Source organism: Spodoptera frugiperda, chromosome 8, assembly GCF_023101765.2.
Source record: "Spodoptera frugiperda isolate SF20-4 chromosome 8, AGI-APGP_CSIRO_Sfru_2.0, whole genome shotgun sequence".
Lineage (NCBI taxonomy): Eukaryota > Metazoa > Arthropoda > Insecta > Lepidoptera > Noctuidae > Spodoptera > Spodoptera frugiperda.
This window is the reverse complement of record NC_064219.1, coordinates 9401487-9689844: the sequence shown is the minus strand read 5'-3', so window position 1 is coordinate 9689844 and position 288358 is coordinate 9401487. Positions and strand designations below refer to the sequence as shown.

Genomic DNA, 288358 nt, shown 5'->3' with positions numbered 1-288358 from the left:
ATTTCTTATGGGTAAGTAATTCGCAGAAATTGTAAATTTTCAGGAAACTTTGTATATCACGCTAATATTATAAAAGTGGATGTGTGTTTGTTTGGACGTTTGTCTATCAATGATGGTAAAATATTTGAACGGATTTTGATGAAATTAGGTATACAGACAGGGTATGAGCTGATTTAAGAACTTTTTATTCCACGAGAACGCGCGTGAAGTCGCTCGTAGAAGCTAGTTTTTAATAAAATATACTATTAAATCTCACCAATTGTCACAATAACAGTATTACGACTGCAAGAGGTTTTGAACCTACCGGTACCTATAATACATTGTACATAGGTATTTACTTATGATTAGTTGATTTATTTGAGCTGGCCTATCAGGGTTAAGCCAAATACATTTCGATTACTTTAAAAGTTAATCTAACTCATACTTAGGCTGTGGTTCTAAAATACTGCTAGAGACATTTGATTCCATCTTTTGAATAACTGAAAAGGTAACAATTTTTTACAACAGTAAACTAAATAAACTAAAGAATATTAAACAAAACACTCACACAGCCTACACAAATGTGACGCAAACCAGAACAAAACTGCAGAGAATCTCGTTAACTTTAATAATCACTTGAAAATGCTGTGGATTAAGCAGAAAATTTAAAGATACAACGGGATCCTTGCCAAGGCCCAAGTGGTCCTCCTGATACTCCAAACGTCTTTGTATAGAGCTGTTGGGAACGGCACAATAGTGTATTAAGTTTATCGTTTTATTTAACCTACTTACACTAGAATTTACTTGGACTAAGAATTTACTTTTAAAACAATTGTCTTCTGCTTTCGGTTTGCTTGGAGTAATATGGGAGCTGTTTTTTGTACAAGTTATCGGTGATTTTGTGTGGAAATGATAGATACCGTAAGATCGGGTTTCTTTGACCATAACGTAACAGTGACCTAAACAACTAATATACGCTTTTTTTTAGATTCCAGTAGGAATCTCAAACTTTGACCCCAATAGCCTATTTGGTTACAGAATTTGGGTTAAAACAAAGAAACCCCATCTTACCGATACCGATTAAATTAGTTATATTACATACCAATCTGGAAGTCTTGTGGTTGAAATGATGATGATATTGGCGTGAATTCATCATTGGAGTCATCTAACAGTATCATTGTATATTAGTAGTACGAAGTACTTTTTTAAATCAGTTTCAACGGGGGCTACTGAATTCTATTAACAGTAGTATCTGCATCCAAGTGCTACTAAAGCAGTACTTCAATTCCTATATTTTCATTTTTCTTTCCACCCAAACGATCTTAATAACAACGGATTTTGCCATCGAATTTTAGAATTAGGCAATAATAAGCCTTAATGTAAACAAGATAATAAGCAAGTTGGTATAACAAAAAGAGAAATATGAGAAAGTTGCACCGCTTGCTAATGAGGGAAAGAAATGGAAATTATTTCTAACTTCACCGTCTCAATTAAAATTGTTTTCGAACAGTTTCAGGAAATATTAATTAGTAAAGTAAGTTTTTTAAGTTGGAAAATTTTTCTCCGAGATTTTTCTGGTATCGGGAAACGTGATTGTGTTTCGAGAAGTTTCGATGAAAGCACCATTTGTAGGTTTAGTTTCTTTTTCATTATTGCTTCGTTGTTTTGGCATGGTGCGAATCATATCCTGATAGGTATATTCGATCCCTTATTCAAACAAATTATTATTGTCATTTTTTCCGTAATCTTGGTAGTAGACTGGACACAAAAGTCTACTATAAACAAAATAAAACTTAAACCTAACATACTTAGGACTTGTTTCACAATGTCTAGATAGCCGGTATGTATCAGATAACTTTGAATTAAGAACGTAATTTGTATTACACTATCTGTCACATAAGTTTATCAGGCACTAATAATAAAGGTGGTGACATAGGCGCTTAAATACACTACTCATTGCTTATTGACTGTTCAAACAAACTCCAACAAAATCAATGAACAATATCATTACTTAGTTCCCAACGAAACAATTCCAAGATCAAGAATGGATAGTCTTAATGCACTTAAAAATTAAAACTCCTTAAATGGCACTAAGACGGCACGGAAGTGTCCCGGTGTCCCAATTAATTAATCCTGGCTTGGAACTCCGCCAGAAGCCTTAGACCGCAGTTTGAGTAAACAGAGACCACTTTGAGGTCATGAATTTTGCACCATCTGCGTGGATAATGCTGGATCTAATTGCGAGATAAGGAAAAATGTATTGTGATTTTTGTTTATACTTAGTATGTATTGAGTAGGTTTCTAGGTCAAAAATGTATTATTTTATCTTTTTAATACAATTGTAATACCCCAAAATGATCGTAACTTTAATTAATTAATTTTTCTGAAATTTCTAGCTAATTTTTGACCAACTAGTGTGCTTTTCGACACAAAAACTTGGGGACGTCATTAGTAGCAATGTCCTACAAAATTCACAGAAATGTATCGTTTTTGGTATTATTTATCTTTGTAAGCCATGCGTCGACAATAATTCTGATAGTTTAGCTCCACCACTCTCATAGAAAACATGATTCTTCTGGTGACACTATAAATAATTGAAGAAGGGTACGAAGTTCCTTTAAATATCATATTTTTATTTGACCGGATTGCACTTTGAATACTACAATTTCTTCTGGAGATGGTATCACTTGTAACTACTCTAACGATATGCGTGTCCATTGAATAGCGCTAATCTCATACCCTTAGGTAATGTTTGCTTTTTTGCTCTCTTTTTCAATACCAAAATCCTACTGGGTTAGGAGTGCATTTCATAGTCTTCTGAGAGAACAAAAATCATCCCAAATTGGTTCATCAAACACTCCTTTGAAGATGGTTCAAAAATTAATCTAGCTGCGGCATGTTTCAAAATTCCTGACACAGAATCTTTTTGCCAGTACATTGTCGATATTGTTCTCGCGACACGGATGTTCACGAAACGAAATGCAGTCATGGATTACGTTTTTTGTTTTCGTCGGTACGAAAATAGGTCAGACTGCTAGTTCGAAATATTGTTAGCACTAAAAGCATGTTTTCACTTCCAGTTTCATTTTTGCTAGACGAATGGAGATAAGACGTGTTTGTTAGGCTTAGAATAGTTGATATGCTATGTTTTCATTGTCAATTAGTTACTGCTAAGTAAGTTTTGCAAGTAAATACGTGAAGGTATTTTCTTAACTTTTTTAGAATAGTTATAATAGTTTATGATCGTTTTATCGCTTAATAATTCCAAGTGAAAAGACTTTTGGTGTGAATACAATTTAAACTGTCTCGTTGATCGAGTGTTCGCAAATGGTACAGCAAAATGGGGAAGGGGTTGGGGATTCGATTTCTGGGTCAAGCAAAGTATTACTGGGATTTTTGATTTTTTCAAAAATGTTCAGTAGTAGAGTGGAATCTGGAACTGTGCCCAGTACGAGTATAATGGCAATAGGCTCACTCCCTATTATATGGGACTTATGACAAAAAATGGTGAAAAGTGGTTATACATTGTACAGTGGCATTACGTGTCGTAATGTGCCTACCCCTTCAGGGTTAAAAAACGAGACGTTACTTTACAATTTTAACATATTTCTTTCACTAAAATTCTTCTCACAGTGACAAAATAGCACTTAAATACAACATTAAATCACGAAACGATTTCGTATTCAAACAAAATCCGACTAAAACAAAAAGTAGTCCATTACACTGTCCCAGATCCATTGCATAATGGAAAAACGATACCACACTTTTCATTCTATCAAACGCATTAAGGTTTTACGTAGTTACCGCAGGACATCCATCTAACTCCCGCTTAATTCGTCCAATTGCTATGCATTGTACTCTGTTACGGCCATCATCTGGCTTTCTGCCAGTAGCTCTAATTGGGATCCCGATACTTTGTATTTGTTTCGTTTAATAGATTTATTAGTTTTACGCTTTTATACCCTGTGTGCCGAGTTTCGGATTAAAGAAATGTATTGGGGACTTTTTCGTTTGCAAATTGGCAGTTTTGTGTTTTGCATGTTGCATGGAAAAATGAAACGGCTCGTTGTTTGTTGACCTGCTCTAATTGTTGGAGCCAGATGGAGAATTGGGTTATTGTAGTGCTTGCAAACGGAGTAACAAATAACCTTTTAATCTTTTACTGAATGCTGTTTTTAATTCATATCTTCATATTCCTCATACGCTGTTATTCATACATGTTTTGTAATTTCTTTTAATATCATCTGAATTTTATGCTATGCTATAGTATCTAATTAAAATACATTATTGTTTTTTTAAACGTTGCCCTACACCAGTATTTTCTTCTGTGCCGTGAACAATTTGTGGATCACACAAAGAGTTGCTCCTTGCAGGAATCGAACCCACTACATATTGCCCGGCAACCGGATGCCCAGCCACTGAACCAACCGTACAATCAAAGTCAATTGTTAATACTAATGCACTCTGATTGTCATTATTGTTAAAGTACTCTACCTTACGTTACCTTACCCTTAAGGTAAATTTTGTTTATATTGTTACCATAAATATGTATATTTTCATCGTTATACTAGAAACTTACTCCAAACAATTAATTTAATCCTTTTCACAACACCAGTAGACCCAATGCAACATCTAAAACATTTCCAACTGACAATCCGATGTCCATAAATATAACAAAAGCTGTAAAATCTAAAAACCGACAATCAGAGATCTGATCTCATTCATTACACGGAGTCACATTAGCGAGTGCAAGCGGACGGCACAGACGACGTCTCCTGATTTATTGGGCCACCTCCTGCCCCTAACGACATGTCGTGATGTACGGCTGATGGCGTATGTAGTAAGGATGGAGAGGAAGCGGGTGGGTCAGTAGGTTATGATGGTAAGTAAACGTGAGTTTGTAATAACAACCTTAAATATACATAACATAAAGACAATGATGACTTGACCAATTCAAGGTTGGTTGGTTGATATTCGATGAATTTTGAAAGAGATTTTTATTAAGAATAACATACTGAAATGAACAAATTGATGAGTCAGATAAATAGTAAGAGAAATGACTGAAAGCATAAATAAGCCCCAAGTAGTATACAATTTGTTAGTAGAGGTATACAAAAATAATGATGTAAATCACAACAACCATTTCACAAATACAATTCTAGATAAAAATAAGAACATTTCTAAACACAAAAATAAAATGAACATTAGTATTCCTATACCACATGGAAACATATACAAAGTAATGAAAACAAAAAACCTCAAAGACGAAACGAAAGAAAAGGCAATCAATCAAACACACACACATGATAAAGATAAAAGCTTCAAACTTAAGCCAGAAGAAAAAACGGCAAATGCCGATGGAACAAGACAAAGAGAATTATTAGAAGATGAAGTCAACCGTGTTATTGTGGCAGACTGAGACGTGGCTGATAAATGTACTATGTAATTTACACTTCAAGTCTCTTTCATTGTTTTACATGTTTAAAACATGGCGTGTGATGGATATAAATGGGAGACTAAATAATTTAGTGACTATTTCAGCGGTAAGTTGCATTTAACTAGAATTTGTAATTAGTTCAGACGACGTTCTTGGAAGTAATATTGTTGGGCTTGTATAATGATAGTGTAACTTGAGTTCTTGCTTCTGGTATACGTCGTTTTCTGTCTTTTACGAAGATGTAGGCTCAATTACTGGACATACTTGGACTGAATGCTGACTAGGTACTGAGATTTTTTAACAGTTTGCCTTGACTGTTATAATATTACTTCTGTCTGTTATGATTGATATATTAATGAATGTCTCATTAAGTAACTAAAAACGTGTCACATACATAACGTATACCCTGCTCAAGAGGAAAGTCCTTCTGTGACTCAAAACTAGTGGAGCTTTTCTCAATATATTAACTTGAGTAAACCGATATTTTTCGTAAATTTATTATGTTACGTATAAACTCATATCTTATTCAATCATATTATATTTTACGTTGTATGTAAATAAGTAATCAGATTTAAAATATATGTATGATCTTCGTTCATAGACTGAATAATACATTTTTATATCAAAACCTAAATGATTCAAGTTATAACTTTGAGGTTAACGTTAACAAAAGCATTCATTTATCATAATTAATTTATTCAAGTAAAACAGTTGAGAAAATCTCATAAATATTTGTGAACTTATAACATTTTGAGCCTCAGGCTGTAGTCTGTTCTAATACTTGTATAGAAAGTTTTACTTGGTTTGTGAAAATACAAATAAAATTATTATTAAAATTAAATCAAATTACATTGTGGTTGATGGCATACGAATTAAATAGGCTTTTATTATTGAATTATTATTGAAAGTAAAGTAATTAATTAAAATAATTAAAGCATTAGCAGCTGAAAGAAAACTGTTGAAGGCAAATCCCCCATTAGCGTTGGTCACCAAAGTCTGACGTGGTGGTTAACGTATTTATTATCTTCCGTTCTACATTTTTTCTTAATATAGTTATAAAATGTAGAAAGAGCGAGTAAAATCACATCATCAAGCATAAATATTGCAAGACAATAACATTTATGTCGTCTACCTTAAAATATTTTTCTAAGTAACATGATTGTTATTCAGTATATTAGGTATTATGATTCATATAGATATGAAAAAAAAATTAAATTTTGTAATATAATTTTGAAAGCCAATTTGTTTTTTAATAAACCATTGCCCTGCTCTTGTCCTAGGTCGTGGGTGCGTTTCCAAACATACCAATTCATATACATGTGACACCCAGACATGAAACAACAATTTGTGGATCACACAAAGAGTTACTCCGTGCGGTGGCTGAACCCGCTATACATTGCGCGGCTGGTTGCCCAACTACCGAACCAACCATGTAGTATTTTAACATCACTTTAAATTTTGTCCCAGCATTTATGTGATATTTCATGTTTAAAAATTCAACATATTCATGTTTCTCTGTAATTCCAATATTATTTCTAACGAAAAAATTACGTAGTTTTAAGTATAAGCCAATAACATATGTTACAAATATGAATGCAGATTGACACATCAATAAGTGAGACAGGAACACGTGTTAAAAATAACATCGGATCAGAACATAATTTTAATTTTCGTGGGACATACTAAATTAATTATTACTTATGTTAGTATCGGCTTATTCACGTAACTGAGTCGCAGCGCGAAAATCGCCGCGTCGTGTATCGCGGAATGCTGCCCATGAATATGAGCCTCTAGCATGGCTTGAAACTAGTCGAGTTCCTCATCAAACAGTTACGTGAGTAAACTGATAACATAATAATTAATTTAGAACATGATTTCACTAAATTTTGCAACGACTTAACTCAATCTACCCACAATCCACGAACGTAGGCGTTACAACGTCGAAATTATTACAACAGCAACCGCAGAATTACATAGTGATGTTTAATTTGCTTCTAAAACGGGTTTTAGTTCATTTGCTTCGTGTACAAAACACATTACTTTAGTTTCAACCGACGGATCGAGCGTGCAATAATTACGCGGTTTAAGCGGTGGATTTAACTTCATTGCGGTTTTGTGTGTAGACGAGCTGTTTGGTATGCAACTTTTGTTTTTAGTTGTTTGTGTTAGTCTTTTCAAGGTTGAGTTTGATGAAGTATTGTAATAAGTGTGGGAGAGCCATGCTTCGGCACGAATGGGCCGTTTCGACCGGAGTGATATCTCGCAGGAAATCGACGTGAAATAACGCTTGCGTTGTGTGAGTGAGGTAACCGGAGACCAAATTACCCCCCCCCTGGCAATCTTACATATCCCCAATTCCCTAACAATGCTTAAATTCCTAACGCATAAAAGGCCGGCAACGTACTTGAAACGCTTCTGGTGTTTCGGGTGTCCAATTGTCCATGGGTGGCGGCGATTGCTTGCCATCGAGTGATCGGTCTGCTCGTTTACCGGCTTTATTTTTAGCTTTGCACTGTAGAGAACCTCTTTTGCTAACGATCATTAATTGCTGTCAAAACATGAAAATGATCGCAATTTTTTGCTGTACAAATTATTGATATTATATCGTACATTTCGAAAACTCTCGATGCAAGTCTAGAATTTAATTTGTGACAACTCATTTACTCTTACACATCATTCTTTAAATCGTAATATTTACTAAGAAACCTCAACAAAATAAAATGTGTCACCCAAAAAATCAAAAGCAAAATTCAAACAATTTAAAACCCTATTTATGAAATGTCGCCAATAACATTAAAATCTGTCGCCCGTCTACATCACCACCAACTTACACGGTAGAAAGCAAACTGGCCGGTGCGACGCTCGAAGACAAATGACGTCGACAGCGGAGCGACTATTAATCACAATTAGCGATGACCACGCCACGTCTCAGTCGCGTGTGCAACTTTATGTCGCATTATTTTATGAAGTGTTAATTTTGGAGCAGATAAATGTATGTCTTGTAGTTGCTTTCGTAATTATGAGAGATTGCAGTGATGTCTGTTGCTTTTCTATGTAAAATTGTGTTTAAATGTATCATTAGTTAGTACGTGTTTGATATCTTTATTCAATTATATGTAATGAAATGGATGAAATATACATAGCATAATAGGGATGATGACGGGGTATGAAAATTAAAAAAAATATTTAGCGCGTCAGTTAGGTAATGATAAAATATTAGACACGTATCTTTTTATTTTGTCGTATAAGATAAAATATGATACTTAGATAAAACGAATCAAAGTTTAGGAGTGGGAGCAAATACGTCATTCCTACGTATAAAATGTACCTAGAAGTGAAATTTTCAAAGGTTTTTGTTTCCGTAAGAAAATAAAAAAAAATCGTATCTAATATTTAAAAAGCGATCTACAAGAGTCATCTAAAAAAAAAAAAAAAAAAAAAAACCCCTATTATAACGAGTTCATTAGAATATAAGTATTCTTTTAATAGGTATGATCAGAAAAATATGTTGTTGATGCGATCAATAAGAATTAAAATTCCCGTGTACCGACGGTACTCTGGTATGTATATCAATGCTAATCAAACAATTTATCATTTCGCCACCGATTAGACAGCATAATTCGATTAGATACAAAAGAATAATGACGATAAAATTAACTTATCAGACGGCCAAACGAAAACCGAACTTATTTCGTAAAAATAAGATGACAAATTAAAATTTAAAGATTAGACTATTGAACACGACGATGATAATGCGAGTATCGTTAATGAAATACTTTCAGTTGACGCCTAAATTGAATAGGTTGTAATTAAAAATGTATTTGAAACTGATTTTATTTAGTGTTTTACTAGTAATAGTAGGTGCAGAGAAAGTGAGATATGATAACTATGGACTATACAAAGTTCATCCAGAAAATGAAGAACATTTGGAATTTTTGAAGGATTTGTATAAAAATGATAAGGGTTATGATTTCTGGACTCCTCCTAGCGTAGTCGGAGAGTTTGTGAGCATAGTATCTCCCCCAGAATTGAAGGAAGAATTAGAACATTCTTTGAAGAAACGCAGCATTCATGCTGAACTTAAACTGGAGAACATTCAGGAGTAAGTTTCTTGACTTTGATTTGTAGTTCTATGTTTTACTTTGCTTTTACGGTATTTGTATTTACAGTTCGCATGTTGTTTTGTTTGAATCGAAATAATTTTGCAAAGTGAACTTCTACTGTGAGAAAGCTATCTCTCTTAATGTTTTTATATGCTTTACTACTTTTTATGGCTTTCTTTATGTGTAATGGCATAGTCAAATGTCAGATTTCCTAGTGTTTTAATGTTTATGATGGCTAATGACCCACAAAGAGACCTATTTTTCATTCTAATATTACGTAACTGATAATAGTATAGTCTGTATATTCTTTTATATGCACCAATTTAAATGTTTTCCTACACGGCGTTATTGATATAGTGTTATTTCTTTGTAGAGCATTTGATGCCCAGCTCTTTAGCCGTAAAAAACGTGACGCAGACGATGAACTGTACTGGACCAACTATCAAAAAACTGAATATATTTACGCATGGTTTGACCGTTTAGATGCACAATTCGAATTTGTCGAAAAGATCACAATTGGACAAAGTTATGAAGGTAAGTTTTCATAGTAACCTGCTTTCCCCTTCCAGGTTTTGTTACAAATAGAGGATGTTAAAAAACTCAGAAACACTTACGAAGATTAAAGAACTAATTTCTTGTTATATTCAACTATTTCAGTGCTACAAATACTAGTTAGGTGCTATACCTAATCAACTTATTTTCGTCAGCACAATCAGTTTTTAAAGATCACATGGTACCTATTTCCTTAACGAAACTATTTTATTCCAGGTGTAGATATCACTGGTATCAAAATCAGTCGTGGAAACAGTAGTCGAGCTATCTTCCTCCATGGTGGTGAAATTGGGTGTGACTGGCTCTCTCCTACCATTTTGACTTACATTGCTAATCAGCTGATTCACAGCGATGACCCTGAAACAAAGGCAGCTGCTGAAGAATTCATCTGGTACATTTTCCCAATAACCAATCCTGATGGATTCCAGTTTTCTCAAGACTCTGTAAGTATTAATTAATCTGATAATCCTTGTATTTTTTGAGTTGATTTGACTTGATTTCTTTCTCTCTGGCTTATTGTATCATACCATCCAGATTTTTACTTATTTTTTGCTGTAGTCAGTTGATCTTCTGTATATAATCAACCTACACCAAGATTCTAATTACGGGATTAAAGAAGAATTGATCGAAATAATTGAAATGAAACATTTACTATAATTTTACTGTAAGCAACACTTTCATCAACTTTTAATCATAGAATTTAGACAAGTAACGCTATTTCTAAAACACCTTTTAATTCTCTAGGATAGATTTTGGGTGAAGAACAGAAGGCCCACAAGTACTACCACTGCCGGTATTGACCTATCTAAGAACTGGAATTCACAATGGGCAGGTAATTATACCATCATTATTGTCACCTAAGTTTTTAAACTGACATGGTCACTAACACTATTATTATAACTTAAGACGGGATATTTACCATGTTTATTTATGTCTATGAGTTTCCGATATTTTGGCACTATTGCAAGCGCCATGATAGACTAATAAAACATGGTAATTAATAGCCTGTTTTAAGTTCTAATGTTATTATTGCCATCTACTATTTATCATATTATAGTTTTTCTAAAGATTTGTATTGTAAAGGGTTTTTATTTTTTCTCTCACTCACTTTTTCCGATAAATCTAATGAGTCAGACAACAATCTAGTTCTGAGTATTTCTATTGTGAAACTATAGAATTTTTTAGTAATTTTCTTTACAATTTTACAGTAAGCGGTGGAAGTTTCAACCCCATAGCTCAGAACTACATAGGTCTCGGTCCTTTCTCTGAACCTGAGACGAGGTTCCTTTCAAACTACATCCAAACCATTGGACATTCCCTCACTGGATTCTTCTCCTTCCGATCTTTTGGGCAGAAGTTACTCCTTCCTTTCGCTCATTCAAGTGATCCGATGTACAATTACAATGAGATGGTAAGTTGACATTAAAATTGCATTTTTTAAACACAAACTTGGATACCGAAGTACCAGTTTAAATGGAACATTGATTTTATGATGTACTATTAAGTACTCGTACTTCTTCTGCATCTAGAACTATTATACTAACGTTTACAAGTTTAGTTTAAAGGTACAAGTTGGAAACGAGCGACATGAGGCAGCAGTGGACGGCGTGTCGCAGCGACACACACACAACTTCACGCCTTTTAATCCCCGAAGGGTAGGCAGAGGTGCACATTACGGCACGTAATGACGCTATACAATGTACACCCACTTTTCACCATTTTATGTTAAAGTCCCATGTAATAGGGGGTGAGCCTATTGTCATATCCTGGACACAATTCCAGACTCCGTGCTACTACCGAGATATTTTTCGAAAATCCGGAAACAGCCCAGTACTACTTATTCTATGTATATCTAGGAAATTATCTCCGTAGTTAGCGACACGAAGCTAGCGACGCGTCGTTGAGCGGCAGACATCAGTGTCACCAGTGCCAATTTTAGTTCCACAGGTGCCCGGTAGAGGCGTTGTAAAATTTGACATACAAAAAAATTTACGTCGTCGCTAGCAACTACCGACAAATACTATTGCTTCAAATTCATGGTAGAGGTACTGATCGCGGATCTGTCTTGCCACTGTTATAGTTCGAAATCCTAACTGCAGTGTGCTTCGAGTCGTGGCGACAAGAAGCGACAACACGTCGTCCGCTGCTGCCTTATGTCATCCACTTCCAACTTGTACCTTAAGATCATACATTTAAGTGTCAGATTTAATTCTAATTAGGTCTTAATCAAATACGTACAACTTCACAGATTATCATTGGAAGAAGAGCTATGGGTTCTTTAGCTGTTCGTTACGGTACCCAATATCATGTTGATACCTCCAAAAATATTCACGGTTAGTACATCCTTGACATTTAATTTTAAACCCAATATAGTAGCAGTTAGCATTTATTTTTGATTGAAGTGCTAATTGAGCAAAGTTCTAACAAAATTTATTCTTGAAAAAACAGTATTCTTGAATAAAATGTAATGAATTACCTTCCTTACTTAGATGGTGCCACAGGCTCAATCGTCGACTGGGTTAAGTACCGGTTCAATCCTACGCTGGCTGCAACCTATCTTCTCAGGGACACTGGAAACTTTGGGTACACTCTGCCACCCACCCAAATCATACCCTCAGGTGAAGAAACCCTGGACTCTCTCCTGGCCATCATCAGAGAAGCAAAGTTTATTAATGTTCTTCCTTCATCTTAAATTATATTTAAGTATTATGTTTTTTTTGTAAGAAATCTGTTATTTTATTTATTTATCCATTGTTAGTGTCGTCTTGATAGGAGACAAATAAATGAATGCATTGAATCTTCTATCCGGTTTTGTCGGTCTGCTGTCCCACCGGGATTTGAAAGTGAGAGAGAACAGAGTCTGTGTTTGTACACACACTTGTGTAATGGGGTAGTCTAGTTAGATTTACCACCATGAGGTACGCGTCCACAGCCCCGCATCGTACGCATCGCACGCAACGGATTTTAGTTTGTCTTGTATAGAAACATCGCATCATCAGCAATGCCTACATGCGATGCGTACTGAAGACGTCATACGGATATATGCGAATGCAATGCGTACAATGCGGGCCTGTGGACGCTTACCTATGATTGAAATCTATCGGGAGATTGACTGCTATAAGGTGATATTCGCATGCACTCGGCGCGAGCGACCACAATGAAAACGCCCAGTGAATAGTAACTTTGCCACCGGATTATAAACACTATGTTCAAAAAGTGTACTACTGTAAATCTTATCGATAGTACAAAGTCATGATAATCTACATATTTGTGTTTTATCAAGACGATGCCTTGTAATGTTATTATTTATTTGAGAATTTTCTGATTATAAAATGATTTCGAAATTAATTTATTATCAATACAGTATAGATTTGAAATGTTATCGTTTATTTCGGTCACATTGTCACGTGTTCAATGCAACTTAAATATAACTTTACAAATAAATGTTTTACTATTTATTTATTTTGAATATAAAAGTGACTTAGTACGTGCAAATTATTGTTCTAAATGTTATATTTATTTAAATAATAGTTTCTGGCAGCGACTTTTCCCACGGTGCCGTGGGATAAAAAAACCTAAATCCTAAACTCCCATGTGTTATTCCAGACCATAATCTATCCCTGTTCCAAATGTGATCCCGATCCCTTCAGCAATTTTGACGTGATTGAGTAACAAACATACATACAAATGCTCAACTCACAAACATACACATTTATAATATTAGTAAGACGTGTTTTAATTATTTTTTTTTTTTTTTTTTGGTAAACGAGTAGACGCATCACCTGATGATAAGCAATCGCCTCCGCCCATGGACACTTGAAACACCAGAGGCGTTACAAGTGCGTTGCCAACTTTTTGGTGGTTAGGAATTTAAGGGTTGCTGTTCGGGAATCGGGGATTGGGAAGATTGGGAAGGGAGGAATTGGGCCTCTGGTAACCTCACTCACACAACGAAACACAACGCAACCGTTGTTTCACGTTGGTTTTCTGTGAGGCCGTGGTATCACTGAGATCGAGCCGGCCCATTCGTGCCGAAGCATGGCTCTCCCACACTTAAATTTGTTCGAATAAAAACCGATACATGAATAAAGCTGTTTTATTCTGATTGCTCTTTGTAAAAGATTAAGTATTAATTAGTAAATTAATGTTGTAAGTATTATGTATTTGTATTAAGTATTAAATGATTAAAAATTACTATGGATGCTTATTAAAATTGATTAAAATCATTGTGCATTATTGGACCAGTGGCTGATAATAATATGTTAAAAGCAATTTAAATTTACAGATTTAACCTTACGAAGCCAGTACATAATATGCTTTATACAACATACACCATGTATTACGTGTATACCATGTAATATGTATATACCATAGCGGTCTTATATATCATGGGATACAAAAGGTTAAAGCCTCGTCTCCACTAGGAACATTTGTGGAGCGACATGTGTCGCCAGAGACATCAACAATGTAGCGGCGATGTCGTCCGACATCGCCTAACGTCGCCCGATGTCTCCGGGGACACATGTCGCTAGACAAATGTTCCTAGTGCGGACGAAGCTTGAAACTAGAAAAATCTATATTACGAGACTTACCATCAAGATACTAAATGTTATTTACACATTTCAAACAAAAAAATTACAATGATCGATATCGAATCTAACACATTGCTCAAAACATTGATAAAATTGTAATTATCGACGTGCTATATAAAATACTAGTAAGGCGGTGATCTCGTCATAAAGATATGTAAAATGATAATTTTTAATAGTTATTCATTTTATAGATAACTGTTTTTACATATCAAAGGACACTATCAAAAAAAAAAGACATAATTATTATATTTTCTCAAAGATTCCTTACATTTTGCAAATATTAATTTTTCTGAAGTTACCTACTAGAATAATGATTATCCCTTTGAGCATCATGAAAGCTACCGGTGACTGGTGTCACTAGAACTTTGACTTCCCCATTTTTCACTTAGCTATACCTAACTAAAGTGTTGATTTTTTTATGTTATAAGCCGGTAAGCGAACAGACGGATCACCTAATGGTAAGCAATCGCCGACGCCCAAGGACACCCAAAACACCAGGGGCGTTACTTTTGAGGGGTTAGGAATTTAAAAGTTGATGGGGAATCGGGGATTGGGAAAATTGGGATGAGGGATAATTGGGCCTCTGGTAACCTCACTCACATAACGAAACACAATGCAAGCGTTGTTTCACGTCTGTTTTCTGGGAGGCTGTGGTATCACTTCGGTCGAGCCGGTCTATTCGTGCCGAAGCATGGCTCTCCCACACTTGTAAGATAAGAACTACTACAATATTTTTGTATTGAGCAGATGATTCTAGCATTTTACCGTACTAGTTAACTACTTATAGGTAGTCAAAAATGCTCAGACAAGAAATAATCGATAATACGACTAAGTATCTACAAAATAATACAAAAGCATTGCAGAAAGAATGTAATACGCACCTTGGTAAATGCATCTTCTTCAAACTATTACGTTTATTCTAAATAAACAGCTCTTAATCTTAAAAATACTGCACACAAAGAATTAGAAAAAGACACGCCCATCTACATGGGCAATAATATGGCATGAGAAAATACATATAAAAGGTTTAAATACTATACTATCAGATGTAAGTAATTAAAAATTCTTTAAGACAACACAATGTTAATGACGGTCATACTAAAAAAAAAAATACCAAAAAATACTCTATATTACTTAAATGTAATAAAATTTATCAAACCCTATAAATGGTCATAAAATTTACAGCTCCTCTATCTCTATATATCTTATTCCTTTATACTTTTATGGTCCCGCCTGATATCAACGCTCAGTCGACCATGGTAGTCTAAGACTAATAGACTCCCAAAAATGGCGTTAAAAATATTTTATTTAATATCCATTATATTTGTAGTGGTGTCTAGTGAACCATTTAGGTTCGATAATTACACTCTCTACAAGGTCTTGCCTAAAAATCTAAAAGATGTCGAATATCTCCAAGAACTGCAGAATGCTGCTCCTGAATTTGATTTCTGGGATGACCCTGTGCCGACTGCTGATTATGTGAATATTGTTTCTAAACCTGAACTGAAGAAAGATCTGGAAAGCTTTTTGGCTTCTAACAAAATTGATTTTGTGATCACACAAGAAAATATTCAAGAGTAAGTATTGATTCATCCATACTTAGTATGTACATTTCTGGAGTGGTGACAAGTGTAAGAGTGTTTTTTCACCCAAGATGTGCTATGCTTCGTTGCTGTGGATGCGGTTGGCTTCCACCAATCATATTCGTTGGTTCACGTAGTTTAGCACTGTTGGAAACGGCCTCAGCTAAGCTACGTTTTTATATGGAAAGAAGCGCGCTATGGATGGCTTCCCTACTATCGATACATCGCATATTCGAACTGCGCATCTTCATCGGAAAGCTACTTTGCGGCGGCGCATATTCATCGCACATCTTACTCGCTGCGCTACATACCTTAGTATCAGTAGAAACGGTCACATAGTTCCGCAGCTTAGCTATTACATCTTTGTAGTAAACCTACATAGCACATCGCTTGTGGAAAAGCATCATTCCGAACTCCGAACAAAGGATCTCTAATTCGACAATTTAAAGTACCTATCTAAGCCAGCTGGCAATACCGAATAAATTTAACAATTTAATAAAAAAAAACATTAATTTACACCTAATCCTACAGACTAATCGACAATGAGAAGAAGAAGACTTACACAAGGAGCAACATCAGGACCATGGAATTTGACACCTACTACACTTTAGAAGACATCTACGCTTGGCTGGAAGACTTAGCGGCCAGATTCCCTGAAACCATCTCCATAATCATTGGTGGAACTACATACGAAGGTCGTGAGATTAAGGGTATCAAGATCTCCCATGGTCCTGGTAGAAGAGCAGTTTTCATTGAAAGTGGAATTCACGCTAGGGAATGGATAGCACCAGCTACAACCAATTTTATTATCAACGAGCTTGTGTTCAGTGATGATGAGGAGACAAAGGCAGCTGCTCGTGATTTTGATTGGTACATCTTCCCTGTAACCAATCCTGATGGATATATTTGGAGTCATGTTGGTGTAAGTTTTACTTCCATATTTTAGCAATTATGCTATGAATGTAATGTAGGAATCTTTATAGTAAAATAAGAAACTGATTACTATCGACTTGACGGGGGCAACCGTGCCCCCAGATAGCGAAAATTATATAATTTGTTTGTGCGTAAAATTTTAAATAATATTACCTAAAATTTTAAAACGGAAAATTCTAAATTTACCCTTTTTTTCATCGACAATATTTTCACAGAAAATACTTTCCCCAGTGTAAGAACTATTTTTCGTGATAAAAACAATAATAATTAAACTCAATTTCTTTATTTACAGTTCCGACTATGGCGCAAAAACCGACGTCCTTTTGGAAAGGAATTCGGCGTTGATCTCAACAGGAATTGGAACGACAATTGGCTAAGTAAGTAGAATGCTACTACCAAATCACTGAAATACATAATTTAATAATATTTTAGTCATTAAAAGAACTTGATAATAAGGAACGAAAACTTAGCTAGAAGACTTTTGGTTTCCTATCACACTTTTTCTACACTTAAAACATTGCACGGATTAAATCCAAATTTATAAAATATGCGATACTTAATTATTACTGCTACGTTGGCCAAGTGTTTGCAAGTGCGGCTGCCGGGCAAGGGGTCTCGGGTTCGGTTTATATCTCGGGCGAAGTAATGCTGGGCTTTTTTCGGTTTTTCGAAATGTGTCCAGTATATGGCAATAGGCTCACCACCTATTGCATGGGATTTACAACATTACTAATTGTTAATAGTTAGTGTACATTGTATAGTAGCATTACGTGCCGTAATGTGCACCTCTGCCTACCCCTTCGGGGCTAAAAATATCATCAGATATAAAAAAACTGAATTATTATTGTCTACTTCACAGAGGAAAGCGCTAACTTGGATCCAAGTACCAACACCTATGCCGGTCCAGGTCCGTTCTCAGAAATCGAAGCCAGGTCATTATCTGCCTACATCACAGACATGGCCGATAAGATTGACCTCTACCTGTCTTTTCACTCCTCTGGTCAAATTCTTCTCCTTCCATTTGGAAATACTACAGAACCTTTGGCTAACTATTATGATGCTGTAAGTACTTATATTTTTTATGTTAAATGGGCCGGCGTTTGGCCGCTATCTCGCCTGATGGTAAGTGATGATGCGGCCTACGATGGAGCACGTCTTAAAATTGGAATTCAATATTGGATTTGATTAAACTGTAATACTGTGTGTGGATATCCACAAGGTCATGACTGCACGGTTGGCGCGGTGGCTGGACAACTGACTGTAGCAACGTGTAGCGCGTTCGATTCCCACACGAAACAACACTTTGTGTGATCCATAAAAGTTTGTTTTGGGTCTGGGTGACATGTGCATATGAATTTGTATGTTTGTAAAGTCACCAATGACACAACATAAAATTAATGGTTGGGGCAACGGGGCAAAAAATATGGTGATTAGACGACCTGATTAAGGTCGCAGGGAGTCTCAAGATAAAGGTTACTTTCAAGCAGCCTATCTGAAAGTTATTGGGGGAGGCTTATCAACAGTGGACGTCTTGTGGTTGATGTAATATTGATGATGATGCACACTGAATGTGAAAGATGATCAGTACCTCCTACCTTTCATTAGTAAAAAAATATTGATACCATGCATAAAAATACCGTTTTTTATTACAGATGAAAATCGGAAGAAGAGCTATGGGAGCACTAGCATTCAGATATGGTACTCCTTACACTATTGGCAATATCGCTGAAGCTATTTGTAAGTATTGAAAAAGACGACTAACTAATAATAATACTTTGAGTTAATATTAATCCTCATTGAGAGACGAGTTAATGGTCAAAATTTGAGCGTGAGAGATAATTGAGAATTTCCAATCATCATCATCAACATCATGTAAGTGGCCACTGCCGTAGGAAAGGGGTGGTTTCACCTCCTCCCCTCAAAAAAAGATATCTATAGCACGTTAAAAACTACACTCCCTAGATAGTCTTTCCAAAAGCTAAGCCTTTGAAGATTTTGCCTTGTCACGAAAAAAAAAGGTATCTACATAAATCATCAATAAAAAATCTTGTATAACTTACAGACTTCGCCACAGGAACGAGTGTTGACTGGGTTAAGGAACGTCTAAAAATCCCTCTAGCTTACTGCTATGAACTTCGCGACCGAGGACAGTTTGGCCATCTCCTTCCACCAGACCAGATCTTGCCAACGGCTGAAGAAACCATGGATTCTGTTATAGAAATATTGTTCCAAGCTAAACGATATGGGTATATGCGGGGACCAGAATAAGCAGACGCACAAAGAGCGACGTTTGAACAAGATTATGTTTTATGTAGTTAATAAATGTAATTTAGAACCATCTGTTTTTTATTCTATCCGTAATCTATAGAGACGCTGGCAAACAGTCGTAAATAGTGCCGAAAAATTTTCTTTTGAACTCTTTAACCTATCAATCAAAACAGCAAATAATGTAATGGACACTGCATCATACGCGGATGAATTTGAAGACAGAAACCACCATACTAAAGATTTCGCTCTATTTACTAATTTTTATTTTCTTCTGTTAAATACCAGCAAAAATACCACTTCACACACTATATACCGCCTCAAAAATTTTTTCTCTCATTTTAAACTTTTCCACAAATAATTCATGACCAAAATTTGCCAAATCGGTCGAGCCGTTCTCGAGTTTTAGCGAGACTAACGTACCGCAATTTATTTATAATTATATATATAGTTTCCGTACGTTGTACTCAACAGGCATATTAGCGAGAAGTTAGCCAACGAGTCCGTCGCCATAAACTCAGCGAAAAAGTGATTAAAATTACTCAACCATGCTATTCATCAAACAGGAATAATTCTAATTAGCACAGCAAATGTCTGAGTACCTATAAACTAAAGTAATGCTACATTTATAGTACCGCTTTTATTTTCCTGACCTCTCCTGTATTTTACAGCAGTCCGATAAAAGATAGGCAGTGAAGCTAATAAATAACTCAAAACGCAAACCAGGCCGTTAATGTTACGTTTTATTTCGGCGAATATTGCATGTATGATTGTAAATAAATTTATTGCTTTGGACTTAAGGCATTGCGTTAGGATCGTAAAACAATTTAGTCTTAAGACGTGTAGTAAAGTTGGTACTTTAATTAATGATAATATTTATGTTTACAGCGATTATTGGAATGTCACGTTTCTTATTTTATTTTAAGGGCTTATATGGATCATTTTTTATCCATATTAAAAACAATGCGAGTATTTCTGAATCAATTCAGTAAATATTCTAGTTCCCTAACTGTATTGTCAAATCTTCCCAATCCCCGATACCCCAACAACCCTTAAATTCCTAACCCACCAAAAGGTCGGCAACTACTCTAATCGCCGTCGGACTTTTGATCAGTCAACTTACGGTGACGAGAATTATTTGTATGTCTTGTGCTAATTTTCTAAACTTACAAATAATAATTATGATAAACCAAAAATGTTCTATGATAACGTAATCTATAGTCACACTTCACAAAATTCTATCTCTGTGTTATCTATTTGTATTAACATGTTAATAACTATAATCACTTACTGAAATTTATTGCGCAGATATAGGTATTTTATCTTGATAACCTTACAAATACAAGGTGCCATGGCCCTAATCATTTGAACAATTACTTCAAAATAATCAGGCAATTAAGACATTAGTCTAAATCGGTCGTCATTGCACATTGCGACCATTGCAGATCAAAATTTAGTATCAAAAAGAAAAATGTGGTTTATAATACTCAGTTTAGTTTTAACAGTACCAAATGCTTTGAGTGAATTCCGTTTCGACAATTATACTCTTTACAAAATCGTATTAAAAGATGTGGAACAAGTTAATTTTCTTAAAAATTTACAAGATAGTGACGCAAGGTTCGATTTTTGGAACGATCCAATCGCTCCATCTAGTTATGTGAACGTTCTGACTAGTCCCAAAGACAGAAATGATTTCGAGAATATTTTGAAGACTAAAGACATGGATTTTGAAATCAGTAGAAACAATATTCAAGAGTAAGTACATCACTAGTTGATACAATTAAGTAAATGAAAATATTTTATTAATGTTACATCTCAATCATCATATTTGCGATAACATCATTATCATAAAAAAAAACATGCATCTGGTCATAATATAAGTAGTGGCAAGTATAAGATCTGTAGTAGCAAGTATAAGAAGCTGTAGAGGTATGTAATGTACTAAGTAAGCGTCAAGGTGAACCAACGCGAGAGTTTTACGTATTTTTGTTTTGTAACTACACATTTTTGCATTACTTAGGCGTATTTTACGTATGTAATAACAACAAAAAAATCCTTAACATTTTCAATGTGATTTTAATGACATCTGTGGCATAGCTTAAAAAGATTAGCCTAACCATTTCCTTATTCACTTCCCACATTAAAACAGGCTTGTTACCCTAGAGACATTAACCTATCAAAACTCTTCTGTCAAGTTTTTATAAACATTTCACCATTGATTCAAATTGTGCTCTTCAAGGGTTTTCTCAATTGTTACAGAGCAATAGACAAAGAAGTAATAAAGACATACACAAGAGGCAATATAAAGAATATGATATGGGATGCTTACTACAATTTGGCTTCTATCAACGCGTGGATTGATGATTTAGCAAAACATTTTCCTAATATAGTAACTGTTATTGAGGGTGGAACTTCATACGAAAACCGAACCATCAAAGGTCTGAAAATATCTCACGGTGAAGGCAGAAGAGCGATCTTTTTGGAAGGTGGAATTCACTCTAGGGAATGGATATCACCAGCTACAGTTACCTATATTACTAATGAGCTGCTAACCCAAGATGATGAAGAGATAAAAGCTGCTGCACAGGGTTTTGACTGGTACATCTTCCCAGTTACGAATCCTGATGGCTATGTTTGGAGTTTTGAAAACGTAATACACGACTTTTGCATTATATGCCTTTATAGGTTGGTTGGATAGCATAAATAACTGTTTTTCTTACTTTCAGTTCAGAATGTGGCGCAAGAATAGACGTCCTGTTGGTGAACATTTTGGTGTTGATTTGAACAGAAATTGGGATAATAACTGGATGGGTAGGTATTGGGTAATGTTTATTATTTGATCGACAGCATACTTATAAACATTTGTTGTTTTTTTATAAGAGCGGCCGTACACGGACTGCTCGAGCGGTCGGCGTCGACTGCTTGAAGCTGTTGACGGCTTGAAGTGTTCGCGACTGCTCGAGCAGTCGTGTGTACGGCAGCGAATGAATGGCTATAGTTCATCGTGCCGTCGCGGCTTCAAGCAGTCGGTTATAACTGTTTGAAGCCGTCCGTGTACGGCCGCCCTAAATGTTACTTGCAGTTTATAGCTATTATATTTCAAACAATTAACATCATCGGTAAACTTTGTTTCAACAGTTGTAGGTGCTAGCTCAAATCCTGCCCGCGATGACTATGCGGGTACAGCACCCTTCTCAGAGCCGGAGACAAAATCTTTGTCTGAATTCATAGCGTCCATCGGTGATAAGATTGACATGTACCTGTCCTTCCACTCATATGGTCAGATGCTGTTGATACCCTTTGGAAATACCACCACACCGCTAGCAAATTATCATGATGCTGTAAGTTTTTTTTTTAAGATTATTCTTTGTAAGGTCAAAATCACGGGGAAAGTATATCTTTTAAAATATTATTAAAAGTTTTTACCAAAAATCCCATAATATAGAGACCCGTAATGAATAAAATAGTTTGTAGCCATACACTGCGCAAAACAGAACTTTAAAATTCGAAAAATGCTTTATAGTTTTTAATATCTTAGTTAGCAGTCATGCTAATCTAAGTAATGTATTGTTTTGATTTTACAGAGACAAATTGGTGCGCGTGGCATGGGAGCGTTAGCGGCTAGATATGGCAGCCTATACAGGACAGGAAACATTGCTGAAACGATTTGTAAGTAACATAAATCATTCAAGGCATTGTAAATTTTAAAATATTATAATTATGTATATCAAGAGAAATGAAGAGTGAAGGAAACTGAGCAAGTAAAAAAATAGATGAAGAATCTACTTCATCTATATATTTTTAATTTGTGACTAAGATACCTAACCTAAAACCTAATCTAAGCAAACGATCAGATGGTAAGCGATCAGCGCCGCCTATCGATGTCATGCTAAATAACATTTAGTTAAAGATATAGATAGACTGTGTCGTTGGTCGAGTGGTCGTAAGTGTGACTGCCAGACGAGGGGACTCGGGTTTGATTTCCGGGTCAGGCAAAGTACTACTGGGGTTTTTCGGTTTTTCGAACATTTCTCAGTCAGAAGCACGGAGTCTGGAATTGTGCCCAGTATATGGCAATAGGCTCACCCCTCTTGCATGGGACTTATACTATAAATGGTGTATATTGTTTGCCTAGCCCTTCGGGTATAAAAGGCATGACGTTGTTTTTTTTTTAATAGATAGTTAAGGGGTGGTTTGCGACGGCCATATTATTACTGCATATACTTTCTTACCTTCACAGATCACGCCACAGGAGGAAGCATAGATTGGGTTAAAGAAGAATTGAATGTCCCATTGGTGTACTGCTATGAACTGAGAGACACTGGAAAGGATGGCTTCCTCCTTCCAGCTGAACAGATCTTGCCCAATAACTTAGAAGTCATGGACTCCCTTCTAGAACTGATTTTCCAAGCTAAGAGATTTGGCTACCTGCAGAGTAGTGGATGTGGCGTCAATGCATCTGTTGTATTAATAGTGACAGCGTTGCTGGCGAAATTTTTGCAATATTGATTTGTATCGTAATGTAGATATTAAAGTTAAGTTTTGTTGAGTTTTAAATTAATATGTTTTATTTTATATCCACGCGCTTAATGACTCTTTGAGGCATAGGTCTAAATTAGCATCGGATCTGCAAAGATGTTATTATCGTACCGTGTATGAGCCTGTACCTACATTCTTAAAAGTAATACCAATGACCTAAGTTACTAAGGCAACTATTGAAACCTTCAAGAAAAGAGCGTATCTATTATTTACAGGCCGGTAAGGCACCTATGACTCCTCTGGTGTTGCGGGTATCAATATGCGGCGCTGATCTCTCAATCATCAAGTGCGACTGCCTGGCAAGGGGCCCTGGGTTCGATTCCCGGGTCCTATGAATTATTGCTAGGCTTTTTGGGTTTTTCTCAGTAATAGCACGGAGTCTGTGACCGTGACATTACGTGCGATAATGTACAGCTCTGCTTACTACTTCGGAGATAAAAGACGAGACGGTGTGTTTTCTTGTGTCTACCCTTACTGAATCAAAAACTTAATACTAAATAACGAGGTAATAATAACTATTAAACAATAATAACAAACGCTAGACTAAAGCCAGCTATTATCTGCACTCAAACGAGCTACACAAGGAACAAACGCAGCACCAGTTTTACGATTAAAGCAAGGAGCGTCTTCTATTGACTGAGACTGTAAAATACCATGTGAAGATTTAGCCGCTAGCCATTAGGCTATATGAGTGCGCGGTCAGCTAGTTTGGACTGATTTATGCAAAAGAGAGCCAGCCAAAAAGTGTTTAAGGTGTTATTTTGCAGTTAGTTTAATGTATGGGGGAGATTGGGTTTTTTGTTGGATTTTTTTCAAACTACACTGTAGAAGTGTAGGTTAGACAAATAATATTATGAAGGTAGGAAATGCGTTTTTGGTAGAAATATTTTTCTTGTAATGTAGGTTGGAAATCTAGGTTAAACAAAGAATGTGAAGGTAGAAAAGTAACTATGAGCATGACAGTAAACAGAAGCAAATGAAACAAAACTAACTAGTACATTTTAGTTACTTCCAAATATTCTTAATTGTATTTCTTTATTTTTTAAAAAAAATCAAGATATTATTAACGCATATAAAAACCAATAGCATCAAAACCGTCTTAATATAATTTCAACTTTAATCTCCAACCAAATTTTTTTTATGGAACAAGTTGGTAAACGAACAGACAAAATATGATCACCACTTGAAACACCAGAGGCGTTACAAATGCGTTGCCTTTTGGGGGTTAGGAATTTAAGGGTTGTTGGGGAATCAGGGATTTGGAAGATTGAGAAGGGTAGGAATTGGGCCTCCAGTAATCTCACTCATACAACGAACAACAAATCCACATATATTAAAAAAATCCATCAGCTTCACAATTCAATTCAATATTTAAATTAAAACGCCTAAATTGCTCACTGTTGCATAAGTCCGTTACGAGTCCTCGTCTTCGCGTTATCGCGATCTAGCTCTTTGAGTCCTGAGCCCGAAGCCACAGGGAAGTGCGCGAGGATTCCTACAACCTTTATACAGATAAATTTATAAGCTCAGTGCAGAGTGCAGGCTGCACCAATGTACAACAGTACGGCTGTTTGAAATTTTCCCCTCCTTTGAGAAAATTGGAAGTGCATAGTTCATTGAATTAAAAGTTCTTACCGCATCGTTGCGAAAATCTAGCATTGTGCTGTTGAAAACATTGTTGCTGTGTGTGTTTTATCTTTGTGTGTTTACTTTGGGTTCCTTTTCGTTTAAGTCCGTTTTAAATCTAAATGTTTGTTGTATTTTGTTTGTTTATTTTTGCAAAGATGAGAAAAGCGAAATTAATACTATCTTGAATATACTTTTAAATAAATCTTCTATACTATTTTTCCACGAGATACGCAGAAGCGCACTTACAGCAGTACTCCCTGTTTAATAGCCGTTGATTTGGATCAACCAAAATTATAATTTATTTTATTTTATAATGAACACTAGCTTCTGCTATCGGCTTCGCTCGCGGTCTCGTGAGATAAAAAGAATAATATATTTTATTCCAGACCATAATCTACCGCTGTTCCAAATTTGATCTCAATACCCAGCCATTTTGACATAATTGAGTAACAAACATACACAAGATTGAGGCAATGGTATGAGAATATAACACAGATTTTAACACCATCAAACCTATACACAACAAACATAACAGCTTTCCTAAAATCAGGTAGGAACCAAACTAAACTCCAACCAAATATACCCAACAGAATTGTACGAAGTGCCATTCGGAAACCCAAAAGGCACCAATATCGTGTTTCATCAAAACTTCGCAATGGCTGTTCTAAAAAAAAGGTTCTGCAAGCCAACATACTACGGGAGATTGATTGGCGCTGCAAGGATATTGCTGCCACCTGCCGCAGTCCAGATTGATTGGTTAACAAAACGTTATGAACTCATAAACTGTTGCTCTTTCTATGGCTTTTTGGGTTTGATGGGATTTTGAGGGTTTTATTTAAAAAATGCCGTAATGTGCACCTCTGCCTACCCCTTTGGGGACAAAAGGTGTGACGTTGCTATATTGAAAAAAATGGTTTAATATTTCAAACGTCTTTATCGTTGTAAGAACTTATTTGATATTAGGTTGTCAAGTACCAGACATGAAGATAATTATTAAAGTCAATGATATAACTATATTTTTTACTCAAACCTTATGCAGGACTCTTCAAACACTTGGAATTTTTTATTTCCAAGATTTTATAAATCGTAACAGTAGTTCCGGAGATTAGCGCGTTAAAACAAACAAACTCTCAACCTTTATACATTAGATAGATTCGAATTTGCTTCTAAATCTATAAAAAAATACTAAACTATACATATATTTGAATAAGCACCTTTGTAAATTAACCATCAGCAGTGTACAAAGAAAATAAAGACCTCAAACTCACCGTAGAACAACAAAGAAAGAAAGAAAGACACAATTACAAAAATAGTCTACAAAGAGCGCTTCCATTAAAAAACTGTATTAAAAACAAATGAATGAATACAAAACGAACAGCACTATGATTATTAAAGATTCGTGTTATTGTTAAGCCAACAGTTTTATGCAGAAGCACTCAACAGTAATGGATTTGGTAGAAATTAATTATTTTCACCGTTGCGTGGACCTCGTATTTCTAGAATTTTTGATGTGTGAAATTCAAACGATTGGTGTTCAAATCGATTTTGAACTTTAAACAAAGGTGGCGAGGTGTTATTTTGATTGCATGTGAATAGTGGAGGCGTTACCATCGGTTTCGGTGGAATGAATTTATTTGTGGCCAGTAATTTGGTGTAATTAGGTTGGTTATTTTATTATAATTAGTTTACTAGCGTTGAATAGAAATTAAATTCATTCATATTTAAGTAGAATTATGAATGAGAAATAAAAGGTATTGAATAGACAGGTACTTATAGTTATTTTTTGCATAGTTAAATATGTGAAGTATTATACCTGCGTCAGAAATCATTAAGTATAGTCATGAGTATAGAAATCATAAGGCATCGTAGTTAGGATGGACTAAAGTAGAATTTCTAATTTCATATCACTAGGGCAAGCAAAAGTCATAGTATCCTCAATAAAATGGGGACAAAAAGGTAACTAGAAATCATGGTACCTTAGAAAGAAATGAAAGACAGCTATAAAAAGATAGCATATTAATGTCCAGTTGCAATAAGTTGAATTTGACCACTCAAACTCTGAGGTAGCCTAGAAAAAATTGAGATAGTGTGAAACAAACTCATTAAAGTTTTCACTCAAAAATCATTTATGACTCGCACCAGTGTTAAGGGCCCAATCGGTTCCATGTTTCGACATGCTAGCGAACCATTGCCCGTGCCGTGGTTTCCGATAAATTTGCTCCCATGTATATGCTTGCTACATATTTTATTGTTGCTTTGTTTGAGGCACGCCCCAAATATGGGAGCAATGCACGTTTTGTACCCCCACTTTTTGTCGGCGACATAGCAAATTGAATTTCTACCCTGTTTCCAGTTGCAAACATTGTTTGTTTTAGTTTTACTAGCTTTTGGGTCAGTTTGTGTTGGTTAGGTTTTTCCTAGACTTTACTGGGTGTATGTTTTATTTAAGAAAGAATTAGATTCGTTTTGTTGCAAGGTTTCTACTTTACAAGTTGGAAGCGAGTGATATGAGGTAGCAACAAATGACGGATTGTCGATTCATGTCGCCATGACACGTCGTTATGACTTGTCACTGCACTCATGATTTCGAACTATAACAGCGGCACTACTGATCCGTGGTTGGGCGACGCTAGCGTCTGCCACTCGACGATGCCGACATGTCGCTTACTACGGAGGTAATTTCATAGAAATACTGTAAAAGAAATTTCATAGAAGTGACGCGGTGACACGTCGACTGCTGCTGCCTTATGTGGGCGACATGACATGCTTCCAACTTGTATCTTAATAGATTTTGTTTTGCACTATGAGAAAAAAAATCTTCAATAATAAAATGTACGCAATATAGCTAAACTGACTATATTCAACTAATTATAACGATATTGGAACATTATATTTTTAATAATATTCTACAATACAAAAACCTTTCTTGAATATTTGAAGTAATAGGTGTTAGAGACAAGAACTTTCAATATATCGAGGTCTGTCATAACGGTATCTACCCAGTCTTTTTCTACAATCCGCGACAGATGAAATATCGACAAATCTAGCTTCAAATATATTAAGTGTAACAGCTGTTTGAAGAATAAACAGTTGACTTTTATTTTAATAACAATAGCCTTTAGTTCCCAAAAGAGGTGAATATTTTCAAATATATGTATGTAGGTACTTTTAATTTAGCAATTTTAATGGAGAATTTAATTTTCATAAAGCTAAATAAATCTTGGTTAGCTGTTTGCTAAAATACACAGATTAGCTGAAAAGTATATAAAACTACTAAATATTAGCTTTTGCCTGCAGTTTCCGTGGGCGTAGTACTATATACGTTATCCTATCACCCAAGTCAGCTCATACCCTGTCTTTATACCAAATTTCATCAAAATCTGTTCAATAGTTTCAGCGTGATTGACGGACAAACATCCAAACAAATTTTCACATTTATAATATTAGTGTGATAGTGTGATAATATGTGAGGTATGAAGTTGTTTTGTCTATAAAAAGCCTAAGGACTTGTTTCACAATGTCTGGATAGCCGCTATGTATCAGATAACTTTGAATTAAGAACGTAATTTGTATGCACTATCTGTCACATAAGTTTATTGGGTACTTATATGAAGGTAGAACAGGGGCTAAATGTAACAAAACAAAGCAGAGAAGCTAACAAAAACAAAATGCAACACTTTAATCAAAAGGTGTTAGTTAAAATAACCTTTCAACATTATCAACGGTTTAGCCAAACGTTTTAGGCAGATGGGATCGCAGTTAACTGTCGAGTCATCACATAACAGAGATGTTTAACTGATAAACAGTTAATGGTATCGGTAACCGTTTGATTTGTTACTGCCGTGTTAGTGTTAAAAGTGTTTGTTTGCGTGTTTACTCTTTATTTTGTTTTGTTTTTTTTTTTATATATAGGGTGGTGTTTTAGATTTTCTGTTTAGTTTTTGCTTGGTTGGTGTTTTGTTCTGGTAGTTTCAGTAAAGAGTAGTTTGAATGTGGCTTAATCCTGAGCTTATGCCAATTAAAAATTAAGTAGATAATTATGTGTAATATGTAAGTAAAAAATTGATATGAGTATAATTCAGAATCACAGTCATTCCCCGTTAATAATTTTATATCACAACAAATACACATTTTTTCTCGAAGGATATAAACCTCTTTTCTTATGTTGCCATAAGACGTCCACTGCTGAACATAGGCCTCCCCCAATGACTTATCTATCATAATATTACACAAAACCTCAACTACAGCAGCTATAGCTCCACACAATACCTACATACCTACGTAACACAAAGGTAACAAACAAAACCGCCAAACAATACTACTTCAGTATATCAAAACAAAACAAAAAAAAAACCATTAAAACAAAAAAGAACAATGTTAAAGCGTTGAGCGTATCGCAGTGTCGATCAATTATATTCGAAATAAGAGCATTTCTTATCAATAATGGATCAATCATCATACAGTTTGGGGCGTTTAGATTGGCCTCGCTGCGGCCGGTCGATGGGACACGCCAAACTTCAGTGTTCTGGTGTTTTTATGAATGTATAGAGCTACTGTAGATCCTGGCTTATAGGAATTGTAGTGGTTTTGGGAGGTTGTGTCAAGCTTATCCGATAAAAAATACTAGACTAGTTTCAAGCCATGCTAGGCTAGAGGCTCATATTCATGAGCAACATTCCGTAACACACGACGTGGCGACTGTCCCACCGCTACTCTATAAACTACTCAAATTCCTCGTCAAACAGTTACGTGAGTAAGCCAATAACATAACAAAAAAGAGAAGTTTCATTTTATCACCCATCTGGCTCAAATAATAAAATACTACATCCTCGTTTATTTTACAAATCAATATCAAAATTATCCGAAAACTCTTCCAATCCCTATCAAAAGTGTAGTATCTGCAACGGCTCTTATAACTACCACGGAAATATTAGTGTGATATTAGAGGTAGTGACAAAAGCATTCTCCGCTAGCTTTAATCAATGATTATAAGTGAAAAACTCAGTACCAGGTTTCAGCAACAATAACTAAATTAGTAGCCAGTACAACGGACACAAAGTATAAATACAATCATTCACAGCGCCCAATCTATCGGCCCGTCAGTAGGTAGGTATGATTGTTAATTAGTGTAGTTATATTGTAACTTACTTTGTAATGATGCACTGTTTTATTATCATATTATGTAAGCGTTGTTATTTAAGATTAATTATTTGTAAAACCAGAAATAAGATATACCACATACTAAGTGTACTTGTGTACTTTTCGTTTAATTAATTCAAATTAATAATGCATCTATGTCTAAATAAGTGGCACAATCCCACACAAAGGATTTTACAATAACCTAAAAAACTCCTTCTTGCCAATCTTGACAGAACTTGACACTTACGATATGGATTGGTCACTTAAAGCTCAGCACAGAGAGGAGTGAAAGGAGGGCTTTTACCCTGCAGTGGATCATCCCAATGCAGGGTAAATGCTAATAATAAAACAAAATAAGTAAGTAAAAAATTCAATACTAATGTATTCCACTCGCATTGAACTACAAACGTATCTTGGTAAAATTACTAGCAACCTCTTCACAAACAATACGGTCATCACTATTGACAGAACAAAATGGTGATTTTGTCGAAAATTCCCCCTAATACAACGTTAGGTAATTACTTCTCATTAGGGCGCATCAAAACGTTTCCCATACTTAACCAATTTTGAATCCATGGCAATTTATTAGTAGCCATAACGACAGTTATGCGTGATATTTCAATATAATACCGACTTTTGTTATAATTTTCACATGAGAACTAAAATTTTTGTATTCGAATTTCATAACAATTTGTTTACAAAAATGCCTGGGTTGGATGATTGAATTGGGTGATTGGGAGTCGTAAAAAAATAGTAAATGGAAAGAAATAAAATTAGTTTTGATGTAATCGCCAAACTGCTTCTTAGTTTGAAAGTTCAGAAGCCCATGTTTCAAAGTATTTTACAATAAGTGGAAATGATAGAGGAGACGATTCTGTGGAGCGGCTTATTGCAAGGGAAGGTTGAAGGCACAAGAGCGCGACAGATTACTGAGGCGATGGACGGATCAAATTAGAACTGCACTCATCCAATGCACGAGAAAGGCTGGAACGTGCGAGGAGTGGCGACTAATTGTAAAGCTTAATACTGTACATACATGACGACCACGCCACACCACTCTGCCAATAGTGTGACGACTAAGTAGAGTATATAGATGTAAATTCAGATCGTTCTAGAAAATAGTAAATAAATCGTTATAGTAAATAGATCGTTTAGTCAAATTCTAGGAACTATACAATGTCATAATTCTTACTAAATAATCTGAAAGCCTACATTAAGATTTACATTGGAACTATTGACATAATTTAAAAAATAAACCAACTTAATATGCCTTTCCAAATAAGTCCTTTCGATGCTAGAGTAAAATGTACAAACATGCATACAAATCAACTAAATATCAACAATACTAACGACATCGTATCAACAGTAGTTAGGAGTAAACAAGTAATGTCAGTAGCTTCAATTATATTCACATTTTGTTTATTAAGGCCCCTTCCTCCACTATTACAATGGATTGGACTACAAATAGAATTGACCCTAGAAGTCTACAACATGTCAGGCAATTCTTACTATGATAATCTAAAAGCCTACATTAACAATTTACATTAAAACTATTGACAAGAATTAAAAAATAACACCAACTTAATTTTAATTTCCAAATAAGTCACATTCAGTAGAGTAAAATGTACAAACATGCATAGATCATCATCATCAGCAATACTAACGACATGAGTATCAACAGTAGTTAGGAGTAAACAAGTAATGTCAGTAGCTTCAATTATATTCACATTTTGTTTATTAAGGCCCCTTCCTCCACTATTACAATGGATTGGACTACAAATAGAATTGATGTCTGAGACTCGAGTTTCGCGCCCATAAAACATACGAGCGAGGCAATTGTGCGTAGTTCGATTCTCGGGTCGACGCACATAAAACTCCAGAAAAGTAGGCTGAAATATTGGCTTCCATACAGCTTTTTAGGACGACGAAATGGCTCACGTATGAAACGAGTATTTCAGAACCTTGTCGAAACGGAGGAAGTGAGTCGTGCCCGCGCTAACATGCTCGGCTACTGCAGATGTATGGGTGTCCATGTTCTTCACACTGCGTATGTGTTCCTTTAGTCTGGTTGTGATGTTGCGGCGAGTTTCCCCGATGTAACTCGAGCCACAGTCGCACGGTATCATGTATACCCCGGGAACTGCCAGTGGATCCTTGTCCTTAGGCGAGCGTAATAAGTTTCGTAATTGACCGGGTGGGCGGAAGATCGTCCTGATGCTGTATCTTCGGCGTAACAGGTGTCCGATGGTGTCGGTTACTCCTTTCACATAGGGTAAAAATGCTGGAGTCCGCTCCGCAACTGCCGGTCGTCTTTTACATGATGAGCTCGCCAGTCGAGTACATTGGCGCCAGTTGTACCCATTAGTTTCCAGTACCCGTCGAAGGTGATCAAGTTCCGCGTCAATGTACTGGGGATCACACAGGTTCAGTGCCCGGTTGATTAAAGTACGGGGAACAGAGGCAAGGTGGGAGGGATGATGACGTCAAAACATTACGTGAGTAAGCCGATAACATAATAATTAAAATATTTCATCTAAAAAAAAGAATACGTTTCTCTCTTCGTACGTCCAACATACCACATCCATTGATTTACATCATTCACTAAAGTAATAGTGAGCGCACAATAGATTTTTATTTGAAGGAAACCACTCAACTCGCTTACCAACGTCCGCTGCCGACCGTACCAACGTTTTTACTCAAAATGCTGACTTGATCATAACCAGTACCGTTGGCAACAAAACTGTTTTAACTGTCCAAGGAATATTACATATTAATGAGGAATTTACTTGAAATTTTGAGTTTGAGATTTCCAAGAGTCGGCTTTTGTTTGTTTGTAATTAACTTATTATTATAATAGCGCTTATTATTATGACTTGGTCTTGCTGACTGAGTCTGTGATGAAGACAAATTTTCTTCCTGCGGGTGTTGCAAGAGCCAATATGGGAAGACAGATTTTAAAGAGTTAAAAGCAACGTCAAGCCTTTTATCTCTTACTGTATTAAGGCACGTAATCCTACACAATGTACACCCATTTTTTCCATTGTAGTTACATGGGGTGAGCCTATTGCCATATAGGTACTGGACACAATTTCAGACTCCGTGCTACCACTGAGAAATTTTCGACCGAAAAAAGCTCAGTTAACAGTAAGCCCAACCTGGGAACTGAACCCCAAACCTCTTATCCGGCAGTCGCACTTGTGAACTCGACCAACGAGCCTCGAAAAGAGATATTAAAATAATTTGTAACAAATCGGCAACGACAGTAACAATAGAGAAAACATTATCTACAGCAAGCACAAAAATAAAAACCTTGAATATAACAAACGAAATTATTCAGCCAGAATATTTCATAGAATTGGCAATCCAGATAAACTCCTTCGAAAGCCCATCTTAGTTATTTGATGGAATAAAAACCGGATTATTGTAATAGCTCTTAGATCAAAGTAATCCAGATCACTATTAAAATATTTCCAATTGAATGAAAATGCTTTGTCGGAATTCATTGAAGTTTTTCTTGGCAAGATTAACAACGATATTTTGCTGACATCTTTAGGGTTTAAGCCTAAATTATTCCTAAAAATATTGAGGAACCTTTTGGCACAAATGATTCGATAGCAATAGCACAAAAACGTGGTACTGGATGTTTTTACTAGAGACTTTTCCCAGAGCCGCTGACTGCCTAGCGAAAAGCAGGAGTAGGAACGAGGTGGTTTTTAGTCAGTAAGAGTCTGACACTCCCTCTTGCTTCGCCCAATGCGGGAGAAGTCATTGGATGATTTTTTCCCCTTAAAAAAAGAGACTTGTTATCCTTTAAAAGACAAATGGTGGACTAGTATATCTTTGCCTACTCATGTTAGCATTACTCGTATTAGGCTGTCTCCATCTTCTCTACTGGGCATAGGTGTATGGGGCTCAGGTCTCTCTCAAGTCAGGTACTTACTACTACTACTACTTACAAGTGTAAAAGGTGGCAACCGGGTGGTTTTGGTGAGGTAAAAATCGCACACTCCCTAATCTTTTATCCCTAAAAAGCTAGGCGCCTTAAGAAGGTTTGCCCGCGTCATAAAAAATAAACAAACAAAAGAAAATTTGTTTTTACATTACCAAAATATTTGCGTACACTGAATTCTACTAATTCATCAACATTAACCTTGAAATATAATAATTCAACATTTCCATCTTAATATACACATCTCCACATAACACTAAATTCTAAACCACTTCATAGCCGTTCCAGATCCATAAAAACGACTCTACAGGCACAAATCAAGTTGGAATTTTCCATATCTGGGTCAATCGAGGTTCAAGCCCGATATTCAATTACACTGTTAGGCCGATATCTGGCCTTTACATTTGCTTCCCATCTCAGTATTACCTACATCTCAGGATCCTCTGTTATAGGACTTTGGGGTTTAAATTCTGGATCTTTAGGTTCATTATTGAATGTTTCAACCCCGTCTTTGAGGTCACGAGCCTTTGATTGGTTATCTAAACGTTGCTTGCCAATTACTTAGAGTAAGTGATTGTCTTGCGTGGTTGGATGCAAATTTTGATGGGTATCCAAAGGGATTTTTGGATTGTTCGGTTGCGTTTTGGCAAATTCGAACGTTCTACAATCTCATATGATTGTAGAATATTGGTTGGTACAAGGGAACGTGGATTGGAATGTTGGTTGTGTTTATAGTGAAATGCTTTCGAATAATAGGAACAAAGGATTTTGGAACCGATGTGAGAGTGAGTGGATTCTGAATGCATAGTTTGAAAATTTTTTGATCATTTTCTACAATTATATATTGTATTAAAGTAATCAAAAGTCGTCACAAATCCTTTGAATGAAATTGATAAAGAAGAATGCACTATAAAAACATTTAATGCAATTAAACAATAAAATTCCTCGAGAAACGATTAACAAATGGATCCATTAAATCTGAACCACTTCAGATTTATACACAACTAAGAAACATAATCCCGAAACATTTCAAAAATCCTAAACACAGTATATAAAACTAAACAATTTTAATAATCACGTCAAAAACGGAAACTGTATATTTGAATGGAATTTGAAAATACTCACAAAAAACTAAATAAAAATGTTTTGGTACCGTAGCAGTTTCAGTGTGTATCTCAATAATTTGAGTCTGTCAGAATGTGAGGAACGAAGCTATTTTGAGCTGAGATTACTACGGATTAGGCTGTCTGCGTGACTTGCGGTTTGTCAGGAGAATTTGTAGGTTAGGCGTTTTAGCATGTTAGAAAAAATTGTGTGTGGATTTTTTGTGACTACGTTATTCGTAGTGGTTTTCATATTTATGTTGCTTATTATAATGTTCTTAAAGTGTATTATACATCATTTAATTCAATCACTTACCACTTATTTACTTTTATGTTATTTTATTAATATTGTGCAGTATTTTTTGTTTCCCTGATTTTAATATAAAAAACAATTGCATTAATGTTTATATTATTTATCACTTGTTTGTTTTTGAGTTTTGTTGTTTGGTGCATCGTACCCGGTGCTAAATAAATATTATTTCTTTCTTTCTTTCAATTATTAACTCGAAATGAATTGAAAATTGAAAACTTTCACTATTTCTAGTAATATACAATTAAAAATCTCTAATCAAAAGAAAATTTAGTCGCAATCAGTCGCACATCTGTAGCCAACCTAACCAACAACGACGTGTCAACTGCACGTTAACGTCAGCAGGCTAAACGCGGCTGATTTATTTTATTGGACCGATAAATGAGTGCGCCACACTCCGGCGCAAATAAATTGTAAGCTACGGAAACTGCGACTAGTCACAAGGGAATTCTTGCTTGTTGTGTATCCAGATTTTAAATGGTTTAAAATTAGATAGGTTTTATGACATTGTTTGTATAATGAAAAATATATTTTATAAGCATGATATGCGTGATTAGGAATACTCAGAAGAGAGTTTAGTTAAGATTTGGGGTTGATAAATTGTAGAGATGAAATATATCTTAATACATTTTAATACTTTAATTTAAGCCTGATCGTGTCTCATGCAAAGAACAAATTTAATTGTAATGTATAATAAGGACCATATTTTATTTTAGTTAAAGTCTATTTTTGTCTGTACTACAATTTATCTCAGTTGACATGTTTTAATTTGTTATTTAATGAAAGTAGTTAATCTTTAATTCTATTCATCTTATTACGTATACATAGAAAGTTCTGTCCTTGTACTCAAAGTAACGCAAGTAATAACTTATAAAGAATTACATCTTGAGTAAAATCTTGGGAGAATTCAAGTTCCAAGATTTGAGCCATTTAAATTATCTTCTCCTTTTGTTTTTAGGTGTCAAGGCAGACTGAATTTATGACTGCAATATAAGACTATATACATGTGTCCTGAAGAAAATCTTCTCACGTTCTCAGGCGCTCGAGTAGTTCCCGATTTCTGAATATTATGTAGGTACATGTGTAGAGTTGTGGATTTGTGTATTATGTAGATTTTGGAAATATTCTAGAATTTGTATCCGCACTGAGATTTATATAGAGGAGACAATCGAAAATTGCCGGCAACAAAATATTTTTTCCAAATAGGAATTGAACGTCATAATGCCATACTTCGGCGTTTTTAACGTCGACCGTATCATCGGCAATGCCTACATGCGATGCGTACTTATTACGTCATACGGAATGCGTGTGATGCGTACGATGCGGGCCTGTGGAAGCTTACATTTAATGTAATTTTTGAATTTGTATTTTATCAGACAGATATGACAGAACATCGCATTTAACTCCTTAGTAAAATAAACTCATAAATCGAATTATTATCTACACAGAAACGCCCAATCAAAACGCTCAAAGCATTTTCCACCTCATCAATAGACATAAAAGTATTTCTTAACAGTCGGTCGACAAGTCTAAGGAACCATATTCCCTTGAGAACGTCTAGACAGGCCCATCCATCACTATATGAACTGGAATGGAGAAAAAACTTGTTGCATTTTGTATTTTAACTGTTAATACTTAGAAACTAACTGGATCGCTCGATTGACGGAGTTAATCGGTGTTTCTGAGAGTGGATTGAGTGTTCAAGAAAGCAATTATTTGTTACTTCTGTCTGAGTTTTAATTTTGTAATTCCAATGCGTTGTATTGCAAGTCTATTTCATCAGAATCGCGAGGAGCCAGTGGATGCAGGTGGCGGCTTGTTTGGCATGGAGGACTTAGGGGGAGGCCTTTCTTCAACAGTGGATGTCTCTTGGCTGATGATGATGATGTGTATGTAAGTCTTGTTCTGTTATTGTTCGAGATTTTATTGTCAGATCTTTATAATAATATGAAATTTAAGAAATGGATAAGATGGGTGGTGCTGAATGAATAAAATTTGTTCCAACAATTTTGTACACTGTTGATCTTATTAGGTGATATTGACGAGTTGACTAAGAGACTTGCAAATTAGACAGATTTTTGGCAAAAGTGATCTCTGATCTAGTCCTAAATACTCCGAAGCTGCAGACAACGTAACAAGTTACCGGGCCTCCGGATCAATTCTGGACCTGCATACTACCTAGCGAAATTACCCAGGCTCCGGTTTAAAAAAGCAGGAGTAGGAACGGGGTAGTTTTTAGTCAGTAAGAGCCTGACACTCCCTCTCGCCTCGCCCAAAGCAGAAGAAGTCATTAGATGATTTACTCCACTTAAAAAAAACCTACTAAATAAACCTGTGGATTAACTAACCTGTATAAAAATAGTACTATTTAAAAGGTACTCTAAAACTTTTCTTTATTACTTCAGAGTCCGGAGTAACAGTACGTACCAGTCCTTTCTAATACTAAAACTAATTAGAGCTAGAACGGTTCAATAGGAAAGTGGTCAACCGAGACTTAAAAAAAAGTTCCTTTTATCGAACTCTTTAATGGATTGATGCAGTTTCTATGTTTGTCAAATTAACATCATTGAGTATAATTGGATTACCTAGAGAGTATTTATTTATGTATGTATTCAGTTTTATTTTCTGCATTATTTTTTTTTAGCTTTGTTTTGTTTTGAATAAGTTTGCGTATGTGAGAAAAGGATTGGAAAATTAAGGACGATTGCTTAGACGTATTTGATTCTTGTTTGACTGGACTGACTCTACGTGCTTAGATTACGGTATAGGTTTGTCTCAAATACGATGTGCATTAATATTGCCATTAAGAGGTTAAGACTACAAAGATGTAAAATTATGTGACCGTTTCCACTGATACTACGATAATATGTAGCTGTGCGAGTAAAAAAGCTACGAAGATGCGCCGCCATAAGCCACATCTCTGGTGAAATGTATCGTAAGCCAAGCACAATATATAAAAACGACCACAAGTATCTTTAATTTCACCACACATTCAAATACATAAAATACAAGAAGCAAAAAAAGTAACACACATAATAAAATTCAATCGCACCTCCATAAAAGTGCAAAAATAGAGCTGCCTGCATCGAGAACCGTAACAAAAGGATACCGTTAAAAGAACGGCGCACCTCTAATAAAAGAATCGAATCTATCTATCATTGAGAAAGTAAAAAGACAGTGAAATCAGTGCAGTCGCGTCGTTCCAGGGTTAGACGTGCCCCGCATGTTCTTTGTGGCGATGGGCTTAATTTAAAAGCGGATAAGGTTTATTTTTAAACGTACTTTTTGAGGTTAATCAGTGATTAGGAGCAATAGTTTGAGGTGGTTACAGAAACTGTGAAAATCTGTGTCATATTTTGCTTTAGGTATTACTAAAAAATTTTGGACATGCAATCTTTAGATTCGTCGTCGTTACGTTGGCTATGTTTAAAGATCACCACTACTAAATAAATTTATCCTGATTACTAAATAGGTAGGTACCTAATTTCCTGAGTTAAAAAAGGTAGTATTTTAAACTAAAGTAAAATTATTTAATTTTTTCAAGCACCTACATATTTCCTGCATGGGTAAACTATCAGGATTTTCTTTTTTCAATATTAAGTACATTGGAATACAGCTCAAAATCGCTTTCAATTTTTATTTACACCAACCTCATACGACATACTACGTAAAGTGCTGCGTAAAATCATTACCTGAAAAATTGCTAATTGAATCAAATAAATCTGTGGATTGCAGCGATTACTTTCTATTACAAAACGCCGGTCTGATAGGGTGTGTGACATAGCAGTTCGCAGAACTGAAGCGGCACGCCGACACTTTAAACATATTAGCTGCAAAATATTTAATAGAATAAATAAGAAAATAAATATCTACTCACTAACTAGAAATAAACTCAAAATCAAATTAAATATGTGGCTAAAACAACTAAATTATAACGAAACAGAAGAACTAGTGGAATTGTAACTCACACACATCCTTACACTTACACTAACATACACATAATACACACACACACACACATTCAGATGAATGTGTTACATACACAAATTATACAAGTACACATACACACAACCACTCATCCAATCACACAAAGACTTAATATACTTACATTAGATTCTTTTTAAATTGTTAATTAGACTAAAAAAAATCCGCATATTTTGGTTTTTTTTACTGGTACAATTTATTTTCTTACCTGGAAAGGGGCGCTGATAACTGCGACACAGTTTTATACTATTGCTGTTATCATCGTTTCAACTTGTTTGTTTTTGTATGTTTTTCTTGTTTCAAATAAAGAATTTTTAATTTTTTTTAATTTAATTTAATTAATTATTTCTAACTTTTTATATAGAAGTTTCGTATTTCGTATACAAAAATGTGGTAAAAAAAATTAAAATTGGTTTTATACGCGCTGAACTACAATTTACCAAAGAAATAAACTTTAGATTTTTTTATTATCATCAACATCAGCCGGGACATGTCCATTGTTGAACTTCCACGTAGAACGACAAACCGCCACGATTTTTATCACGTGTGAATTTTGTCTTGTCAAACTCTAACATAGGTAGATTAAACCGGCATAAAGGATGTTTGTTAATATAAAGATTTATTTATTTATTTGCAAAATAAATCCAACCTTTTACAACATGCAATTCCCAATTCCGATCAAGAACTTCAACACCAAATAAAAAACGTTGCAATCACAGAAAATCGCCAACGCTTACAAAATTGTAAGCCATTCAGCTTGTCAAAAAATTCTATTCACAGAACGAACATCACTACGCCCTATTTCCAAAGGAGGCTTACAGTGGTTGCGCTCGAACCTATTTCCGGCCCGGACACGCCACCTGGGGGCGCGGGAGCTCTTTTTCAGGCTATATCATTCATATGCTAATGTTGCCTGAATATTTGCCGTTGCTTTTCATAATGCCACTATCGCCAATGGGACGGAAGAGTTTTTACCTTTCAATAGGATGATTTAGGGGTTCTAAAAGGCACTTTCGTTGAATGGCTGTCATGTCTCGATTTTTAGTGATGTTTGTGGAATTTGCGAAAATTGCTGACCGCTATCTTTTGGGTGAGATGTCGATGTGATGGGAATGGATTGGGTTAAGAATAGTGGTGGTCGTTTGATGACTTAGTTGTGTTTAAATAAGATATTTTGTCAGGTTAATTTATGCACGATTGTTTAGCGTTTGATAATGTATATGTAATGTATGTGTAATGTATGATATATCTATCTGGAAATCATTGCCCAACGCCTTCTATTCCCATGTTCAGCAGTGGAAATCTTATGTCTGATATGATAATGATGTTGAATGTTTATTATTTTTAGGCTTACATTTTGAATTTTAATGTTAAAGTCCTTGGATTTGTATTTTTCATTTTAAACTTGTAGTCCTGTTATCTATGTAAAATAAGTAATGTTTTATTTTAATAATCATCATTTATAAATCTCAATATTTAAAAATTGACACCAAATTCACATACACCTAGAATCAACAAAATCCACAACCAAAATAAACTCTTCCTGCTATGTACCACCAAAGTGTGGGTTTACAGGCCCTAAAAATTACATCGCACCATTACACACAAAATTACATTCACTTAAGTTCACTAAGGAGCACATTTATTACAACCCACACGAATGTAAGAAGCTGAATAAAATCTTACTGCTAGCCGTATTAAATAAACAGCAGCTGATAATTAAATGCAAAAGAGGCTGTATACGCCAGCCGTTTGTTTTTAGGAGATAAAGAAGTCTAATAACAGGTCTAAACAAGAATGTTATTTCAGTTCTTGTGGGTGGATGGTGTTGTCTATTTGCATGGTGAATTTGACTTTATATTACCATTATTATAGCCCAACACTTTGACTTGATTCAAAGTTTAAGTGTTTGGCTTAGAAGTATAGAAGTTTTTAGATTTTATGGAATAGGAGGCAAATGAGTAGATGGGTCACCTGATGGTAAGTGATCAGCGCCGCCCATGGAAACCCGCAACACCAGAGGAGTTACAGGTGCATTACCGTCCTTTTAAAAAGGAATACGGTCTTTTCTTGAAGGTTTGAAGGTCGTAACGGTATTCATAATTTAGCAAATTTTAAATAGTATTAATGTCACCGTTGATTTCATAATAACTACTAAAATTATTTTAATTTTATTTGGTATCCAAAAGCAACATTACCTCATTAACCTCATTACATAAAATTCGTAACGCAAAAAATATTTTCAATACCAAATTATTATCGAAGTATCGAAACATAAGTATGTCTTACAGCCATATTCCTAAAACCACATCACCTAATATTTCAGAACCCTATTACCGAACTAAAATAATTCATTCTCCCTAGAACGTTTATATACTCTATTCTTTACAAAGAATCACCTAATATTGGCCAGGATAAGCGCTCCCTGGTCCTAACATCTCACTTATCTCAAACCCAGAGAGTAAGCAATACAGACCGAAGATTACTCTATAAATCTGCAAAAATATTCTAAAATAAACAGGGAAAAGGCGCCGGCGGTGGTGGCATCGATTTTTCAAGAGGTTTCTTGAATATTGTGGGATTGGATGTGGTATGTTTTAAAGCTTGAAATATCAGTTGGTATGTTTTTTTCTAAAGAATAATTTGTACACCAGTATTTTCTGGAATTTCTTTAGTTTATGCACAAATTCTGAAAAAACTGAATTAGGACATCAGACCACCCAGTAGGGCTGATGCCTGATTCGGAGCAGCGGACAACGTAACAGGTTACCGGTTCCGGATCAAAGGAAGGAACAAGGAACGGGGAAGGAACGAGGTGGTTTTTTGTCAGGAAGAGACTGACACTTCCCTTCAAGAGACCTGACACAGTGCACGGCTGAATCATGGGTCTCCTCCACATAAGAAGACGTCAGCACTTTATGTTAATAATAACTACATAAGAGATCACCTCTACATAAGAGAAACGCAATTTTACCCTTTTACGCTTGTAATTGATATTTTGGCAAGAAATACTTAATCGAATGCCACCTCTACATATTCCAGGATCCTCACAAATACCAAGATCGACGGTAGCACGACAAACTTGCGCCTCCGAAGGAAGTTATTTACATAAGATCTTAAAACAGCAATCGGCTGATCGCTAACATTTTAGCCTTGAGTCAACACTGAGACACTTCCAGTTGAAATATTTATTCAGAGTACGTAGTATATGTGCTGTGTTTTGATAGCAGATGCTAAATTTCGATATCGTATAGTATGTGTTTTTTATTGTTACATTAATGCAACAATTAAACGTACCGACGAGCATGCATGACAAGACTGATGACTGTTGATGCAACGAAAGAGGTATGTAAGATTCGTAGCAATTGGCGTTCCAATATTGTCTCTGCCTACCCCCATGGGAGAAAAGCGTGAAGTAATGTTATGTATGTATGTATAAATGCCACATAATTATATAGGTAGCTTACTCGTATTTATTATGATTGAACTGATCGACACTTAATTTGTAGCTAAAATCATAAAACAAAATTCTTGAACGTGTAGAACCCACATTTTTCATTAAAAAAATCATCGAAACTTAACAGTTAAATACATCAATATACCCAATACATGCGATACTGACACAGTGCGTGGGCGAAACAAATTAAAGAAACTAAATTAACCGTCTAATAAATCAAAGAAATCACAACTTTAATCAATCAAAATCAATCCCAAATTAGACACAATACCAAACTTCTAACTTCTAAGCTACATTTGCCAAATCCGCAGCATGTAATTGCATCTATAACACGCAAGATGGCGTGTCTGTGCAAATACAGGACTTAATATTGAAAATGGCGACCTCACTCCTAAGTAAAACTTGGTTGCAGCTTGTACGCTTATAAAACTATTTTGTTTAAGAAGAAAATGTTGAGAAATATTTTGTAACGGTACACGGTACATAGACTAAGAGAAAATGAAACGGATTTTTAACGCCGGTACGGAATTCCAAAAATGGTTTTTAATGTTAATACTGCTTCATTGCTATCCTTTTATTACAACTTTTACGAAACATAGTTTAAAATGAATTAATTATTATGTTATCGGCTTACTCATGTAACTGTTTGATGAGGAACTCGACTAGTTCCAATCCATGCTAAAGGCTCATATTCTACTGCAGTAGCAGCGCTACAGTCGCCGCCTCATGTGTCGCGGAATGTTGCTCGTGAATATGAGCCTCAAGCCACAAAAATATTTAGTTTCTATCCTTGCTTGACTGATTTCTAGACATCTTCGTGACTTCCTATTTCTATTTGTCTTCATTTTCGGAGATTTCCATATGATCACAACCCACGACAAGACCTATAGTATACTTGGTGCTTAAACTGGCTTGACCACTTACAAACAGATGAAGTTCAAGTTTTCGTACTATCAATCATAATCATCAACAGCCTATATGTAGCCACTGCTGACTAAAGGCTTCTTCTCACACGGATAAGCATTAAACACCACGCTTGCTATCAATACGTGAATTAAAATTGTCTTTAGGTAAAAACATATAAAGGAGTTGCCAATATTACTAACAATCTAAAAACGTAACATATACTACATTACCAACGTATTGAGTAATTCGTTGAGCTATCTGAAGCACGCAACGCGTTAATATTATGTTGCTGCGGTAATTTACCGACTGTGTCATAATAAAGACGGTATGCTGTTTAATTTAATGTTCATATTAAAATCATAAAGTAAAATGCAGTAAAATGTCTTTGATATTAGTCTAGTGTAGTGTAGTAGCACATAATATTCGTCCATTACTAGTATAGTGATACGTTTTGTGTATGTATTTTTCCCAATACCAATCCCCGATTTCCCAACAACACTTAAATTCCTATCGCCGACAACGCACTTGTAACGCCTCGTGTTTCCGTGTTTCGAGGGTTTCCATGGGCGGCGATTGCTTATAATCAGGTGATGAATTTGCTTGACTTATACCATAAAAAAGCAAGTTGGTTGAAGTCGGTTTTAAACGTAGTTTAATGAAAATATTTTCAATGTTTTACATAATTACCGCATGTTTGATGTGACTCAAATACCTACCGTAAAAAGCTATCAATCGTTATAGAGAGTTAGCTAATTGTCATACTTGGCACAATAGTAGAGACCGCGTTACTGTTGATTATTTAAAATAATTCTAATATATGAACTAAAAATTGAATTTCAAAGCATTGGATTTGAAAAACATGACAAAAATTATAGTTATTATACTAAAATTAAATCTAAATATAACTGAAAGTTACTCCCCTAACTTTAAGGACGTATCCCTTGATATCAACTGTTTGCTGATTTGAGTCCCTTACCCTGACATATGCAAATAAACACCGCGTGGTTTCATACTCGGGACTCAAAAAGGTAATCTGCCTCAGGGTGAACAAAATGTCTATATTATGAGGATTTTCGCATATTTAATAAAACGGTAGACACATACTGTATAATATTAAGCTTTAAATTCAAGTTAATAAAGTTGAAAGTTAATCATGAAATTTTAGAAAATTATCTATTTTCAAAACTAGACTACTAATTCGGCTATAGGTAAATAACTTTTTTCTATCTATTCTATTACATATTTTATTTTATCTAGTCATAGAAGAGTTAATAAATTTTAAAAGAATCTTCTTGGAAATCAAAGCTATTAGGAATTTCAGAAAATAGAACAGTAAGTTTGAGTAATTTCAGTTTAAAAACTTTAATGTTAGATCTAATTTAATATTAGAACACATATAGAGACCAGACTGGCGATATATTAAAGAAAGGCCAAATTAAAAGTACGTTTAACTGACAAGCATGCATGAAAAGACTGATGACTGCTGATGAAGCGAAAGTCTCTGCTCACCCCCAAAGGAGATAACGTGAAGTATGTAGGATATATGGAAGATTTATATTTACATATAATACATGCACAATATAATATCACCATTGTATCCATGCGAAGCTGGGTTGGGTCGTTAGTATCAAATAAAAACAATTTCAAAACAAATTAAAAATGCAATACATCAAAACTATTCAGATAATTCAATCTAAAATTAAAAATACCTGAGACCTGAGCTCTACAGGCAGGAATACCAAAGATAGTTAATTTTAGATAAACTACAAGCTACCACAGTTGATCACGTCTGACGTTTTACTTCTTTGTAAAAGTGTTAGAGTTTCGAAATTAACTTTTGATCCAGATTCAGCGTTGTACGGAAGTTTCCATCAAGAAATTTTATAAACAATAATATATGTTTACTTTATGACCAGTAGTTTGATATGTTGCTGTTGTTTCCGAGTCTTATAATAATTCTTGGTTTTTTCTTGGTATTTAGAAGTTTGAATCTTATTAGGGAGTATAATAACTGGATATTACATCGTAAATATTACACCTGTAAGTTACCATTACCCGTAAGATACTTAACAATAAAATCAAAGTCAAAGCATTTATTTCAAATAATCCTCAACTAGGCAGTTTTGAAACGTCAAATTGAATTGTCCGTCAGTCTGTCTGTCAGTGAAACTACATAGGTGCTCGTTTTAAAATGTAGCTTCGAATGGAGAAGATCGAGCAAGAAACTCCATAATATATCTAATATAATAACTTATATTGATTTAACACAATACAGTCACAATCGACATCTATACTATCATTTATCATCGCAATAACAACTATGGAAATTTCTTTTTTTTTTTAAATCCAACAAACCAAATACAGCATGCTTGTGTCACTTGTTTATCATACAATCATGTACATAGGTTCAAACCTAGTAACATTAAGGCAAGTCTGCATTGCATCAGTGGGACCAGTGGTCCTGTCTAAATGCCATTCAGAGCCAATAATGACATCATGCTGCAATCTACAATCACTGCCCGCCTCTGCAAGTTAATTATTGCATAGGATCATGCAATGTACGAGTGACTCAACTCGAAGAACTTGGGAATTAAAAATTTCATAGTTGAAGGATAATCCATGTTTGTGTTGTTAAGATGATGTTTATTATTTTGAAATTGATTTGAGCAAAGACTCTAAAAATAGGACGATTTTTTTCGATATTTAAAAAAAGGATAAACTTTAAAATGCCATATTTCTAATCTTAAAGAAAATAATATTAAATTTTAAAGTACCAAATGAAAATCGTAACATTTACAACTTATGATTTTTTTGTTAGTAGGTGAGAAATCGGCCAAGATGAGACTGAGACTGTTACAAAACTTCTAAAATATGAACTAATTTTTAAAATAAATATAACACCAAATTATAAATTAACAATAAAATTACCTAAAATACCCAGCAAGCAAAAAGTACAACCAAGTAATATTAAAAATATCTCAAACACGAAACAAGACAACCATTACTTAGTATAGTACAAAGCAATTCGAATCGTCTTAGTCCGTGAGATGCGCGAACACAATCCTAGATTTGCGCCGGCGTCTCATAACGAGCGACAACTAACATTAGACTACGATAGCAATTGGTTGTAGTCGTACTTACAATTTTGTTTAGGGCTGGTGCTAAAAGGAAATATTGATGGAAAGAACATAACGTAACGCTTTTTAATTAAAAAAGCTGTGACTACTGTGCTGTGGGCATACGTGCCCCATCGTAGGCCGCATCATCACTTACCTTTAGGCGAGATAGCGGCCAAATGTAGACCCATCAAAGGTAATAAAAAAGTGGTACACGCACATAATACTATTTTAAGTCTCATTTATACCTACCGCAATTCTAAATATTGTTCTTGTTCTAAGATTCCTTATTTTTAAATCAAAAATACTTCGCCCTACCCAAAAATCAAGGCTTAAATGCTTAGTAGTCACGACCATACTAATAAGGCAGACAAGAAAATATAAAATAAAAGCTAATTACTTAACTTTAAAAACGTTTGAAGTTTAGATAAACACGATACTTTTAGTTCATTTGTACAACGAATGGTTCGACAAAAAGTACTAAGATACTAATTTACTTCCAGTTCAGCATCAAAACACGAACCAAACAAAACTAGTCAATCTCTATACTCCCGATACATTCTCGAAGAATCTCCGATAATAACCAAAGCAATTTCACCACACAGACATACTTCAAACTAAGATAAATTCTACAGTCTACGTATTGACAGATCATCCATAGAGTTGTCACAATGTCCAAGTGAAGAAATCTCAGAGACGAGTCAAGAGAAAATAATCTTTATACTGCTGAAAGTAGAGTTGAAAATGCAATAAAAGTAGAAGAACTAAAAGATAATAATTTAAAAGGGGAGCTCCTTGAAATGGCAACTATCGATCATTTTGCGAAGGAATTGTATTAACAGATATTTAAAACGAAAACTTTGAGTTTAATGGTTTCTCTGAGAGGTTTATTGAGGATTCAAAATTGACTGGAATGGAAATCATTTTGGTGTTTTAATTAATGGCGATTAAGATGCAAATAATAATATGTCATTATCATTTATAGGTAGGTTTTATTTGTAACCATAGGTTGAGTAGTCGCAATTGATACGACTGCGACTGCCAAAAATAAAACGTATCGGGTTTATTTTACAAGTCATGTAAAATATTATGCACTAATTTTTACGAGCAGCTTTGCTCGCATTTTCATAGGATAAAAAATGTCCTATCCCTCAAATCAGCTCATCGACTATCTGTGTACTAAATTTTATCAAAATCTGAAGAATTCATCAGAATTAAAATGTGAAGTGTGATTAGGAATCTGATACCGTGAATATAATTATTATCACCACATATTTTAGTCCCCAAAAACTTTCTTATTAGCCTGGAACCGGCAAGTAATGCCAAAATCGACCTCTTGCATACCTGCTTATATTGTCCAACGAACTCAAAATGTCCCATAATGACCGTAAACAAAAAACTAACAAAAGCCTCCAACAACTAAATAATCCTGTACTCCACTAGACCATTTTACAAACTATATTGATGCCACGTCACAGATTCCGAAGTGATTTATAGCAAGCGCTGCGTGGAAGCCAATAATATCCATTTCAGTAATTACTGACTGAGACAAGACTGATGATGGAACGAAGCAACGAATCCTCAACTGGAAATACAAAAGTGATCAGTTTTGCTTTAAAAGTGATCCTGCACTTGTCTATAACGTCTAACGTCTATAATGAACGGATCGTCCAAGACTGAGTATTGTTAGTAGTTGATACTTTATGAATGCATTTATAAATTATGGTGTTCTTTGTTTTAAATGGGGATTGGGTCATTTTTAATAGGTTTGGTTATGTTTATTTGTGGAATAATGAAAAAGTGTTTTTTTATCAGTATAATAGGAGCCAAAGCTGTGATCGTTCACTGATGATAATTTCGGATTCTGCGGCAGCTGATTATCTTTTTTTATTTACCAAACTTGAACCAGTTAAAAACTATTTCTGACATTCTAAAAATTTCCCACATCGAAAGCGGCACTAACTTTACCCACAACTTGATCAATTTAAAATCGTCCAAGAGAGCAAAAAAATTACGTCGCCTTGCGCACGCGCAGCCCTAAATTTTGCGCGCAATTTTAAATTCCGAACGTCCATTGTTGTCGCCTATCCTCTCCTATATCGGCCATATTTTATTCCTGTAACACAACCATTATATTTAGATCCGTGAGAATTCGAAATGTAAGTGGCAATTACATTGGGAGTAACAAATTGTGCGTAGTTTGAGGGGTCATGTTAATTTGGTTTTACGATTGCTATAATGTTCAAGCTCTCCTTTTCCTAATAAGGATTGGTTCTACATAGTTTGCAGTTTTGTCATTGAGATTAGCTCTGAAATTGTATTATTGAAAGAGAAAATAATAATGTATGGTGTGCCTGTTGAATACGTGTGTAGCGTAGGAGAAAATGATTTGTAATGCTAAACTAAATAGGTTATTATTCGGATTATCTTGTTACTACGAAACGCTCTGTGGATCTGAGGGATTAAGATCAGTAAGTCTAGATTATGTTCTCGAGTTTCTTATCATTCTGTTTAAATATTACCTATTTTCGTACTGTATAAGTAATACGCAGTACACGTTTCTATTGTCATGTCAATTTACTTTTTTAAAGTTAAAAATGTTTTCCTTTTAAGACAAAATTAAATCTTGAATTCCTTTTCTCTTTTTTGCCATACTACTTACAAAAAATATCAAATATCAATGTCTGTCAGAAATATCTTGTTTATTCTTTTTATTTTGTAATGTTTATGACGCTGCACTATTACGTCTAATTTTCATCGTTGACCTTAATTTGAATCTGAGTCTATTTATAGGAATCTTAATCCAAATCTAGATCCCCCATCTAGATTTGTCTCATCTTAATTGTAGAATGCACGCAATCATTAAACTTTACCACGTTATTGGTTACTAGATTAATGTCATTCTGTTATTTATATACTATGTAACATTCAACCGGAGTTAGGTATAAAAAATGGAAATACCATACAGCCTTATTTTAGAAGATCGTCGTTATAGTGTGATTGGCCCGCTGACAGTTTTTTTTTATTCAATTTAACATAATAAATGTACGATTCTGTGAGATATTAATTTAACTTTATGGCAACCTGCAACGTCACGTCCTCTATCCCATTAAGGCACGTAATGCCTATGCAATGAACACTTACTTTTCACCATTAATGTTATAAGTCCCATATAATAGGGGGTTAGCCTATAGCCAGATACTGAGCACAATTCTTGACTCCGATCTACTAGGTAATGAGACGGAAAACCGAAAAAAAACACTAATCCTTTGCCTGACCCGAGAATCGAACCCAAAGCCACTTCTCCGGGAGTCGCACTTACGAGGTCTCGACCAGCGAGGCAGTCTAATTTTAAATCCCAATTTAATCTTTTTGCGACGTTTATATTATTTACTTACCATTAGAACTGCCTTTGAAAAATCTTGATCGAAACCAATGAATTATCTCTTTACTTCTACTTCAAATGGCATTCTCACGCTTAAGCCTGGCTACACTAGTTTATATTCAATAGCTATTCCAAGTCTTTGTCTTTTTACCTGGTGTCATTGATACTCCATTGTTTTAATTAACATTGTTCAGATACTGTTTTATCTTCACTCTCATCTACGCCTCTCGCTAGCCTTCTTTCTACAGCTTACTGGGTCATGAGAAAAGTTTTGCAGACATGTAAATCATAATATGTAGACTATACAGTAGTATTCAATAATAATTATCATGGACATAACATAATCTGAAATGTAGTTACCAAAATGTGATAAAACGAATTTTTATGGAGTTTTACCGCCGCAATCAAAGTCATTTAATGGTAACTTAACTTAGTCCATAGCTACTGTTTTCGGAGCAAAATCTTTACTAAGGAATAGTTTAAGAAATCATTATTTAATGTCTTTAAATACGGCAGTTAGACATTTTTTTTAGACATCACCATTTCTGCTCTTGTCATAATAGCTGTAATATGTATTGTCAACATCAACCCTGTCATCAGGTTCATAAAGGTTCGTTGTACTACCAAAAATATTAACAAAAACCAAAATAAACCCACCAAAAAATCTCTTTAAATTCTTCATGCATAAACTGAAATAAGTGAACAAAGACTTATCGTCCCCGGCGGTCAGTTTCAACATTTTTATTTTTGACAAGTGCCATCGATACTTCCCCATTGTTCTGATCGACACGGCTTCTGCTCGTTACCTTGCAATGCGGCGTAACGATGCGGGTTTGTTTAAAGGTATAATAACCTACGTTCATGATTTTCATGGATTTTATAATGAACTTCTTGAAATTGAGGCTTTTGAAGACTTTATAAGTAACTGTTAATAGAAGATTGGATTGGTTATTGTAATACAAGAAAAAGCAAATCTGAAAGAAGCAGTTTACTACTTTAAAATCAAAGAATGAAACATATCACTATCTGTAATATCATACTTGTTACTTCTTGACAATTAAACTTAGTTTTAACGCCTTTCCTGTCATGGTAGTTTTTAGTTGAGATTTAATAAAATAAATAAAAATAAAATGCTTTTACTTAACTCCCAATTTTCAGCACTAGTGACTTTAAACTCAGTTAATAAAAGAATGGATTGGTTAATACAATGAGTTAAGTACTCTTAATAATGTTACCTTAAACATGTTTTTAAGGAATATCTCTTAAATCTCGGTTACAATCAGTATTGAGAAATCCATCAAACGAAATGTAATCACGATGTTATCATACTCGTACCTCATTCCTGATCCTCAGACTTTCTCTCAGCAGATTTTGGTCTTCACAAAACGATAACGATAATCGAGCACCCACCAAAAACGTCAGACAATCAAAAATCCCCGAAGCACCACCGCGTGCGTTTGCGCATCCGAATTCGTTTTCCGATTCGATCGGAATAAATTTTTGACGTAGCCGATTTTTCGATATACTATAGACTGCTATACATACATAGGTTGCTTTTCTGCTTTTGTTAGCTTTTTTGCTCTTTTCAAGCATAAGGCGAGGACAATGCGGTCGGGGCGTAACGAATAACTTGATTTATACGTACGCGTGTTCGCCGCCGGCCTTGCTCTGGACACCGCTACTAATAATAAGTTTGAGAGTATGATATTCCTTATATGTGATTTAATGAATGTATGGGAGGTTTACTTTGTACGGTTGAATATGAAGCGGTTTGTTTGAAGATGTTATTTAAGATTTGCGAGGTATGTTGGAGTTGTTAAAAATAAAAGTAAAGTCTAATCTAGAACTAAAAATATATTATTGCAATACAGATTCTAATGATCACTATATATTATTGTAATCGCCTTGTTGTTTTAATGATTACACAAACGTAACTTTTCAATAGATTGATTGATTTGTTTTCTAAACACGTAAAATATAATGATGTATTTGCTGGTCAATAAACTTCGATTCATTCAGTGTTTTTACGTCATTTCTATCAATGTCAGCCACTATTTCACTACTGAAGATAATCGTGCCCCAATTACTACCGATTCCGAGATTTTAACTTAGGTATATTAAATTCCTAATAAAAAACTGAAAAGATAACATTATTCCTACATGCCACCTAAAAATGTTTACCACCAAAATCGCACTCATTTTACAAACAGCTACTTCCACACAAATTCCACAAGCGAAACCGTACCCAGTACTAGTCGAGAGTAATGCCATGATTTGTTTAGCACAATAATGGTTTGTAAGGGAGGCTTATGCATTTTGTAGGCGCGAATACCAGTTCAATCGCTTTTATGGTGTCCCGTGTTGTTCTTAAAGGGAATTATAGCGACTTAGTGCAGATTAATGCTAGGTTTAGCTGCTGATTTGATGTGGGCTTCGTGTGATTTAGTTAGCCTGGCACGAACAATGAGGCGGTCTTGGTATTGAATGTCCGAATAATGGTGGATCGGTTTTCGAATTACGTTCTGTTTTGATATTTTATTATTGAAGTTTGTTGAGTGATGGTTATTGGTGTCTTTTGTTGGGTTTTGTAGAGGTTTCGTTGGTTTTTTGAGAAAGAAAATGCATTTAAAAAGTAAAAATATTTATGTTTTAACGTACATATATTTAGTAAAGAACTGTCCCATTGTCGCATAATTGTATTTATGCTATTAATCCAGATGAAGAACAAACATTGTTCAGTGCCTTGTATAATTATTATATTATACAATAACACCCCAGTAAGCACATTTAGCCTTGAAATCTCTTGTAATTAGGACTTTCCAGCTATTTCATCTAGCTATTTGAAATATTGACGTGTAAAAGTGTTATTTTATAATCTATTTACAGAAATAAATATCATTTATCATTTATCATTTACCAGTTTAAAAAATATGTGTATAACATAATCAATTTTCTCACAAACTAACCAATACAAACTTTTGAAAATTTCTCAAAAAACGTCAAGAAAAATAATCTAGCCAATCATAATACATCCTTGCTTCCATCTTTGTCAGTAGCATCGGCATCTTATACATTCGCGTTGCAAAATTGGTAGTCACCGAGTGTTGAATACAGAGGGTGACATTATAAATTTAAAACGGGTCCCTCGTTAAAATATCGAGTTTTGTCCCTTTGTTTGTCTGTGCGTGGGGTGACGTCAGAGATGATTGTGGATGGTTTCTGTTGAATATCTTCGGGCTTATACAGTGGGTGGATGAATTGTCATTATGTTTTTGTAGATTTTTGGAGGATTTGTTTCGTTTTACTGATTCCGAATTATAACGAATGTATACCTATTGGTCATAGGACATTAATAAAATTGCACTTAGTTTACACATTTTTTGTCAGCATTGTCACATTTTATACTATGAGAGTAGAGGCAAACGCTAGAGCTCCAGAAGACTAATGACATAGAAAGCTCTGCAGCTCTGCAGCTAAGTAATTTTTTTATGGATTAGGGGCAAACGAGCAAACGGATCACCTGATGGTAAGCGATCAGCGTCGCCCATAGACACCCGCTAGACCAGAATAATAGTGCGTTGCCGGCTTGCGATGTGAAGACAGCCAGATAGTTGTGAGAGTCATAGGTTAATTGTTACTTATGAGTCAATCATAGTTCTTGTTACTTCAACAAATATAAAAAATAAAATTCATGGTTTTTGAATAATTGTACTGTTAACACTTGTGTATATTACCTACATCTCAAAAAGTAATTTTCAACTTACCGAATCAGCAGTCATCTCTCTCAATTTCCATAACAAATCCATTGAAAACCAGAAAAAGGCCGTTGTATTAAAAATAATAATATACCAAATATTGACAAAACTTAGAGTGTATTCACACCTTTTATTCGTTGGAGTACAAACAGAGCCATCATTCAGTTAAGAGTATTTACTTTTAGCGGTATGTCAGAAGCCGTGTTAGTATTAAACACACTCTAATATTACAATGACGTACTTAAAACGTTTTAGATTGACAAATATAGCTTTGAATATTATATTAGACTAGCTACTTCCGCGCGGTTTCACCCGCTTTGCTTGGCTGCTATTGGTCATAGCGTGATGTTTTATAGCCTTCCTCGATAAATGCACTACCCGACACAAAAATAATTATTCAAATCGGATCAGTAGTTCCGGAGATTAGCGCGTTCAAACACACAAACAAACTCTTCAGCTTTATAATATTAGTATATTTATAATATTAGTATATTAGTATAGATTTTTGATCCATCAATACTAATGTTTGTATGTTGACTTTTTTTATTAAAAAATCTTGTAAGCTAATTGTTTTGGCATTGTTTGAGAGCCAGTTTTAGCAATGGCCATAGGGACTTGTTAGAAAACTTAATTTAAATGGTCGGGTTGGCTCAAAAGTTCAAGACTTCTCATGCATGTTGGGTCCGAAACCTAATAACGGCAATCACCAATGTGACCTTTTTCCAAGTTATACAAGTACTTACTAAGATTACTTAGACACTACTGACGAACGGTGAAGGAAAATATCATGAGGAAACCTGGGATTATTATTTCTAATTATAAGTTTGAATTAATGCTCTACTGATAGTATATTTGTCGAAGAAGGCTATAGGGTATAAAATATCACGCTACGACCTGTAGGAACTGAGCAGAGCGAATGAAACCACACTGTAGCTAGTCTTTTATAATAATTATCGACCAGAAATATAACCAAAGATCCATATTAGTTCTTGTAATCGTTAGACCAGGGAAGCAAAAGTTTTTAATAGATCATATAATAATTATTAAAATTTTACTACGAAGCTATAATAAACTTCTTTACTTCCATCCCTCCTTCTCCTATATCCCCATTATTAATTACAGCATAGCGCTTAAGTTTGTAAGTGCACAATATAATGTTTTATGATTGTTTGATAATTATTCTTAGATGGACTTTTTAATGGGTCTTAACGTTCTTTTATTGATATTTTTGGTGTAAAATGAATACGTATTAAAACTATGGATTATAGCTTTACTACAACGTATAGATGATATATAAAATTAGATAGACACATTCTAAATTAGATTTTTTGCTATTTTAAAATATGAGTCTTTACTACACATTTATATAGCGTGGATGTATTTACAAAAACAAATTTCTGTACTTCCATTTCTGGATCACTCCATGTGCAAAATCTAACTCATGGAACGTTGCACTACTGTTAGTCGCCTAGCCTCTACATCAGCCGTGTATTAGTTCAACATAACTGGCTAAAAAATGGGTATTATGCATCCTACACACTTTACAATTTACCTGTACAGTTCAATCGTAGGTCTATACAGCCTTCACACCTTTCGATTTAACTGTGCAGTTTTAATTGTAGAGATTTATCTATTATTGGCTCGATTTAATTAAAACTCTATGGTTCAATTGTTTGCTCTACACACTTTAGGATTTAACTGGACCTCTACCATGAGTTTGAAGTAATAATATATATCGATAGTCGCTAGCGACGACGTAAATTTTTTGTATGGCAAATTTTACAACGCCTCTACGTGTCACTATGGAACTAAAATTTGCCATATAAAAAAAATTACGTTGTCGCAAATACTATTGATTTAGGTACTGTACACTTCAAACTGCACAATTAAATGTAGTAGCTATTACAAATAATATGAATTCAATGTAAACATCTACCTAGTATACCTCCAAAATAATTTTCCTGACAATTAACCTTATAACTCAACTCCTTCCAGGATAAAATTATTTGGAAATAAAATCCATCCCACATCAGTTCATAATTAAGATATTGATGAGACGATGATTATGTGTGCTCATTGAATCCTGTTAAAGGTCACGGACCCTTGTTCAGCTTTTATTTTAGCGGATACGGCTGTGATCCACGTTTCGGTACAGTTCGCATGTCTACTGGAGCATGGCGAAAGTAAATGAGTGGAAGTATAAAGAAAAATTACAATGAGTTTCGCCTTAAATGTTGGATGAAATTTTTGGGAGTGAGAGTGAGCGTGATATTAAAATTTCTTGTTGTATTTTTGAATATTTCGATTAAGTCATATAATACATGTGACTCCGATATTTTTGTGACTTTATCAAAAATGTAAGTGATGCGTCTGAAGAGAACGGCTAAAAAAGACAGCTGAATTTTATGAAGAATAAATAACAAATTATAAATAAGACATACTTTTGAAATCTGTAAGTAACATAGCTTATTTTTTTATTTACCTTTAAAAACGTTGCTTCACACTAAGATTTTCTCCAGTATCGTGTGTGCGTGTACAAACATACAATTCCCACATACACACATCACAAACTAACCCGGAACAACAATTTGTGGATCACACAAAGAGTTGCTCTGTGCAGGAACCAGACCTGTGACACATGCGCGACAGTCACTTGCCCAGCCACCGTACCGACTATGCAGTAATGAATGCAGGAAGAAAGAAAAAGATCATGTCTCTATAAACTGATGACATGATAATTAATGACTTTTATCCTTAACTTTACATATAGAAGACTATACTATAGAAAGACTTATCCAGACTTCAAACAAAAATACCGAAGTTGCAAAATTAAATAATCTGCAAGTCGTTTTCTCCTATCGGTACCCACGCGGTGGCCAAGAAGGGTATAATGCTAACCGGTTCGAGCCCACCAGTGCGTACTGAACACATGCTTAAACCTCGCAGTCCTTACATACTTAACATAAAGGCATTTTAACACTTTATTTACATCACGATATGGTGGTGAATGGATAAGCTAACGTTCAACCAGAATTTTATTGGTTATAGTGCAATTTTAAATCTAAAGTCAAGGCGGTAGAACATATTTAGGATCTATTTTATAATCATTGTTATAAATAAGTTTCGTAACGTTAGTACAGTCTATCGCGAAAACCTATGCGCAAATATAGATTTTAGCGATTTCGACTGACAATTTTGGAATCAAAGATCTAAATGTTTTTATGAGAACTATCGTGAGACATAATAAATTAATAAAACAACACGGTTTACTGACGTTTTATTTAGTAGAGCTTTTCTCTATTAATAATTTACGTGAGTAAACTGTGATTTTTTTAGTTAATTTAAATGTAATGTTTTCTTAGTCTTTCGATATTACAGCGATTACGTGGTGACTAACATGTGCGACGAGAGAAGTCACGACGAGGAAATTAAAATCGTCTTAGGATATTTTTATTTAAGCTTTGCCTTTCAAGTTCAAAATTCTCCGAAGATGTCAACAGTAGAATGAGTCATTTTATATTTGTCCGAAAAATGTACAAAACATTTTTTTAATCTTACCGATGACACAGGATGATGTAAAAAGGTTTCAAGTCAATTCAATATTTTTTTTATTTATATTTGAAATACCTCTGATCTTGGAATACCGTTATAATGTTCCTAAAAATCAGGACAACCAAAAAAACCATGTTTGATCAATTCGCCCACACAAAAGGTGATATTTTCAACACTTATGCATTAAGAAAATAAATATGAAACAAAAACTTGCGAATTCATACAAACTCTGCTAACACGTTGTACAAACAATATTCTCGAGATCAATTAGCAAGGACTTGCTAAATACTTTTGTGTTCAATTGAATTGTTCCTTTAATTTTTCATGTTCATATTATTTGCTAATTGCTTGTATGAGAATTGCACTTGATTTCTCTTGGACGCTGGGTAATTCAACTCATTATCAAATGATATCATTTTTATCACTATAATAATTATGTTTTTTTGTTACTAAGATTTTCTCCTGTGTCATGGATGTGTTTACAATACCAATCATACAAGTTCACAAACACACCCAGATCCAAAACAAGAATTTGTGGATATCATACAAAGAGTTGCTGCGGTAATCGAACCTACTACACGTTGAGTGGGCAGTTGGTTATCCAGCCACCATGCCAACCATGCAGTCATTATACCCAGGTTTAGTAATTTAGCAATATTAATACTATCTCCTGTAGTGATATGACTCATAACCCCATATTTCGATTGCAGTTTCGATTGACTGGTTGCAAACACAACAAAAATAAGCTTATACGGGCGCACATTATTTGAATTGGTCAAAATGTTAATCAGATTTTTTGGAAAATTCTCAGCAAAAACAAAGATTTTTTATGTTTGTTCTTAGATTAGATCCTTAATGCAGTAAATTTTACTCTTCTACACCACATATTTGATGACAAAACTTGACAAAGACCATTAACAAAAGAAGCACTAACCTTGTAAAATATTCTAGACTTCACAACAAGGTTCTAAATTAAGTTTCAACATGCAGGAAGCTGCACAGATCATTTTAATGGTAATAGCTTAACTATAAGGTGGTTGGTGCTCATTCTAATGTAAGGCGTAGTACATAACAGACGGTTGGTTACGCTGTAGGTGGCTAACGTGTGCCACCCGGATGTATTTATGCGTAAGGCTGAGGACAGACTGGCGGGACTGAGAGGTTGTAAGACGTTTGAGGTATTTGCGATGGTAGTAAATACGAGTATCTTGTCTTAAGTCTTGAATTAGTGTGGTTAGTCATCTTTAACATGGTTTAAGTTATAAAGAAGTTTAATCTGAAACTCTAATAGAGAACTAGTTGAGTAAGATCTTCTCACCATAGAATTAAGGTTTTAATTCTTTTGAATAATAATTTTGGATGCTTCTCTATAAAAATACCTAAATCTTAAGGCTTGTGCTTGTGAGAATTCTAGATTTATTCTATCACACAAACATTTCAAGATCAAAAATCTAAATGATATTAAAATTAACAAAATGCAAAAGTTTACTCGCGTAAATATACGGAGAAATGCTCTAGTAGGCTGCGCAATGTCGTCGCGTCTGCGCACGTGAAGGACGCTCATAATAAAGAGTCCCTCTGTAACTCGAAACTAGTAGAGCTTACGTGACTTAACGTTTGTATTCAATTAATTTAGTTTGTGTCACTGATAGTCATTACTAAATGATATTATTAGATATCATTTGTTTGTGAACCCAAAACCATTACCTCAGATTTTGCGCTTGCATGACCAACCAGATCTTTGAATCGTATAAATCGAATTACCTTTTTTACGTCTCTGATCATAATACCATTGATAAATTCACCGTGTAACTACAAGAAATATGACCAAGACCTAACAAATATATTAAATCATTTATGTAAATGAGTTCTGTAAAACTTGTAAGCGATTTAACACAATGCGAATGCAGTCGGCAACAAGAGTTACTGGTATTATAGTATATGTGAAGTACATATATTATGTTGTGAATGTGCGTTACTAAATATGCAATATGCTACTCCTAGTTTGTAAAGTTTGTCGCTTACTCGTTTGATTCTTGGGTCGAGTGAATTATGAGTAAGGTTTTGTGTCGGAAATTGATAGTTGTAGAGGTATCTGGAGCTTTTAGTCATATTTAGATATGTTAAGGGAGGGAGAGAGAGAGAGAAGGAAGAGGGAGAGAGTGAGAAAGAGAAGAGAACCCATTTTTATTAAGTTCTATTGTCAAACATGCTACTCGTAAATACACTTCAAGGCTCAACTGTTGTAATAAACATATTATTTGCAACGTCACTCCACTTTTCACCATTTGTGTTATAAGTCCCATGTAATACGGGGTAAGCCTATTACCACATTCTGTTCACAATTTCAGACTCTATGTTACTACTGAGAGATTTTCGAATAACCGAAAATACCCCAGTAATACTTTGGCCGACCCAGGATTCGAACCCGAGACCCCCTGTCCAGCAGTCGTACTTGTAACCAGTCGACCAACGAGGGAGTCAGTAGTAACTAACAATTACTAAAATTCCAAAAGTCAATATTTTGTTTGTCGAATTGATTCGAAAAAACTGTATTTGCGGTAACAAAAAGCCAATTCACTTTATTTTAAAAACAGTAGCACTGCTAAACAAATCCTTTCAAAAACGCTACCAAAACTGCACCTTATTCAAACTGCATTTTGCTCCCAGTTCACCTACTACGAATTTAGTTGAATATAAATCTAACCAGTATTGGATTAGATCTATCCAGTGTATCGAGGAATAGATTATCTCGGGCTGGGGTAAGCACAAAGGGTGCTTCGTAACCTCGTTGTGGTATTGATTGGGAACTGGTATTTTAAAACGGTGGAAGCCAGGGGAAATTGAAATATTTTCAGGTTAGTGGTGGGTTTTGGATGGAAAATGGAAGTATGGTACGTACTGAGGTGGTTTTGTGTCTTCTTAGGTATTTATTTAGAGAAAAAGAGTATTTCCGATACATAATAAAACATTTTTTTTTAAAAAAAGGCAACCACCTTTTGTTTTTTTACCGCCTCATTCTTTTTAAGTAAGTTAAGATTACTAAAACTTTCTTTTAAGCGTGAAAAACACTACTGAAAACCGCATCAAAACGGTTCAGGCAAACGCGAGATAATTTTAAAAAATGCAACAAATGACATTCACAAAAAACTTTAAATCTTCAAGAAAAGGAAATACGCATTCCTATTTAAAACGCCGGCAATGCACCTGTGACTACTCTGATGTTTTGAGAGCTGTGCTGATCGCTTACCATCAGGTGATGCATCTGCTCAATTCATCCTACTTCTTAAAAAAATATTAAAATTGATTTTAACTGAACTTAAGTTCAAAACGAAATTAACATTACAAGTCATTTTTAATTTTATTCCAAAACAATTTTCAACGTAAAATAAAACACAAATACACAGCGACACGTCCTCCACGAATGTGAGTCTTTATTCAATTAAAATCAAACCTTGTTCCCTTCAAGTTACAGTTTAATTTACTTTAAAGACATTGAAAATAAAATGACAAGAAAGTATTAAGTTCTTAATCACTGAAAACAAGACATCTTAATTAAAAACTTGAACCTTAACGAACGAAAACGAATAAATTAAACTATTAAGTCTTAAATAACTCGAGACTGAGATACATTGCTGTTATTTTTCATGGCTGACCTTAATTTTTTGGTTTATGACCGTCAATGGGTAATGTAAATAGGTGACTCATATTGTGCTAAAGATTAATCGCTTTTAAGGGATTAATGTATATTGTTGTTTTTGTTTCTCGAGGACCTCAAGAAACACAAATATGTTTTTTTTTCGTAAAGCACATAATTGGATAGTTGTCTGTCAGTTTACTCACGTATAGTTATTAATGGAGAAAAGTTCTACTAGTATTGAGTCACAGAATAGGCCGCGTAACATTGCGTCTACGGACGCTACGCTCTCTGTGACTCGAAACTAGTGCGTCTGCGGATGCCACTCATAATTAAAAGTCTCTCTGTGCCTCAAAACTAGTAGAGTATTTCTCGAGTGTTTTTTTTTATTATTTTAATATGTCTCATGGTAGTTATTGTAAAAATATTTCGGTGTATGTTTGTAGGTATATTTGTTGCGAAGATTCAAAAAAGGTATTACAAACAAAGTATTTTTAAAATCATGCAATAAAGTACCTAATTATACTCAACATCAACTTCGTTAAAATATCAAGCTTATAAGTACTTCAGCCGAATATATTCATAAGGATCTTTACATAATTGAATGAAATTAGAAATAATTTATACTGAACACATAGCTAGACTGTATATAAAACTAATTGGCCAAATTAGAGCTCTATTTATTTCATTATAGAGTACTAAATTGATGATTGAATTTTCGTGATTTGATTGCTATGTTATTTAGAATTTTAATTACACATACTTTTTGAACCAGATTATAGCAAACCTATTGCGGATAGGAATGCTAAATGCAGATCATTTACAATTGATCGACCTGGAATTTTTTTATCATGGTATAAGCCGGTAAACGAGCAGCCGAACCACCTGATGGTAAGCAATCGCCGCCGCCCATGGACACCCGAAACACCAATGGCGTTACAAGTGCGTTGCCGGTCTTTTGGGGGTTAGGAATTTAAGGGCTGTTGGAGAATCGGTAATTGGAAAATGGGGGGTAATTGGGCTTCCGGTAACCTCACTTACACATCGTAAACTGTCGGTTTTCTGTGAGGCCGTGGTATCACTTCGATCGTGCCGAAGCATAGCTCTCCCACATTGGAAGAGCGAAAAGCTTATCAGTGGACGTCTTGTGACTGATATCATGATAATGATGATGATGTTATAACAATGTAGACTTACACCTTATCAATAAAAAAATCCAAAGAAAACAAAAATAATTATTATTACCAGAAACTAAGATCTCGACAGTTACAATTACGACCACCGAATCATCAAAGTGAAATCAACATTTTCTAAGTTAATAAAGTACTTGATGGACCAACCATTTGCGATTGCGTCCATTACAATAAATCTTACCAAAATCGACCGTTCGTTGTCCATTATCGATGAATTAAATACTACCTCCCACGGGTTTATGCAAAAATTTAAAAAAGGAAAAGTTTAAAAAAAAACCTCATTAGCATCGCTCCAGGTCGCCTTTTAACGTCTTAATTTGAATTTGGAAGCGGTTTAAAACAAAAAAAACGTTAGTCGCGGAGTATTAAAGTAAGGAGGACTAACTTATATGGGTAGAAGACAAAAGAGTGCATTGAACTGAATTATTCATTTTAGGCTACAGTTAATGTGTTTACCATCAATATTTAATGCTTAAAACTATCATCACGAGTATAATGTAAGAATTTATGACCAGTATCAGTATATAGACAAAAGGTTTAAAGCCAAGCCAAGAATTTTCTGAAATATTCCTTTTGCTACGATCGCGATAAACGGCGCCTTATTTTTACATCTCTATGAAGACTCTTTACCTTCATACTCCGTGTTCAATAGTATTTAATCAGGTGATACTCTGATACAGTACGAAACCCGTTGAATAGCAGATATTTTTCGTGTTTTAAATGGCTGTAATTTCGTCTTAAGTGAAGCGGATTTTTTTGTACCTTTGTCTCTGATTAAGCTGTAATTATAGGTGCGTTTCTCGTATTCGCTTTGCAGTTAATTAAATTAAACGTTGAGCTGGTATTCTTTCTGATAAACGGTTGTTGATATGTTGTTTATTAAGGATCTTAAGATATTGTTTGTGTAATATGTATGTAGAAATATCTGTGGAATTTCATCTGGGAAATAAGTTATACATTAATAATAGTGATGTGTTTATTCAGTTTCTATAGAATAGTTAAGGTTGTGATGACAACCCAATTTAAGATTTAATAAAACTTAGATAAAGTCTACTTCAATATTTACATTATATAGGACTTGCAAATTAACGGACGACGTCATAAAAGTCCTACAGCGCACACGTGAAATTTACACGCGAATATACATGTTGGGCAGAAAACCTGACAGGCATGATCACCTCGCCTGGTCGGATGATCCTCCTTTTCTTAGGGAACTTTATACTCTGTTCCCTAAACTTCTATACTCTATTACGTACATTTATAGTCACATCGGATAAAATGGTATTAAGGATACTCGATCGTAAAACAGCTGATACTTACTCACATTGCCTGCCTACGCCTTCAGAAAACAAGCATGATTAAAACTGTCCATATTTACAAAGACCTTTTAATTATCCCAAAGTCTTAATTAGAAATCGACAAAACCCTTTTAGTGTTTCGATCTCAATAAAAAACCCGTCGACCCTCGAAAACGGTAGCAACTTTATTTCTTTGTTAAAAAAATACAGTAAAATATAAGCAAGCGGTAAAACCAGGAGACCTAATACAATTTTTTGAAACGAAATTTCGTTATTGCATGTATAACTTGTGCTAAACAATACATGCATATTATACCTATTTTTTTCACTCTACTTAGATTTAGATTTCAGCTATGATCGTCCCTCTGCAGGGCAAAGACCTCCCTACACTTCTTCCACTCCTCTCTGTTTAAAGCTTTTTACTCTACTTCTCTACGAAAATTGTCAACGCGATCGAATTCGAATTCGAAAAAAATTTTTCAAGTACGAAATTTCGTTTCAGAAAATTGTAGTAGGCCCTCAGTTTGCACATTTATACGTGTAATTAATTATCAAGTCGAGTACTTAAGGCGGTTGTGTCGGCTCGGCTTCAGAGATCGTATCGTAAGTTTAAACCAGAACTTTAACGGGTAGCCGGTGCAGTTAGGAGGATCAGAACATGGATATTTGCACGATGCTAGTCGGGAGTGATACATGATTGGGTTCAGTTGATTAGTCGGAGTTTTAGTAATGTGTTTTAGTTATGATTATTATGGGTGGTAATATTAACTCTATATTATATTAAATTACTTTTAGGTACATTTAATTTTATTTTATATTTTCATTTCACAATGTTTGTTTTTAATATTTTTATAATATTTAATTTTAAGCTCTACACGTAGAGGAGTGAAAGGAGGCTCTCAGTCTGGGTCCTTTGTCCTGCAATGGGACAACCACAGCTAAAATTAATTGAGCATGGATTGCATGAGTCATTTTTATTTTGTTTATCAAAATTATTTTGACATTTTTAATTTTTATAGTCTTTTATCACTTAATTGTAGTCTATATTATATTAATTTCGTGAGATATACTAAATTAATTACTATTTGACGCGGAACTCGACTGGTTTCAAGCCATACCTCGTCAAACAGTTGCGTGAGTACGCCGATAAGATAATAATCAATTTCCTATTTACTTATTTGAAAACACACACTATTTGACTATTCTATCTCATTAATGATCACAACATCGTATATACGTAATTTTTGCCACCTCATTACAAGCATATACCACCCCATTCCATATACTGTGTGGTCGATAGCAAGTAGTGGCTATAGGCTATCAATGTCGATCTCCTGATTAATAGCAACTCTTGCTATCGCGATGGGACTCCTAATTAATTGGACATTCATCGGCTTCCTTAAGGGCTAAGCGATATCTTCATTTGGTTAGTGTTAGTTTTAGTTTAGATGAGAGTTTGTAATGGATGCTGATGAATAGATAAACGTTTGTTTATAATAAATGGTTCTATTAACCAAGTTTGAACTGTGTAAATTATAATTATTCTTCCTATATAGACATACTAGCTACTTACGCGCGGTTTCACTCGCTCTGCTCGGAGCCTAAAGATCGTAACGTGATGTGTTATACACATAGCCTTTATAGTCATTTCTCTATAAATGAATGTACAATTCAAAACAAAAATAATTATTTAAATTGTACTTGTTGTTCTGGAGGGTAGTGCATTCAAACCAACTATTCAGCTTTATATATTAGTAAAGATAAAGATTACTATCTATTGATGAGTATGATTTCTAAAACATGATAAGCAATTAATTTCTTGGAAATATATTTTTTAAGTTTTTTTAAATATTGAATGAACGCGACTACTAGGAATCCAGCAAGCTAGCGTTTGGACTTGTGCTAGTAGCTCTTATAACAAAAAACTTAATCAATAAATACAACGATTTTACATAATAGCACTGAGATAGACTTGAGAATTGTATCATTTCACAAAACGATTCCTTTCAAAAAAGCTTCCAAAACATTCTAATAAAAAGCAGAGGAAACCTTTGGCCCCTCTTTGCCCTCAAGGCAGGAATGGCGTAACAGGAAAAAAACAATAAATTGTCAATCGATGTAACAGAAAACAAAGTTCCACGGGACACGAGCAACGATTTCCAATCAAAGTGTGCTAAAAGTTTTTCAGGTAGGCATCGGGGAAATTGTAATGAAAGATGCCATGTTTGGCACAGATCCGATATTTTTCTTATAACGTTTGCTATTTATAGAAATTATGTTATGATTTATTTTTGATTTCGGTGTTATATTTATAGGCGAGTGATGAAGAAGTTTGAATTTTAATGAGTGTTAACTTTTTGTGTGTAGGTAGTGTTTAACGATGAAGTGTGATAATTAAGTCTTAAATATTCTATACTGGCATGAGTTATAATTATATTATTATACAATATACTTCACAGAAAACGGACGTGCAAAAATACTTGCGTTGTATATCGGAGGCCCAATTACACCACCTTCCCAATTTTTCCAAACCCGATTCCACAACAACCCTTAAATTCCTAATTTCCACAAGGCGGGAAACACACTTGTAATGCCTCTGGTGTTTCGGGAGTCCAGGGGCAGCGACGATCGCTTAGCGTCAGGGGATTAGTCTGCTCGTTTACCGGCTAATACCATAAAAAAGACTAATTTATTTTCCAAATCACTTTGCCTAATTCGGTAACGTGTTTAACATCATAAGCCAAAATTAGAAGGGACTGAAGCGTATTATCAGACTTCAGTTCTAAGTATGACTGTATCTACTAGAAAAAAACTAACAACACTCCATATTTCTCAAAAAAAAAAACAGACTTTTTACCCAACTGTCACACCACTACCAACAAAACACAAGCCCAAAACAATTTCAAAATAGCACTACATTAAACAAACTAGCAAGAGACGCGATCACAAACTTAAATCTAACAGGTTCCATATACATGGTAGTATTTTATTTTATAGTCAATGGCCGGCTCTCACAATATAGATATAAATCAAACACTGGGCACTGAATAAAATCGCCTATATCTCGGTTTATCGGTCCGATCGCTTGCTCCTTCATATTATAAGCTTACATTCTATGTACACGGTGTTTCTTTATTGATTTTTTTTGTATTTTTTTTTGTTGTGATTGATTAACAGTAAAATAAATTGTTTGTATGTTGGAAAATGTGTATTTATGTGTTTGCAAAAATAACATTATTTATTCAAAATTATATTTATCTTCACTCAAAAGTGGTTGAATAAATAAGAAGAAGACGAGGTAAATGTTTTGATAAAGAAATAAGAAGATGAAGACGTTAAATAACTTATTATTTTAGAGTATTTTATTCAAAATTGTATTTTTGAATAGAAACGTTGCTTTATTTACTTGTTGCTTTCTTTTTACCAGAATAGCACTTTTGATTTATTCATTTACGATGATTATAAAAAAGGGTATATTCACTTTTTAATATTATCTCTTATTTTGTGTTTGACGCGACCTACAATTATGAATTATAATAAATAAGAAACAAAATTGAACATCGGCTACGTTCAATTTTGTTTCTAACAAACCATTTTGTCTAAAATGAAACACTCTGTACTACAACCGCCCGCGGCGCTAGTCATCGTTGTCCGCCGTCCGCCATGCTAGGTAAGGTGTTATTTTTGACGTAGTTCAACGCTGGACTGTCCACTACTCCTCTAAAATCTCCCGGAAGCTTAGCCCTTAACCTAACTATGGAAATTGCAGTAAACCACGACTATAGCTACACTGAATAGAAATTATGTTTACTAGTGTACTATAGATTATTTGTGGGCCTTAAAAGATATATTGGGCCTTAGAATGGGCCTAGAAATGCCACCTATGAAGTTAGGCATAAAATATTAATGGCTAACTTCAGATTGATGTTAGTGGCACTAAGTGGGTGTGTTGCTTAATTGTGTGCAGTGGGTGTTCTTGCTTTGTGCTTTAAAATTATTGGTCCTATATCGTAGACTAATTACAATATTTGTACTATTCCTTTATAATAGATAGACCTCGGTGGTATAGGCAAGTGGTTCTTACTATTGTTTTGAAGTTTGGTTTATAGTACACTAATTAGATTATACCTATTAAGTGGTAATAGTTTGACTGGACGATTCCCGCACGGAGCAACTCTTTGTGTAATCCACAAATTGTTGTTTCGGGTCTAGGTGTGATGTGTATACAGTAGCGGTGTGCCCTGCATGGGCTGAGCACCGCTGAGCTGCGGACAACGTAAAAGGTTACCGGGGCTCCGGCTCAAAGCAGGAGAAGGAACGGGGTGGTTTTTAGTCAGTAAGAGTCTGACACTCCCTCCCGCCTCACCCAAGGCGGGAGAAGTCATTGGATGATTTTCCCACCACAAAAAAAAAAAAGGTGTGATGTGTATGTGAACTTGTATGTTTGTTCTAAATCCTAGTGTGGGGCAAAGTTTTTTTAAAAGAAAGCTATTTATTTTCAGAGAGATTTGACTAAAGTTACTTTTATTCCGTTATAGGTACATAACTTTTTTTCAAGTTCTTTAGGTATACATCAGCAATTTCATACAACTTCTATACTAAAATGATTTGCCAAGTCCTATAAAAACATTTTTAACAAATTCTCGTGAATAAACGTTAAAAAATTAAGAAGCTTTCGTTCGCTTTCATGCTAAAAGAGAAACCGCAAAAGAAAATTTTCAAATACCCCATTAACATTTCAGAATAATTAAAACACCTTTTCAGAAGTACCTTTTACATTGTACATTAATATCAAACGACAAATTTGGTTTTAACTCTTTCTTTATAGGGGTCGGAAAGACCGCAAAAAGCCAGCTGTTCAGTGGGAGTCCCATTTAAATTGTTCATATACATGACCCGCGCTAGAAATGTGTAGGCCAAATAGTACTTTAGGGATATTTTTGTTCAAGTGAGTAGGTGGTAAGAACTTTGATATTTTTCCTTATTTACTTGTGAAGATCTCGGAGCGAAAAGTGATTGAATATTGATCTAAAGTGGGATACATGATTTCAAAATAGATAAATTTTGCCTCTTCATATTCATTTATCGCAATCACCAACCGGCCTGCCAAGTATGGAAATTTCCCGGAGTGCTGTAGAATGCCTTGTGGGTTACTGGGTCCGGAGTCCGTGTTGGAACACGAAAAGTATGATTAGGAACGAGGTGGTTTTTAGCAAGTAAGAGTCTGATACTCCTTCTCGCTTCGTTAAAGGTGGTAGAAGATATTGGATAATTTTCCCCGCATACAAATAGGGTATGTAAATTATGATTACATCCTCTTACATAGAGTAGATCAAAGTCCAGTAATCCAACACATCAGTCAGTCAGCACATCACCATTATTATAATATTAGACAACAATCTACAAAGAAAAGTTTCACATTTGACAAGAAATTCAAAATATTATCATCACACAAAGTGTTCACATTTTACTCTATAAACAATTTCGCACACACAAAGAAGTCACATTTTACTCTATAAACAATTTCGCACTAACACCCCTAAAATCAATCGCACACATCCAATCTACTACATGAAAAACAACCTAGTCATATCTCAAGATCATTTTAAAATCATTCATCACTCAGAGCTGATCTTTTCCTCGATTCTGATTCATTCGTGTTTCTCTCGCCACCCCTATTGTGGCTCTCTTAATGGCACAAGAAATGCTGATTCACGAATATGTAATATTTATTTCAGGGTGGACTCAGCCAGGAACCCCTTAGTAAGAATTTACATATGTATGCTGATTTTCTTTTATGTCTTAAAAATGATAATGTGCACCTTTTATGGTTCGTCTAAGTGGAAGTGCAGGGGAGCTAAAGTATTATTGAATTGTTCCTTTCAGTTCCGTTACTGCCTGTGTTTTGTCTACAAGTTTTTAGGAAGTGGCTTTTTTCTGTGGCTGCCTTACTTTTTTTAAAATAATTTAACCTATGTGTAATTCTATGTTATGACAGATTTTACTAAAAAAATATTCTTGGTTGAAGTCTATAAATACGGGTTAACTAGGGGTAAGCTAGGTATGATTTGATTACTCGAACAATTTTACAAATAAAAATATATATTTTATTATCTATATCCATTTGGTTTTTCACGTACGATTGGCGTTATCTTTTGAAGTGATAGGATTAGGGTATGAACACTTAAATACAAATCTCTCTTAGATACTATCACCATATTAAAGAAAAGAAAAACATTTTTATTCTACTTACAATTTTATTTAAGGCAAAATCTTGGGTATAATTTTAGTAAAACAAAGACTAAAAATACAAAATGCCAATATTTGACAAAACTATTTTCCACAAACACAAAATTGAGGTCCGAAACTACAAGAGTCAGTACGTGGTGAATTAAAAGAGATATTATTAAACAATCAGTGGACCCTACCGAGTGTTTTGAGAACACCTCTCAGTGGAACACAATGGCGTATTTACATTACAAGTGGAGTCTTCCGGATAAGGCCTTCTTGAGGTCGGCAGGCGCAATGTGGAAATCTTTTGTTGAGATCAAGGTTGCACGGATATAAAGTTCGTGGAGGGAGTTTTATTTTTATATATTAAAAAAGCAATTTCGCTTTTTTATTTTGGAAATTTGTGTTGTTTTTTATTTTTTGGTTTTAAAGTGTTATGTTTTTAAATGTTTTAGTATGACATAATTTTGTACATATTTGCTAAAATATTTTGTACAACATATTTTACGATACTATTAACAGAGAAGTTTTCTCGGGTTTGTTTCGAAAATACATAATTATGTGTAGAGATTTAGTAATGTTGAGTCATTCCTTTTGCTAAAAATCCATTATAATCATGCATATGTAAAAAATAATTCAATAAAAATTTACGAGGTGTAGGCATAAATACATTAAAAAGCTTAACACCAATAAGAAACTGGAAATATGGACAACATACATAAACCAAACTTCAAACTTTTTTAAACCACCCAAAAGGTATCGAAGAACAAATTCGCCACAAAACAAAACGAGACTACACCTATTTCTTTATTCAGTACTATAAATAAATCGACTAGATCTGCTGTGGCCGCATCTAGACCGACGGTTCCAGATATTTATAGCCCAAACTGCCCTTTTGTTCGACCATCGCTTTGTTGTCGCTACCACAATAAGTGTTAAATGTCCCTCGTGGAACCAGGGCTGTCTAATGTCTTTATTTTATTGTTACATAAATAAATATTTTATTCAGAAGTTTAGCTTTTTTATGGAATAGGTGGCAGACGAGTAGACGGGTCACCTGATGCAATATTTAGAGTTTTTAGTTAGCTTTATTACGGACTAATAATTATAATTATTGTTGATATTTTTTTAACTTGTAAATAGATATTACGTTTATGAGAGTATTTTTTGTTCCCAGGTTGTCATGCCGATTAGCCAGTTTACCGCCAAGTGTAATTATTGCTAGGACAGAAGTTTTGGTCTGATAGCTAGTTTAATCAAAATGCATTAGTATTTACGTAGAGTTCTAAAAATTTGAAAATAACTAAGTAGTTTCCACGCTAGAAGTAGCTATCTTTTTGTGATAAAGTTACATTAAGAAGCTCACAGATCTTTACTTTTTTAAATAGTTTAATACCTGTTGTTATATATTTTGTTTTACCTGTTGCTTGCCCTAATATAAATAACAATACATAAATAATGTGCCTTTAATCGATGCATGTAGAACCCAATTTCTATTGTCTCTATACACCAAACATATTCGTACATAAATAGACATCCCACCCAAATATGTATATGCATCCCATATAAAGGAAATGGGCGTAGCAGACAAGTTAGCTGTCAACACTTAACCCGTCATATGAAAATGATAACTGACGATTTAAACCATCAGGTCTGTCATGTCATAACATAAACCATTTCCTATGACATGTCACTGCGGTTATAAATACATATAATTTGTGTTTGTTGTGACTGCAAGTTCATCCTATTTGTAATGGGAGGGTTAGACAGATGTGTTTAGAATGTCCAATTTTGCATCACATAAATTATCTTAGTTCTTTGGGAGCTGTTGCAACCGGTGGTTTTTGGAAGTAATTGGAGGAAGCCTTTTCATGGCTGATATGATGCTGATATTTTGAGTAATATTTAAAAAAAGAAATACTATTTTTAAAAATAATTCAATTAACTTTAATATACAATCAATCAAAGACAAGCGTAGTGTAGGGCGCCCCCTAGATATTCGCAAGGTGGCTGGTAGTGATTAGATGCGTAGAGCTGAAGATCAAGCTCAGTGGCATGTCATTGGAGAGGCATATGTCCAGCAGTGGACGAGAACAGGCTGATGATGATGATGAATCAAGTGTGAACCAAGTGACAAAAAATATAAATAAAACGAAAAAGAAACATAAAATAATATAAAGTAAAATATCACTTTCTGTTTTCTTTTTAAATTATTATTATATCATCGTATAAACGTGACAGCCCTACGCGTATGGGGGATTTCGCGAAAACACCCCTTCACTGGCCGTCTCGTCAAATGTTCTCGAGAACACCTTCAGATATTATTTATACCTCCGTCGTCATAGAGGTTTTAATTCTCTTTATAGTCCGAACAGTGGGTGTTTTGTGTCTTGGAACACTGACAGAGAATTGTCAATCTTGTTTTGTTAAAGTTAGAGCTGGATTTAAGTTGATAGAGCGTTGGTAATTATGAACAGCTCATGCCATTTTGAAGTGGTACTAATGGGTTTAGAATACGTGTGTGGGTATTATTCGTTGGTTCAAAGATCGTAAATGCTTCTATGAAATAGAAGATCCTAAGTTCTATTTTGAAATCTAGTCTAGATTGATTTGATACTTACAGCTACATATTTGGAGATTTTTAATGATAAGTGTGGGTAACTTAATCACAATAAAATTATACTTTTTATAAATTAGTAAAGCTAATATCCTATTATAATTAAATGGTGATGATGTGATCGAAAGGACACATTTTAGATGATTCCTCATACCAATTCAAGCATTATTCCATATAACAATAAATCTCAAATTCGAAACACAAAATAATGATAAAAACAATATAAGCAATTACATAGTCAACAACAGAACCATATGCAATCTCAGTTTATTTACGTTATCAAACGTTGCCCGTCTGCTTCACTGGAATTGACACAATGTTGCAACATTACTCGTAATATAGAGGGCGCTAATGTAAACAAAAGTCTTTATTTGTTTAGAAGATAAGTTACTATCTTAATTGTCAGTACATTACTATGTACTTATCTACCATTACATTACAAGGTATAAAACAAAGTCGCTTTCTCCTGTCTAGCCCCATGTATAGCTTAGATTTTTAAATATACACTGCTATGCGGATTTTGGTACGATTTTTATGAATAGTCATTCAGGAGAAAAGTTTATATGTGTCATCAACGTGTTAGCGTAAATAAATGCTTCTGTTTGTTAAACTAAAATAATAATGGTATAGCTAAAGGGCAAATGTAAGCAATTGAAAAGTAAATCTATTGCTTAAAAACAAGCCACTGAATCAATGGGACTGAATGCTTTCCTTCATTATTCCTTCATTAAAACCTCCTAAAATTGACAGACACTTTTAATAGTTAGGTACAGTAAACAATTCATCACAAAACAACATCCTAAACATTTCCCTCGTCGTGTAAAATAAACACTAAACTACCCATTCACAACATCACAGGGTCTGAAAATAAATCCCCTACCATTGTCTCCGAACCGTGCGAAATCGGCCTCCCGCAATTAGAAGCGACGGTTTCTCGAGAGTTATTGGCATTTAAATCACCGTCGACAGGTTTATTTCTCATCTAAGAGACGTTTCGATACGAATTACCAGTGGTAGGGGACCGGTTTGTGTAGATTGATTTATTAAGAACTATTTGTGTGAAAACTTTGTAATGCGATTATGGGTTTGTAATTTGTTGATTGGCAGATCGAATCGGTTTAGGCTTTCATAGGCTGTTTGTAGAGTATTCAGGGAAGTAAGGGTGCTTTTCTATCGGAGATATGCTACGTTGCTGTGGATGCGTTTGGTTTCCACTAATCATATTCATTGGTACACATAGCTTAGCACTGGTGGAAACAGACTTAGCTAAGCTATGTTTTTATATGGAATGATACGAAGTGTGGATGCGAGCTATGGATGCGTGCAGTGAATGTGTGGTATGAATAGCATCTTTACTACCGATACATCGCATACTCGAGCTGCGCTTCTTCTCTGCTGCTATCTTCATCGTACAACTACTTTGCTGAGGCGCATAATTATAGCACATCTTACTCACATAGCTTCATGGCTTAGCATCGGTGCAAACGGTCACATAGTTTTACAGTTTAACCATCTTCGTAGCATAGCTATATATCTGGCACATATCTGGTGGCAAAGCACCCTTAGGCTTTGATAGGCTGTTTGTAGAGTATTGAGGTAATTCTGTTATTCAACGTGTATTTAATTAGAGCACACATTTACATCACATCATCAGCCTATTGGTGGCCACTGCTGAGCAAAGCCTCGATTTGAACATTAATCACAACCTTTGCTTAATGCAAATTGGCGATTTCAAATGATAAGTCACGTTTCCTCATTATGTTTTCTTTCATCGTTTGTCAGTAGTGTTTAAATAATATAATACTTAGAATAACTCGAAAAAAATCACGTTGGTACTAAGTACCGAGCAAGTCTTGCTGTTAGTAGGTTTCACACATGTGTGAGGAGCAGACGTCTTAAACCTCGGTGCCGGCAACATTCGGATTTGAGAACCATTCAAATAATTTTTAGTTGTAATAAAATGGCTTTGGATTTTAGAATTGTACCTATTTACGGTACATGTTTATTAAACAGAAGCTATATTTTTATGACAAAACTTATATTTATATGACATTTGTAGTTCAAACTTCCATTGTTACACATTAAAAAAAACCATTCACATGATAGCATTAAATAAACAATATCATACAGATGGACAGACAAACAGTTCTTATAAGTATAATTGTGATATGAAACATAAAATTATAGGTTGCTCAGATCAAGCAACTGCCAGATATGTTTATAGGATTTTTATTTACAGAATTAAATAATACCCTGACATATGTCAATAGTAATTGCAGAAAATGACAATTCCTGATACTGAGAATTAAATAATTTCAGTTGCGGTTAAGTCTTTGAATTACAAGTAGTTATTGGACAATAACTACAATAAAAATATGTCAATTATGCAATATTTAGGTCATTGTGTTACACAGACTGTCTTATGGGTCGAAAAGCGGCCATAATGTAATTTTGTGTTGTTGATAAAATTTAGAATATAGAATTATCCTGGTCTTTGTTATATGAGATTCTAATAAGTAATTGATAAAAAGAGAGAGATAAGAGGTGAAAATATACAAAGTTACATTTTGTTACAATATCTATTACTATCTATTAGGGATTAAAACGCGACGAAATAAAAAAAATATTTTACTAAATGAACAAGTATAATGTAATTAAAAATTATCACAAACCGCTTTCAAGATTTCGTGTTATTAAAATAAAATACAGCAGAGAATCGAAATTATGCACGAAATCCTTTAAGAGCTTTCGCACAATTCTCACTCAGTAAAAATCATTTAAAAAATATTGCGAATATTTTTTCGTTGACACCTTTATGTTTCGAAGACAATGAGTGAGTCAGTGAAATGGCAAATAATATTGTCCAACACTCAAAAATATTTAACGACTTTACTACAAACCAATACGGTTGAAATTCCTTTGGCGGCAATTTAAGGAGTTATCAAAATTATTCATTCTCAAAAATGAAAGACACATCCCACCTGAAAAGGTAATTTCGACTTTATGACTCTACAAATAATAAGGAAATGTTTTACTGATATTTTTTCTAAGTTTGAAGTTGTAATTTAAAAATTTCAACGGGATATGACACATGAGTCGATCTTCAATGGGTAAGGTTTTAGCTGTATGCATTTTTTTATTGTAATATCTGACTCCTTGACACTTATATTACTTTCGGATTAAAATGTGTGATATCTTAATAATAAATGTGTCATTCTTCTTCCCGTTAATCATAATATTATATCTTTAATTTATTTTTAATAAACAGAAACAAAAATCAATATCTCTTTACAATGGCTCGCAGTCCCTCATATTTAAGATCACATTATTTTTTGAGTGAATTCCGGTAGCCCGCTAGGTAGTCCGCATTTCCATGTCGTGGTATTAGACCACTTGTAGATACTGGGTTTGACGCTGACATTGTACAAAATATGCAAAAACTAAATCGTTTACATTGACTTTTCTATTCACTTATTTGACTTGCTTTAATTTCTATTTATCAATTATATTTGACAAAAAATTACTGTATACATAAACAAACATATAAGATTAGCTTCTAACTCTTTCACACGACAACCAGCTGACGAAATCGATCACCACCAAACGAGACCGCCCTAAAACGGAGTCAATACTGTTGTCAGTGATAATCCCATTTTATCCTAAACATTAGAACCGTCCCTGAGGTCCGGGCAAGTCCGGACTTTATCTATTATGTAGCCCAACGGTCCCGGACTATAAATAATTGATACCTCGTAACTAATTACAAAGATCTTTCATTAGTTCGCATTATCGCGCAGAGTTTAGGTCAGTAAATGAGCTGAGTGATTTGTAGAGATGCGTTTTATTGATTCGTTTTTTTTTTATCGATGTTGATTTTTATATCGATAATAGTAAGTAGAGAGTACAGAATTGAAGATCTTGTTTAGGATTTAAATCAAAACTTTAAATAGAAAAAAGGCTTGTTACTTAATTATCACAACAACAAGATTGTGATAATTAAATTAAATATTAATTAGGATTAAATGACCAGCAATCTGGTATCGAAACATCATGTAATTATCTATAGTAAATATTTATTCCACATGCTTTTAATCCAACATAATTATTAGTAAAAAATAAAAGCAAATAAAATAAATAGAGATGTATGACTCCGTCCAATAAGGAAGCTTTTTCCTTAAAACTAATAATAAATTACAGCAAATGAACAGATTGCCCTACTTTTCGATAGTCGATACTTAGAACTAGCAGCACTCAATAATTCATCGCTGTCGATAAAGTTGTTGACGCAGCCCCCAACACTAATTGTGTGTCCCACAGGAGTTCACTGTTTGGATATTTTTTGTTAATTCTTTATTGGTCTCGCGGTTTCTTTAGAGACCTTCGGTTTTCTCTCAAAAGGTTGATTAATTAATCAGTGTTGCTAATTACGTAGCGCTTTAGAATCTGTTGTTGTATAGCCTTATAAATACTGGTACAAGATAGAAAATTAACGGAAAATTAATGGTTTGTGATGAATGTTGAATTTTAGTTAAGGATTATGTTTAGTTATAACATTTTTGATGATTGTGAACATATCGTGACGTCGATTTGAACACAAATGATGATACCTGTTTTATGTACTATCTTTTATCTTCAGTTCTTTATAAATATGTCAAAATATCCATATAAAAGCTAAATCTTCTAACCTCAGGCAATGCAAACTTAAAACCACGACATGCTTAGAATTTTTACTTACGAAAACTTTACCAAGTACTATCATCATCATATTATCAGTAACAAGACGTTTACCGCTGCATTCCGGCCTCCACCAGTGAGTTTCAGGTCAACCTATAACTTATACGATGTAGCTTAGATCGTAATCATAACCCCTTTTTAGAACTGGGGAAAACCCTCAAAAGCCACTTAACTTTTTGGGGATAAAAGACAAGGCATGTGTGAGATTTTCACCTTATGAAACCCATCCCGGTAGCCACTAGTAAGGGGCACCAAGTCCTTCTAGTAGACCTTCTCCGAAGCCCCTACGGTGCAAAGCTTGTTATGGCACATCTAATAGTCCTAACCCCTAAACACACTAACAGAATCACGAAACAAAATTATCATCCCTCGTCATTTACGTCACTTGCTTCCACTCGCAATCCAACGCACGACACCCAGTTATGTAAGCTCTGTATATAAACAATAGTCATATAGCCATTTAGTCGTAATATCACGCTTCTGCCTATGCGTGGACAGTAAAGCCCATAAACAACGGACTTCCGACATTATCTGTATGTGGTTTAAGTTATGGGTTTAAGCGATTTTAGACCTTATTACATGTTACCTTGAAATGATTTAAAATAAAGTAGTTTGTACTAAAATATATATGCAAAAAACGCTAACAAGACTCGAGTGATACCTATGGTGGTAGTACGTATGGGCAAACAGAATTAACGGGAACTGCGAATAGAATCAATCATATAAATTACTAGCTTCTGCCAGTGAGTTTGCCCGCATTCCCATGCGATAAAAAGTATCCTATGTATTATTGCAGGCCACAGTCTACTCGTGTTCCAAATTTCATCCCAATCTCTTCAGCCTTTTAGACAAAATTGAGTAACAAACATATACATATAAGCACAAACGCTCACAAAGTAAGTAAGATTTTCTTTTACAAATAATACTTAACTTATCCAGAATTAAAACCTTTGTGATTAGCTCTGGTCTTAACGATTCATTAAACCACAAGTCAGTACAAAGTAAGTACCTTTCTTAAAAATACAAACTAAAAAACGGGAGTGGAGTTATTTATAGCTCAATCAACAAGTTTTGATTTGAAGTTCGCTAAAGGTCAGTGTTTTTATTTATCAAATTGCGAACAATAATTCGAAACCATACTTTTTTCTTTTGACCTTTTGTAGGAATTGAATCTTAAGCAATTCTCTCGATGTTGTCCTACGTAAACCGCCCACGCACTGCGCAGCCAGGCGTTTGGAGCGAAGCTGTAGTACTAAAATGAGGATGTTCGTTAAATTCTTTTTCTTTTTCTACCGCTTCGCTGATTGAGTGCTCAAGTTACAACAGTTGAAAAAACATCTAGGTTTTAGTCTTTTTCACGAAACATCATGATCTCTAATTTTAGCGAGTTAAATAACTCTATGTTGGAAAAGGTAAGAACTAGGCTGATATCAAATACCACGTCTCATTCTAGGATCCATGTCAATGCCTTAATCGACAAGTTCAAAATCAAAATCGACCTTCATACCTTCAATAAAAGAGCACACCATTTTTTAAAAGGTCGGCAACGGCAACACATCTGTGACTCCTCTAGTGTTGCAGGTGTCAATAGGCTGCTAGAAGGCGTTGATTGCTTACCATCAGGTTACACGTCTACGTCGTTTGCCCTCCTATTTCTTAATTAGATTCTTAATTAGAATTTCTTAACTATTATAAAAAATATGATAAACCCAACCTTTTTTGAGAGGGGAAATCATCCAATGATTTCTCCCGCCTTAGGCGAGGCGAGAGGGAGTGTCAGACTAAAATCCACCCCACTCATACTCCTACTTTTCGAGTTAAACCCGACCTAGGTATTAAACCAGGTGCCTCATTCTCAACAGCTCAATAAAAGTATAGATAAATTTTAATAATCAAACCCGCTAACGCTTAACACATAAGCCGCAACACTGTTTACGACCGCCAGTAGTTATGAGCGGTAGCTGTAACAGTGTGTCATACACAACATTTGTATGAACATAAAAATTGTAGCAATTCTTTATGACGAGATACTAATGGATAGACGACTGTATCGTGTTAATTAAGGGTGGGATTAAATGATTAGTTGCGAAGGGGTTTAATTAGCAAAATTGAGCTTTATGTGAGTATTAAACAGTTTCATGTAGTATATAGTATATAATATAGTTGCTGTAGCCTATGGATATCTGTCAAGGTTGCAAAGAACATTTAGATGTTGATCACCAGAAGGCGCTGGTAACTGAATATTTTGTAAGTAAAACTCTGCCTCTATTACATGAGACTTATAAAACAATTGGTGAAAAGCGGGTGTACATTGTATAGTGGCATTACGTGCCGTAATGTGCACCTATGCCTACCCTTCAAGCATGAAAGGCGTGACGTTGCATATATATAAAACTAACAAATACATTTTTGTTAGTTGGCTTAGAATGTAATTAGCAAAAAGGACAGTCCTCATCGTAGTGGAAGATATTTTTATACCTCCAGCATTCTCTTCAGAGGATCTCCAGTTTTTCAGTAACTATTACAAAACAATTCCGAGCTGAGGCTTATAGTAAACAAAGTCGTATCTAACACTAAGCAAACCGAGTAGTGTTTTGATAAGAATTCCTGATAACTAAGTAATGAATCTTATCTGTATTTTCCTTCTTTCATTCAGTTCTTAGAATATTTGAGGTAATGTCTTTGAAGATCGTATAATATGTGTATTTTACGAATAATTTTTGGTAAATTTCAAACATAATTTTTGCAGTTCTTTTGATTAAAATTAATATAAATTACAATTTAAACCTTATTAAAGTTACAAATTAAGGTTTAAATTTTATTAAGTCGACTTGGACATTTAAAAAGAATTAGTTTCACACACAATCCTATGTTAATAATGCACAATAAAATTGTTTCGTAACTATCTTATATCCATGTTACTTTCATTGAGAAGAGTGAAGGAAAGAAAAAAAAACAAAAGTTCAGTTTTAACCAGTAAAGAAATTCTAAGTAAAAAATAAGGACAGAACAAACATCAAAACACCAATAAATACCATGTTTTTTTTAAATAAGCACTTCCAATCACAATGCAGACGAACAGACAGACAAAGTTTTACGGCGGTATAAAATGAAATGCATAAGTAGAAACGTTTGGCAATAAAATCAGGATCGCGCCCACGAGTCGGAGAACGTGCAAACATGGATGTACTGTATTGAATCGTGGGAGGAACTTGTAGGGGCTCAGTGAGGACTGGTAGACTTCACTGCTTTGATCAGTCAGGGAGCCTACATTATTCAACAAAAAACGAAATTTCGTCCAAAACTTCGCAGATTGTATACTACAATTCTATTTATTGCGAAATAGTAAAAAAATGAACGAATAAAGAAGATAAATAAATAGATTTTGATATTAAATTAAAAATAAAACTTTTTTCAAGTAATTTATTAGTAAATCTATAAAACCTACGGCTGAAGATTAAACGAAACTTCGAATTCGAGAAACCAGAGTAGGCCCTGGGTCTTATTGTATAATGACAATTAAACAAGGATGAAATTCGCTTGAGGTTTTTTTTATGGTATAAACAATCACTGCCGCTCATAGACACCCGAAACTCCAGAGGCGTTACAAGTATGTTGCCGAACTTTTGAGGGTTAGCAACTAGTTGCAATGTGTAGGGTTTCAATTTCCGCACGGAACAACTCTTTGTGTGATCCACAATTCGGATCGGGTCTATGTGTCATGTGCATGTAAACTTATAACGTATGTTTATAAATACACCCACGAAACAGGAGAAAATCCTAGAGTATTTCAACATTTTATTAAAATATATATAATATATTATGTCGTCAACAAAAGTCTGTTTGATACCTACTAACAAATTAATCCCAGTATAGTAAGAAATAAAGACAAAATATCTACTCCAGAAGCAACATTTTTCACAAATAAGGTACGAGGTACACAAGGACCAACCGCTTAGTGTTTCCAGTCCCCCTTTAGCCTCACCGCTGTCACTTGCACCGCACAACTTTACAACCGTGTCCAACACTTTGTAGCATGAGAACAGAGTTTTTGCTGCAACACTTGGTAATGTCACATTTTTCTCAACAAGATTATTAACTTAGCAATCTCATTGAGCATGACATAACATGTCTTAAGTTATTCTCCTAAGTTAGGGATGGCAAACCTTCACATATTAATGTGCCAAATAACCAAGTGATTATCTCTATATATAAAAATCAATTGCTGTTCGTTGGTCTCGCCAAAACTCGAGAACGGCTGGATCGATTTAGCTAATTTTGGTCTTGAATTATTTGTGGAAGTCCAGGGAAGGTTTAAAAGGTAAGAAAGAAGAAGGGTCAGCTAGTAATATATAATTAACCGACCCCTAACCAAAAAGTGTATAGAGGTTGTTGATGTACCATCAAATATTTTTTACTACTAACTAGCAAACACCACCAATGGTTTTCCCTGTTTTCCTGCTTTTCTCTTGAATTTTTCCTGAATTTCCTCACGAAGCCCGAGATCAGCACCGAATGCAAAACCGTGGAAATAAGTTTGTGCGTTCTGGCGTTATAACATCAGGAGGAAGTTATATCAAGTATCATTATCAATCAGTAGCAACATAGTTGGTAGTTGACAAAATTGCAATAATAGAAATATCACAAATGAGTTGCTATGCCTCTTTATGATCACAGTTTTAAGTTTTGTGGTAAACTGTGTTCCGTTCCTACAATGGCTAGTGTTGCCCAGCAAGAGTCTTGCAAGTCTCGCATTTACCAATTAGCCAACTTTATTTTTTTATACGATTATGATTTAACTGTATTAACTGTAGTATTGACTGTATTGTGCAGATTTAACTATATACAGTTATATTGTAAGGTGTGGCCGCTATTGAATAACCTCAAATATAGTATACAGCACTCTGTTTGTCATTGTAAGATCAAAAGCACCTAACATATAAAAAATAGCATTAGGCTAATATGTATTTGTGAGACTAGCAAGACTCTTGCCGGGTAATTATTACAGTTAAATCATAATCGTATAAAAAAATAAAGTTTAGCCAACTTTTATTGGTAATTATGCGAGTTTTGCAAGACTCTTGTTGGGCAACGTCAATGGCACGCGTGCCAATGGTTTGCCATCCCTGTCTAAGTAAAGGACATAGATATACTTACAGTTCACTCACTTTAAGTCAGTTATGTTGAAAGTGTCGTGTCAGTTCACGGACTGTGCCAATTCTGGAATTGAGAAGTTCATGGTACAAATAGGGTTGAATTTGGCGTGATTTTGGCATTAAGAGCTCTATATTACTTTTCTTATTTAAGGACTTAAAATGCGTAAGTTAATCATTGCAATAATACCATGATCATTGATCATGTATGAGTATGTATTACCTTATTATCCAAATACTCGTAGATTAAAAAATGTAAACATAGTTTTTACGTCGGTAACGTAGACAAAGCTACCGGTGAACCTTTATTAGATATTAAAAATACAAGTATTCCAGAATACTTACATCTCATCCGATTGAAAAATTGTTAAAAATTTACACTACGCTGTTAAAACCATACTATGGACTTTGCAATAACACATACTGGAACACATACAAGTATTGCTAAAATCATCCTATATAGTCCAACCTATAGTATAGACTATCTGCCTCTGCCATATTTAAATCCTCAACCGCTACAATTACACCCCATTCATAACAGCTAAACATTTCCATATTCATAAACCAATTTCTTCAACAGATACTTCGAAGGTTCCACAAAACAGGCCTGTCCCATATATTCCGTTGATGGTCACTTCACTTACGATATATCTTAGGACAGACAGACAGACACGTCGTAAATATTATTAGAGACAAGAACGCTAATTGCTTTGTCCGTATGTCGAGGTATTAGATGAAAGGTAGCAGAAGAGTTGTAGTAAATGGTAATTCTCCTGGGCTAATGATCGCAAAACTGAAAACTTAATTAGAGATTAGGATATAGATTTGCTTAGACATAATATATTTTAGTGTAGTGACAATAGAGTAGTATACATTTTGTCACCACCTCTACCTCTTACCACAAGCGGTGTTGTAGGAGCAGTGTAAGGAACTACACATTTGGAAGATATGGTAGCAGCGCTCTCTGATAACTTGATTTAATTCAACAATAGAAAACACATCGAATCTCGCATGGATCCGCGTTCTGGCACACGAGGGGTTAACTCTACACACCATTACTGCCGAAAATGGCAAAACCTTAAAATAGAACCACCTTGTAACATTTTGGTTAGTCCAGTGGGGCAATAATATTTATCTTATTACCGTAATTTCGTAATCATTAACGTTTTGTAACATCCAGATAAGTGTTAAGTTTATAGATACAATACTATAATCAGCACATCGTGAACATTTAGCCTCAATAAAGTATAACAACCTCTTTGGCGGGAAACAACAAATTACACTCAATATTCCTTCTTCATTCTCAAATGATTATGATGAAGACGAACCATTAAACAATAAAATAGTCACTCACTATATTACCAAATAATGGTTTATTCATCATTCAAATAAAGCAAACTGTACCGCACTCAAGCTAGTTACTGCCTACATAAAACAATTATCCCAATTCCAAACCAATTTATCATAAAATTGCTTTATCGTCTTCAACAATTAAATAAAATTGGCCGCAATTCGGGCCAGTGAAGACATCAATTCATTAATAGTACAAAATAATAGGGTTTCTAACGCCCAAGGCGTCTCCAGTCGTCGGCGCCTCTCGGTCGAATGCACTCTAAATCTCCAACCTGCATAGACAAAACCCCTACACTCTGATGCAGCCATTTCCCACCCCACCTGAGTATCCGTCCCTCTCTACTCCCTACAATCTCTCACCTATCCCGTTTACACCTCAAAATTACATTCGGCCGTTGTCGTTTGTACTCGGATGCAATAGCCGGTGTGGCTCACAGCTAAACATGATTTCAGCCAGTCGCTTACCGGCCGTCGGAGGAGGTGCATCGCTGCCGGCCGCCGTTCCCGCGTTCGAAACATCGCACCGGTCCGGCTTGTTTGTATAGGGATGTTTGTTCCTAGATAGTGCGCCCCACAAACCCTGAATGGAAGGATTTGTAGTGCTGTGAGACTAAGTGTGGACAACATTGGAGCATATTTATGTGAAAGTGTTGTGTCGTTTGATGGTCAGTTACGATGTTGCAATACTCACGGTAGGCGGATGTGGCTAATGCAGTTAGATCTGTTTGATTGGCAAAAGTAAACATGTGTATGACAGACGTTATTAAAGCTATGTTGCCGTCTGCCGACGTCGCTTTAATGGAACGTGTATAACAAACGGTAACGGAAACGTGCAATGATTTAGTTTCAGCGAAATGTTATGACTTTAACGTTCAGTGGAACATGATATTGCCGGAGAAGCATTGCTTTGAGAGCATAAAACTTTACGATGATTAGTCTGCGAAATGACGAAAGGATTGATGCGACAGTTAAATATTGAAACAGATTGAAAGTACTATTCGTAATATATTATGATGAAACAATCGTAAAGCTAATTGATTTAATTTATTTTAAAACCATGTGGGTGGAATAAAAGATAACAATGATCGGGCAGTTTTATGTTGAACAAGCAACAAAACAATTCATTATAACAATGGAGTATTGTTTGTGATTGAGTTTAAGCTTTTTTGTTAGGAAATCACTTTTTTATTTGTATACAAGCAAGCGTAGATAATAATTTCGGTGTACAAAACAATACTGCACGCGTTAATGAAACAATAGATAATTTGGGTTAGCTCAATGGGTTTCTAATTGGAACTATGAACAGTTTAAGTAATCATAAAAGAATTTCGAATGAAAGCGTTTAGCAAAAGTATCTATTCATTCGTAGTAGTGGTTTCAATGCCCATTCAAATTCAATAAACCGGGAAGTTAGTTTTTTAAACATTTTTGTTCTAAAGCCCGAGATTATTAAAAGAGCTCTATTGGAAAGTTGGTTTCTGTTAGACGCGGTCCAAGAAAGTTTTGCAGACCAATTACTTACTACATAATTGTTGAAGAAAACTTCTTGGGAAGAAATGAAGAAATAGTTCGGTAGTTTTAACCAATAATTTTAAAAGCAGTGGAATGAAAGAGATGGAAAATAAATGGAATGGACAATACTGAGTCCAATCGAACAGATCTCACCCACGCATCGTGAGACCATCAAATTGACCATTTTATTTTTACAGTTATAATTGGGACAGAAACGTTAAATGACGGTTATTTGATATTTATTGAACATAAATATAAAGTGACAAAGGATAAAGTTTGCGAAAGGAAAACAAATTCGTTGGAGGGATTTGCGAATAATCCAAGGAATAATTTCTGCATGTGAGTACGTGTAGTATGTTTTTTGCTTTGTAAGAGCACTCTTTGGAAAGATGAGTCTCTATTAGTGAGCGTAGGTTATTTGAGAACATAATAATATGTTTATGCACGGATTTACTTTACTTGGAGTATTTTCTTTCTTTTGGTAGCTCTACATAATGGTAATTCGTTTCACGTAGGTATTCTATGACGTACTTCTTATCTAAGTGCCCAAGTTTATTGAAAATTAAGGGTGCTAATAGATTGTGAATTTTAATTATTGTTTTAGCCAAGTAGTAAATAATATTCACCAGACGAGATGGACACCACCAGATGAAATAGTGTTTATAACACTTTCATTTATTCATTCATTCATTCATTCATTCAATCATTCATTCATTCATTCATTTATTTATATTATAATAAATCTGTAGAAGGGTCAATTATGTACATTGAAAATATTGAAAAAATAAATAGCAGAGGGTGTTACTGGATCGATACCAAACCCAAATATTATGTGATTATTTTTTTTGTCTGTCTATCTGTATGTTTAGGCATCACGTGAAAACTAAAAAAATAGGATACTTTTTATCCTGGAAAAATACGTCTTTATTTTTCAGTTTTATTCTACAGAACGCGAGCTCAACAGCAGCAGCTGAATAGAGGGATCGTCTTAATTATTGTAGGCCTCGCCGTATTTGGGTCCAATAGATATTTATAAGATGTCATTGTCAGAGTTACTCAAAATGGAGAAATAAAACTTCCACGCGAGACCGACATCCGCGCGGACAGAGTCGCGGGCGGAAGCTAGTTAAGTCTAAATGTAATAAAAAACGTTTTTAACTCCATAAATAGGTACAGATCATTTTACAAAACGATTTCTAAGTCCATTTGAATTCAATTAGCAATATTATCACAATCCTTTAGCATCTCATTTTCTATAAATAAGCCGAAATGACTAACACTCTATCCGATTACTTCAGATTTATCTTTGACACAAAACTTTCTCAAATTGAAGGTTGAGTCGCTAAAATTATAATTTGGCCTGAACTTACTTATTTTCGTAAATTTAACTTCCAATAAAATTTATTGTAGGGAAGTTGTTTTAGCCATAGACAGCAATTAGTAAAATACTCTAGATATTAATTTATTGGGTTCGCTCAAGCGATAATACAAGTTATGAATATTAATTTCAATCATTCATGGTCTTAGCTGCGAAATATTAGGAAATTAGTGTTTTCATTATATTAACGGTTAAATAATAATTATGTTCTTTATACATTTATGAGTATAAAGACCTTTTGCGAAATCCATCCCAAATACTTCAAGAATAATAAATTTTGATACATCAAAACAGGTGTTTATCAAAAATGGTACGAATGTTTAATACTGAGTTTAGTATAGACTGTAAATAAGACACCATTAGATATTACGAGAAGAAGAAGTCGTTTTTGCACCTTTTAATCTGGAATTTCCAACCTGCCTGCCAAGTGTGGACATTGTGGTAAATCCTCTGTGTCGAGGAGGCCTATAGTCTAGTGAATTGTCATGGGCTGATGATAACTATGACGATGATAAGTCTTAATTATTTTTTTTTTTTTGGCTCACTCAAGTAATTATAGAAACTCGACTAGTTTTTAAGCCGTGCTAGAGGCTCATGTTCATGAGCAGTATTTCGCGACATACGATGCCGCATGGCTTGAAACTAGTCGGCTTAGCCTCTATCAGTGCTTAAAACTAGTCAACTTCCTCGTCAAATAATTACGTGAGTAAGCCGAAAAACATAATAATTAATTTAGTATATCCCACGAAAGTTATAATATAAACATGATTAATCTTTCTGCGCAAAATAGAATCAAATCTGTAAAGACTCAGTACGGACTGGAATTCCAGGAAAAAGATCGGTTAACGAAGATGAAAGCTCAAGATCAATAACAGTATTTTTAAAAGACCTTTCTTACAGCTGCCAGGTAATCTGTTTTCCTTATAAGAGTTTTCCAAATAATACTTTGAGCGGCACGACGTTGCCCTACATGGTGTGAAACGTTGCCTGTACTCGTTTTCGCACTATCTGTTATTTGGCCTAGCTTTGGACTTACTTCTTTGAAATGCGTCTGAAATATGAAGGCTGTAGATCTGTAGAGTGGAAGGACTACATTTTTTTGCTCCTATAAAACTTAACCATTAATCTTTTCTTATTATTATGGGTATTTTTGTGTAGTCATTACAATAAAACTGATTATGTGTACATGACGCGTGTACTCATAACCTTGTAAGGTTATGAAAAAATATAGATAATTATGTGCTGGTTCGACCGAGTGATACAACGTTTGCGTTGGATTTCATTGTGTGAGTGAGCTTATCGGAAGCCCAATTACCCCCCTCCTCCCTTTCCAATCTTCCCAATTCCCAATTCTTCAAAAACCCTTAAATTCCTTACCCCCAAAAGGCCGGTAACGCACTTGTAACGCCTCTGGTGTTGCGGGTGTCTATGGGTGATTGCTTACCATCTGCTAATCCGTCAGCTCGTTTACCTGCTTATACCATAAAAAAATAGACAGAACCATCAAATCTAACTAACACAACGCATTGAAAATGAAACACCTTTTTGGTAAATGTCATATTGAGTCTACTATTAAGATATTCATCCTCATTGTAATCACAAAAAGAGGAAGACTATCTTTGATGCCACTGATAAATGATAATGTCTGATCTAAATACTTTGAACGATTGATACGTTCTCTTTCATTAGTTGAAGTAGAGTTGAGTACACACGATGTGACCGGTGAAATTATTGGCAAGATTTAAAAACAATAGCAATAAATGATGTCAATATTTATGATGTCACACTAATATTTAAACAAAAAGATGTAAAATCAATAACTGTAGCTGTGTGTGAAAAATAAAAAATGTATAAAATTTGGAAATAGGAGTTCATACTAAAGTGTGACGTCACGTTGTGTGTGATATCTAAAAAAATATATCAATATGACATCTGACAGAAGAAAAAATATTGCTATCATTCTATTTTCACTTCAACAGTTTCAAACACATTGCACCTAACCTAACCTAACCTCGTATATATTATATCATTGTATAAATATAATCTGGCACCTAACATAATCTAACCTTGCACCTAACCTCGTATAGTTTAAAATTCATTGCACCTAACCTAAAAGTGCACCTAACATAACCTAACCTTGCACCTAACTTCCTAAAGTTTCAAATTCATTGCACCTAATCTCACCTAACCTCGTATCCTAATCAATTCCTTGGCAAAATATAATCAGTAGTACCACAGAGTTAATATTGACTGTGTTATACTTACTTGTTCGCAGCCAAGTCTTATAAAGATTTATTTGCAATTAGACCATCGACCGATAAATTGCTTCGTTTTCTTCCGAGTTTCAGCTTGTACAAGGCGGGAAGTTTTCTCAGTTAATTTCTACAACTTGGCAAGTTTTCTGCTAGTACGTCCACAATGCTTATTTCAAATTGCTGTTCTTTGAAATTCGATTAGTGTTGTGTTAATAAATGGATTGATTGTTTTATGAGTGTTGTGGAATGTGCTTTTTGGGGTTATTTGGATTTTATTGGTCGGTTTTCTTGCTTTATTGCGGTCTTATCGATTTTAACTGTTCTAACAATACAAATGCAATGTTTAATTATTTGATGTATTTGTTCTTTATATCAAAACAGTTTTCTATTAACAATTATCGACATTTATTTCAAACGTAGACAACGCTTCTTTAGAAAACATTAAATTTTATTCTATTATTCATAAAAAATAATTTAATGGATCGAGATTAAAATAATTGTGTTTAATTATTTATCCACAAATAAGTACATATATTTTTAATGGTTTATTCTGTTATTCCAAAAAATCTTAAAAAAACATCTGTAATTAGTAAAAATCTGTAAATAATACCCTTATTAATAAATGAAGATATTATTTATATCTTTGTAATTAATACATTATTAAGTATCATTAAAATCTCTCAACTAGTACTAGACAACAAAGTAGCCACATCAGTGTGTACCCTGCACAACATACCTGACCGACTTGAGAGTTTGATGGATGTGGCACGATTGCGATGCCATTATACAGTTTTGTTAGATATACTTTTTTGTACAGTCGCCAGCAGATCAACCTGCTTCCATCTGTCTATTTTATACATTGCATTTTCGACTTTATAACAATAGGAGAAAGTTGAAAATGTAATAAAGAAAATTGACAGAAAAGGATAGGTGGACCTGCAGCTGTACCTCCTGGTACGCGGTAGTCAGATGAGAACGCGGTCTGTATTAACGATTTTATTTAGAGTATTTTTTTTTGTTGTTTCTTTGTTATGAATTGTTTTTTGGAAGATGTGCTGTGGAAGATCGCGGATGTCGTTTATCAAAGGGGTGGGTGGAGTAGATCCTATTTGATAAGAAATGGAATAATTGTCTAAGTAAGGGTTAGCACATTACTACAATAAACTTTAATCCACATATTTCTGTATCCCTGCAGCTCATGTTGTATTGCTGCAACTGAGAACATGATTTTTTCTTTCTATTCACTAAATTGCTCCTCCTAATTTAGTGTAGATATATATTTTTCGATATATTGCCTGATGAATTGATATTTAATTGGGAGCTTAAAGGGTTAAAATAGATATAACACCCAAATTATGTATTTAAACTCGAGTAATTGAATTCAACACAAGACCTCAAATTCGCACTAGATAATTCTGAATCAGCACATCTATAGTATTTAAATAAATACTAAGTAGTACATGAAAGCTCACAGAGCTAAAGCAGAAACTGTGCTTTCACCACTTTCAAAGTCCTTTCTATGTAAACGTGCCAATACTTGAATATTTAAAATAACGTTGAGAAATCTTGATACGTTAGATAAATCGGTAAATCGTTTTGAGCTTTTCTATTCTGCATAAGCTGTGTGATTGCAAAAACATTAGTATTATTTTCTTAAATATTTCTGTTACATTTTTTTTTTTGTTGAATGATTGTAAAATCATTAGTATTATTTTTTTAAATATTACTCTTACAATTTTCTTTTTATTATAATGTTCGTGAGATATACTAAATTAATTACTATAGGTACTATCGGCTTACTCACGTAGGTAACTGTTTGACGAGGAACGACACACGACACGGCGATTGTCGCGGAACGCTCCTCATGAGCCACTAGCACGGCTTAAAACTACTCGAGTTCGATAGCATAATAATTAACTTACAATATTCATTACAATCATAGCGATATACAAAATTACTGAATTATTAAAAAAAAACAGGTTAACATATCAAAGAAGGCAGTTTAATCGATTTTATATTGTATTAAACATTAACCATTTTTTTAATCTTGAAAAAGGCAATTTTAGGCAAGAACAAAACCTACACATGAAATCTTGCTAAGACTTTACAGTTAAAACTGGCCATAAAGTTCTTACTTTGAATCCACAAAATCAAAACTCCTTCAAGATAAAAGATTGTAATGCAGAACATTTTACGAATACGAGCACTTTAAAATATATTCACGTTGCCATTGTTACGTTTAAACCACTTCCCAACCCAAGTTTGACCAAACATCAAAAGCATTTTTCGAATATCCACCAACCAGGAGCTCTTTGAAAACTTTTATATTTCATGTTTTATTTCAAAACCACTCCATCTTTCTGAAGGATTCGATCCTGAAGCCACAGGTGCTCTGAAATCTGACCTTTAAAGAATTCTCTATATTTTATTCAGAGGCATTGGAGTATAAATAATAGATCGACCATATTGAGATGAAACATTCAGGGATGCTGGTAAAGGTAAAGAATTGATGTTATATCGGATCTCTTTCATTTAAGATCATTAGAGTTTGGTAGATGAGAAACGTATAAAAGTCTTTTCATTGTACGCTAGCGATCCTTCAAAGGAATATTTTTACTTTTTTTAATATTTTTGTGGCGGTAGTTCACGGTTGTAGTGCAAATGAATGAGTTTTATTTTTTGAAGGGAGAGTTGTACATTGATTATGTTTACCGACTTCACAAAAAGGAGGAGGTACTATGTTCGGCTGTTTGTATGTTTTTTTTTTTTTTTTGTATGTTTGTTCATCGAATACTCCGTCAATTGTCAACGGATTTTCAAAATTCTTTTTTTGTTCGAAAGTAGATAGTTCTGAGGTGGTCCCATTGTCACCAAGTTAAGATCCGATGATGGGATCTTAGATAAATCGAGGGAACTCCTCAAATATTATAGGGAACTATATAGTGATTTTGGTATATTCATCTAGAATTGAAGCATTTACAGTCAAAAAGTAACCTTTGAAGAGGTGGAACTGATGAAGAGGACCAGAAATGGCCAATGGAACTTCATACTCACAAGAAATCACAATAAAGTTATACTCCGTCAATTGTCGACGGATTTTTAAAATTCTTTTTTGTTCGAAAGTAGATAGTTCTGAGGTGGTCCCATTGTCACCAAGTTAGGATCTGATGATGGGATCTTAGAGAAATCGAGGGAACTCCTCAGATATTATAGGGAACTATATAGTGATTTTGGTATATTCATCTAGAATTTTATTGAAGCATTTATAGTCAAAAAGTAATCTTTGAAGAGGTGGAACTGATGAAGAAGACCAGAAATGGCCAATGGAACTTCATACTCACATAGAAATCACAATAAAGTGAATTAAGTGACTGTGACAATACAAATAAATAAAGTAGTTTTTGAGATAGAGAATTTTCACCGACTTTTTTAGTGTAACAAAAAATAATACTGAGAAACACCGACTTCCGGAATTAAAGTTATTTTTAACTTTTTTAGTGAAGTCGGTTTATTTTTTTGTAAAAAGTATTATATTTATTTTGAAGTTATATTTCTATAAGTAGGTGTGTGGGTGAGTCTTTTTATTTGACGTTAAAATAAGGTCGTCTTCTTCTCATAGTAACAGGTTCAATACCAAGATTGGACGAGATGGAACACGTGTTCTAACTAGTGATTGCAAAATACATTGCAAAAATAAACTGGAAAAACAAAAAATACCGTATTTAAAAATACAATGTTTTTTTAAACATTATTTTATTTGGCTTACTCCGTTTGTTTGTTTAGGTCTTTAGTAATGGGATTTTTACCCTCTTCCTGATGACACAAAATCGCTCTGATATTTGGTATACATTCTTAATCTTGATGACCATACATATTAAAACTCTTTAACATAAAACATTTTTTTTTTATGTATGACTTGTTTTAAAATTAGCTTCTTTGAAAATTTTAAGGATAAAAAATTTGTTTGTATTCTAAAAACAATCTTTTACGAGCACTTATTATCATACAGCACCTTTACACGAAAAATAAAGACTTTAAACCCACCTAAACTAAAAGCCTATCTACTTTCCCAAAGACCTGACCCTCAAAAAGTTTTGAACCTTTAGGAGTCTCTTATCAAGTTTATATGTGCCATTTAAGATTTATAAGGAGAATGTTGTCAGTAAGTCGTGCCCGATCTCCTAGTTAGGATAAATGTAGCGACACGTTTTGAATAACATTAAGTTAATTCCACCTCGTTTATGGTGGTCTAGTGGAGTACTCGTTTTCTGGGTGGAGTAAAGGGTTATTGGTTCTGGAATTGCATTTAATGTTATACAATAGCATTATCCTAACCTATTTTGAAAGAAATGAATAGATACTTTGTTTTTAGAATTGGGTCTGTAATTATTGCCAATAAGTATGATAATACGGTTGATGAAGCGAAAGAAGTATGTAAAATTCGTAGCTATTGGCGTTTCAATGCCTCTACCTACCCCCATGGGAGACAGATCTAAAGTTAAGTATGTATGTAAGTATGTATGTATGGATGGATGGATAGATATGAAAATATTCTCATCCTACCTTGACAGAACATTAACTAAAATGAATACTACTTTTAACTTGCGTAATATTATGACTAAAAATAATCAAGTCTTGCCACCCATCATAAACATAAATAACTCAGCTCCTGGTCTACCACAAAACATCACCTATCTCATTTAAAACTACCGCAAATTGAATTCTCATCGAACTAAGATATCTGTACTGAAAGCCGCGTCAGACTAGAAGTTCACTCCAGAGATAAAATGGCGACATGGCATCGCCACTTTAAAGAGATAGCACTATTTAGGGATGCCAACGGACAAGTATTAATTTTGTCATTTTCGGAGTAATTTTGAGTTGTATTTTAATGTGGTGACTACTTCTAGATTTATGCTCGTATTATGTGCCACGTGTTAACATATATTTATGAAATACATTTTTAACATTCGTTTTCTTTAGAAAATTGTAGCAAAACTTTATCTTTTCTACTAAACAATTTAACATCCTAAATACTTTGGCAGTTTTCTTAGTGAAGGGATAACAAACACACTAAAAAAAGGTTTAACCTTTACTTAAAGTTAGACTGTTTCAAACTTACTATCAGGCTTTTAGTTTCGAAATTTTGAGCATTGAATTTAAAATAGTGCTTCATTCGCCTAGTCGAACTATTACAAAATCTGGTGTCAAAACTATGTTCAACCACTCCCTTCAAGAAACAAACACGACTGTAAATTAACTAAAAACTGGTTATCAAAACACGATCAGACGAACACGTACATTTTGAAAGTCTATTCAGTCGACCCACTGAGGTTTCAAGGTGTGATAACCCTAGCTAGGATAATGATGCCTCGAATGAGGCCGGCCAGTCATTAGGGAGATTTAACTCGTGATTACTGAAGCCTGGACCGTAATGCGAGAAAGGGACGATTAAAACTAGTTTCAGTGTTTAGGCCGTTGAAGATAGTGATTATTTTGGCGCCTTTGTTTTAGAAGAGCGAGACATACAAGGGTTTAATTACTCTACTTGGATTTTCAAGGTTGGGTTACTTTGATAGGTAGAAAATGTAACTGATGTGTACGAGGTGTTAGATGTCAAAATTCCATGAGATCATTGGCAAATAAAATCAAAAAAACCTAACGTAGAGAAAGATGAATTTTAAAAACAGTTTCATAATATTTATACTACGGTGATTTGGTGTTTGTTACGCATTTACAAATAAAACTGCTCACATTTTCCATTAGGTACATTTTACTCTCTTAACATAGATTAATAATATAGTCCATAATAGTGTCCAGAGTCACTTTCAAATCTACATTCAGACCAATATATAGTGACCATGTCACCTTAATATTATCGGTCTCTTTACTAGCCAATCTTACATGCTCTTGTAGTGGGGACGCTTACCTTAGACTAGCGTACTTAGAGAGGATTGGAATTGACAGAGAAGGGCTAAGTTCAACCGGATTGTGTTTGACATCCAGTGATTTGGGTTATCATCTGCGGATACGACATGAAGGTACTAACTATATTATACTCTTAATCTGATGACATAAGACTCAGATTTGAATTCAGTGTGGTTGTGTGCGTTGATCTTGTAATCATGTGATATAGTAGCTTGAAAATTTGAATTATGCTCATTGTATGATATTAGATACGGATTTTGTTACACGTGCACATCTTAATAGTCATAGCAGATATCGGTACAGTGACGATGAAATTAGTTTCGTCTCATGTTCCTAAAGTACAGGCATTGTTAATTAATGCGTAAATTTTGGTCATATTATAAATAAATAAATCCTAAAAACCTTCATCATAACAACCACCAAACTAACAAAGGAGTCAAAACACATAATTAACTGTAAACCATAAAACAAAACGATAATTCACAAACTGTTAAACATATCGTTAATGTCAACACAAAGAAGGAAATCGTGATGAGAGACATTCATTAAGTAGTGAGAGATGCGTTGGCCAAGCCACCTTCCAATTAAGGTATAAATATTGCAAAGTAATAGTTCTAGTACAGCAGTTTACGATGATTACCCCGTTTAAGGCAACATTACTTCATAGTAATGAAGATGGAAGTGAATGAATGGTAGACTTGTAAACGTTGGAGGTGATAATGATTTAATTTATAACTTTATTTGTATGACTATGGAGTGATCGTTTTCAGGTAAACTGTTATATTGAAGGTAAAATCATACTTGTTCGAGTTGCAGACTGTTTAGCGGGTTACTGGGGCTCCGGCTTGAAAAGCAGGAGTAGAAACGGGGTGGTTTTTAGTCAATAAGAGTCTGACACTTCCTCACGTCTTACCAAAGGCGGGAGAAATTATTGGATGATTTTAACCCTCAAGAAGAAAAAGGTTATCCTTATAAATTCAATATTACATTTCACTTTATTGTAAATTATTAATCTTCCCAACAATTGAGTATGAGATGCTATACTGACACTAATAAAACACCTAACCCATGAGAGTTAGAAAAAAATCAAAATCAGTATATCCCAAATCCAATCAAAAGATCTACCACAATCCCAGATACGGATAACTTAAATAAAATTACACAAACATAATCAGACACAGATCAAAATAATGCTCACAGAGCACCCCGGCAATAAAATCCAATAATAAAACAAAAGAAAGACGTAATCCAACCACAAAATTTACAGGAAAGAAAAACTCGAGACGATGATAATCCTATTTCACATTTCGTAAACAAAGTTTGCGAAGATCCAAAAGCGATCTTAAAAAAAAAGTTAGGAGCTGACGTATGTATGATCACACAGCTTCCTCAAAAGTGTCTGACAACTTCGTCTTACGTTTTGATGATGAGGAAATTAAGTACTTGCCGAGTCGAGCTAAATTTTATTTTAAAGTGAACATGAGTAAAGTTCTTTTTTAAACACTAAATTTTTTTTGTACTTTTCTAAGACGATCATTTTGTATTAAGAAGTCAAAATGTTATTTTATGCTAGATAGTCTAAATGTCTGACTTTAATTTTATGGACTAAAAATATCTTTGGTTATAATTAATAAAGTGTTACTGTCATACTCAAATACATTTATTTACTGATTACTTAAACTATTCCTCAGTAACGATTTTGTTTTAAAAATAAATGCTAAGGACTGGTTTAAGTAACCATTAAATGACTCTGGGTACATCTCGCAAAAAAGAGAAATAAATGATTTCTAACTTGAGACTTTACTAAAATCCCTTAGTGTGAGTTAGTTTTTACGTTTAAAGTATAATATAATCATAATCAAAACTACTTCGATTACTTTAAACGTAAAGCAACCTCATACTAAGGGTACTACTATCTTATAACATAGCATACTAGGAAGCAATCAACATCTCATTAGACGAACAACAAAACAGCTAAACATAAAACGAAAACCAAAATTAAACTTGGATGAATTCGCAAGCATTTCTGCTTCTGCAAGGGTGCCATCATCATGTACTTCGAAGATGGACGAGTAATTTCCGAGTTCGAAACTTTCGAACGACGTTACTTAAAAGTTTTCATCATATTTAATGAATCAACATCGAGAGTTATTTTCTTCTCTTTTTTTAATTTTGAAGCTTTATGTCTCTCCATGGAGTTGGACTAACTTCCTTGTGGGTTTATTAAATATGAATGGTCCGTCTTTTTCCTTTGAGGTATTATAATTTTGAAGTATTTGAATTGGGGGAGGTGATCTGTGTTTTTTTGCTTTATGCTGCTGATTACGTTTAGGTCATTTGGTCTTTGCGATAATTGTGTTAATGTTTTATTGGTGATAAATACGTTCTATGACAAAAAAATTTGAAAGTTGTGTAGGTTGGTGAAAATGTATCAGATTTTCAAACAGGTACATTAAAATCTTACTGCTATATTCAGAGACATTTAATGAGTACTTCAACTATTCCTAAGTAACGATTTTGCATCGTAAGATCAGGGTGAAATAACCATTAAATGATGATGTGTACGGCGGTTAGTCATTATGTATAGTTGCAACTATTACTTCAGTAAATATTTTAAGACTTCGTACAGAGATGTCCTTGACTTTATAATAAGTAACATCACTTTAAAACACACTTATTTACAAATAAAGTAATAAAATAGTACCCTCCGTCATATTATCTATTAAGTCATTAATCACATTATCGTTCTAAGACTCAAGCCATTTAACAATCAGACATCTCACAAAAGTAAATATCAAAGTGGGACATTTATGTAACTTGAACATAAAGAGAACCTTCTTGAAGAATTTTGTGGAAATGTGACCGTTAGTGGACAAGTTGGGGATATTCACACAGACACTGTCCTCCCACAAATTTTGTGTGTAAAATGTTTCAATATAGTGAGATCGGCATCTTAGGAACTTGTAACGCCTGCGGTGTCGCTAAAGCGAAAGTTTTTTAATAAAATATGTACCGAACGAAGAAGTGTCGTTTATCTTTTATGACGTCATCTCAGATTTTATTATTCGCAATTTGTGTACGTCGTATTTTTTGGGGTTTGTTTTAATTTAATTTTGTAATCCGTAGCTGATCTTGCTGTGTGGAAGTTTTTTTGGATATCAGCTTTTATATTTATGATGGACTTATGTAGTCAGGTGGTTGTACAAAACTTTTATTTATAGATTCTTGTTCAGAATGTACAATTTAACTACAAATTTTAATATAACTGAAACCTTCAAAAACAGAAAGAGGTCACTAACACTCTAAAAAGGAAAACACAAAAGTGATTCTAGAAAAATATTTAAATTGAAACAATAATAAGTCCATAAAAGCCCTCGGACTCAGTGCCTATTGTTTTATATTTTTGTAAAGAATAACTTAGCAACACAATTTACACTATTCCACAAACAGTAGCATTATTATCGCTTACACTCGCCTTTAAATATAAAGCCACTTGTATTCTGAATACCCGATATAATATTTCAATTCCTTTCAATTTAAAGTAACTCAAGCATTCAAAGGACTCGGTTGCTATCGCTCACTTTTATATTCTAATATTATCCACACCATTAAATGTATACAGTAAATCAATATGAACAATATATTGTTTATTTACGAGCATAATTGCTTATGGCTGTGTCAGTATTTATCTTTAAAATTGTTTATTGCTATCATAATTTAATCAGGATTGTAATATAATACTGGAGAAATTTCGAATAGAGGCATAGGGCAATAAAGTCTGTTTTACGACAAATTTTGTTCAATATTTGTGTCATAAATCACTTCCTTGATCTGTTTTTCTGATGTTCTTCAACGGAAGTTTGATCTGTTCGGGCGTAGAATCTTTCTAAGGGCAACTTTTGAATGGTTCGAGTCGTGACATAAAAATATCTTCTTAATCGTTAAAAATAATATGTTTGTGAGTTTCTGGTGATAAAAATGATGTCGTCTTGTTTGTTGTTTTTGCTTTGATATCGTTTAATTGATCGTTGGCAATAAATAGTTGGGCCGCGTTGATGGTTTAGTCGATAGTTATGGGGCGTTTAGATTTGGTGTGTCTGCAAATATCATAAAGGATTTTCTTTGTAGGTTTTCTTCTATTATTGTCTCGTTTTTATTATTACCGTCTTTGTATGTATGTGTGTCTGAGACTATCAGCTGAATTAATAGTTGTGAATAAAAAAATCACTATTTCAGAATTAGAACCTCATGTTATTGTTTAGATGAAAGACAGTTTACAAGTTTACATTTAATTTCTCCATAAGCAAACAACAATTTTCATCAAAAATCCAAATAAAGGCAAAAGAACATTAGTAGCTAATCACAGTATTATTAACAACAAACAATCGTCGATTTCAACTAACCTATCTCCACGGAATATGCATTAAAATTCCATAAAAGTAAACTGAAATGATCACAAGGGGATCAAAGGACTAAATTTAGAAAATTTCAAAGCTAAAACGCCGGGATTGGATAAATGTTTTCGAATTTGTACGTAAACATACATCAGTGGCGGAATATTTGAGTGTTTCTGAAACGTTTATGACCGGAACATTTAAAATAACTTTTTGGGATCGTAGTCCTGCGTGGGAGATACTGATTATGAGAATTGATGTCGCAATTTTTAGAAGGAATTAGGTTTAAAGTATTCTCCTATTACTATATAGCGCTCATTAGGTCTCTTTACTCGATATTTTTTTTATAGATGTAGCTTATAGGTCTTGACTTACAACACTGTTAGCTCGATCGCTGGGTAACCAGCTACAGCGCAGCTCGTCATAACTAGGGTCCATTCTCGGGTACCACGTTTTCTTGTATTGTCTAAAGTTTGGTCTTTCAATTCTAGGTCTAGTCTAATCGTGATGTGTATATTTGTGTATTTATACTAATGAGGAAAGTCAAGAAATCGTTACTTTGATATCTCCGATTCACTTTTTAACGTAACCGTGATACCTATCGCAATTAGGTCAGTACCTATAGCCATTTTGTTTTTATTTATCGAGCCAAATGGACGGAAAACCGAAACGGGCATAACGAGGACCTTCAAAAACATTGATTCGACCGAAGTCGATAAATAAACAGATTTGTTATTTTTAGAATGTACTCTGTCTCCGTGGAATAGAGTCTCATTTGCATGTCATCCAATAGAATAACATTTGCTTTATTCTGTAATTGGTTTTGGTTTGAATTGCACCAAACATTTTGCTTTTCCTTTTATTACAAAGAGAGAAAAAAAAAAGATAAATGCTTAAACAATGTTTGTTTGTTTTTAAAAACACTTCGATGGCCTTGCTGGTACTATAGTTAAAACCTTTCAAAGAAGATTTCAGGTTTACACATTGAAATTGAGTATATTTATTTCTTAAACTCTGTCAGTAGTCAATATCTTTTCTCAGAAGAATGTGAACATTAAGTAATTACCGATTACATAATTATGTGGAGATAAATGTAGTATCATAAAGGCTCTCCTATTTAGCCCCTTAGAGAGTAACACATGTGTGCAATGTTAAGTTTTTCTTATCTATTTACTCTTAGAAAGGATACGAACATTAAACATTTTCATTTATTTTTCAAAAAAATGCATAACAGTAACGTGAGTTTGTTTACTTCGTTTTGTAACGCATGAGAATATTTTATGGTGCAGACAGCCGATGACGATTTTAATGAGCGCCGTTGATTTATGGGTTTTTGAATGGGGACCTTTTTTGGTGAAGCTGGTATAAAAGTTGAGATGATTTTTGTCGAATCTGTTTTATGATTGCATGTAACGAGGTGGACTGGGTGTGTAGAGTAATATAATATACTTACTTATCTACTACATCATCAAAAAGTTTTGGCTTTCATCTGAAAGATTGGCGCTGATCGTTTAACATCAGGTGACTTGTCTGCTCGTTTGCCACCTATAGATAAGTAAATTAGCCAAAATTAGCTTAAAAAAAGTTTATTTTTATAACATTGGACTAGAATAAGTCAAAATCACATTATTAGCAGAATTATCTTACTGTGGGATTTGATTTAAAACTTTACCTATGTTAATCATACTAATAGTATAAATGTGAAAGTTTTGTTTGTTTGGATGTTTGTATCTCAATTTCACTGAGACTTCTGATCGAATGCTGATGAAACTTGGTATACAGACAGGGTATGAGCTGACTTGGGTGATAGAATACTTTCTATCACACGGGCGAAGCCGCTGACAGAAGCTAATAACAACTAAACCGACAGACTTAAAACCGAAAATACACATCCAAAACGAAAAATATTCCAAAGAATTTTATAAAAGCAAAGTCGCCATCAGCCTCCAAAACGGACAATAAATATGTATAAGCGAAGATGTTTACAATAAATCTCACTTTTACATCTATTTGAATACCAAATGAGGTAACTAAGAACCAGGGGATACTTTTAAACATTCGTTAACAAACTTCTCAGTTAATTATCACTTAATTAATCTAATTAAAATGCTTTATGTAGTGTAGTTTGAGCGTATGCTCTCATTGCGGTGCCTAACGGGCAATTTATTTTATTTATTTACTTGACGCCATCTTTGTTTTAAGGAAGTTTATTTTGTAAGATGTTTGGGTGTGTGTCCATATAAAGCTAATTAAGGGATACATATGTATGTAATATCTTTCCCTGAAGAAGTCTGCAGTGGTACTTTTATAGTGCTCTGATTCCTTCGTCACTTATTTGTAAGTGCAGCTGCAGTTGAGCAACAAGGATCAATTTAAAGTTTCTGGTCGGTGTTTCTGCAAAAATCTTTAACTTTTATTTAACAAAACCTTATTCTCCCGTTTATTAGCTTATTATCATCTTTATTTTTATTAGATTGGTAGGGAGCAGTGGCATAGCTTAATTTATTAAAACCAAATTTTGTGTTCCAATCTGCTGAATTGTTAACTTTTGGTTGAGGATAATAACGCCGTTAACTTTTTGTGATTTTTGGAGCATTACCCGGATCGAGGAAAGTATTGTTATTTTCCAATTTTAAATCAGGCTTTCTAAAGTCAAATACTGTACCTATATACAAAGCCACTGTTTGATACACAGATCTCAAAATAGCAAAATGTATCTGTAGTTGTTCTACATAAAGTATTATTTTCTATCGCTGTCTACCCTTTTGTAGTGTAAAAATCAAGATTTCACAATGTAACACATTATCAAATAACTAGTTAATCTACATAAACATTTAATTTATATTTCATCTCACCACAAAGCTCAGCAATTGTATTAAATCTCAAATGTTTGAATCCCGGCTTATCAAGATTATATTATAATAGTTTCCAAGTTGCCAACTTAACATTGACTTAACCTTCAGCCTATTTGTGTGTATTCATATACCTCTAATGTGTGGCTGAAGCCTGTAATTTGTTGAGATAATTAGAATTGAAGAAAGTGAATTAAACACGTACTCGTCTTTGTGATTACGTGGTTGATGGAAGTTGTTATTAATAAATTTGATCAATAAATTAATTTGGTTGTAGAATATTAAGTTATCAAATTCTTTCGAAAAGTTTAGACGTTGAATGAAGAAGTCGAAAATATGTAACGTACTATAAAATTTTAAACTGACATGGTCACTAACACTGGTATTGGAACTTGAAACGGGATATTCTAGTTCACCCGTGATCATGGCGCTTGCAACAGTGCCGAAATATCAGAAACTCATACAAATAGAAAAACATGGTAAATATCCCGTTTCAAACTTAACGGACTAGGTATATATCGCCTCAAATATCATTCATAAAATGTGCAACTAGTGAATCACTAAAGCTTTCATCATCGCAAGTCGTAGTAAGTATTGTTGAAGTAATTTTAGCCGACTTCCCAAAAAGGAGGAAGTTCTAAATTTGGTATTTTTGTCAAATTCAAATTGTCGGTCACAGGAACATTTTAAAGATGCCTCCGAAATTCACCTTAGATGTGTTTCTAACTACAATAGTACTAATATCATGGTGCTGTACCTAATCATAATTACAAATTTGACACCTTTAATTACATAACAGGTACGTAGTGTAATCCTGTTAAAGAATAAAAAGACATTTCGTTATGCTATTTTATAAATCATACTACAAATGGATAGAACTTCAATGAGTAACCTTTCACAGCTAAACCTACACTGTCTACAACTATTCCTTCAATTCAGTGTAACATTTATAAAAACTTTATTTATATAAAATATCACCGCAGCCATTTTACTTCCACATCAAAAGAATGGAAGCCACAGAACTTACTGTTTCTATTGTAGAGTAGCAATAGTGACAAAGGTACCAATAAAAGGCTAGTGTCAATAAAAGCAAGCAATTGTAGACTCTATTATTGAATGGCTGTAAAACAATCTAGGACGGAAATTGTGTTAGTAGAAAAGAAGCTCTTGACTGATATAGAATTGTTTGTATTGAAAGGGTTGGGACGTGGGTAGACAAATCCAACGTTCCTGCATAATTTGTAAGTTACTATAATTATCTGTAACGAATTCAAATTGAATTAAGTATGTAAGGAACATACATGACTAGTTTTCGATACAATTAAGGGCTCATCTAAATAAATATAGCTTTACTAATTTCGAGTAACAGACAGAGTCTTCATCAGCTTACTGTATGCTGCGCGACGTCACCGCGTCTATGCACGCTGCTCATGATGAAGAGTCTCTCTGTGACTCGAAACTAGTACAGCTTTTCTCAATATATTTATGTAAGTAAACTGTCTCACGATAGTTATTATAAAAATAAGGGGTCATCATCCAAATCCATGTTTAAATATCAATTTGGGGTCTACCTTTATTAGTAGAATTTTTTGGTCATAATTTTATTTTGCATAACAACGCATGGCAGAAACTTAATTTCGCAGAAAATCATTTGGTATACCATCATTTGCAATACATTAAAAACGCATAATTTTGTAAATCAGAATCATCTTTAGGCATAAATTGATACGCATAATAATTGCAAGGTAGATCCATCATATTGCAGAATGTTCACAGTTAGAATCGTCTTTTGGCATACTTTAATATCCATAATAATTGAAAGACACATCTATCACGCAAGCATGCAGCATGCAAGCAAGCATGCAAGCAAGCAGCATGCAAGCAAGCATGCAAGCAAGCATGCAGCATGCAAGCAAGCATGCAGCATGCAAGCAAGCATGCAAGCAAGCATGCAGCATGCAAGCAAGCATACAGCATGCAAGCAAGCATGCAGCATGCAAGCAAGCATGCAGCAAGCAAGCAAACAAGCATGCAGCAAGCAAACAGCATGCAAGCAAGCATAGAGCATGCAAGCAAGCATGGTTTCTGTCACGGCTCCGGCGTTGCGGGGCTCCGGCGGTCCCACGCGAGCTAATCGTCGCAGACGGCTTTCGCTCACCACCGCAACTTCGGCTTGATGGCCGGCTTCGCCGGCCAGCCTCACTGCGGCGGCTCGCTCAATAGCCGCCTGCTCCTCAGCCCGCGGGCCGCCTCGCCCCTCCGCGCCTACGTGATTTTAAATTACACTCTAGGGGTAGGGCAGATAAGACTACGTGCAGTCGGTTTTGCAGCGATTTGGTTCTGTCACTTCACTAACTTTTATTTACAAAATTAAACTAGAAAAAATTTCCTACAATTTACGTATTGATAACTTTTTCATAAAATCAATAGTTTTTGGCTACCATCTTCTTAATATGCCAAGTGAGATTATGCCAAACAATCGTCGCTCTAAATAAACGTTATGTGAAACAAAATTATGCAAAATTAAGCTTTGCCAAACGTAATTATGCCAAATAAAATTCTACCATCTTAAAAGTATGCCTTTGTAAATTCGGACATATAAACATTCGACAAAACAATAATTATATTAAATGATTTTTATGCCATATGTATATTCGTTTAAAGAAGATTCTGCCAGGTGTGTTATGCTAAACAAATTTCGGAGCAGTAAAATTCTGCCAGATAGAGGGAACCCATCAATTTGATGTGTGTTGTATATTCAGTTGTATCATTACCGTATATCAGACGAATAACAAACACATACATTATATATTTATACAGATATGTATCCACCTTCCAAAAAGTTTCTTCATGTCTACCACTTTCATGGAAAAACAAGCAAGATACTAGAAGTAAGGCAGTAAAACAATTTAGTACGGGAAGCGCACTAAAGTTCTTTTCACTATAAAATAGTGGATCTTTTCATCAAACCATACTCTAATGAGTCGGTGTTAATTGAAGTTTCCTGCTTGTGTTTATAAACTGGACTCTTTAATTTGGTTTTTTGTTTCTTCAATGTTTTTTTTATTTGTGTTTGTGCGCCCTGAATTGAGCTTGTTTGTAGTGATTTTAGTAATTTGAGTGGTGGGTGGGCACTGGTTGGACAGGAAAGATACCGGATTCTTTCGGACATGTGAGTATACTTATAGTTGCGAAATTGGAGACTGTTTTGTGAGAAAGTGTGTGTGAGTAGATGGAGTTGTAAGTACACTGAATGTAGTCATAAGTACATATGGGTGGTTGTCTGTTTTCATTTCTAGTATCTAAATACGAAGAGTATTTTGAGGAATTGTTTGGTCTGATACCTGCCGCGGCTTTTCGCCATCGACCTACACGACTGTACTTTCATTAGCATTATAAAGATCCGTCTGCTCGTTTGCCCTCTATTCCATAAAACTTTTTGACCGTTTGTGCTAAATTGTTTATCAAATTGTTTTTTTTTTTTAGATTTAAATAGAAAACGTTTAGCAATTCGCATGAACTAACAAGAATACCTGTATCTGACTATTCGTCACGACACGTCACAATGTTTCGTATTAAAAAATGATAAAAATCCAGTATTTTTTTTCCAATTAGCCTACACCATCATGAAACTATTTAAACTTTTCAATGTTCACAAACTATGGAGTGTGTTTTGTTTTTATTTCAAGCATCGGCTTACGTTAATCGATTCGTTATTTTCCTGACCCAGATTTTAGAGTGCTGATTGCTGCTGTTTGCAAAATTGAAGGCTAAACTTTTTTGAAGTATATTTTTATTTTTTGTCCATTATTTAGGCCTTCGTTGATTGTATAGTCCTAATAGCTTGTTACTGATTCCAAGGGCTTAGTTTCCGAGAGACCAGAGCTAATAAAACAGTTAAGTACCTCAAGAAAACTTGACGCAACATAAAGTAAATTACTTTTCAATATTCATTTGTCCAATTAATTCCAAATTCAGTTTCCTAATCATCATTTGGAAGTAAATGTATTAATTAACCTTAATCGAGTGTAATACAAATATCCACTCTATTTGTAATTAGATACGTCCCATAATCTAACGACATTTACTTTTAAAACAATCTGGGTAACTGTTGTTCTTATCTTTTCAACAAGATACTTATCTATTTGTTAGTCTCCGGAGTTAAGTAAAGAATTATTCTAGCTAAGCCTTCGATTTTCTTGAGAACCCGGTTTTATTACTACTGTCCCTAGTTCGAGATAGTATGGTATTACATAACCTCTCTCTCGCTGCTACTTGAGACAAGAGATCTGGTTAAAGCGGATACGTCTACTTCTATCCGATTGCGTTATTAGTCTTATTGTGATAAAGGCAAGGTTTAAATTAGAATTTAGAAAACTGACATATCATGTGCTGAATTTAAGACTGTGCTACCAGCTTCTGATTATTTAAAAAGTGTTATTTTAGACTATTATCTATTTCTGTACCAAATTGTATCCCAAAGCCACTAAGTAGAATTTGCGTGATAAGGTAACAAACATACATCTATATTTATATCCTCACAAACTTTTGCATTTAAAATATTAATAGGACCATCTACCATATCTGAATTGTATACGAACTCCATATTTACTCCATTTAAAACCAACTAAATATCAAAAAATAAAAATATATTTCGGTTTGTTTTCCGCATCACTAGCCATCAAAGAGTTTCACAAAGTCCACTCTATGGAGTAAAGCAAAATATGATGTCCCTCTCATAGGTATCCTGTCGTTCCGGTTCAAAGAAATAAATAAAGGAGCTTTCGTGAAAAGAATTCCGTTTTAAACACGATTTCTGCTGTACTGGTTCAAAAGGTCGGATAGTTGTATTTCATACATGAATACAGGTTGTTGTCAATACCAAAAACTTTCTTACAACCCTTCTTTTGAGAATCAAACAGTTGTGTCTATATTATTGTAGTGTACTTTCTGGCGAAAATAATATGTGATTTGAGATTTGTATAATCCTAGCTCAGGCTCAATGAATGTCCAAAACTTCCTTTTCAATACCCGTTCATAACGATAAACCCAAAAAACCCAATAATAAGCATCATTACACTATTTAACAGTTCAACAAAAGAAAGCTCTTCACATCAATAAACTCGTAAAAACCGAAACCATGTAACATCGTGACAAACAAATAAAAAATGCAAATAGAATGTTTCAATGGTCGACATACTAGAATGCATACACATTTCCACTAGCTTTTAGTGCACTTTTGACTCGAAAAACTCATTTTTCATCATGCATCATGCGAAAATCCGCAGTCGAATCTAAATCGTGATCGATCAATCTGGTTTGAACGAAACGAGGGCTGTCAAATGTGGGCTAGCTGTTACTGTTATGGGTGGAATGCGGGCGTAATTGCACGATCAAATTGTCGATACAAATGTTCTAATAAAACAGGCAGGTGATTTTGTAATCATTGTGTGTGAATTTGATTGTTGATGTGATCGGGAAATCAATTTCCTGATGGTTTTAGAGTATTGTGCGATGGGATTGGTTTGTTTTGGTTTCAAATTGTGACTTGTTTACCTTCATCTGTGAGTTTAAAACAACTAATATTTTTTTTTTGCTTCATTAAAACGTTTGATTACGCTAGATAAAGTTCTGGATGCTATGATAATCTGTAGTAATAATATTCTCAGAAAAAGAACAGCAAAGCACCTTCACCAACTAAATTAGCCGATCTAATAAAATCTCCCGTGATCACTAAAACAATTTAGCAAACTGCATACCTAAGTAAAAGTTAGACTGAAACTTATTCTAGCAAAGATATCGTAAGTCCTCCCTAATGAACGAGCACACGAGTTACTGTGCAATTACTGCCTCGTATTTGCATAAAATCTATCCGGTTACGGCTGATGCATGGGAGTCTCGACACAGAAATACTGCAGATGGAATACAAGATAGAAATTTCTGTGTTCATATTTTTTCGAATTTTGGTAAGGCTTTTGATAGTATTGGTTGCATTTTTAGAACCGAACTCCAAAACTGTGCTTTAGACAATAGTATTATACCCGACAATGCCTATGACTTATAACATAGCTATTGAAATAGTTGCAGATATTATCATTTTGTTGGAGTATACGATGATTGTTTCAATCATGATGCATTCGTATTTTCGATAAATGAACTTATAATAGTATTAATAGTGATTATCGGAATCAGAGAAATAAATCTGATTACCAGATTTGTCACTATATTACGAAGACCTACAGCTATTTTTCACATTCGACTGAATTAAAAATGTTGTCTATCTTTCAGATTTAGGATTATCCGTGACGACTGTCCCAGTTTTAAATGACAACGAAACAATTCAGTCTTTTTGTATTTACCAAAGCATGATGATGACTGGCGTTACTTTTAAGCATTTAATGAAAATAGAACTATGTCGTCCTACGTGGAGGACTAAGGAGGAGGCCTTTGTCCAACAGTGGACGTCTTTCGGTTGATGATGATGATGATGAAGAACATATTTATGACCATGATAAAAAATATATACCTTTTTCTAAAAGGTATATAAAATAGATGCACACGAAAAGCGAAGTTTAGAGGAGTCACATAGAAAAGTAAGTTTGGGGGGCTTCTAGAAACTTCCTGGCTCTTTGTCTTCAACTATCGCCACCGGGGCTCACTCGATGCGGGAGATTACGTCAGCATGTTATCGCTTGTTGCCGCATTGTGGACCGAACATGTCTAATTTTATGGTTTTCTGTAAAAGCATGTTTACCAGCAACATGCAAATTGACTTCATTAGGAAAATTTGTATTTTAGAATACTGTTCGTGTGTGTCTTGTGTTTGTTGTAAAATAGGTACGTTTAGCCCGAACACAATCACATTTGTGTATTTTATAATTACCACAAAGAAATTTGGATTTGTTAGTTAACTTAATATATTAAGACTAAAAATAGAATACAGAAAGTAGTAATCCTACTATGATTACCTATATATGCTGAAGTTTATGAGCATGGGTGTTTTGTTACTTTTTCACTCAAAAACTAAAATTTGGAAGCGGGATAGATTATGGTCAGGAATAACATTTAGTCTATTTTTATCCCAGTCAGTGGTATCAGTTAGATTGCATAAAAATAATAATACTTCTAGATGAGAAATTGCTGAAAATGGTTCTTTGCTTTTGTAAGTATCTTTGTTATCTTGATTTAGGTAAATACAATCCAAGACGGATTGGAAATCAGTACATTGAACACCTCTTTCAAGAAAACAAATAAATAATTCCATGTCAGCGACGTTTATCGTTTTCCGTATCGACGTTTTTATATCCAACGTTAAACTTACACCTTAATCTATTTTAAACTAAACTTTATCGGACGTTGATTTCAAAGCAAATTGCTAATAAATAAACCAACACAATCAACTAAGTAGAAAAAGGTAATATAATAGTCATTGTTATTTACTTACACAATCTAACGTAATGTGAAGATTCGATAAAGCGAAAACGTAGCTAACGTATCGATAAACCTTTGTTAGCACCGCTCCAACCCTCGGCGAGTTTTCATAGTGATGTGATGTGTGGCATACTCGAGTAGGCTGGCGTAAATTTATTGAAAAACAAACTCTTAAAGGTCTTGTATAGTGGGGTTGTGTAACTTGAAAAGAAAGGGTTCTTTAGTGTATTTTGGTTTTAAGATGTTTGCTAGGAGGAATCTGTTTTTGAGTGTAGGCTAGGCTTTCGGACATTATACGTATTAATTTACAACAACAAGAATACTCTATGGGCTTGTTTTTCTAAAAATTGTCAAAGATGGGAACTTAAAATGTAAGCACTATACGTTTTGACATGATAAACAACTTTAGCTCAAACTAGCTCACAGAATCAATGACGTTTCTTCCATATTTTTTTTTCATGTGTACACATAACAATCAACGAAATCCGATATTTACTTATTCTAAGGCTAAAGACACCGTACGATATCCTCAGAAATATTTAACGAAATTTTAAAACCCCTTCCCCTCACTAGAGTTTCCTTGAACGACGACGTAAAGTAAATTGCACACATCCTTATCTAAAACGGTGAGCCCTTCACCGCTTCTCTGTAAGTTATGAATTTTCAATACGACCCAAATGATACGGCAATCAGATATATCCCGCATTAACATTTTATCTAAGATATTATAGAATTGGGTCGGAAGTGTGGCTCTGACTCGAAGTTTTTGAGAACGTGAGGCTAATTCACTATTTTATGTTTTGTTTGAGACGCTATTAGGAGTGACGTCATTGTTTGGGTTAATATTGAGCTGTTTGGTGTTGTATTGTTGTCATTTGTGTAACGTTATGTATTACACTTTTTATCTAATGAAGGTTAACAATGATGTTTAACCTTCACCATTATCATTGTTACCATTATCATCTGAGGCTAGATCACTGTATCATTTAATTATCATTTTATTATCACTGTATCGTTTAAGCTAAACCTGTTAACAGTTTGGCTACTTCATTTTAGTATGTACTAATTTTGAATCCTATAATGGGGCTGACGTTTTTCTCTTCGGAAAAAATACTCTGTGCCGTTTTTTTTAAACTATTTATTAGACTTCTGATTTTTTCCTTACAATGGTTACTCATAAATGCCACAAAAAAGCCATAAAATGATTATACCCCCTAATGTCCAACTTTACAACAACATCGACTACCGGAAAAATAATAAAAAAATACTCAGACTTTACTTATCGTCGAGTCATTAGAAAGCAATAAAAAAATAAAATTTCGACAAAGCATTGGCATTCAAAGAATTTATTTGCATAACCACATTCGTTGTAGTAAACTACAACAGAAATGGCCATAAAACTTTAAAACTACACATCGTAAATAATAGCTATATAAAATACGTTGAGTCCATAAATCGGAAAAATTCTTTGCCCACATGAACAAGTTAACCTACACGTGCCTATTCAAACGTTTAAAGAAACTAAATATCGGGTTTCAATTAGAGATTTCGATGATAATGGATTTATATTGTCCAATTTAATGTGATACCTCTATTTAGGGTTATTGACAAGCACGTGGCTAAAGCTATTAAAAAAAATCAAGAGTTGTTGTGGAAATTCTAACTTAGTATTATTTATTTTTCAAAACTGCAACCCTATTTTATTTGACTGACGATACGTGAATAATTTTTTTATTGATTAGGAGGCAAACGAGCAATCTTATTACAACTTGGTAAGCGATCAGCGCCCACGGATACTCTGTAATGTTATTTTACAGCTATTTATGTTATTCGATTTAAATAAAAAAAAAAAACAGATCTAAAAAAAAAGAATAAATAGGTCTATAAATATAAAGTAAATTACTATATTTTTGTGTCGAGATAAGAAGCTAAAGAAGCCGTATTTTTAGATCGCCCAATGGGTGATTGAAGCCACTGATAAGCTAGTAAGTTATATATTTGTGAAAGTATCTTTTATTATCATCTAAAAATAAAGAGGTTAAAAAGCGTTCAACATAGGCAAAAATAATTTTATCTATATTATCCTATCTTTTGTTTATTAAACACAGGTCTAACTTCACTGGTTGTAAACATAATTATTCATTGAAAAAACCAGTTGTTTGTAATAAAACTTTGTAATGGTAGAGATAAGCTTCCAAATTGAGGAGTCATAGTTCTGTTCATGTAAAATAGGAATAAAAAATTATCTGATTTCGATCTTTGCTATAAAATCGTATTGATATTTATACCACAACTAGTAAAGATTGTAATCGATTTAGGTTTAGGCGTAATATTAATTTACATTTTAATTGATAACCCTCTCATTAGTGTAGCGGTAGTGAATATTAGTATTGATTTCAAAACTGCCGCGTTTATGTGGAAAACTGAACTAATAAAATTATGCTGCGATCTACAGCCTATCTGCTTAGTATGGAGATCGTGGCACACCCCTGATTTTCGTTAAAGTCCAGCTGTGGACTATCATTGATTTTTTTTGAATAGGGTGTACTCGTATCATGTTATGATTATTCCCACCTTGGGCGAGGCGGTACAACCTGTTCCTACTGCCTCTTTTCAAGCCGGAGCCCCAGTAAATCGCTAGGTACTGGACTCCATCTGTGGTAATCTGATGGCTCTTGAGAGTCTGTTTCTGGTCGGGCGGTGTGCTAGCTTCTTTTGCTCGCCATTCGCAGACCCTGCGGACCCTGCCTTGTCTGGGAACCCTAAATAACGTCATCTAACTCACCAAAAATTATTGTTAATATCTAAAACCACACTTTACTTAACATAGATCATATCGAGCGCAAGACCTCTTGACATTCCACTAACCAATCGATCAGTTAAAACCGATCTAAAACTCAAATCAAACCAGATTTAGTTCAAGATAAAACTTAAACGAAAGACTAAACATGGAACCATTGATTAACACTCGACCAATACAAAACCCCGCAAAGGAAAATTCGTGAACTTTCAATTCCTTATTGAAGTAAACTGGATCACGTACCCTACTATCGCTCGCTGCTATTATTTTCCAACCAAGCGTTACTTCCTGAACGTTTGAAATAATAAAGAAGCCGTGAGATTAACTTAATGTTGTTTACTGCGAAGGAAATATACGAGAAACGCTCTAATTTGGTTGGATTTTATTTATTTTAGCCCCTGTTTTTCTTAGGTGGTGGAATATTTTTGTTTTGTCTTGATGGAGTTTAGCTGGTTGAACTAAAAGCTTCGTTAGATAAAATGCTGTAGTATGTTGTTTGAATCTTAGTACTTTTGTGTTGATGTTTTTGTAGTTTGGTGTTAGTTGACGTAAGGTTTTAACTAAGATTTTGGATTTATCTTTTCAAATACGTTATATGTATTAAATATATTGTAAATTTTAACAAAGACTATGAAACTATCGCATTTGATTTCTGGGTATATGTATACATAATAATATGTCTTAAAACGACAGCTAGCATTCACGCGTTAATTAGCATCCTCTATAATGTTAGCTAAATGACCAGGCAACATTTTTTTTCTATATAGTCGTCTATCAAGCTTTTGGTACTAAATTATCACTTTCAGTAAAGCTCTCGTTTGATCGCGGACGGTGTCATAATGTCATCACTAGAATTGAATATGAAACCATTTATTTAATAACTTTGAGTAACATGTCTCTTGAGTAACAATTTCCCGCAATGAACACGATAAAAAGCAACAACAAATTTTCTACCATGCACTTGAATGCACAAAAAATTTAAAAACAAAACATACCAGACCATATTCGGTAGGAGCTCTGTTACAGTCCGCGTTCTATGTTTAGTCATGACTTCGCGAGACTAGACTTGAAAATTATTCATGGTGTTTTGGTGTGCCATCGTCGTTCTACTTTTGGCATATCCAGTTTTCTCTATATCCATGAAATTTGGGGATGCTTTTAGCTGGGAGAAGGAATGAGAACTGTTTTCAAGTTGGTTATAGTTTCTTGTGCGGTATATGGTTAATATTTACTTAGATATTCTTATCGCTGTACTCAGATTCGTTTAATGATTACTCTAACTAGTCCTTGGCATTTGTTTTCGATACAAAATCCTTACTAAGGAATATGTAGTTTAAGTAATCATTAAATGTCTCTGAGTGCAGCAGCATATATTATTAAGTTTGTTTATACCATCTATTTCATAAAAAAATTATATTCTTAAATATCAGAAACAAGAAACTAATTATTTATCCCATACCACTTATCTAAACTTCAACCAATATCTCTAATTACCTTTAAACATCAATTCTAACAACACCTCCACAAACATTAATTACATTCCCAACAGCTCCACAAAATCGCAAAAAAGTCCAAGAAACTTTCATCAACAAAGTAAGTTATGAAACCTCCTTTCCAGGTACATCAAACGAAGTTAGTTGGGCACAAAATAAAAATAACTACATATTCGACGCTCGCTCCATTTCCAACGCTCATTTTCTGGGCACACACCCAGGTTCCTATGATACTTTACAAGGAAACTTCTGCTGCTGCTCTGATTACCTCAAAATATAGGCTCACTATGCTCATAATTTTAAACTTTGGCAGTTTGCCTCGCATAAATTGAGATTATTTTTTATCCAAGCTGTTGTTTCTACTTTTATGTGCTTTATTTGATGAAATATGAATGGACCCGGTTTTTGGGATTGCGGTTTTATTGGGAGCTTTGGTGTTTTTTTTTTTTTTTTGTTGTGATGTACGTATATTTTGATAAGGACTTCCTTATAATATTCACATTTCTTAGAAGGGAAAAACATTAGATTTAAGGTTTGATGTTGCGAGTGTCTAATTGTCCATGGGCGACGGCGATTACTTACCATCAGGTGAACCGACTGCTTATTGTTTATCAGAAAGAAACATAAGGAAATACTCTTGCAAAATCTTGTATTTCTTATAGTTTTATGGTTAGCTGAAATTATTGATGGGCTGCAGATCAACCGTGAATACCATATAACTGACTCACTTTTAATAATGTAAATTGATTTCTTTCCGTAACCTATCAACATGCAATACAAATTTCCTAATAGCGTAGCTACCATCCGTACTAGTAAACACACAAAAACTACTCACCTGCTCAATGCTCAACACATTATGACTCATATCAGGAACATCAATAAACCAATCAGAATAAAGTCATACGTTATTTAAAAACCAAGAAACAGCAATTACCTTCACTTACCTACTATAAATGTCATTATGATATTATTATGACATCCTATAGCAGCTGTTCTAAACCGGTGGTCCGCAAAAGAAAAAATATGGTCCGCGGAATAAAAAAAAATACACAAGACTACACCTTTATCTAATAAATACTACGGTTAAATCTTAAATCAACCTTATATCAAAGGAGACACTGGGAGAAGCAACCGATTTCAATAATCCAAAAGTCAATAATATTTATGAGTAAGTGAAAAATCACATAGAAAAGTAATATTAGTAATAGTGGTCTCTAAAATAACAAGAATTATAAAAGTGGACCTTGACCAGAAAAAGGTTGGGAACCCCTGTCCTATAGCATGGCGAATGAAGTCATTAACTCGACGCTTTAATGCAGGAAAATTCTAAATCACCTTCATAATGATCATATCCTTTAATTGAGTATGGAGGACACAGCTTACATGTAATTGCTTATTTATAAAACTAGCTTCTGCCTAGCGGCTTCGTCCGCGTTCCCATGGGATGAAAAGTAACCTATGTGTTATTCCAGATTATAATTTACACCTGTTTCAAATTTTATATAGATTTTTTTATTTCAATTGTTTCAACTATGTGAGAAGAATGTAACACTACAAGTGTTAAGAAGAATGTAACACTACAAGTGTTAAGAAGAATGTAACACTACAAGTGTTGAGAAGAATGTAACACTACAAGTGTTACATTACAAGTGTTACATTCTTCTCACTTCAGTCAAAGAGATAGAAAAAAGAAAATAACCTTGACGACAACAAAATTAAGGCAGTCCTTAAATAACAGTACTTAAATGTCCGTCAGTAAAGACTAAACTAAAACAACTTTTAGTAAAGAACATAATTCTTATTTGAAACTTGTACCTAATCGCCTTTCCTTTAATCTTTCCAATAATGGGATTGCAGAAAAATCCCAAGAATTTAACTTTCCACAATACAATTTCGAGTACTCAAAAGCACCCTTCAAGAATTAATAAGAGTCTGAAAAGACTAATGGAACGGAAATTATTGGACTCAAAGTAATATTCGAGAAACCGGCAATTCCTCGTCCATCTTTAAGATGCAATTAAAGTACTTTATTTCTTTCATTAGATCGAAGTTACGAAGCACATTTTATTTATGATGGCCGACTTTAGGAAGCTATTAAGGTGGATACATTATCGGTAGGGTAGGCTGTAACAATCTGGGACAATATTGAAGGGTCCAATGAGCAACGTGTTAAAAAAACGCCCGGGACTAATTTACATTTATATTAAGCTTTTATGCGAAACTGAGTGTTCAATTTTGTATCGTTTAATGTTAATTTTATTATGATAAACTTTAATTTTGTTATTAGTTTTGTAATAGTGTTAGTATTGATTCTTTTAACGGGAATAGGGTCATCGATATTAGTATCATCCTAGTCTGATCGGCGGTATTTCCGAACCGATACGACCTACAAACCTTCAAGAAAAGAGCATACTCCTTTTTAAAAGGCCGGGTTGCGGGTGTCCATGGGCTGCGCTGATCACTTACCATCAGGGGACACGTTTGCTCATTTGCCACCTATTCCAAAACAAAACTGTCAATTTTATTTATTGTACTTTCGGCTTTATATCAAAACACAATAAAACTGAAAGTGTAATAAAGGACAAGAAAAGGATAGTTTACCTGATGGCCTTCTCTTACATTTAATTTTCATTAATTTAATTGATTGATACTTACATATTGAATCTGTTCCAATCAATTTGACTGGGAAAATATTCTTAATGAAAAGCTAATGTTGAACTTTCAATAGTTTGTCTCATACTGTATATCTACATGGGTCAGTCAACAAGGGTTATACTGGGGTTGACTGACCAGACTGAACAGGGAGTGTCAAATGTACTTAAATAATGACACCCCAAGAAGGTAGAGCTTTGTAAACATTAATAAAGTATCGAATTTAGTCAAACATGCCAGCCAGTGGCCAGTTAGGGAACGTATTTCTAAGACAAATAATAACTTTAATTTAAAATACGTAATCCGAAGAGAAAAATCGCACTAATATTATAAATGTGAAAGTTTGTTTGTTTGAATATTTGTCCGTCAATCACGCTGAAACTACAGAAGTATTTTGATGAAGTTTGGTATATAGACAGGGTATGAGCTGACTTGCGTGATAGAAGCTAGTATATAATAAAAAAAAAAATATTCGGACTGGGTTTCTTACCCACCTTACTTGTTTACCTTATTGGTTGAAAGATTGCAACCACGACTGACACGAACTTTTTCGGTATGATTCTAAGGTCGGATTGAGTTCAATCAGGCGAATTTTTAAATTCACACAGTAAAATATGGTGAGTTCTTATAGTACGTATACTTACTATTTAATATTATGCTTATACTCTTATTCTTTCTTTGTTCACGCGGTTTAGCATACAAGTGTTAATTTAATTACGAATGGAATACGCCTGTATATACGAATGTCTTAGAATTTTCATTGCATTGTTCAAGCTGCTGGGCTATAAATTAAGTACTACTCTCAGTCTTAGTAATTAACATATTACATGGGATTCAGAAATGTGTACAAAACCTGCATGATTGGGTATTTTTCTAAGTCAAAAATAAATTATTTTGAGAGGATCTTCGCGCGTTCCCGTGAGATAAACTGCGATTTCCTAATCAGCTGCCAAGTGTTATATGGCACATACTTTGATTTACAGGAGACTCATATCCGAGTATCTAGTGGCTTGTAATTTCTGGTAATAATAATAGGTTATGATTTGGTGCCTAGATTCCTGTACATTTTAAATCACTTGTATTAAAAAAAAATCTCACAATAATCGACTTTCGAGGCAGAAGGTCAATGTCAATTTCGTAGAAATTAAATAATATATTTGTTAAGAATTTTATTCTATATACCTTTTAAGTAGTAAGGAAACCTTTTTACGATAACTATTTAGAAAAGTTGGAAAAGGTTTTGGGATCCGAAACTCTCTTATCAATATAGGCACTTTCGAAGGTTTTTGAAAAAAGGTTAGCCCGTGCTTTGAAAATCTTGAAAGTTTTCTGGGCCTAGACTTTAAGCCTGTACTACATTGAGATATTTACAAAAACTTGTTTAGCTACTAGTTTCAAAGAAAAAAGATTTAATAAGAGCTATAGTGCCATGTAAATAAATAAATAAACTGCAATTTCATTGTAGTATTTCTATGAAGAATATCTTAAATTCGATTTCCCAGAAATAACGTAGACTTTGAAATTAAACCTTCGTAAAAAATAAGCGTAGACTCACATTATTGGCAAACCAATAATATGAAAATATCCAATCGAACCCAATAACAAGCCAACAAAATTCAAATAGGCAAACATTGACATAGACCCAAAAAGGACTTAGTACTTCTAAGTAGAAACCGCTTCTCACACACCATCTGAGCCAACCGATCTCAGTCCTCCCTCGAATACTAATAAGTTAATCTTTTATATCACGTTTTCGTGAAACAAAGAGATGAGGGCAAGTACGAGATAAAACATCCAATACAACAAGACCTCTCGTTAACCATACCCGTTGTAGTATCCCACCAAAAATTCTATAGAAAAGAGAGGAGGGGTAGGTCTTCAAATCTGGTTTTGAATCGCGGTGGTCGAGTATGAGGCCGTATTAAGCATCAAGGGAATTATGAAGCACATGTTCTTTGAATACTAAACGGTTATTTCTAAAGGCGGTGCGGTAGAAATAATCTGAGCTGCTTTTAAAGCCAGGGATGTGACTAATGTTTTTTTAGTTGCTAGACAGGAATTCATATGGTAATCAGAAGCGATTGAAGAAAGACAGGAGCTAGGAAAGAATGGGTATGTAATTAGAATGAATTATACGGTTGGTGTTAGGAATAAAAATGTTTGATTTATTGAGTGGGACTGTACACTGAACAGGTAGTAAAGATTTAAAGCGTCATTTAGAACATGATAACACAATTCCAATAAGAAACAGATGAAATTTAATTTTATTTATTAACTGAGCATATTGGTTAAACGATCTTTACATATTCCTGATACTATGTAAATAGAAATGTCAAGGAGAAAGTTGGCTCCATACTTCTGCAGTCGATAACCACGATCTGTTGGTGATAATATGAGTATAGATAAAAGTTTTTTAGATAAACGAAAGCATACAAATACAAAACTTAATTATTCCTATGTTTTTCAGATTACTCGGAGTTCGATTAGTGTCAAGCCATGTTAGAGGCTCATATTCATGAGCAGTATTCCGCGACACACGACGCGGCGACTGTTTATCTGCTACTGAATCTCATGAAACTAGTCGAGTTCCTCGTCAATGAATAATTATTATGTCTCACGAAAGTTACAATACGAAACTTATTGCTCAGCAATCGCAAAATTACTAAACTAAAAATTACAAACACAATACTCGATATTCCAATAACACATCTTATTAGAATCTTCTGAAACATTCCTCATTTATATGAGAGACGCGTCAGTACACCGCTCTGTACTGTTTTGAATAAATCTTCAGCTTAAATACTAACTCAATAAGACCTCGTTTGGACGGAGTTAACGCTCTGTGAATTGAAAAAGGTTAAGGTTAACCTAATTTGCATTTGACTTAATGTATTTTGAGTTCTTCAATTGACCCGTTAACTCTTGTTTGAGACGTTTAACTAGACTCCTTTAACAAGGAGTTAAGTAAATTTTAGATTCTGTTTATTTTCCATTTATAACCTTTATGTAGGAGTTATGAGACTGTTATAATTCCTATGTGCATGTTATTGTAATATATGAGAACCATGGCGCTTAATGCTCGCTACAGAGTAGGCAGAAGTACCTTTGTCACTAGCTCACGACATACATTACACCCACTTTCTACCAGTTATATTGTTAGTGCTATTTTAATGGGATATTTATCTAGAACCTATACCAATAATATACTCAACTCATTTGTTAGATCCTTGCAGTTATTTCTTATTTGATTCCTGAATCGTCATAGGGTTGGTATTTCATTTAGAATATACTCAATGATAACACATTTTTTTCTATTCTAAGGGAGGAAACTAGGAATGTCGTCCATTACTTCTCCCGCCCTGGGTAAATCGCGAGGGAGTGTCAGACTCTTACTGACTAAAAACCACACCGTTCCTACTGGTTTTCGAGCCTTAGCCGGCAGTTCGCAGCATAACACGATATTTGAAAACAGATCTCTTAAGTTTTACTTCAAGATAATCCTGTTTCGTGTAATTGCTTCTGATTACAAATTCTAAGTCTTGTAAGAAACAATAATTTATACTATGTCAATTTCAAGATAATGTAAACTTCCAATAACATAGTGCTTCAATAATAGAACTCCCAATTGTAATGATTTATAATCCTGACATATTCTTGTTGGTCTGAAGACTGCTCGTAATCTTGTACTCGAGTCCAGTGAGAATTGAATTGGATAGACATTACATACGATTTAACGATACGACGTCTGTTTAGACTGAAAATGGCGTCGTTTGCCTATCTATAAACTTGTCTAGCTTTCCTTTGATGTCACATTTGATATCTGCTAGACAAATTCCAATTTGGAAATTACGATTGTGTTGAATTTGAATAGGTACTAAGGAAACAACAATTTCGCGGTGGGTATTTGAAAATATTGTGTTTTAAAAGATACTTTTGTTTGCTGTTTGTGAAAGATGCGATATAAAATTATATATACATACCTAGCTAAAAAGATGTTGTTGACCGATAACGTTGTTGTTATAATAGTAATAATTAGACATAGTTATTATAAGATTTAAATATTTTTCATGTAGTTATAGTTATTCTGACATATTATAATTATATTTATCCCAGCAATTCCTAATATTAATTATACTGCCTCGTTGGTCGATTGGTCGCAAGTGTAACTGTCGGACATGGGGTCTCGGATTCTATTCCCGGGTCGGGTAAACTATTACTCGGCTGTTTTCGGCATTTAGAAAAAAATCCAGTAGTAGTACGGAGTCTGGAATTGTGCCCAGCATATGGCAATTGGCTCACCCCCTATTACATGGAACTTAAAACACAAATGATGAAAAGTTGATTTGATAACCTTGAAAACCATTATAAACTACGAACTGCATTTTTTGCTTTTACCTACCACACATGGGAATCCATAGTCTAAAGAGTAAGCCCATAGTCAAACAGTTAACTGTTACGGCCTCTTGATGACGACGAGAAAACGAATGACACATACAAGACAATGATTAATACGTCCACACATCATTAACCATAATATAAAGAAGTAATTTCCAAAAAACTCGTCGGTCATTTAAATGATTACTCTTTTATTCAAACAAAAAGATGACTGACTGAGCATACAATGAGTGTTATTTGAAAAACCACAAACGGTAATGAGTGCCAAAATGTTCTTACAAAACAGAGGAAATGCTTTAAGTATGAGTGTGTACCAAATATTATCATCTTTGCTGACTCACTTGCAACAATAGATGCTAATGATTTATCTAATTTCTCTTACAATACTATTGGTTCATTACTAGGTCCCGACTTATATGGGTGTGTACTTAACATAGTTTTGGAATGAAGAATGCATTGAGAGGTTCTGAAGTGCGTTTTAATATTGTTCAATGGGAGTTTCTGTCGGTTAAATTGTTTTTGATTGGTCTCAGATTTATTAGTAGCATTTGTCTGATTCTCTAGTTTTATTGATGGTTAGCTACTCATGTTTAGTGGTTTTTATTATACCGATCGTATCAATCATGTCGTTTTTTAAATCGATCTCTCGTACCCTTTTGTTTGTCGTTTTTTGTCATTCAATGGCTTATATTTATATTCTTTCTAAATAATGAGGTTGATTCCCTTACGTAGAGTTAGTTTATTTACTATAGACTTGTGTTTATGAATTTCTAACTTACGTAATTATTTCTTATCAGTCCCAACTAGCTTCATAAGGGTCATTCTCATTACAAAATGTTCTAACAAGAACAGAAAAATATCTAACAGGAACAATGTTACAAGATAATCAATTTCAACTCAATAGATGTTTCGACTTGTAATTCCAATAATGATTGTTCAACACGAACCCAACCGAAACAGTGACCAGAAAGGTACATAAAAATCGATTTATTGAGCTCTGTTATAGCAAAAAATAAGCGAACAAAACATTAACTTTGTTCCTCGTCATTCTTTGCGATACATCAAATAACTTGGAGCCAATTCCGCGAGAATCAATTGGCTGGCGCAATAATGAAGACATTACTGACTATTTCTCCCATCTATCGACACTCGATCTAAGATAATCGCTACACGATCGCCAGTACCGTTCATGTTCACAGAATGACGAAGGCGTTTCACTAAAATATTTTTATTGTAAAAAGTTTTGACTGGTTATTAGATGTTATTAGTTATTGTTTCTTGTTTTTTTGCTTGCGGCTTGTATGAAGTTGTCATTAGTGATTTATTTATTTGATATTTTATTCTGTTAGAGATATCGTTGCTTAAAATTCAAATAGTTTCAGATTAAGATCTTTTAGCTGTAATGTGTCGTAAAATTTTGTTTTATTTTTGTCCTATGTACAAATACAAGTACGGTAGCATTTTCAATTCATATTGCAATAATAATGTCATAATTATCAATTTCGAGACAAAAATTATAACTTTCATCTCAAGAGTCGAACCTATTAATAAACACAGATCTATTGCTCTCGTGACCACTGAATCGACAAAGACAGTTAAAATCAATATACCCAAACACATTAATGATTCCGTCAAATTGAAAACTTCGAACCGGCTTCACTCTGTGGCTGTACATATCCTTTGAAGTTAGACCTTTTCTAAAGGCTTATTTGTATTCCATACAAAGTTTCGGGCCCATAGATTTGTATCTAATATATGTACAGATGTTACGTGATTGGAAAATACATTTAATGTACCTGTATTCATAAGGGTATGAAGTGGATGTGTTGTTCTTTTAATGTGATTTAATTAATTTTGTTTTTTAAATTTTGGAAGTCTAATTGATGATTGTTGGTTACTTTCAGTAATTGGATTATTATTTAGATACCTATTCAACTAATAGAGATTGAAAAGTGACTCTTAATGAGATTGTTCTATGGTTTATATTCATCATCCTTGGCAGTCCAAATAGTTCGTATTATAGCTTTACGAAAGCTTGTATTCCCATTTTAGGACCAATCATCTGTTGTATCTGTAGATAGAGACTATATTTTTAACAGACTCCTAAGAAGGAGGTTCTCAGTTTAACTTGTATGTTTTTATGTTTGTCTGCGATTATCTCACGTTTAGCTAAACCGATTTTGACACTTTTAAGAAGAAGATTTTAGGGATATTACCTGCCTTAAAGACAGTGGATACGGTAAAGAAAATAAAAAGCAGTTCACAATCATAAAAAACTGACATTATTTTCACATATTCAAGTATTAAATTATGTTATTACAATTCGGTCATGCTGCGGTCATTCTCACTCAATAATAATTGGTCTCAGAGTTTGAGCCTCCAGATATTTTCCTATAAGCATAATGTAATGAGCTGTTATTACTCCAACCTTTAAACAGTGCTAACCATTACTCTATCGGTATGGCCTCGGGTGCTTTTGACCATAACCTCTGCTTCCCATCCCACACATTATACCAGTCGTATAAGGGTCAAAATTGATTACTTAACAAGCTGGTAACGGGATGCCAATTCGTCATTTTGGGATTTGTCATTGCAATTTTCGAGTCATCGCTTATAGGGTGGTGTTCTTTTTTTTTGTATTGGTGACCATTTTTTTTTTTGGTTTGTAGGTTGTCTTGGTGAGATCTTTTGATCAAATCTCAGTTTCAAATTTTTTAGTTGACTTTAATTTGGTGTTAAGTAGCGGACTGTTTCGTTGCCATTCGATTTTTGTTTTTTTTTTTTATTTATTTTTTAAGGGGTAAAATCACCCAATGGCAATGGCGGAGTGTTAGACTCTTACTGACTAAAAACCACCTCGTTCCTATTTCTGCTTTTCGAACTGGAGCCTCGGTAAACCCGCTAGGTAGTCCGCAACTCTGGGGATTTTAGGTTTCAGCCATGATCGTCACACTGCAGGGAAATAAAATCGTTCTCTTACTCTCTTTCCAGTCTTTTCTATGAAAGCATTAATACAATAATAATCTTGATACAAAAGTAATAATACATCTAAGAGACCTGAAATTAGGTTCGCCTCCACATTTTCATTACCATTTAAATACCTATTAAAACTTACCATGCTATTACTCGTAAAAACACAACCAATACTACCGACTACAAATTTAAAAATAAAAGTCCGATAATGCTTAGTCACGCAAAAACCGCGTCTAACATCGATCTAACATTAATAAATAATTCATAATGTGTCTATCAAAACCCCATCGAGATACGAAAACAACATATTAATAAAATGCATCGCCGTTCAACGTTTATAACAAACGGCCACACTGACAGACGATTCCATCAAAAAAAACCGTACCGAAGACAAAACGGCAATCAACAATAAAATAACAAGCTCTTTCTGTACGAACACTCCAAAACTTTTAGCGTACTATATTGAAAAAAAAAAAGTTATTCAACATTCGAAAAATTAACTGACAACTATGACATGTACAAGTGCTTCTGACAAACTTGCGTTTACTGTGCAATTTTTGTTACATTACAAAATGCAACTCTATTTCTTTGACAATAAGGTTTTGTTCATCGCCTTGTTGTGTAGTAAACGGTAAATAAAACTATGTTTAGTGAAGGACCATTGAGGCTTGTCCGTACTTACAAAGACAATGCGACTATACAACCTCTCGGTGAGTGGTCAGTATTTCTCTTCTCTAAGTTATTGTTACACCGTTATTCTATGGACTGTGGACTATGTGACTAATGTTGCCCACTTTACACAGTACCGTGGCTAAATGACTCTGATTCTATGAAAGCGTTTCCGGTGTCAAGTGGAAGTGTATTAAGGAACTTGTGTTTTGTCTATGTCCTTTTCAAAATTTAAGACAACGGAATGATTTGATGAAGGTTTGTCTTCTCTGAGGAGCAATTGTAAGGTAATCGACTCCTAATATAATTAAATCTTCAAATGGGATCCAAAAACGTCATAGTAACATTGAATGTAGGATTACACACGCTATGAGATTTTTTAAACTTTACTTCAAGATTGTGGTGTTTTTTATTAAACCATGGAAGAGAGAAATTACGCAACTGACGCAATTAATGTATACCTATACCAGTATCAACAATAATTACAATACCTACAATCTAAACCAATAAAACCATAATAATCACCAATAAAACAAAAAAAAAACACCATTTTATAACCCACAACAAAAAAAAAAGAAAAACAAAACAAAATAATTGGAACACCCCTAGCAAAATCAACGACCAACACCGTAGTATTGATAAAGCAATCTTCAATAATATCGGTAATAAATATTTAAACTGTCGATTTATAAAAGGGATCAGCTCGTAAACTTTCGTGACCGTTCCTCCGTTGGTGCATCACGTTTTATGATGGCCGCTGTTCAGTCGTGATCTCTTCCTTGCTACACTTTTTGTTTAAGGTACTTAAACACTGAGGTGTAATTGCGGTGGGATTGGGATGTCAGTTTGTGGTTGGTGTTCATTAAATTGTTTTGTGGGCGAGTTGTTAAGTCTGATAAGATTTTTAAACAGGAATTTTTGATGTATTTTTTTAAACAGAATTTATTAGTATATAGATTTCATACTTGGTAGAATGTTGCAAAAGAGGGCGTCAAATAGGATATTCGACGGCCGATGCACGATACATTGAGACCGTCACTATACGAAAAAAAAATGTTTTTTTTTTGTTAGAAGTGCCATAGCGCCCGAAGGTACATTTTTTTCCAAAAACACTTTCCAAAAAATAGCTTTTGCTGCTCGTATAAAATTTTTGATTTCAATACTCATGTAGAACTAAGTCTTATTAGAAACATCACGGTATCTTTTTAAGCATTGTGCCTTTTAAAACATCATCATCACGAAAATTGTCTAAAGACATACCAAACTGCACCAAAATCTTCATTGTCTTTAGTAAACAACAACATACCTAAACACAGTTACAAAATTAATCCCGACCGCAACTCACTGCAACCATTAGTGTCCCCATAGTCGTTACAGTCTAGTGCGCCAGCAGCCTAATGCTACATCGCATGATTTATGCCAATGGGTCTGTAATGAATTTATTAAAACTGAACTCCACTTGAACTGGGCCTTGTAAAGAGAATTATGTATGGGTGAATTTAAAAGGACATGATAATACACCAGGTTTGGATTACCTTTGAGATTTTTTGTTTTAGCGATTGCAATTTCTTACTAAGATTTTACGCATGAGTTTGCTTAACTGAAGAAAGCTAGGTCGACTTAGGAGAATAGAATAATAACGTAGTATAAAAATGAAAAATCTATTGCACAAATTTTTTATATTGTATATATGTAATATAACATATTACATACTTCGATAAAAACTTCGATAGATACTTTGATAAAAGGTATAAACGTTTAGGAGTGGGAGCAAATATGTCACGCGTATTTCAAATCGATATAATCGAAAGTTTTTGTTTCCGTAAGAAAACAAAAAAAATCGTGTCTAATATTTGAAAACAATCTAGAAGATGAACATTAAAATAAATATTAACCTTAATGTTAATCAATATTTTACTAATTATATTCTTTATCTCGTTACAAATACGGGTGGGAATCGATTGATATACTTCAAAGGCAAAAACTTAATATCAAACCTATCTCCAGTTACTGGAATTTTTAAAATTGTTTCGAAAAACTCTACTTTTAGGGTTTTTATTCTGCATCCCTTTAATAAAACCTGTTTTGTTTTATATTTCTATTTTTCGTTCAGTAAATTCTTGATTTATTTCTGTTCGACAAAGTAAATTTAGTTTTCAGACATGAAACTGATTTTTAACTAAATCTTTAGTTTCAGTTTCAGATTTATTTTCACATTTTGTAAACTGATATTGTTTGGTATTTCTATCAAAGTTGTTTTAAATTTGAAAAATCTATTCTTCGAATAGTTATTCTATCAAAGTTTGGTGAACTTTTGTTAAATATTTTTCATTTCATTCTATTTCTTACTATAAATAAAGATTTACTGTAGACAATAAAAAGAAATCTCGAAAGTTTTATTATAAGACAAACTAGTTAAACTTAGAGCTTAGAAATCAAACTTTTCCATGATAAACGATTGTAGCAATCAATCGCCATCAACGCATATAAACCATCAGTGCACTTATAACTCCTTTGGTACTGCGGGTATAAACGGGTGACGCTGAAAGTTTAGGTATTATCACCTGCGCGTTTACCTCCTGTTCTATAAAAAAGCATAGGTATTGTTTATGTCATTACTTTCGTGAGACATACTTAATTAAATATTATGTTTTTCGGCTTACTCACGTAACTATTCGACGAGGAACTCGACTAGTTTCAGTGGCAGCGTGTCAGTCGCCGCGTCGTGTTTCGCGGAATGCTGCTAATGAATATGAACCTCTAGCGTGGCTTAAACCTGGTGCAGTTCCTCGTCGTAATAATTAAAAAAGCATAGGTATTAATAAAATAATCTTAAACTGATGTCTTAATTTTCATCACTCTTTTCGGTTCACAACTCTTAACCCAACAAAGATCATGATTATAGAATACCAATAAATACAAATAAAAACCTTTTTTTAACAAATCCTTCCTTCCTCGCAAATACTTTACGTAACATTACCTTTTTGAAAATAGAAAAAAACTCACAATCCGTTTGATAACTTAATATAATACTTAATCCTGTTAAGAAAAAATCGTATTGTTCAAAGTTAAGCTCTTTTTAGGATCCCGTGGCAAAAGGGTGCTGACGGAATCCCTGTTGCTAAGAGTTTGTTATTCAATAAAACAATATTAAGCTATGTATTTTTGTCTAGGATTAAGCACGGATGTGTGATTATTACAATATTTGACTTAAAAAAAATTTTGGCAAAAAAACAGACAAATTTTAGGTATACATACCTAACAGCTAAATAAAATCATACAAATAAAGTGATTAATTATTATGTTATCGGCTTACTCACGTATCTGTTTGACGAGGAACTCGACTAGTTTCAAGCTATGCTAGAAGCTCATAGTCATGAGCAGCATTCCGCGACAATCGCCGCTTCGTGTGTAATAGATACGTGATTAAGCCGATAACATAATAATTAAGTAGTAGTAGTATGTCTCACATAAGTTATAAAAAAATTAACTGATATTTAAAATATTTTGTTTCACTGTATTGCGGTTCTAATTGCTTCGTATGTTCTTTTAAAATTAGGTGAATACATAAATGATGATACCTGATAGTACGAAACCATGTCAAAGTAAAATCGATTCGTACTTACCCAGTTTTTTCTAATGTGAAATCTTCTGGAAATAAGCGCAGGTCACGGGTATACTAGTAAAAAACATTTTTTTCTATCATTTGAAAAGATTTTTTTATATAGTGAACCGATTTACCGTGAAAGCGAATTTAACCCCAAACGTTTTTAAGGACCCTTAAAAAACTGTCTACCTGAGACTCCTTTGAATTTTAAAGAACTATTTGTGCATTAAAGTTTTAGCGATTTATGAACTCGATATAAATGTTAGTTGTAAATAACTTTGTATATTTAATTTTTGTTTTCTAACCCTAGATTAGGAACCTATGGTTTTAAAAGCATTAGATATCTTCAATAATTTTAATTTTTAACGAATGTAGGTTTTAAAAGGAATATTTTAATAAATGTTTTTTCTTCTGTTTTCAGATATATATCCCAGACCTGAAGGCCAAAATTATAATCGGTAAGAGTCACATATAATTTACGGTGGAAGTAGTTTATAAATTACATCGACCAATATTCTCTTCCAGTCTAATATGTGTGGCTTTTTTTTCAAACAATATATACTACTTTACTACTTACTTACTTAGATTAGATTATATTAAAAATCTCTTTATTGTACACCAAAAAAACACAAATGATAAACATTCAGAAATTGATAATACAATGGGTGGAATACTTACTTCATAAACATCGATTTCCCAACTAAATTGTCAGATTTATATACACCTAGACAAATAATACTTTGTTCTAAATCAATTCTATTGAAATTGAAAATACGATATGACTATGAAATATCATATTTATTTTTCGCCTTGACATTTGGGAATCCCGTATATTTACTTGGTTTTTTATTTGCTCCTCTGTGGCTTATATGTTATTCTCATATCGATGTTTATTTCAGTACACTGTGGCCTTTTATTTGTGTTTATTCGTACGATCCCTAGCCCTTCCGAAGTATATAAGGGTTGACATCCAGATCAAATATTTGGCTTAAATATTACGGAATAGATGACTACCCGTCTGGTCTCAGTGCGAATGAGATCTGAAATATGATGCCTGTTATCAGCAAAATTATATTTGACGAAACGTTAAGAGCTAGAAGCTAAAGTATTTATTATATTTATTTTCGATGGTTTTTTATGTGTTTTAGTAAGTGTATATTAGCACTTATCTATATCTTGTATAATAAAGCTGTAGTAGTGTTAATTCTGTACATTGAAAATATTAAAGAAATAAGTAGTATGGGGGTGTTACTAGATAGATACCGGACTAAATGGATGCTAGATGTTATTATTCCACGCGAACTAAGTCACGGACAAAAGCTTTTTTGTAAGAAAGATCTTAGGCCGTCAATAAACATAAAACGTTATTTACAAATGTTTAATATAATTCTATTACCATTTAACATTAATTGAAATCTAACAAAAACATGAAAGATTAATATATTTTTCATGCTTTTGTTCGGTAATAACCTAGATACTTATAATCGTAAAAAATCAGATAATGATCAATGTAAACAATACACATTTAAAAAAAATATTTTTAACATGACACGCAAATCTTAAAAAGGTGGCCATTTTATCTTTTAAACATTTTACCGCCAATAAAAAGAAAGATGGCGTCATATTGCAAAGATATCACTGAAATCTGTTTAAGTTGTCATTTGAGACCAAAACTATAATAGATTGCGATATAAAAGCATATAGCACGATGATATTGTATACCGGAGCACAATATTTCGTAATTTGATGCTAGGGATCAGTGTGTTTGTTTATTTTACCCTGTGTTGGCTTTTGTCGGATGAAGCATCCCTCTGACGGATAAAATCCGAATATGGGAAATGCTGTTATTGATGTATTCTCTATGATAGATATGTTTTTGCGATTCTGTATTCTGCGAGGCTATTGTGTTTTTTTTTTTAATTGTGATAATGCACTGCTGATTGTTGTATTTACGTAATTATGTAATGTCAAAAAATAATGTATTAAAGATAAATTAATAAGACTCCCTCGTTGGTCGGGTGCCGGAAGAGGTCTCGGGTTTGATACCCGGGTCGGGATAAGTATTACTGCATTTTTTTCGGTTGTGTTGTGTTGTGCCTAGTGTATGGCAATAGGCTCACTCCCTATTACATAGGACTTATAGCACAAATGGTGAAAAGTGTGTGTATATTATATAGCGGCAATAATTGCCCTAACGCCTAATGCCTACTCCTTCGGGGATAAAAATACTCATTAAATAAAAATCCGAATGCTTGAGCTAAGCTTTGCTACCAGCATTTCGTCTACAAAACAATTTTGAACGATATATGAACGGATAGGATAATTTCACAAAGTAAGAAGCTTTCTTATAGATTTAAAATATAGCGTCGTAAGCAATAAACTCCATCAAAACAGACAGACAGACGGTGACACGATCCCTAATCTTAAAGCAAATATACACATAAAAAGTAAGCCTAAAATACTTTCTGCTACTTATACCTCATTTTACAGAACAAAATCCCCAACTCGAAGGTCTTATTCAAATCAGACCAGCAGTTTTGGAGATAATCTCTAAAACGAGGGACACGCAAACAAACACAATTTATATCTTTATAATATTTCGTCTAGAACGTATGACGTCATTAAGTGTGTGATTAGAATTTATTAAAACGTGGGTGTTATGTGAATTCCAGTCATTAAGTGGAATCCAAATATTTTACTAATGGATGATGTTTAAAGTGGCTAAATATTTAGATGGATTTTAAGATAAAAAATAACAATAATATAACACCAAACTTGATATTATGATAGGCATAATGCGTCCATAATTTAGTCATTTGAGCGCCCACGCCCACTTTAGTTACGTGTATCAATTTAAAGTCTATTGCGAAAACTGAATGCAAAAATAATTACCTATTTTTCTTCAAAACGAACATAATATTTATAGTACCTCAAAGGAGTAAGCAATAAGGTAGTTTCCTAAACAATGAACAATCATAAACCTGGTAATAATTATTGAAGTCAGTACCAACATTCAACTATTTTGTCTACACTTGCTGTCATCACCCATAGTACAACTTTCTCACCCATTATAATGGCGGGAGTGTTCACACGCCACTTCGCAACATCTGACCCAATCTGGTCGATTGTCCCGCATGATCACAACTGTCTTCCTTTATTAGACATGTAAGCTTATTCTGTCTCTCTCCCTCCATACTCTCCCTCTTATCGCAATCCAATTCTACATACATTGTTTTTATTTTTGACTAGTTTTAGGTTGGAAATGATAGCCATATTATAATTATTATTTTAGCCCATAAATTGTTATTGTACTTAAAAATCTCTACTATATACCTAGCAAACAATTTCGAAATGATTCCTTATTAGGTATTGGGAACTTTTGGAAAAGTAAAGTGATGTGTCATAATGAGAACAAAAGAAATCTTCGTAAACGATAATTAGATAACTGGTGACATTATTAGGAATTTGTCCTGTGACACGTAAAGTCATAGTTACCAAATAAAGGAGGATGAGGAAATAATTCATAAAACAACAATAACATTAGACATAATTGTTATGAGTTTGTCATTATACAAACAGGATGGCATTGCACCACAATAAAATAAAAGTATTGTAAAAGAGAACACAGATGGCTAATTGTTTCTAAATGAAATATCAACAGATGAACTTAATATTAAAGAATGGATGCAATGATGATGAATGATGTGCAGGATGAATACAACTAATTGATTGAAATATTCTCAGAAGTGAGTGATCTGTTATTATTGTTGACAACTATGACATTTGTAGTTAAGGCAACGAATGATGAACAAGTAGATAGAGATACTGATAGGAAATTGAAACGGATCAATTTAAATTGAAAAAAATCTTGAATTATATTTTAAAGAAACAATAATTTGTTAATCAAAAATAGAAATTCTACACAAAAAATCCAAGGCTTCAAATATAGAAGGTAAGTATAAGCATAAAGAATGTAATAATAAGGAGATTATGATCGCACCTAGCTTTCATAATATCAATACAGATACAGAACACGTGTCTCGAAATACATTTCTTATTCACGCGATTAAATGGAAGATTTTAGGAAGCCAAAATTTCCTTCCCTAAGCTTCGTATTTAGTAGTAAAAAATTCATACGTTTTCTCGATGTGAATACGGTAGTACAAAGGGGGTCTTTCTATAGACGCCATTGTGGGGGGCGTAAATGACTCGACACATGTAACTCGATTCCGTGGTATAATGCTGTTTATATGTCGACGAGACACTATCTTTTGTCCCGTTTTCGCAAAATTTCTGTCAGACGGTCAACAGAAAAATAATTGAATTATCAAAGTACTAGAAATAAAAATAGAATTAATTGTAGTGAGACTAGAAATAAGCAAACACGATAATGAAATTCAAACTTATAATTGCTCTATAAAACTTGAAGCTGTTTCAACATCTACAGTTACTTTCATTATCTCAAAACTAAACACTGCATTCACAGGACTGTTCAAACAAATTAATACTAAAATATATTTGTGAGTTGAGTCAATATTTTTATGCTTATTTCCATCAAGAGCACGAGACGCATTTGCCAACCATACTTTCAACCCTCTTGAATATGACACCGGCTGGAGAGGATCGCCAACAAAGCACGCTGATTTTGTTTTGACTAAAATCCTGACTATTATAATATTGGATTTCAGTCATCTTTGTTGATGGTATAAGAAAATAATACTATCATTATCTTCATTGTAGGCTCAATAGAGCTTGATATGAAAGGACTGTTGAGTAAAAGGGTTGCAAACGGTCAAACTGTTGGTCAGTATAATTTGAAACTGGTTTTTTTAAATGACTTAATCAGCTACTCGAACGCAGCTGGTCTCTTTAAGATAGATGATAAGGAATTTTAATCACTAGTTATTCGAAGAATAAAGAACTTTGCTATTGAAACTTATTGAGAAGTAGTGTTTTATATCAAGTTTTTTACGTCCAATATTACACATCAAATATTTCTTATAAACGGTCTGGAAACTTTTCGGTACTTAAAGAAAGAACGTTATGAAATTTTTAATAATAAAATTTTGTCGTCATCTGTAATATTTATAGTGTCAAGTTACGTTTTATGGTTAATGGTTTTGGTGTTCATAATAGTAAATTCTTCGATAACATCTTTTTTTAGTTCACTAACTTATTCCTGTTTAACAACGTTATTAGGAACATGTGGAAGCGTTTCAATTAAGTTTTCTTTATAGCCGTCGTTACCAGTGTCTCTATGGCCCCGATTATTTTTATTATTATGATCTTCGTCGAATTTTACTATCAAATCATCTTTAGCGTTAGATGCTTATGTTTCCTGTTCAAAATTGTCTATAAAGAAGTATAGAGGTATCATCACTTTTTTATTTGCTAGTATCTAGTACTCTCTGTATAGTATACGTATATTATATCATTTCTATAGTTGAGCCGTTATAAACATACGAAATGTCATAAGTCATTTTTATCATATCTCTCGCTCACACTTATGCATTATGTGCGGGATAGTCACATTCTTTTGACGTAACAGTTTGCATGTTTATAATGGCCCAACCATAGTAAGGCATAATAGTATTATTTGATACTATCTGTCATATGATTGCAAATATCACTATTAAAGATAAATGGATTGTTTGTTAATGACGATGACACAGAAATCAAATCGTATGTTGCTGATATTACGATTAGTCCTTTGAAGCAGGTATTTGCTATGGAGATAAATGCTATCGTTAAAGCAATACATTAGGACCTAATCATCCTGTGTGAATTATGTATCAATTGGGGTTTAGAGCGTAAGCTCGTGCCGCTTAACTCTGTGTTTATTATAGTGTAGAAATTAGAATTTAGCGTTAGGATGCATTTATAAATGGATAGTTGAAATTTTGTTAACTCATGTTAAATAATGTGGGTTTATAGAAATCAGATGTCCTAAATTAGTACATAATGCTACTTTCGCATGTAATACAGGGCTTTCCGAGTAAAGACATTTAACTTTATAAGGTCTTAATCGCTTGTTAAGATACTCGTATATTTGGTATTTTGCTCATTTATGTCATGATTCAATAAAGATTAAAGAATAAAATAATTGATTCCTGACACTGTTGTGCCTACATTGACCTAATTTCAACATTAATAAAGTAATGAATACCTACCTTTTTATTGTTCCACCAAAATTATTTTTCGGAATTTTTGTAACTACGATTTTACCGTGATATATTATGAAATAAACGGTCCAACGGATCGTTGACAAAAAAATAAAAACACAGGAAACACGTGTGTCAAAATAGCAAAAAAAAAATATACTCGACAGGAACTTCGCAAATATATTTCTAGTGAGCCAATATATTTCATTCGTGAGTTACAACTACAAATGGACCGGTGCCTTCAATGTTGCGGTTAGTTACCTTAACGCAACTGGATCCATTGTCCCTTGGTCTTCCTTTCATAACGCTCCGGAAGTCCGCGGGACATTCGACATAATCTAAGGAATCCGCATAAAAATAGAAATGACAGCAAATAAAGTTTCTTCTTTGATATCTTACAATGGGTGGGTTGAATACCACGTTGGACTCGCCTCGTTTTGTATGGCGTTTCCTTTGGGTATGTTTGTACGATAGGGCCAGGTGATGTTCCCTTTTGACGGATTTGTGTCAGTACGTTTGTGTATGATTTTTTTTTAAACTGTCAGGGGTTAGAAACTTTAATCTCTTTTTCGCGTTATTTGTATCTAATTGTAAGTCGTGATTGACGTCATCGATTGCATTGGATTTTTGTGGTGCTTGTAATTTTAGTTTAAGGGTTTGTGAAGTGTAAAATAAGGTATTGAATCAATAGTTTAGAGGTTTATTGATTTTAAATATGTGTAGTATGTTCCAATGTTTTAGTTATACAGTATGTTCATGGGTTTTGAAAATATTATTTTAAATTAAAAACAGAGTTACAGTGTCAATGGTAGTTTCCGTAAGAATGATTACGTAATGAGAAAAAAGTTCAAGGCAAATACTGTCAATGTATTAAAAGAGATAATTATGAGAACAATCCTTGGATTTATGATTGTGTATTGTTTTCAATCTATCAGCTAACACGCCAAGAAATATTAGGTATAACTTTGATCAACCAATTTGGATAATAACCACGCCTTAAAAATTTGAATTTATTATACAAACTAATAAAGTAGGTAGGTATATTCAAACTCTTAAATACGACATTAATTTTAATCAAATTCGTATCCAATAAACAAGAAAATGTTTCTGATCACTACTTTATTATGCCGCCAGGCAAAATTTTAATAGATTATTATGTGTATTATACTTAATCAGAATCTATTTAAAATATTACAATTTAGTAGATTGTTAGCTTAGAAAAAGGACATAGCTTGAGTTATCTATTTATTTACCTTCAACTATATGAAAGTCAATACAATAATATCTAAGTGAAAGGCTCGGAAACCCTCAGCTATTCCCGTAAAACTTAGTTGATTAGAAAAACATAATAATTTCATCTTAAAAGTTAACTCGATAGCAAAATCTATCAACATTTATCTTTAAAATAACATCCAAGCGATTAAATTAACAGATATAAAATTACAAACTAATAAATATAATTCTTGCGTCTGTCACTTCAGTTTATTGAGACGTCAAAAAGCAAATTTCTTTTATATCAAATTATAGATTTATGGCTAATCATTGAATTTTAATGTACCTTCCTTGTTCTCTTGTGTGGTTGTAAACCTGATATCTGGCTACGATTGTAAAAGACTATTCATCATTTTTATTAAGTATTAAACACCCACGTGTAAATTTTGTAAACTTAATAATGTATGCCATAAAAGAAACGTTTTATAGAATTTGTATTTGAATTAAATGCTGCCATTTTACTAAAAGCTGGTGGTCTATAAATTGGTATTCTATTAACAGAAATAGATATGCAATTTTATGAACTTCTGTCGTTAATTGTAGAATCAAATGTATGACAGCCGAGCATTACAGACAACGAACAAACGCCCGGGCCCGATTTATTAGTACTTTTGAGTTGTTGATAGTAAAGGATAGGTTCACTTTCTTTTGCAATGAAACTGAATATTTTTGCCATAAGTAAGATGACTTTAAGGACATCGAAACATCAACTCCTGATAATACGAGTACTTATCCCATTAAAGTTTGGAGTGTTACAGACAATACATACAAGACAAGGTCAAACCAAGAGCCGCATACCTCAAGAGCGGTCTCAAAGAACTTACTCCACATTCAAACCATACCATTTTAAAACTTCAAAGATCACAAGACCGCTAAGTCACAATTCGGCCACCTGCCAGCTACTTGAGCTAACCAGTACCTATTTACGTATGATTTATTATTTAAGATATTTTCTATTCAAGTGGTATCATAACAGACGCTTCTAATGGGCCCTGTCTAGTTAAAGTTTTGAGATAACTCTATGAGGTATTCAAAAATGTATTATCATTGTTGGTGTATTCATTGCATCCTGTTTTATTAACTGATTTCAATAAATTCTACCAACAAGGCCTTACCTTGTTTGTAGATTAATCGCTAAGTGCATCTATCCTGCTTGTTCATATATTCTAGAATTCAAATCAAATCAATCATTTGGTAGCATAAAGTTTTTGGATAAAAAAATCACACCAATATCAAAAATGTGAAAGTTTGTTTGTTTGGATCAATCACGCAGAAACTACTGAAGCGATTTTGATGAAATTTGGTATATAGACAGTGTATAAACTTACTCGAATGATAGGATACTTTTATCCCACGGGCACGCGGATGAAGCCACTGGCAGAAACGTATGATTAAGGTTATTTTGATTAAGAATATAAAAAAACAGTTCATAATATTATATTTTTCAACCTTCAATAATTGAGCTCAAAGTAATACATTCAAAGCCACATTTGCGACTAGTCAATCACATGTCATGCCATCATGTCATGACAGTTTACTAATAATCTGTTCAATATTTACACAAGATTATGTAGAACATCTATTTCGAAACAAACTGCTCCAGTTGGCACGAACTCAATTGTTTATCTATCCTGACACTAAACTCGAAGATAGTGATTAATACAGAAATTAAACTACACATTAATTCTCCTTTACACACAGGATATTGGCTGACTTTAGTTAATAAATCTCTTTGGAAACTGGACTGTATGCAAGTCGGGAAAAGTATTATTAGCTTGCACATGCAATCAGATGCATAAACCCAATCAGGTCTGAAAACAAATTCTTAAATTTTAAACAATTACTCTTAACGACATTTTGATTTTCACCATCCTATAAGTGGTAACCTAATAATACAAGCATCAGTTTAGGTTCCTCACGCTAAATGTTAGTTAAGACATAGTTGCATAGGTGGTTGCTTAAACCGCATTTTGTATTTTTCTTTTTATATCTATGTATGTACGCTTAGTTCCTGATAGGACTTTCAATCATGACTCATAACCCGAGTTGCTCTTAGTCCAGTATTATTTAACTCATCGGCAATAGCAGATTAACGTGCCATAAATGAGTACAAAATATAATGTTGCCACTGAATGGACTCTTACGTTTTTTATGTCGTTTATTTTTACAACAACTAATCTCTTTTGTTACCAACAGCTACTTTCTGTGATAAACCAAACAATAGCTGTTACCTTGGATACTTTTTAGCTAAATACAGAAACTTTGACATATCCCATATGAGCGTTTTGCGCTACATTGCGTGGCAAGGTGGTGCTATAAATGTCCTTTCGTCTTTGTAGTAACCAGTTGAATAGGGATGAGCAAAAAAAAATTGACAATCGTACAATTGAAAACGACAATTTGCTACGGTCAAATATGACATGAGGAATCGGTCTGCTTTTGTTATTTTTCGGTTGAGTTACAATGTGATATGACGATTTGAAGTTTAAACGAAAACTGATTTTAAAATTGTGAATGGAGATTCGAGCTCATTGATCAAATGCGATTCGCAACTGTGATAAAGGATCCGAGGATTGATATGCAGGTTGGGCTTAGTAATACTAGAGATGTTGATTCCAAATATTTATTTATTTATACACTTTATTGTACACCATAAAACAAAACAATATGTGTACAATGGGAGGTCTTATCTCAGAATACGATTTCTTACAGACAACCTTTAGGTGGAGCCAGAAATGAGGAGTCAAATATCTATTTAAAATTTTTCAAAACAAAGAATCTTTATCTAGAACTGACCAATTCCAAACTTCTAAAAAAAAGTTAAAATTCCTTCCGAAAACACGATCTTAACATGAAAATATATTCTGTAATCGCCGAAACAATTCCGAGATAGGGTTGAACCGTTCCTCAAATAAGAATTGGAAAAGGCACCGTTCCGAACTGATAGTGGATCAGATAAAGCTGTCAGTAGCAACCCTGGGTCCTCGAACTGATGGAATGGAATACTTAAAGGAAGGTCAAAACTTAAGTACGGGCAGGACAAGCGGCTCTATCTACGTAAATACATTTGGGGATGAGTGATTTTGACAGATAAAAGTAAATACATTATAGATACCAAAATAGGTAAATGTCATGTCTGGTATATTGGTATATTACCGATATTTTAATAATACGTATGATTGCTAAGTCAATTTTAATTATGTACTGAATTTCTTCAAATTCATGGGGTTTATCAGATGAAACGCACGCAATGTATTTAATATTTATTTTGTATTGCATTAATCGATATCGCCATTTTCAGTTAAAATTATCTTTATGATCTTGAACTTGGGTAAAACAGAAAACAAAAGACATATACAAAATACGTGTTTAGTAGGTAGTATTAAAAGTATTTTATACTCAAAACTAAATACCGTTAATACGGACCAAACTTGATCCTTTAAACGAGTATCCATTGATATTGGAGCTCACTAAAATACGTACGACAATCAATATTTGTAGGCCTGCAGGCAAGCTGATCAAATAGTGCGACATCACGACCCCATTCACGGGAATTCACTAATGGTTGCCTATAAATTGACGGTTTTATTCATAAAAAAGAGAATGTACCATAATATTTTGTATTTCTCTATTTTTTGAAGATGTAAACTGTCACGTGTTGGTCGACTGCCGACGTGGAGCTGCGGACTGCAGGTTACAGGGGTCTCCGGCTCAAAAAGCAGGAGTTGGATACGGGTGGTTTTTAGTCAGTTAGAGGCTGACACTTTCTCCTACCTCATTCAAGGCGGGAGAAGTCATGGATGATTTCTTTCCTAAAAAAAGAAAGTGTTATAATTCCCTGGTTGAGCAAAGAATAAAATAATTATTGGAACTTTTTGATATATCATGACATAATTTAGTCATAACAAGCATTAGTGATGAAAAGTGAATGTTGCATTTTATAATAGGCACGTATTTGTATGCATCTTTACCCACTACTTTCGGCATGAAGATATTTTATTCACAAATTAAAAATATTCTTCTTCAAGTTTGTTTAGTAGCTCTCCTACAATCCATTTTAAATTCAATCACCAGGGTAAAATAGCTCAAAGTCCCTTGAGTACGATCAAACCCTTTTGTTGAGATACTGTTCTTTAGTGTTGATAGGCTTTGTGATAGAGTATTTTAGTTTATAGACTTGTTACTACCTTGTTGGTCGTGAAGCTGCAAGGGTGACAATAGATTAAATACAAAACTCTATCCATAGTAAAGAAAGAAGTGTTGGATTCGGTTTTGCTTCACGCGAAAATGAGCTTAATAGTTCTATTATGCTCATTTTCGTGTACACTCATTTTCGTGTAGAACATAATTTACATTGTTTTGTGAACACAAAACAATGTAAATTATGTACTTTATTGCCTACGTCTTCTGGAATTAAAAATCATACCATATGTTTTATGGCAACTTAAGGCAAATTTTAGCAAAAAAAAAGTTAAATCAAAAATAACTTCTCTCACAAGTTACACCACACACTTTAACCATCAGACCACTACCACCATAGACCGGGTGCAGTAGAGCTATGCCTGATCCGGAGTTGCGGACTATCTAGCAGGTTTACCGGGGCTTCGGCTCGAAAAGCAGGATTTAGAACGGGGTAGTTTTTAGTCAGTAAGAGTCTGACACTCTTTCTCGCGTCGCCCAATGCGGGAGAAGTCATTGGATAATATATCACCTTAAAAAAAAAATCAAAAAACTACACACTTACTTACGAGTTCTTTAACAAAATAGGTATGCATTAGTAAAAATAAATGAAGAATTAAAATAAGTAAACAACAATTTTAATTAAACGAAACAGTTACTGCTTCGCAAATAAAGCCACTGTTTACTCTTTGAAGAAACAACGAATGTGTTGGCTGACCAAACTTTTAGTATACAATTTAAAATGGCGGATGGCATTCGAAATGTGTAGTTTATGTAAACAATTAAGGCTAATTTCGATTTAAACGAACGATATATTGGTTGTTATTTAACAATTAGCTTCCGAAACTTATTTTACACACATTTCAATTAGATTAATTGAATTTGTTTTTGTCATTAATTTTGAATTTGACTAATTTTGGCTTCACATGATATGCATAACACTAGTATGGCCTCTAGGGATGAGTAGTTACGTCCATTTGATAAGCATTAGATGTTGCCCTGAAATTGCCTACACGTAATAACAGTTATATAAAAATTAATATCTGAGCCAAGTTTTTTATTTCATACTAAGTATTTTGCTTGACAATCATCGATATCGTTTATACACTACCAATCAGATGGGGCCCAGTAGGGCATGACACTCAGACCCGAAACAACATTTTATAGATCACACAAAGAGTTGCTCCTTATGGGAATCGAATCCGCTACACGTTGCACAGCACCTAGCTACCGCACCAACCGTACAGTCAACTTCTTCCGTGACAATCGATATCTATACACTCTTTAAATAATTATGACGTATCTACTATAGCTTATGAAAAGAGAGAAGTCCAAAGAAAATAATAAAACCTTCGTAGCCTAGCTCCCACCTTGCTCAACAATTGAAAAAACGAAACGAATAATTAGCAGTAGCACCAAGAATATTACTTTTAATCATCTCCCCACAATTCTGCTATTCGAAAGAAATACTTTTAATTAACCCTTCTCACAATCCCCAAGCCTTGCACTTAAAGAACCAGCAAAAAACGGTCTCAATTTAATTCCCAGATCACTAAAGCAATGGCGGCTAACACATTTCTTATTTTTGTTTCACTCAACATGAAAATTAGAGTCTAAATAGCGTCTAGGGATGGGTAAATTCACATCGATATTTTTTATCGTCGGCTCTCGGGACGACAAAATGGGTAATTCGCGCTTTATCCAAGCACTTTATTTCTGTTAAGTGCGTGACAACTGTCGTTTACTTTCAGATGAAGTTGTGAGAGAATTTCATGTTTATTTTGTAGATAGGCCGGTTAAATTGGGTGACTATTACGCAGGTTTATTGCTAGTTTGTTTTTATTAACAGTAGCTGTTGATAAACTTGTTATTTGGCGAAGGAACACCGTGTTACGTATGATTTATATGAAAAATAAATGTTCTATCATAGATCTATATCTAGTATTTTTCTGGTATAGTAGTTTAAAACAAAATACGATATTTATTCGGACAAAAAATATTAACTCGAAATGAACACAATTATAAATAAACAAAAATAAAACAAATCTCGAAACAGCAATATAATCGTTCTCTAACATATCAATCATTTTTAAACGTAGCACTGCACCACATAACTACTGACCAACAAACGATTAAGAAATCAAGCCATATAAAACGCAATGGAACTAATTAAAAAACAATCGACAATAAATTATTACATCCCAATCTAAACTTACATCCCTAAACGATTTCAAATGCGTTTAACTGTAATTATCGTAAGAACTGGTCTCAATTGGAACTCAAGGTGTATATAAACACAGAACTTAATTACTTAGTCCCGGTATCTGTATATGCTTGAATACTTTTCCATAATTACTAAGGTAGAAAACGTTTAAATTGTCACCGCAAAATGACTTAATTAAAGGATTTCGGTATTCATCGATATCGAATATTGCCTTTTGTCCCACCACTAGTTGGAAATGGATGTGGTTGAATGAAATAATTGTTATTCTGTGTGGAATCTACTTTTATGTTATGATAATTGTTTCTAGATTTTATTAAATTGCTTTTTAACCGACTTCAAAACATAGGTATGAATGTATGTACTAGTATGTTGTATGTTTGTGCGCGATTAACTCGCATCTGAACCAATTTTGATGTAGTTTCTAGCATAGCACTTTTCAGACTTAGGAGCCTGCTCCAGGGTATTGTAGAGATACATATATTACCTTAATTTAAAAAAAAAACACGGAGGCGGTAAATAATATTGAAAGTTTTATAAAACAATTTTTTTTTTCTTAAACAAATTGAACTTATTTTAAGAAAATAGTTTTGTTTATGTATATTATGTTCAATCCTTATCAAAGTCAAAGCATTTATTTCAATTAGATAATCCTAAATAAGGTACTTTTGAAACGTCAAATTGAATTGATATGATGTACATGAGTTTAAATAATATCACCAATAGGTATGGGTAATGACAAAACCATATAGGTAACTCCTCATCCAACATATTGAAGCAACCACGTTTTACCATCTTTTAATAACTGCTACCAATACCTATCCTAAACACAAACTAGCAAACCGACAAAAATACAAATCTAAAAATAAAATCACCCAAAAATAACAAAACTGTCTCACAAACTGACAATATCACAACATGTCAGTAACCAAACAAAATGATTACATTGACAATCCGTCTTCGTATCTGCTCCGTGCTAATAAGCCCTGTCTACCCTTATTTACAAAATGATAAGTGAAGCTACAAGCTACTTGTGACAGTGTGATAAGCAGGCGTCCTGGTGTCGCGGTGATCGGTCAACTTTTTATGGTTATTAATTAGGATGGGACTACCTTAAGGGAATTTTATTGATAGTGAAGGGAATTGTTGTGTCTTAATGATATTGGAGTGAAAACGGTAGGTGGGTATTGGGTAGCTTGATTTTGGGTGATAATGTTGGTAGATTTTTACTGTGTATTGTTAAATTTCCGTACGGCGCGTCGCGTTCCAAGAGCCCTCAGATCACCACATATGGGGCCTAGTAGGATTGCTGCCGACCCGGAGCTGCGAACTGCCTTTCGAGTCAACTGAGCTCCGGCTCGAAAAGCAGGAGTAGGAACGAGGTGGTTTTTCGTCAGTAAGAGTCTGATACTCCCTCTCGCTTCACCCAAGGCGGGAGAAGGCATTGGATCATTTTCCCCAATGAAAAAAAAATATGTGCAAGAGATTCGTCTCCGATGTAGTCCATGGCCAAATATCAAGCACAAAATCAGTTTAAAATCCTATTATTTTTACAATGAATTCCGCTCATTATTATTGTTATTGGTTGCGCATCAGAAACTACCATGTTTATACATTCTAGAATTACGTAATTAATATAGAATTACAGAGCTGATTTTACGATTTTAACTAGAAACATAACAAACAAACAAGCTGACTTTTGCATTGAAACATTGCATTATTACACATTGTTTGGATTTTGACGAGTGAATTTGATTGACTATGTAGTAAATCTGGCAGTCACAATATATCATTGAATGTAGTTAAAATTCAATACCCGATTGAAATAAAGTTATCAAACTAAAGCGCTATAAACCGTTTAATCCTGTTGATTTATTTACAAAACTCTTCAGAAGTCCACAAATGAATTGACTTAAAAAATAAATAGAAAAAACTTAATATCAATAAAATTTCAACAGCACGAGTCGGATTCCATATTTCGAAGTTAATAAAGTCGCCGGCTTCGAGTCCGTAAAAGCCTCAAATCACGAGCAATCTATCTGAGAACCGCGGACTATAAAAATAATAATTCGTCTCTACAGGCTGTGGTAGAAGTATTAGGAATAGAGCGGGTTTATGGAACTGTTTTTTTTCTTTTTTAAGGCATTAACTGCCGAAATAGAACTGTTCAAATCCTCCGCTAAGTGTCGGTCACCAGTTTACGACGTGGCAGTTAACATAAATAAGTTTTAATAAAATTTATTAATTAATATATTAGGCATCTCTATTTTTATAGCTTTGGGTAAAAACTTTGGAATCATCCAGCTGAAATACTCATGATGCATGTAGAGTTCGTAGGATCATCAAGACTATTCACTATGAACTTATATCATCATCATCGGTTCATCATAGGTTATAAATATTCATTATTTTATGTATTAAATATTACGATAAATTAAAAAGTGTTCAAGTATAAATCTAGATACTAATTTGTGACAGATAGTGGGTACCTGCTCCATTCTGAACATTCAAATTTTAACTGGTGTAGAATGACCGTAGCCATCAAGAATGTTAAAAAATAATAAGTGGTGCTTCGTTGTGTGAGTGAGGATCAATTACTCCTCTTCCCAGTCCCTGATTCCCCAACAACTCTTAAAATCCAAACCCCCAAAAGGCCAATAACGCACTTGAGACGCCTCTGATTTTTCAATAGCAATTGTTTACCATCAGGTGATCCATCTCATCGTTTACCGACTTAAACCATAAAAAAGTGTTGTGCTCCATGGCTTCACCTTAGCTAGGTATTCCCATGGTTAAGATTCCATCAGTGTACAACTTGCACCACACACGATCGTGATCCAGTATGAGCGAATGGCGACCCAATATCGCTGTGAGAGCACGCTGCCGACTTATCGCCGTGCTAGACAACATAATTCATAGCTCATGTATAATTTTGCACCTTTGACTAATGTAGCTAGAACATAGTGTTGCGTTACTTCGAGTGGAGGAGTGGAATATTAATATAGTGATAATTATATTTCATTAACTTAGGAACTTGGAGTAGTAGTGGAATTTGAGGTAATTTATTGGGTGTACATGTTAGATGAAGTTCTGTATGTAATGTTGTGTTAAGTGACTGTAGATCTATGGGTGCTTTTCCTCCAGATATGTGCTAGTAGCTCTGCTACGAAGATGTAATAGCTGAGCTGTGAAATGATGTGACCGTTTCACTGATACTAAGCTATGTAGCTGAGTGAGGAAGATAAGATACGCAGCTTGAGTTATCGATAGTAGGAAAGCCATCTATAGCACGCATCTTTCCATATAAAAAACATAGCTTAGCTGAGTCCGTTTCCACCAGTGCTATGCTATGTGTACCAATGAATATGATTGGTGGAAACCAAACGCATCCAAAGCAACGTAGCATAGCACATCTCTGGTGGATCTGGATAAGCACCGTATCGAGATTTTCTTGCATTCATTCTCTTTTGGAAATATCATTATAATATACCTCTTCTTTACAATTGTTTCATCAATCCATATTTTTTCGAAATACTTTTTCTTCCATTGCATTGTGTTCGCTTTTATAATTCTTTAGTACTTTAAAATAAATTTTCACTTAAAATTGTAAGAAAAATGGATTTTTGCTTAATTTCTGATATTTTTTCTTGGCACTAAGCTCGATGATTTTCAGTACATCTAAAGCACGTAAAACATTAATGCATTTATTATGCTCGATACATTTTCCCAAAAAAGCAATTTTAACATACATAATTCAAAAATTTTATCGTGAAAGTTCCAAAAATCATTCAGTTTTAATCCATTAGTCCCCTCACGTTCAAGTATATTCAACAAACGAACTTCATATCACCTTGAGTTGGCTTTCTCGATAAATTCTTGAATGTTACAATAAATTTTGGTGTTAGCACTTTATGGTTTATAAATGAGAGCCCTTATCCTTAGTCCTTCCTTGAATTTTAACTCGATTATACTCATGTATTGCGAAATGTTTTTGAGAACCACGTGTTTGTTTGATGCATCATTCTTATAAATCGGATTAATGATTGTGATTCTTTAAATTCAAGAGACTAAATTATACTTACATTTCATGAATTGTCTTATCTAGATAAGAATAATTATGTTACTTGAAACCCACATTTTAGGTAAGTGGGGTGGGGAGAATTAAATTCACACAAAAAATAATTTCATAAACTCGATCCGTTACGTTACGACGTGAAGAAAGTAGTACAAACAAACACGCTGCATCCATTTATAGCATTATAAGTATTGGTTTCTTTTAAGTCATTGTTGCAGTATAACTACTGCGGAAATTTAAAATAGGTTTGAATTGTTATTGATTCTACTCGTATCTATTACTTTTAATTTTCACCATAATCTCAACAGTCTAAAGTAATGACCAATTTCTTCTCACATTCCCAGATTTTATGACTTGGAAAAATGGGAAAACCCTTTGAAATCGACTTCAATAATAATAATTTGAGCCAACACCACAATACGAAGCATTCAAATTACGAAAGGTCCGAACTCAAAAACCCTTTCACAGACATTATCATCAAAATAAACGTCAGAAAGATCACAAAGGAACAAGCGTGTTTTATGATACTCGCATCAAAAACAATCACTGCGGTTCGGCATCACAAACAGCCTGGTTTGACCTCAGCGAACCGGTTTCTCGAACCACGATTAAGTTATCTCAAGTCTGTTTCACCGATTCCCAGTTAATTTCTTCATTTTGTAGCTTCACCGTATCGTTTATTTTTTCCCCCTTTTTAACGGCCGTCAGAAATGGAACGAGCAATTTTTCTAATGGCCTATCTGTTGATCGATCAAACGTCTCGATTTCTTGTTCTGCGGAAATTGATAGATGCGACAAATATTTTCGTCTGATTTTTGTACGAGGTACTTTATTTATATTTTCGATGTTATTACTTGTGATCATAATAACTCATTGTGCTGTGAATGTGTTTTTTCTTTTGTTAAAAGTATTCTTTGTTGGATTTCTATTAGATATGTTATTTACTTTATAAATGTCTGATGTATTTGAGCCCTTTTCAGTTTGGTCTTTTATCAATTACATACAGCTTTTCATTACATGCCTTGTATGAATGACGTCATCATGGTAATGCCTGCCTTTACGCTTTATCAAACTAATGAATGGAGTTGACTCATGTCGTTCCCTTGGCTAATCTATCGCATTTGCAAGTTTCCGATCTAGACTCAAAGTTCCATTAAAATAAATATCACAGGCTTATCTTTTCAAATCATTTTACGTTGTCGCAAGCCCTTAGAATTTCCTGTCGAAGAATTACAATTCACTCAAGGCATTCAGATAAATTAGGTATTTGCAGTTTCAATCTAGTTTTTCCAAGAGTCAATTTTCTTGTATTTTGTCGCAATTAGATCATATACATAGATGATTGGTTTAATTTTTGCCGAGTTCCTCCATCCACATTTTATCTCAAATGGGAATATACAGATTAATGCCATTTATTTATTTATTTTAACGCTTAATTAAAATATTAAAGGACCGTAAAGAAGATATGAAAGACTGTACAAAATATAAAATCCAACACTTTAATCAACAGGTACCTGACAACCGGTAATTAGCTGTTTCACCCTACTCTATTACAAAGTAAGATACGTTCACTTACTATGTAATATTTTGTATGTTTACAGTCCTGTGTTAATGAAAAATAAACCTTAATACGACGGAGGAAGGTGAAGCAACAATTTGTCACTTTGTTACTTTATGAGAGGTTGCGTATAAAAGATTTTGATAGTTTTCGAAATTATCCTTGTTGATGTTTCGTTTAATTTATGTAAGGTTCGTGTTAATATTTGCTTGTTTACCTTTGCTATGATGGTCATATTAATTTTAAGTGTGACAGAGCCATGCTTCGGCACGAATGGGCCGGCTCGACCGGAGTGATACCACGGTGTCACAGAAAACCGACGTGAAACAACGATTGCGTTCTGTTTCGTCGTGTGAGTGAGGTTACTGTAGGCCAAATAATCCTCAAATCACTAATTTCCAAGATCGGACTTGTAACGACTCTGGTGTATAGGGAGTCCATGGGCGGCGGCGATTTCTTACTATCAGGATATCTGTCTGCTCGTTTGCCAGCTTATTCCAATAAAATATGGAGTATAATTTACTTTTAGTAATTGGAGCTTTAAGTTATCAATCAATTTCATGGTCAAAAATGGAAATGTCAATATAAATATCAACATACCAAAATGTATCTTAAATACATACATTTTAAAGTAACAAATATATTTCTATCACACAACACAAGACGATAAGGAAAAAACTAAGTTCATTCTTTTCCTGATAAAAAAATAAGCTAAGTAATTTTTAATGCGATGTAATGTCATGTCCAAATATTAGTTCAGTAATAACAAGGGTAATAGTTTTGCCCCATTTACCCAAAAACGTTTTACCTATTTCCGGACAGTGATAAGATAAGAATGTTTGCCTGTGATAACGAAATATAATATGAGTACTGGAGGCTTAATGCAAAGTTTTAGGTAGGTTCAATAGCCTGGTGATTGGTTTAGTCATCAAGGGCGGTGACAAAAAGCAAAGCTATCGTTGTATTGATTTCTAAAGAACAAGTCTGTTATTGTCACCGTGTTGTATCTAGGATTTGTAAATAGGTTGATTTTTGCATTGAATCTAATTACTAAGAGTGAATGATTCTACTGTAGACTCTATAAATAGGTTAAATATTTTTGTTATTTTAAAAACGTTGCTCGACATTCGAGGATTTTTTCCTGTGTCATGGGTGCGTTTACAGACATACAATTTCGCATGCACATGACACCTAGACCCGAAACAACAATTTGTGGATCACATAGAGTTACTCCGCACGGCAATCGAACCCGCTACACGTTACGCGGCAGCCGGTCACCGCACCAATTATGTAGTCTTAACTTCAACTTAATATTGTTCTGACTTTAATTTCTAACATTGCAAGTAGGTGCTCCACATCTATCAATTCTTCTCAAATTCTGACACACGTACTTTTACCAGCAGATCGTTATCATCACATTCTGATAATCTATTTAATAGACGTTTAACTTATTTATTACATCTTGACCCGATGCTCCGAGGACTCGAAGTAACCTTGTCATGTCATTATGACAAGAATTCCTCAACAATCGTGAGTTGTATGTCATTTCTTATCTGTACCGCGTGGGTCTATTTTAAAAGTTCAACGGGAATATTTTTGTCTGATTCTGAGTGACGTTTATGTAACGATTTTTATTTACTGACTGACTTATGTATATTAAACATTCATATTAGTATTGTAATATCTTTTCAGTTATTTCTAGAATCAGCATGTCTCTTGATCTGAAGCTGGGGACAACGTAACAGGTTACCTAGGCTCCTGCTCAAAACAGGAGAAAAGAAAAGGGGTGGTTTATAGACAGTAAGGCTTACTTGGGGAAACTTAAGACTAGCGCCTAACTTCACTGACAGACAGACTAACAGATGATTCAATACGACATTTCAAAAGAGCCTAATTAAAGATTAATTGAAATAATTGCTTTGGCATTGACTTTGACTTTGATTTTACGTAATATTTTACCAAACCCGTGAATTAAACCTAAGATCACCATTTACATAAAACCAAAGTATGACTAACAAAATAACCTCTTTCCATAAATAGCAAAATTCAGATCAAACTAAAGTTCCCTTTAAATAAATTATTCACAAGTGTTAATGTATTTCAATTTTGTACCTCAAACATTCGTCACTTTGACATGAAATATTATTCATAGATTCAGTCCGTTTGTACCTCCCTTCCTATTTATAAAATAAAGGTAGGTAATATTCCGATTTCTTCATGAAAGGTCTTTGATTTATTTGCTTTAAGTTATCCTACTTTAGAATGGGTCTTTTGGTTGAGTGGTTGTATGTACCTAGTACTGTCTGAAGAAGAGAATGAGGGTAATGTAGTGTTTTGGTAATCATAGTATAGGTAAGGATCTAACTTAATTCTAATACATGCTAAATAAACGTTGGTACATTGAAGTAAAAGATGTTTTTATGGGATAGGAGGCAAACGAGCAGAGCTATTACATAATGTTTAAAGATCAGCAATATCTACAGTACCAGAGGTTGCAAAAGCATTCTCGATATTTATTTTGTCCTTAGTCAGTCTTTGATGATCTTTTCCTATCACGGGATCACAGGGTCCCGGATCTTTAGAAGGCGTACGAGGAGCCGAAGCCAACTCGCAGAGGCCTGTTGAACAGTTTATTATTCAAAGTTATGCACTTAAAATTACATAATATTCTAAGTTCATTTCACCGTTGAAGGTCACTACAATAAAACTTAATAACTATTATAATAAATACAAAACGTCCAAAGAAACGGAATCGCACCATTGCGTTAACACCATGCATCAACGTCAAAGATTCAAACCTAACTGTCAAACGTTAACGAACACTTATGCGCTTGCGCCTATTGCCTATTTGTACAACTAACGTAGTATTAAGAAATGTTTGTGTAGTAGTATTAAGTAATCTTGATATCCGTGTGATTGTAATTTGAATGAGTTTTTAAATAATGTTTTATTGAAATTGACATTGTTGGAAAATATGTAATTGTTCATTGATTAATGAACAGAGATTTTCTTACACAACCAATCAGTCTATAAGACATTCACAGTTGAACTGAGGTACTTTTACAAAAGAGAGTTACCATCTCCATTCTTGGTAGGTGGGTTGGGAATCACAGTCAGAACAATATAAGGTTTAGAGCCTGTAGCCAAATATCACTTTAGCGATTAGAACGCTCAATATTAAGGGGTTGATACTGATAGGTGTTAAAATTTACGTCAATCCCATACAATTTACCCAGATTTGTCTGAGTGTTTCGTTTCTGCCTTATCTAGTCGTCTCTGTCAAATGACACCCGTAGTAAGAGTCATAAACGTATTTAATTTGAAGTCACCACACGTCACACCAAAGATATTACTAATATTCTCTAGAATATACTAAAGCCTGACACGTCAAATTATTTGGGAAAAAGCCAGGAGAGAAATATCTGTATCACTTAAGTAAGTGGTCGTAAGTTCGAACAATACCAACACTTCAGTACGGCATAATCCTATATCCTAAATTGTTAGATCGAGACGGTTTAGTAGTAAACGAGGTGACGGATCGTAAAGTTTCTTTGGTGAAACGGGTGTGGTTTTAGTGAGAGCGGTTAATGATATTAAATAGGAAGTTTGAGAAATAATGACAATAATGTGTGTAATATTAAAATATTTTTACTATAGGTTAAAATTTTTTAACTGCAATTGCTGTTTGTTCAGGATAAAATCCATTAAAAACAAGCAATTTTGTTACAGTTTATTTAAGATAAATACAAGCTCTTGTTGCATTACGTAGGTTGATTAAACTGACAAGAAATATTAATAAAACTCAGTGTGAAGATCTATTTCAATTAAAATTCAAATAAAACTTCTAACAACTTAGCCTTCACAACGATCCGAAATAAGTTCTAAACAAAAAATAAGAGCGGCAGGTAATCGTTTAGCCGCAAAATTAATCATATCCTCGTTCCGCTCACATTAAGGCCCGACCCCAACAAATTGTTTACGACCAAACTGGATTACATTTTGTGATTGATACGAATTCTTCTTAATAAATATCCTTAAGGATTACAACTACAGCATTTTGTCAGTCTGTTTGTTTTATGTCGCAGTATTAAATTTGAATTGGACGGATCTCAATCAGATTTATTAGTCCGATCGACTCAGATAAAGGAAACTTATTAAAATAAAATTTATCTTTTCCTTCTCAGATTTTATGTCAATTTTACGACTCGAATCAGTGAAACGGAGGAGGCTAAAGAAATTTTAATTTAAACATCCACCTAGAGGTGCTCTTAATAAAGCATGTTGCTGTGTTATTTATAAAAATAAGCTTTAATCAAATCAGCCCGAAGCAAATGGATATTGGTTAGCGGCGCAACACATGTAAAGGGGCCGATACTAATGAACTTCAAGCGATAGACGATCACAATTTACAAGCGTTAGGAACGCCACTCAAAACTCAATCGAATTTCTCAAGTCATAGAGTTCAAATTCGAAAGAATGATCAAAGATTTTGAACTCGAAGCAAGATCGTATGAGTTTCATAGTACGGGGACCTCTCTCGCTTAGTTAATTAAGACATAGATTATCAAACGTTTTTTGAGTAGTAAATAAAATTGTAATCTTTACTGTACGGTATAGGCGTCTATAACGCCACTATCTTCATATAAGACACGCATAACGTTCTCTTTGATCCCACACCTACGCTTAAAATCCTATAAATACTTAATGCACTGTCAATTTTTAATGCACTGATACCACTCGGACTTTTATTTATAATTGTTTTTAAATGTCACTTTTGTTTTTACAGGTAAGCCTGGTGTTTATAATCTTGTCGTCGCCGTGTGGAGTTTTGTAAGTATTTGTAAAGAAATAGTTTTGTTATAAGTAGATAGGGAAGGGAGGCCTTTGCCCTGCAGTGGGACGACCATGGCTGAAAATAAATAATAAATAAAAATAATAATCAGAAAGTCTTGTTAGTTAGTTTGTTACTCTGTTACAAAAGGACTGCATGGTTGGTGCGGTGCCTGGGCAACTAGCTGCTGCGCAACGTGAAGCGGGATAGATTCCACGGCAACTGCAACTGCAACAACTAGCAACTGTTTGTGAGATCCACAAATTGTTGTTTCTGGTCTGGGTATCATCTATGTGAATTTGTATATTTGTAAACGCACCCACAACATAAAGGAAACACCTAAAGTGGGGCAACGTCATTATATATAAAATAATGCGACATAATAAGTTGCAGATTGCAAAATTAAATATTTTTCAGTACAAACAATTCAAAATCTTATACCATGTCAATTGTCACGTCATTATGTCGTGTAACTGACCAGACTCATTATATTATTGTATGACACCTTTGTTTCCCCTACTTGACATTGAAAGACGTAATATAATAAATATCTACCATAATTAACATTTAGTCTCTCATGACGTAACCTATCCTAAATTTATCAAAAAACATTAAGAATATTGTTACTCCAAAAAAACAAGTTAAAAATAATATGTTTGCCTTCTTATTTGTGGTCAAAGTTTAGCGACTTTAATTTGTTTTCCTTTCTTGAATTCCCCTTATTTCTCTTAACGTTAATTTAACCAAAAGTTCACAAGATATAAGTCATGTCGAAACTTTTTAAACAACGAGAACAAACTGATTAAATACTTTAATCTTTATTTACTCCGTCTGTTTTGTTTTTAAATTTATTGTGCTTTTATACGTGGAGATGCGCCATTTTTTATTTTACTTGATTGTGTTAAGTATTCTTATTATTCAGATTTTTGTAGTTTACCTAAGTAGTTTTTCGATAGTTATTATAAGAGATGCATTTTGCACGTTGCTGATATTCGTCTTTTTTCTATATTAATATATCTATATCTTATAAATACCGTGTTGATGTAAAGGAATTTGCATTCGCATTGTCTAAAAAAAATAAAATTTGTTAATCGACTTCATTAAAAAGGAGTTTCTCAGTTTGATCTGTATGTATGTTTGTGTGCGATTATCTCACGTTTGGTTGAACCGATTTTGAGGCGGTTTTCAGCATAGCATAGTTTTAGGGATATTAACTGAATTCACCAAACATATTTTATTATTTTTTGGTGAATGAAAAGATTTACAAGACTGTATTCAGCAGTCATTCCGGATGAACGATGCAAATAAACGAAAAAGGCAGTTTTTGAACTTTTAACGTTGATTGTCGATTTTGATTGACGTCAGCAATCTTGCGAAGGATTTAATGAAGCTGTGGTTTCCTTTAATCAATATTTGCTATATCATCATTATTTTTGATGAAGATATTAATTGTTTCTTTAATGCAATACGTGTGTAAATTAATTGATGGTACAAATATATTTTAATAAATAATAATAAATAAAATCGTAGTGTCTGTAATATTGAAATAACCCTTTTTAATTTAACTATATTATGCATATAAACATACGATTCATATACCAAAATATTAGTTTTTAAAATGTTTATCTGTCTGTCTGTTTGTTCTGGCTAATCTCTGAAATGGCGGTACCGATTTTGACGGAACTTTTATCGTTAGGCAGCTGTTACTAAAGTTACTCCATACTACATACTAAGGAGTAACTTTTATTAGTCACAGAGTCCGTAAACCACGCTAGTGAGCCTTTGGCATCAACAAGAAGAAGATATTAAATATTTTGTCTTACTTTGTTCGAAATGGAAGTCTATAAAGATGTCTAGCTTGAATAATATTTTAATAGGTACTCTCTACTTTACGTTATGCGCCACTACTTCAAAACTTGACCATCACAAACTTATCAGCCATCTTAGTTTTATGGCTCTAGTAATTATTATACTTAAGTGTAAGAAGTTATTCTTGATCAAAGCTGTTGGCTATTCTTTATTACTTTTTTATTGAGGTCAAATGTTAATTCCTCATTATTCCAATCCCCATTTACTTTGAGAAGTACTTTTACTCTTATACCGAACATTTCTCAAGCTTCTACTTAAGCTACTTACATAAAAATATCTATTATATCGACTCGAACGAAATCATTACCAAAGACATTTCCAACTTCATATTTTTTATTTTTAATACTCAAAGCGATGCCTAATGGATCAAGTAGTCAAACACGCACACTTACTTCGCCATTATGATGAACAACATCGACTTTATTTTTGGGACAATTGGGTTCATTTTTGTTTGGTATTTGGTTTGCTTTAAAATTGTCTTAGTAAAGTGAAGAAGTCATTTTGTCGTTGTCACTGATGGGTTTTCAAATATTGACCGGGTTGGCCATTATCTGGCCGAGTGTGTCGGCGGCCTAACGCCGCGTTGATAACGCTCGGTGTGTCGCCGGCCTAAAAAAGGCCTGTTTGTTTTCTGTCTGTGTTTGTACGGGGATATTATATGCGGGCCTTTTTGTAATTAAAAATGGACATTAGGGTTGAATTTCTCGACGGGTCAGGTCGGGTGTTTATGAACAATATATTATTCATCTGATTCTACTTTTGTATGCGTTGCTTTTACATTTGCATTGGTGTTTGTAGGTTTTTGTGTAATTGAATACGTGTATAACGTAAGGTCTGAAAACTCCAAAATTAAGTGTAGAGAAAAGGTTTAGGCTTTTGAGGATAACTCCTATCGGTTAATATTTTTTTAAAGTAACATAGTTGTCTTATAAATTCATAATAATGTTTCATAGATACATAAGATAACATATTGGATTTCGATTTCGTATTTCTTTTCCTCAAACTACAAACTATAATGTTCCTAATTCCCTAAACCAACATCTCTATTAGCGGAGTCCGTAAGAGGTCCCGCCTTATCTTTTATTAACTCCCCATAAAATTGGTGATAAATCCTGTTAAGTAATTAACATAAAACACCATGGACCGCCACATAGCTCTAAGTCGCCTTGATAAACTTACAGACGACCTTGTATCTTTAGTTTTTTTTTTATTTAGTAAAGATATTATCAGATCTGTAGAAAACCAAGTTTTGCAAGTGAGATTGCTAATCTCGAGTCGTACAAAATTTTTATTACCTATGTGTTGCAACTACAATTGTGCCCCAAACTATGTTAAACAACACTTTTACTTCACATGACTTATCTTTTCGAATTACTCCTATATTGTAATTTCTACTCTACAATAATTAGAGCATCATAAAATCAAACATAAAACGTTTCGAACCACCAAAGGATATGAAGTCCATGCATCATCGGAGAAAAGGAGCTAGGCAGCAAAAAAATCAAAGTTACGCAATAAATCTGAACCACACATGTGTTGAAAGAACGTCCAGGAGATATTAATTATGAAGCAGACAGACAGACAGACATCCGTGCGATTCACAGTGCGTACATCAACAGGATAATTGGGAACAAATGTGTTGATGATTTTGAAATATTTTCGTTGATACATGAGAATTTATTTTGACTACCAGTCGTGGAGGGTTGATTTTTAATGGGATAGTAAACACTAAACATCAAAGGGTTCGTTTATTTTGAATGCACTGATGAGTTAATTTTGACTTCCTAAAAATATTTTCATTATGTTTTGACGTTAAAAGTGACGTAAAAATCATTCGAGCTTATCTTTTTCAGAAGTTACTTTTGGGGACTTTCATTTATTATCAAGGGTTCTTTTAAATTAAGTTGATTTTGATTTTGTTAAAACTCTTTTCCACTTTCTCTAAACATCGTTACTAAATAATAATCGATCCTTCTAGTCTATCTATCTATGCCCAAGACTTATATGATTCTCAATCTAGAACTTAGCAGTTATCACCTCAACTAAAAAAATAATAAAGCCGATACACAAATAAAACCTAATCCCAATACCACCAAACTCACACATTCACACAAAACCATACACCTACTTACCTATAAAGATTCACAGCAACACAGAAACACAAACGCAGCATACATACATACACACAAGCTCAGTTCATAATGAATTATTTAAAAACCAACCTTCGATTGCCAAGCTTACACCGTACGATGCAATTAAGCATATTGTGTGTACAATCAGATCTTATACAGAGATACTGACTCGATGATTTGAGATAATTATCTTATTGGATGTTTGCCTACAAGATTTATGTACGTTCTTTATTCATAAACGATTAATACAGGAAATAATAACGTTGTACCAATATCTTATGATTACTTGCAAGTTTTGCTGTTGCAAGTAATTTCGTTTTACGGTTGTTGGGGAGCGTGTGTTTTAATATTATGTCCTGTTTTAAAGTCGAAGTCAAAGTCAAAGTATTTATTTCAAAAATCCTTAATTACTGTACAATGCAAACCCACTTTTCACTATTAGTCTTTCTAATCCCATGTAATAGGTGCTCGGTGAGCTTATTGCCACATGGAAAACGTGCCCAATTCCAGACTCCGTGCAACTACTGAGTTTTTCGAAAACCAAAAATGCCCGACCCGGGAATCGAACGCGAGCCCCTGATCTAAGTCGCAGTTGCGATCCCTGGACCAACGACAAAACTAAATTCTTAAAAGTAGTCTCCACGAATCAACGGCAAAGAACTAAACAGATTCCATAATAAATAGCTATAAACTCAAAACACAAACAAACATTTTGATACAAATGAATCTGTCTAAAACGAACTTGAATCACGTTCTAAAGCATTTCATAACGACAAGAATGTTACAAATGTTTCGATGTATTGATTTTGTTCAATTAAAGAAGGTACAGTTGTAGCGACACTGTTGTCAGTATCACTGCGCAGTTATGTAACGTTATATCGGAGATGGAGCCACGAAAAGAACTAAGTATTGTTGAAGAAGGTTAAAATAATATTGATTTTGATGCAGACATGAATGTGGAACTATGGAGGAACATGATTTTATAACCTACAGGTGGAAAAACATGATTTTAAAAACATTGACCACTACAGGTGATTAAAAATTAAAGACATAGTATAGTATGCTTACAATACAATGACTTTCGAATTTATTAGTTAGTTTACCAGGGCTCTTGCTTTAAGGGCAGAATAAGGAACGGGGTGGTTTTTAGTTAGTGAGAATCTGACACTGCCTCTCGCCTCACGTGAGGTGGTAGGCGGAGGAAGGCGGGAGAAGAGTCTTGATGATTTTCCGCCCTGAAAAAAAGTGTCTCCTATTAAACTTGTAGTCTTATTTTTGTCAGTATCAGACAAAAATAAAACGCCATGTTTAAAAAAATCGCTGTTCCTCTGGCCGAATCTCAGCCGCTTATATCCCATCAGTTCAGCGCTACTGCATTCTTAAGTGTGGGCCGTGCATTCAGGACGGGTTGGACGCAAAAACCAAGTTCAGTCCGGCATTCATAACAGTTTTTGTCACCTGTCTCCAACCTCCGGGCTTTGTGTTCATAATAATACCTGCATGCTTTGTGCGACGAGAATTCTACATGTTTTTCAATTGAAATCATATCTCTTGGATTCATTTTTTTCATAATTGTTTCGTCTAGTTAAGTTGTTGGTTGATCAACGTATGAATTTTAGTTCTGATGATTGAGCGGTTGGATCTTATGAATTTTAAAACTTTCTGTTGATTATCATTACATGTATCAGACGACTGCTTTTCTTCCCTCCGTTTTTTAACAACCTAGTCAGTAAACATGCGTACGACTCACCTCTAACATAAAACCACACCGTTTAGATATTTCGAAAACCCATACAAAGGTTTTTGCCCAAATAATGGATCAAACTTCTAAAGTTCTAGACAGTAGTCACATTTGAAACCACGTAAGTAACTACTCTACTCCAAGGACAAACAACAATAATGAAATTCTAATAAAAACCAACTTTATAATTTATTCTCCAACTGACATTTAATAATATTATTTTAATAGAGCGCAGTATGATTATTCTGGCTTTAATTAATACAATTAATATTATCGCAACACAGCCTGTGTTATGTTTGTTAAGGCAATTTAATGATACACCAAGGCAAGCTCGAGTTTCATATACCATTTTTTATACTTAATCGTCACGATTATATCCATTTCATTAACATTCTGTAGTCTCTGTACTTTGTGGCCATTACCAATAATGTCGTCAAGTTCTCTAGATATTTTAAAACATCCATAAAACTTAAGTGTATTAACTTCACAGAAATAATGAGGTCCGACAAGAACATCATCCGCTTAAAACAAAAAAACTCACGATCTCCAAGGCAATGACTTTATTAAAATTCATAACTCAATTTATTAATAACTAGCACTCCACGAATACGTTCCTCTACAACTCAATAGCCTGGTCTAAAAACGTCAAAACTGTAATTATTCGTAACAACATAATCATTTGAATCGTGAGTGTTCAATGAACATAAGTATTAATGGCAAAAGCTATTTAATCTTGACCTCTATCTACGTTTTCATTGTTCCAAACTCCTCAGCTAATAAGTGCCTTGTTATCTTGGTCGTTAATACTAAGATTATTACGTTACCCTCACTGCAAGATACTAGTTACTTGTCGGAACCACCCGCTGTGCTTGATGTGAGGCGTATATCTATCCACGCAAGTTCTATCATCGTTAAAACGTTCTTCATTAACAACTTTATTAACAACGTTATAAGACTCAAAACTGTCATCTGCAACTTGCGTGGTAGGTTGTGCGCCTCATGCCGTTTCATTACGATCCTTACCATCGTTTATCATACTTTACATTGCTATAATTTATTCATAAAAGCGATCTTATTTTATATGGACAGAGATTATTTTACATGTTGTTCTCAAATTTCTCAATACGTGACAAGGTACAGTATAAAGTCGTTCTGCTCTTTGAATTATTGTAGTTTTATTATCGATAACAATATTTTACACGTCGCCAAGTCGTTGTAAGGTGAGCTCGTCGTTTATTTATGTGAAGATCGCAGTTGTCTTTATCATGCATGCGGACTTTTATTAATATTTTTATATCGCGAGTGTCGGATCTTATGTCCAGCACTTAATTTTCATGGTGTTCATACTTAGGTTTCATTTTATGAATATGAGCATTGTTCTATAGTCTGAGATCGTTATAAAGTAACAGTTATGCGTAGAGTTATTTTAAGAAGACCTGCAATAGTATATTTGATATAGATCTACTATCATCAATCAATCTCCAAACATCGATTGCACAGTTGGAGCGGTGGCTGGGCAACTGGCAGCCGCGCAGCGGGTTCGATTCGCGCACGGAGCAACTCTTTGTTTGATTCACAAATTGTTGTTACGGATCTGGGTGTCATGTGTATATGAACTTGTATGTTTGTAAACGCATCCACGACACAGGAGAAAATCCTAGTGTGGGGAAAAAGCTTAAAAAGAAACCTTTCATTTCCAATTTAATCCTTTCCACATGAACCTATTCTTGGAAAATCATGTTATAAATAAACAAAATATCCATAATGAGCCACCTTTTACAAAACAATTTAATAAATAATGTTCTCATTAAAACCATGTAAACTTGTTGCCGATGCCAATTGTTTATTAAGTCGGCAAAGAATGTGATTTTATAATCAGTAAGTCGAAATATCGAATACATATTCATGGTTTGCTATCGGCGCCATCTTTTATTTTTGCTTGTTAATGTGTAAGTACTTAAAGGTTATGTTATATTTTATCGTAATGACTTTTTATTGGATTGTTATTTAAATATTATTCTTTAATAAATTCACAGTATTATTTTATGTGTTGTAGAGGAGATCCTTCATTATCACTTATCTGTCTCTATTTTTACCGCAGCAAGGTGTAAATAAGGCCATTAATTAAGATGCGTGTTAACTTCATAGTACTTAGACTCTGGTCTCTTTTAGTTGGGAATAGGCCTATTGACTCCAACAGACTCTATGCTGTAACTGAAAAACAAAAAAAAACCTGATCCGCGAATCGAGCCCGAGGCACCTTGCTCGACTAACTAGGCAGTCTTTATTTACCCATGTTATTTTTATCTACACAACAAAACCGTCCAATACAAAAGTAAATTAACACCAAAAGAAATCAAATCGTAACTGAATATTCCTAAGACATTTCCGGCTCAAGTTTAATAGCTTCTAAATGATTAATTAATATTGTTTAAAAATGTTCCACCACGTTACAACAGACGGTCCATTAATGTTTCTATTGCCTCCGGATGTTATATCTCGAATAATATTTGACATAGGAGCACGAAAAATAAGCAAAGGTGAGGGTGCTTTTCCACAAGAGATGTGCTATGCTATGTTGCTGTGGATGCGTTTGGCTTCCACCGATCATAGTCATTGGTACACGTAGCTTAGCTGGTGGAAACGGACTCAGCTAAGCTATGATACCAGGGATGTGCTATGCTACGTTCCTGTGGATGCGTTTGGCTTCCACTAACCGTACACACAGCTTAGCACTTGTGGAAACGGACTGAGCTAAGCCATGTTTTTTATATAGAAATATGCTTGCTATGGATGGTTTCCCTCCTAGCTGTTATACAATCGACTATCGTTAAGTCCGAACTAGAGGAACGTTTCAAATATTTCGAATTACCGAATGTTAGAAACATCGAATGGCCCGAAATTCGAATTTGCCTCAAAATGTTGGCTGACCTCTACAAGCCCTGTCTCTTTTCTCTGTACCTTAAAATTGGCGAGAGTTTGATGCTGATCAATTGTATAAAAATGCATTGATTGATTTATATCGTATTATAAAGGGATTTTTTCGGGATCTCGTGATAACTTCGAATTACAGAGAGTTTCGAATTATTGAGAATCGACTGTATTACAATTTTTAATTACTGTTACCGTAAATAGTTGAACGTGAGATATATATCAAAAGTACAGCTGCAAAATACTTAAAGCACGATCGCTAATTAAAATTTCACGTACACAATGTAATTACACGTATTAAACGACTAAAGAAAAACTTTAATACCCTTGTTGGTATTGCAGCTGCCAAAATTTTCGTGCAAACATTTTTATTAGGTTTATAACTGGTGAAAAGTGGATGTTACATTGTAAATGTGTATATTTCTTTTATAATATAAACCGGTAAACGAGCAGACTTATCACCTGATGGTAAGCAATCGCCGCTGCCCATGGACACCCGAAACACCAGAAGCTTTACAAGTGCGTTGCCTGCCTCTTGGGGTTAGGAATTTAAGGGTTATTGGGGAATCGGGGATTGGGAAGATTGGTAATTGGGACCCCGGTAAGCTCACTTACACAACGCAAGCGTTGTTTCACGTCGGATTTCTGTGAGGCCGTGGTATCACCCCGGCTAAGCCGGCCCATTCGCGGCTCGACAAGGACTAAAAAGGCCTATTATTATGTCATGTTTATAATATGTAGTAAAAAAAAAATAATAAAAATAAAATAAAGCTATATTTTGCCCTATTCGGGAATGGAACCTAAGCTATGTGACTCTTGCGACCACTCAACCAACAACAGTTAACTTCAAAGCAAACTAGTTTTTATCAAAATCTAATTATTGCGTGAACCTAAATTCTATCTTAAATCACTCCCACGCGGGCATTACCGTGCAAAGTACAGGTGCGTGTCTCAGATCAAGATCCAAAGAAACCTAGGCAATGCAAGCTATCTACACCAGTATTAGATAGTAATATCCTACATTTACAGGTTTAAAATAAATTTATTGAACACGCAATTTCTAAATGGAATATTCCTAATACGACATTAAATGTTTCGGTTAATTCGGAGAATCGCTTTTCAATTGAATTGTATTGCGGATTCGCGAAACGAGTTATTAGTAGCGTTTGGTTCGCAAAGTGTGTTTGTTGTTTTAACTGTATTATGTAAATACGCAATTTTGTAATGTTGCTCTTTTATTGGTTCCTAGAACAAAATAATGAGCATACTTATTAAATACAACACACACATTATACAAGTTAGGTATGTCATGTATCGAGCCTATACATTTCAAACAAGCTACGCGTTGTGTATTTGTAAACTAATTATTTTTAACGTTGATAAGTCTGCGTTTGGCCACCGATCCGCTTACTGCTAAGACAGCGAAGCGAATATGTGGCCGAAGATGGAGCACACAAACTTAGAAAGTACCTATTGATAAAACTTTTTTCATGTTCAGAATAGGACCTGAGACCTTATTTTTCATCTCCAACTAGCTATAATTATTATAACCTATAACAATATCACCTAAAATATGTTTTATAACCCAGCATAGCCAATAAAAACCTTGACTGGCCCAGGACAATAGTCAACATTTATTTTTACAACCAAACGGTTGCTTAGGATTAGAGATTACGACTCATACATGCGCAATCACGTTCCAGACATACAGACCGTTTTATATACGGAGGTTTATTGTGTATAACAAAAACATTGGTAATTGGACAAGTAGCTGTATTAAATTATATTTTATTTGTCTAACGCCTTTGTGTTGGCTGTAGATAATAATTGTAATGGTATTGTGTTTGTTTTGTGTTTTTCGTAAGGCGTATGTTAGGAAGATATGACGTCTATTTGTTTTTGGGGTGTTTCACTGTTGGAAAATTAGCCTCTTTTTTATTTAAGATGTTGTGGTGTTTCCGCTTAATAAGTGATTTGGCCCGCCCCAAAAAACCATCAGAACACCATAGACGGAGTCCAGTAGGGCTGATGCTTAATCCGGAGCTACATACAGACTACCTAGTGGGGTTACCAGCAGGAGTAGAAACGGCGTGGTTTTTAGTCAGTAAAATGTAACACTACTTCTCGCCTCGCCCAAGGCGAGACAAGAAATTAGACTGCCACTCAATTTCTGTCAATTGTATGTAGTCTTTTAATCAGCTTACATGACATCTACACGAAAAATTTATAAAAAAATAACTTCCAAATTTATAAAAAGAGAAATATATTTACCTTCATCTAACAGTAATACGTATAATGACTAGGAAATGTTCCCTGAGATCAAACTCAAAAACCGCACTCAATAGACACACACCATTATACAGAAGTTTTAATGTCATGCCAAAATACTATAAGCACTCGCTATGCAAACCACGTGACCTAACATTATCGTATATGACATTTCACTGAACCGTTTACATTCAGTATGTTAATACGCAGTGTCCAGTAGCAGCTACTTTCATTCTGTTCAGACTTACTGATGCAGAAAATTATGTTTTACCTTCAAACAAATAACAACTGAATTGGTCTGTAAATAATACGAAATATTACCTATTTTCCTTTGATTGGATTCTTTTGAGTTGCCCTAAATGTTATTAGGTCGACCTTTGTAATTTGGTAATGTCTGGAGTCTGTTTGTCGGGCTGGTTGGGTTTTGGATATAAATTAGAAGCTGTTTGTTAATCAATATTTGTAGGTAATCATAGCATTGTAATTATATCTTACCTAAATTGAGTGGTATCTTTACTAATTTTGGATCAGTTTTCATACTGCAACACCAACTCTTCAGTTTTACCTATATGTCTGAATCATATATATCTCAATAAAGGACGAGATCTTCGTAGTACAGCTACACAGCTTAGTATCAGTGGAAACGGTCCCATAGTTTCACAGCTTAGCTATTACATTTTCGTAGCATAGCTACATAGCACATCTCTGTTGAAAAAGTACTCTAAATCTAACATGATATTCAGCAGTTGTTTACAGCCGTCTAACCAAGGTATCAAGACAGTAGTATCCCCAAAGAATTTTGTACCTTAAGACCTATAAACATTTGACTAACTTTAAATACCCAGTTCCATACTAACCACCACAAGCACTAAAATAAACAAATTCTAGCGACCATCACATTGGATTAATAAACACATCACATGCTAACCCATCCAAAACGAGCAGCATACGAAAGCGCACCATTTCGCGTCGAAACGAAGCATCAACGAATAAGAGCTGAGAGTTCTCGTCATTAATTGAGCCGTCAGAGACGAAACAAAAAAGATAGGGTTTACTAATTTAGATATCAAGCGAACGAGCAGGACAAATTGTAAGAACGTTTCGGGGAACTGAGAGCGGTCGGCGGCTTTGTATAAAGTTATTTTGGCTCAGACGAAAGACTGGTGTGAACTGGGCTCCAGTTATTGTTGGGACCTAACAAGTATTTTCATGGTTGGATGTGAAACAAAACGTGAATTGTCGTTACAAACACGTGTTAATGGCGGAGTTAGAGTTATTTTGAAGTCAGTTAAAGCTGTAACGTTGGTTGTAAGCGTGAACAATGATCAAGACGTCCTTAAATTTTAAATCGGCAGATAGTATTTTGAAACTGACCGAACATAAGGACTATACATAGGTCCTAGCAACATCTGTACATTTTCATTCATTTGATGAAACCACTTTTTGAAGAAAAAAATGTGGTTATCCCACTATCACAGTACTATAAATGTGAGTGTGTTCGTTAAGGATGTTTGTTCATCAATCACGCTGAAACTACTGAACGGATTTTTATTGAAATTTGGTATACAGACAGGGTATGAGCTGATTTGGGTGATAGGATATTTTTTATCTCACGGGAATGGGGGTGAAGCCGCTGGCAGATGATATTTCTTCATATTTTGCAGTTTTGATTAAAAAATTAATATTATTTGTAATGGATAAATCTTTTGCATACTCTAGAATATTCTATCTACCACAAAATCCTTTTCATAATCTACACAATAGATAAAGATACAATCATTTTAAAATTAAATAATTGTTTACAAGACAAACTGAACAATTAATGTTTTTATAGTAATTAATATGAAACTTGTTAATTTATCTTTTACTAAATTAGCCGCTAGATAAATCGTGAGAATATAATTTAATAGAAATAGTGTATTCAATAGAAATTTTCTAAAGAATTTCTGTTGTAGCTGCTTTTGTTTACAGGTGGTTGAACTTTGAAGAATGAAAGTAAAGATTCTTGTGTGGAACTAACTTTAACTCTGAAGTAGAATAATGCTTGAAATTTTGTATGTGTCTAAACATTGCATGTGTCTAAGGAAGTGTAAAGGCAAAGGTTTTTGCGAGTTCTAAAAAACGTATGTGAAATTTTAGATTCATAATATTATGTTTTCTATTAACTTACTAATCGATAGACTGCTTCGTTGGTCGAATGGTTGCTAATGTGACCGCCAGGGGCTCGGTTTCGATTCCCGGGTCGGTCCCAGTATTGCTTAAGTTTTTTGGTATTTCCAATATTTCTGAATGCACGGAGTCTGACATTTTCCAGTATATGGCAATAGGCTCACTCCTATTATATTGGACCTTAACACAAATGGTGAAAAATTGATGTACATTGTGCAGTGGCGTTAAGTGCCGTAGTGCATCTTTGTCTACCTCTTCGGGGATAGAAAGCGTTACGATACTTAACAAAACTTACTAATCAAGTTCTTAAAGGGAAAAAATACAAACCAATCATCTAATAATCAAATAACTAAAAAGGCCGAAAAAAAACCCAACGTCAAAAATTATAAATTGAATCAGCCTCAATTCTTAGCCCAACGAACAGGCGACTAAGTTAAAATGGCTATAATTTATGGTCTCAAAACGTATTAATATGTTAATACTATCTTCCTACAAGGGGTTAATTGATGTAAATAATAAATAACAAAAAGATATATACGACAGAGATTATGAAATATTTAACACCTCTAGTAACGGAACCGAAAATCGATTCAAATCGAATGGACGAAATGTAGTTCCAATCGATTAATAATCGTTCTAAACGACATTCGAAATGAGTTTCTCGTAATTGAGTCGCGATAGTCTGGCGATTTACAACTAATTTTGTGTTGAAACATGTTCACCATAATTTATGAAAATGTACCGATACTGGCACATCAAGCTAATATAATCTGTCATATACGTCCAATGCATTTTCGACATTAACAGAAGACGTTTAAGTTGAAAATGAATTGAAGAATCTTGATAGATTAGAGCAAGTTGACTTGCGTACGTGTACTAGATATATCCAGTGATGAATCGTGGAATCTTATGGTTTTAGATGTTAATGAAGATTCTCGCATATTAGAGTGGTTTTAGTAAATTATTTGAATATGAAAATGGATTTATTTAAATAATAATCGATGTTAATGTGAGACTTAGTAATCGATGATTATCGTTTGCATTATTTTTTGTATTTAAGCTTTCTATGTTAAGCATAAGTATAGTTAGGAAGTCCCTGATGATTTCATGGCAAATGGTTGTACGTCAAACTTTCTAGTATGAGGATTCGATTCTTCACTATTGCATTGTAAATTCTGTAGAATGGAACATTATGAAACACCTCCGAATAGTAGATAAAACTGATCAATTGAGCGACAGCTTACCAGCACTTTTATTGATGCCTAAGCGATACTTATATCAGGACAGTTCAGTACAATTCATTTTAACATAAAAACGCAAGTAGTAACAAAACAAAGGCGACGCCAAAACCATTTAAACAAAAAAGTCCTCCAAGAACCTTTTCCTGTAAACAACTGAAGGAGAGATGCAGACAAAATAAAACCACTGCCTTCCTGTTTCATATTCTTCTAAGACATAGACTGTACCAAACAAAGGAATAACATTTTTAAGTATACTAATTAAAAATTTAAAAAAATCCACAGAATTCTGTCCTAAAGTATGCTTTGTCAAAAATAAATGCAAAATAATACAATTTGGTTGAAAGCGTTTGCGAAGAGAGGCGCAGATTGTAAAAACCTTTTAGGGTTCTCGCACACTGAGAGACAGCTTTTGGGTTAATTGTGTTCTATGTTTGACATTTGCTTTCAAATTAGACTTCATAACGTTATTTCATTAAATATCACAACTTTGGTACTATTTATAAAGTTACTAAATGCACATATCTGTTTCACCTAATGGTTGACTGTTAGAGAATGCCGCCTAGCGTCAAGTCCGCCAACGTATATTATATACAAAAGTGTAAATATATAAAAATGGGTGTTGATTGTGAGTGTTGAATGAAATCGGAACTATTGATGGCAATATTCTTTTGCTACTAGATAGTAAAATGATTAAATTCAATATTTTACGACACCGTTAAAATCTTAGTTCATTTATTTACTTTCAGCTCAAGAACAGGAAAAGTAACATAAAACAGAGAAAACAGAACAAAATATAGTGAAACGAACTGCAAACCAATAGTTTATTTAAAACGAGCAATAAACAAATGGCAGTTGTCGCGTGAAATCGAGCTCCATGGAGAATGCACTTGTTTATTTAGGTAAGGCGTTAGACGGTTATAGAGTCAGTAATTCTACAAGCCCTCTGTGAACAAACCATAACGTTATACTTCCATAAAATCTAAAAGGTCTTTGCACATTCGCCCCATGAAATCGCCCATCCGACTCGCTCCCAGTGTGCTTAACACCCAAAGTCGTCTAGCCTCGTTGTATTTATTTTAGAGCCTAATTTAAATAAGACAGGGCTTAAGTTCTTTTGTGACTTCGTCGGCATTCGTAAACGAATTAGCTAGAGAACGAAAAAGATATTTTTATTCGAAACATTATCATATTCTTTGAAGGATTGTTTGTTGAGAAAGAGTTTTACAGGCCATAATAATGTAGATTGGGAAGATGTTTTCGCTGAATTGTTTTTCTTTTTCTTGCTGTGTATTGTTTGTGTTCTGCTAATTGAATATTGATCTGAGACTGTTTGTAGTGGAGTTACTTTACACATCAAATAGCAGTGTTGGACTTTATTTAAAATTTTTATGATTAACATTTATTAAAATATAATATGACATGTTTCATGTCACGACAAAATACACCATCAAAAAGCTAAAGAGACATCAACCCACAGCTTTCTTTTCTCATCTAACTAACAGTATATAGAAAAAAAATCTTGCCTAATCGCTCCTAATGTACCCACGTTAATGTAACAAAATCCCTCCAAGCGTTAAAAAGTAGCCTGTGAGAATATACCCACAAAAACTGGACAATTCATCATAATAGTGCAGGCAATTACTGAGTATAGCGTTAATGACTGACGTACGTTATTAATCTAGAAGGAACCCGTTTTGAACAAGACTTAGCGATTCCGATAACAATCTTGTTTTAATAATTACTCACTCATTCGCCCTACAATCTTGATTGTCTATTTGTACCATATTTTTCTTGCCTGCCTTAATTTGGTCGACAACTCTTTTAGTAGTTCTTAATTCTGATAATTTTTCTACGTTGACGTTATCAACGATCGGGGCGTTTTCTAAGAAATTTTCTTGTTTACTTTTTTATGTTCCGTTTTTACTACCAAATACGTCTTGGTTGTTTTGAGCAGTTGGTGTGTTTAATGGAGTATTTTTTTCTTTCTTTCGGATTTTATTTTGTTATATAGATTTCTTGTCCTGGTTGACGTTTGATCGTGGATTGGTTTGGTTCAATTTATAAAAAGTATTACAGTTCTTTAATATCTTCTCTACAAACCTTCATTAGATCTTATCTTTTTTTAACCTTACATTATGATTTTCGTGATTTTTGACACATCCACACCCGTACCAATAATTTTTGGATCACATATAGAGTTCTTTCGTGTGGGAATCGAACCTGCGACACGTTGCATGGAAGCCAGTTACCCAGCCAACCACGTCAACCGTGCAGTCAATTCTTTGATTCTTCTCAACAAGCCTTCATTAGATCTTGAATCCCTTTTCATCATAACACTCCTCACATTATCCATTCATTATTGCAACACATCTGCCTAAAATATCAAAAGTAGCTGTTTACTACATTTTGCAAAACATTTTTAGATTAACTTTACCCTTTAATGTGAGTCTGTGTGTAATCTTATCTCAAGCTCTGGAACTACTTAAGTCTGTTGCCACCTGGCTGACCTTTATAATCTTTGTAATACGGCTCCAACTATTTTGTATTCATGATATTATCAAAGCTTGTTGCTGTTTTAAAAATATAAGTGAAATAATACTAATGCAAAATAATATTTTAAACGTAAATGGAAAGAAATTGTAAGATGGTGAAGAGGTCATTCAAACACAAAGTCAAAGTGACTAGAAAATCCAACTGTTTTTGATTTATTTGGATAATATACTTTAGTGATGTTACGTAAAGGAAAAAAAGTAATACAGCTAAGAAACCCATAGTTATTACTATATTTTATATTGAAAATAGTTTAATGTAATATACAATACTTATTACAAAAGTGGTCGCGTAACAAAGTCATCATAAAAATAAATCCACAGACTCTTTGAACAAAGAAGAAAGCCACGCAGTTATTAAAGCAATTTTAATTCACCCCGACGACATAGTTCTTCCAACTAGATAGTTTTTTCTTTAAAAAATGTATTCACTGAAATTACCATTTCTCCGGAACGTTTTTCTTAACTTATTCCAAAGTACGTACGCCTAGTTTAGTAATAAATGATAATCGCTTATTAAGTCATGCTTAAATGTTTCCTGCCACTGCTTTGTGGCCAAACGAAACTCATTCTTTAGCCTAATTATCATAAAGGGGGGACTCGGTTTGACTGATTATTTTTAGACGTCTTGTTTAATGTAATTGGTGTATCTTGAATTTTAATCTGTTGGTTTGTTTGTAGAGGATGCAGTGTTGATAGTACGGTTATCTTTTGGGAAGTTGGATTTGAATCGATTAAGGTTTTTGGTATTCTTAATTGTACGAGTATGAGAATCTGTCTCTGTCGTGAGAAGTAATTTTATTTTACGGATTGATAACAACTGCTTAAGCTTTTTATTTGCGTCATTTCTACTGATTGTCTGTTCTGTACTAGCATGTAATCTGGCGTTGTGTTTAATATTTTTATATGGTAATGCATAGGATGCATGCATAACAATAAAAATCTTCTTTAAAAGCACCTTGATATTTTTTCATGTTAAGTTGTTAAAAGTAAATATATTCATACAAACTATAATTTATTTTATAATAGGCTGCTACGAAACAAAAATGTACTCATCTACACAAAAAAACTACCAATTATATTTTAAAGAAACGTAATCAAGCAATACGAATTACAATTAAAAACTCAATGTGATTACAAGTAGTGATGGGCAACACACGTATCACGCACGAATAACCCGTTCTATCTCCCACAAATAACAGCTAAGCGTGAACCCAACACATAATTTCAATATCCGTATCCATCATTCAAACATCAACTTATTAAGCCTACACCTTTTGTATAAAAAAAAAATTGGCAGCCATTTTGCTGAAGCTCGTTACATCTCGACGCACGCCACTGGCGCTCATAATTATGATGTTACTATGCATGTGTGTGCTTAATAACGCGAATAAAAGCCTTCTTAGTGTGCGTGAAAATTAAATGCGTATGCGCCGGTTGGTGTTCGATTTTTATGTCTGTGTGTGTATGTTTGTGAGTGTCCGTGTGAATGTGTGTTAAGTTTTATGCGTGTGTGTTGATTTGTCGGCGTTTTTGAGTGTGATGGTTGTCTAACAATAATTATTATATACGTGCTGGGCCCGCGGCGTGAACCCTTCGTGTTTAGGGTTCCCTGATAAGATAACTAACCCCTATATGATTTGTATGTGTTTATTTTATGTGGAGGTTAGTTATGGTTTCATTTTTTGTGTTGGGTTTGGAAAAGATGCGGTTTAATGATAAAGGCTTGTTTTGTTACAGTTTTGTGTTCTGTTATGCAGTACAATGTTGCACAAGTTACAAATATATCTTGTTCTATTAGAGAAAGTGAGGTAAATCTCTATGGATAGCTGAGCTACCTATGACTCAGTTCTGATCAATCGAAATGTGTACATGACTTTTCGATTCAGAAACTCTCAAAATAGACAATGATACTAAGTTGCAATCTACATTACTCGTACAAAGTTACAAAGGAACAGAATTAAATAAACGCGATTGCATGATGTCATATGTCTTGGCTTACTGCCTCAATGAGTAACAGGTGCGAAACAAAAAGCAGATCCTAATAAATGAAGTCAAAACGTACCCACTGTTCCCAAAACGCGTGTGGTCCCAAATGGAAACGAAAATTACTCTATTTCGTTAAAACTTAACATTGCAGCTGTTTTTTGACAAAAAACACAAACATAAATGGAACCTGACCAAATTTGGTAAGCAAACGCACTTGACGGATTATTTTTTTAGCTCTTGATGTAATGAAAACGATATGCGCTTAGCAAAAAGCCTTTTATTTGTATTGTGACTTTGAAAAACGATTTTTGTTTTGCATGTATGAGTATGAGTCGGTCGGTTTGGTGAGAGTAATATCAGTGCTGAATGAAATAAAAAGTTTATGTGTGTTATTAAAGAAGTGAGTGCGGTTGATTAAACTTTGAGATTGTTACTTAAGGCGATACGATCATGAACTTTGTCAAGGTCGTTGTTATTTCGGGGAGTATACAAGAAAAGTACTCATAAAATTATAAATAAATAATTATTTTTGAAAGTTAGTTACAAGAAACACATTTACAAGTAAATTTCTAAAATAATTAGATGAGAAAAATTTCCTATCGGACTACTCAGAGGTGATAGTCTCGTTTAAAGTCGAAACAAATCAAATAAAGAATAATGTGAGAGATATATTTTGAGCGCTTAGACCTTTAATAACTTATGAGTTTTATACAAATAGAAAGTGATCTTGACACTTACAGACGATCTATTGGTAATCAGTCCAGAGAATTCAGGCTATTCTTCGAGTTAGAAAGAACCAAATCATATTTTCCCCGCTTGTTTTCAAAACAAGGATCACTTGGCCGAGGTTTAAAAAAAAAACTACACAAATTATAAATCAAAACCTCTGGCGCTCACCCAAATAGGTACATCGATTCGGTGCAGAATTATTAATCGGTGCTTGTTGGTCGATAACAAGTTTGTCCTAAATGTTTTTTGGTCAATTTTTGTTCATAAACCTTGTTTTTGGTCTAATTCAATACTGTGATATCTTTTCGCGTTTAAGGTTATTATATTTTAGATTTTAGTTTGATGACTTGGAGTTTTCGACTTCAAACTTTTCAATAATGATACAGATTTTGGAAAATGCATCTATTATATTTTGTACTACAGCTAGGCATTTTTTTTAAACTTAATACTACTCTAATATATTCTACTGTATTGTGGGTGCGTTTACAAAAATAGAAGCTCGTATATATATGAGACCCAAAAGAACAATTTATGGATTACACAAAGAGTTGCTCCGTGCGGAAATCGAAGCCGCCACACGTTGCCCAGCCACCGCATCAACTGTGGAATCTTTGTCCTTGTGCAGTCTTTTTAACAAGTATACAGAGTCCTCAAGTATGGATCTTTAAAGTCACAAGCAATAGCCAACCCTTTGTTTATTTTTTACACATCCAACACAGAAATTCTGCCTTTATCGTAACTTCGAACACAGCACCACAATACATCAGTTTTATAAAAACAGTATTTTGTAAGAAAACCCCACAACATTCACAGGATGGTTGCAACGGCAAATTAACGAGCATTCTCATACAAAGTTAAACTTTTAAACCTAAAAAAGGTGAAGTAAAAAGAACCACTAGAGTTGAGGACTAAAAGAAATAAAACATTGGACCCTACAGGTCGCGAGACGGACTAACGTCTCAATCCACATCCATCTGTTCTCTCTAGGGCTGCCATGAAGCAGAGAAAAGAGGAAAGAATCAGATAATGAATAAATAAAGGCACACTTAATTTTACACCAAGTAGGTAATGAAGATTAATTAAATAAGAATAGTGGTCTTATTACGGGTTTTGAATTAAAAAAATTAGACTATAATGATAAACAGATAAAGTAAACTGAACACAATATCGATGGAATCAAGTTCGATTTTAGAGTGTTCACAAAACTAGTTCGACAAAAGGAAGTCAGCCCAGCCCTATCTTTAAGTTAAAACAAGTTATACCAACTAAGCAAACGAAATGTAAATGTTGTGTAACGAACGCAAATACTATGAAATTGTTAAGTTACAAAGATAAATACGAAGGCTAAGCTGGAGTCTTGATGAGGTACTCTCCAAATGATGACGTCACGACTTTTAATCGAGACCTAAAATCAAATAAAGACTTTAACACAAGTAAGCTAAGTTTTCCAAAACAAATTTTAGTTTCAAACCTTTCACTTTTCAAAGTTTAAATAATTAACTCTTAGTTATTTCAAATATTTTGAATTATGCCAATTAAAAACTTGATCTTAACGAATTTTGTGATAGTAAAAACTAAAAAGTTATACTAACAACTTTAATAACTAATTCTTATGACATGCCAAGAACAAAAAACTTAATCAACTACAGTCGACTATTAAAATCAAGAACATGGCTGCGAAATAAGTAATTTGCGAACGAAAATCGAGTCGGAATGTTTCAATCAATTTTTTTCTTGATTCATACATCAAGGCCGTATGTATGACTACTTACAGTTACTAAAAAACGCTTAAAGCTACAAAGAACTTATGCAAAACTTGCACCCATACAAAATGGATGTATGAAATTAAGTCATCATGTCTCCCTATGAGGGGTCTTCATGCTTCTTCTCTCGTATATTTTAAACTACACCATACACTACCAATCGTCAAACGAATCTAAACTCCAACACATCGCACTAGAGTTCAAAATTCTTCAACGAAACTTTTATATTCGTTTTAATGGCGGAAAAAATCGCATCGTCATAGCGACGACGGTAAAGCGTGACGAATCGCGATGGAGACGTCAATTCCTTTACATTCTTAACAAAACCAACAAGTGAAGTAGTACAAAAAGTTGAATAAAAGGAAGAAAAAAGGAATGAACGTATAGCTACTGAGTGACGCCGGTTGCTGTTGAAGCTTTCTTTTAGTGCAAGGGTGCGTTGAAGTGCCAACGAAAGTGGTGTAAAAGTACTTTGTTTGGAATTTGGTGTTGATTTAGAGATTTCTATTCAGAACATTGTGTTCTCAAGTGTCCTTAAACGTTGGGGCTGTTTCAATGAAGGACTAGATAACTGTAATCTTTTTAGGGTAAACAATGATGTACGGGTAACAATAATTTTGTTTATGTTTGTGGTGTGGATTTTGATGTAGATAGTAATATTCCATATATTTATTTAAAATCCTCTAAAATTACATTTTTAAATACTACTTAGAAAATTATATTTAATATAGAAATAGGAGCAGACTAGAAGTGGGAGTATGGACCAAGCTACCAGTGGTTAGGGCTTCAGAGGCAGAATCCTCTCACTATGTTTGCCGTTTCCAGGAGAACTACCTAATATTATAATATGAGATAATATTAGTATTATGAATCTTATCAGACATAATGTGGATATGATACAATTTTTACAACAGACTTATGAATCTAGACTTAGACTCTAATGATATGAATGATATGGTCGAAGTCGTCTAGAAATAATTTCTACTAATAAATGTTAAACAATATAATGCAACGGCTTAAATACAAAACAAGGAAATCTTCCCCGATGTTTGCTTAAGTAACATTCCTCGGAATTATCGGGTCAACAACGAAATAACTCAAGAGGAACTGCCTGTACACAGGATTTTGTAAGATTATATCTGGAGCCAGCCACATAAATTACACTTACTGGGTCTCGTGGCTCGACGCACTTATTGTTTTTTTTTTTTTTTTCTCACCGAATATCGCGTCGGTGTTAAATGCGAGAATGTCACCCGAAATGAATGAATGTACGACTGGCCGTGTAGACTTTATTTGAATTTCGAGATGGAAATTCTAAATTTGAATTCGGGCGCGAAATTGATTGTCAATGTCAGATTTGGATCGTTAAAAATGTGTCTATACTGATTGACTAGAATTGGTATGCAATGTAATTTGATTTACCCACATGAATAAAACATTCATAGCTTTGAATGTAAAATTAAAATTATTTACAAATACAATAAATAATAAAACAAAAGTATCTGATTATAATTTTAATTACTTACGAACAAAATTGGAAAATAATTATGGTTATCGTGATTCTGTTAACAATTTACATGAAAATGCAATAATTTATAATAAGACAGGTTTATTGTTCGGTGTAGGTTATTATCTAGCGGTCCAATTAACTTTGTTATTTAATTATGATGAATTGAAGCTATCTGCAATGCATTTATCATTATTTATAGATTTAGTTTCAGTACATGATAACCGTGATTGTATACATATAACAATGAATGTGGAAATATACAAAGAGGCAAACAATTATATTCAATACATTTAAGGATTAAAAAAAACCGTTTTGAATTAATATTTGTATTATTATAGATTTACTTGTATAAATAAACAGCTTGATTTCTCAGATAACAAACTTTTCCATACAGTAACCAACATTTATAAATTATCGAACCGATATTCAGTTAGATGATGACATTTTATCATCTAGACTTTCACCAGTATTACATAAAAGCATTTGTTGCCTTCACAGAGGCTGAAAACGATCTTCTTTCGTTCAGAGGGCTAAGTACCAGGTTATTTTACGTTTAACCTTCCTATACTCGCGTGATTTTTTGTTACAGCTATACTCGCGCGCGGTCTCACAGACCGATAGTTTGAACTGCTGTCATTTTTTTTTTCTATGAAAACCTATAAAGATTATATTTTGTTTTCAAAATAGAGGATATAATGAAACAATCATATCATGTTATAACTTGTTAATTATATATTTAACTTGACTATCAGTCTCATACAAAACAGCCTTCAAAATTGACATATTTTTCTTATGTACTAAGTAAACAGAACTAAAACATATTTCTTCAAAAAAAAAACTCAAATAAACTTTATTATTTTAAAAAACAATAGCTATAAGATATGTAAATCACAGATTCACTTGGTTATCAGCTTCACAGTAACAATCTTATACTACTTTTATACTAACGATAAAAGTTACGCCTATACTCGCGTCGGTCTGACGGACCGATTGGCGCCAAACACACCAACATGTGCGTTTCGCACAAACGCACTGCGTGCACTAAAATGAAGTTGGCAACGAATCCGGCAGCTACTAAAAAAATGGAGTCGCTGGGGTTACCAAAAACAAAAAAAAAATTGAAAAAATGTTTCGTCGGTCTCACAGACCAATGCGCGAGTATAGGAAGGTTAACAAGCGGTCGGTGCTCTGATTGGTGGGAACATTCGTACCAACCAATAATAACGAAGGTGATCTTATTTCGTTTTCGTTCGACGTAAAGCATCATCATACTAAGCGTACTGATTGGTAGGAACAATTGCGCCGAACGCGCTCTCTTTTCATTTTCATTCGACGTAAACTAAGGTAAACTCATACTAAGGCTACAGATCCACCTCGATTATCTCCAAATCCCTCTAATTCACATCTAACATGAAACATAACACAAATTCGATATTAATTATGAACGACAGACATTTCCGTTCTCATTATGACAATTTGCATTCCAACAAACGCTAATTACCGGGTACAACACTAACTATTTTGAACGTTAATAGACTTCCTGAATTAGTATAAATTTTCTGTCCGTATTTGCATATTAAATCCTGTTATTTAGGATTTGTTTGATGCTCATTAATATTGGAAATTAAATTCTGGTGTACAATTGTTTTCAATAGCGTTGAGAGTTTAGGTGGATATTGATATTGTTTTCTTTCATTCCTGTACCCTTAGTACGAGTTTGCTTCACGCGTTCGGCGCTCTGATTGGTCGGCTCGAATAAAACAACCAATCAGAGCGCCAAACTCACTCTCGTTTCGATTACTTTAATCGTAAACCAAACTCATAGTAAGGATATTGTTCTCCACCCATGGTACTGTAACTCAGGCTCTACTATAAGTGAGCCTAGATTGATATAAATTATTTCATTTCTAGATTTTATAAGAGCCGAACTGAATCTACATAGAAGCAGCCCCACCAATGAGAATGATAATTAACCCTTTTGGCAAATCTTCATTTGTTTGAATGAGCAAACAAATTAAGTTAAAACAATAATCATAACTGAATAAACACAAACACCAAATAAACAAACTTCGGTCAAAAATAAAACAAATCATAAAAACATTAACACAGACGTTTCCGTTCTAAAACAAGATATTAAAAATTTTAAACAAAAATTATGAATGCTTGTCGCGATTTATTTCACTTGTAAAATTCCAAATTGGTAACAATTAATCAAATTGAAAACATTAATTCAATTAAGTGTGGCTCGTCCTATAAATTAACAGAAAGCATGCTATTCTAATTTAGTAACATTTGTTTTTCCGTAGGAATTCTCGCTTTGAATTGTAATTGAATTGGAACTTTAGCGTCTGGGGTATAATGTTGAGTTTTCAGTAGAACAAGTGTTTGGTGACTGTTCTTATTTTGGAAACTTAGAATAAAATTGAACTTGGTGTTTATTTTTGGATGTATTCGATGGGATCGTGATTGGTTTTGCTGAAAAGGATGGTGTAAGCCACTTTCCCGAAATTAAGTTTTATACTATTCAACTGAAACGCTAATGCACTTATAGTTCGGCAATCTTGTCTGAAATTTTGAAATGGATACGCTCTATGTCTGTAGTCCGATTAGAAGATCAAATATCTAAATCACAGAGTAGAGCTTACACCCTCACTCAACTAAAAAAAATATCACAAACACACCCAAACTATGCACATCAAATAGTATAAGCACCCGTATTTGTGTAACACCAACACAAATCATTAAAGGTTTTAATCAACACCCTTAATTTGCATCCAACACGTTCAGATTTGCCCAAACCGAACTTGAATAAACATAATATTCTCTCAATTGGAAATCTTCTACCAATCCATCAGCGACTACCCTTTTATGCCAACACTCCAAAATCCTAGAATCACAATATTAATGGAGCCAAGCCTGTGTTCATTTAGAAGCGGGTTTAGCAGGACCAATAAACCATTGACTAATATTACCTGAGCATCAAAATTTGCATATCAAACGGTATCCTGCGGGACTGTGCGTTTAATACAGCTATATGCGTATCGTAGAGACTGAAATTTGGAACTATTAGTTCTACCGGGCTGTTTAGCTTAGTATTACGGATTTTGGAATAAAGCGATGATAATTTCTATGTGTTCTGTAAATTAATTTATAGCTGATAATGGCATAGACAGATATGACGTGATGATAAATAGAATGGACTAAGTCGATTACTCTACTCCTTCTAAGACTTTTTCCTAAAAATATATGCCCACGTTGAACCACTTTCTAAAGAAAATCTTGTTACTGAGATCTAAAAATACGCCAAAAAGTTTGACTCCAAAACAACTAACTTATATCCTTCTTTCTATCTCTTAGGACTTCTAACAACCTACTTAAACTCTCTATCTCCGATTCCAACACCATTCACTCCCAATAAAATCGTTTCACCTGAACCCATTAACCGGATTTAATAAACACTAAAATTGATTTTCCATCAACTTCACCATAATCCTGATAGTTTTAATAACTTTAAGAGTTCACAGCTTTTAAAGGGTATAAAGGGAAGTTTGGGAATTTAGTTCGCTCGTAACTTGTACCCTCAAAACCGAGAAGCGTAACAGTGATAATTCATCAAGACATGATAAGCCAGTGTTGTGACTTATGACGTGAATGTATTATATTACTTACACCTACTCATACATTACCGTGCTTAATGTTGCCACTGTCGGTGTGATGGCTTTTATTAATAACATCTTGGTCGGGTAAATAGGGTGTTGTCAGTTTTTGTTATTAGTTTCTGTTGAGAGGAAATTGTTTATTTTGCTTCTAATAGGTGAAGGAGGAGATAACATGTATGCTCGAAATTTTATGAGTCTTAGGTATGCTAAAACCCGGTGCTCCGACTCAGAAAGCAGGAGTAGGAACGGGGTGGTTTTTAGTCAGTAAAAGTCTGACACGTCTCGCCTTGCCCTGGCTAGAGAAGTCAATGGATTCCCCCCCCCCACGAAAAGAAGGTACAAATTGCAACGATAACTAGTATACACCAACACATCGACACAACTATCGCTACACAATATCCCTGTGTGGGTATTCCGTAGTAATGTGCATAAAAACGTTTGTTCATTACGCACACATTGGTATATACTATAAATTATTGTGTCGGTATATGTAAGAATTTCGTAAAAGATTTTATGAATATAAACAAGGGTAGAGATAAAAATAATACTTAACAAACATTTAATAAATCGAACAACGAACGGTCGAGCTACACAAATTATACCCATACAAATATATCTAAAGAAATCTTCTCGTCGTATATTTATGTTATTGAATCCATTACAATATTTCGAAACACTTATTAATTGCACGTTTGGCGTAATGGTTAACGCTTTGAGTCTTCAGGCAAAGTATCGCAGGATCGAACCCAGCAACAACGAGTTCTTTTTGTAGTGTTTACCAAATATTTTTAAACAACATCTAATTCTAAATTTCTAATCATTCGATACTTGAGTATTAAATTTGTAATGTTTGTGGCGACCACGGAGCTCTCGGGTCATTTTATTTAGCCCGTTTATAAAGTAACTACCGTCAATTCTTTAAATATTTTCCAAATCACCCAACTTACAAAATAAAATTATATTCTTAGTTGTCAATTTATGAGCATTTCATTTTCATAGTTTATTGCTACATAATTCGTGTGTAAAGCTCAACATGTCTCAACACTTCACAAATTTGAAAAAGGCAGAAGTAATTATTTTGCACGAACAAAAGATAGATCTTTTGTTTTAGATAGATCTTTTGTTTTAGAACGATATCGGTGAGTAAATAAGATAATTATTATGTTGATATTCTGGGTAATTGATTGAATTAATTATTTTCACTTATTTATTTAAAGTTCTCTATATTTTTAAATATAATAAAATAATGTTATTATTTTATGTTTTATAAATATAATAAAATAATAACATAAAAAAATAATGAATATTAATATTTGAATAATGAATACTTTTTTATTATTATTGATGAATTTATTATTAAGAATAAATAATTATTTAATTATTGTTTAATAAATTTAAAACTTAATCTATTTTAATTTATATTAATAGGATACTAATAATAATATTTTCTTAAATATCCTTATAATTGATATTTTTTTATTAATCCTGTTGTAACTTAAAGGATTTTAGTAGCATTTTATTACTGTGTAATCCTATATACATATAATTATGTTGATTATAAAATATTGTATAATTATTGTGTTTACAAATAAAGCTACTTGTAGTTATATTTTATTCCTATTGATAAATAACTTTATAGAGTTTCGTGGTATTTTAAATAATATATTTTTGTTTAATAGTGTAAGTCCGTGCAGTTATGGGTGCGCAGATATGCGGAGACTGGTGATATTGAAAATTGCCAAGCTGGGCCGAAGCCGAAGGCAAATTCGTCAGCCCGGCACTACGACATCATAGCCAGGCATAAGGTTGATCCCTTTTTCAACGCGCACTACAGCAACGGCACTCGATGTCTTCACGCAAACAATAAGGAGGCACCTGCATTCTGGTTTAAGGTGCAGGAAGCCACCCAAAAAGATATTACTGCCCACAATGCACCAGGAACAGCGATAAAATTTTGCCAGAAGTTTTATAAATTTTGATAGGGCTAATAATGTGGTTATATTTACCGATGTAAAGAATTAATTTCATGCTAGCAGCATAAAGTTGAAATTTATTTGTATTGAATTTTTTTGGGTTAACACTGACTTATATCGATTTCTGAATCAGTTACTGAGCCTTCAGCCAAATTATATATAGTCCAAATTAACTACAATGTTTATATTTTTAAAATAATATTATAATGCAGTCTAGAAAATACGGTGAAGTGATGTTATTGTTGCGGTTAGAAATTGTCATAATTTCTTTCTATTCAACATGTTGATTCACTTCACTTCTCATTTTAATAACTTATGTAACTGCTGTTCAACTAATTTGAAACATTATATTTACGCTCATCCTTAACCAACTTAGAATATGATTCGAAATGTTATAATGTTAAAAACTTATTTGTATTAATCGTCACATTTTTTGCTAACATATTGCCCACTCAATATTGAATCTTATAGCAACCGCCTTAAAACACAAAATGGAGAATTCTAATAAAAAAAATTTGCTAATTTCAAGAAATAACAATATTTACTGTGAAGCGGAAATTTGGAAAAAAATGTTTTAATTAAATTTTTATAATACTTTTTTAATTTTAATATTTAAAAAATATATATATATATAATGTTTCTTATTGTTTAATAATAAGTAATATACAATATTAAAATTTAATTTATTATTATTTAATTAATAATAAAAATTATTTAATAATATTTGGTTTTGTAATAATCATTAATTAATAAAAAATTGTTTATGAAAACAATTAATAACATTTTTTATTTGATTTATATCCAATATTTATACTTTATTTCTATAAAAATAAATTATATGTAGTAAAATAGATATCGTTTTATTTACCGACTTAAATGCTTCTTTTATAGTCTGATTTTATTATACAGAAAACAAAAAAGAAACTTAACAAAGACAAACAACGAAATAAAATACATCTAAAAAATATGTTTTGCTGGTTTCGAACCCACATCGGCGTAGAGGGAGACGATTAGAGCAAGCTCGTTAAACCACTCGTCCACGAGCACTACGTCTAGTTCAGTGAAAATGTTGAACAATATCATCAATTGTAAATATTTTTAACCTTACCCATCTATTAAATTATAAAAATACATATACCGACACAATAATTTATAGTATATACCAATGTGTGCGTAATGGTCAAACGTTTTTATGCACATTACTACGGAATACCCACACAGGGATATTGTGTAGCGATAGTTGTGTCGATGTGTTGGTGTATACTAGTTATCGTTGCAATTTGTACCTATGCTAAAACGTCTAAAGAGATCATGATAAAATTTGGAAGAGGGGTTGATTATGGTCTGGAATAACACATAAGCCAGACACGATTTATTAATAAATTCGAATATCGAAAAGATATATAGCGCCTTAGATGACCAAAAAAGACTGAATCCGAATCGAGTGGCTCGGTAGTCATACTTACAATAACTGAACTGAGTTAAGGAAATGTACGTATGTTCTTTATAAGGTATATTATGGGGTCTCATTTTAACTTGGTTGGTTCTTGTAATACTATTCTCCCCGTTGGTGGCGAAACAAGCATTAATGTTGGCAGAACATTGTTAAAATATATTATTACGCTTATACACACATCGTGTTACATTTTATAAACTTATGCGATAACTTTGAACTGCGGGAATTTCTTATGTAACGTTGAAAAGTATATTATTTTATGGTGTGTGCCATTTTTGCAGGTACTGTCTGAAAGTTGATTATATGCTAACGTCATTTTTGCGAATTTGTAAATTCTATAATCTAATATTATCTTCTAATGTGTAACTAAATACAGATTAAAACCTCTCTATCAGATCACTGAGAAGTAAAAAAAAAATAAAGTGATCTAAGGGAGCCAAACAGCAAGTCCAACGTTATTTTTCCAAAATGAACAAAAATGTATTATTATTTTCCTCTTCACTCAATTATAGTAAAGACATGCACTTCCCGTTCCTAACTGCAAACACAATTATTTCTGCCTAATTCAAAACACGCGTGCACCCCACACAACAGAACATACGCTCATTTAATACCGAAGCCCAATTCTCGACAATTATAACACACCGGATACTTGCCTGGTTGGCGTGATAACTATCTATGATTTTTAATTACACTCCATAGGCCCCGCCTTGTCTTGTAATATACACCAAAACGTCCAATCAAATTAGGCGACGTTGACGCAAAGTGTCATTGGAACAAACTCGGCAACCATTAATCACACCATTTATGATTTAAAATTTGTACCGGCCGTTCGAGTGTTAATATTCTTTTTATTTTAAAATTTTTGAACATGGAAAATTTAAATTCGAATTGACAACGGTTTCGAGTGAACGATTGAACGAACGAATGATTGATGACAGAGAGGATTCTTGATGGGTTTTGATTTTATTTGATTGCTTTGTAAGACACTATGTGTCTATTATTGAATGAAATCTAATATTCTATTTGTTTCGATTAACTTTTCCATTTATCTTACTCTTGGAATTTGAAATTGCATGAATAATGCTTTCATTAAAGTTGGTAAAGAAGATTTGAGAACGTTTCGTTAAAAAAAAGTAAGCAAACACAAAGGAGTTGGCGTATTCTTTGAAAAAGCTCTTTAGTGAGTTGACGGAGTAAAACAGGTCACTAAGGTGCTAGGACAAACTACTGCTCAAACGTCAGCGCCAGCTCAAACTGAATAAAAACTCGCTACACGTAAAGTGGAAGTAACTAACAGACGTATAATTTTAAACATTGCAGAAGAAGTAAAAACAGGAGATTAAAAAACATGTATAGACTGCAATTAACTCGTAACAAGCGTCCTTCGTTAGCAGAGAACAGTTTCTAAAGTTTTTCAACCGCTATCTTTTTAATATAACCATCTAAAGTATTAAATAATGGATAGAAAAAAAGTAAAGAATATATTACACGTATAGCATATAATTCACAGCTGCTCAAGCGGATGCCTTCACACAAATTATGATACGAAATAACACATTTCTCTCGCCGACACGACCGAACATAATATGGGGAGCCTCAAAATTAACCATAATTGCTTAATTCAGAAATGGACACACCAAAGTCTTGGGTCAGAAGTATAAGTTGTAGGAATCGTAGGTGATGTACGCACGCATATGCACGTGAAGCGTTCTATAGACATTTGTAGTTGTGTGCGTATTGTTGTGAGCGTACTGGGAGAGCCAGTCAGCGATGAAGCTTCGTCGCGAGCGGACGTGCGTCCCAGTTTCTCGTGCAGTGTTTTGTTATGGTTCGAGTTTGTGTTCCCAAGTTTAGTGACGATTTATGAATGAAAGTTTTAGAATTATTATCCAAGATTGTTTTCAAAGTGTGTTTCGTTATGAATATAGTGTGTGTTTTGGATTATTTTCCGTTATTATAAATTGTAAGTAGATGAAGATGTTTCATTTTTAATTACTCAACTTAGGTATTCAGGCTCCGTTATAAATTCTATTTCAATTAAATTGAATTATTAAGCGTTCATCTACAGCCGATTCTTGGCAAAGATTCATTTGAAATTCCACAAAGGTTGAAAGTTAACCAAAAACTTTAATATTGTAATTGCTTAAATAAATCATGTTTATTTCTAAATCGGAATTCAATTAAAATTAAAAACTAGTAGTAAACAAATAAAAAAATTAAAGAAAGAAATAAGTATAACAAGAATGGTATTACTGACACACAATTTTAGTATGAGCATTATTAAACCAGTACTTTGCGGTAAAATCTTATACAGAGAAAAAGACAAAAAACGTTGGGAATTATGATAAAGAAAGGGAAAGAAATATAGAAATTCACGGCCGTCTTCCAGGTAATCGGGATAACGTGTGAAGAGAATCCAAGTGGGTATCATTAGAAGATGTTTTTACCTATTACCTAATCGTGAAAGACGCTGTGTCATTGGCGCTAACAATTTTTTCGGTTGCCACAAAATTTTCTTTGGTAATAATATTTTTGGATATGTTTTGTATCAACATAAAATTCATAGCTAAAGATTGGAAAACACTATTAAAGAAATAGACAGATGAGATGATAGCTAGAGTTAAAATAGTTAACCCTTACTATCAAAAGTAAAAACAGTAAAGGATGCAACCAAAGTAAAATAACGCATGCTTAGGCAAAATGTAGGTAAGTCAGTCAGTACAGAAACAATGAAAAAAAAAGTAATACACATTCATTATAATACCGCTAAATTAGATCAAAAACTTACAAAACTTTCCCACTAATTGATTAATTTCTCTGTACAGCAAATATGATGAAATGGTTCACGAGCTTTGCTCACGAGTTACTAAATTGAGAGAAAAGCTATTCTTTACAAGACCATTTTATATAGAATAGAATCAGGCGTTACTTTGCGGTAGTCCATGCTACACGACCAGTAAAAAATACAATTAAAATACACTTATAACTGACGAAGTCAGTTCTACAGCAAATAGCTTGAACTAAAATTTTAGGTTAGATATATTTTGTATCGCCAATCTTTAAATGTCATAGACCGATTTTTCTTAACTATTCCTTTTTTCAGAGATTTGAGTTTCCAAAAACCCTTTAGTATAAATATTTGTAAATAGGACACGAATAAATAAATCCTCATCACAAGACTTGTACCTATAGAATTAAATTGGATTCCAATATTAGGCCATCAAATTCTAAACGTCGTGTTGTTAGAATGAACGCTGTGGTTTGTTCATATATATTATAACTATTACTAAATTTTGTGTACATCATTCTGGTTAGAAACACTTTAAAATAATAATTTTATAGGTATTCTCTACTTTTCCTGTTGAGACTAATTCTATTCCTATTAGGTAACTCCTTTTCCAAATAGAGTTGGTCTCCTCATAATCTTACTCTTCTTAACATTATTCTGTATCTAATTGGAATATTCAATTAAATATACTAATTTTTATTATAAAACCCATACATGAGGTAAGAAAATAGAACAACTCACTGTTGATTGATTTTATATTTATTTATTTTTCTTATGTCGTCGAAAAATAATGGCATCAATTTTAAAGATTGATTACTGAATGTTTTAATAACTGTAACTAATATTTATACAAAATAATAGAGAAACATAGGTATATACAGCTCTATACATACGGCTGAAAACTTAATTTACTCTTGTTTAAAATTATACCAAAACAAAACCGATGAACTAAAGTAACTGTCTCAAAAATTCAAACAATTATCAACCTAAACGATACTAATAAATTCTTTATTTTATACCGAATCATTGTTCAAGTATGGCTTGTCGAAAATTTCATAATGATGTCTTTATAAGGAAAATATTTTAATTGTCTGTCCTTTGTTTCAGATGCCGTCGCATTTCGAAAAACGTTAAAAGGTTCGTTAACTTAAATAAATTTTATTTGGTTTATGACACTCAAGATCTTTGTTATTAAGAAGAAACGACTCATTATTTATAAAAAGAAAAATAGCCAATTAAAATTGCTAACATTTTTTTTTTTACTTTTTTGTTTAAAGTATTTACTTTTTAATGTGAAATTTTCTGCAAAGACTTTTTGAATTTAGTTTAGGTTACCAACCTGATACTGATTTCTGGAGTAATATTTGTAGGGCATAATCTAAGAAGATAATTAAACTATTTTAATTGAAGAACTGATGTAAAACTGTTTTAAGACATATTTTTCTTACTGATATGCTTATGGTTCTCGTAAAAGTAAAACCTTCGCAAGCGAATTTCTTTCATATAAGTGATTACGCCAAAACTGGACCCCTCGTTAGAAAATACATTCACCCATAACAACAGGGCAGACTAACCCAAATTTTTATTAGTATCCAGATAAATTATCATAAATCCAATTTTTTCCACCCAGCTTATTTTACAGACCATAAAATTTTGTATTCTCATCTAACGTATTTTTATTCATACGTTTTTGAACGTTAAATTTGCGGTTTTTAATGGTTGAGTGTTAAACGAACGGGAATACTAAAGTTTGTTTGTTTTCGTGCTTTCCTGTATTCTTATTTGATTGTAAGAGGTTAATCTAGTCTAGATCAACAGCATTCTAGTCCAAGAAACAATATTTTTGAAATAACTAGTAAAATTGTTTCAAAATGGGTGTGTCAGTTAATGTCTATTAATACTCCATTTTTAAAAAGATGTTAAGACTAAAAACTAGAGCCTAGGCTTAGGGTCTTGCTTCGGACTTACCGGAGCACCAGCTTGAAGAACAGGGTGGTTTATAGTCAGTAAGAGCCTGGCTCTCCCTCTCACCTCGCCCAAAGCGGGAGAAGTCGTTGGATGATTTTGCCCCGTTAAAAAAAGACCCTGGAATCCTGTCTGTGTTTTCATTTCACATTAATATCCCGACAAACCAGAATGAATACAAAATTGAGTACTACAGCACGTAATACAGACCTTTTAGTATATTAATAATGAACATTATCTGTCACTTTGATGTCCTATTTATTTATTAATACAGTTCAGGTTCAGATTCAGTAACTAACCGAGTGAACACAAAGTAATATTATTGATTACAGCACCCAAGGGCCCCATCTATTATTTAAACCTATTAGCACAGAAGTTTACGTTTATTTCGCTTCGACAATCCTTTGATAACTAAGTTTTTGAATGAATAATATATTTTTATACTGGTTGAATATAATATTAGTTAAAGCGACCTCGAATAGCGGTAGGATTGCTTCTAAACTTTATAGAATTACAATTTGAGCTAATTTGGAGATTGCTTAAGTATTTTGTTGAAGTTCGTGATATTTAGGTTTCCTACTGAATTATTTTTTAACTTAACAACACAAATACCGCCTCCAAGCAAAGAGTGTACTGCTTTTTAAAAGACCGGCAACGCACCTGTGTCTCCTATGGTGTTGTGGGTGTCCATAGGCGGCGTTGATCGCCTTCCATCATTCAGGTGAATCTCTGCTCTTTTGTCACCTATTCCATAAAAAAACCTTAAGCCAATTGTTTTCCCTTTTTTTTTGTAGCACCGAACTACATGCTGTGCATAGTTTCAAAAACTTTAAATTCCTATATCCAACAGGATAGAAATGAATCCTTAATTATCGCGAGAATTTGTGAGTGGAGTCTCGGGAAATTACTAGTTAACCTAAATTGCTTCACAGCTCGGCGCGCAAAACGTCCGAAATGCTTGAGTAAAACAATTCCTTTCCCCTAAAAAAGAACGAGGATTCTTCTCATAATTATTCTTGTTGTAATGTGGGTTCAAAACAAAATATTTTACAAACAAGGAATGAATGATCGAAGAGGCTAGATTTGTTTCTGTTTTGGATGAAGACTGTACGGAAATTGAGTCTGTCTTGTCGTTAAATTAAGGTTTACTATTGATTTTATTAAAATTGTGTACTTACTTCGATTACATTATTATTAGGTACTAAAGGTTAGCTATATATTTTTTGATCTTTAAATTTTTTTTTTTTTTTTTTTTATGAAACAAGCCGGTAATCGAGCAGACGTATTACCTGATGGTAAGCAATCGCCGCCGCCCATGGACACTTGAAGCACCAGAGGCGTTACAAGTGCGTTGCCGGCTTTTTGGGAGTTAGGAATTTAAGGGTTGTTGTTCGGGAATCGGGGATGGGGAAGATTGGGAAGGGGGAATTGGGCCTCCGGTAACCTCACTCACACAACGAAACACAACGCAAGCGTTGTTTCACGTCGGTTTTCTGTGAGGCCGTGGTATTACTCCGGTCGAGCCGGCCCATCCGTGCCGAAGCATGGCTCTCTCAAATTCTCGTGTCAATTTGTTAACGATGAAAATTTTAATTATTTTTATTTTTAAAACGTTGTCAAAGAAACTAAAGGTCACTTGCAATGCTGTAGTAAATTAGAAATATCGAAAACTTGACATTTTCCTTTAGTTTTGCGGTAAACTAGTTTATTTATTTATATTTATGGAAGGTATATCAACAGCTTCTATATAAACAGTATTAAGTAAGTACATATAAATCAGTTTTGGGCTTACTAGTTAGTACTTTAGGAGTATGTCAAAGCAGATTATGTTACTAAAAATAACATCACACTATATCATCACATTTGCTAGTGATTCATATTTATTATTTACTAGACACTTTCCCCACCCGAAGATCTAGCTTATTTTAGTATTCAGTAAGCATAAATAATAATAGCGATTTAAAAATTCCTTGAACTGATGTCTAAGAAAAATTGTTACTGTTATACAAGATCAATCAAGATTAACGTGCGTTTAATAGAAAAATCTTCTTAACACCCAACATAAGTTTTACCTCTAAACTTTTTGCTCCGATAAATCTCATTGCTAAAATTATTTTTTTCAAATTTACCTCGAAATGTCAACATTGTGGGCGTGTAGTTTAGCTATATCAATTATGAGAGCAAAAAATTGGTGACAGCACAACGTCATAAACCTCTTAAGTTTCTCAGAACTAATTCTGTCGAAGAAAAAAATGTCCCGTGAGTCTTAGCATCCTGCCGGCAATATTGCTTGGCTCACGGTGAGAAATCTGGGCGAAATATGCTAGGAATAAATTCTTCTTTAACTACTATTCAAAATCTTTCTTATTCTATTAAATATCATTTTGATAGTTTAGTAAGAATTTAGGTTATTTCGCAAATGTACGAAATATCAAAAGTTCTTTCCATGCAATTTCCTCGGCTCCTCTTAAACAATTTGAACAATCCACTATTAAAACATCAAACGGATTCTTAAACCTTGCAACAACGCCAAAAATTCTTTTCGGAAAAAATAAGAAAAAATCGTTCTAAATTCGAGGTTACTTATTACCCGCCAGTCGGACATGTTAAAACAGATGTTTCGTGCTTGACGTAAGGGTCAGGCCAGGTCGCCATCTTGGAAATGCCCGCCAATCGCGTCCCTGTCAGGCACGGGAATAATAATCACCGGCTTTGCTTGGGAATATAGTTTGAAGAACATGCTATTTTCGTATATTGCGTTATTTATTTTTTTGTTAATATGTTCAAATAAGTAAATAAAGCATTTTATTTATAGAAAATAATCATACTATACATAAGATTAAAATAAAATCGTAAAGAAACAACAAATATTTTGGTTCTATACCTATTTCAAAATAAATATTACCTAAATTAAAATACTTACTTCATACTTAAGTTTCCCGTCAAATTAACTTCCGAACAGATGTTTCCAGGTCCGTTTGACGTGTAGGTCAGCCGGGTCGCCATCTTGCATCTTTCTCAGCATCCTTGTCAACAGCAGCAAAGTAATTACCGCCGATGGCTTCGTGGTAATACGAGATCTGTTTTGAAATGGGAGAACTAGATTAAATTTGTTTTGACTCTTAGTGGGATTGATTTCGAGACGGTTACTAGGTAAAGTTAAATTTGTATGCAGACTAGTCCTTAGTCGAGAGAATATTGGATCGAATTTCTTAACTTCACAATTGAGTGAAATCACGCTATTACAGTATTTTGTTATATTGATTAAAACGACTTAAGTGTCGTCTTGTTTACCGGTCAATAACTCCCATAAAAGAACATTCTTTCTCGAAATATTTAATTATGTCTTTCTTTTTTATGTTCCGTCACTAATTAGGACTAGTTGTACGTATATTTCTGCCATATCTATAGGATCTTGCAATCATAAAACAAATTATATTACCATATAAAATACACCGTAGAATATTTTTACTAATAACGCAACCAATAAACGTGTGTATACTAGAAAATGCTAATTATGAACATAAATTATATGGACCATAATTACTCACTAATAGTCCATTTGAATTGGTTAAAAATAAAGATTTAACAGCATATAATTATCTTATACGGCTGGACCAGTCGCCAGGCAATTCATCATTGCCTGTGAATAATTGGCGTGATAAAAAAAAATCAATTAGAGACATTTTTTATTTCGACAACTTTTGGCGAAAAGTCTTGCACTTGATAAATTAAAGTGTGGGAAGGTTCCAAAACAGAAAAGCACACAAAATACTGACTTCATTATAAGAATTCAAATTCGTTAAAAGTTAAAGAAATTCTCACAGACTTTAGACGAATCTCGTTACCTCTATCTAAAGATTAAAGCTATATCTCCTTAAAAAGCGAACGTAACATAAAATACAGAGCCACGTCGGCACCTTTTGCAGGCACATAAACTAGTAACGAGCATCCCACTACATCGTTTACGAATACTACGTCATCACTTTCCAGAACTGAGTTGACAGCGAATTTGAATAGACCTGTATCGTGATACTATCCACACCCAGGCTTATCGGAGAAACTTTTCTGATTGATTCTTTAGAAACTAAACTAACTAAAGATTTTATCTTGAACGAAATGTTTTTTTTTGCGTTGAGTTGAGTAGAGATGTTTATGCCAATTTTAAAGACGGATATCGTTTTATAACTGCCAATAAATTAACAAATAAGAATTTAATTAGTAATACCTATTAAATTTTAAAGTGTCGACAGAGCCAAGGACTTTAAGACAGACCACACGGATCGCTCTGATAATGTAAACGTTGTGAACACAGGACAAATTCTTAGTGTGGGGGCAAAGAGTTTTAATGGCGACAATAATGTAATCCAAACGCAAGAGATACCAACACAGAAGGCAAACACGATGTCAATAATAAAGAAACAAAACGGTCCCGAGATATAGAAACGTCGGATGAACGGACACTGCATTTTGGAGCACCAATCATGGCACGTGTTCAACGTCCCTATTTCATTTTTAATGAAGACGTTACGTCCGCAGGTGTTCGATCTTATTATGTTGTTTAATTCATTCTGCCCTTTGTTTCCTTATAAACTTTTTTCTTCATCTCCAACCGCAAAAGTTTTATTCCACTAAAATTTATTACGACACAAAGGTGCATTGTAAATCGCGTCTGTAAGGTTTAACAGATGTATGTAATTAAGTTGTAAAAGTTCTACAATGTTTTTATTAGTGCCAAGGGGATCATGATGATCTGTAGTTCTTTTAATTACAAATTAAACAATAGAAACTTGATTGTGATAATGATGTAGTTATAAATCTTTGAATGTAAGAAAATGTTCTTCATTTTTTACGGCAGTGTTCTTTTGAACAATAGTTTGTAGTTTATGGAGTGGTTCGAAATGTTTTAATCTTTTTAACGTACTTTATGGACTATTGTAACAATGCACTGGATTCACTTTTGTCACAAAAATAATTCCAATTCCATCCATCGCTAATTAGAAGCAAAAGCAATTCGGTATTACAACAGAAATAATCACAAATGAACTTGAAATGATAGGATCGGATAGCAAGACACGAAAAATCACTGTTAATTATGACTGAGAGCCATTAAAAATAAAAATAACAAACTACACATATCCGAACGTACTGCATCTTTTTTTAACAGACATCGACATCTCTCCGGAGCGTCTCGACATCGACATCGCTTTGCGTTTCGAATTTCGAGTCCGTAGACGTTTTCCACGTCCATAACAAAATACGAACGTCATTTCAACCCCCACGGTACCAAACTGAATCGAACTTTACACTGATAGAGATAAATGTCAAATTCGATTGCTTATGTTCTTCAAGCAGTGACACATTGGAAACGGAACGAACTTGAGATAACACTCTGGATTCGATTTGAAGTTTCTGGTTAAACCTCCAGTGTATTTTAAACTCAGCTGAAATGAACTTAAAGTTGAATTTATTTTACCGCTGCGAGTCTGATCGGCTTGGAATAAAAGTTATTGAATGATCTCTGATTAGATGATTATCAGTACAGACGCAATGGCTCTTGCTCCGCGGTTGTAAGAACATTTTATATGGTAATTGAAATGTAATATAAGCATTGGATTTTGAGTTGCTTATCGGGTAGTTTACGATCGAATCTCGACGCGACAAGAGCGAACATTGTTTTCGATAATTACGATAGTAGGTATCGATTTCCCGTATGGTAATGAGCGAATCTGATACATTGTTTGTTGTAAGCACGGGGCGATAATTATGGAGGTAAAATACAAAGAGAACGAACTTATCGCCGGCGAGACTTAATGTAATTAAAAACTTGGTGGAATTTGTTGTTGCATGGAATATAAGTTTGACAAAGCAGAAGCGTCTAATGTAATACCAATACTGAATGTGCCTGAGGAAAGTCTCTTTATGAATGGGGTAGCATATAAAGAGATTACAACTCCTAATGAAATTGGAAAACATGTGGCTTCTCACCATTATATTAATATAACATTTCTTGGTATTTTCGAGTTCATAGGGAAGGCTGGCACTCCTTAGCATTTGTTAGCAGTTGAGCATAAAATATTTACAGCCTTTAACATAGACTTCGTGTTTATTATACCTTTAGTTTGAAAATACTTGAGTAATCAGCTGAAAGTACTGTTACACTACCTACTTCGAGACTTCCGTGAAAAATGTGAAATGTATGGAGAAGAACAAAATTTCAAAGCTATATGATATTACTAAATGAAGAGTGTGGATTAGTATGTTCCTTCAATTAGAAAACATAGCATAATTAAACATTTTATTCATCCAAAGCAGAAACAATTAATACCACTTCAAAACATTCTCAAGAATATTTCAAAGAATTGTAGAACCCCAAAAATATGTAACAAAAAAAAATCTAAGCATAACATCTTCATCAAAAAGAAACGTTGCCAAAACTAGTAGCCCGAAGCATAAAAAAGGACCAACCTGACCACTATCGCCCCAAAAAAAGGGACAATAGTTCGGCAGATGTGAAGCACAATTAATTTCATACGTTATATCTCTATTCGAAGGAAGCCATTTTTAAGATTTTCAAGCGTTATAAATTTTTTAATGCGTTCCTGTTTGCCACATGCTATCTAAAACGTCTATAGAATTAATGGTGGTTTAAATAATAATAAAGTCGTCAGACTATAGAATGCGATCTTTGGGTATTAGTAGATTTTTAAATTATTCTCAAAATCATTATCTATTAGTTAAGATGTTGCAGTATAGTTTAGTTCAGTGGATTACATTACATTAATCCGAACTGTCAACTTTATTTGTGAAGAACTGTCTCCATAGAATAACTTTAAGTAACAGCATGAACAAATACTTCAACGTATGAAAATATCAAAGTGTGTCAAGCATGCTAGCACTCTTTGTTGTCCAAATACTCATTGCCTTTCTCTAAAGTAATAAACTGGGAACTTTTAGCGTTTATTAACACAATACCTTCATTAACAAACGTATTTTATTCAACACTAAAACGTCATTAGGATTCATAAACATAAACAAAAATACGACAGATGGCCTAACGTACCCCCGGGTAATATTTCCTATTGTATGAAACTTGTCGCTATTCAAATCTTGGGGTCAATCAACTGGCGGTGTTTAACAACCGTATTCACCTGAAATAGGGGCCATATTTCATTGCATTTTGATAAAAGATTTGCTTACAATAGAACTGTTTGCCAATGTATTTGGGTAAAATTGTGAAAATCACAATGAAGTTAATATTACATTGAACTTTGATTTAGTTAATTCGATCATAATGGTATACGAGGGGCGTTTTATATTTAGTAATGGTCTATTACTGCTCATTGGACTTAGTAGAAAAAAATCATAGTAATACAGTTTGACAGACTACAACAAATTTATTCAACGTTAATAAATTATGTTGCATTTAAAACCAATCAAAAGCAAAAACTACACCGTCTCTGCAACTAATCGAACAAACTATTCCCACATATTTTTTTATGTTACCCAGAAGCGTCGACACTCAAGAGCAAAATGTTCGACCAAAAAAATTCGTACTCTACCCTGGTGCTAACATTATTATTTTAGGAGCGTGGCGCCTAGCATATGTTGCTAAACAAGCTGGTAACGTTTCAATAGCGCCCTGTTTACGATGCCACTAAAAAAAACTTGGCTAGTGAGACTGCTGTTTTGGTAGCCGGTTCTTTATATTACGACAAAGAAAATTAACTAGAGGAAGACAGTTTGGTCACTTTGAAGAATGGTAGTAAAATGAATGAGAAAAATAAAGAATATAAACACAGTGGTGTCTAGGATTCTAAAAATAATCCAGAACATAGAGAACTAAATAAAATGATAGACGATAAAATAGCAAATGTAAAACCACTTATATTACCTCTAAACATAAATAGAACATGTTATTTGATTGATGATCAACAAAAGAATATAAATATTGCTACAAATATTAAACAACAACCATATCTATTTAGAAGTTCATGGGACCCTAAAAGTGAATAGTAAAATTCACCCTTCGGCAACATAAACCCTGTTTACCATCGCCACTTGTCAGGATGACTGTAAGAAAACAGTTCTGCTACCATTTTATTATCTTTTTTAAGGGCCCGTTTAAGGGCCTTTAGCTGAGATTAAAAGTATTGTGCGTTTTTATTGTTGTCCGAATTGATTCATTAGTCGACATGTGTTGGGGTAGGTCGTGTTTGCTGCTGTTGGTATGGCACGGTTTTTATTTAGTGGCGCGGGTATGTCGGACACCTTTAAATTGATTAGAAGTGTTTATTTTTTCTAAATTGGTTTGTAGTTGGAATTTTGTTCCAAAAGCGTTCTGTTATATAACTTGCTAAATCATTGTTTATTACAATTTACTAGAGATGATGTAAATTTATTGATTGTGCAACAATTTCTATACATAAAATTCAACTTGATAACTTGTTTCCTTTACTTGAAATTTATTACAAGACTCTTAAAAGCACATACCAATACAAAAGCCACACAATACATCACCAAAATTCAAGTTTTCAAATTTTACTTAGAATTGAAGTTATAAAAGTCAGAAGCGTGTTACTCCCACACCCACATACCTCATAAAATTAACTTTGCCGTTTTAAATGCTCAAACACCTTACATTACCTCTTCGTTCAACATTTCACTCAAACCCTTAACAAAATATATCCCATTGTTTTCTCCGCAAGTGTTTCAAGAGCTGAGCCCTAAGTATTTATGATAATTCTAGGCATAATAGTAAAATGGATGAGTGTGCCTGAAATACAATGAATGCTTAAAACTTAGTAATGTCAAGTAAAGGAATCCTTTAAGTGTTGAAGTTAACAAAGACAAACCTCTCTTGTTTCCTTGACTTTGCAAATGATAATAATCTGCTTTTATTAGACGCAGATACGATTAAACGAATGGATAAAGCCAAAGACATTAAATAGCATACTATTATTAAATTTATTAGAAAATTGATAATTTAATGCGATATAAATGTTTGAAATGAACGCTTAAACATTGAGATAAATTGAAATATAATTTATTATTATTTTATGTAGCGCTAGTCGTTTCTGCCACTAACAGCAGTAAGGATAAATCAACTGTTACAACCGCTATAAGTGGTTCTGGTTCCATAAATGGAAAAATACCTATAAAGGCTGCTCTGAAACCTTTCCCACTGTATTACGATCAGACTATAACCGTAGAAACGCTGCCTCGTCTGTACTTGATTCTATCATATCGTAAAATACTAACAATAGGAATAAAACCATTTAATTTATCTCCAAAGGAAAGGTTCTGCCTGTCAAGTTTCTTTTGTATGGATCATTGTCTCTACTTCAACCGCCATTCGTAAAATCTCTAGGTATTTTACATTTGGTATCGTAAAACAAGATGTTTATCGAACTTTCTTTTTTATATTCATTTCGAAAATTCAATAAGTATAAACGTCATTGTAAATGGTATTGTAAATAATGTATGGGATGAATGTCTATGTTTATTTCGTAAATATTGAGTATTTTATTTTGTCTACTGAAATATATTTTATATCAAAATGTGATTCTGTTCTATTATTCTCGAAACTGATATTGCTATATTGGATTGGATTTTGAATTTTATTTTTACTTTTTCGTTCTCAATATGAGCTTCTTAAGCAAAAACCTTTACATCATCATTACTTTCTGCTCCATCTCCTAGTAATATCATTATCGACATAATCATCTGACGTGTATCATATTTAAACAGATCATCAACACTTCCAAGCTGTTTTTATACAGATACCATCGATTTACTAATTTGAATCTCCATCAATCATTTTTGTAAGAAACTCAATCTACACCACATGCTAGGGGCGAGATTTTACCTGAACCAAAAAAAAGGTGACAATAACTTGAACGCTAGTAAAATAGTGAGACATCTCAATTTATTGGATACATCCCTCGGTTTTAAAGGAACCGATTTGTATTTGGGATCGGACAAAAGTTACTGGAATCATAGATTTGTTAAATCTTTTGATATCGCCGGTCGAGCGAAAATTTTGGAATTTCTACCACATTATCTGAGGCATTCGCGATTCTATGATATACCCATAAAATTTGTTTGGGTGACATTGTATTGAAATACAATATAGCATTAAGAATAATATGTGTCTCCTTTTCAATGTCAACTGACAATAAGCCAAACATCGAGGATATTATTTTGATGGAAGCCGCTTCAACACTGGTGATGTTACCGTTGTATTAAATGGAAAAGAAAGCAAAGAAGCGGCTTGTAACAGATATTCTCACCGAATATTACGCAATACAAGTAAAACCAGTAGTTCAAACAAACTTCATCAACATTTAAGTGCTTACACGGCCCATTGGCGTCCGCTCCTCGGTATCTTCAAATTCTTGCATATAAAACAAACTATAATTCACTTTATCGGTAATCTAGAAGCCGTCAAACAGTCTTGACAACTTATTCTAACGACTCGTAGTGTGAACAGTAAAGGATAAATTATTCGTCGGTGACCAAAAATTTCATCGCTTCAAGTCTCCCGTGACTTCCAAGAAATAATATTTAGATTCGTATCAGTTTTTTCGCTTTGTGTTTCCGTACCGCTAACGAAGACTTTGGTACCTGTTTATTTTTTTGTGACATCCTTAGAAACGTTGGGTACCCATGTGAGGGACAGTTTTATCGATGACCACCGTATGTCGTTCCGTTTTGTTATAGTTTTTAATTTTTCAACTGTCAATGGAGCTTTTAGATAAGGAGTACATGAAAGGGATGGTCATTATTCTCTTTTAACAGATAGCCATAGATGTGATCACGAATTTAAATAGAATAAAGTCAATAAAGAAAGAAAAGCTACTTCAAACATATTAGGTAAATAGAAATCAAGTAAGAAACAAATAAACATAAAATTATTCATAACTACTCACTTATGCAAATAAAAGAGATCAAACATCTAATTAAGATATCATGTTCTTTCTTAATGACTCCTAAATTTTTCTTGTCAGATCTTAATTAAAATACGACGTTAATCCTGTAAATCAAAGTATATTATCAGGTGGTCACGGTACAAACAAAATTTCCAAAAAAAAGCTATGATAAATTCTATCCGTGCCCCAACCGTTACAACACATATGTTGCGAGTTAACACTCTTTTGTAACCAGTATCAAAATTAAGATAATTCGTAATGTCCGTTCTCCACTTTATTTTGAACCTTTCCATCTGTCGTTTTTTTTTCGAAAATGTGGGCAGCGGCCATAGATCGGTCGGTCCCATAAAAGAGAGCAGGTAATGAGCCTCAGAAATTGGTAATGACTAAATAAAGTCCGTCGGGTTCGTGCTCGGCTGTAGTAATTTTGAAATATGACTTGATATCCTTTACCTGTTTTATGATACGGAACGTTCGAATGTTTATATTTCGTTGGTTTCGTAAATTATTGGATTTTGATTAACTAGCCTGTTTTGTGAATTGTAAAATTGATTCTGTGGCGTCCGAGTTTTCAAAGCGTAAATATATTTGCGTATGCTAATTTAGGTTTATGATTGCGAATGATAATTAATTTAAACATCGTTGATTCAATTAGTTTATCTGTTATTTATATCTCCATTTTATAAGGCGATTAATTCAACATTTAAAATTAACATTTATGTTTAAGACCAGTAACTTGTGACTTCCAAAACAATCTCAAAAATTCTTAACCTAATTTGAATAACAAAAATTAAGTTTTTACACTACCCATAAATTCCCACGACAGCAAGAATACCATCAAAATATTTCACATATTCTATTGTTTAGTCATTCTATTTCAGAATATGTATGGAGGAGAGAAGAATATTTCAACGTTTTACATTGTTAATGTGGACCGACACGGTCGCAGCTGACACATGTCATAACACCCTCGTATGGTTCCATGTTTGTTTCCTCAACGTGTTTAGAATTAGTGTGTTTGTACCCTTGAATCTCTCTTACAACTTGCTTGAGCGCTGAGACGGTGAAATTGAAATTAATATTAGATTGAACGGCTGCTTCAGATTGAGATTTACGTTTCTTAATGCCTGTTACAGCTTTATTTAGTCTATCTTCATCTTATAATGTTACTTTTAAGTACGAAAACAATTCATAGCTATCTAAATTTGTAAGTTTGAAAGCAATTTGACGATCACATTTTAATATGATGTTCATTATCATTATTTAGAAAACTTCTATAAAAGCGGTCAATATTAAACTAAAAAGGGAAATTCACCCGGGAGCATCCCACACAATATATCTACGTTTACATATAACATCAACTGCGTATTTATATCAAAATCAGCACAAACGAGCCCTCTCATTCCACCAGGGAGTGTGTCATGTCCCTCATTGAATTTCATTTGTCTAATTGAGCAACCAATATTTGCTGTTCTGTCGTTAGTTTTGTCCTCATTCTGTCAATACGTCACTATAAAGGACATAGCATTACATTCGATCGGATTTTCATCTCTAAGCTCATGTTGAGAGAGTATGAAATGGTATAACACGTTTCCCGAATAAAACTGATGTAGGTAAAACATGACTTCAATTGTCGCTGATCAATACGGGCTTAATATTGTTTCTAAATTCCGTTGTGATGCTGTTGTTGCTAATTACTGTGTGTTCGGCTAATTGTCGAAGAGCTAAGTTGGGTTTTGCGATTTATTCGAGCGACGAATTGGTTCTTCGGTAATTACTGTAATTGGTTTCTGTGGATTAGGTTTGGTTTGTTGGAATTGACGTTTATTGTCTCGTATGGTTCGATGTCCGTGTTGTATTAATATTTGTTAGCGTCGATTTAGGAAATTTTGGTGTTAAGCTTGATAACAGGCTACAATCTAATGATAGAGAAAAAATGGATACAATAATTTTTGATTGTCATTTAAGATAATAACAGGGCTGATGTTATAAACACAGATACAAATCTGAATTTAGCAAATAATAAAGTAATAAGAGTATATACCAATGCCATAAATTATTTATTTTATTTACATAGACATTTGAAAACCGCCTCAGGCAATGTCAATCAAAGATTAAACAAGTCTAGGAATAGGAAATTTATTTTGTTTAATAATCCCATTATTTCGATAGCAAAACAGAGTACATTTAAAATAGAAGCCTATGTTTCAAATTAAACATTAACCCATTAATTTTAAATCTCAATAAAGTCGCGTTTTGCAGGACAATAGAAAATAAAAAAATCTTGTAATTGTACCATATCTAAATTGAGAAAGACATTTAATTTTTTTTTCTCTGTCTAAATTGAAATTTCTCCAAGGAATAAACTGGCAGACAGAATAAAAATGATCATGACCTTTATGAGTGCCTACCTAATTTACAAGATAGCATGAGTAATATTATTACAAGAACGAAAAGTGGGACGTGATTTCTTTATTAGATAAGACAAAATGTACTAACACTTATTGTACCTTTAACATTTATTTATTTGGACAACCAGTAGTTGTTACATTAGGACTTATATGTAAACACTTACGTACCAATTAATTTAATAATTAATTTAAGTAATAAATAATTAATTAAATGCACAACATTTTAACATAATTACACATTAAAACGAATCAGTAAATAATGTTTTGTTTAAAACGTAATCGAATTAAGTGGATAACTACAACGATGTCTAGATACAAAATACATAGCTACAAAAATTACTCATAGCTGAATAATTTTAATAAATAATTAGCTGTAATGTTTTTTGTAAATCCCATAAGCAGGGACGTCACAGTTAAGTCAGATTTACAATTGAACAACGAATTTACATTGGCAGTAGAAAAAATAACAAATGCAACCTAATTTAATTGTTCAAACATTATGCTTTAATGCAATCTGGTACAGTAAATAAATGTAATCACGTCTCTCGTTTCTGATGCTGTAAAAATCTTTATCGTCCAGTTTTATGTTTGACATGGTGCCTGTAAGTTTACTGGCAATTTTATGTGATCGTGTCCTGAACGTAGAATGTGTTTTTCTAGAGGTAATCTTGAAGAAACTGATGTTCTAAAATAGGTTCCCAATGACATTTGGCCCTTAAAGTTATGTTGCGATAAAATAAGGATTTTATTTAGTTACGTTTATAGTTTAGTTTTAAATGCACTATTGTTCGACGCTATTGTTGAGAGTAAATGCTTCGTTCAAATCTTTAGGTACATTAAATCTACTACTTTGTGATTTGTTCATCTGCCTGTCTGTTAATATGTCAAAAACATTATGTACTTGCAGCCTTCTCAATAATTATGTATTTCATGGTTTTAGAATTGCAAGCGTTGCTAAAGGATTCTAGCCCTACAACATGAACAATTCACATTTAAATAGTTCCTTGTACCTTTAGAATCACCTTTCATCAATTTTAATAAACATTCCTCTTAATAGTTGTGTGGTTGTAAGCACAACAGCCCAGAAAAGTACGCAATGTATGGCAACAGGTTCAAAATTAAGAACGAAGTATCAATATATCTGATACTATATTTACTATCTGAATATATATTTTATATCTTTTATCACGTCTCTCAACCATCTTACAACAAAAGCACTCACCTTGTCTAAAAAATCTTCACCATCAGACAATCTCATTACTCATTCATTACTTATCTCTTTTATATCAGTCTCAAATGGTTCAAAACAAGCTTGACATGTCTAAATGCCTTCCACAGCAGCGTACACTGTCATCAACGGCAATCCCCATCGATATTTATCACCACATTACAACCTGTCTCAATGTCCAAAAACTCCACCGTCCTACCTCCTATAAATCCCTCATAGACGAACGGCCTCACAATAAATATCCGATCTAACACCGTCTTCCTGCCCACGCGCATAATTCACCGGGAATTATTCGTATATATTAAATAAACATATCAAACACGACAGTTTACAACGAATGTTCAAGCAGCGCGAATTTATTTATAGAAAATTCTGTGGTTTTGTGTTAATTGGACTTACTTGTGGAGGAAATGTAATAATGGATGACTTTTATGTATAAAGTTTCGATGTTAAAATAACATCGATTTCTAATACTAATTTGTATTTATAAAAATCAGTACATGTACATGTTACTTTTATAGATCACGTAAACATTAACTATATAATAAAATTAACACCGTGTATAAATATTCAAAAGACATAAAGGAACGCACAAAGCAATAAATGTATTATTCGATGTCCAACCACTAATAGAAATAAACAATAAAACAAATCGAATCGAAGCCTTTAATGTCCATGATAAACATACTCGCAGTAACATCGTAACTTTTGCAATATCTGAAGCAAATATGCACTTAGTATTTGATTAAGCATCGTAAAACAATCCATGCTAAGTGAGTGGGTGTAAAATCTATCTCATGCCTTTACGCCTAAACGAACTTGTACACGATAAAAAGAAAGATTTTATGATATGTGGGGACCTTCGGGAAACATTGTTCATCTTGGGTGGCCATATAACTGGCTCAACGTAATCTTTTGGTCTAATAAACATTTGATGTGTGTTTTGCCAGCCGGTTCTCTTAATGTTTATTTTCTAATCGTAGAAAGAATGAGATCTCTGTTTAATATTGCTTCGGTATCTTTTTAATGAATATCGAGGTGCCTACTTGAAAATTTAGATATTTGTTTACGACATTTTTACGGTTTAATCTAATTTTTAAATTAATTTTATAGCTGAGAGCGTCACCGTTCATTCTATCTTTATCTTTAAGAAGGGGTGAACCTACTGGAATATTCAAACAAGTATAAAATTCCTTAGCATTAAATTATGTAACGGTTCGGTTCAACGTAAAATAAGATGCAATCCGTCTTAATATCTGTCAGCAACTTTTCCATGTCACTCGTATACAAATCTACTATCTCATTAAACGAAACATATACAAACAGATTCACCTTGCTCTGTATTACAGTAGTTGTTTGAATTAAGTCTCTCACAAGTCTCCAACTGTCTCCAGTCATCTTGTCGACACAATATTTCATCTCGCAGACATCTGTCAAGACGAACAAGATCAACTTTGTCGCCAGCATTGGTATTAATTTCCCTTTGCCCTTCTTTACTGCTTGTGATTGGATTATTTCCGTAGCAACTTTTCACTTCCCGAGAGCTCTAAAATAAGATTCGTTGTTTGAACGCTTTTATTTTAATCTGCTTCGCTTGTTTTAATATCTTTAAGCATTTTATTTTGCGCTGAACGTTTTCATCTTCTATTTTATTAAAGATTTTTCTTGAAAAGTTTAAGCTTTCTAATATTGCTGTGAATTGATGTATCAGGTGTAGATAAAAAATCGACATTAGACATTTGTCCTTTCAACACTTGTTTTGTTAGGTCGTAAATCATTCGTTACCGATGCCGATGGCGCGAGCTCTCTACAATACGGTTCGATGTAACCATTGATTTTGATAAAAGCTAATGGCTGTAGGCATTCATTCAATTTCCTTACGTCATCAATATCACACGTACGACTGATAGGTCAGACAATACTTTATTGATACAAGTTGAATCACAGAAAGAATCGTCAATGCATTAAGTAGAAACAATGGAGACAAAACTTTCCCATCAAAAAATATAGATAACGAAACAATTAAGCCCCAAGAAAAAGTTTTGCAAACTCTTCAACTAAATACGACGAAAATCACTTAAGACCCTTAAGTCCGAGCATTACAATCCCTTCAAAGTTTTTATACTTGTGCAAAAACTGGCGAGACGAACGCCGGTTGAGTGTCATACATTTTGATGCCACTGTTTTTGTCTTCCCTTGTTATTGCCGAAACAAAAACCGCTGTTGTTCGCCTGTCTACCGTTTTTGCGCACTTGACAAGTCACCCTTCCCCCGAACTTTAATTTGTCCTGAATAATTACATAATTACACGTCTCGCTGTGATTGTTTTATGTCGACAATGTTTTGTTGAGCGCGATTCACGAGAAAGTTACGACTTCAAGTCGAGAGTTGATCCAATTTGAATTAAAAGTACCTAATTAGACGATGCTTAAGTTAACTAACTCAAAGCGTTTGTCCCCCTCTAAAGGAAATTACAACATAAATCTGTCTTGCAAAATTGCGTTACACCTAACTCAGTTTCAAAAAGGAAAAAGTTGGGCTTTTCTATAATTGGCTCTTATCCAAATTAGCCGAGGGAGGGATCTTCTGAAATAATAACTTTTCATAATCTTAACGGTACATGTCAGGGGACGAAACAACGAAATGAACTGTCAACTTGGACGTCCAAATCCAATTATTGTTCGGCTTACAAACGCGGGGATTCAAATTAACCTACGTTGTCTTCCCTTTTTGCAGGCCATCGTCGGATTTTGCGGGGCTTAGTGGACTTTTATTCCATGATACTTGTCATTAAGATTCATTTTTACTTGTTCTTTTCGCAATACAATATCAAAGTTTGTGATTGCTTTTATGGATAGCTTTAACCATTTCCTCATTTTCGTTGACGTTGTTTGAGCTAGGTTTAGATTAAAATTTAATCACAGCAGAGTAATTAATTCTACCTTAGCGTGTTTACTCTCCTCTAAACTGTTGGATGTCGATTACGACTAGGACAGGACAAATATTATACTGGATTTAATAGTGGCTTATGAGATAACTTAGATCCGACTTAAAGGGATACTTAAAGTTAGTTTGTAGCGAGAAGGTAAGGTAAATAATTGCTGGCTTGGTTCCAAGTATTTGTACCTCGAATGTTTCCTTGTAAGTACAAAAAGAAGTATTTTCTCTTAAGTCTAAGGATATTGCGTCTGTAATATTTTTAGTAGCTGAAGTATAAACATTCGTTAAGATATTATAAAATACTTCTCGTACTTGGTAAATACATATTTCCTTTAGATTAGGTTTTCTATGAATTAGGTAATTTATATTAGATTAAGTTGATGCCTGGTTTTCCTCGAACAGGAGAAATTTATCTTACACCCACCTCTTACTAATTTGGTAAAAATGTTTCTGCTCTCTTACTTAAAATGTATGTTACAATTGAGAAAATCAACTGGTTTCAATAACTAAAAAGTTCTCAATTTTTATAAAAAGGAACCACGCAAATCTGGAGAAAATCATATGGGTCCACATGAAAAAAAAAATGTTAAATATCGGTCCTTGATAAGCAAAAGGCTGGGAACCCCTGGTTTCAACCTCCATTAATAAAATAAAAATCTTTCTATTATTGAGTCACTAAAATCAACAAGACATCCCAAATTCCGAACATTATCAATCAATACATTACCAAATAACTAATTCAGAGCCTTACTTTGATGAATGAAGGAGCAGTAATTATCCTTATACATTAATTAGTACGTTCGACTATTCAATTCATTACATAATGGGCTCTTTAATCTCATAAATTACACCTCAATCCCAAGATATTATCATTTCTAAGTTCTAAAATCAAACTGTTGCTAACCAAAGCGTCAATCCTACTAATTGATCCGACTTCATTATCAGTTGGGTACCTAATAGAAATCTTATCACTTTGCAAAGTTCAAGTTGTTAGAACTTTGCGTCCAATTGAATCTAGCGCGTGATTTTAATCTTTTATATCTTTTCCTTCTTTTCTGTTAGTTACTTTGCTATCTTTTTGTTTGCCTGTGGTTCGGGTTTTAATAAAAGATGTTCGGGGAATTAAAGTGTTTTGGCTTAGCACTTTCTTTATTAAGTTACTGGTAACCAATGAGCTTGTTTAGTCCATTTTTGAATAGTACCACCGCCGTGGTACAGTAAGCTTTAGGCTTTAGTTATGTCTAAAAAAAATAGTTTTTAAAATGGAGTAAAATTCTACCACCTCCTATTTCTTCCTATTTCTTGTAAAATACTGATAAGTTTTATTCAAATATTAAGTGCTAATAAACCAAGAAATTTGCTCGCACCTTGCAACGGAATGTGCATGCAGATATTTAATATTATATGTATGTTAACATCTCGTAAAACCAAGCTATTTACGTAAAGTTATAGGTAATTTTGTTTTTGTTTCTAGTATGTGTTTAAGACCGTGTTTGTGGCTATGTAATTACTTGGCTTGCACCTTTTAGTATCTTGGTGAAAACTTGTGAATTTATGCAGTCTCACGGTCTTTAGTGTTAAAACAATTATTGCCCTGTTTTATAGGAATTTTCCTATAATTCTTGCTATGTGTTAGATGACGCTAATTTAAATGTAAATCAGAAAATGACATCAACCTATGTGGCTTGTAATAAACCAATAACAATTTGAAACCACCATCGTTTTAAATTTTCGTAAATTCCGCAATTTTATTACACATTTTTCCTTGGCGCTGCCATCGCGAATAGACACCGCGACCTACATATCTTTGGGAATACGGCCAATCTTAATCGTGAAGTCATTTAAGATAGTTCGTTGCCTACGAACGAGCTAAAATGGCTAATCAATCAATCTTTAATCCCCTGCTAAAGAAATCAAACTGCGGATAGGAACAGTGACAAATTACGCAGTAATTGCTTTGTGTCGGGGACAAAGGATTTTTTTCTCTAAATTGTATTCGTTCGAATATCTCCGATGCCGATTGATGAGTTGTAAGAGACAAATGATGTACGAGCGTAATACGGGTGTGATTAGGCTGGAAAGGTTTCAGCCAATGATTTTGGGAAGATTTTCCGCATCGTATTTTGATGTTAACGGTACTATTGTTTAAGATCAGATTCAATGAGAAATGGATAAAGTAATATTTATTAATAATATTAATTATGTGACAATTATTGATATTTATGTATTTTTTCTAAGTTCCTTCTTGATTAAATGGTAACTTACAAAGTTCATCGAACCTTAAAATCAGTTTAAAAATTAAATAACAAATCTTTCCTTTCTTAACAAGAAATTTCAAAGAAAACTAATAACTCAAATTCAAAATTTCACTCTAGATTTATAGCGGGGCAATAATTCTTTTGCTAATGCAGATTTCAAATGAAATTGGGAAGTGCACCATTCCTCCATTAATTCTGGCTTGAGAGTGCCAGGTGTGACTTCTAACTCCTTGGAGGTCTGCACAATCCTTGTCGGCTCTCAGTCGACGAGGAAAAACGGAGATTTACGATCCACGATACTTTTGTGTAGGGATGGGAAGTCGTTAGGGATATTACTGGGCGTTATCGATAAAGTGCAATTTTGCGTGATTTACTTACTTGCTGAGGTTTGTTTTTTTTTTTGTTTCAATAAGATTTCTTTGTCTAGATTATAATGAATGATGATTTATTGTTTTTCGCTACTCTACAAATTGCAATTTGGAATTTGCTTGATTACTTTTGATTATGTATTATTTTAATTTTACAATTCTTGAAAAAAAATCTTTGATTTGTAATTCAGTGTCCCATATTGTGCATCATTTTGTGTGTCGGGTTCGATTTAATAAATTCCAATTCATTCAACACAAACTGTTTTACTAAAAATATGAACCACAGATATCGATAAACACAAAGTGACAAAACTTCACATCCCTAAAGACATTTCGGTGGAAAAACTTGCGTTTAGCGCCATCGAATTTTTAAACTGGCTATGAAGAATGTTGATAGGAACCGTTTCGAGCTCAAAAGTGAGTTCAAAAACTTTCGATTGCCTCAAACGACTCTCGCTGTATAAAGTAGTTTTTTTTTGTGACAATTTCGGTGTATCGCCTTCCTTTTATTGGCAAGTGAAACCTGGAAAGTTTTTTATTAGTTGGACTGTCGTTTTGGGCAATAAATTCCGTAGTTTGGCCCGGTCTTTGAAGAAGAGATTAAGTTGCTACGGCAGTTGGCGTATTTAAATTAAATGTACTAGCTGTTACTATGTTGATTTGTTCTGAAATTTGTTTCAGTATAATAAAGTATTGTGTTTTATATGACAGTAGTTTCCATGCCCTTATTATTTTGTCTCTTCTTCAAGTTTCCACTCGATTACCTATTCACGGTAACACATGCAAACTAACAAACCTTATTAGAAAAGCACACCCAATTTCGTTCTAACCGAAAAATATCCCAAAATTGTATCGTTGCGTGCTTCAATATTTTCAACAGGGCCCAAAGAACTACAAATTTTCCTGTACCCTTTTTTTAGCTTCATTTTTTCATGGCACAGTAACTGAACGAATATTTCCATCTTAGTAAACTTCATATTGGTTACATCTCATCAAAACATACGACCTCGCTCACCATTCAAGGAACTTCGTAATAAAGGATAAATCCGCGTCCTTTACTCGAAGGTTGAGATCCAATAGCTTCTATTATTTTCAGAAACAATATTTTTGTATCGCTTATATCCTTAAAGAAGTACGTCACATGGATTTTGCATTGTGTCGAGTCTATCTTTTAAGCCTGTTTAAAGTGTATGGGATTAATGAACGACATTCATGAGGAAAGCTAAAGTCTTCCAGTATTTTCTATGTTTATACTGTTTGTGTCAATTGGAATAAAGAAATTTTAATGCTCGTAGGATACACATCTCCAACTTCTGTTTTGTCTACTTTTTCATCGATATTTTCAGAGTATAAATTTTCGATAAAATAATTACAAACATTGCACAATATGGAACATGAGGTCCACACTTCTCAATTTCAACGTGCTGACAAGATATGTGCGAGCAAATTGCCTGTCATTCAAACTACCGGATCGCGGATATGAACGCCAAGTATTCATCACTTCGCTATTAATTAATTAAATTAATCTCCACACATCACAGCTGAATTCTGTTCGCTAGTTGACGAAATTTACTCCGTTGAAGATAATTAATTGTGATGCTCAAGTTTACTGTAGGTTACGGGGAGTGTCGGGACTAAAAGTAATTGAGATTAATTTTGACACTAGACAATGAGACATTAATGCCATATTTTGACTGCAAGATTGACGCGGAGGCTGGGCAATCGACTGCCGTGTAACGGGTAGCGGGCTTGATTCTCGCACGGAGCAACCCCTCAACTGTAAAATTACCTGACACATGAGAAAATTTAAGTGTGGGGCAAAGTAAACAAAAAGTATGGCAGCTTCTTCTTACTTATTAAACAATATTCGCGTTTAATTTCAAAATATTCTCGTAATACGTATATGTCAGTTGATGATCTCTCATATATACCTCGAATTAAGCATACTTCTACGGTTACAAGATACAGTTTCATTCTTCTGAAGACTATTAAATCGACTTATTGACTCATGTTCACAACAGAACACCTATAGACACTAAAAGCACAGTTTACCAGGTAATTTGACGCCACATACATCGTTCGACAGAACAGTGGGTCGCAAATCATGCATATTTCCGTTCGTCGCACGCGTGCTGATAGTTCGAACGAACAATACGGTGTTTATGACTTGAAATCGGACAATGTGGGCCGTTACTTAGTACTGTGTGGTGTTTGGAAGTCCTAGGAGATATTATTTCTTATTTGTCTTTATGTTGACCCTTTGGAGAGGAAGGTATGGCGCTATCATCTAGGCCAGAATAGAATAAATTGAATTATTAACTGGCGAGTACGTGCAAGCGTACTTACTGTTAGAGAATGCTACCCGACATCAAGTCCACTATCGTATGTTATATACAGAAGTGTAAAATAAAATAAAATAAAAAGTTATCGTAGAACGCTAACACTGATGCATCGCGTAAACTGTGGATTATAAGTATTCTGTCAAAGATTGATTAAGTTAAACTCATTATTTGACTAAAACTATTACGTACATATAGAAGTGTATGTAGATTCCCTATACAAACTCCTTCAAGACAATCTCGTACATTAGGACTCTAGTGCTTCTACTAACTTAAAGCAATGAAGTTTGAAAAGTATGAGATTGACCCGAATGCCCTCTAATATTGTTTTCCATAATCCAACAGTGAATTCGAATTGGAACTTAAGAAAAACCCCAAAAGCGCCCCCTACAGAAATTTACGAGCTATTCAAGCGACTTGTTTTTGCCGCATAACCGACCAGCGATTTAAACTGGGAAATCTGTAGGCATGTTTTGGGGTAAAAAGTTTGCCTCGACATAAGTGAGGTCTAAGTTATGAGATTAGGGTTCATTTTCGCACGATAAAAGTACTTCTTTATATTCATAGAATTAACAGATTGAGGTTAGAAACAATACTATCCTCAAGCTATGATAATAATTCAATAGAAATTCATGATAAAAACTTACATAGTGAGATAGATAGTAACTAGGTATAGGTGAATACAATATTATGCGCTAGAAAACTAAATATTCTCTTATACAGAGTGAAATGCGATCAAAATCGTGAAAGAACACTCTTATTAATCGTGTTAGTACGTATATCCGTCTCTCTTTTATGCCATGGACCATACACGCGATCTCTTTTTCAATTTTGTGACCAAAAGTTTTCGCGCTGGTGTGAATTATTACCGCCGTAATGAAGGGACAATCATCTGTTTTTATACCCAAATGTGTATTCAGTAAACGTATTATATTCTTGAAAACGATTATTTAAAACGTCGGTTAGGATTTTGTGTGTTTTTGATGAATTCACATTGTGGACTATCAAGGATGAAGATGAAGATAAAGTTTAATATTACTTCTGATTGTTTGAGATACGTATAGGCAGTAAGAAACTCTATTTTCATTGTTTTTTCAGTTATTAGTTTTTAACTCACAGTGGGCTAAACAAATATTGAAATCTGGACAAAAAAATACACAACGTGACTCCATTCTTTCCTAGCACGTGACATAATATGAATAGGTTTAGAGACTAAGTCATCAGACACCGAAATACTACAATCAAACCGTGAAAATTAGAACACAAATAGTGACTACTTTTGTCCCTAATCTTAATGTTTTTTTCTAAACAAAATCACGAAGTCGATCATGAACGTACGTGCGTAGAAAATCTGTGACCGAGTTAACAGGCGATGTGCTTGACGACGTAATCGAGAACGGACTTTGAACTTCAAAATCCTAGTTTTTGTCAATCCCATGTTGATATTTCTCATGAACAAAAACTCTGTTTTCATTAACACTTTTTTGGTATAGACTTAGCGCGTGCTTTCGGGTTCCTGCCGAATTTCGGATCACGATCCCATTTTTTTGGTAGCTTTATACCCCAGTAGTTAGACTCAATCGGATCTGGACAAAAAATGGTGATCGGTGGATTTGTCTAGGTTCTAAGATATTTATCTTGTTTGATTTAGCAATTTATAAAGTTTTTACCAGATTTTGCAGTTCAACGACCATAAAAGAAAATTCTCAAAAAAGATATTTTTTATTACATCTTGACAGGTAAATTTCAATCTGAGTAGCACTACTTTGTAAATAACTTAATTAAAAAATATATTTTATCTTGACTAGAGAAAAATATGACAACAAATTAGTAGTAGGTAAAACACAAGCTCTAATTATTATAAAAGTCTAATAATACAATTTCTTAATTACAAATTCAACATTTCCACTGAAGAAAATTTCAGTAATTTCATACAGTAAAATGTGCGAAGAATGATCTTTTATACATCTTACGCCGCCCGTACCTTAACGAGCGTTAATTAAAATTTACGAATTAATATATAAACATCACCTGTGTATCTAATTAACCCAATTTCATGATATAAATTACCACTGAGAATATATTTTGCACAGTAACTTTGGTTGTGCATTATTTCTTTGTCAGTGAAATGTATGGCTAGATATTTAATTAACATACCTGTGATATTAAATTAATTTATTTGATTTATTGTTTAACATTTTTCATTGATTTTGTATGTTTTCTATGGAATAAGCCGGTAAACGAGCAAACGGATCACCTGATGGTAAGCAATCGCCGCCGCCCATGGACACTTGAAACAACAAAGGCGTTACAAGTGCGTTGCTGGCCATTTTAGGGGTTAGGAATTTAAGGGTTGTTAGGAAGTTGTGGATTGGGAAGTAATTGGGCCTCCGGTACCCTCAACGACGCAACGGTTGTTACGCGTCGGTTTTCTATGAGGCCGTGGTATCACTCCGGTCGAGCCGGCTTATTCGTGCCGAAGCACGGCTCACCCACACTTAATGATGTATGAGTAATTCACCTTTTACAAAATACACTTGAATAATAATTTCTATTGGACATGTTGTAGGGACGGTTTTTTCCTATCCTCTATCTAATTAAGGGATAATACTTTAGGTCTTAATTAGATTCGACTGGATGATAAATTAATTATTTGCGTGAAATCCTTGAACTTAACTTAGGATCTCTTACCGTCCTTAATTGATCGTAATTGAGGTTACAAAGATGTATCACTGTAATGCCTGCTCTTGGCTAATTTATACATTCACTGATTCTAAAATATACCAAGTCACTACGTCATTAACCAGATACTTAACATTTCAATGAAATCTCAACTCATAATTTTATCCATCATCCGAGCAAATAACCCCACTGTGCAACAACTATAATTGTCCAACATATTAATGTAAGCCCTCACAAAAGCGTTTCAACCCACTTTTTGTTCATTTTATATTATCAAAGGCTCATGTATTGTCTTTTATTTCATTACAATGTGTCACACTGTTCTAAGTTCTAAAATAAACGAGTTGATTTGTTTCGGTCTGTGGGCGGGAATATGCCGATTATGCCTTGTTATTTAGTGTATTTTCGAATGAAATCCATTTGTGTCATAATTTAGGGCTATTCGGAAAGTGTAAGTATATTGAATATTGTGAATGTTATTTTAAATTGTTTATAAATGCAGAGATAAGGCTAGAAGTGGATGTAAAGAGTTTTATGGATCGAATCCAAATGTTTTACGTAGTTGTAACAGGTCTTGAAAATGGGTCGGTCATGTTTGTTTGTGAATGAGGTTTTTTTGTTAGTTGTTTTGGAGTTATTGTAACAAGTTTTATGGGTTTGAAAATTTGTGTACTTGGTAACCTACGTAAACAGTAAACTTTGATTCTGAAATGGCCTTTGCATACAATTAATTATACTGCAGCATGTAATAGGATAAATGGCTATGCCATTCTGTTATAAAATAATACAAAACAAACAATTTTTCTAAGGAATAAGTGATTGAATTTGCAGCTTTAAAAGCCATTTAAGTACCTATCAGTTATTTTAAAGCTGACTATAAATACAAGGAACTTTAACAAATGACGAATAAAAACCTCTAAATACACACGTTAAAGGCAAAAACGGATACTAAAATAAATCATTAACTTTTTGCACTGCCACAGAGAGAAAAAACGTCAATCCGGGACCGCTCATCCGATACCAATTACGGGTATTAAAATGTGCAACCAATTTACTTACAGAACTGCGAAGTCAACGATAAATTAAAGGGCTGTAACTAAAATAGGGCTTGGGGCGCCAATTTCATTCTCTATAAATATGAGAGGCTGACTCTTGTTTTTGCATCGTTTGTTTCAAACCTTGTTAACATATTCGCTGTTTATTTGTACAGCAAACAATAAATTTTGTTACTATCTGCACAATAGAAACATTGCTTTGCAAACAAAATTGCACCTTAGACTTGGGTGATTTGTTGATTTTAGGGTTATAGACCTTCAGGTCGGTTGGAGTGTAAGAGCATAGTAATTGGTTTTGCATACTTGTTCTTATTGAGTTTTAAAACTAATTGGTAGTTAAATTCCGATGTCAATAAAGTTTGAAATACATTGTATCATCAAAATTAAGTTTTTGTTCAGACCACGGAGCAAAATAAATACAAAAGTACTGACTGACTGATTCTATAAATACATTTATTTTCTTAAGTAGTTGCACTGTAGGTAATGAGCATTGTGAGTCAGAGCATATCTATTTTACATTTAAAAGTATAATAATGTAAAAACAGTCATGGATATATTCATATCCCTAAACATACAATAATATGTTATTAATTAAAACAATATATAAGATTAATTCATCGTTTATTAAATAGAATTAAGATACCTACACAGGTTCAAAAAAATGCTACAAATGTACCAAAATTTGTGTACCACCAAGAACAATATACTTGACACCACTTTTAACTATCTAGGTAATAAACACAGACGAAGTATAGACAATGGACTGCCTCCAACTCTCTGGCTACCGACACACAGTTATACCACTTCAAACTTACCAACTGCGACGAACTAGGGACATGCTGGACAAAAACAGCTTCAGACTATTTTCATTCATGTTTATATCTCAGGGACTCCCTGGCGACTCGAGTTTTATTGACAACATAAACACAACAGCCAACAAACGTATAGCTCCAACAATATTTAGATAGGTAAAGTGAATTTGCATGTAGTTATTTTGGCTAGGAAATAGCGGCGGTTTTCCACAGTGTTTTTAAAAAAATAGGTTGAGTGCACTGTTTTTATTAAAAGTAGTGGTCGTGGTTTTTTGGTGTTTAGAATAGTTTTTGGTACAATGAATCATTTAACTGAAAATATGACTAAGAATACTTAGTATTTGTGTAATAATACTAGTATTAATTAGGAACATTTAAATATAATAAGTGATGATTTGGTAATATTGCACTGATCATCATCATCTTATTAACCAGTCCGGTAATTAATCCATATTACATTGAACACATAAAAAAATACGATAAATTTCATAGGAAAAAATAAAAATACATCAAATTATAAAACCAAACCAACTTCGACAAACCGATTCACGAGAACTAATCAAGGAAACAAGGAACCAATTTCAGAAAATGCATTCACTTTCCCGAAATTTCGCTCCTAACGACATTCAGATCGGACCACGTACGTGCAATTATGACAACTGCCGTACAAGTTTCAAAAACATACTCACCATACGTTGGCATAGTAATATCTTATTTGCATATTACTTTACTTCACATTGTGTTTCGCGGAATATGTTAATTTGTACTGTCTTAAAACCTTATTACAGTAATTAATGTGCTTTATTTTGTGGCGTTTAAATTATAGCTTTGTGACATGTCGAATAGAAAAGGAATTCTGCGGCGACAGAAGTTTCCTTCCTTTGTAAGCAAATTACGTTTTCTCTTTGAATTTTTTTTTTACTTTTAATTATTAAATGTTAATGAATTCTGGTTTTCAAGTTGCAGGAAACGAATTTATTTCGCGTTGAATGTTGATATGTTGAGGATAACGTTTATAATGTCTAAATTAAAGTGGTCGAATATACTTGAAGTGTTCTTATTAACATCTTATCCCAGTCTAGCATCGTGGTAGCCATCCGGAACTGCGGACTATCGGGGCTCCTGCTCGAAAAGCAAGAGTAGGAACGGGGTGGTTTTTAGTCAGTAAGAGTCTGACACTCCCTCTCGCCTCGCCCATGGCAGGAGAAGACATTGGATGATTCCCCTTTAAAAAATAAAGCGTCGTGGTAGCCAAAATCAATATTTGACATAAGTACCTACTAAGAATTTTTCAAATTTTTAACATAACTTTATTCACATCTCATTCTCTTCATAAAGAAATCTATCCAGCCTTTGTGAAAGCGTATACTAAGTATAACAATCAGAACAGTAGCTCGCTATCTTATTAGCATTGCGATATCGGTTAGCTTCTCAAGTCTGCGATCACGTGCGGGATTCCTTGTAAATTGGCGACGTTCGACTCTTAATTAAGTCACATCAGTTTTTAGAGTGGCATAGCACGCACGCCATGACTGTAAGAGGACCATCCATCTACGTATTTAGATGGGAAGTAACCTGTTAGATGGTTCACGAGGGGAATGGTGCTTTTATTTGGAACGAATTTAGAAGACTGGGTTTGAAAGAAGTTTGTTGAACTGGATTTGTTATTCGCTGAAACAAAAAAATAATGTTTGTAATCTGTATCGCTGTAATAGCAAAGTAAAGCAGGTTACATTAATGCATGGTAAAATATTTAGACTAAAGTAAAGTAAAGTGTTAGGTGACAACTTCAAGATAAAATGGCTTTATTTACTTAATTTATTTACTCCTAACAAAACTTTAATGAAGTCACAAACTTTCATAAAACAAAAACTTATAATCTATAACTAACCACCGTACTCAGAGTAATTTAATGTTTACTTAAATTATTCCTTAATTTGTTCCGAAACATAATTGCTAAGGAGTAGGTTAAGTAACCATGAAATGACCCTGAGTATGGAGGTAAACCCAACACGACAAAAGTCTTAGATAAAATGTAATACATACTCCTACTCTCTAATACAAAATAAATCCACCAGATACCGTTTCATTTCGTCCTCTAGCCTCTAAATCAACGTCCATTCGTTATGTATCGGCGTCGTTCAGGTCTTAATTAAGTCGCTTTAGTTTTTAGTCTGTCAGCTAGTCGGTAGGTGGCGTGACGTGGAGCTGCTATGTACCGTGACTTCCTAGTTGATGTTTAATAATAATGTGTTTTGTATTATGATTTTGAATTTTAAAGTTTTTGGTGTAGGGATGTATTTTGTTTGTAATATTTTTTTGGGAATATTAGCGTTTATGTTGCGTGAATGTGTAGTTAGTAGTAGTAGAAATTCATTCATTTATTTGTTGGACGTCAAGTTATCTTACGTATTCCAATTCAATTGTTTTAAGTAGTTTTTCCACGCAGTTCCTAATTATTAAAACTAATGAAAAGTCATAAAAACGTAGACGAACGAGTTTGAAAAATATGCGGCTGTTCTAATCATAAAGACTATTAGTCTATATTAGTACAAAGCATAATATCATAATTAACATTAATTTCCACTTAAATTAAAATAAGTAAGTGGTAGACAAAACTTAAAATAGGACCATTAAATTCACATCCCACGCACAATCGCACGCACGGAAAACTGCTCTACTTAGACAAATTTACTACTTCACGTCTTAGTAAACAACGTTAATAGAGCTGTATTTATTATTAACATTAAATAGTTCCTTTAGAGACCGTTGGGTGGCGTTGAAGTAGAAAATCGGGAGTCTGGCGAAGATATGCACGAACGAACAACTTTGTGACGACCTATAGAAGTTTTTAGGTAAAAATGGAAAGGAATATTTTATTTGTTCTTATAAAAGAGAAAAAGTCTGATTGGTGTTTTACTTACAGATTGTATAACATTTTAAATATTTTTTTTTCTGCAATGATTATGCTTCACCATCTATAAAATAAATATTAATTTATTATTGAATTTTTTTTCGATTGAAATACAGCAATTGAATTTGCAAATTGTCAGCTATGAAATACACCAATTGAATTTGCAAATTGTCAGCTATTACTGAACTGCTTATTTTTATTTTATACCACGGCAGTGCCAATATTACTCACGTCCCACCTGATGGTAAGTGGTTACCGTAATGCTTAATGCTGTAAGTAGCTACATTTTTCTTAAAAACACACGTCTGTAAATAGAATTTTCTTCCGTAAGGTACAAACTCTTTTATGAAAGCCAAAGTTACTTATTTAGAAAAAAAAAACGTAACCGATTTGTCTGCCAATGAATGGCCGGCTTTAGAAGAGCTTCGCTTTGATGTGTTCAGGAATGTTTTAGAACGCAATAATGGATAATAATGTTAGAAGAAAATGTTTCATGAAATATCTTCGTATTTTATTTTCAGTGAAATATTTGATATAAAATTGTTGAACTGTAATTGAGACAGATAATATGTTTTATTTGACTGTACTTTTTGTCTGAATTCTGAATATGAGATTCGATTGTTGAACCATATTATATACCATTAGTTATAGTTTATTGATGACAAGCTGGTTCGGTAAACTTCGTACCACCTCAAACACTTTTTTGTCATCTCTTAAACCTGCCCTGAACTTCCACAAATAAATTCAAGACCAAAATTAGCCAAAACAGTCCAGCCGTTTTCGAGTTTTAGCGAGACTAACGAACCGAAATTGATTTTTATATATAGAGGAAGATGTTCATATATTAAGTTCCTCGTTAGTTATTTTTTGTCATGAGTGATACTCAAATCTATACAGCATAATAATTATGTAAATGTTGTACAGATAATTTCATTATCTCAACAACTCAATACACTTCAAACAAAAAAAGCACCACTCAAATATCTCTTCCAAACAAATCAACACCGATTTACTGACAAAAAATTTCTCTCACACGAACTGGCAATACATTACCTTTTAAACACAACATCTTCGAGTCACGAACAGCACTCGCTGCTATAAATAAAAGAATTTCCAACAAAATATAAAAACTAGAGAGATACCAATATATTTGGCGAACGCCCTGCCCTCAAACAAAGCGGGAACTCAATATGCGCATCGAATGGTTGCCAAGTCCCCTAAGATGGGGGTATGTTAGGTCCGTAACGAATGCTGAACCTTGGCAAGAGTCTCTTGGCAAATGCTTGCCAGTAACAGATATGTAGTTGGAACACTCGGTACAATGGGAATATTTGTCTCATTCTCAGTGACGAGAAATTAGGTTACGGGGTTACATCCAACGAACGAACGTGTTTATGATAAGTAGGGTATTCTTATGTTATATTTATTTTGTGTGTGCTGTGTTTTTGATTCACTGTTTTCGGCCTCAGATGTGGATCAGGCCAATTTTGCGGTTCATTACACAACATTGATGGTTCCCTTTCATGATATTTTGTGGGAATTGAAATCAAGAGTTTGTGAAAATTGATCAGCCATTTTGGCAAAATAATATATAAATAGCTATTTTATTGTGTAAATTAAGTTTAGGAGCTAAATGATCCGCCAATTAACCTTATTGAAACACAATTCCATATAGGTACTCTATGCTGTAACTATAACCAATGAGCAAAAAAAAAAACACGATCGTATTTCTTACATTGTAAGAAAAACTTATTCATCAAATACTTTTACGAGGATTCCCAGTCGTTTGATCAAATCCCATAAAGAAACTTTATCCCACACTTCTGAAGGCAGCTTTACAAACTCTTAGTACAAGACAAAGCAATCGATCTGGTCACAGCGTAAGCGAGCGACCATAATCCGCCTGAACAACGCAAGCAAAGCAACAAAACCCGCTAAACATCAATAACTACTATTAACACAACGTTAACAGACCAAGGAATCACACAAGCCGACGTTTTAGTCTCTTAGCTTGTTTCCATTGTATAATGACGGATGTGACGATGACGTTATGTGATTATTTCGCGTAATTATTGGAATTTTCACTCATATTCTTATTGTGACAGAGTTTTTATTACAAAATTATGAAAAATAACTCTATAAAAGTTCGTGCATTGAGGTATGTACAGCGTTGTCATCAGTATAAAGTGCAATTAATAATGCTGTACATTATAGGTACGATATATTTTGTTAATATGAGTGAGTGCAATCAATAACGCTGTAGATATATTACACGGTATATTTTGTAAATATTGAGTGACATTGATGATTGCAAAAATCAGTGCGATCTCTTATCGGAAAAACTAATTAAGATGCTGTTTATACGTAAAAAATTATCACCATCCAAAAAGGGTTTATCGTATCGTCCAAATTCAATGGACACGTTCTCCAGGGTCATATTTACTAACATGTTTGCACTGGCGTTAGCCGGGCTAATGGCCGGTCCTGTTCTACCTACCCTCGGCTGGCTCGGCTTAGCGTTAGTGCTAACTGCCGGACATGGAGCGGGTTACGCAGAGAAAATACAGACTTTTTTGTTAAAAGACCACCTAGTCGGCGGCTCCTTTGCTTCGAGTACGAGTAAAAGATTTTGTGGAATTTTGTGAAAGTTTTTTTTGTGGTTTTTTCGTCTTTTATTTTAAAGGCTTGTGATGTTTGTCAGGCTGTTAGATGATATTTATTTATATTGTTTTTGCTGCCGCTCGTTGGAAAACAGGTTGTCGTTTTTGTATTGCAGTGAGTTATTTTGTGGGATTCATAACGTCAGTGGTGAAAAGTGTGTACTATATTATGCAACTGTGCCTCTACTCATTTGTATTAAAAGTGTAACGTTATTGTTTTATCAAACTCTAATAAACTAATAATATTAATCATGTCTCGAAAGGTCTCTGGAATTCGTCATCTAATTACTTAATGATTCATAATTCAACGAATTGTTTTCCGTCCTACTATTAGAAAACAAACAAAGCTACCGTTATCTGTTATCATTTCACTTGTTATTCACTAAATTAGATTAGTCAAATATAGACGCTAATTCATTTGTTCACTACACCCCACTCTCTATCTTAACACCTTAGCAATTAAGTCGAAAATCCGACACGTTTCATCAACTCCCGTTTTCATTTATCACCATCAAAGTAAAATAAACCTTTGTATGTAACATATAGGGTTGTTTGTTGTTTGTGTTTCCGTTATCCGATGAAAACTACATAGGTAAATACAACAAATCTTCATAAGAGGAAACTAATTAACCGATCACGAACATACGACGGATAATATCATTATGTTTGTATATTATGTACACTTATATGGGGTAGAACCAATTGTTCTTTGTGATAATGGTGAACTATTTTCACTACCATTAATCCCGTTTAATGCAATTTCATATTTCGATGTGTACATACAATATCCCGGCTTGTTGGTGGAATGACCGCAAACTTCAATTGCGCAGAATCATAAAATTGATTCCTGACACCGCTAAAGTATTATTGAGATTTTCAACAGAATTTCCAATAATTATTATGGAAACTGTTGTTTCCAATGATTATAGAGATCGATATGGTAATCTTTCCAATGATTGTAGGGACACCAACATGGTGTTCTATCTTTTTTTATGGTGTAAGCCGGTAAACGAGCATAGGGATCACCTGATTATAAGCATTTGCCGCCGCCCTTGGGTACCCGAAACACCAGAAGCGTTACAAGTGCGTTGCTGTCCTTTTAGGAATTTAAGGGTTGTTGGGGAATCGGGAATTGGAAAGATGACGAGGGGGATAATTGGTCATCCGGTACTCACTCACAAATACAACGCATGCGTTGTTTCATGTTGGTTTTCTGTGAGGCCATGGTATAACTTCGGTCGATCCGACCCATTCGCGCCGAAGCATAGCTGTCCCATACTTAAAAAAAATGCGGTTCATAACTGCTGGAAAAAAGGTGTAACTTTTATCTAATAGTAACTCTGCCTATCATTTTGGGTGAAAACGTAATAGATTTTTAGCGACAGTTAAATAGTTTTCTAAGATGTTACTCGTAGTTCTAATTTAAGTGTGAATTAATATTAACCGACTTATACAAACAGTTAATTAACAAACAGTTTAGTAACTCGAAAATTCCAAAACGGTACGTTTAAACACGTTGAGAGTTAATTTAATTTGTTTGCGTGTTGTTGGCAAATAATTAGAGGATTTATTTCTACTACTAAAACGATTTTGGTTTAATGAAATTAAGTAGATTATGATTCAGAGTGTATTTTAAGCCAACAGTAATCTAGAGTGGTCATAGGTATTCTGATAATAGACCTAACCCAAAACTGTCATATCATCTCTTAGACCAAATGGCAATCAGACTCCAGCTTTTGGGATCATCTACAGCCTATAAGTTGACTAAAGGCCTCTTCTCACATGGATGTTTGAGCATTAATAATCTCGCTTGCTCAATGCAGGTTGGCGATTTCAAACTGTTGATGTTTTCGTTCACCATTTGTCAGCGGTGTCTAAACAATCTTAGAAAATACTTATATAACTTGCCCTTGGTAGATTTTGAATTCCTATGAAAGAGAAGCGGGCAACTTATGTGATACATACTACAATAAAATTGATCAAATACAAAGATCTTACACTTGCCAACCTGAAAGAGAAATGTCCTGACATTGTTTGAGATACGACTCATCATTTAAGAATTCTCTCTAGTGTCTTGTGACCAGTGACTCACTGGTCTACGGTTATTTTTTCACCTTCAACTTGGGTGGTGAGATAAAGACTTATGACTTCATGACACATTGCTTCTGCTTTACATTGTAGAAAGCAATGCAAAAATTCTTTCCTTCATTTTGTTTGCTTTTTTCGATTCTTTTACCAAACAAACATGAACTTATAACTTTGTAAGGGGTGAGACTTTTGTTTAGTAAGTTTATAAGTATGTTTCAGTGGAGTAAACAATTTAAAGAAAAAGTAATAACTGTCTTAGAAATAATACTTGATACCTATATTTCCTCACAACCTGTCGACCAACGAAAAAGAAAGTTAGTAAAATCAAAATATTCCCAAACTAGAAAACGTGTTAAAACAAAACCATAAACCACAACTTCCCGGAAATGAATACCAAAATCAATTACTTACTCTAAATGGTGCTTCAATTTGCTTACTCTAACACCATAACAAAACTATCTTAAAATCGTTTGTTCTCAAGACTTTTCGTTTACATTATTACTTAAGTAACGGAAACGCGTATTAGAACTTTGTACTCGTATTACTGTGTGTGTCAATATGAGGTAAAAGGGCTAAATGCTGAACTAGAATCTCGACAATTTTGAACAATGTTATTGTTCTTTAAAATTGTACAAGTAAGTGTTCGTTGTTTTCGAAAGCGAGTGTTGGTTTTGATTGAGATCGAGGTACGAGATCTTAATTAGTCTTTGATCATAGACAAAACTGCTAAGCAAGGAGTCAGAGTTTCGAATGATACACAAAGTATATCTATAGGCGACTTTCGATTTTTGGGGTTTACAATAGTAGCACTGACCTCTGGGGTTATCCTATAAGTGTACACTGCATTATGGTTAAGTCAGTTATATGAGGCCTATTGCACAATCAACAATAGGTACGTTTTACTTCATCTTCAAAAGTATCTTTAGGGTAAATAAATGTTCTATCAATAACAAATAAGATTTTCGGACGCCGAATTATAAACAAAAATAAGTAGAAGTACGGTAATACTAGCAGTTACTTGGGTCCGACCTTGGACCTGACACGTAATATGAACCCGTTAGAACCACTAGATCGATCTTCAAAGAAATGGAACAGTTCTGCGTGTAACGTCGCAAATTGAATTTTTCGTCATGATTTTGCTATTAGAGGTCGCTTGGAAGTCTATCTGACTGAATGGTCATACAATATTCAATGTCAGTTGAGTTAGACCAATTAAAAGGACATTTGGTTTGGAATAGACTCCATAATCGGACAAAACGTGTTTGAAGTTTTTTATGACAATTTTCAATAGCAATAGATACAGAATTGTGTTTTGTAGTGGTGGCAAATGTTTCTAATCTTGTATCACTGTACTAATTAACTACCGCCACCAAATAGAAAAAAAATAACAAAGGTGGGGCCACGAAGGCCGCGGATTTAACAATATTAGAAACGGCTGCTATCACTAGGTACCTCATCACCAAGCACACCATGTGAATCAATGGATGTAGAGGGAGATACTGGATTGAGCTGGACAATAGTTTTAAGAAACAATAATAACAGACTTATTAGAGTAAGCTATAACAATTACTATCAATACCTTTGAGGAAAAATTGTATTCTTCATCTCGGCATCAGAAAAAATCACTTCTAATAAACTTACCACAAAACCACTACAAAATGCCTTAAATTGCTTACCTTATAAAGAAAATTAAACCACAAATAAATAAAAGCAACGAAAGCAACTTATCTTGGGGCAAAGCTTGAAATTCGATAGATTTATTATGAAGTTATAAACCAGTTAGTGTGGGCTGTAAGATATTACAACGCTCATAATAAACGGTTAAGAACTAAAATGGCTTTCTTATATTGTTTTCTTGAACTTGATGTGTTTTGCTAAATACCTTTCTAGCATCTATATCGTCTAGCTTTCAAAGAATTTGTTATTATGACTGCCTTGTCCTACCTCATTACAGTTTCTTTTAATGTGCAAAGTATTTTAACCGTATTTGTGTGTATGGCTAAATAAACATTACGAAGTCTGACGAAGTTTGTTATTAGCATAATAGTCCGTTAGTTAGGTAACGAAAAAATATTAGACACGTATTTTTTTCTCTTGTCGGCTACCCTATTGTTTTACCTGATCTACTGCTTTCGGCGTGTACAATATTATGGTTATTTATATTTGTCTATTTATTCGGTTTAGAGAGTTAATAATCTCAAAGTATCTTCTTAAAATCATATGACAATAAAAGCAATAATTTAACCAACGCAAATGAAACAAGAATTTAAATCAAAACAGCTGCCTGCAGCTATAATTTAAATTCACAAATACGAATAGAAATCGAATCGAATCAAACCTATTTGCACAGCTATTTATTTCGCTCATGCACTCAAACCAGATCGATCGACACATGCGACCCTCGCAGACCGTTATCCACTAGCAATAATAATTCACGTGAGAAAATCTATAGAATGCGTTCGTTAAGTTGCTTAAGGGCCCTCGTGGAGTATTGTATCGCTGTCAAACTTCCTCTGACAGCTATCGAGTGGCCACTGAACGCGCCAAATGTTAATGAGACATCGAGTACCCAAGATTACGACCTCAATGGCATACATTGATAGATCGCAATGAATACGCAAAAAGAAAATGACGTTTTAATGTGTAATGGACAGGTAAGGTGTGAAGATATCGTATTCTTAATCGCTATTGCTTACAATAGTACTGTTATGGACAGAAATGAAAGTTATAAGACATTTGAATTGGATATAGAAACAAAAAATGTGTAAGATAATAGAGTTAAATCCGAAATGATTTGAATAGAATTTCCTATTGATGATATAGTACTTTCAATACACGATGAAAGAAAACATCAATAGCAATGAAGAAAGCAGATGTATTTTGGTAATTAATATTGTAAGATACCTGACATTCAATCCACAGACATGAGGCAATATTATGTTACAAGTAAGAGTGAATTTTAGTAATAGGTTTTCTAGTATTGAATTTAGTTCAATACCCATGGATCCTGATTAAGAGCAGACACTGAATACCCAGAAACTGTACATGTATTTCATTGCCCATCTATGTCTAGACTCCTATAACCATAGTACTACAAATGCAGCAAAATTATTCTTCTTAGATGCTCATTGACAATTCTAACTGTAATTTAAACATTCATAAATTGCACGTACCTAAAACTATTTTGTATGCCATAACACCTCTCCATATTTTATTCACTGGTACCTTCGGGTTATCTGACGCTGTTGACCCTACGACCTCGCAATCTTGCGGTACCTCCTTAGAAACGCCTTACGCATGCATAATTGCGTACTCATGGCACATCTCTATCGAAAAATATTACAAAGTACATACAAGTGTTTATAGAAAGGTTTTGTTTTTGTTTGTTAGTTCTGCCCACGATTTTGTACGCTTGTCAAGAAGCAGTACTACTTTTCATCATCATTATCATTAGCTTGTTCTTGTCCATTGCTGGACATAGGCCAGTATTGGCTAGATGCGTAGTGCTGAAGATCGAGCTCAGTGGCGTGCCATTGGAGAGGAATATATCCAGTACTACTTTTAATTAAATTTAATGCTCTCGATCGTATAAGTTGAACAAAGTAACAATTGTTTTGAAAATGTATGATTGTTAATAAATAAACATAAAGAATATTTCAAAGGAAGAATTTATGAATAAGCTTGGCTTGGTTACCTTTAATATCCATCATGCCAACTTTAACTGGTGATGTCATTCTTATATCTTTCTTTAATGTTTATTTTTCCTAAAACAAAACTCTCACTCCTTTACTATTTGATTATAAGCACAATTAATATTAGTGTCAAGTATTAATTTGTTCCGGAAGCCAATCCCGAGTTGGCTATAAATCACGTATTTTTAACTTTCTTTCTACTGCCGTTTTCCGTGCAACAAAATAAGAAATCAAAATCCAATTATTCGCCTACACTCAACCGTAGTTTGATCAAAATTAAATATCAAAAAACGATGAACTTTAAACTTTCGAAACCGCCTCAGTGACGGTTACATCGTGATAGCGGCGGAATACCGAGTGCATAGCTAGAAACCCGTCCATCCAATTTGATGCGATAAAAAATAAATTAAAATAACCAGAGAACGCAGCACCCGATGATATCGATACTAGCCCCTCACCCATTGTACTCGCACCATTGGTAGGTTCTAATTGCGGCTGCTTTGTTATACAAAATGAGGTGTTAGCTCTTCTATTAAATAATAAGTAGTTTGATACCACTGTAAAATCGATACGTTGTCCGTCAGATAAGAAATTGGTTTAGCCAGTAATGGTCTTTCGATTTAAGCGTTCGTTATAAATAAATATGTTTTTTATTGTTGCAGATAACTTGAAATAAGACTGCGTATGGCCGAAAGATACAACAGGAGTCCAATTAAAGCGTCGTCGTACGCTGTTTGGACATATAAAAATGGTTTCAATAGAAACGACAAATACAAGCAAGCTCGTGACTTGAATGCTGACAGTGAGAGAGAAAAGCAAAATGTTCTTGGAAGTACAGTTGCAGAAAACAAAAACTCAGAGTACGCAGACAGACTCAGCGACAGAGTTATAGCGGAGGTAACTGATTCACTAGAAGATACATTAGAAGATGAGGAGGTTAGAAAAAACGTATGGAGCGACGTGGACGACGAACTTTACATAGCGAATTTAATTAAAGAGAGGACTTCAAATGAAGTGAAACGCGAAAAACGTGATACTAGTGGTTATTTAAGTGATAGTGATATCAGTGAAAAGGTTGTGAGTAGTGTTAAGTTAGATTACGCGATGTGGGAGATAGAACCCACAGATCTGACGGAGTGCGACTGTCTTGGACCTCCACCGGAGTTCCTGTTGCCGCCACCGCCTCGACCACCGTTCCTGCAAGCGGAGTACTATTGCGGGGACGATCCTATTCCAGATTTGGAGACTTGCGACACGGAACCAGTAAGTTTTTCAACAGTTTTTTATTATAAAACATTTCTGTTTCAAATTCTTAAAGATCTTTTAGTGGGTAGGCAATTTAATTATATTCCTAGGATATTTAGTTTGACTAATCTTCCTTATCTCTTTTATCTTCACACTTTGTTCCACAATTAAGAAGTCAGACCTCTTAATATACCATTTTTAATTAATCCTTATCTGTGTGGCTAATAAAAACGGTCTAAGCGACCCGGATTAACATAGAGCTCTTTAAAAATTCCCTCTTTTAATCTTGAATATTTTATATGAATATTTTCAACGTTTGACGGTACGGTTTATCTAATCTGCTGGTTTAGTTTTGTTTTAGTCATGAATAGTCCAGCTTGACTTGCTTTATCAGTTTGGTAAATATTTGTCATAATTATGTGAGTAGTTGCGTCTTAGGGATTAAGTGATATTTCATTTCGTGTTTCTTCAACTTTATCTTGATCAACTATTTGTGTTTCTGTCAATATGTTATGTCTATGAACATACATATTTTGGATTGAAAGTTTGTTGCGATAAGATAGTAAGAAATATGTTGAATGTTAGATTAAGGTTAGTGGTCTATCTTGTATCGAGAATACAGAAAGACTGCTTACAAAAGAAAGAAATATGGACACAATAATCAACACAGAATTCTTACTCAAGACATTTTAAGCGAAACAGCAATTCAAAAAAGTCTTCCCCCAAAACAGTTCTCAACAAAACAGTAAGAAAACTACAAACTTCCGTCGAAAATATATCTTAATCCCTTCCTATCGCTTTGTCTTTTCCGAGAAACTAAGAAATTAAAATTCTCAGTACACAGTTTTGTAAGTTTGTCAGTAAACAGTGGAGAACTTTGAATCTAAGGGACTTAACTGTATCTCTTTCGAAATACTAACATTGTGATATTCACATCTGACTGTGGAGTTATAGCTTTCTCTTTACCTTGTTTCCTTGCATTAAATAGCGGTAAGGTAATGACTTGAAAATTAGGAGTTATGTGTGGTTTATTCATTCTTGTATGCTAATCTTTATTTGAATTTGTATTAGCTTTTGATATTTGCTGTTATATCTTAATTTGAGATAGTTTTGCTGTATCATGTCTTATGAGCTTTATGTTGGATTTTGTCATTATCCCAAAAACTGCATTTGTGTATCGTTGGTTTAGTTGGTATGTGCTTTAATATGAGGTATTCGCTTGAACAGGTTTTTATGTGTCAATAGTAAATATATATTATTATTTTTTCTCTTGCAAGAGTTCTTGTATTATTGTTTAGTTTCGATTCATAAATCACCAATTCCTTTCATTTAATCACAACATCGGTACTACTAACACATAAATTCCATGGATTTCATAATAATTTATTTAATAGCCATCGTACATCGTAACACTTCGTGTAAGCTACCGAATTATATTATAAATGCTGTCACTAATATGCTAAGCGATGTAATAAAAGTAACGACGAATCTAATTCGGATTTTATGTGGAAGAAATTATTACACCACGCTATAAATGAAAATTGATGCGATTAAAACACATTAACGACTAGTAAGCGGTGTTCTAATTAATGAAACAATTGGTACTTCAAAAGTAATTTAAATGTACAATTAACTGGTTTAACTTAAAGTGTAAGTGAACTAGGTAGACAACATACATTTTACCGTAAAGCACATCCACATTTTGCCGGTTTGTCGGAGATTATTTATTCCCATTAGAATCTAAAACAAGCTTATTAGCAAATTGCAACACATTATCATCTATCAATATTGTTAGCAATTTATATTATGTATTAAATCGAATTTCTACTTACTTACAATACATTTGCTAATGTTTAACTACGTATTATGAGCTTTGAACAATATGAGTACTTAAATTGCCATCTGACATGCCTCTGATTCATCCATCGGCGTCGCCACCTCACCAATTGACCTACCGCGTACAATCCTGCGGTGAGATCCAACAATACGATTAAGACATCAACAACTCCACATAATTAGCAATCGATAAAAACTGACACCTCGCACTGGGTGTTCGAAACCCAATTTTATCGATTCCAATCAAAAAGGAATAAAATCGACAATGGCCGCAACGTACCGCGCTAAAATTTTGCGGTTTTACCTACCGGCTGTAGGAACAAATATTTTCATAATAAGCCTTATTAACGGCGACACCTAAACACAAGGATTTTTACAATCTCCAATAAAATTAAGTTGTTTAGATTCCATTTTATAGCTCTCTTCCCAGTATTGGAACTTTGCGGTTGAAATTTTACGGTTAAATTCACCTTCAGAATGATAGAGATGTCAGCCATAATACCTAATTAGGATGTTACATAGTACCCTCGCTAAATATTCCCTGCATCCAATAATAAACTTTATGTTGTTCGAACTACTGTCGCAATTTTATTATCCCCCCATTTCATAAACAGTAGTGCTGCTAGGTTGCATATTGTCTCTAGCTAATGGACTTACCAGCTTCTGATCGAAGTGATAAGGTTCATTTTTCATCGTTGAATCATTGTTATAGTTTAAGGTGTTATAAGATTGTAGTTTTATTAAAACATCGTCACTTTATTTCTAAGAAGAATAATATGGTGTAGGAACAAATTTCATTCGTGATTCGTCACGGTTCGTAGAAGCATCTTGTGGGTCTTATTTATCAGAATGTAGTTAGTAGTCTGGGATGTCTTAATCATTAAGCGTTTTTGCACAAATTGGTTTTTCAGAAACATTTCTGGTTTTATTTGATGCAACATGTGGATTCCTTTTGGTTTTATTAGGATCTTAAGCAATGTAGTTAGGTATGTGAGCTGTGATCTTGTTAAAATGATGACGTGTTTAAATTATCAATAGTTTATGAAGAGCTTTTGAGGGTGTATAACTAAAAAATTAAATGGCATCTACAATAATTGGAACACATCGTCATTTTAATGTATTCACATTCTTCTTTACTCTCTTTCCATTTCTCATTAATCTCCTTTATTTTCATAATTTGTTTGCATATAAACAAAACTGTATCCAAATAGTTGATTTCTACCATCTAAACTCCACGTCTATTTAATGTATGTATCCCATTATTCCTGTAATAGTCCCATTCGTAATATAATTGGCAAATAATCAGCTTAATTACATACAAACCTGTCTACTGTACATATTGACACGCCCGTATACGGTGTAATATTAACTATTAAAGTATATCAATATTTGCACTATTATTATATGAGGGCTGTGAAAGCATGATACTCTCTAGTGGTATATAAATATTTGTTATTTATTGCGTTCTGAGTTCGATCTGGGAGTACAGCAAAAACATTGTTGTGTTTTTCGATTGTATACTTTCTGGTCGCGGTATTGATCATGGATGTCTTTATGAAGTGGTACATATTCGTTACTTGCGGTATATTGTTTACCACTAAATGAAACTTGAGCACCTTCACAATATTGGTAGCACTAAATTTTACAGCTTGACGCCTACATCTCCCATGAGGAAGAAACAATGGAACGCCAATTGCTACGAATCTTTAATACTTCTTAGATGGACATATAGCGACAAGATCGATATAATAAAGAAGAGCCAAATAAAAAATACCCTTAAGCGACGAGCATGCATGAAAAGACTTATGACTGTTGATAAATTGATATGGATTAAAACATGTCATCTACCGTCTACAATTTCGAAACTCGTTCTATGTTTTTCTTTAGAATTTGACAGTCTGATTTAATACCAAATTGAATAAGAACAAAATATATAACGTAGTTCATTTCGTTACCTTATACTTGGCAGTGTAAGTCCTCAGAGAGGGGAAAGGCCTTAAACAAAGACTACCACTAATTGTAGGAGATGAGACAGCACCTTTTTAAATATGCGCATATTATACGAATGGTGCCTAACTGCCTAAGTGCGCACGTCTCTCTCAAAAAGGCCGTATGTAAATTGAAACGAGTTATTATTTAAATATCCTTATCCTTTTATTTTTGGGCCTTAAATTGTTGTTTTCTTTTGATCGTTTTATGAATGTGTGTGCGTTGGTTATATTTGTTATACGGGCTTGTTTATTGATTTATGTTACTTATAATTAATTTTCTAAACCTTATCTGCTATCAATTTGAAACGGCAAATAGGTGGACATTATTTTTATCATACAATATTACGTCGATTTGTAAAAATCTGTATTTGTCTGACTCACAATCTCGTTTACAATTAATTGTCTTCAATTAATCTCCAAAGTTGCAAAAACAACGTTCCTAAAAAAGTAAGAAACAAGTCTCTACATAAATAATCAGCGTGTTTTTGTCTTAAACACCAACACTTTTCATTAAAACAAACTCGCTCCAATATTTTATCAAACCGGATTTATTTCAATACCCCTGGGAGAAAATACTAAAATGCCTTACCATTGCAAATCTTGAGGGGCTACCGATGATCATAATTTACGAAACTTCGGCCGACCCAAATTAATTAAGGTTTTCATTCATTTTTTTCTCTCTCAAAAGAAAGACTCTTTTATTAATTAAAGAAGGGGCATTGACGAATCGGCTACCGTCGCCAGATAGACAGCCAGATAACCGTAGCCTTCCTTTTGAATATAATTTTTTGAGCTTTAGGGGCCCGTGGTGTTTTTGGTAATGTTTGGACACCCTGTTTCTTGCTTTTGAGTTAAAATAAGTTATAATCTTCATTAAAATTTGACTTTGGGAAACAAGAGGCATAGAGAAATACAACAGCATTGCTAATTGTTGTACACAATTGAGACTGAGCTGTTGATGATAATACGAATCATCATCATCATCATCATCAGCCGAGAGACGTCCACTGCTGAACAAAGGCCTCCCCCTTGGTCCTCCACGTAGAACGACAAGCCGCCACCTGCATCCACTGGCTCCCCGCCACTCTGACGATGTCGTCGGTCCACCTAGTGGGAGGTCTGCCCACGCTGCGTCTTCCGGTCCGCGGTCGCCACTCAGTCACCTTCCTGGCCCAGCGGCCATCAGTCCTCCGAGCGACGTGGCCTGCCCATTGCCACTTCAGCCTGCATATTTTGAGAGCTATGTCTGTAACTCTTGTTCTTTGGCGAATTTCCATATTTCGGATTTTGTCGCGCAAAGATACTCCGAGCATAGCTCTCTCCATCGCGCGCTGGGCGACTCTGAGCCTTTCTAAAAGGCCAGCAGTTAGGGACCATGTCTCGGTACCGTACGTCATCACTGGCAACACACACTGGTTGTACATCCTGGTCTTCAGACACTGCGGGATTTTTGACGAGAAGACTTCATGCAACTTCCCAAATGCTGCCCATCCGAGTTGGATTCTTCGGGCGACCTCTTTCTCGAAGTTGGACCTACCTAGCTGGATGATCTGACCCAGGTATGTGTAGTGGTCTACAACTTCGAGTATATCGTTCCCAACGACAACCGGTATAGGTGCAACATGGACATTTGACATGATTTTCGTCTTGTCCATGTTCATTTTAAGGCCCACCTGTTGGGAAACGGTATTGAGGTCGCTGAGCATGGTGTTCAGCTCTTCCAGCGACTCTGCCATTACGACTATGTCATCGGCGAAACGGAGATGAGTGATGTATTCGCCATTAATGTTGATGCCGCGTCCGCTCCAGTCCAAGAGCTTAAAAACGTCCTCCAGTGCGTTCGTGAATAGTTTCGGAGATATAACGTCTCCCTGTCTCACGCCCTTCCGCAACTGGATTGGCCTCGTAGTCTCTTCCTGGAGTCGGATGCGCATGGTGGCGTTGTTATACAAACACTTCAAAACCTCGATGTATCTATAGTCGATGTGGCACCGCTGGAGAGACTGCAGCACCGCCCAGGTTTCGATTGAATCGAAGGCTTTCTCATAGTCCACAAACGCCAAGCATAGTGGCAAGTTATACTCCTCGGTCTTCTGTATAACCTGCCGCAGCGTATGAATGTGGTCTATGGTACTGAAACCTTTTCGGAATCCGGCTTGTTCGGGAGGCTGGAAGTCATCAAGCCTGCGTTCGAGACGGTTCGTGATGACCCTCGAAAACAGCTTATACACATGGCTCAGAAGTGAGATAGGTCTGTAGTTCTTTAGCAGACAGTTGTCGCCTTTTTTAAAGAACAGAACCACCACACTCCGTTGCCATGCTGCCGGCGTGGTTCCCTCGAGTATGACGGAATTGAATAGCTTCTGGAGGACTAAAAGTATCGGTTTTCCACCCGCTCGCAGAAGTTCCGACGTGATTCCGTCATCGCCCGGCGCCTTGTTGTTTTTAAGCTGTTTGAGAGCCATCCTAATCTCGTACAGGCTGATGTCTGGGATATCCTCAGTGTAGTGCCGCGTCAGTTTAGCTCTTGGGTCCCGAGCTGTACCGACGATGGGTTGCCGTGTTGAGGTGTATAACTGTCCGTAAAACCTCTCGAGCTCTCCGAGGATCTCGGACTTCGACGAGATGACGCTGCCATCCTCGGTCTTCAGCCTCGTCATTTGGCTTTGCCCAACAGACGAATTCTTTGCGAAGACTTTTGAGCCCTTGTTTCGCTCAATTAAGTCTCTGACTCTTGCGGCGTTATAGGCCCGCAGGTCACGTCGCATGTATTTCGAGATTCGTCTATTGAGCTTGCCGTATTCAGACATATCGTCTGAAGACTGCAGCCTCATCTCGCTACGATCCTTAAGAAGTTTTAAGGTTCCGTCGGAGAGCTTTTGGGGCCTGTTTCGGCGGGGGTCTTGAAGAAGTCTGACCCCACTGCTCGGACAGTTTCCACCAACCCATTATTTGTCTCGTCCACGTTTCCACAATCAGCTAGACACTGGAAGCGATTTTGCAGTTGGAGTTGGAACTGCTCGGGGTTTTGGATCTGGGCACGTCCAGGGCGGAGCGTGGACTTCACCAGGCGTGACCGCTCTAGTTTTACATTGATGTTCAGTGTGCCCCTGACAATACGGTGATCGCTACCGGTTTTCACCTTCGCTATCACAGAGACATCACTGAATATACGTCTTTCGGTCGCCATGATGAAGTCGATCTCATTTTTGGTAGAACCATCAGGGCTTATCCATGTCCACTTCTTGGCCGGTCGCTTCTGGAAGAAGGAGTTCATCAAATAGAGTCTCTCCCTCTCCATAAAGTCGACCAGCCGCTGGCCCCGATGGTTTCGCTGCCCATATCCAAATGGCCCTATTCTCAACTCATCGCTATTCCGTGTGCCCACCTTTGCATTGAAATCCCCCATCACAACGGTGAAGTGTGTTTCGGAGGAGTGTATGGCTTTTGAAATTTCCTCATACAGAGCCTCTACTTCGTCGTCACAATGTGTCGAGGTCGGCGCATATACCTGTATGACCTTCAGCGAATACCGGTTAGATATTCTGAGTATAAGGTACGCTACCCTGTTCGACACACTGTCGACCTCACACACGTTGTTGACGAGAGACTTGCGGACGAGAAATCCGACACCACCCTGGGATTTACGGTCTCCTTCCCGGAAGAAGAGCAAGTTGCCGGAATCTAGGATTATCGTATCCTGACCCTCTCTTCGGATTTCAGATAGTCCCAAGATGTCCCACCGCATTTTGCTCAATTCTTCCTCCAGCTCGACAATCTTCTCATCAGTCCGCAGTGTGCGGATGTTGTGCGTTGCCAGGGCCAAAGTTCGTTCGATAATACGAATAGGTACTTTAGGGAACAGAGAGTAAAGTTCCCTAAGAAAAGGAGGATCCTCCGACCAGGCGAGGTGATCAGCCTGGCGGGCTTTCTGCCCAACTGTTGTACGTTGGGATTTTCTATCCATGTTAATTCGCATGCAAACTTCATATGTGCGATGCAGGATATTTGTGACGTCATCCGTTGATTTGCTCGTCGATAGTCTATGTGCGACTTCTGTCATCTGTCACTTGTCAATGTGTCGCCACATCACTCCCCCCCAAGACCGGAGGTCGATCCTGTTGAGACGGCTGTCGATGCTTGAGATGAGCGGTGCCAGAGCCAGTGTTGAATGTCCCTAGTTCCAGTGAGTCGGAACTGTGCCGCTGAATGCCCAGTGAGTCGGGTGAGCGGTGCAGGGTGATACTCCAGTGAGTCGGAGTAGTGAGGCTCGCAGTGTCCCACGGTGAGTCGGGGAATTGATGCTGCGAGGGTAGGTGCGTAGTGGCTGGCGTCTGCGTTGACGGGAGGAAGACGTCCTCAGACCGTGTGCAGAGTGCTGTGCCTAGACGCTGATGAGGCCGTAGGGAAGAACCAGGCTGCATATCTTCGATGTAGCGTGTGGTGGTCCCTGATGAGGCCGAGGATGTTGGTTGGCTGCGACTTGATTACCGCTCAGCGGAGAAGTGATGGGTGAGGGAGATGGCGATGAGGATGACGGTGCTGATCTGCTCCGTGAAGGTTGGTTTCAATCACGTCGGGGGTCACCACTTTAGGGAACAGAGAGTAAAGTTCCCTAAGAAAAGGAGGATCCTCCGACCAGGCGAGGTGATCAGCCTGGCGGGCTTTCTGCCCAACTGTTGTACGTTGGGATTTTCTATCCATGTTAATTCGCATGCAAACTTCATATGTGCGATGCAGGATATTTGTGACGTCATCCGTTGATTTGCTCGTCGATAGTCTATGTGCGACTTCTGTCATCTGTCACTTGTCAATGTGTCGCCACAGTACCTTTAACTCATAAAATAAATAACATAAATTCAATCTATATTAGTTCTATTTTTTTGTCTTATAACATATTACAAACAAGATCTGATTACATCTGACCATAGTCCGCTACTAAGTAACCAGTGGATCCTCTTCGTCTTACCAATGATCACGCTTACCACATTTTTTCTCAAGATATTGTTTGTAAGATTCCGTGAGATATGCCCGATATATTGTCCCTGTGCCGATGACGGATTCTCTTCCCGATAGTGCCACATTTTGACAAATGGACGACCTTTTTTCAGACTTAATGCATTCTGGGGACATGCGCTTAGATTGTTATCTGTATCAAATAGGGCTGTCAAACCACACAAAGTTCAAAGATTTCAAAAAGGAAGAACATTCATCGAAGAACGTAGCCGGCGAAATCCTGATATGGAAGACCCTGAAATTTAGTGGCAGTAAAAATCTAAAGAGATGCGATCCTTAGCTGGAAAATTGGGGTCTTACCTTTGATTTAGCTTGACGGATTTGCTTTACCTGAGATATCTTGAGCAATTTTGTTCTATGACAACCCTAGTCGTAATGTTTTTATGTCTATGACCGCTGACTCTGGGCCCTTTCATTTTGTCTCGCATTTGATCAGCTTTATCAAACTTATATTGTTTCTCTGTTTTGCATGAAGGTACGCTATTTATTTCTAGGAATAATTTACTACAAAAAATATACGATTGATTTTTTTTACTTTATACACAATAATTTTACTTTTAAAGCTTTCTATCTAGCACCTACCATTCTTACATGTGACTCGATTTCACAGTGGAGAAAAACATTTCCCTAAAAAAAATCCCAAAAACAAACGATTCATCATAATTGTACAATTTAACCGTCCCTCGCAATTTACACGGATATTCTACGAGAAATTCAATTAAGTTTAAAAGAATGACAAACAATGGAGGTATGGGGATGTAAAATGAATAATACATGCGGACTTGCGATATGATCTATCCAATTAATACAAATAAATAATCGTTCCGTCCCTCCCTTCGCAGCAATGAGTAATGGTTTATAGGTAATAGCATAAATATTATTGTTCCTTGGTTTGTAGCACGAAATATTAATATGATTAGTACATTGTTTTCCAGATAATTTAACAGGAATTTGTATGAGACTTGAATATTTGTTTTGGTTTTTGTTTCTTACTGTTTTATTTTTTGAACGTTTGGATTTTTTCTTAATGTATGACAACAGTCTCACACCTTATTTAATACACAGGAGTCATAATAGCGTAACTGGTATAAATATAATATTACATTCATATCTCCAATTTTGTTTAACCCTTCAATTATTAAAGGGCTTAGACAGAGCAGAAAAATCTAATAATGAAATCCCTTCCATTTAATAATCGAAAGTATAATATTCCAGTACTAATGAGACACGTGCCTTTTATAATTCATTTTCTGTACTAATACTCGTGACACGTGTCCTAATACGTTTAATAAGAATGTGAAATAAAATGAAGCCAATATATCACACGAGTAATCGATTTCGTTCGAACCCTATGGAATAAATTAATCATCCAACCAACACCCTTTTATGATACAGATCTTAATCATAATATAAAAATATCTCATTCATATTATTATAACATGAACACAACAATAAAGAGTATATTACTTTCTTGGTGATTACAAAGTGACAGTGCACTAGATAAGTTATAGAAAAATTTACTTAACTAAAATTTTTCGAAAATTAGTACCTAAACTACAAGAATGTAGTTTGAACCATGAGCTATTTATTACCAACAGTCCATAGGTCTACATACCTCTTAGCAAAAATACCATTTTAGGCAGTTGTCCCACCAACGGCGAGTGAACGACTAACTATCGGCTATTTTCTCGCTCAAGAAACGTACAATAGATATACTTTCCGTGTAAACAAAAGAGATGCATATACAAATAGTTGATCGCTGACTGTTCACACTGCCGGCGAGTGCTCGCTTCACTTGTTTGTTTTTGTTTTCACTCGTTTTCACTCGTTTCTAGTTCTAGCTCTACTCGTAACTCGTTCATCGTTGCCGGTGGGACAACTGCCTTAGTATGACTTTACAATTTCACCCACCATCCAACAAGTCACTCAGAAGAAACACTTGAAACAAACAAAATAAAACAAGATGTCCGCCACAAAACAGCTCATCTAATTCACCGCGACGGCACTCGATTAGAATTCTTTACCCGCTCTTCAAAACCCACATACGCATGAAGATGCTTCATCAAAAGGAATCGAGCCTCCAAAAACGTTCACACTCCAAACTCGAACTTGACTTTTATTTTTCCCCTTCAAAAGAAAAAAAGGTGAAAAGCTCCACGTTTTCCGTTAACTCGCTTTTGGGTGAAGGTAATGTTATTTTTCTGTTCGAAGCCAGTACTCTGATTTATTTTTCGATACAATATACAACTTGGGGGTTGAATGACTGCGTTGGACGTTGCTTGAATTGCCTATTACGTTGTACGAGTAAACATGAACGATAAAATAGTTTTTGGTAATAAAAGCATTTAGAGTGAAATTGTAATTGGTTTTACTGCGAGGCATTATTATGTAGTCGTGGTTTTTTAAAGGGATAGGTATATGTAACTTATTGTGAGTCACTTGCTCGTAATATCACATATTCAGACAGATTTTTACCTTTTTTAGGTTTTAGTAATTTAGAGAGCTAACCAGAGATGCATAAATTCTCATAATACTTCAAGTTTCCTTGTGCGAACTTCTATGGAATTGAACTACTTGCCGGAGTCTCCTAAAAAATACAACTTGGGTGTCTTCAAATTTAGAGTGAACAAGTTGCTCATAGATAGGCGTACTCCATCGTCAGCCACATCTTCGCTTACCACCAGGCGAGGGTTAGTGGCCAAATGCCTTGCTATAAAGTAAAAAAATCTCTGAAAAAAAAAACCATATTTTATGCTTCACCTAATAATTCACACTCATATCATAATTTGTGACAAAAAAGTCTCAACATTTTCTTTATACTTCGCTTTATTCATTAACTCGAAAATTCATTTTTCATTATAATTATTTCCTTCAACACTTCGTCAACCATTTTGAGTAACAACTGACACCCACTAAAAAACAACACTCCGTGTCAAAATTGCATTTTTTCACCCACAGACTTTGCGTGACGCATATTGCATCGAAAAAACATATAAACACGCCTCCCGGTTTCCTCCCTACACCTTTCCAACCCTCGTAATAACGCCTATTGTAATTATGTGAATTAATATGATGCCATATGCTCCAACATTTCATTTTTTCAATTTGTCCGTCGTTTTTTCAATTTTACTGAGTACATTTGGTAACGCCTATCGAGAATTTTTGTAATGATATTATTACTGAAATCTCTTTGGAGAAACTGAAGGATTTGTCTTTGCAATTATGGAAGAAGTTATCCTTACGAACAACTTCCGCCAATATATTATTAAGGATGGGACCGTTGACATATGTCGGGCATGTCATAGTCCTGGTGAATCCATAAGACATATAATTTCTGGTTGTGGTCGTTTGGCTAATGGTGAATATTTGCATAGACATAATCAGGTGGCCAAGATTATTCACCAGCAACTTGCTTTGCACTACCAACTTGTTGAGTTTGAGGTTCCATACTACAAGTATGCGCCCGATCCAGTTCTCGAAAACGGCCATATCACGTTGTACTGGGATCGATCTATCATCACTGACAGGACTATTGTAGCCAATAAACCTGATATAGTGGTGATAGACCGACAAGCGCGCCGCACGATGATAATCGATATCACCATCCCTCATGACGAGAACCTCGTGAAAGCTGAAAAAGATAAACAAATAAAATATCTTGACTTGGCTCACGAGGTTGTCGACATGTGGAATGTGGATTCGGCTATCGTTGTGCCGATAGTCGTGTCGGCCAACGGATTAATACCCAACAGCCTCGACAACCACCTTAGGAGGCTGGGGTTAGGCGGATGGATCAAGGGCCTGATGCAGAAGGCAGTGCTCCTCGAAACGGCACGTATTGTGAGGAGGTTTCTGTTTCTGGAGCCCTAACCACCGGTAGCTTGGACTATACTCCCGTTACTGGTCGGTATTTTTGTATCTTTAAATGTTATTTTATTTTGTATTTTGGTAACGTAATATCGAGAAATATAATTTTAGAGTGTTATAAATATATATATACCTTATTACTGATACCCTGACTGCTACATTAGTCAAAAATTCTGCGAAGGTTTGTAAATTCAAAGCATTTTTGTTTAGGCATATAGGAAAGGACAGAAGATAGTTACTTCTTAGAGAAAAGGTATCTATTGGTGTCTAGGACTTATCTAATTAAGATTATGTACAAGCAAAAGGAACACTACCAAGAAAAATCATAAAATTAAATAATAGAAAAGTCGTAATTTCAAATGAAATTATATACGTCTCTTTAAAAAGAATTCAAAATTGCGAACCGCTTTAATAAAAATGAATGCCTTTGTTTATAAGTCGGAGTGTCATAAGAATCACTCACAATATGTCGCCCGCGTTGAATGCTAAAGAAATAAAATTTACGTTAAACTATGAAACGAGAATGCAGAATTAAAATTCACGTTGCTTTTTATATTATAAAATGCATATGAAAACACTTTTAAGATAAGCTGAAAATTTAATTTTGCTAATGTTGTTCGTTGTGGTTATGTATTCAAGTATTAGATTGAAGTGATATGAATGAAATATTGCGGGTTCATCCTTTTGACGGCAAAGGTTGGGCTGATTGTCTGGTTATCTGTTTTAACGTACATTTTCAAATTACTTTTTTTTTTAGAATCATCTTCGTTGCGTATTTTTTTTTTTTTTGGTTTGTGTAATCTAATTCAATTATGGGGTAGATATTATGTGGATATACTTAATCAAATTATTATTAGAATGAATTGTATATTAAGTTTGATTTATTAACATCTTCGCGTACAATTGCCGATCAAAGAGGAATTACATTTGATTTGTTATTCGTTTGCATAAAAATGGGTTATATTTTTTAAACACAAACTTATATTTACACACATAATACAAAATTCATTTCATCTTTGTTCTCCTGTTTTCTCTAAAAAATAGTAACATCGACAATAAAATTCATCACAAACCATAATATAAGAGAAAATTAGTGAAACGATCCGCAAAATTCACAATATCTCAAAGAAAGCCACAGATACATTTGGCAAATGTACATTTTTTGCTTATAACAAAAATTAACTATTATTCTTTATGTCCGTTGGAACCAGTCCAGCATTGGAACCACTTACTTTCATTATAGATACACTCTCCTTGATTGATATTATATTGATATGATTTTCAGTATAATGTTTGGTTTGTGTTCAATATCTTAGTGTTTTTATGATTTAGTTTCTATGATTTTATTTTATGATCTGTAAAGCCTTTGCAGTTTTTCACAGATGCTACTGAAATTTATTTATTTTGGAAAATTCTTCCAAACCTTTTTCGATCTGCTTTATTTCTGTATTAAATTCTTCCTTAACCATATCTTACCATTTCTCAAACACTTAAGAAAATATTTTGGTCAGGTTTTATTTTGACACGAAGAATTTATTTTATTATAAGTATTCTTTTTTTTTCTCTCTTTCTGCTTCGCGACAATCTGTTCTGCAGAACAACTGTGCCACTAATTTGTTTGATATAGTCAATATCTGCTTATGGTTTATATATTGGAGGGACACTTCAAGTTCAGTGTCTCATTGGTGAATATAAGTATTCTAACCTGATTTTCTCTTTTTTTTGCAGAAGATAGACGCATATAACCACAGTGGACCATCCCTGCAGACGTCAGCGGTGATCGCACTGTGCTCCATAGTGCTGCTCGTAGGAGTTCTCATCGGTGCCATCCTTGTTTGGAAGTAAGTATTTTTTGTTACATTTTTCCTGGTATAATATCGTTCTTCTATATATTTCTCAAGGTTTTTCCTAAGGATAAATCAATTCTTCTGGCAGTTCTTATACACAAAGTCGTCTCCAAAATGATATTACTTATTTCTGCCGTAAAACACAAACCTATTGCCAAAAAATAATGATAACGCATACGGTAGTTGGAGCTAATTGCTAATTCATATTTTTGCAAAAGACCAATTGTACATATTCAGTACAAACCTATAGGTGGTTAAAAGACGATCTTGTGACAAACAGTTTCTTAAGCCCTCTATCATCATCAGATCACTGATCACCTTAAACTTTATTACCATCCTATTACAATAATCTCTTTAAAACAATTTCGCTTCACTGCTAATCAGTCTTCAGAATAATTCCACAATAGAACCAGATTTAACCGGTGTGTGTCAACAATGTCTCTGACACTTTAATCGTTGAAGCCGTCGTCACATATGTGGGGAGGCAATGGTTTGAGAAAGTTGAATTAGAGTAGCTGTCACCTTAAGATTAAGGCGCGGACTTATTGTTGTGTGGACTGATTGTCGAGCGGGCGTGGTAGCGGGTGTTTGGAGGCGTATTTCGGAGCAGGTAGAAAGAGTTTGATAGAGATTGTTTTGGGTAATTAAATATGAAAACCATGATTTTATACCAAACAATCATAATATATTACGTAAATACTTAATATTTATAATGTAAAAAAGACCAGAATTGGTACAGAAGTAAGGCAATACAGACAAGGAAGATGACGGTAATGATAACTTAAAAGCTAATTACAGAAAGAATTAATTAATTTCTAAAACAGGGAAAATGTTCACTTTAGTAGCCTAAAATAATAATTATACTCAGGATGAGTTACACGAGGATAGAACTCCCAAAATTGGTTTATTTGCACACACATAATTAACCATGTATCCCTCAAAGGAATGACAAGTAACGCAATCAAAAACGCCGCATTTAAGAACTTACTACAAAAAATGAAACTAATCCTCATCAGAAACTTCTACTCGGTTAACGTTCGCTTCGTCTTAGAAATTAAAATACCGAATGAACTAATAATTGCTAGTGTCACAATATCCTTGTCACCGCATCAACGACTAGCGCTGACGGGCGGTCGGATTTAGAAACTGAGTGCCGTCGAGAAGCAGGCTTGAATTATGTTCTGTTAATTAGATGGTGAAGCGATTATAGGGGTCATTGGATTTGTATAAATAAAATTATAGGAGCGTTGTGTTGAGCTTGTGTAGGTGGACAGGATTTTGGGTTGGTGAACAGATTTATAAATGCTTAGAAGGAATACAGTTCTCTTTGTGATTTCTAATCTAGATTCTAGTATCTATACTTATGTATAAGTAATGAAACCCAACAAGACTCTTAAAATCACCTCCAGATTGTTACTTCAAAAGGATGACAAAACTTGTTTACATTTTAAGATAAAATCTTCCATTCAATACAAAAGACAACAAGGAAAGATAACTAAGAGCTACTATTTGTAAACATTTCTTCATTTTACCATCTTAACTCGTACCTTTACAGAACAGAAATATCTCAGTCACAACTGAACATTTCAAAATAAATAACACAACAAAGAAGAAACAATAATAAACGTCCCACTTTTAGTAACGGCTTAATTGTCCACCTATTTCCCTCCCTTATACTCCTGACTGGAAAGACAAGGATGGAAGAACGCCCACATTGAATGGAGCACGCAATCTTGAAAGCCCAGCGAAATCTATCAAATAATGACAGCGGGAAGTTAGTTTGAAATAGATACTAACAAATATAGTTCTTGGTTGGATGTTAGGGTTTTATCCTGTGTGTGGGAGCGATAACATAATATTATGGTACAAATTATTTTTATAGCTATTACATCGCATACATAAACGACACGAAAAAGGTTGCAAGCGCGCTGCCAGCGAGCAGACAACGAGCTTAAAGCCATAAGATTTAATTTTCAAATTTTAATGACAAGTTTATTGCTGAGTTGGAGCGGTACCATTATAGCGTGATGCCTTTAAAATTGATAACTTATATACTAAAATTACTCCTTTGAATATAATACCCATCAAGGCATATGTATAATGAATTTCATGCAAGCTAAAGCATTGTACCCATAAAAATATTCCACTCTGCCTAATTAAAACTCACCTCGCTAATTAAATCAAAACAATGCATTCAAATCAACACCAAAATTAACGAGCACATAAAGAAAATAAGTAATCGTACACCGTAACACATGACACACGTCAACGTAAAAGAGGGTGGGCAGGATCTAACAGAAACTATCAAGTCACCGCCTTCCGTACTCAGCGAAGCAAGACTTCGGAAATGTTCGGGATAGTTCGGCCACCTTCGGCGTGTTGTGATTGCCAGGTTTATGTGAAGATAGATGAGTTTATTGTGTCTGTGTTGGTTTAGACATGAACCTGAGGTGAAAAATGTGATAAATTGGGAGGAGTTTTTGGAAGATAATGTACTAGTACCTACATGTTTTGCTGTTGTCTTTTTCCAATTAGTTTTTTTACGAACTAGGTTTATTACATTCGACTTGTTGTCTATTTGACGATATAGATTAGTTCTAAAGTCCTTACCAGAGAAACCGTAATTTGTTGAAAACATAACATTCAAATGTTGTCTCAGATCTTAATAACCTTAACTACCGGTGTTTGAAACTCCTAACTAAAGTATTGTATTATATCTCTAATTAGAAGTTTATATGTTTTCATACTTAAATTATAATAGTGAAACAGGAATAAGTACTCTCACAGATTGTTCACATATCAATACTAAGTTCAAGAACCTTTCCAAATAGCAATAGCTTATCTTTAACTAAGACACAGAACTATTTTAGAAACAATATGGTCGACAGTGTTTATTGTTCATAAATCATGTGGAATGTCAATATTACATGGCTAAATCGGTAGCCCTGCGGTTACAGCGCCCTCTATGTAATCTGAGCGGAAGATAACGTGAGTTCTCAAAGTTAACACGAATTATATTGGGTTCTCTTTGATTTATTGGCGATTTATTGACTTGTGTATGACTTTTTTGTGATTTTGATTGTTTTAAGTTTATTGTTTTGAGACCTAGAATACTTAAATGAATGTGTATTCTTGTTTAACTATTATCTAGAAGGAATTTACTTGAAGTTTTGGACCAGCCTTTTAGTTAGAACTATTCTAATCTCACACAAATTTTAATTTATTATTAATCTCATGTAAAGTACATTTTTACGAGCTGATATATTCTAAATATCCTAAATTTTAATTTCTTTTGGTGCTTGTTTACTTAAAACTCGTCAAAGTCAACGAAAGTCAAAGCATTTATTTCATTTAATCCTAAATTAGACGCTTTTCGAAATCAACAGTATAAATCAAAGGATATACTATGAAAGTTAGTATAGATACATATACTTTCATACCCACACCGAGATAGTTTTATTTTGAAAACTTTATAAACCGCAGTTTTTCTCGTATAAGTTAAAAGACTTGGCCTCAGGAAATTATTTACCGCGGCCAGCAAACTAGCAAGTCAAACTTAACATAATCTTTGTACTCTGTGGTTTTTATTATAAAACTTGTTTCAACTCTCACCTGAATATTAGTGTTTAAGTTTAGCACTAAAAACTTCTATTACTTAGTTTTAAACTTGCATGGAAAAATATGTAGAATTCCAAGACACGCCTTTTATCCCCGAAAGGGTGGCCGTGGTGCAAATTAGGGCACATAATGCTGTACAATGTACACCCACTTTTCACCATTTGTGTTGTAAGTCCTATGCCTACATAGTGCAGAGCCTATTGCCATATAGTGGGTACAATTCCAGAGACCGTGCTAGTGATAAATTTTCGAATAACCAAAAAAGCCCAGTAATACTTTGCCCGACCCGGGAATCGGACCCGAGACCCCTTACCCGGCAGTCATACTTGCGACCACTCGAACAACGAGGCAGAGTAGAGAAAAATATGTAGAAATAGACAATTTGAGTCTTTATTGCATTAAGCATAACTTTTGGTAGAATATTTGTTTGTCTAGTCCGTCGTTTTTGTATATAGATAGATCAAATAACAAAATTGTAACAGACAATGGAACTTCATCAGTACGAGCAAAAAGTTGTTTGAGAATTTCAATTTCAGCATTTTTTCTAGCAAAACATTGAGTGTCTGGAATTCAACTTCTAAAAAATCTGTAATAGAAAAGTATTTGCCTATGTTAATATACACGTAGTAATGTAATTATAGATAATTGAATGTTTTGCAATGTCATTCGGAATGACGATACTATGAAATCATTGCTCTATCATAGTTCTTTATAAAGCACTTAATTCAACTAGTCACAAGTCAGCAATTCAGCACTGACACTTATTACGCCAAAAGAATATTTGTCATAATCAATCCAAGAAAATAAATTGCTGATGATCTCATACATCTAAGATTAATGACGTAACGAATTACACTTTTTTCTATAGAACATTACCAGAAAACAAAGACATCCGTTGAATGATGACTTCTCTGATATCTCAATGTCTTAAAGACAATATAACAATTACTTTAAAAACAATACAACATAAACTAACGCGTCCACAAACAATGGAACATGTCAGGTAACAAACATACGAATATTTTTTTTCTCTACGCACAACCACGCTCCTCTGATGCGTGACTAATTATGCCAAAATTACACGTGCCGTTTCCCGCGCGAACGCCATTGGCCAATTTAAAATTGGCCGGCCAATCAGCGACGAGGGCGGGCCGGCTCTTGCGCACGTTCTAGACACACTTATAGCTTTCGGCATATGAATATTAAAGCTGATTTGTAATTGAAATAAACACGATTGAGACATCAATCCCTTGTCTTTTTGCGAATTAATGATGGGAAAGGTTTAATTGTGTATTAGTGGAGGGCTCACAGAATTTTAAGTAGGGATGCCATTTTTTAGCGTGGAAATGTGAAAGGACTTACGTTAACATTTTTTTCTTTTTATTTAATTAATTCTTTTGTTTTCAATTTGTCGTTGCTAACTCAATAATGGAGTATATTTTCTGTTAAGGGTCTTTTGAGAATGGCGCATGGACCGAAACATTTTTTTCACCTTTATTTTTTTAACGTCCCAGTTCTTGACTTAACTAACTTGCCCTTTCTAACAGTATGCTACATGTCATAGAAATTATTCAGTGTGTTGTAAAAATCTCGTATTTTTACTAATTTACCGTACCTATATTTTTACGGAAACAACACACAACAGTTCAATGGAATCAGTTATTACAAGGGGTAGAAGTGGCCTCCTAAAAATTGTGTCGGTCAATCTCCCAAACACCTTGTATAGTTACCTAATTCAAGTAACAAAATTCTAACAGACATTGAAACTTCATCAGTATAAACTGTCCTAAAACTAAAGTACGGATAACTTAAATACAAAACTTTCCGTCGGCAACTTCACAGAACGCTCAACAGCGGTGTTGTAACTCTCTTCACATCATTATGTTCTTACCTATGGACTTGATATAAGAAACAATATTAAAATTAAGAAAATAATCACATCATCAGCCTACGAGTGGCCACTGCTGACCAAAGGCCTCTTCTCACACAGAAAAGCTTTGAGCATTAATCACCACGCTCGCTCAATGCGGGTTTGGCGATTTTAAACTTATAATTACAAATTAAAAGCCCAGGTTCCTCTCGATATTTTCCTTCACTGTTTGTTAGTGGTGTCCAAAGAATCTTAGAAAAAAAAAATTACTCCTATAACTCTCCAGTCAACACGTTTTCAAATTACATTGCTACTGTAATTTTATCAACTACTCAATCACCCTTCTAGCTCTGAACTCAACACTCTAAGCTCAGAACCCCAAAAATAAAATGACTGAACCGCACACAAAAAAAAAATTAAAACAAAACCCAGATTCTTTTCAACTGCTCTCACCGTAAAACACGAGTCTAACAACCCCTTTAAAATAAAATTGTGATCTTGAAACCCCACGAACTTGTTAGAAGCCCTCTGGCTGGGATTCTAAGAACAATACACTATTTACTGGGCTTTGTTCGGGCCCACCACTTCACCCAACGGCCGACCTGTATAAAAGCTTAGTACCATTCGCTCTAGTGGCTTGAACATTTATTTTTAAAGAAAAATGATATTAGTAAACCGAGAGAAAGTTGCTTGGTTTTACGCTGGTAATTAATTTAAAAAATAATTACTTTTTTCTGGGCTATTGTTTGTTGAGAAATTATTGTTGTATGTGTGTGTTTTTCTCTGATGCTTTTTCTTGAATGAATAGTGTTTTTTTTTTAATTTTCTTAAGTACCTACTCATTGTAGTTTTTTTTTTATTTTCAAGTAAGTACTTATTGTATGTCAAAATACTTTAAAAAATATTTGGATGAGTGTTATAACAAAAGACAACAACAGTTTAAAAACTTAGCTTTATACTTTTAAAGGCGCCAATTTACCAAAAAGAGTCACGGTTGAAAAATCCAAATAATTCCACTGTTTTATAGAGTCCGAAACGCGCCCCCTAATTCTGCCATACCGGAATTAGGAGGCCATATGCAATAAAAACCGAAATAATTACGGGATATCCTATCCAACATTTATAAGCTGGCAAGATATGTAAATTATGTACCGAAAGACAAAAAAAGGTACATACAAAGCTGACCCCAAAATGGTTACTAGAGCGCAACATTTTTTGTGAACAATATTCAAACACCATGCAATTTCTAGACCCCGCCCAACTCACAGGCCAATTACCAGCACAATCTTGATCAAAACCTTGTACAGTCAACGGCTTTATTAAGCCTATTGTCTCACTCATTATGGAGAATTGAACGTCGATTTCTAAGTGTAGCCTATTATCGACCATCTGCATACAATCAGGTATTTGCATAATATCTCAATTCTGTTTTTGTGGCTTGCGCTGATTTGAATTGCTTGGGTGCATTTCACGCATCGTAGTCCGGACACACTGCTGTGAAGTTCCTATAATACTGACCGTATTTAAAATGTTCTTTACACTTCTATTTTAAATAATGAAATAGCAGGAGAATGGACGTCCAATAAAGGAAGTGTCAGAATTTATTCATTGATTAACTAATTCATTATTTATGAAGTTTCACCTAAGTAATCAGTTGCTTAATGTCTGAATTTTCTGACATTAAGTGATAAATTCATTGATGTTTCAAAAAGTGGAATAAGCCACAATTGATCTTAGTCAAAATACCTGTCCAAAGGTCACAGAAAAGCTACCTTTGAGGCTAAAATAAATTATACTTGAACAACAAACATTTAAGATAAATAAAAGGTTATGAAAATAGTGGTTGGCATTGTTTTATCATTTCTTTCTTAGTTTTAGCTTAAAGTCAAAATAAAATCATTATTGCCATGATAATTCATAGAAAACGTGATCAATGTAGTTGTTCAATTTATCGAAATGACAGAGAGAAATGTTGTCATTATAACATGAACCTTTCGCCGCATATACTTTACTAATTTAATTTTAAATAATAGGTGGTCTATTGCCATACAGAAAGCACTTTCTATACAATACTGAATCAGCTATAAAACTTTCCGTTCATGTGTCCCAGCACAATGACACGCTATATTCAAAACAGTCGTTTCTACCACCATTGTGTTCATGCCTTAGATTTAAAAAGTAAATATTTTGTTTTGTTTTTTATCTCATATGTTAATTGTAATGCCAGTTATATGGTTGAAACAATTGAATGCCTGCATACCATATTTATTTTGGATGCTACCTATTTATGGATTTCGATACTTCTTGTGTTACATACTAGATCTATCGTACACTGGTAAAAAGCAGTCGTTAGTTGAGTGGTCAGGTTCGATTCCTGGGTTATCACGGAGTCTGGAATTGTATCCAGTATAATTATGGCAATAGGTTCAGCTCCTATTACATGGGTCTTATAACACAAATTGTGAAATATGGGTGTACATTGTATAGTGGCATTACGTGCCGTAATGTGCACCTCTACCTACCTCTTCGGGGAAGGCGTGATGATGTTGTGTTGGATAAAAATCACACATTTTGTTTGATTATAAAAGTAAAATTGCATAGGTACCTATAAATAGCCAAATATTCGCTCGCATTCTATCGAAGGTTGAAAGGCTAATAATTAATTGATCTAAGTGAAATTCGAAATCCGAAATCCCCGAATTTTTCTCCATCGAATGATGAATATAACTCAATATGACTAAAAAAACTCTTCGATCAATTAGCCTCTCAACAGTCGATATGAATGTGAACGGTACATAAAGACTCTTTGTGTTCTAATTTTCATACATTTTATATCATACATCAAAAATAAAACAGACGATGAGAACAGTATGCTGGGTAGCAAACAGAAAACTTCGTATGAAGATGCGAAAAGCAATAACAATTTAGAATATTTTTCTAGCTAGTCCTACAGTTGTTGGGACGAACTTCGATGCCAATTTCCTCTTTCAAAACTTTACCGACTTGACAAAATGTAACGTAATAGTGTTTGTGAAAACTGTTACTTCTATGAGTTTATTTTATTTTGATATAACGTGTGTAGAACTATTATTGGTTCTGTCATTTTTGTTTTGGTATAAGCCGGTAAACGAGCAGACGGACCACCTGATGGTAAGCAATCGCCGCCGCCCATGGACACCCGAAACACCAGAGACGTAACAAGTGTGCTACCGGCCTTTTGGGGATTAACAATTTAAGGGTTGTTGGATAATCGGGGATTAAGATGATTGGGAAAGGGGGTAATTGGGCCTTCGGTAAGAGGTTACCGAAGGCTGTGTGAGTGAGGACTCACACAGCGCAAAGTTAGAGGCTGTGGTATCAATCCGGTTGAGCCTGCCCATTCGTGCCGAAACATAGCTCTCCGGACCACACTTGAAAGTTGGAATTAATCAGCCTATAATCAAAAATTTTTTTTGACTCCATAACATAACTGACACAAAATGGGTTTTAGATACAATATTTTCATCTATGCAAACTTGGAAAACCAAAAATACAAACCGTTACGTATATCTTCATAACATGCTACTAGTTTTTACAACAACAAAACATAAATATTGAATCGAACATCAAAGGCCTATTCCACAAACCTAATAACGATCACGCCATACTTCGATTACTAACCAAGAACAGCTACATAATATAAACTTGCTCCCTAAGCTCTTTAATTAATTACAAAACCTTTGACTCTTGACTAGACCCCCGAATAAGGCTTTGTTTGTATTATTACTGACTTGAAAGACTAGGATACAATTAAATTCTTGGCTGAAGTAGATGTTTGATTGGAATATTGTAGTTACATCATAAGGGGAAGGTTATCGAGCAAATTTTCAACATAATAATGTTATGTCTGTACATGATATACGATTATCAAAACGCTGAATAGTTCAGGAGATTTGTAGATATTTAGAAATTACTGCTATTTATGTTTTAGTTGCATTCTTCTAAACATTGCTGGTGAAGAAGTTACCAGTAGTCTGTGGTGTTACTTCTAGTCTACAATAATTCATTCTTTTGTCTGAGTAATAAAAAATAAATCCTTAGCGCTCATCTCATCTAATCTTCGTCAAGGTTTTAATATTACATTCACAATGAAAAAGCTTAATAAATACGCGGTAATCTAAATATCACCTTTTCATATTATAATATTTGGAACGAAATTTTCTATCTTATATTTATCCAACCTACGAAATCTCCAGCAGTCTATTGCCTTTCAAAATATGTGGTTTGCCAATTCTCTTTACTGAATTTAAAAGGAAATCCTACATCGCGTTTGCGTTCCCATTGTCTCCATTCCCGAGCGCAAAATCCTATTGCCGGTATTCCCGGTATATACCTTTAAAAGCGTTATTCGGTATGTGGAATTCTTCCTTCGTGAAAATTCTCCTTGAAAGCGACATCTAGAACAAATATTCACCTACACTAATACACTTAACGAAGTCTCTTTGCTAACCGTGGAACAAGCGATGCTACTTTAAACTCCATACTTCGGCTAAGTGCTTACAGACTACGTTGTCAGTATCACGCAAGGAACTTTACAGTAACTTAATCTTCTTTTGTTTAAGCCCCGACTCAGTTCAACGCTTTCAACCCTCTGTAGAATTTTGACACCTCTTGTTCACCAATTACGTGTGTGAATTTGATGGCGGTCGATTGTAATTTGATAGAGATTGGTGCTGTCATAATTTTGACGTTTTATTACTCCTTGATTTACATCGGCCTATAAGAAATATGCCGTTGAAAGTTCTAATGTTGTTTACATTCCGTTTGTGTATGTTTATAAATAGAAATTATATTCTTACCCCTCTGAAGGGAAGTGAAATAAGCGTTGCATTAATCTTCCTGATTACTCAAGTAGTTTATTAAAGCAGTTGGCAATAAAAACTGTATATTTACGAGCTACTAAGTCCATTAGTGTGGCTGGAAAAGCTCTACATACCATGTCTTAATGACTTCATTAATTTATTATTCTGAATTTCAGTGTCTATTCTCATAATCATTTGAATACGATCTTTTTTGTTATCTACAAATTAGAAGCCATTAAAATAGTGGTTAGATTATGTTTTTGAATTAAAATTGCTATTCCTATGCTTCTTTAAATAAAAAATTTAAGTCTGCTGATGAAAAACAGTCTAGTTTTGTTTCGTTCAAAAGAAATATTCCATTGACAGCATTGACATATCAAATTTCTAATGATTTCCATTCGACACGTAATAATGTCTAACTAAAGGCACTCTCACACTTCCCAGGCGCCACCTAACGCGTGTTCACTGAGCTGTTATCAACGGATGTTGCTCTAATTGGACCCCCATCAACGTTGGGATACTACCTGATGGAATTTTATGGTGTTATAGATAAGATTTGTTAACATGGTAATACTAGTAGATAGTTGGAGGTTTGACCTATCAACGGGCTTATGACCATGTACCAAAGTGCCCTGGGAAAATTACGAAACTTGTAAACTAGTTCAGACACTTTCTTCTTAAGTTAATGTCTTAATTTCCAAAGTGATAGTAATTATGTCAATGTATATTTAACGGAATCGGTTAAAGAAGGATGTTTGGATTTCAGTGAACAGAATTTCATTCTGTAATACAGCAACAAGCCATTGTGCGATTCAATTCATGAAAGAGTAGAAAGCAAAACACGTATGTAAGAATCGTAATACTACTTACTCGATGTCACCTTGTATTTTTGTTCAGTGTAAGTTCATTGTATTATATTTTAAATTACGAACTCAACAGAAAAGGCCCCATAGTTTTTGTTTTATGGAATAAGCCGGTAAACGACCTGACGGATCACTTGATGATTAGCAATCACCGCCGCTCATGGATACTAACACCAGAGGCGTTACAAGTGCGTTGCCGGCCTTTTGGGGTTAGGAATTTAAGGGTAATATTATATATAACCCAATATTAGATCCAAGAAGTATTCATAGACTATACCTTTTCAACAGTAATATTTTTTAACGGTACAACGTTGAAAACGAACGCAAACTAATTCAATGTACCACAAAGGAAACGAAATGAATATTGTAAGAAATATAATATTCAAAACGTAACAGTTAATATTACTGAAGCAGGATTAAAGCACGATACCCGTTAGTAAGTTACTCCATTGTGCGGTTACTTTGACGTAAATCTAATTACATTAGCGTGTGCTGTAGGTATCCATGTAAGTGTGGGAGTAACCACAACTTTATACTCGTATATGTATAGGCATGTATATTGTATATAGGAGAGGCGTTAACATACTAGAAACTTTGGGGTTTACTTATTTTAAAGGGTTACACAGTTTTTGAGATCCATGTACTTTTTTAAGCGGTTAAAATCATACTATGGCTACTCTCGCGCCTAAGCGAGGCGAGAGGGAGTGTTAGAGTCTTACTGACTAAAAACCATCCCGTTCCTACTCCAGCTTTTCCAGTCGGAGCCCCGGTAAACCTGCTAGGCAGCCCGCAGCTCCGGAGATCCAAGTATTGGGTTTTGATTCACATTCTGTTAAGGCGATTTTCAATGACTTCTACGACTTAAAAATTGTTACAAAATTTCAATAACATTTGAAATTAAAATACATAATTATGTAAAAAAGGAACACCCAACCACGTCACGTTACCAATTCAGCCAAAAAAAAAAATCGTTACCCTACTTCACAAAAAAAAAAAATATTGAAATAAAAAAATGCGTGACAGGCGAGCACGTTACGTCATTTCACGCGTCAAGTGTCACGCATCACACCTGTCATGCGATGAACACGTCTTTCTAACTTGAGGTGGACGTCAATCACCTTCATAATACGTCGTATAGACTTAGTGACGTGCCACTACACGAGACCCGAGACCCGAGTAATACGACACCTGCGGTCATCGACAAAACGCTAAAGTCGACTACGATTTTGTAGTAGTACTAGGATGATTAGGCGAGTGTTGCTTGTGACTGTTGACAGAATTGCGGTTTCTTCAAGTGTTGTGAATGTACATGTTGATTGTGAATGAAATTGATATTCATTAAGAGTTGTGTCATGGTGTTATGGTAGAAGTGAGTTGGGCAACTCTATTTAAAAGTTGATCTTTTCATGAAACGTTTCGAAAGTCAATGTCAAAATAATGTCTTATTCCGCGACAAGTTGGCCAAAATAAGGGAATTCTTCATTTTAACAATGAGACTGGAATCGTGGCTTGTTTGTCGTAATTATATGTTCTGAATGTTAACTATCTAGTAGTTGAATAAGTAGAAATATATAATCATTCTTTCAAGTCCACAAATATTTTCATTACCGCTTTAAAATGGTTGCTGAAAGGCAATGATTGTAAAATCATTTCACAGCTTCCCCTCAAACAAATATCCCAAGTTGTACAACTAAAGTCAAGCCCGGTTCTAATATTCACGACGGAGAAAAACCTCAAACATTTCTATGTACCAACAAATGGAAGAAACGTTCATTTTGCGATATTAAAAGAGGCATAAAATTTAATATCGCAAATGGCTTTTTTTCACATTTTTTCACGAATTCTATTATTATTTATATATTTTTCGTCACCACGTTCCTAAATAAAAGGCACTAAAAGTGTTGATGGAGCCATTTTTTGAAAACATATTTTTTGATTTAGTACTTAACTTAGACCCTCAGGGCATACATACAAAATTGTGGTTGTCGATCAGGTATACATTTTAATGGATTACTTTTAGGAGGTACATTGTCGAAAAAGCCTAAGGATCGTGGGAGTAACTCGTATTATTCAGAAATTCTGCGTAGGCCTAATAGCAGCCCTGAATTTGAAATAAAATCTAGCTCTTCTTTTATTTATTATCCATCAAATAACATAACAGGTGAAATCTTTTTATTATGACTTTTCTCCAATAACTTTTCTCCAATAACTTTTCTCGCCTTAGGCAAGGCGAGACAGAGTATCGGACTGACTCAAAATTACCCTGTTCCTACTCCTGCTTTTCAAGCTGGAACCCCAGTAAACTGGTGAAAACTAGATGTGTTATGCAGTATACGCCTCTTTACATATCATAAAAACATTATTCTATATTTAATGTAAAATACTATTTAAGTAAATAATAAATATCTTAGGTACATAAGCCCTACAGAGATACTAGATACCATTTACTTATAACGTACAGGAAAGATCATTATAATTTAATTTCCCTTTAATTATAAACTATTTATTCTAGTAGGTGACGTAATGTATTTCTCGCTCCCGGTGATTTCATTTCCCGTTGCAAGTAACTTAAATAAATTAATCGAGTTAATATTTAAGTACGAACGGTAACCGTTTTCCGAGAAATCTATTCCGTAATTGTCATTAACTCATTTCCTTAGTAGAACTTGAAACTTGTACCCAAACTTCCTAAATTTCTAATAAATATTTATAACCAACCAATCTACTTATTAAACCCAAAGAAACGAACATTCCTAATCGATTAAAATCAGATTCGAATAACCTAATCGATTCACATAAATTGGTCTAATCTTAACAGAATTAAACAATCGATTTGGATAGAGTATGTAAATTAATTACAGATTTTTTTATCGATATCGACTGAATCGCGACATGAAATCAAATTATTTTTATTTACTGGTTACTGTCGCTCGGTATTAAGTTGATTTATTTTATTGGTTTTATCGATGGGCGACACAAAGTTTCGCTTCCCACCACTAGTTTGTATACGTCATATGTCAAACTTTAAAGTTCAGTGGATTACCCACTTTATCTGAATGATTATAGAGATTAGTTTAGATTAATGTTTTAAGGAAGCTAGAGTAGTTTTATCTTTAAAAAATGAGATAACAGATAAGGTATGCGACGCCGACGTAGATTTCGTTGGGTGTACCACAACTATGGTGTGTTTGAATTGCATTGCCCAATTGACTTTTGTAATATTGACTATAAAAGTAAAAAATAACACAGTTCCGAAATTCAAATAAAGATTCTTAACTTAATTATGAATTAAGAGCAAGTATACGATTTTACATATTCCAATAATAATCATTTGCCTTCTTTTAATTCACAACTTGCGTTACAGATGCTAACATTTAAAAACACCTTTAATGTAATATTCTAATAAAAAAGTTACGTTAAATTATAGAACTTAAACAAACAATAATTACAATTAAAATAAAATCTTAACATTACTTCAAAAAAACAATGTTAGTTACAAAAAAAAAGTGTCAAACGCCACTTCAAAATCCACTGACTACAATATCCGCGGGCTCTCTCCAGTGGGTGGTCGACACGACTCGCGCACGATGTCTTTGTCGCACCGACTTGTCGCATGCAACCGACATTATTTGTACACGAAAAAAACGCAGGATTACCAAGTTTTATTGTTTCGGATTTTAATTTTATAGCTTTTTGAGCTGTTTACGTGAAGCTTGGGAATACTTAATCTGTTTGGTTGGTTTAGTAAGTTACACACGTATTATTTAAGGTATTTAGTGTGAAATTGTGTTTAAATAGTTTTTAAAACCAAGGCATTAAAAGCAATATATTTTTTACCCTTAATCTACCAAAACTAGTTTCTAAATAATTCTCAAGTGCTCCCAAAGCAAACAAAAAGCCTTTTGATCATAATCTTATTAATCGTAATACTAATATTTAATATTAATATTATCAAACCATTATACCAACGATTCAATAGCTTTTAATAATATCCTGACTAACAAAATCCACTTCACTAAAATTATAAAGTAAATATCAACAAAAAATGCATCCAAAAAAACTAAAAGCATATGCCATTTTTTTACCGCAACATCTCAATCTGCTAGACCGCACTTTATTCGAATTATCCCAATTATAACAACCCTGTGATTAGTCCTTCGTATAATAAAATTATCCGTACTCAAAAACCGAAACCGCTACCTGAAGTTAGAGATCCGTATTAGTAATGCAAACACCGTAAGCTGATTTTTAAAAGGTGTCCAATGCAATGCAATACGGTGTCTTTTATAGTTTTTTGTAAAATAAAATCGAATTGAACTGAATCCTAAATGAATATTGTGTTTATTTAGGCATCTGTTTTTAAAGGGAGGGGTTGGTAGTCAAAGCAACGACTTCTGCCGCCTAGGGCTAGGTTAGGCAGTGTAAGACTCTTATTGACTAAAAACCACCCATCCTGCTTTTCGAGCCGGATTTCCCCATATTTCTCATATCACTCAATCACATAACAAAGATCGATTGAATTCCAATACTTTCCTTTTACACAAATAATAAAAGTAATACAGAACCCATCACAGTTCTCAAACACCACTCTATCAAAAAATAATATGTTGAAAAATATGAAATTAAAACATCTGCTTTGGGAAGTGAAGTTGCCGTATCTAATGTGTTTATAATAAGTTTTCTTTATACGTAATTGAAAGGTAGAATATAACTGAACTGGAACTAATGTACTCTTGATAATATTTTGAAGAAAATACTCTTTGTATTGTTGAACATTCGTTTGATAACCTATAGAAAAATGTTTGTGTGTAAACAATGGAGTCTGCTCATCATCATTATTACCATCATATCAACAAGAGTCCTTTTCTGTAGCCTTAGTATGAGTTTGCTTTACGTTTAACGAGAGTTTGTTCAGCGCTTTGATTGTTCATTGGTTGGTTCATTCGAGCTGGCCAATCAGAGCACCGAACGCACTCTGGTTTCGATCTCGTCAAACGTATAACAAAGTCGTACTAAGACCTCTGATAAAGCAAACTTATACTATGGGTACTGAACGTAAGCCCCCTTTTTAATATTATAAATATTCTTCCACAAATTATATTTTACAAATGTGTCAAAGCTTGTCAATAAATAAATTAGTTCTAAAAATGATCTCAATTTAATAATCATAGTAATTGGCTTTAATTCGTCAATTACTTTGGCTTTTAACAACCAATCAATTCTTCACAAGTGCTCTCAATAGGATCACTCCAAATAATTTAGGATCAAAAAGTAAAATTAATTAATATTATGACTCGAATCTTATTGCTTTATTGCTGAAATTGATTAATAGGTTTTGAAATAGAAAATGCTGGTGTATTTAGTTTTAGAAAATTACATTAACGTGTCGAAGTTATGATTAAGCTTGAAGCGTAAATTAAAAGTAAATTACCTCTTTGTTCATGAGTTACTAAATGTTAAACAATATTAAGGTTTATTGTTCTCATACAGTAATTATATTTTACTGATGTAGTACGGTGACTTTTATAGTTACTACTACAGAATTTCTGCTAACATGTTCTCAATCATTAGCTCCAAAATACTTAATAAACTTTTCGTAAACGTTTTGTATCAGCTAAAGCATTATTTAACTCAAAAATAAGGCCAAATGCCAAATGTAGAAATACGGCATTTAGACATATATTAATAAGAATATTTTATAGCCCATCAAAGCTCCCATATACAATAACGTTGCATCCATATCACTTATTGATAATCTCATTCATATAACTGGGCACTTGGTATCACCAAGTTTCATCCGGGTTGAATATTGTTGATCGCTGATAGGAATAATGTCATATTTTTGACCGTTAAATAGGCTGTATAAGTTTAGTAGTTTATTCAATCTTGATAAAGATGCGATGTAAAAAATATACCTAATAAATAGTAGGTGCTTAATGCAGTCAAATATGGAATCCATTTTTTTAGGTCGGTTACTGACTGGCAAATAATTGTGTTTAGTATCCATCCTGTCCATGGCTTTATATGAGTATAATCCTTTGTGATTTCACAAGTATCATTTGAAAGTCAAAGAAGAGATCAGTTTAGATAAGGACCAGTAAAACAAAATATTTTAAAAGACCAATTTAATTCTACAACAACATTTTTCTTCCACAGACATAAACGGAAAGTCACCAATCTACTCCCGTCGAAGTCATCAGCACCAACACAAGGCAGTGGCTCCCAGCGCAGAGCTCCGCCACCAGCTCCTCTATACGAAGACTTGCAAGACCTTCCCAGAAGACCACCTTTACCACACAGACCTGAACTAGAGCCACAGTTGGAGGTAAGGAACCAATATCTAATACAAACTAGTATTCTAGAAGAAATGACTAGATGCCTGATGAATTAGGAAAAAAGAATATACCTAGTTATTAAAAAAATCAATAGTTATTTAAAAAATGTAGTTATTGAAAAATTTCGGGTCCTAAGTATGTTTTAGCATCAGAAAATGACAGTTTTCTTTCTCCAAAATACATTTATAATAATCTTTATATATATAATTCTTCTGTACGTGTGTATGTCACTGAACTCCTCTTAAACGACTAGACCGATTTTGATGAAACTTTTTGTGTGTGTTCAAGAGGATCTGAGAATGGTTTAGATTCACAATTTTGTCCGCTGGACAATGATTTTTTGATTAATTTTTAATTTATCAGTAGTTGTTGATTTTGGAATGTTTTACATTGGATCCGACAGACGGCGCTACCATCGCAGTGTCAAATATTAATGACGTTTGATATTGTCATAACATTTGAATAACAATTTTCAGCAAAAAGGTCCAGAAAGTTTTAGCTTATTAAAAAAAGTTTAAAATTTTCAAATTAAAGACGTGTAGACAGGACAACGTCTGTCGGGTCCGCTAGTGACTAGGTAAAGATCAATTTCATAATATTTTGTTACTTAACATTTTAAATTCTTCTTGGGTGAACGCTAAAACTTTCATTTTGTCACTCAAATCCATCCAATTTATCTATTTGGTCCACGCTAGCCGATAGAGCAACTTCATTTAAGAAATAACGTTCAGAAATAAGTGATTGCTAGTCAATCACTTCAGCGGGATCAATTTTATAAATAAAATATCGGGCCAGGCTAGAGCAGCGAAAATATTGAGTTGTTTTAGTAAAATGTTTGGATACGAAGGACGAATTATTTTTATTTTGATACTGGAAACTGACAGGAGATAATGGAATATAAAATACTTTACTAACAAAATAATTTTAATGTAAATATACTCTTTTAACGAAGAATTTACTATTCTTCTATGATGGTAGAACAATACTATTAAATAAATCTAAAGAATACAATTTTGAAATAAGCAAACCATTTCGTTTTTAATACATCATAGTTTTGGCACATAATAGATTCGAAGAATTTTCAATTAGGAGAAAATAAAACTTCAAAAAGCAAAGCAATTAAATGAAGTCGTAATAATAAGAATCTAGAAAATTGACTCATTACTAAAACAACGCACGGTTTTGGAGTACCACTCTTTGGGACCCTAATATTGACAGACCTCGGGACTAAGAATCTTCAGAGCGTAAACTGTATGCCTTAGAAACACGCAAGAGAGACGAGGGTCCAATGGCTTTCAAAGTTAATCTAGTAGATGACCTGACATATCTTTGTGGAAGAAGTAATGAAATGGTTTCTGTCATTCAACGTTACCGACTCCATTTGTCCTGTCCATATTCATTGGACTCATTATTTGTTTAAGTGTACCCTTCTCACGCACCGGACGTTGATAGGTGACGAATATATTTCTTTCACGGCCTTTTCTAACATCGAGAAACTCATAAATAATATCGTTTTTCCATTAAATTATCTCGTAGGAAACTATTGCCGTTTCTGCACCATTTGTGTTAGAAGCTACTAAGTTCAAATTACTATTTAGAGTATTATTCAAGTTAGTATTTAGTTTCTGTGTAGTGAGTTTTAATGAAATTGCTCTACAAGAAACTGTTAGAATCCCAGAAACCTTGTGTATTTAGTCTTGTTCTTAGTGTCGAAGATTCGAGCTATTTTCGACACCAACGGAGGCTGTCGGCATTAATTTGTGTCGACTAACACATGTTGGAACGTAGCAGTTTCATCTAGCATCTGTCAAACACCAAATTTAATTTCGTCTGAACATTTAAGCAACCTGTAAACTTATTACACGTTACCTATAAAATTTGGAGAATTACCCCAAGTTTTGAGATCTAGTTAAATTGTCAAAGTTTCCCATTTATCCTCTACTTACTTGTTATTTAGTCTAGGTTTAGCTTGTGATGTTTATAATTGACTTTTCAATAGATCTGAATGGTAAAGGGTTTACGTTAAATCAAGTTTGAAAAGATTTGTATGATTAGTCTTCCAAGAAATTATGATTGCTCTAAATATTAGTTTTTGGCTAACTTTGGTGATCCTGTTAATGTTTCAACTTCAAGATTTCAATTTATGAATCTGCTCTGTAAAATAAATTCAAATATTCTTAGTTAGCAAAAATAAATCGTGAAAAGTTATTGTTATGTCTAAACTATTATCATTTTCACAGTTAAAATATCTTTATAGGCCATTATCTAACTAGTGTTGTAGTTATAAAATATTTCGATAAATAGAAATGATTTACTTATTATTTTAATTTTTTTTTCAGATGGTTGAAACAAAACGACCGAACTGCCCGAGCCGAGTGTTTGTCTGCGGTGCCGGTGGTACATGGCGAGGTGGCAACAGCTGTGGTGGTGACACCTGTGGGGCGCCACTCTACGAGGAGTTGCCCCATAGATCAGACGACTCCTTACACAGTGACGACCACTTCGCTGAAGACGAGCTCAGTCTTGTCGGAGAAGCAGCGCCTTGTCGAACCTGTTCTCGACCACCAGCTCCACAATCGCTTCCTCATCGGCCTAGACAACAGCGAATGGACAGAAGACCTAAATCTTTGGAAAGACGACGAGCGCAGCATAGAATGCAGCGTCACATCCATCCACCCGGACCACCTGATCCTACGGAGTTCCACGAGGGTGTTCTTCTGGATGCTTTATTGAGACTGTATCCCCAAGTTGGAACGGTTGGTGCGAGACCGCAAGGACCGTTACCAATGAGTGCTGGCGGAGCATGGCCTGGCGGTGAACTGCCCGGAATCGCCTGTTGGCGAGGACCACGGGCATCACCGAAGCCCCCGAGTGGAGATTCTTCGTTCGGCTCCGATTCTGGTTATAGTAATAATACGTGCGGGACATGTGGTACTAGGGCATCGTCCAGACACCGATTGTCTGCAGAAATACCGATGTCATGAACGGAAATGTCGTGTTCTCGGCTACTGATGTGACGGTGCCATAACAGTTCCAGTGACGAAGTGAATGGTGAAGAATCAAAGTTAATGTAATCAATTTTGCATTTAGTAGTTTTACTTTGTCTTTCACGGCCTAACTTATTCAGCGGCCTCAATTCTCTCATGCCTTCTGAGACGGTGAACTTAATCGTTGAATATTAGTTACTGTCGAATATTTATGAACCTTAAACGTCTTAGGGACTACTTTTCTACACGATTGTACAAAATTTATTGCTTGTTAGGAGGTCTGTCCCTGTAGATTTTAGCGATACGATATTTTGATGAAATCGTTATTTTTATTAGCTGGTATAGCGATGGTTTTGTACAAAATTCATGTGACCATATTTTTAGGTAGCTATAGCGGTTTCGTCCTAGTAAGTTTCGAACTAGTCCTTAAATTATCACAATAATTGTGAACCTTATCAAGTTAATGATTGATCATGTGTAAAAACAATGGAGGGATAATGATGTAAATGAATTTCTGAATTTGTAGATAATGTACAAAATTGTAGTTAAATTAATTATTTAAGAATAGTAAGTTGAATTTTATAATCATATCATATTAAAGGTACCACTTCTCATTCAAATATATTTATCACACCGTTTTTTTTTTTGTTTGGACTAACTCTACTATCTGATTTTGTAATTTGGTGCTAAAGTTAATGTATCGAATTCCTATCCGTCGATTTGTTTTTACAACTCTAAAAGTATTTCGACTCTGCTGCTTTTTTAGCTTTTTATTTAGTCTGCTTTTATATTTCTACGTTAACATTTCTTTCCCTATCGTAAACCCAAGAATTTTGTTTGTATTGTAAATTGAAAATTATTGTATCTACCGTACGTAGTCGGAAAATTGTTTTTGTTTTTAATTCTGTTTATTTAATTTAAGTAATAACTATTTATTTTATTCGATTTTATTGTTTCATTTTTGTATAGTATCGAGAGTTGCAACAATTATGTAATTAAATTTCATGGGACAAGATGTCCGTTTAATAAATATTGAAGAGCACAATAAAATGAAAAATAAATACATTTTTAAGAAACCTTTGTTTTATTTGTATTCTATGCTTAGGTACTCATGCTCTATTCTCCTCACCTCGCTGAGAAAAGGACCTCGGGTTCGATTCCCGGATTAGTTCACTATTTAGTAGCATCACACAGTCTGGACTGGTACAGAAGTAGAACAAAAGTCTTGACAAATCTTACATTGATATATGCACCTCTGCCATATGATGTGCATGCATATTGATATATCATGGAATTAAAGGCATGATTTAATATTATGCGTTAGCTACTTACATACGCCTCAAGGGGCTTGATCCATTTGTTTATACCCCATTCTCCCTTTTTTAATCCTAAAATGGTTTCTAAACTATCTTTATCTAACAACCCCCTTAAATTTCATCTTTATGGTTTACGTACAATGGAAGGCTTTTGCCCGAAAGAATAGTTCCGAGAGGTATTATTAAGCTGCGAAAATAAATTGGCAGATCTTTAGGTGAATCGCTTGAGATTTTAGAAAGGAAAGATTAAAAATGAGAGTTGGTTATAAAATCATTGCCTCACTAGACTTTTACTTCGGATTTTTTTTTTAGTCGAGGTTCGCCTTATTCTTCTTTATTAATCACCTGATGATAAGCACTGTTATTGCTTCGCAGCCCAAACCACCAAAACTACTGTGTATATAACCAGTTTCAATCCTGAAAGCAATTTTCAATACTAAAAGCAATTCTAGGGATCTACCATTAATAACAAGGAACAATCAAAGAGATTTTACACAAAGCAGTAGCAAAACAACAAACAGAAACGAGCTCAAAGCACCAGGCTTCCTATTTTAGTCACAATTCATAACGTTTTGCAAGAAACAAGTTTTTAATAATAACCGCGAAACGTCTTCGCGAGGCGGGTACAAATAGAGTTATCTTCTGTACAGTTAGCAGAGAACAGATTAATTTGCTGAAGTAGTTTTAGAGTGGGGATTATAGTACTGTTTTTAGTTTTAGCTGTAGTCTTATGAAAATGGAAGTGAGTGTGAATAACGATAATGAAAAGAAATGGGCAAAATGATAGTGAGGTATAAGGGTATTTTCCACCAGAGATACGTTATGCTACGTTGCTGTGGATGCGTTTGGCATCCAACAATCATATCCATGGGTACACATTGATGATGAAACAGATTCAACTAAGATATATTATTTTTATATGGAAGGATGCGTGTTGGTGCGTGTTTTTACTATGGATGTGTGCTATGGATGTGCGTACTATGGTTGCGTGCTATGAATGTCTTTCCTACTATCAATACTTCGCATACTAGAGCTTACGTAGCTGCGAATCATCCTCGCGCAGCTACTTTGCGGTGGCGCATTTTCATAGCACATCTTACTCGCACCGCTACATAGCTTAGTATCAGTAGAAAAGGTCACGTAGTTTCACAGCTTAGCTATTATATCCTCGCAGCATAGCGCACCCTTATGGAAACTGTATGGTGATGACAGAGACAGAGTAGAATAAATTGTCAGCTCTACGGCAGCTATGAAATTCTACCATTGGGTTGTATAAAAACTAAAGGGACTATAATTTATAGATTTAAGCTGCTGCTTACACTAGAATTAGCACAATTTAGGCATTTTCTTTTGGTCTATGTTTACTGGAGCCTACATAAATATTTAATTACTACGTTACGGTATTTATTATAAGTGATTTCTATTTCAGACTCTTGATATACGTGTAGTAGCAGTTTTATTTCCGAAAGTTTCCAACATTGTTGCGAGGTGTACACAAAATCCCGCATATACGTCACAGTGCAAGCCTCGACAATCGCACCTTAGATACAATCTTATATTATTACCTTCACATTGCTTTAGGGTTTCTGGATACGTCTAATTTGGAGAAAACTATCGTAAAACTAAAATTTAAATAATTTGGAATAATTTTAAGTGTTTATCTTTGGTAAATCACATCATCATCATCATCTACAACAAACAGCTCGTGTCAGTCAAAAATGTTTGCCTGCCTTCACACAGGTTTCATACAAATTCTCTGTTAGGAGTTCTCTGTTATCTGAAATGTTCAACTTGCCAACAGTGAAGATTCTGACTAACTCTTTTATGTAGTAGAGGCCCAAAGTTCAGCAGAGAACTGTCGCCCATGACATGACACACAGCCCGTTGTGTGTGATTTTATAAATCATTCTGACTAACCTAGCTGTACCCGGCTAACATAGCACTAGGTAAACACCGAGTAATACAGGATGTAAACGGAATGCTCCCAAACGTCTCAAGCAAGCGAACAGACACGGTAAAAAGCGAGTGTTATTTTCAAAGAAATAGTTGTTGCAATGTTTCTTTTATACAATAATACTTATAATTGAATGCTTAAGGCTGATGTTTGTATGAAAAACACGAAAACAAAAATGATTAAAATAACGAAAGCAAAAAAAGTGTTTTTCAGGAGCGTTCCGTATACACACAAAAATAAATACAACATTTTCTCTTTTCCATACAAATTAAAACTAACAAAGCTTGCCACATCCAGCAACACAGCATCATAAAATTAATAAGCCGCTAGGCAGCGTTGATTTATGCGCAAACCAGAGTGCAAGAACTCGTATATTTAACAGCACAGACAAACAAACAAACTAAGAATTATGACGCATGTCCTGTCACCGGCAGAATTGTCGCTACTACTAAATGAAGGTATTAATTATATACTGTTTGTTCCTGTACTTGAGTGTTTTGAGTTTGTATCTATTAGTGATATTAGTTTCTTGTCGAAAATTTCTCTATTGTATGTATAAAGACATAAATAGAGAGAACCAAACAAAGATTCGGTTTGTAAAAATGATTTATGTTATAAATGGGAAAAATCTCTATCTCATGACAGTTTTGTGTTTCAGGTTGCGCATAGTTGGGGTTTGCGACATGCATATAAATCTAATGCATGAGATTACTAAATAACGATTATAAAACTAACCTATTATTTTAGGTTAAAATCATCTAATGACTTTTGGCCTTGAGCGAGGTGAGAGTTTAAGTATCAGACTCTTACTGCCTAAAAACATCCTGGCCCAGGATTCTTCTCTCTTCCGTTGTGGGTCACATCCAGACCTAGGACGACAGTTTGTGGCAGGTTTTATTTCGTAATTCAGTTGGGAATCTTGTAAGATTAACAAATAATACAATAAACTAATAAGTATCTACCTATTTATTTCAAAAAACTATTAAACTAGCAAATCCGACCACACATATTGTAGGTTCCTTCAGTAAGAAGCAGTCACCGGTTTCAATAGAAAATAAAAGAGTATTTTCGATTATTTTCTTCAAGACAACTTTGCTTTTCAGTCTCCCGATGACTTTTACCGGTACAGTGGACAATCGGTAGCGTAGATTACTCTCAATCTTAATTAAAAACTAACTAAGTGTAGCTTAGTTGGACTTCGGGAAGCTTCGGGAATCCTCGGAGATACTCGGGGCTTTGATTTAAGACGTCTGATGAAATCTGATGAAGAGACCTTTTGGTAGTCGTGGAATGTTTTATTTCTGTTGTTTTGTTATTTGATATAAAGGGTAAACAATATTATGTAGACTTTTAATAGTATAGATTGACTTGGTTCAAGTCGTCTCGAGTGCGAATTGAGCTTCAAGTGTCACATTCAATATCTTAATAGATTTTTTTCTATTTTAATATTTTCAGACGGTTCAAAGTGTGAAATAATATTGATGTTATTTTAATGGAGTTAATAACACCAGTCGACAAAGATATATTGTTTTTTTATGGAATAAACCCGTAAACGAGCAGATGGATCATCTGATGGTAAGCAATCGCCCATGGCCACTTGAAACACCAGAGGCGTTATAAGTGCGTTGCCGGCTTTTTGGAGAATTTAATTGTAGAACATCATTATTAACAACTTATGAAACACGACAACTAACAAATTGTTTTATTAACGCCAATTTATGTTCATACCTTCACAACGATTGGTTACTAACAAACATTTCATAAATTACGAACAATATTGTGTTTATTAAAGGAATAAGCTGAAAACACACACAGAGACACATAAAATAAGCACGAACGCCACATTCACAACATTCTTAGTTCCTCAAATATCTGCTACGAGATATTCGAAATCCGTACAAATTATTTGTTTTGCAAACTGCTATATCTGTTGTATATTCATGCCTTCCATTTGCTTTTCTAAAATAATATAACAACTCATCTCACAGTTTAATTTATTAGTACACGTGTTAATAATTCCATTAACAATACGATTTAATTCTTATCCGCTTAAGTTTAAGATACAAAATCCTTTGCTTAGCTCCCTCTCTTCACTTCGCGATATGTCGCCCAACTTTGTGAGATCTGCGAATAAGGTAACCACACGTTTAAATTAGATTGTTAAAATGTTGACAATGTTGTATATTTAGGTGCATAAATACTTTGTAAGCTTAACAACTGAGACTACTGATGAAGTATTGTGTGTATCATTAAACACTATATGTAAAAAATGTATGATAAACAAACTTATGATAAAACACAAAAAGTTTGTTGTGATGCTAGTGTGGTAATAAAAGCAATTAAAGTTATCCAGAAAGATGTTCCAAAAACCTGTTTTAAGACCAGGATTATTACCTATATTAAAGTTGTCATTACCTGAATCACAACAAACATTTTATCTATACTGTACAGCAAATAATTACGCTACATAGTCTCCCCACCAACAGATCTCACACTCACCCTACAAACAAAGTATCACACATCCACCATCCGAGTACATTTGACAGTGAACACGAACGCGAGAATAGCTCACCTTAAGCTGGATGGTAGTTCCAACGCCTGAATTCATCAAATAGAACTTGAAACGATAATTCTTCAACGTTCAGGCCACGAGGAATGTCATTTATGAGACAAGTTTGTCTCGAAATTCAGTGTAAACCGCTGAGTCTTTAAACTGAACGATTATAAATAGTCTGTGGCTGGGTGACTGCCGTAATCTGTAGAGATTTTGAACGGCTCTAAAGTGCAGAAGTCGTTAAATTCAGATGATATTTGTGTTTTCCCTTGTAAACTGGTGATGGAGTCATTGTAAGGCAATAACGATACCGATATCTTAGGTTTGATTCCCAAGCGTCTTATTGATTTCTGAAATATTTTTATAATAACTATCGTCGAGACATAATAAATCGCGGTTTACTCACGTATTATTATTAGTGGAGAAAAGCTCTACTAGTTTTGAGTCACAAAGGGACTTCATCATGAGCAGCTTGTTCAGACGCACGACGTTGCCCGAAATCTTTAATGGCTTGGCATTAGAAATTGAACCTGGTGTTAAAAATTGAATGGTATATAGTCGAAACTACTTTTTTCAATGATAATCATGCCAAGTATTGTAGTTAGTTGGTAAAGGTCTTTTAATTTTGTGTGATTTAATGCTTGTGTTATCGTTTGTTAAGCCAAAGATTTGCCAACAAAACGTACAAACAATTTTCAGTTACTAATTAAAATAACTCCGCTTCAATTTCAACATTTAAAAAAGCATTTTTCTAACATTCCTTCCCGCTTTCAGTCCGCACAGCAGTAAATCTTCACATAATTTGCTTGCTACAATAGGCTCATCACTTGATTAAGGAGCTCACAATTTAATTTTAGTACTAAGACGTTTACGATCTTTGTCGCCTTCGCCTCGTCTTTGTGACGACAGAGTAAGCGGTTTGTAAGTTTTATTGCACAGATAAGAGGCAGAAGGAAAACTGTTCAGGGAAGATTATGTGATTGGTAGTTGTTAGTAATGCTTCGAACATGATTTTCAAACAAAGGAGTTTTGATTTTGTTCCATTTCAGGGTCGGTGAAAGAATTTTTAGGCTTTTTGGTTTTTAGAAAATTGACAGTCATATCATGGTATGTCCAAAGACTTCTCACGCATATGGGCGAGACAAGAGCGAGACCATCAGACTCTTACTGACTAAAAACCACGCCGTTACTACTCCTGATTTTTGAACCTGAGCCCCGGTAACCCACTAGATAGTGCACAGCAATATCATGGAGTCTGATCAATATCAATATCAAGGTCATTGTATGCCAATAAGCTCAATCCCTATTACATGACATTTATTTTTCACCAGTTGCAACTGGTATACACTTATAACATTAATGGGTTCTAAATAATATCTATAGGTCTGTATTTTTACCAATCTATTCAGGAACAAAAATGTGTCCTAAACACTTTCTACTAGCAAAACACTACACAATGAAACTTCTGTTCCTAACCCTCACTTTTTCAAAAGGGATACATTTTATTTTTAGTAAATTTTCATGACACGCTAAGTTGCCAGGTGCCGTCAGTGTTTTGTTCTCGAAATAATGCCACAGACATTTTATTTGTTTTCATACAACATTTGTTAAAATTGTTTGTTTATCTTATTGGAGCCAAACTATACGTAACGATTGGGTGTTACTCAACGCGTATTAATGGAATGGAGTTTTGTAATTCATTGAGCAAACCCTTTTTGTTGGATGCTTTTATTTCAAATGTTCTTTTTGATTTAAGTCGGTTTTAAATAGTTGAACAAGTGATGTTTGACTATTAGGTACTTTACTTTTGCTAAAGCGTTTAGTTCCTTTTCATATTTGTATATAATTTTTGAGTTTGTAATATTTTTTCACGTCGGTTTTCAAAGAATACTTTATGTGGTCTCAAATTGAACGTATGGCAATATGTATTTAAATAATTTTCCAGCACATTAACTTCGGGACAAAACCAATCTTCATTGTTTTTTTAGCGAGCTATGGAGAGAGCTATGCTCGGAGTCTCTCTGAAGGATCAAATCCGTAACGAGGTGATCCGACAGAGAACTAAAGTTACCGACGTAGCTCAAAGGATTAGCAAGCTGAAGTGGCAGTGGGCCGGTCACATTTGTCGAAGAACCGATAACCGTTGGGGTAAACGTGTTCTAGAGTGGAGACCGCGTCTAGGCAAACGTAGTGTAGGGCGCCCTTCAGCTAGGTGGAGTGACGATATCCGCAAGATGGCTGGTAGTGGTTGGATGCGTAGAGCTGAAGATTGAGCTCAGTGGCGTGCCATTGGAGAGGCCTATGTCCAGCTGTGGGCGAGAACAGGCTGGGATTAATACACAAGTGTTACCAAACAAAAACATATGAAATTGAATCGAATATTATAATAATTGAAATCCTAATTGATATTTCCAAATACATAGTAGTATAAAAACATAATTATACCAATTAACAAAACAATTAAATCTGATCCACAAATTAATATATAATGTAGGTACCCTATGTAGCTTTAAATGGCAAAAAGTACAGTTGATAACTATTTTGTATTCAGTGTTTTTTTTAAAGGTAATTATTTCTCCATGTATCTAATATACACTTATGTAGATGGAATGTCCTTTCTAAATATTTTCTTAAATAAGTAAATTATGTTAGTACTTATGTATGGGTAAAAAAATAATAAGAAAATAATTGCAACTCAGTACTAAGAAATCGACAACAAATAACTCGAAATCTAAGTCTGAGAATGTTTGTATTCGAACTGAATTATAATGATTTTAAAAGTTTTAATGAGTGTTGTAAATTTGTTTTTTTTTTTCACTTATTTGTTTACGAAATAGGCTGTCCATTTACGCAACCTTTATTTTCCGAAAACTATAACTTTCATGTCATGTAGCATTCACAAAATTCTTACCTCGACTGTACAAACACCGCATCAACCACGTTTTAATCAATATCATTGGAGTTAATTGCGCCAAAATTATATGCTAGCATGACATCGTTGGTATCAGCCAATCAGAGGGCTCGAAAAATATTAACGACATGCAATCTTAATTTAGAGGGAATTGGTTAATTATTATATCGTGTTACAAGTAATTGGGGTTCGTGACGCGAGTGGACATTGGGCAGTCTGGGGGGTTTAGATTCTATGAATATTATACTTGTATACTCTTTCTTTCAAGTAGATTTTATGTTATGGTTTTTATGTCTGGATATTTATGAGGCTGGCTGATGTAATCTACTTTTTCCTTTGACTATGTTAGTAAAGCTGAGGGTATTAGATATATACGTATATAAATCAGTCTGTTTAGTGTTAAAACATGACTGAGCTATAATAATAATTGTGGTGTGAACCCTGAAATTGGCTATGTCTACTTTTTTGGAAATAGGCTAGAAAAGGTAAAATAATATAATGCGTCTTAATATATATAGGATGCTTATTATTTAACAAAAAGAAAGTGCATTGTTTGACTTTCACATCACAACAGAAACATTTTGTGGTAGGTACTTATGATTTAAGCGGTGAAAATCATTTAATGGCCTCTCCCGCCTTGGGCAAGACAAGAGGGAGTGTCAGACTCTTACTGACTAAAAACCACCGCAAACCTAAAGTCGAAAAACTGAAGCCCTGGTAACTCACTAGTCAAACACGCAATACAAAGGGGGTGCACGGGCTTAATTTATTAATTCTTTACCCGCACCAAAGGACCGTTCTAGTATTTAGAATAGGTACGTGGGTAAAACTTAAAATGAAATAAGACCTCCTAAAACCACGAGATAAGCCTAGCTTAAATTATCCTAGCATGTATCGGTTTCAATAGTCTGCGGTTGATCCGTCGCGTCACTACTAATTACATCGAACTGACAATTATACGCGTCGCCGATATATTTCCATTGGTAAACGATACCCAGGCTGTCTGGTTAGTTCTGTAATTAAATTAATTGTAGGCTACGATGGAAAATTATTGAAATTATAATTTGTTGAGGCTAATGATGATGTGGTATGTGTATAATTATGTTATCAATAGTTTTACATATGTATATTGATTTTTTGTAAAAACATTTTATTGGCATCTGTAAATTGAGTACCGTCATTGAAACCAATAAAAAAGTAAATTTCTTGAAATATTATGTCAGTTAGGAGATATTGGTACTTCGCCGTTAAAATCCAAAATAATAATCCAATGACTAAACCTGTATAACTATTACTAACTTATATTATAATAAGCTCTGACTAGCAGTCTTATTACCAACAATATAACTAAAATAAATGCAAATATTTCATAATTTTATTGCAAAATTTAATATAATTTAGAACCACAGCGTGGTGATTTAACGATCGCCATAAATATAAAAGATTTAATTGAGTTATTATTATGGGAATGTTATAATCCCCAGTTTAATGTCTCTATGTCATTTCTGATACTAGTGAAGTGGTATTTAAGATATCGATAGTGTAGGTAGATCAACTATGTGTGTCGCGGAATGTTGCTCATGAATATGAGCCAATAGCATGACTTCAAACTAGTAGAGTTCCTAGCCAAATAGTCACGTGAGTAAGCCGAAATTCATAATGTCATTGGCATCTTACACCACCACCAAAAAAGATACATTGCATCCTGTTCCTATCTTCGATTTTTGATACAAATTATAAAATTGTTAAACTTGCGCTCGTTGCTCGTTATGAGATCCTAAAGTTAGTTTTTTGAATTTGCTTAATATATTGTAGGTACTTAATCTTTATTCTCGCTAATTATTTGATATGAAACACCACAAGCCACTATGAGCTACAAGATCCTACCTAAACTACCACCAAAACGCGTCAGAACGAATAAAACAGAACACTTTCATATCAATAACCACAAGAATAAAATTATCGACAGTTTTTTCGATTAAACAATATTGCTGCACGCCCTACCCTATGCAACGTATTTCGGTCGACGGCGCAGCTGTTACAATTTGTCCGTACTGACATCAGGACGCGTGTCGCGGGCGCCGGCTAGAGATGTTAACAACCTTGTTTTGACGTGGCCCCTGTTTTCAGAATACAGCTTGAACATGCTGAGAATTAGATCCAAACTTCTATTTTGTTAGGAGAATTGAGAGACTTTATGAAGTCGAAGATTTAATAGAAATTCGTAGAAAAAGCAAATTAGGTGTTGAAGTTATAAGAAAAATGGTACAGAGTTATAAAGTAAAATTACGCAACGTTACACCTTTTTTCCCCGAAGGGGTGGGCAGAGGTGCACATTATGACACGTAATATTGTCTAAAGTACAAAGTAAAATATTGTCTATATAATTGACTAATTCAATTAATAAAATTAACTAAAAATCACCCAACTTACTGACGCCCAGCTACTGTCACGCCGTCTGCGCACGCAACTCATGATGAAGAGTCTCTCTGTGATTCAAAACTAGTAGGAGCTTTTTTCCAATAATTACGTGAGTAAACCGTGATTTTTAGTTAACTTGATAAAAGTATTGAACTATAGAAATTTTTGAATCAGAATTAAAAATAACAACACAAGGAACAAAACACCCTATCACTAACATCTTAAATACCTTAATCCTTAGAAAACAAATACTTATCTCCGTCATCAAATTAACTGAACTAAACGTCCTAATCTAAACGTTCGTCGAAATAAAGGCAAATGGGGGAAACGGCTGAATTTTCCATTGTTACGGGAAAAATCTTCATTGTCTAAATTACGTGAGGGGAATGCCTGCTCACGATGGCTCCCCGAAAATTATTATTTCCCTAGATTTCTTTATTCAGCACATTACATCGAGAATAAATTCGAACTGTTCAATGGAAGTGGCTTTATATTATTTGGAGATTCATCTACAACAGTTGGTCGGTAGCGTGTTTGCGGAAAAATTGCCGAATTTTTTCTTTGTTTTTTCTTACTCTTTTTTTTTTCTTTTTCCTTGAATGTTTTTAGTGGGAGGAAGGTTTTTGGGTTTTAGAGATTTTGTAGATAGCGTGTTTTATCATTACGATTGTTATCTTCTAAACCTTTGAGTCTAACTATCCTTTTTTTATTGAATTTCATTTCAGAGACACGAGACGTTTCTAAAATTGTTGGGACTAACAGACAATTTAACTCTGGGATGGGGCTTTTGATTTAAAGACTTAAAATAAAGTGTCATGCTGTATATAATTTTTAAAACATAATTCTCATAGTAGCACCAGAAAACACAAAATTTTGAAAGATATTAAATGGAAAATTAATTAACAAGGGAATATAAACTCTACCACAACGAAACAATGTCTCTTCTAGAACAAAACTTATACCAACGTACACCCGATGTCCCTCATTAGAACCTATCACCATTATCATTTATCTGTGAAGATATCACATTTTTTGTTGCAATTAACTTTATATCATAAGTTAGGGACATAAAGACTTTATTTCAAAAGCTATTATCATTAATATACGTCGTTTTATTATTATACACAAACTGCTATAAAGTTTAAGCGAACTTTGTAGGGCAATTAGGATATTGATGTATATAGCAATTTGAAAATTTCTATCTTTGTTGAAAAAGTAGTAGTTATTTACAAAATTTTTCATATTATCTTTATAGAACGTGAGCATTTGATACCTGCCTTTGTAGATTCATGATTCAGCAAGATTTAGAAGCAAATAAAAACGTAATTTGACTGTAATAGTCACTATAATAGTGAAATTAAGTTTTTATTTGCTTGCAAACATAACATTTATCTATTATGTTATCGACTTACTCACATAACTGTTTGATGAGGAACTCGACTAGTTTCAAGCCACGCTAGAGGCTCATATTCATGAACAGCATTCTGCGACAATCGCCGCGTCGTGTGTCGCGAAATGCTGTTGTCAAACAGTTACGTAAGTAAGCCGATAACATAATAATTAATTTAGTATGTCTCACGAAAGTTATAATAGAACATAATTTCCCAAAACCACAATCTCTGATGTTAGTGACATTAATTCGGCTATGTATCCATCATTCAGCATAAGTTTCTATTTATACCACCTCAGTCACAAAAACGTCTATACGTATATCCATGATATAAACTACAAAATTAAAGCATGACATCAATATCCACCCTGAAACCAGAGAATGGCAGCAATCTAAATTAGAAACAATAGTATTATGTATTGTATATACAATACACAATATAATACATTAACGTATATAATACAAATTTACATAATACGGAGCAGTACGTGTCGCACAGCACTTAATTAACCTAGTCACATGACGTCAAAGCTAAAACAATGTACTATTATGCATATAACGTTTGATAACTATATTAGTTGTTAGTTACTAGGCTGCCAGGATAGTCTATTAGCTGAACAGTAAGTTCTAGGTTTAAGGGATGTTATAGTGGCCCGGAGGCTCATGCATGAGGGTGCAGGCTCGAAACATACCAACGGCAAATGTATAAACGTGGTGATTAATGCTCAAACCTTCTCCGTGCGAGAAAAGGCATTTGGTCAGCAGTGGCGACTTATAGGCTGTTGATGTGATGTGAAAATTCATATCCCAGGCATAGTCTACACTACTACATAGCACAAATAAATTCTTACAAAATGCAGAATTAATTTTCTCACATTGATTTGATTGACTTTGACTCAGATTGTAATTAACCATCAGTTACGAATTTGAAATCTTAAGCTTGGGATTCACAATGTGACCACTTGACTTACAAAGTCACGAGCCACATTTAACACAAACTCAGTCTTCACTATAATAGATAAGGACAAGGCGTAGTAATAAAATTCTCAAAGATCCTACAGGTTACGTATTGCACAAATTTTCCACGTCAAAACTTTAAGTAAGTGCCTCTAAAGTGGATATGGGTATGTTCGAAAATTTCGTATCTAACTAATTCGTATAAGTTCCATCAAACTGCTGGGTAAACTTTCAGAAGATAATATTCATAGTTTTGACTACAACCCGTATGTACACTTAGGCACTAGATTAGGGATGTGAGGGGTGTTTAGAGATAGTATCAATATATTAGGGTTAAATAATAGTAGAATGGTGTAATGGTATTTATAGGTTATTGATAGGTTCTTTGTTCGTTTGGCAAAATACGTTCTGAAAGTAAAAATACTTAGCACGCATGAAGAGATTGGTAAATGAAGATGAAACGAAAAAGGTTACTTACCTACCACTAAAAGTCAAAGTCTACTTACTCTTTATTTATTCTAATTAACCGATAATAGTTACTTCTGCAATGTCAACAAATAAAGAAATAAATAATAGTCTATCAGTCTGTCCGTCAGTGAAACAAGATGCTCGTTGCAAAGTGTAGCTTTGAATGGAGAAGAGCGAGCAAGAAACTCCATTCGTTCATTCAGAATCGTGTTATTTTGCGTTCCATTGCCTTTACTTACCCAAATGGGAGAAAAGCATAAGTAACTATATGTATGAATGAATGTAGGTAAGTTCCAAATTGCTATGTCCAATATAGTCCAGCAGTAGACCGTCACAGACTAGTGATGATAAACCATGACTCGAACCAGGTTCAGATATTAAACTTAACCCACACTATCCACCATAGAAATTGCATTCAATAGCATGCAAATGTTCTAGAATGTTCCCGAATATTCGCTAGAAAACTTGTTACAACACTATTATAAAAGCACTATGTAGACATTAAAATAGTTAGGCGTGCACCTGAAGTTCGAAGCGATTTAAACTTTCTCAGTTTTTGATTGGTTATCATGTTTTATTAAGAACTTGAGATACACGGGGTAACTTTAATTTTCACTACATTGCAAACAGCTTGACGTGGAATTATGCTATCTGAGATATTTTCTTGCTGTTTATTTGTTATATTGTGATGTATTTAGATTTGGCTGAATTTATTTTGATTTAAGTGTGGACAAGTAGGTGCACTCTCTAATTTAAATGTTATGAATCATGCTCTTGATGATCATCAATGTTTTTACTACTATATAAACCCTTTGCACCACAGAAGCGTACAATTTAATACAATAACAAAATAAATATTCTTCTAAAACATTTCAAATTAAAGTGTGGGACAGTGGGGAAGTGGTGTACATTATTCAAGTGTGGGAGAGCCATGTTTCGGCACGAATGGGCTGACTCGACCGGAGTGATACCACCACGGATCACGGACAACCGACGTGAAACAACGCTTGCGTTATGTTTGTGTGAGGTTACCGGAGACCCAAATAAACCCCTTCCTTATCTTCCTAATTCCCGATTCCCCAACAACCCTTTAATTCCTAACCCCCAAAAAGCTGGCAAAGCACTTCAAACGCCGCTGGTATTTCGTGTATCCATGGGTGGCGGCGATTGCTTAGCATCAGGTGATCCGTCTGCTTAAATAAATATTGTACCGTACCTAAACACACTCATTTAAATTTATTTATCCCCACCCATCGCCCCATTAGTCTAAAAATCACAAACATTACCATTAACAACAAACAATTCGATCCCGAATCAAAACGATACTTTTGTTTATTTGTTCAATCTTAAAATGTTTATCAATAATAAGTATTTAAGTCAGGGGCTTTTAAGAGATTTGCGTTCGAATAACAATTACTTATTTTGTTTTCTTAGGAGCCATTAATGAGTGGATTTTGTTTATATTTTGACTGTTTAGCTCCCTAGGGCAACTTTGACTGGGTAATGAACCTGACATTGTGAATTTGTAAGTTGTACCACTGTTGAATTTTGGGGACGTCTCAGGACAATTTTTGGTTTTATAAAAAGGCTACAGTCTTTTTATCTTATTATTATTTTATTTCGTTGCTATAAATCAAGTGAAACATTTATTTTATAATATTGAAGATAGTTTGACTGCATAGTTCACACGAAGGCTGGGCAACTGACTCCTTGCAAAGGTAGCAGGTACGATTCCCGTACGGAGTAACTCTTTGTGTGATCTACAAATTGTTGCTTCGTGTCTGGGTGTCATGTGTATCTATGTGAAATTGTATGTTTGTGAACGCACCTACCTACCTAGATTAAGGAAAAAGGTTTGGGCCACCATTTGCGCGTAGTGATTAAATAAATGGAAACGTCCCAATCAATGTCTAGTCTAATTTGCTGTAAAATTTAATTCTCTATTACTAGTAAATAGAGTTCAAAGTCAATTAAGTAACAATAGTATCCTTTAAAGGATGTGTTTTAATTTAAGTATCATTGACATCGATAAAATAGTTAATTTAACTTAATTTTCTTTCAAGAAATAAAATTTTATGCACGAATGACCATAATCATCTGGTTTTATTGGTTGAGCTTTTCTTATTTTAACTACATTTTAGTCCAATTTGTGACTGAACTGGGCAAATACAGGATAAATAGTAATGCTTAAATATAATTATTACAATGATCGATAGACAGACGTTATTAATATTAATATATGTGCTTTGACGTTCAAAATGCCTTCCTGGTCTATGTGAAATAAATAATTTTGACTTTGACTTTGATTTTGATGTGTAAAAGTGTGCTTTAGGTTATCTGTCAAAATAATAATTTCAATTCATTTAATTTCGTGTCATAACATATCATATCATTTAAAATACCTACTGGAGAAATATCGTAGTTCAACATAGTCAATTTAATAGAAATCAAATCTGAAAAACGTAACTATTTATAAATAGAAACCAACGAATAAAAATAAAATTGGAAAATTCTAGAATTTAAAACCTAGTGCTCGTGGCTTCGATCTTTCGACACCTTCTCTTGTTTTTCTATTTCAATTAGCACTTAGTTTTGTTCCGATCCTCCCAACCTGTTGCTTGAATTGAGTTTTTGCTCAAATATAGAGTTAATTTATCATTAGTAGAATCACTGCAAGTGTGATCGCCGTCCGACGAGATTTATAAAAAGTTGCTATAGGGTTTTTAAATACTCTAATTTAAAAGAGATAGTGTTTTAAAAATATGTCAATTTACTTATGACAACTGAATATAATACTTATATGTATATACTATAATACTTATATATTTTTTATAGAGTACTTGGTTTATAGTATAACTGCAAGTGCAGTGTCTTTAGTATGAGTTGGCTTTACGTTTGACTAGCTTATGAAAACCAATCAATCAGAGCGCCGATCGCGGCTTCGTTTAGTTTACTTTAAACGTTAAGTAAATTCGTACTAAGGGTGCAGATTTGGAAAGTAACAGATGAAATATTACATCACCAAACACATTAGGTAAGTACACTACATATACTGTGTATACCATGAACATCTAAATCAGTAAACCACCCGCAACCACATAAAACGATCACCAATAAATATCACCCAATCACCATCTAGCTACGCCTACACAAATCCTGGCATCTCCAAACATCATTAGGCTCCTGATTTGGCATGAATAAATAACGAGGATCGATGGCCACCGGCCAATGGCCATCAGATGGCGATTAGTGTCCAAATCACTAATGATATGAAGGTGCAAATTGCTGGATTCCGGATGCGAAGTTTTTTGAGTGTGGTTTAAGGGAGGTGATTTAGCGGGTCATTAAATATAGATTGTAATATATTAGCTTAGCTTTGATGTGACTCGTTGTTCAAGTAGTTGCTAATATCATTAGTACTAAGTACGCGAAAATGTGTTCGATTTTCGTATAAAGCAAAAACGCAACTAATATTTGGTTAATGAAATGAATGAAATAATCAGTATTGGAACAGGGTCATAAATTGAGTAAAGTCACATGCAAATTGCGAATACAAGTGCGATTTGTTTTGCACGGACACTTTAAAATATATTTAAAAACTAAATCCTCGATTCTTCTCTTGCTATGCATTATAAAAATATGTATAATTTAACGTTAAAATGGTATTAACCTAAATCCAGAATGAATGCCTATCTCATAAAACTCAAGAAACAGATCGCTTAGAGTATTTTAAGTAGAAAAAGCAAGACTTTCCATTCGCCCAAGACTTGTGGCAACACAGCGTCGTTATGAGAGCGCGTGTCCAGAATTTTATGAAGGTACAAAATGAACAGCAAGTGTTATTAGGAGGAACATCTGTTTAATTATTCCGAAAGACCTTAGATATCGCTTTTACATGGAAATTGTTTTCCCCGGTTTCTTTGAATTTATTGTTTTTTATGAAAATACTAGGTTTTCCAATGGTAATGTCAGATTACTCTTTTTCCTATTCACAAGAGGCGTTACAAGTGCGTTGCCAAAACACAAGAGGTATTGCAAGTGCATTGCCGGCCTTCTGGGGGTTAGAAAATTAAGGATTATTGGGGAATCGGGGATTGGGAAGACTAGCAAGGGGGATAATTGAGCCTCCGGTAACCTCACACATATAACGAAATACGAGGCAAGCGTTGATTCACGACGGTTTTCTGTTTAGCCGTGGTATCATTCCAGTCGAACCGTCCCATTCGTGACGAAGCAAGCCCACACTTAAGTACACCTTACCATACTTCTAAACTACACTTTACCATACGTACCATAAATAATCTCAACTCACAACTAAAAAGACAAATTCAGGACCTGAACTTAAAAAGCAAGACAACGAGTAGTTTTTCTCAGCTTCCAACAAATTACATAGAATAATATCCAGCTAAGTTTTAATTAGTCCTTCATTACGGCTAGACTTGCAACTGTTTTATTTAGAAATGGTTTTTGTAACGTCTGCGTTTTATGTCTTTGCAAGCATCTTATGCTTTCAAGATTCGTGGGGTCAAGTCGGGATGAAATGTTATCCTTCTGTAGCGAAAATTTTCTTTAATTTTGTTTATTAGTTTAAAACTTACTTAGTTTTCTAGCAAGAAATTAAGACGGAGGAAAGATTTTATCTATGTGTCTGAGAGTGTCTTGCTTTTTCCTTCGGAGATGTTTTTAACAGATTTGAATAATTTAAAGTAATGAGACACTGCAGAGCACTGGATAACACCAACGTTTTGTTTGCCAAAGGGGTAATTAGAAGTTTTCTTAATTAAATTAGGTTTAAATCTTACATAATGTGATGCAGACACTAATGTTGTTGACTATTTTATTTCCAAAGCCAAACGCTGCCAAGTCATTTGATGGTAACTTAACTCAGTCTTTAGCAATTGTTTTCAGAACAAAATCGTTACTAAGAAATATAGCGGTTTCAATTCGATCTCGTTCTATGTAAAGCAAACTAGTACGAAGCCCTTCGGTAGTATTACTTTAAAATATACCAGAAATGTTACATAGCAAATAAACACAGAGCTTAGCTATCTACTTATGTTTATATTCATTCTTTTATCGAGACAACATCAATCTCAGAGATTTTTTCTTCCTCTCTCAAATCAGTAAGTATCAAACAGGGTCGTATTTATTTATTGCTATTTTAGGTAGCAGTTATTTTAGTACTAGCTCACATTCTCTAAAAATATCAATCTAATCAATGTTCCCTATTGCGATAATTTTATAATACGACATTTGACGAGGAAAAAATTAATGGAATAATTAAAACCCCGGCTATACAAATAATAAAAAAAGTATCAAAACAGACGGTTCGGTTCAGAAGTATAGAAAGTAATTTAATTAAAACAACTTTAATTGCCGGGAATCACTATTATTTTGGACTCAAATATTCTCGTCTTATACAGAATGCGTCGGCACTTCTTTTTAGGTCAGATAATGTTTCATAGCATTGTATTAGTATTAACAAAAAGATTTTTAATTCACAAATAGCTTTATTTCGTAATCCGTCTCTGGTACAATAATTTATATTATTTACTTCTTCACAAAATGTAGGGAACATAAATAATTCAATATCCCGCAATGGTACGATACAATACAAGTCAGCCTACGAGTATTATTGCTTACTTTTTTCTTATATTTTACGTATTTTGCCTCTGAATGGATTGTAACGAACTCAAGTTATAAGCCCCACAAGACATACAATTGATAATACCTTTTATTCTCTACATTTATGTAATGGAAAAATGTATAAAATAAAAAAGTATATTGATCTAACAATCTCGCTCGACAAGAAGAACGCCTGTTAAATATTTCATAGCAAGTTGACGGTTTGAGAATCAACTAAGTATAAATCATTTGACAAAAGAAATTATTTTATAAAGATATGATCAATTAATAAATAACTAAATATTCTAGTTAAAAACCATACCTAAATAATGAAAATAGGTTGAAAATGAAGTCGTTGGCTCTTATTACTACAAAACAAAATACTAACACAATTACAACTAAAACTTGCCATTTCATTACTAGCACAGAGTATGAAATTCATACAATTACTTATAAATATGCAAACCTTTGTCCATAATTACACTCCAAAATATCCGCAGTGTTAAAAAATTCAAATGCCGAAATTAAGCGTTAGGAACAGCCGAACAATTACTGTTGCCGTAACCATAACGAAATTAAGTATTTGGCCGATTTAGCTGCAACATTGCGGCAGCCAAATGTACACCAATTTCGCACACCGCAACAGCCTAATGGGTCATCCTGTAATGTACCGAGGTCTGTTAATCCATATTAAATAATTGGCTATACTGTTTATTGTTGTTTAATGTTATTTATACCAAATTAAGACATTAATGTTCGTAGCGAGTGTTTGTAAGAAATACGAGCGCCTGATATAAATGTTAGAGCAAAAGTATTTTGGTGATAGTTGCGATTTCTTTTTTCTATGATTATAATTATTTTGCAATATGTGTAATTTACCAGTTTGTAATATACTTGGTCGAAGTAAATAAACAGGGTTTAAAAGTATTTCCAACTTTGTTCCCTGACGTTATTTTTTAACCTTCCTAATTCCTTTCGTAAAAAAAACAAGTGTGATACTATTATGTATAGAATTGTAAGAAAAACCTCATTTCCCTGGACCGTATTACGAATAACATTATGGTTAACCGTACAATAGTTTGTGGTTTCAAATCTAACCGCAATGTTTAGTTGCACGACAGTTAAATTTAAACTATTAGATATATTTTGTTATAGAGGTCTATTAAATCGTAGTATTGTCATATACCAGATAAGATTTCAGACTGTGTGTTGTAACAGAGGAATTTTAGAAGAACTGAAATGACAAGAACAGTTGCTTTTGCCAATACTTAAACAACATGGTAATCTACATAAAAATTACTTGAAACCGCCAAAATTATTAGTATTTTGTTTATATTTTAATGAATTGTATTTGTAGTTTGTAAATATTTTCATATGGCTAGCCTCTGTACAAGCTACATAAGATAATATGATGTAAGTTGCTATATTTTAATTTCTCATGAAAATGGCTAAAAGGCACTTATTGGCATGTCATACGAATAATACTTATTGCTACACGTGCCAATAATACTTATTGGCATGACATGTAGCTCCTACGTTATTTACTTCACTGTCAGTTTTCTCAAACATTTTATTCAGAAGAATGGACTTTCACATAAAAACTTCGAGGCCGCGCATATACAAATATTCCATGTTCTGAGTATTCTGACACATAGCTGCTATCCAAATTTCCCTTTTTTCCTTACAAATACGGGTTTACGCGTAAGTTCCATAAATATTTGAGTTTTGTATTTACCCACACGCGGTTTTGACTGCTGCATCCCTAGAGTAGAGTGGCCAGAAAAAGTTTTACTTTTGTACACACATAAATACCACGCCACTTATTCCCCAACGGAGTATACTGTGAATGTAATATCCAATTTTTGCCAGTTTCGCAAGCCATGTAACAACACAGAGAGAACTTATTGCTTCAGGTATTTCCAAACTTCATAATTATGTTTTACTGAAAATTTTCACATAAAATCAACACAACTTTAAAATATTTTGTTCGATCTGGGAATTGAAACCGATTCTTTTTGCTGTAGTAACCATGAAAAATTAAACCGTGGCGGAAATTGTATGGTATGGAAATCAGAGGTCTTATGGTATGCTATTCAATATTCAAGCCTATATGATGGCCTTGAATATCATACAGGAGTACATTGAGTTTAAAATTGTTTGTGATTAAATGCTTACTATGATCGAGTGATAGTAAATACTGAGTGTGATTTTCACTGTGACTTTGTAACTAAGGTAAAATATTTAGATATCTTTTTACTTATTAGCACACCCACATTATATAGGAAGATGATTCATTACAAACGAATAATAATTTCGAAAAAACAAATAGAAGAAGAATCAGTAGTAGTGCAACAGTCGTCGCATCGTGTGCTTCAGAATGCTGTTCATGAATATGAGCCTCTAGCATGGCTTGCAACTAGTCGAGTTCCTCGTCAAAGAGTTACGTGAGTAAGCCGATAACATAATAAATAATTTAGTATGTCTCACGAAAGTTATAATAAAATTATAGAAAATGGAAATTGGGTATAAACTGCTGACGCTACCAATTCACGTTAATATGTAGCAAACATAAGAAATTTCTGTGAAATACATTTATCTTACTCAAATTCGAATTACCTGCGTGGTTTCTTAATACATTTTGAAAAATAAAGGAACGTATTATCAAAGAGGTTTTATTTTGTGGAAAATTCACCTTCACGCTTTGATGGTTTGTCTGTTTCTAAGATCTTAACAAAAAAGTATATTGAATACAAAGTTTGAATATTCTCATATAATTCTGTTATTGTATTCGATACATTTTTAGACCGGAAAAAATAAATTTAATATTATATAGGTAACTATTGTGTTATAAAGTGTCGTATAGTAAAGGTGATTTTCCATAAGACGTGCTATGTAGATATGTTACGGAGATGTAATAACTTAGCGGTGAAACTATATGACTGTTTCCACTATGATAATAAGCTATGTAGCTGTGCGAGGAAGATGCGCCGCTGCAAAGTAGCTGTGCGAGGAAGATGCACAGCTCGAGTATGCGATGTATCGATGGCTGGGAAGGAATTTATTATATCAAATAAAAAAACATAAGCGTAGCTCAGTCTGTTTCCACCAGCTATGTGTACCAATGAACATGATTAGTGATTGGAAGTCAAACGAATTCACAGCAACGTGTAATAGCAATGCAAAAATGTACTTTGATAACTTCAAAGACAACATCTTTCAAAATATCTATTATTATAAAGAGAATTGCTGAAATGCCACTTTGCTTTCCTAATCTCTCTTTAATAATAAAAAAAATGCTAACCAAAATAAAATTTTAATATCATAAAAATCTCCCCTATCACCAACCCTCCCCTATCTTACTCATTTACTTAAAAAACAAAACATGTCCGTACCCCTACACCAGAGTAATATGCTTTTAAGGCCCACAGTGGAAAATGCAGCCGATTTAAATGCATGCATCTTTGCCTACGACTCGTAATTACGTGGACCAGAAATTCGACGGGCAATTGGTAACTTTATTGTCGCCAATAGTCGTTTTTAGAGCATCGCATTGCAACGTTAGCATTGTAATGACTTTAAATAGGTAATTTTCTTGTAAATGTATATCTCTTATATTCTTGGCGTCTTGAATGTTCCTTCCTTGATATTGTTAAAATTGAGTGGAAAGATGATTGTCTGTATGAGTTCTTTTGACAACGTTTATTATTAACAAAGCATTGTTCTCCAATTTTAATATAACATACTAAAAGTAAGTATTTACTTACTAACACTGCTAATTTGTTATATTCTCCGTTAGTGGTTACTGACAATAAAATTCATTCTTTGAATCAAATAATCTGTAAATCACAATAAATTAATCTCAATAAATATTCTCTATACATCATTTTTACGAGCATACGGATTACCTGATAGTAAGCAATCGTCGCCGCCCACTGACACCTGAAACACCAGAAGCGTTACAGTACCTTTTGGGGTTAGGAATTTAAGGGTTGATGGGGAATCGGGGACAGACCCATTAATGCTAAAGCATGGCTCTCCCACACATATCCTTTATTCTACCTTTACAACTCCCAAAATATTCCCCCAAAACACAATAACCCAGTTCTTGTATTTACTTCCAAAAAATAAATAAACACCACCAGGTCGGCATTTGCAAGCTAAAAAAAGACATGGCAATGCTTTTGCGAGCATCAACTAATATTGACAGAGAACTAGAGCTCTATCGCTTCACATAAAAATGCAACATTTCATATAAAAAAGTGTTCTTCAAAGTCGAACACACTCATCGATCGTATTCTACAATGTAGCAAACAGTTTCGAGTGTAGAATTAAAGGTGCTAGATAGTGTAAGATGACTGTGAGTAACATAATAGTATTTCTGGATACCTACCTTTCGATAAATAGGATAGCAGACAGAAAGAAAAGAAAAAATACGTATCTATGTCTAAATATATAATCGTCGCACTATGGATAGAGAATCCCAGCGGACAACAGTTGGGCAGAAAGCCCGCCAGGCATGATCACCTCGCCTGGTCGGAGGATCCTCCTTTTCTTAAGGAACATTAACAACAATATACGGAACAAAAGAATACCCTATTTTGTCTAATGCTATTCTAATCTCATGATTGTACCCGGAGCTGCGAACTACCTAGTAGGTTACCGGGGCTTCGGCTCGAAAAGTAGGAGTAGGAACGGAGTAGTTTTTAGTCAGTAAAAGTCTAACGCTCCCTCTAGCCTCGCCTATTGCAGGAGAACTCATTGAATGATTTTCCCCTCTCAAAAAAATCTCATATTTTCATCATCATTACTATCAACTAAGGAACACATTTATTTTCTACAATGAATGCCAATGAATTTTACTTAAAAGACCGCCAAAATAATCCAGCACCTTCCAGCCATTTATATTCCTTTTCCATGCTCTCCTTTGTTTGAACACTATCTACCCTTATGTGGAGGTCAAAAATGTGTGCTCAGAGCAGTTTATCGAGTTCTCCGGAGCTCAGGAAGCTGATTAATTCTAAGACTGTTCTCGAACTGGGTTGGAAAGAGCAGAAAGTGTTTTTTAAACACTCTGTGTTAGTACTAAGTTGAGCGCTATTTTATTCATACTTAGGCTGCTATTGTAGAGTGCTTTTTGTTATGATTTTATGGTTTTACTGTGAATTGTGTAAACGTATTTGAAAGCTTTTAGGCAACTCATATGAATGTTTGTACAGTGATTTGTTCTTATTTTAATAAACATACAGGTAATTTGATTAAAAAAAACAAATAATTTTATTAAAACACGATCCAAGTACTACTTCAACTGTTTATAGCCAATATTTTAAAGACTTCATATTGACCATAATCTTAACAGTTAGGTCAAGGTTTTCTTTATAAGAACTAAAAATTGGCACATGTTCCCACTTCGCCTTGAGCCATGTTCTCAAAAGCTTCTTAATATCTTGACACACATACAGACAATAAACAAGCTGGTCAGTTTGTTTGGTTGAAGATTGATAAATAATGAACTGAATCAAACTGAGTGATATATTACATGGTCTAATGTGTGGAATAGCATCATCATCAACATCACGATAATTGTATTATGAATAAAATTATGGGTATCCCCCTTATAAGAAGGATTTTCACTATCTCCATGATTAGCGATGAATTGGAGGTTTTTTTTAAGGCGAAACTCATCCAGTGACTTCTCTCACCTTGGGTGACGCGAGAGGAATTGTAAAATTCTTACGGACTAAAAACAACCCCGTTCCTACTTTTCGACCCAGAGCCCCGGTAACCCGCTAGGCAGTCTGCAGCTGTGGGTCGGATGGCTTGTAGATAGTTATTAAAAATGGTCAGATTTTTCAAAAAGTGCTGCCGTAACTATGGGTAACATGACATTACAGTTACTGTTATATTCAGGACAGTTTTCCAATACAGAGTAAATGAAATTTGTCTATGAACATAACAGCATTGGTGTCGCACAGCTATATTCGTCAATTTCTTTGAGGAAATTCGATTTCCTCTCACATCTAACGATTGTTTCTGTAACGCCCCGGTCCTTCGTGTTCAGTCGTTCATTCATTCATTCTTCATTTGATTCACTCTCCTTGAGATATATTACATTAAGATTTAAGGTATTCATAATTTTAGACGACTGTATATTCTCAGGGATTGAAAATATTTTTGGCCCAAGCTTTAATTTGAATTACTAGTTCACGAAAGAAA

At 34.2% G+C, this 288358-nt stretch overlaps 2 protein-coding genes across 5 annotated transcripts; both read left to right on the top strand.

The window, feature by feature from the left end:
- The first annotated feature begins 9143 nt into the window (after positions 1 to 9143).
- Positions 9144 to 24001, top strand: LOC118275719 (uncharacterized). Its single transcript, XM_050695667.1, has 19 exons — positions 9144 to 9518; positions 9893 to 10053; positions 10288 to 10514; positions 10816 to 10903; positions 11280 to 11482; positions 12320 to 12404; positions 12561 to 12760; positions 15927 to 16240; positions 16778 to 17168; positions 17472 to 17556; positions 18039 to 18241; positions 18832 to 18916; positions 19242 to 19444; positions 20844 to 21199; positions 21704 to 22094; positions 22171 to 22255; positions 22583 to 22785; positions 23029 to 23113; positions 23685 to 24001. The coding sequence occupies exons 1-19, from the start codon at positions 9232 to 9234 to the stop codon at positions 23951 to 23953; spliced, it is 3921 nt and encodes a 1306-aa protein (XP_050551624.1). The 5' UTR covers positions 9144 to 9231; the 3' UTR covers positions 23954 to 24001.
- Positions 24002 to 84933: 60932 nt separating this feature from the next.
- Positions 84934 to 263625, top strand: LOC118275339 (uncharacterized). Of its 4 annotated transcripts, none has more exons than XM_035593247.2 (8): positions 84934 to 85149; positions 86194 to 86335; positions 129245 to 129281; positions 186998 to 187027; positions 226896 to 227496; positions 241917 to 242029; positions 259384 to 259552; positions 261902 to 263625. In XM_035593247.2, exons 5-8 carry the CDS (start codon positions 226918 to 226920, stop codon positions 262544 to 262546), a joined length of 1506 nt encoding a protein of 501 aa, XP_035449140.1. In that variant the 5' UTR covers positions 84934 to 85149; positions 86194 to 86335; positions 129245 to 129281; positions 186998 to 187027; positions 226896 to 226917; the 3' UTR covers positions 262547 to 263625. The 4 variants fall into 4 exon arrangements, with proteins under 4 accessions (XP_035449140.1, XP_035449141.1, XP_035449142.1 ...); XM_035593248.2 differs by having other exon boundaries at positions 84934 to 85176; XM_035593249.2 differs by having other exon boundaries at positions 84934 to 85303.
- Positions 263626 to 288358: the final 24733 nt, after the last annotated feature.

Coding starts and splice junctions, on each gene's coding strand:
- LOC118275719 (XM_050695667.1), top strand. CDS start 9,232: ATGTATTTGAAACTGATTTTATTTAGTGTTTTACTAGTAATAGTAGGT. Junction 19,445..20,843: donor GGTATATGCGGGGACCAGAA/TAAGCAGACGCA, acceptor TCAGGCAATTAA/GACATTAGTCTAAATCGGTC. Junction 22,095..22,170: donor ATGTTTGGAGTTTTGAAAAC/GTAATACACGAC, acceptor TCTTACTTTCAG/TTCAGAATGTGGCGCAAGAA.
- LOC118275339 (XM_035593247.2), top strand. CDS start 226,918: ATGGCCGAAAGATACAACAGGAGTCCAATTAAAGCGTCGTCGTACGCT. Junction 227,497..241,916: donor AGACTTGCGACACGGAACCA/GTAAGTTTTTCA, acceptor TTTTTTTTGCAG/AAGATAGACGCATATAACCA. Junction 242,030..259,383: donor GGTGCCATCCTTGTTTGGAA/GTAAGTATTTTT, acceptor TTTCTTCCACAG/ACATAAACGGAAAGTCACCA.